We start from the raw sequence: 288,358 nt of genomic DNA, 5'->3' as shown, positions 1-288,358 counted from the left end.
CTTATTTGTAAATCATTTTGTAAAACAAGTAGATTTCCCCCCCACTTTGAGAATATGGACTATTTTGTGTAGATCAGTGACAAGAAATCCTAATTAAATCCATTTTAATTCCAGGTTGTAACACAACAAAATGTGGATAAGTCCAAGGAGGGAGTGAACGCTTATGCAAGGCACTGTATCTAGTCAAAGAGCTGCCTCTGTGTGCTGCCTCCAACAGTCTAGGCAGCGGCTCTTTTCCCCAAAGAACAACGTAGCTGATGAAGGCAAGGATGGAATGTTGGCCGCCAGGCAATGGAGGCTGGTGGCTCCGATGTCAGTGGGGCAGTGAATCCGTTCCGGGTTTCAATTAGAACCAGTCAGACCTCTAAAGGAGCTATCCAAAGTGCAGAGCACCTTAGATAGCTCCTTTAGAGTCCTGTCTGGTTCTGACTGAAACCTGGAGTGGATTCACTGCCCCACTGACATCAGAGCCACCAGCCTCCACTGCTCCCAGACAGTTGCCTTTGGTTGGGCAGGCCTGGGCTCCGCATGCTCTTAAGACATCTCTGAGCTAGCGCAAATAGCCTGTGGGCAACTCTGGGTGCTTCCTGAAGAGGCTTTTGCCCTGCAATTGCTCCACCTCGTTCACAGAGTTTTATGGAGGCTCCAGAAGTCACGGTCTTCCACTTGTAGCCCTCCCAGGTTTTCCCACTGCTTCTTCTGTCCCCATTTCTTGCCACAAAAAAGCCCTTAAGGAAGGAAAGACAGAATGGGGCACAATGCCTTTTGGTCCTTGGGGCTAGGAGCCCTCCGAATGGAAGTACCCTTTGTCTCATCAGAGTAATCTTATGTTTTGCTTCCTGCTAGGACAAGGACTGGTATGGATTTAACAGATGTATTGTATTATGGATATTGATATGAATCTGGGGTTTTGACTGGTTTCATATTTTGAGATATGGTTAGGTTTTGCTATACATTAATTATCATTCTGATATTTCAAATTAATCGGTTTCCTCCCACTCTTCCCCACTGCTCCCTGCATCTTGTTATTAGCTGCTCTGGGCTTGCTACAGGAAGCAATAAATGAAATGAAATGAAATGAACATGAAAGAAAGTTGCTGCAGTGCTAGTGAGAATCTGGCCTTCTGTCTCTTAACACCTTGCATTCATTACTCTGGGATGTAATACTTCTGTGGGTAACCGTGGTTTGGCTTCTCGCCTCCACACAGACTATTATGTTACCTGCACAGTGAATGGACCTAAGCAAGTGATTTGGATCTGCTGAGAATTAATCTGTAACTGGAGAGGATGTGTATGTCCTGAGACACTTACCACTCTCAGGTAGCAGGGGGGTTTCTTCTCTCTGTTACATTACATTGGTTTGTGCTCCTTTGTTCAGCAGCCAAAAGAGAGGCTGTCAAATAAAAGGGAATATGACAGATTTGAGTTTTCACAGGGCCAGTTCCAATGTTGGCTTTTGCTGTTTGCATTTAAAGGAAGAACAGTGGTAGGCAAGGGGATGGCCCAGGTCCACATCCAGGGTATGGAAACACAAAATAACATTCAGAACTTTAAGACACCAGTCAGGCTAGTCCGAAGCAAAGGCCCCAAAAGCCAGCTGCAGCACTGTCCCACATACTTCACGGATCAAGTGCAAGAGCCCTCCCCAACTTGGTGCCCTCCAGAAGTGTTGGACTACAACTCTCAGCATTCCCAGCCAGCTTAAGGAGGGCTGAGGTACAGAGTAGGGCTCACAATTCACTTTGGAAGTAATATTTGCATCACGCATAACTTTGTATGTTTCCCCGTGGAAGCTATGCTGCTAGGTACTGTGCTGCCTCCCTGCTGTCTCTTGATGCGTCCTCTCCAATTACAGATTAATTCTGAGCAGAACAGAATCGCTTGCTTAGGTCTAGTCACTCTTTCAGCTTCTCTCTTGCCCCCCCTATGAATACTTCTGTCTGCTTCTCCAGTCTTACAATCTCTAATTTTGAATGGCCACTCCATCTCAGCCCATAATTTGCTCCTTTGACCCACCTCTCTTTTGGCCACCACCTTCCCACTTTTAACAACCTGCTCTCTTGTCTGCATTTTCTCTCTGTCCTCTTTCCCCATCTCTTCTGCTTTCCCCCCTCAAATCTTGATTTCCCTTCATCGCCAGTCTCTTTGATCACGTAATCTATACCCAACTCTTTCGCCTTTTGTGGTTCTCTTCCAACACCTTTCGCTGCTCTTTCCATGCTTCTTTTTGCTCTCCATCTGATCTACATGGCTCAGGTGGGATACACAATGGGATAAGGCTGTGGTTGTTTTCCTGATCTTTGCAAGCAGATGCTGGCCTCATCATCATGCTTTGGAGCTTTGTGGGTAGGCTAGTCCTGTTACATTTTAGTCCCTGGTGTTTTCCATTTTTTGCCACTACAATCTATCATCTATCAGTTACAGTCAATGTTTGAAATTTGGTAAATGCCAATGAATGCTGAGAATCCCAAAGGAACATGGGGAGTGTGTGAAAAAAAGGATGTGTGTGTGTGTTTATTTCCCCGCTTTTGGAACATACACCAAAGAATGTGGACAACTGTATAAGAAACTGTCAGCATTTAGCAGTATGACCCAATTTTTTCTGATTCTCAGAATTACTCTGGCATTATTGACATTTTCAAACACTGACCGTAATATGCATGTCTGAGATTTAAAAAAAAACACACAACTAAAGGTGTGATCCTATAATGCTTAGACAGAAAGAAGTCCTACAGTTCCTAGAATTCCCTAGCCAGCTGGCAGGGAAATGCTAAGAGTTATAGGACTTTTCTGTCTAAACATGCATAGAATTGGTCCCTAAACTACTCTGCATTCAGTTACCCTATGGATCCAAGAAGGATGCTCTATCTATCTATCTATCTATCTATCTATTTCTCTATCTATCACTTTGCACTATGAGCCTTTCTACACCAAGCATTTATTGTGTGCTCATGATTCCTCGTGGTAGTTTGTGGGGGCTTTACACAAGGTCGTCATCTTCCAGAGCCTCTCCCATGCTTGGCAGCCATTATATCACTTTTTCCCCCTAATGAAGAAAGTCTGGTATTTCTGTGAATGGCAGCATGAAACCCTGCTGTATTTGTGCAATTCTGCTACACCACAGCATCACCTAGTGGTTGTGTAATGGAACATACAGAAGGCAGAGAAAGACACCCCACCCCCTGAAAAAATCACATGTAATCCCACAAAGGTGATCTTAATCCCACAAAGAATCTGGAAGCAGAAGCCTCAATAAAGTAGTGGTTTAAAAGCCTCATGTAGAAAAGCCCTACAAAAGCACCCAGGCTGGAAGACTTATGGTCTCAGTCAGGCAAAAGCAAGAAAGAATGAAAGAGAAGATGTCCAATAATGGATGAAATAGGATGGGATAAGCTTGAAGCAGACAATGCAAGAAAAGATGAGGTTGGTGGTTTAATAAAGGCTTTGTGGAACAAGTGGGTTTTAAGAGAAGATTTAAAGTAGGAGAAGTCATTGGCTCTTTTTCTGTTATATTGTCCCGTTAGGTTATCAAGAAGCTCAAATGCTGATTCTTTCTTCCTGATTACAAATGATATCCTTCTGTATGTAACATTTTATCCTATGTAAAGGGGAGATTTTTAATTCCTTGGTTCACAAAATTCTTCATCCTTGCCCTCATCCTCCTCTTCTTCCCCAATCCTGTGTTTCTACTATTAGAGTTGCCAGTTTTTTCAACTGGTCCCTGCTCCTGTGCATTGAACTGCACCCATTTACAGGTGAGAATACTGATCTCCATGCAACCTGTGCCAAAGCTTCTCCTGCTGATTTCTGCAATCACGCTGTCATGAAAGGCAAAACAGGCCAGTTTTCCACTGGTCAATAGGCAGCCTCAGTAGGAGAAAGAAAAGCTTCAAAAGCATCTGGAAACTAGCCCAAACTAGCATTTCTGGAACGGAACAAGTCAGTGGGACTCATGGAAGGGAGCTCCACTGACCTGTCCCGTTCTGGAAACACTTGTTTTGGCTAGTTTCCAGGGTTGCTGTAGGCTTGCCAGCATTGGATACTTCCCTCTGTGTACGAGTTCTCTGCTCATACATGGTAACCTGAGCCATGGAGCTCTGTTCTATGTATGTTTATTCAAAAGGAGGTCCCACTCGATTCAATGAGACCAAAACAGACATTACATTAAATCTATAACTAGCAGCTATGTCTTTATCTTCTTCTTTTTTTACTCTAGAGTAGTATGGGTGGTAAGGGGGCTTTTAAGAACTAGATTGGGCCCCTTGCACCTACTCTAGAGTAAAAATGAAAAAGCCATAACTACTAGATACAGATTTAAAATAATGGCTATTTTGGCCCCTCAGCAAAAATATGCTTGTATGCCTCTCACCTGGCTTTTTTTTTTTTTTTTTACTTTACGAATAACAACTGCATACAGGGCTAGGGGAATCAAATTGAGACCACTGTATATAGGGCGAGGGGGCTTAACCCGTTCTCCCTGTGCCATGATCTTGATGAAAATCACCCTCTAGAGCTATTATAATAGCTTCTCTCCAGAGGGGAAACAGCAGCTGGACTGTGACACAGGGGAAATGGTTAAAAGACAAATGCCTCCACATGGGCTATGGTCCCAATCATTGCCACCGCCATCTTAGAGCTGTCACTTTTAAAGTAAAAACAAGACAGGTGAAATGTATACAAGAATTTCACACTTTGAGTTGGCTCACACGTAAGGAGAAGCCAGCCAGGGTGAATTTTCTCGTGGGGCTTTTTGTCATAACCTTAAAACAGCCCATGGGTTCTGGGTGGCTTGTCAATCATGCCAACAACCCACCCTTGCTGGGTTCACACATAGCAAGAAGCTACACCGCACCCCTGTGACACCCTGAATATTCAAAATGGCTCCCGCTGCCACAACAGACAAACCCACAGGGAAATTCACTCATGGTGCCTTTTCAATATGTGCAAACTGGGAGATCCAGGAGCTGCCTTCTGTGAGAGGAAGGAACCTTCCATCAGAGGAAGGGGTCAGCTTTTGGAAGGTCCCTCCAGCCAATTTGGGGGGATCCCCTCCCCCTCACACCAGAGCTCACTCAATTCAGCAGAGTCTCCTGACTCCTTGTGTAGCATTTTCAGGTGGCTGGAGGGGCTGCCATGGGAAGGAGAGGGTGCGGAAGTCCACTTCCATCAGAACAACTGATCCAGCATAAATCTGGATCCAACCCATAGTCTAGTTTGGCCCTCTCTTTTAGGTAAGTGTGCATAGGACTGTAGCCTTAGGATTTTCCCAAACCATCAGTTTTTAATGCAATAAATGTGTAGTTGTGATTTCCAGGCATCTTTCCTCCAGGTTGTACTTCTGTTGTGAGAAGATTGCATTGTTCTGTCTCTTAATGTATTCTATTTTGTATCTGGGCAACATGTGATTCTTCCCAATCTATTGCTTTTGGGACCTCCACTTTGAATTTTGTTGTGCGGGAGTCACAGGCCTTTATTAGGAAGGAACAAGATAAGGACTGTAAAGCATGTGATGTAGTGACTAAAGAGTGGAGCTAGGACATGGGGGAGAGCAGATGAAACTACAAGGCATTCTAGGGCAAATCACTATAATTGATCTAACCTGCCTCAGTGGGTCTTTGAAAAGTTAGAACACAGCTTGGATGGAGCTGATTGGAGAAAGGGTGAGATACAAACCTAGTAATTAAGATAAAATATCCCTTTAGAGGATAATAATCCTCACTGCAGAACATATTCTCCTGAAATCTGCATATAATACAATCCATCTTCGAGTTGATCATTTGGATAAAGGCAAATACAAAGCAGAAGATGACTCCAAGGCAAAGACAAAGCAGAAGATGACTCCATGGGGAAGCATCATTAGTGGGAATCTGAAACAAAACACTTTCTTTATGTTGGCAGTAATGTCCTTTGGCCACAAAACTGGGTTTTAATTCAGTGAAGAATTAGGAGAGAAATGCCTGAGAGGTTTTAAATAGCTGCAAGAGGGTAGTGACCTCTTCCATCAAACCATCTGTCGTGAAAGTTTTGATTTCTATTCCTAAAGTGAGGTGTACTTTCCAAAAGTAATAGATGAGTATGGAAATGTAACACTTCTCCCCAGCGTGCATATAATGCCAAAACAAATTTCTCTGCAATCTCATTGATAGTTCTGGCTCGAATAAGATCAGCCTCCATGGCAAATAATTTTCTTTTGAGAAATGGTACCTCTTCCTATCCTGTGACTGATAAACCAGAATGAGCAGGTGTTGTCATGGCAGCAGAGTGATCATGAGAAAGATACATTTATTCTCTAAGGAGCCCCATCCAATAATAAATTAAAGAACAGTTCAGAATGATCATAAAGGAATTGTGTCATCATAAACATCAGCACTTTCTCCCACTGCGCCTAGAGCCTAGAAAGAGCTTTTCTTCAAGTGCTGCATCTTCATCTATTTCTTGCATGAAAATATTCATAAGACAGTTCAAAATCAGAGCTAAGGCTTCATATATAGAGCCATATATATTCAGCCATATATAGAGGCTATGGGCATTTTTATGACCAGCATGAAGACTGATACTTGAACTTTGGCTGATCTATGCATTCCACCTGCAACAGGACCCTACTGCATGTTAAGGAGGGAAATCGATCCACTGCTCTGCTTTCTGCACATGGAAATCTGCATACCATTGCACAGAGTGGGGGAAAAGAATCCCATGTTGGGTGAATCTGCACTCCTCCTTCAACATGAGAAGTTCATGTCAATAGCTAATAATTCTGTCCTCCCAAGCTGGCCATCTCCTTATACGACCACTTTCCACACATCAGCCTCAATAACCATGGATGTTGTAGTCAGCAGAAGAATTGGATTGGGTCTGAGCACAGGGAAATTGTGGTGCCCTTGCAACAGACTTGCTACATTGAAAGAAGAGTTGTGCATCTTGAGCAACAAATGAGTAACAATTTCCCATTTATTTCATGAAAATATGATAATGAGGTTTTGAACATAGGAAGTTGCTTTGTGCTCATCAGATCATTGGTCCATCTATCCTGATAGTACTCTGACTGACAAATGACCCTTTCAGATCTGCTACATAGCACCCTTTCTAACAGAAGCTGGGAGCTGAACCTGGGACCATCTGTATGCAAAGCTCTTTCTCTCCCAATGAGCAAGATCATCTTGGGTTGGAGAAGGATGAGGAGAATGGAGGAGTGACCAGGTATGTTTCACATGAATGGGCAAGGAAAGATGTAATCAGCAGAGCTACTATCAGTGGAGAATGGTGGCTCCAATTTTGGGGGGGGGGCTATGATTCCATTCTGGGTTTTAGTCAGAATCAACCAGAACTCCAAAGAAGCTATCCAAGGTGCTAAACCAAATCCCCAATTTGGTCTCTGCACCTTGGATAGCTCCTTTAGACTTCTGGCTGGTTCTGACTAAAACCCAGAATGGAATTACAGCCTCACCGAAATTCGAACTGCCAGCCTCCACTGGCTATTATTTCTGGTTCTTGCCTGGCCTACTGGTGGGCAGCCAAGAGCAAGTCCACATATCTGCCCAGCTGATGGCAGCCATGAAGGTGGGAGGTTTCATAGCAACTTCCTGCTTATGGAGAACAGACCACCTGAATTTTGCATAAACTGAAATTGTTCATTAATCTACCAAGCAGGGAGTTTTCTCTTCTTTTTTTATTTTAGCAGAGCTCCCTGCCATATCAAACTACATCCTAAATGTTAATGAGTTACACATTTTCCAGTTACAGTTTTCAGTTTAGGAATGGAGAGTGCTGCTGTGTTGAAAAATAACTGATCTCTGTGTGCATTCCCCACTCCCCCCAGTATGGCTGGCCCAATTGCACAAGCAACTAAAAAGGACAGCAATTATTTTGGGGGTGCCAATGAAACAGCCTGTAATTTGAGAGGTTCACCCTGGGAGACCATGAGGCTGATGTTACAGGGGATACCAGGTGCAGTTCTTGGATCATGTACACAGAGCTGCAGTTTGGCATTCTCCTGTGTCATAAGAAGACAGAGGTATGATGCAGATTTCTACGGTGACTAATTTGTTCTTGTCTAGGGATTTTATAAGATGGGTTTTTGTGTATTTAGCTTGATCCTGGATCAGTGGGTAATATATCCCATGTCATTTCCTAAGAACAAAGTGCCACCCAGAATGCAGTTTCATTTCTGGCTTCTGGTATGGGCTCAGATAATTTTTAGATGGAGAACTCTGAGATTAGGCGTGCCTTTCATCTTTTATTTTAAAATCTTAAACAGTTTGTACATTATTTAAATTTAATATAAGACCATGGACCAAGTACAAAATACATAATCGTTACAAACAAATCACATTTTAAAGCATTCTAAGTTTAGTTCTAGGAGCATGCCTCTTTAAAGATAAACATTTCTCACCTAATGATATTTCTGAGCTTGTTGCAAAAATGAGTAAAGAAGTTGAGGAGGGCCAAGAGGACAGATGTTGTCTCTCTCAATGAGGGCTGATGTTTGGTCCTGAAGTTTTTGTCTCTCATATTTATATGATTTCTTTTTATGCTGCTTATGTGATTTAAGTCATAACAATGAGGGTTTTCCCCCCCTAAAGTTCCGAGCTATGATTCTGGAGAGTAATATATTTATGTCATATATTGTGAGCTCTGCTGAGACAGATTTTTTTTTTAAAAAAAAAACAGAATACCATCTGCTTCTCTGTCATAGGTCTATTTACTTCTTAAAATGTATCATGTCATCTTTACTCCTTTGCATCATAAGCAAAACATATTGACAATACTACACATACACAGACATCCTTTCCGGCTTTCCCGCAGTTGTTTTATCTGATGCACATTTTGCTTTTTCCTGAATTTACATAGGAAAATTCTACCATATCAGCAAGCTCAGAGGTTAGTTACAGCATATCAGCATAAATGCTTCCTTAGAATGCCTTGCTAGAATCAAACTGATTCAAACTTCATCTGATAATACATTTTAATATAATTTTTTTAATGAAAGTTATACACTTATAAGAGATAGATGCTCATGAGAGATGTAGAAACCAAAACCGTTTAGGATAAATATTTTCAAGGTAGCTTATTATGCAGGCTGGTGGAGAAGTCTTGCAAAGACTTCTGGGGCAAATATTTGTCACATTACTTGCTGCCACGCAGCTAACAAAATGGCTCAGGCAAGCTCTGGTACAGATCTGAAACATGCACTATTCTGAATCAAGGCTAATATGTGCTGATACAATAGTAATATAACATGTATTCATGGCTTAAAGGAGGAAAACAAAGGGTTGGATCCAGACTTAGTAATAGTTAAAGTAGATCCACTGAAATCATGACTAATTTAAGTCCCATTGGTTTCAGTGGGTGTACTATAACTATAACTAAAGGCTGGATCCAACCCATAATAATAGTATGTGAAAAGAAACCACAGATAACTCACATAGAGTTATGGGCCTGATAAAACATGCTCAAGACCCATGTTGTGTCTTCGGATTGGTTATAACAAATTCCTAAAATCTAGCATGGAACATTCTTGTCAATAAAAGCAAATGTGACAATAAAAGCAAACACTGTGTGAAATTAATCCTTTTATTTGCATTTGTTTTGGAGACATCATACATGGTTTGGAGATCTATTTCTTAAAATTAATAGCAGATGTGTCAGTATGCATTGTATAAGGGCACCATAAAGCTATGAAATTGTCATAACTGGACCATAAAGTGAGAAGTGTAGTTTACACGAGGACATTACTGAGAAATGCAAATTAAATAGTTATGGGGTGAATTCCTCCCCCCCCCCCAATCAATCCAGTTCTGATTTGCCCTAGCTCTGGCTATTCGCTCTATGAAAACTTCAGATATGGAAGTACCTGAAAACCCCTAATGCCAGAAACTCAGTTAACTGAAATCTCCTGCGTATCTGAATTCACTGTGGCCTTCATCAGTTGACAGCAGGCACAGCATCATCACATGGAGGAGGAGTTCCACAAGGTTTAATGGAACCCTGTCTTCCCTGTCTTCCCACCCTCCCAAGCAAGCACACAGGTACAGGCACATGCACAGGAAGCATAAGGAGCCATTACAGATCAAGCTCTGTGTGGCCCCCATACAGTCCCTAGGCAAGGGGTGGGGTGGACATTCTTAGCCATCCAGGGACCACACGCCAGAGGTGGGCGGCGTCCCTGAAAAAAGTGGGCAGCCCCAGCGCAACGTGTGTGGAGTCAAAGTTAAAGTGGGCAGCGCCACCAACACAGCTGTGCATTCGTACATCATACACTCACCTTCACACATAACACACACTCATTCACGAACACTCATCCAAACACACCCACGCTCATGCAAATCACACACACAAAACACACATTAGTACATGCATAGACAGAACACACACACACACACACACACACACACTGCAGCAGTTAGGCATCCACTGGATCCAACTGGAGACTTTAAAAATGTCTAATTGCCACCCAGGGGGCGTGATTTAACAAATCTTAACTGATTTGTCCTGCCACCCCTCTCTCTAGCTATTTAAAAATTATATCCTGCCTTTCCTTAATAGTCTAAAATGGATATTATTACTACTACTACTGGGGAGATCCGGGTTCTAGTCCCCATTCTGCCATGAAACTCACTGGGTGACGTTTGGGCCAGTCACTGACTTTCACCCTAACCTAACATACAGGGCTGTTGTGAGGATAAAATGGAGAGAACGAGGATCATGTAAGCCACCTCTGGCTCCTTGGAGGGAAGGCAAGATATGTAATAAATAAATGTCATATAATCCGTGGTTCAGGCTGAGAGAACACGTACCTGACAATCCTATATGCATTTACCTAAACTCAGTGAAACTTACTTTTCAGTAGACATGCACAGGATATCATTGTCAGTGTTTCATCTCTTTTTATGTCACATTCATCTAGGCCTAGGTGGCCTACCTACGGATAAATTGTTGATTTACTGATGTGGAGAATGAATCACAGCAAACTCATTACAATTCTTCAACTTAAACATTCCACCCCCAAAATTACCATATTTAATGTGAATACTGAAGTCAAATGGGCATCTATTTATACAGACTTCCCGCTGGAGAACACACTGTCTTTCTCTGGATAAATTGTGTCCAGGAAATGAAGTACAGGTAACTGAATAACTACAGAAATGTTTTGCATTAATTTCAGACGTCTACAGGAAAACGAAGCAGTCACCTACCAGTTTGAAAACCCTTATTGATCCCTATTCAACACTTTATATGTTTAAAGTAAAATATATATGCAAAAAGGTGGAGGAAGTGGGTTTGTTGTAAATCTTATGGGCATAAAAGAGGTTTCTCATGCTGTGAAGAGTTGAAAACGGAAGCTGCAGGTGGCCTTACATTCAGGCATCCAGGGTGCTTCCAGACAGGGGGCTTCTACAGCTCCTTATACAAAGGCATTGTGCAGCTGTTCTATCTTGCCCTCCTGAATGGATTTTCTGCGGTAAGAAAAAGAGAGAGATGTGGTGGGAAACACTGGAGGCTTACAAGGCAGGGCTTGCAGAATGGAGGCCCAGCACTTTTTGATTAGGAAGGATGACAATGTCACGGCCTATCCCCCCGCCACAGGCCTATCCCCCCGCCACACACAGGCGCACCCTTCCCTGTTGCTTCTGAGTTTAACCAAAATCCTCACAGTAGCTGGGGGGGGGGGGGGATTGGATTTTCCCAGCAACAATTTATTGTTGTCACTATTCCTGTTATAATGCAAAATGTTTTGGGTTGGCTTGGACTTGAATGGACAATTAAGACCCATTAGCTTCACAAAAGACCTGCTTTTGCTGCAGATAAAACCTGCTAGAACTGGTTCCTTGACTTTGAGATAAAATATTTCTCCCTGGTGCTGGGAAAATAAATTCCTAGAAAAGCTTGCGCTTTTATGCTGCTTGGGGACATACTGTTCTGGTTCGTACAGTCCACGCTGGCTTATTTTCTTTACTGCATGTACCAGTTGCGTGCTGGGGGGATTTGCATAACTATCCTTAGGGGGGGGGCTTGCTTTGTCATGCAAATCCAGCAAAGGTGGCTTGTTGCCATGACTATCAAGCCACTCCAGAATCCCAAAACAGCCCATTGGGTTGAAAAGATTAATTCCGGGCTGCAAGGAGTCAAAGCAGCTGAAGTGGGGAATGAGCATTTCAGGATAAAATGGACTGTCAGCTTTAAGTCCTCACTTTCTCTCTTTTCCTTACTTATCCACTTTGAACATAGTAACATAGGAAGCTGCCTTATACCGAGTCAGACCATTGGCCCATCTAGCGCGGTATTATCAACAGCGATTGGCCGGGGATTGCGCCTGGGACCTTCTGAGTGCAAAGCCATGGATGCTTTGCGCAGAAGACTTCGGGCTGGTGGGAGGCTTCATTACCCCATGGCTGTAGTGTAACATGTTTGCCTCTTTGGAGCCAAACTAGGCATTATCTCTGCACATGTGTGCTCCCAACCCTACGTTTGCTGAGATAATATGGGAACGCAGAGGCAGGGAGCACATTCCGGGGAGGATTGTGTGTTGGAGGGAGGGGCCTGTAACATTTCCTTTGCCTGCCAATTCTCTTTAGCAAATGTTTGCTCAGGCTCTTTTCCCCCACACCTAGCTTGACTCATTTCCAGTTTAGAGCCCACCTAGGAAAAAATCCTTAAACATTGTCCTGGGGGAAGGGCACATTTGCAGTGAGAGCCGGTTGTTAGGTAAGAAACTTACCTGTCAAGTCTCCCCTGCAAATGCCCTTCAGCTCCTGCATTGATGGTGGGACGGAAGAGCAGGATTGGAACCCTCATATTTCCCTCATAACATCTAGTTCACCAGGCCAAACCTGCAAATAGAAGGCTGTATGGAGTTCAACTCCTTCTTGTAGTCCACTGTAAGTCGAACATCTCGCATGAAGGAGCTTTGCGAAGGGTCCAGCTAAACATGATGGCAGCCAATCGGAATCAAAATCTGTTGTAATGACACAGAAAGTGGGGAGGGGGCTCCAAATTAAGGCACTAAAGAGGTGGGTAAGCACAGAGTCCTTCCCTCACCTGCCGATGGTGGTGGTGGTGGTGATAATGATGATGTTTATGATGATGATGATCACATTTATATCTCACCTATTTCACTCTTGCAAGGAACCCAAAGCAACTTACATAGTCCTTCTCCTCTGCATTTTATTCTCACAACACCCCTGTGAGAATGTGAGAATCAGTGACTGGCCCAAGGTCATCTAGTTAGCCTCAGGGCCAAGTGGGGACTAGAACCTGGATCTCCCAAGACCCAGTCCAACACACTAACCAGTATACCACACTGGCTCTCCAGCTTACCTCTCTACTGCTCCTCTTCCCATGTATTTTTCTCACATCTGGGGGTCTATTACCTGAAGTGAGCCTGGCTGAGAGAGAAGCATATTTGAAGGGAAAAGGTGCAGAGAGAGGTAAGCAGAAGGAAGAGGATTCCTCTCCTCTTATAGACACACCCATTTTGCTTCTCAGATCAGACCTTCTATCCCCTACTTCAAACATAATTATTTGTATCTCCCCCTCTGTCACATCGAATTTGGCCCTAAATGGCTTTGGGGCACATGAAAAGCTGTGGACCTCGAAGAACACAAAACAAAAATGGAAAAAGCAATTATATGAAGCACAGAGGGGAAGGAAGTGCAGGAGGAATTCTACTGAGGAAAATACAATGCAATTCTCTATAGAGTTGCAAGCTCTTTAATGGATTTCCATGGGCTTCACCATCCTCAACTCTGCTGGATGCTGGCCAATGCCTGTATAGCAGAGTACTTGCCTATCTGTTATGCATAACACTGAGGATTAAAAAAAAGAATAACATGTGAGTTTTGTTAATGTTGGCTCAAGCCCTGAAACACACTTATAAACTGACTTGGAGACAGGTAGGAAAAAGGGGAGTCTCATGCCTTGTTTTCATTAGGCTGGGGTTTTTTAAATTAAAAAATATATATCTATAAGCACCCAATAAACATTAGTGTCCCAATCCAGCTCTCGTCTTATTGTAGAGCTTTATAGGGATGTACACCTCCATCCACATAAAATGTATCCATCAAGTATAGCGGCAGCCAGATGACCCCCGTGAAATGTACCCTTACATCAGCTGTGTGTGGGGATCTCTTGGCAGGAATGGGAGCACCTTCCTGAATGTACACTGTCTCTGCATTGAGATTCAAGGAATGTTTCAGCTAGTCAGCCACCACCATCTTCGTGCTGATTGAGTGAGCAAGGAAGTAGATACCTGATCACACCATGGTAGGGTCAAAGGAAGGCCAGGCCCAAAGGAAACTTCAGAGGAGAAGGTCCATTGTTTGGGTATGCCCACCATTACACTTTCTGGAAAGTGTAGCTACAGTAACATGAGGCCTGAACAGACTGGAACTGCAGCCACTTAGATTGAATTGAACCAGCTTTTTGAACAGGAATTGAATCTGGGGGTTGTATCCAACTGGTGTCACTCCACTGACAGAATGCTCTTTGAGCCAAAGGAAGCTTTCATCAGTGGAACAGTAGGGTGGGGAAGCAACTTTCAGCAGTTTCTCCCTCTGCAGCCCCCTGTACCTATCCTAAATGTGCTCCAGAGAGCTGCAGAACTCTTCGGAATCCTCTGGGATATTCCGAAGGAATTCCCCAAAATCCCTCTCCCTCCTTGTTCCACTGGCAACAGCCTCCACCACATCAAAGAACATGCCATCAGTGAAGAGACACCAATTGGATGCAACCCTGACAACTTTGAAATACTAGATGGCCATAGCAAATGCAACATTGATGTTGACCATGGAGGAGAAGGCTATCAGTGACTACTAGTCATGATGGCTATAAATATTTTGGAGGTGGTATGCTTCAGAAAACCTGTTGCTGGGGAACATGAGTGGGAGGGTGCTGTTGTGCTCATGTTCTGATTGGCCACTGCGCGGACAGAATGGTGGACTAGACAGGCCTTTGGTCTGATCTGGCAGGGCTCTTCTATTGGGTTTTATCCAATGTTAGTCTAACTTTGTTAGTCCCATTCATTTCAGTGGCTCTATTCTAAGAAGCACTAACATTTGGATACAACCATATGTTCTTATCTTTTGTCACCGTTGTACTCATTTGAGAATGTTAAAAAAGGAGAAAAAAATCAGAGGAATTAAAAAAAAAAATGTTTTAAAACTTGACTTATTGACAGAGCCCATTCTTGCATCTGATGGGTATGTACATTGTTATTTGTTTACAGCAAAGCACCAAATAAACATTACTTAATTTACTGGCAACTGAGCAACCTGGGCAAGGAACTAGGAGATCACATGCTGTTGAGTCAAGGTAGCCTGTACTAAAATTTGGAAGGAAAGTACAACAGAAAGAAAGAAATCCACCTACCTTAGGGGCTGAAATGAGTCACTGCTATGTCCTTTATCGTCTTTGCTGTTCACTGATGAAGTTCAGACGCTCTGTGATGCTTAGAACTAAGCCTCATAATTCATATAAGGTCCTAGTACTGTTGAATAAGATAGTGATATAACAACTTTCCATTTAGTGAATGCCCAATCGTCATAATAATTATGTTGTGTAGATGTGCTCAGGCCTAGCCAGGGCAATACATGCAAAATGTCCAAGGGAAATGTAGCATGAAAACATTTCTTTTCCTTATAAGTGAAACTGTGGGAAAACTTTTTACCACACCTTAATTAACTTTGTTAGGGCCATCAGCGGCCAGATAAAATTGCTATAGAGGAATCCTGATCTTTGCTGTGAGCTCTGCTATTCTACGCAAACAAGGAAATGCTATGAATTACATTCTTGTCTCCTTAAAGGTTCATCAACAATGTCTCCTTTATAGCCTTTGTCCTGGTTTTCTCATTAAAGGGTGGTGGCTTCACTTTACACCATCCCTTTACACAAATAGTTTCCAGTTTCGTGCATCCTGACTATGTACATCATAAAGGGATGCTGTTTCAGCCAGCTTTTTTCTCATTGCCCAGAACTTTAAAATACGACATGATTAACTTGCAGTGAATGAAATGCTGGACATAAATTTTAGGAAGTGATTTTGTTTGTTTGTAACATTGTTCAGTGTTATATACTTCCTTATCACCTGCATCAAATCACTGTAATATAAAACCAAAGAACATCTGCATGCCAAGTTACCTCACTGGGAAATAATGACTGTGGGTAGAGCTGAGATAAAGATTTTCAGCTTAGAGCCAAACTCACCTACTTCTGTGTGGAAGAATGCAATGAGATACAGCAGTCTGGCACACTGTAATACAGCCAAGGTTATTTATTTCATTAGTATATTGCAGACATTGGGCTTTTCCAGGGAGGATCTACTGAGAAATCACCATGGCTCATTTTGCGGGTGATCCAGGCTGTGTTTTGCCTGTGGAAAATCCATTAAGGAGGAAAGGAGCAGTACAGCCGCATATTTTCTTTGATGGTGTGGACAGTAAAATGCAGAATGGAGGTGGGGGGAGTTGTCCCTAGGGACGGTGGATGAAGTGCTGGAGATGCACCTCCTTCTCTGATTGTCAGAACACAACGCGTTTAGCACCAGAAGTGAAATCGTCTACTTAACTTTGGAGTTTGCTTTTGTGCTTTTTTGTCTTGTTTTTTAAATGTATAGTAGTGGTTTTGCAAAGGAACAGACCTGTGCAAGCACTATAAATAAAACTTTAAAAGTTTCAAATGCTGTGAGACAGCTTTGAGATGATGGTGACGGACTGTGTGTGTGTGGGGCGGGGGAAGCGGGGTACCCAAACTTTCTTTTTACATAGCTATGCGCTGCCAAGGGGGGTGGGAATCTGCTCAGCCCTTTCCAAAGGAAGCTGGTGTGATCTCCTTTGAGCTCTTCAAAACGGCATTAACAGCCACTTTATTATTTATTTTCTTTGCTGCTTTACTCCTGACCGCTTAAATTCATAGTTGTCTTTTAACATGTGTGTGTGTGTGCGTGCATGCGCATGTGCTATTCCAGCAGAACAGACTTGAGCAAGGACTATAAATAAATAAAAAAATAATGATTGCAACCTACTCATTCACTTGCCTCATGCTTAGCTCAGACAACAATGGTGGTGAGAAGGAGGACCAGGAGATGCCACTGCCAACTTGCTCACTGGCTCTTTGCCTGCTAAGCGAGCAAGCAAGCAGCTGATGAGAAAGAGGATGAGGAGCAAAAGCAGCTGATGACAATGGTGGCGAGAAGGTAGACTGGTTGAGGAAGGGGGCCCATTGAGGGGGCCTTGCCCAAGGGCCCTCAAAAACCTCAAGCCATTATTGCAAATCAGGGCAAAAAATCCTAAGTTCACTGGTGGACTGAACTGGACAAGAAAGAAATCTTGGGGCTATGTTCACTGAGAACAGCTATCAACCAAGATAACTAGTAGAGCATCCAAATTCAGAGACAGCATGCCACTGAATATCAGTCGCATGGGGGGGGGGGGCAATGGGGAAGAAGAGTTCCCTTCATGCCTACACTTTGCTTGTTGACTTCCAGAAAACATCTGGATTACCTTACCTCCCCCCCCCCTGTAAACAGGATGCTGGGCTAGGCAGGATCTTTGTTCTGATCCAGCAGGTCTCTTCTTCTGCTTATGTTCTGTTCTCCGTCAGTGTAGGGTGGGTAAGGTTAGACTTGTTTGTATTGTTGTTTGCTTCAGAGTAGCTAAAAATTCCAGCAGTCACTCTCATAATGAGTGATTTGCCCTTTGACGTAGTAAGGCTTATAACTCCAGAAATTCCCTCTAGTTCCCCCACATTTCTTCCTCAGTTTGTACCTGCAAGACAAGTCTGACAATGAAAGGTCATCTACAGAAATAATCTCTCTCTCTCTCTTTCTCCCCCCTAGTCTGTATTATTGTTTCCAGAAATATGTTTGAGATCTTAATCTGTATGAGGGTGTTCTGTTGTTGTTTTTAAACACTCTCTCTTTAGACTTTCGATTAGTTTTTTAAATGCGAATTAGTAGCAAACAAGGAAGTAGTTTGTTTTTTTCACTTGAGACTGAACAGGTCATGGCTGCAAACAGCTGCACTACCATAAGATTTTAAGAAGAATCGCAGCAGAGCATTCATCTGAAGTGTGAGCCCAGTTCTGGAAATTGCATTACAGGCATACTTTCCAGCAAGTCCACAGTTAGGTCTGCCAGGAGTCTTGCTCTCCCATCATGCATCTTTTTTTAAATGCACCTTTACTTATTTATACCCCAGTTCTTCACCACACACACACACACACACACACACACATATATATGAAATATATATATAACACTTAAAAATAATAATTAGACTGCTCCAGGGGTTGGTGACATTACAAGTGCTGGCCAATAGGTAACATCCATGGCACTCTGTCATGTCATTCCATTCAGACTGGAAACTTGTAGAACTAGGTTTTCCAAGCTTTCCCCAAGACAAAAAGTTTATGTTTGTACTGAGCATGGTGAAGGCACTTTTAAAATGTCCTTATTCTTTTAAATACAATATTGTGCTTTCACTGAAAGTTGTACAGGCTTCAGTGTTAGACTCTTGCACCTGTTTTTCTATATATGAAGTCCTTCTTGGTATTCTGAGTCTGACTATACCTGGGCAGAAATCTACCAGGGGGTGTCCAGACCTTGCTTTGAACAATGATAATAATCAAAATTGCTGCAATAAGTTTCAGTGAACCCTTTTTATTTTCCCAGAACGAAACTGTTGCAGTTTCCTTCCTTGTCTGACCCTCAAGGCAATGACTATAATAGCAGTATAAATGCAAAACCACAAACACTTAGACAAAAGGTCTCTGTCTCCTGGATCTTGGCATAGTAAATCAGCCTTCAGCAAAAGCCATATACTCCATTTATTCTAATTAAAAAAAGGTCTTGGAGAGAGAAATGTTACTGTTAGAATCTCTCCAATCCTTGAGATTCATTTAGAGCTTTTCTACACTAGGCATTTGTTGTGCACTCATCATTCCTCACGCACAGATGTTTACAGGTTCTTTAGATGACATTGTGGCCCTCTAGTTTCATATCTGTTTCTTAAGAGCACTTTTACAAGGTTTTTTAGAGTGGGGAAAACAGAGAATTATTTACAAAAGCAAAAGCAAATGTATTTTCCTACTTACGTAATTGAGTCTTTCCACTATAGCAAAGCACCACCTAGATGTTATATAGCAGAAAATCAGGAAAATAAAATCTCGTTGTGTGGTGTTCAGAACTCAGTTCTGCAATGAACTCAAAAGTAGATACAGCAGATTAACATCCTCATGTAGAAAGCCTCTGAGAGCTTTTCTACATGAAGCATTTATTGTGCGCTCATTGTTCTCTACTCATGGTTGTTCACAGGTTCCTTAGACAATACTGTGACCATCCACTTTTTCTTCTGTTTTTAAACAGCACTTTCCACTAGTTTTTTTTAGAGCAAGGAAAATGTGGTATTATTTGTGAAAGTGGAGAAAAATGCTTTTTCATTGTGCATTTGTTCTATTCCGCTATGCCATAGTGCCACCTAGAGATTATGTAGTGAAAAAGCAGGAAAGGAAATGCCCTTCATGTAATAATCAGATTTCAGTTCTTCAATGCAACCAAAAGTAGATACAGCACATTAACAGCCTTGTGCACTTCAGGGCTTTTCTACACAGTTGCGAGTGCCACTTAGTTAGAGTACTATGGCTGCCTTAATATGGGCTGTCCCAAAGTTATTTCCAGTATTGGATGCTAGCATATCAACTTTATTATTATTTCAGCATCTCCACCACTTATATCGTGTGAACATAAGAAATTAAGCACTACTTGAACAGGAGAGCTACAAGTAGGAAGTCGTGCCTGCTTGGCATTTAAAAGTAGAGCAAGGGAAGGAAAACACAGCTCGTGGGACAAAATGAGCCCCATGCACAAGTCGTGTTTGAGCCTGTTATTGGATCTGTCTAACACCACATCTAGAGGAATTTTTGTCCTTGACTTGAATGGGCAGCCAATGAAACAGATGCTATATAGGTTTGCTGTCACCTAACAGTCTGGGAGCTGATGACTTTTAAAATCAGAAGACTCTCCTTGGAATGTCAAAGCTGGGCTTGCCTTGTGGAACTTGTTTTGTAAATGGCCAGTTTCTGGATGTCCCTCAGTGCTTTCTGTGACATAGATTTTCATTATTCTTTCAATACAGGGTGTTCCCCCCGCCCCACACACACACGATATCTCACTCTTTCAACTGCTTCTTACCGCAAGCACTGAAGTAGCACCAAGGATGCCCAGACTGGGCCATGTGGCATTCCACACTTGTCCTTACATATTTAAAGAGGGCTGGCCCTACTAGTAGGCAAAGTGAGGAGACTGCCTCAGGCAGCAGATGCCAATGGATGGGAAACAGACAGAAGTAAGGTGCTGGAAGCTAGAGCTACATATGCCATATGGCTTGTCCTGAGTCCCCAAAGCTAGTCTGCTTCCCTCAGGTGAGGTGGCAGACACAGCTTGTGTTGACTCAATTGCCAGTCTGGTTGACTTCTGAATATGGAAGGGGTGGTGGTGCCATTTCATACTTTGCCTCAGGCAGAATAATGTCTTGGGCCAGCCCTGTATTTAAAGGAACTACATTTAGCCTTGTTGCTAGAGAACAGATTTGCTACAAGGGATAGTGGTGGGGATGAATAGGGGGTTGGTGTCCTCAGTTGATGGAATGCTCTTTTGTCCCAGTGAAGGCCTCCATCAGTGGAATGGTGAGAGAGGGGATTTTCAGTGCTTCCTCTTCCTCTCTGCAGCACCCTGTGCACCTCAGGTCTGCTCTGGAGAGCGGGGGACCCTTTAGCATGGTGGCAGGTGGTGCAAGAGGCAAGGAAGGGCTATGTGGGGGACATCGGTTGCTAAATACCTTGGAAGCTTTGCATAGAACGACAGAAAACAAAATAAATAAACAAAACAAAATTGAAATATTTATACACTACCCTACATTAACTAAAACCAGTGTGGCATACAAAATTCATTAAAACAATTGCAGTTAAAATTTAAAAAATTGCAATCCAACAGAGAGCCTAACTAAGCTAGGCATTAAAAGCAGAAAATGTTCAGGTAAACAAATACATTTTTGACAGGCACCATATGTGCTCCCCAACCTGCTCAAGGACACCTAGTGTATAAATAGTACATTTCTAATAAATTGTGTGTTTGCTTTGTGCTATGAGAATTATAATACTTTGGTAGATTACAATGGGTAGGCTTCCCCACACACACACACACACACACACACACAGACATTTTCCCCTGCTTCTCTAACAAAAAAATAAAATAAAATCCACTACTTTACTGCCTGAAAAATGAACTGCTTTATTGTCATAGACATAATGTTCACTCCAAGGCTTACTACTACTCCACTCTAGATCCCTGTCACCCAAGGATTATGCGTACTTTAGTATACAAGAGAAAGATGTGGAAGGACAGAAGCTTCTGCAGTGATATAAGGCAGCTTGGTGTAGCCCAAGGCCCCAATTTCACTTTCCCCTTCAAGGGTTCTCAGTCTCACATTATGACTGTTCAGTATTCAAAAAGGTGCTGAGTAACTGGAATAGACTAGTGATGTAAAAAGAGAGTCCCAGATACTGCCAAGTCCTTTCAGGAATTGGTCCAAAAGATGCAGAGTCATGCCAGGTTCACCCTTCGATCAGGCTATGCTTCCATTTTGTATATTTCTCTGTGCCGCAGTTGATTAGCATGCCAAGCTGTTAATCACACTATTGCTGATTTCTATCCTTTGGCTCTATTGCTTCCTGAAGAATTCAATAAAACAGCAGTGGCCATAAAAATAGTAATTCTCTTAGGCTGCAATCCTGTGCACACTAACCTTGGAGTAAGTACCACTGAACTCAGTAGGGCTTATGGGCTTCTCCACATGGGGTTATATTGTGTGATCAAGATTGGTTACTCATGGAAGTTTGTGGGTCTTCTACACAACCTCTGGGGTCCCTTATAACCTTTATCCTGCCTTTGTAAATTGTGGGAAAAGTCCAATTTTTCTCTAGGAAGCACTATGAAGCGCTTTACTTGCTGGGTGTACTTCCATAATGGCACTAAAACAGCAGTGCCATCTAGTGGTTGTAAAATGAAATGTATAGAACTTACCAAGAAATAAAAACAGCCTATGTCAGCCTGTGTAAAGGAGCCGAGCTTAATCCCGCAAAGAATCTGGAATCAGAAGCCCTGGTAAGGATGCACGATTTTAGCCTCGTGTGGTGAAGCCCTACGTCTGAGTAAACATGTATAGGATTATACTGTTGGAATCTTTGTGCTTCTCTCTCCCTATCGATATCTTTTTAATTTGTCTACCCCGCACTAAATAAAGTATCTCACGGGAAGCAAGTATTTCCATCCACCAACCAGCTGGCTTCTACAGCTGAAAGGAGTGCCCAAGGGTCTATCCATAGACTTACATTGGCTTAACAGTTATTCCATCTACCCAGGAAATCTGGGAATTGTAGTTCTGAATCAGAGATCTCTAACCCTTAGTCTGTCACTAGACTGCAACTCCAAGACAGAAAAATATAATACAATAATAACAATATTAAAACTTCACAGCCATAGCAATGATGCATTGGGAGGGGAGGTTGCATCAGTAGCAATCCAGTAGGCACTGGTGATACTTGTGATATCACCAGCCACACTGCATTTGTAGTAGGAATGAAAGCACTGGCCTGGGGAAGAGTGCTGAGAAAATGCAATATCGTCACAACAGATGACCTGTCTTGTGGTAAGCTATGTTGCAACACATGGCAATGTCTGTTGCAGTATAAACTGTCCATCTTCAGAGGCTCTTTAGGATGAATTCACACATACCTGTTCATTGCCCAACGACTGCAACATGAAGTGATTCTTTGTGTAGGTGAAGCAGCCATCACAGATGAAACATGGATGAACTTTCATATCACTTGATGTTATTTCAAATGCAATATTTTTCAATGGAGACATTTTATTACTCTGCAAGTCCCCTGGACTGCAAGGAGGTCAAATCTGTCAATCCCAAAGGAAATCAACCCTGACTGCTCATTGGAAGGACAGATACTGAAGCTGAAGCTCAAATATTTTGGCCACCTAATGTGAAGAGAAAAGTCACTAGAAAAGACCCTGATGTTGGGAAAGATTGAAGGCAAAAGGAGAAGGGGACGGCAGAGGATGGGATGGCTAGATAGCATCACTGATGCAATGAATATGAACTTGAGCACACTGCGGGAGAGAGCGGAGGACAGGAAGGCCTGGTGTGCTATGGTCCATGGGGTCACGAAGAGTCAGACATGACTGAACGACTGAACAACAACAACAAAGTCACCAAGCGATGGAAACATTGACCTGGTTCACACATAATGACAACCCAGAGTATAGGTTGAGTATGGGTAGTTGAATTCTCATGAGGCTTAGCTATGGCCTAAGCAATAATTTTACTTAGGCCCTAGGAAAGTATTTTGTTACCATTAAATTAAATATTCTCTGATATTTGTCATAAAATGCCCATTTTACATTTTCACCATAATTATATTATGCTAAAAATCTTCTTCCCTGTCCTAATAATTCATATTCTACCATTATTTAGAAATAATTACCACTCTGAGTTCATGCTTAGCTTAAATTGTACATAATGGGAGTCTTTCATGTAATTAAATTTAGGAATATAAGGGCGCAATCCTAAATAGATAGGTGGCCGCCTCCAACCTTGGAGGCAACCGTCTATCCAAAGCAAGGCAGGAGAGGCATGGGGGGATCGTTCCTTCCGCACCTCTCCTGTCTTGCTATTTTTCGCTAGACAGCCAAAAATGGCTGTCTAGCGGCGGGGGGCCAACCGGGAGAGGAAGCTGCCGTATGACAAATTGGATGTGTTGTACGCACAGCTCCGCTCTCCCCACCCCAGAACGCCCCCCTCCGGAAGACCCCCTTTCAGTCGCTCCACGCTCCTCTTCCGAACGCGGAGGATGGTGCTTCACCACGCTGACTCCGAGGCAGCGCAGACGAGGGGGGAAGTTGGATTTCCAGGAACCGACCTCGGAGCATGGGCTCCAAGGTTGGTTTCTGGAAAACAGCATATCCTATGGCCCTCTAGACAGTGTCTAGTGGCCATAGGATTGCTCCCTTAGGATTCAATCTTGTTTATGTTTAAACAGAAAAAACACCTTCAACTCCCAGGTTGGAAGTTTTAGGACTTTGTCCAAACATTCATAGGATTGCACCCTAAGTACCATCTTCTTCTTCTCTGCCTCCTCTCCAGATCATCCCCTCTATTTTTGTTCTTATTGTTTTGGCCTGAAAAAAAACCGTGAGAGCTATTGTAACAGAGGAGGTGAATTGTAGAATTAATCTCAAAGCTTTCTTTGTTTTAAATCTCCAGTGACATGTTGGGCCACCCTACCTAACCAAATCTGATGGGTTCATGTTAATAATTAAGAGGGCTGAGGGTTGTTCCCAATGTGTAACACAATGTTATTCTCTTGCTTCTTACAACACTTTCTCCTTCTGAAAGATCAAAAGCCAATACCATGAAACAGGTATTACTGGCCTGCTGGTAACAAGAAACGGAAACTATGGAATTATTTCTGCAATTAATATCCTTTTGCCATTATTTCACTCAGCTGAGCCCTTTACTCTGCAGTTCATCACAGTTTCCCATCACTCTTAGAATCAATGTGGAATGTTGATCACTTTCCACTCTTACACATCTGGCTTAAAAGGGAAATAGTTCCAGATGGCCTCAAAGTTAAAGCTGACTTTGCTATATGATAAGCCAGCCTTCCCCACCTGAGTGCCTTCTAGATGTTTTGGACAACAGTGCCCAGCATTCCTGACTATTTGCCATGCTGGTTGGGGCTGATGGGAGCTGAAGTCCAAAACATCTGGAGGGCACCAGGTTCTGGAAGGCTGTGATAAGCAGCTTAGGGTGCAATCCTATGTGTGTTTAGACAGGGAAAAGTCCTACAATCCCAGCATTCCCCAGCCAGCTGTGCTGGCTGGGGAATGCTGGGAATTGTAGGACTTTTCCCTGTCTAAACATGCATAGGATTGCACTTTTAGTCAAATGAAGAAAAACAGTAGACTTATCCTATGCGTGTCTACTATACACAATCCTATGCATGTCTACTGTGAAGTAAGTCCCATTGTGTTCCGTGGGGCTTACTCCCAGCTAAATGTGTATAACAGGAGTGGGGAACCATTTTCGGCTGAATTGGCCCTCGGCTGGGACATCCGGCCCTCATGCCAGCAGCGGTTAAGGCCATCACCCTAAGTGAGCATATTATGCCAGTACTTCTGTATGCACACTGGCTGCCAGTCCATTTCTGAGCCCAATTCAAAGTGCTGGTTTTAATCTTTAAAACCCTAAGTGGCTTGGGGCCAGGTTACCTGAAGTAACATCTCCTCCCATATTTATCTGTCTGGACATTAAGATCGTAATCCGAGGCCCTCCTGAAGGTGCCTCCAACAATGAGGTGAAGTGCGTGACTACAAGGTAGAGGACCTTTTCAGTGATGGCACCCCATTTCTTGACCTTTGGGGGTCACCCAGCAGACTGTGGCCTGCAGGAGTGTGAAAATGGCTGCCAGACGCCCCAGTTTATTAAATAAATAAAATCTGAAGGACCAACTTCTGTCTCTCAACAAGAAGAGACGCTCATCAAGGGTTCATCAAGACCCTTATCTGGTTCCTCTACATCCTAAAATTAGGCAAGGGACTACCAGATTCAGGGCCTTTTCTGTGGCAGGGGTCAGGTTGTGTAATTCCCTCTCTAAACAAATTCTTGTAGATGCCTAGTCAACTGTGTTAAGAAAAACAGGTACATTGTGTTTTTCTTAAAATCTGTACTTGTACTACTGTTCACTTGCTTTGTTTAATTGGTTTTTAATCTCTTTATTGTTTAACATATATTGTTTTAATGTGCCTATTAAAGACTATAATAGCCTACTGAAGGTTATTATAGTGGGAAAGTGGGGTAAAAATATTTTAAGCAAATAAAATCAACATTGTCCTTTGTGTTGGTTTGTTAGGGCACACACCTGCATGATATTTATTTCAATTTATGCATGCTATGGACTTTAATTCACACCATCAGCAGAATGCGTGGAGAAACAGCAAGGTCTGTGTAGTATTCAAAACCAACTTGGGCCTGGAGTTGTTCCAAGAGAAAGGGTACCTGAGGGACAAACTAGACAAGATGGCAAACCTGTTTCTTTGCATTTATCAGGCAGGTTTTTAATAATGCAAATTGAATCAGCGGGGTGCAGAGAAACTGATAATTAATGGGATAAGAGCAGGCATGAAGGGGCAGGATCTAACCCTTTCCTCCTCTTCTGCAATCCTGAGGAAGACACCTTTTCTGAGGCTAGCATTTACATTGGAAGGAAATCCCCCATTGGGGCCAAAGTGATTCTCCCAACCCCCAAAGCAAATACCAATGTCAGAACAGGGATTTTTCCTGAGAACTGTAGCACGGGAGGAAGGGGATAAATCCCCCCCCCTATTCCTGCTCTGATCCCATTAATTATGAACTCCCACAGCTTATGCAAGTAGAATTTTTTTAATTTAAAAAACCAGCCACCTGCACATTAGATGCAAAGTTGCAAACCACACATTTGTGCTTTTTAAAAAGAGGCCGCCCACCAACCCACCCAATGTTGGTGGCATATTCAGTGGCACAGTTGCATCCATGTATTTTAGTCATGCTTTGGCAACAGTTAAGGACATTGATTTTAAATGGCCTTTCCTGTGTTGAATTGTGACCACAACCTGTATAGGCAGCTGCATTCCTTTTCTTTCTTTCTTTCTTTCTTTCTTTCTTTCTTTCTTTCTTTCTTTCTACAGCGTTTGTCAATTACCAAAAATACATATGCAGACACAGAAGCACTAAGAACACAACTATAAAACTTAATATAATTGCAACACAATGTAACATTCGTGACAATCAAATAAGAGCCAAACTAACACTGTGACAGGTGACAGCTTTCCCTTCGTCTTAATGCCTTAATTTAAGACACATTTCCATCTATAATGTGTGAGATCCTCTATTTAGTTCAGCAGGTATGTGTATTCCCTACTTTGAAGAGAGATTTAGGGCATAATCCTATCAAGATAGGCAGCCGCCTCAGAACTTGGAGGCGACCGCCTATCCAAAGCAAGGCAGGATTGGCACGGGGGGATCATTCCCTCCGTGCCTCTCCTGCCCTGCTATTTTCTGCTAGACAGCTGATTTCAGCTGTCTAGCCGTGGGGGGCCAAGCGGGAGAGGAAGCTGCTGTACACAGCTCCACTCTCCCCGCCCTGGAACGCCCCCAGCCCCGCCCCTTTTCAGTTGCTCCACACTCCTCTTCTGAGCGCGGAGAATGGGGCTTCTCCGTGCTGCCTCCGAGGCAGGGCAGACATGGGGGCAGGTCAGTTTTCCGGGAACCAACCTCAGAGCACAGGTTTGAGGTCGGTTCCTGGAAAACAGCGTATCCTATGGCCCTCTAGACAGTGTCTAGTGGCCATAGGATTGCTCCCTTAATTTTTACAGTAAAGGCATGTTTCACATAGTTGTTATTTTGTTTTAAATTTACAGATTTACAACCAACAGATTTACAACTGACATATTCTGCATGCTGCTATCAGTTTCGGTCTTCCATGTTATTTCATTGGGGGAACTGGAATTACTTAATTCATCTCTGTGAGACCCATTTATGCACATGGGTTGCCATTTCAAATTTGACTTCCCTTTATGACAGCCATTTCAGTGGCTGAACCAGGCTATTTATGTTCATAAGTACAGATGGTTTCTGAATCCAGCCAATTTTGAAACTACTATGCTAATAGTAGCAAACAGACCAGATAGTCTTCCTGTATTAATCCAGGTTTGATTTGTCATATAAACATTATATAGTAGCTGTTGCTGCATGTCCTTGTTCACATGGACATGCAAATGCCATGTGTAACAAACAACACAGGTCTAAGGGGGCCTTAGAAACATCAGAAACATTTCATAGATGGAGTTCAAAATGGGAGAGACAATGATCAGCCTTACACGTCAGTGTTCCCTACTCAAAGTAGGTCTATGGACCGAATTTGCTTAAGACTGCTACTCCAAAGGATTGTGGCCCCTATCTGTGTGTGGAGCCCTCTTTAAAAAGCAGTAAACATGCTGATTACCAGTGCAATAGGAAGGGAGATGGGTAGGTTGGTAGACTGCAGCTGATGGGTACAATTACTGCATTTAAAGACAACAAAGAGTCCCGTGGCACCTTGAAGACATTAAAGCACAGGCTTTCATGGTTAAATCCAACTAGTGTCCATAGGACAACAGAAGGCTTCCATCCACAGAAGAGGGAGGGAGTGATTGCTCTGGAGAGTTGGGTGAGTCTCTGGAGCATTTTTTTTTATGGGAGAGGTGAAACGTAGGAAGCTGCCTTAGACTGCATCAGTCCATCTAGCCTAGTATTGTCTACAGTGACTGGCAGTGGCTCTCCTGGGTTTGGGGCAGGGGTTTTCTAGCCCTACCTGGAGATGCCGGGGATCAAACCAGGGGCCTTCTGCATGAAAACCATGTGCTGGGGGAGGCGAGAAAGGGAAAATTCTGTTGTGTGAACAGAAGTTTATTTGTGCCACATTGGATGGAATCCTCTATGTGCAGACTTGGCAGTTGGATTAGGAAATGGAACTGCATGTGCAGTATCCACTTGTGGGAACCATGAAATTCATATGTTGTGCATGGCTCCTAGCTGGATTGGGGCAATTGGACATCTGATTCTTCTTCACTGAAGTCCATAAGAGTTTTCCCACTGAATTTAATGGGAGCTGGATTGCAGCTTAGTTATTCTGCCAGTGTCAGCACCATATCTTTCCAGATGTATTTTAGTTCTTTATTTAAGTAAATTTCTAATCTGCCCAATAACTAACATTCTCTGGGCAGATTACAACCAGTTAAAAAACTAATATGCCACTAAAGTTGTTGTTCTGTTATATACACATTCTTGGACATTTTAATTATTGACCTGGTATGTAAATAATTGATAGCGCACTGCACAAAGGTATCAGTGTAACAGCTTTGGAAAGAGTTTCATTAGTTTGCTCAGAACATGACAGGGTCAGGGTTTCTCACAAGAATAATTATTGCAGTTCCACTCCGCCCCCTCTAACCACCTGTCTTGAACAAGCACGCACGCATGCACGCATGCATGCACGCACGCAGGCAGCTCCCTTTGCCATCAACAGAAAACCAAAGGCTACAAGTAAGGGTTGCGCTATACATTTATCACTTCCTGCGTCAAGATTTATTGCTTTGTAATAGATACTTTGTAATGTTTGAAGAACGGAACAGTGCTGCAGTGGTATATTGTGCAGTGAAGTGCTTATCATGACAGTCCTCCAAGGAGGGTCAAAAAATGCTAGCAGCTGTGTTGATCCATCTCTCTCTCTCTCTGTATTATATATGTCTTTTGGAAGTATTTTGTAAAGCCAGCAGGTCTTAATTATCCATTAAAGACCAAGCTACCCTAAAATAATTTGCATTACCACAGGGATACCTCACACCGGTGGCCTGGTTTTCCCAAAATGACAACCTATGGGTTGTTGTTGAATCATGGGCTGTTGTTCAAGCATGGGTTGTTGTTACTTGTGAACCCTGCGCTACAGTTAACCATGAACAACCCAGAGTTCACAACCTAACAACAAATCTTAGGTTCTTTTCCTGGGTTGTTTGTGGTTAAGAACCCATAATTAAATCATAGTGCAGGGTTTGCCCGTAACAACAGCCAACAGCTCAATGACAACCCATACTTTGGGTTTTCATTATGTGCAAAACCGGCCAATGTATCGTTACTGGGTAAAACCTGTTTTCCCACTAGCTACTGTGAAGATTGCAGCTAAGGTCAGAGGAAACAGGGAGGGAGTGGCAGATGACATCTTCATCCTACGAATCAAAAAGTCCCAGCACTTCGATCCTGTCTCCATTACACTGCTGGAATGGAATAAGCGCTTTTCAACTTCCAGGTAATGGGCTGCTGTTATTCAAATCAGCTGCCTGAGTGAATTTGTGGCAGTAAAATCTCACTCACATTGCATGTAAGAATACAACCTTGCTACCTAAAGGAGGTTAATCTCTGTGAATATGCAAGAATGAATGTGATTATTTATGTCTAGAAAAGGGCAAATAACTCTCTTAAAATAATTTCTAGTCAATGTAGCATGTTCATTCAGCTGTTTTTTGGATACTGTTCTCCATATATGAAGTCCTACCTTATGAACCAGCCTTAAGCGTGTTGAGATTTGGAGTGTGTAAATTTGGCTCTGTTTAACTTCAGAACGTGCACCGAATGGGTCTGAAGCACCCCAGTGGGTAACTAAGCTAATCTCAACAGACAAACTTTACTATAGACAAAATTGTAAATTGAAATCTTTTTAAGGCTTCATTTCAGAAAATGGCAAAATATAAAGAAAGTGGCATGGTGGTTATATGAGCGTTAGAGACTTTCTCTATAATTAAAGGGAAAGAGAATGCAACAAAAATAGCAGATTAATTAAAAGAAGCATAATTGCCAAAGCTGGTATTATAAATTTGGCTAATAAGACCACAGCTTGAGCTTCTAACATTGTTATGACTCCTCCTTCCAACTTTCTTTTGTTTACTACTTGCAGTTCAAAGCTAAGCTAAACTAAAACAAAACTAAACTTAACTAAAACATGAGTGCTAACTCTCCCATTAATTCTTCTTGCACCTTACTTGAATATATGGGCTTCTCCACACCAGCCTAAAATCCTGCATTTAAAATGAGGCTTTCTGCTTCCATTTTAAATGCAGGATCACAACCGACTCCCTTTACATGTGCTTCCTTCCCCCCATCTCCTTCCCCCACTTCTCCCCTGTAGCTGAGTATTATCTTTCATTAATCTTGCTCCTCTTCTTGCCACTTTAACTCTTTTGACAGAGGGAACTGAAATGGAACACAATGGGGTAATTTGATAGCTCATTATCTGTGATCTACTTAAAAACGGAACAAAGGGCATTTAGCACAGGAGATGCCTGGGATGATCACTGCATCCTGTAAAGAGCCTGCAAACTTCCATGAAGGAGCAATCTCAATCACAGGATAAAAGCCCAGTGTGAAGGAGCCCTATTACAACTACGCTAAAGCATTACTAAGTTCCTCTAGGCATTGAAAAATAGAGGTAGAAGTTAGAGTGAAAGGAAAAATCTAAGACTTGGAAAAAATTCTAAGTCTCATCTTCAGAAATAACTCTTGAGTCTCAAGCTTAGAAATAACTCTAAGTCCCAAACTCAGAAATAATTCTAAGTTCTACTTTCAGAAAATACTCTAAAGTCCTAACTTCAGGGAAGATTCTAAGTTCTAAAGTCTAAGATTCCAAAGAGGTCCATAGTTACCCAAATCCTTGAGTCTGGTGGTGAGGCAGAAAGAGCAAAGTGAAATAGTAGCAGCAGGCACAACAGGAACAAGAGGAGAAGAGCTCTCACTATTTGTGCTTTTATACACTTGCTCTGGTCAAAGGTGGACCCCTCAAGGAGTAATGAGACAACCATCTTCCAGTCAAAATGGGGAGCATGTGGTTAGACCATTCGCTCACCAATCAGAAGTAAGAGGCCTCATCTATCTCCCATAATCTCATGTGCTTGGGGAACATATCTGACACTACTACAAATGGGTTACTTTGAAATGTTGCAAAACATGGCCCAAAGTCTGCCATCTGGGCATGTTATCTTGATTGATGCATTTCTCCCTGGTACATCTTCTTTGAACTCATGGTCATCTTTGGCCAGTTTTGGTCATATCCACCCAAACACCTCCTCCCAGTTGTCTCACGTGCTCAGGGCTACAGCTGCCCCCGCCCAACTAGCATCAAGTAAGGACATTCTCTTATCAGCAGTGTACACCACAAGATGTCAAAACAGTACTTTTCCTCCTCCTAGTAGGCATCTGAGCATGCTCAGTTCTTCGGTTCATCTCACTTATACACTCTGCCAGCACACCATGGCCTTGAACAAGCTCTGTGAAGTCACTTGTAAAGACAGCTGCATTTGTTTTTTTCTTTCTTCAAAAACAGTCCTGCAAAGTCTTAGTTAGAGTCTCAGTGAGATAATATCAATTAGCATAGAATCAAACTTCAAGGTCTTCTCGCCCAGGGGTCAAGAGTCTGGAACATAAAACTGATTCTTAAATAGAGTCTGGGTCTTTTAGGGGCTCTTCAAAACCCTCACTCAGGTCATTCAACCAGGTTTTTTCGCTTCCAATGAAGTTTCACCGTCACCGTCCGTCTTTCACACTATGCAGTACCCGCCTCGAATTGGAACTGGAATTTCCCGCTTCCGTGCTCCCACTTTCAATACCCTGATATCCCAGTATTTCCCCTTAATGTACTCTGGTTTTCCGCCTTTGCTACCTTATCTGGTCGTAGTCCCCTCCTCTGCCTGTCCATATATGGCGGTGTTTGTATTTCCCTCCTGTCCAATCACAGCTCTTGACGGCCCCATGTCATCTTCCGGCTACTGATTGCATAGCTTCCTCAGCACTCAACAAGCAAAGGGCTGGATGTGCGCACGCTTGTCTGATCTCGGAAGCTAAACAGGGTCGGCCCGGTCAGTAGTTGGATGGGTGACCGCCTGGGAATCAGGCTTCCTGCATTGAGCAGGGGGTTGTTCTATCCCTTCAAACGAGACTAGGTTTTACCCCCTTCTATCCCCTGTTTCGGCTTTTTTTTAAAATTAAGGCATTGTCTTCGAAGAATCGTGGCTTCTCTGCGATGTTTTTTTCAAATTCAGGCATGATCTTTGAAGGTTTGAAGATTTGAAGATGTGAAGCTTCACATCTTTGAATCTTCAAAGATCATGCCTGATTAGAAAAAAAAATTGCCAAGAAGCCACGATTCTTCGAATATAATGCCTTAATTTAAAAAAAAAAACCAAAGTGGGGGATAGAAGGGGGTAAAACTTAGTCTCATTTGAAGGGCTAGAACAACCCCCTGCTCAATGCAGGAAGCCTGATTCCCAGGCGGTCGCCCATCCAACTACTGACCGGGCCGATGTGAAGCTTCAAATCTTCGAAGATGCCAGCAGCCCCCCCCCAAATGTGAGCGCTGGGTGCTGCCACCACTGCCCCTCTTCCTTGCGCTGGTTGTCAAGGGCTAGCGCGGGGAAAAGAGCATTAGCAGACACCCCCCAGCCACTCGCCCTGGCCTCCAGCAGGTGATGGGGTAGAAGAGGATAGGTGCCTCCTTCTTCCCTCCACCCCCACCTGCTACAGCAGCAGCGGCAAGGGACAAGCTGGTCGTTTTCCCCAAGGCCAGGAAAACATGCGGAAAACAACAAGCCTCTCCCGTGCTACTGTTGTACGGTGGGCATGGAATCAGCAGAAACAGGAAGAGTTTCTGATCCTCCAATGAGAGCCGCCATCTTTAAGAGCAGGAAAACAGCACAGCGCTCGAGTGAGAACCGAACTCGCACATTCGATGAAGCACCGCAATGGGGAAAATGGCTGAGTGTGGATAATCACATTTTAATGTGAGAGCGGTTAACCTGACAGGACACTAAATTCGTTGCGATGGCGGGCGCAATGTAGATCGGCCCCAGATCAAATTAGCCATCTTTACTCTTTGTTAGCAATGTTATTTAACTCTTTTAGTACCAGAGTAACAGAGTGGAAGCTCTATAAGCAGGAATGTGAAGACCCTTTTAAACAAATAGCTTATTTAGTCCACAGAGAGTTTATTCTGCTTCACCAGTCTTTGCTTTGTGGTGGCACCAAAATTTGTAATTACCTCGTTTGGGATATGAATTTGTCCAGCTTGTAATGCTCAGCTGAATTATAAACTGAGGGCCATTTCCCCAAAAATGTCTTCGCTAGCTGGGAATGCTTATTTATTTATTTCATTTCTATACCGCTCAATAGCCGAAGCTCTCTGGGCGGTTCACAAAAATTAAAACCACAAAGCGCAGCATAAAACAATATATAATATAAAAGCTTAAAACCACAAAATTATGGTACAACCAGAATAAAACCTAGAATGTTCAATTAAATTGTGCACATCCAGTCATCATTCAGTAGGGTACCTAAAGCCAGCTGTTTTATAGGCACATGTTCTTCATTGTTAAGTCCTTATTCTTGATGGAATTCTGTTCACTGCTGTGAACTACATGACCAGAGCACCTAACTATGCAAGCTGCATTTTGTTTGGTGACTATCTTCTCTGCTTGGGTCAATTATTTTAATTGTTTCTTATGAATGTTTTATGTGTTTGTCGTCCTGTATCTTGAACTAAAACCATTCCCAGATATGTTTGGGGATTTGGTGTGGGGTAGGGGTTGAATTTCTCTGCCATGGCTGCTGCTGTGGGGTTCTGGCATCCCTTTGGCCTTTTAAATTGTACAATTAATACATTTAAAACATTAAACATTTAAAATGTTTAAATGCAGTCCTGCTTTACACACAAATGGGACAGACCACTGTTTCAAGCTAAGAATCTACTGCTATTGCATATTGTTTAGGTCTGAGTTCAAATAAAACCAATGGAGCAGGTTAGGAAGACTTAGGGTGCAATCCTGTGCAGGTTTAGACAGAAAAAAGTCCTACTAACTCCTAGCATTCTCCAGCCAGCTGTGCTGGGTAATAATAATAATAATAATAATAATAATAATAATAATAATAATAATAATAAATAACTTTGCTAAAGAGAAACAGCTTAGAGGCAATTTTGAGTGAAGATATATTGGGGAAGCTGCTCAAAATCACAGCTTCCCAAGGTTGCTTTCCATTTAAAACATGCACGTATTACGGCTTCATTACATGTATTTGCATTTTGTCCTGAGCTGTAATCCCATTTCATTTCCATCATCAGTTTCCCTGAGCAAAAAATATTAGAAAAAGTCAGGATAAAAATGTTGAAAATAGAGTATAAATAAATCTGTAAATAAAGGAGAAAATATATTGATTAGAATATACAATCCATTTTCACTGGCTGTCTTCAAGTTTTTAAATTTCAGTTATAAATTCAGGCTTGTTTATCCTCAGAAACTGTACCAAATGGGTTCGAAACACCCCAGTGTGCAACCAAGCTAATCCAGACAGACAAACATCACTACAGACAAAATTGTAACATGGAATCTATTTATTTTAGAAAATTACAGTATTAAAATAAAGTGGTGGTATGGTGATTATATGAGCATTAGAAACTTTGTCTGTACTTGGAGGGAAAGAAAATGCAACAAAACTATGAGATTAATTAAAAGAATTGCAATTGCCAAAGCTGTAGTATGAATTTAGCTAATAAGATAATGGCTTGAGCTTCTAACATAGTTATGACTCCTCCTTCCTCTCCTCTCCTGTTTACTACTTGCGGTTTAAGGCTAAACTAGAACTAAGGTAAACTAAAGCATAATTGTTCCCTCTAGGCACGGGAAGAATAAAGGTAGAAGTTGGGGTGAAAGTGAAAACCCAAGACTTGGAAATAATTCTAAGTCCCAACGTCAGAAAAGATTCTTCAGAAAATAATCGAAGTTCTACCTTCAGAAAATACTGTAAGTTCCAAAATCTAAGAGTCTAAAGAGATCCATAGTTACCCAAATCCTTGGGTCTGGTGGTTTAGAGAAGATCAAAGCCAAGCAGTGAAGGAGCGACATGAGCTGCAGCCCTCACTACCTGTGCTTTTACACACTTGTTCTGGTCAAATGTGTGGGCCCCAATGAGTGACCCTCTTCTAATCAAAATGGGGTGTGTCTGTGGTTAGATCATCCATTGACTTACCTACCCTGTCCAATAGCATGACATTTTATGCTCACATGGTTTGGGAATATTTTAGGCACTGTATAATCAGAGACCTGAGCACATTGTCTTGATCATGTCTTTCTCGTACATCCTCCTTGAGCTCACAGCCATCTTCAGACATAATTGGTCATATCTGCCCCAACACCTCTGCTCTTGCTTTCATTATGTTTCTTAACCAATAGGCATTGAGCTTCAGCATTTCCTATGAGAATGTGTACAACGCAGGATGTCCAGTAGTGATTTTTCCCCTCCCAACGGGCATCTGAGCACGCGCAGTTCTTCTGTTCATTTCACTCATAAACTCACATCAACATTGTCTCCATTTGTGACCTTGAGCTTGCTTTGGCAAAGCCGCTTGTAAAGGGAGCTGCATTTTCCCCCTCTTCTTCAAAGCCAGTCCTGCCAAATCTTAGTTAAAGTCTTGGGGCACAATCCTATTGGGGTAGGCAGCCGCCTCCGAACTCAGAGGTGGCTGCCTATCCAACACAGTGCAGGAGCAGCACGGAGGGGATCATCCCCTCTGTGCTTCAGCTGCCCTGCATTTGCAGCTAGACAGCTGATGTCAGCTGCCTAGCTGCGGGAAGTTGGAGCGGTGGGGGACGGATGGATGCCGGATGACACACAGGAAGTGTTGGAACGGCACTTCCGCCCTCCCGGCCCCATTCCACCCCCAGGGATGCCCCATTTTCCCTGCTCCACGCTCCTCTTATGAGCACAGAGTGCGGGGACAATCCACGCTACCTACGAGGCAGCGTGGGAGGGGGTGGAGGTCAGTTCTCAGGGAACCGTCCTATCCTATGGCCATCTAGCCATGACTAGTGGCCATAGGATTGTGCCCTTAGTGAGATAATTAGTATGGAATCATAGTAATGGAATTCAAGGGCTTCTTGCCCAGGGGTCAAGGGTCTGTAATACAAGTCTGAGGTCTTCTTAAATATGAATCTAGGGTCTTTTAGGGGGTCTTCTTGTAGGTCTCCCCAAAAACCTCATTCAGGTCATTCAACAATTCCAGATCAAAGTAGCCATCTCCTGTTTGAAGTAGCCTCTTCAGATCAAAATTATTTAACCCTTTTAGTACTAGATTAACATCAGGAATATAATTCACATGTGATGAATTCCAGTCTAAAAAGCATTATTAGTGTGAAAATGGCTGGAAAGGTGGATCTATGTAATACTTCCTTAGGAAACCCACTTACTGCATAGCAATACTCATTATCAGGAAAGATTAGATGGATTCACACATCACACTAACCCATGGTGGGTGGCGAGCTATGCTGGGTAGGTGGTTATGCAAACAACCTACTGTACTTCCATCAGACAATCAGGCAAACAAACTACACAGAGTAGTCTATTTCACCCCCACCCCACCCCTCCTCCTCCTGTAGTCCTCCCACCCAGCCAGGCAGGTATCCCAGCTTCCTTTGCGGCAGGAATAGAGATCACTTGAGAGGAGCAGAGCGGTGGTGGCTTTTTTGGCCACTTTTGCCAAGCAGCTCTGTAGGCGATCTCTGTAACCCATGCTGGCATAACAGACAACATGCTAACCCACCATAGGTGAAATAACCCTTACTGTGGATTGTCAGGGTGGCTTATTTGGGGGGAGACATCCCACAGACAACACACTAACCCATCATGTATTGTTCTGGAAAATAAACCACCATGGGTTAGTGTATTGTGTGAACACAGCCATTGAGGGCCAAAGTTAATGGAGATGCATGAATGCATCTCTACTTTCCTTAGACATTTGCCCATAGCAGCCACAGGTAAAGGATGATCCAGATCAGGAAAATGGTATGGGGAGGGAACACGTGCACGTATGCATGCTTTTCCTAGTGGGAAAATAGCAGCTTTGGTGCGTGCGTGTGTGTGTATGTGTGTGTGCATGTGCGCGTGCGGGGGGGGGGGAATTTCCATTGGGAAACTGGCACAAACAGAAACCCTCCCGCTGCAACATGGTTCTAATCCAGTGGCTGTTATTTGCAAAAATATTAAAGAGAGCAGAGGTGCATTTACACATGTTCTTAGTCACATCTAACTTGGACTTGATTAATACAAGTCTCCCACACTTTCAGTTGCAGGATAGGAAGTAACTCGCATGAATTTCACTTCGAACAAACTGGGTGAAAGGGGGAAGAGCAGTGCATGTTAACCCTGGGCTCATTACTCTAATGCCTGTGATCGATGACCTTGATGAATAATCACAACGGGAAATCATCACTCAAGGTAATGCAGCCAAGGCGGGAGTGAAGCCCAGCAATTCATTTATTCCAGTCAGGAAGCTTCTTATGTTGCACCGTTGCTGTTCTGTATTTAAAATCATGTCTCTGTTGCCTGATATTGATCAGTTAATTGAACAAAGTTCACATCTCTTACTCTGTGAACAAGCAAAATGCCAGGAATTGAAAAGCCGCACGGAAGTTTGTATAGTGTAGTAGGAGCACCAAAACTCTGTAGAGTGATGACAGATTTTGCACTGAGATACCTGAAGAGAGGAAGGGACATAGGAACTAGGGCTGTGCACCACTTCGGCTCAAGGCCCGAACCCCGAGTTGAAGCGGGCTGCTTCGGGCCACTTTGTGCCCCTTCCGAGGCAAAGTGGAGGGGGCACGAAGCAGGCCAGAGCAGGTCGGGGCTCACTGAAGTGCTCAGTGTGCTTTGGAGCTTCGGCCCTTGGCCCGCTCCCTACCCCCGGCACCTCTAGTTCCTTGCCTGAGCCATGTTCCCTGCTGCCACTGCCCCTGCTGCCTTGTCCTCGCCACCGCTGCCACACTGCCGCCTTTTTTTCCTTCCCCACTGCTGCACCACCGCCACCACACTATCTTTGCCATCATCGCCGCCGCCATCTTTGCCGCCGCAGCCGCCATCTCCTGAGGCCTGGACACACGGCGACTTGTCTTCTTCCAGGGAGTCGCCATTTTAAAAATGCCAACCTCCTGGAAGTTCCAGGAGGCTGTCATTTTAAAAATGGCGACTCCCTGCAAGAAGAGTCACTGCATGTCCAGGCCTCAGGAGATGGCGGTGGCAGCAGCAAAGACAGCAGCAGTGGGCAGCGAAGAAGAAGATGGTGGAGGCGACGCAATGGAGAAGGCGGCAGCGCGGCACAATGGAAAAAGTGGCGATGGCAGCAGCAGAGGAGGAGGTGGCCCAGGTAAGGAGCTGGGGGTGTGTGGGGGGCCCAAAGTGGGGTTCGCCACCCGAACTCCGCTTTGGGTTCGGCACTGAGGTGGGTTGGGAGCCCCCCAAATCTGCCTAAGCCGGATTGGGCCTGCCTCAGAAGCCACAAAGCTGCTTTCGAGTTGGATTGGGGGGGGGGACTCCCTGCCCAGCCCTAATAGGAACATACTGGACTACTGGACTACTGGTCCATCTAGCCCGCTACTGTCAACACTAGCCCAGTTTGCACGTAACGAGAAGCCACAGTGGGTGACTTTCTCCGTGGCTTTTCTTATTTTGAATATTCGGGGTGCAATGTAGCTTGTTATGTGCAAACTTGGCGAGGGTGGGTTGTTGGGGTGGTTAACAAGCCACCCACAACCTTAAAGGTGCCCAACTGTTCTGGGTGGCTTGTCAGTCAACCCAGCAAACCACCGTCACCAAGTTCGCACATAAGAACAAGCTGTGGGGTGCCCCTGCTGCAGCTCAAATATTCAGAATGGTGGTGGCTGCCGTGACAAGACGGCCTGTGGGGAAAATCACCCACAGTGGCTTCTTGTCACATATGAACCAGGTCAATGACTGGCAGTGGCTCTCCAGGATTTCAGGCAGGAGTTTTTCCAGCCCGACCGGGAGATGCCGGGGATCAAACCTGGGGCCTTCTGTGGCAAAGCAGGGGCTCGACCCCTGAGCTGCAGTAGAATCTCTCCCAGTCGGAAATCAGTTCGGCCATGTTTGTGCTGTGGGTTAACTGACTTCTGTGGAGTGCAATACTGGTTCTCCCATGTTTTGTGTTATAAATGCATTCTGTATACACATATGCTAGGATATTCTGGGGCATCTGGACTTCTGCTTGAAATACGTAGTTGCAGTTCCCTTCCCATAAACTCTGGTGAGAACTGCACCTGTTTGGCTGCTGGCAAAACTCCTTGGTCCCTTGTATCTTCTGTACCTTTTGTCATCACACAGGCCTTGCATATACAAAAATATGGATGGGGCCGCACACGTTCAGAGTATAACAAAACACAACAAAATTTTGAAATACGAGTTTCGCCATCTGAATGTTTGTCTCTGGGTGAGATTTCTCTTCTTCCGACATGTTTTTAAGGGTGGTAAGGCAAAACAGGGGAATTTATTCTGAAATTCTGAAAAAACTCTATGTTCTCACCTGTAGGTCGTTTCAGAGGGTTTCATTCTTTGTTGGCATTCTGAGTGGAGGAAAGCCCAAACAAAGCATTTGCATACAGAAGCAGGGCATCATCCAGGGGTTCAGCCATATATCCTTGATGATAATGTCGGCATTAGCAATCAGATCTCCTTTTGCAGAGTGGAAATGATGACAGCAGCTTAGTTCCAGACTGGAGCTCAATGGAGCCCTGTCTGTGCTGGAGGAAGGGTACAAGGAGGCAATTTTCATTGATTCCTCTTTCCCTCTGCAGCCACCTGTACTCCTTAAACAGCTGCTCTGAAGGCTTAGGGTGCCTTCCAGAAGAATACCAGGCATGGGGCTGGGGCCAGCAAAAATCGCCACCCCAGCACCTTCTTCTAGTGGGGAGCCTCTACCAGATTGCAATTTTTTTCCCTCCCTGGAAGACTTCTCTTTAGAAGATGACCTGGAGGCCTCCAAGTAAAAGATCACAGAGCAATTGCCTATGCTGGAGGACTTTGAGGCAGATCAGGAGAATCCTGGACCCTCAGGGGAGACAGCCATCGACCCTTAGGATGTAGTCATCCCTCAGTCATCAACAAGTGGGGTGACTACGCTAGCCCCAGGGAGTGTCTGAAGGTTCAGGTCTCGCTGGCTGCCTTATGCAGAAATGCCTGCTTGAGGGGGAAAAGAACTCCTCATGAATAAAGGTATACTTGTGAGCAAGGCTCTGCTCATGAGTAGACCATCCCTCCTGTGGTGCGGATAGCCTGCAGCTGTGCTCTGGGTGGGGCTCTGAAGGCTCCGGCTTCACAGAGTGCTAGAATAGGGCTGTTTGCACAACACAACTCCCAGGGAGGGTTAGTTAACCCACAGTGAGGCTCTAGCATGTGCAGCTGCCAATTTTAATCACTTCAAGCATTCAACGATTAGCCACAGGTGCCTTTCATGCATGGAAGCAGCTGGCCGTTTTATTTATTTATTTATTATTTTAAATGTATGTTTCCCCCTTTGTTAAATGGCTGCTTCGTTGTCATATGTTGCTTTGACATTCAGTTAATAAGGTGATGCTTTAGTCAACAATCGAGCATTGCATTAAACTTGATGGTCCATGGCTTAATGACAAAAATAAGAACATGGCATCTTAGCAGCGGCCGGACTGATTTCAGTCCCATTAAATGGCTGTGTTCTGTAAACAATGAGGACCTTTTGCATTTGAGTCAAAATGTACTCTGCCATGAAGGGCAAGGAGCTGGGTAAGCAACTTCCCCTTAATCTGTGCTACAGATATATTAATAATTCTGCCTCCAGAAAATTATGAAAGCCACTGCTTCTTAACGGTCGCCTGCCACAATGGTAAATGAGGCCATAAAACAAGAGTTGCCTTGTGGCTGATATTATCTTAGTGATAGAACACGTGTTTTGCCTCCACAGGTTGGCTGCATAGCGGGGTAAAAATGCTGTAAATAAATAAGTTCAGTCACTGTTAAAGGATCACCAGTTAAAGCAGGAGTGAGGAACCTATGGCCCTTCCAGATGTTGGACTCCAACTCCCATCAGCCCTAGCCAGCATAGTCAATGGTGAGGAATGATGGGAACTGTAGGCCAAAACATCTACAGGGCCACCAGGCCACCTGGTGTGTTCTCTCTGGCAGCATCCAACAGGTCTGCCCTGCCTCTGTGGGCTCTATTGTACCCATGGGACCCACTGCTCGCTCACTGCGGCTTTGGTACTTCTCAAAGTAACCCCAGGAACAAGTGGGAATGTGCCAAAGCCCTGTTGCACAAGCTGTGGGGTCCCATGAGCAGATACTAGCCACAATTTGTATAGAGTGAAACAGCCCCAAGACAACAGGTGGGACACCCTCTCCATAGCTCGGGGTCGGCTGTTCTTCCTGAAGATTTCAGGTAGTTCTGATCTGGTGATTGCAGAGAGTTCTTAGCTCCACCTGTCTCTGAGGTAGTTTTGCAAATGTTCTTGGCAGGTGTCCCCCCCATTTTAGTTTCACTTGGGGGGGGTCTTAGACAATGGTGTGAGTGTTCTTGGCAGGGATATCACCTCTTGCCTTTTCTGGGTATGTGCAACTTAAGTGTGACAAGGGAAGGAAGGCCACACCTGCTCATTCTTCCATAGGGGTGAGCTGTAGCAGTAGCAATGCCTGATAACAAACTTGTTAATAGCCTCCATAAGAAGGGAAGACTTCGAATCTGAGACCTTGCCAACATAGTTTACATAACTATTTTGTCAATCCACTCTAAATGTTACATATTTTGATACGTTAGGAAGTGTATTATTAACTACATTTGTATCCAAGAAGCTTCAAGTGGCATGTGGCAGGCTATTCTCTTTTATTCTCACAACAAGCCTGTGAAGTATATTTGGCTGATAAAAGTGATCTAGTGAGGTTCCCCGATGAGCACTATTTTTGATCCTGGCTCGCTCTTGGATGGGAGACTGCCTGGGAATCAGGCTTTCTGCACTGAGCAGGGGGTTGGCCTCAATGGTCTTGTAGGCCCCCTCCAACGCTACTATTTTATGATTCCCCTATCATAATCCTGTAAGATTGGAAGTATAGACAGGAAATGGTTAATGGAGGCAGAAGGGCTCCTTGAAACCTCCCTAAATGGCAATGGTTACCAGTCACAACTTTTGTTAGGAAAATTACAGGGAAATGGCTCACAATAAGAGGAGACAGCTGGAGACACCTCTGGAAGGTGAGTCATTTTGCCGAAAAGATAATACCGGATGTTGTAATATAGGTCTTTCTGTGCATATCTGTGCAAGAAAGGAGACAGACTGCACTTAAGAGTTTTGGGGAGAGGCTCAGAGACAGGAGCAGGGAAGGGTTTGCTTTTATCTCTGGAAAGCTCCTTTGATGGGGGGTCACCTCTCTCTGGGGATCTGATGTGGGGCAGGGGATTTTGCTGTGGGGTGTTTAAGCTGTTTGCCTCTACTTATGCTCAGCCTATACATATTTGCAAAAGACTGCAAAATGTCAGTAAGCCTCCAGCGACCTCCTGTGAAAGGAAAAGTCCATGGGAGGAAAGGGCCATAGCTCAGTGGTGGAGCGCAGGCTATGCATGCAAGTTCAATCCCAGGCACATCCAGGTAGAGCAGGAGGAACTGGTAGGGCTGCTAGCTCTTGTCAACAACTCTGAGCTAGATGGACCAATATTCTGACTTCGCATAAGGCAGTTTCCAGTGTTCTAAACCCAGGTAGGTGCTGCAGCCCTGGAATTTCTCACTGCTTGCATTAGTGGTGCATCTTGGAAAGTAAGAATGTGATGGTGTAGTAAAGACCATGGTTCCGATGACATCTTTGCCACGAGCATGCTGGCAGCATCAACAAATTTAGATAAGGGGCAGAGTGAGTGGTTTTGGGAAGCTCACTCACCATGTTCTTCTCAAGCATAATTCATGAGCATTTTGAATGGTTCCATTCTGTGTGGGGCTGGAGTGATGTGCAGTCAGGGCCTGCTGAAGCTTGCTGAGTTGTTCCAGTACAGTCCTTGACAGTTCCAACCCCCCTTCTCTAGGCCTCGGTGCTGTACTCACTGCTGTGATGCTCGTCCTAGTATATTTTCTGAGCATCTGAGTGTTTTACAAGCCATTGGCTTTTCTTTTAACTTACAGAACATAACTGGATTCTGCCACCATTCTTGACAGAGTTGAGAGAAAGCTCTCATTTTTTCCAAGTGCTTTATTACAAGTAACTTAGCAACAAAGTTGTCCCTTCCTGATGACATCATCCAAAAAGATTGAAACATTAGCCCTTTAAACTGTTGCTGAAATGGTACTTTAAGAGCTTCAGTACACAAGGCTAAAATCCCGCATCCTTACTGGGGCTTCCGCTTCTGGATTCTTTGCGGGATTAAGCTTGGCTCCTTTACACAGGCAGAGACGTGCTTTGAATCGGGGAATTCCTTTCTTGGCAAGTTCTATATGTTTCATTTTACAGCCACTAGATGGCACTGTGGTTATAGTGCAACTCCGTCATTAGACACAGCCAATATATTGGATTAACATTCCTTAGGGTGTGATCCTGTGCATGTTTAGACAGAAAAAAGTCCCAATACTGGGGATTGTAAGACTTTTTTCTGTCTAAACATGCACAGGATTGCACCCTTAGTAGCTTATCTCTGATCTTTTAAAAAGTGGGATAAAGGTCAAAAAGCATGGGAGATGCCCTGGAAGTTGATGACATCATTTAAAGGACCTGCAAACTTCTGTGAGTGACCAATCACGAGTGTGCAATGAAAGCCTCCTGTAGAAATGCTCACAGAAACAAAACAAAAAGGTGGGGAATCCGTTGAAAGTATGTGTGTGTAGAGAGGTGGGGGACCACGACAAGAAGGATGACTGAAGATGCTTCCAGTTGAGGCATTCATGGTGCCGTCACCCTGCCCCATTCACAGGATTTTAAAGGGGCTCCAGATGATGTCATCTTCCACTCCTAATGCTCCCATGTTTTCTCACTACTTCTTCCATCTTTTTCCTTATCACAGGAAATCTGTTAAGGAGGGAAATTGGAATAGCTGCAGAGTGCCTTCTAAGTGGTAGCACCAGAAGCCCTCCATGTGGAAGCATCTTGAATTAATGATGAAAAATGTCAATTAGTACATCTGTAAGAAGCATTGCAAAGAAGAGGGTCAGTTCAGAAGTATAGAATCACAGAATAATAGAATAGTAGGGTTGGAAGGGGCCTATAAGACCATCGAGTTCAAACCCCTGCAGGAATCTAAGTCAGAGCATCTCTGACAGATGGCTGTCCAGCCTTGTCTTGAATGCCTCCAGTGTGGGAGAACCCACTACCTCCCCAGGTAATTGGTTCCACTGTCATATTGCTCTAACAGTCAGGAAGTTTTTCCTGATGTTCAGCCAGAATCTGGCTTCCTGTAACTTGAGCCCATTATTCCGTGTCCTGCACTCTGGGATGATCGAGAAGAGATCCTGGCCCTCCTCTTTGTGACAACCTTTCAAGTACTTGAAGAGTGCTATCATATCTCCCCTCGGTCTTCTCTTCTCAATGCTAAACATGCCCAGTTCTTTCAGTCTCTCCTCATAGGGCTTTGTTTCCATTTCCCTGATCATCTTTGTTGCCCTCCTCTGAACCCTCTCCAGTTTGTCTGCATCCTTCTTAAAGTGTGGTGCCCAGAACTGGACACAGTTCTCCAGATGAGGCCTAACTAGTACTTCCTGGGATTTGGAAGCTATGCTTGTATTAATGCAGCCCAAAATAGCATTGGCCTTTTTTGCAGCCACATCACATTGTTGGCTCACATTCAGCTTGTGATCGACAACAATTCCAAGATCTTTCTCACTTATAGTGTTGTTGAGCCACGTATCCCCCATCTTGTAACTGTGCATTTGGTTTCTTTTTCCTAGGTGCAGAACTTGGCATTTATCCCTATTAAATGTCATTCTATTGTTTTCTGCCCAGCGCTCCAGTCTATCCAGGTCACTTTGAATTTTGTTTCTGTCTTCCAAAGTATTAGCTATCCTGCCCAATTTTGTGTCATCTGCAAATTTGATCAGCATTCCTTGCACCTCCTCATCCAAGTCATTAATAAAAATGTTGAAAAGCACTGGGAATTGTAATAAATGTTGGTTTCACCCTGTTAGAGAAAATATACACACCTTGTAGTGACTGATGTTTGTTATGAACATTTCTTTATTCACTAGGTGGACTTAGGCAAGCCATAGTCTACAGTTAGGCAATATCTTTATTAGGACCAATCTGTGCAAGCTTTGTGCAAGAGGAAACAGTTCTGCTGCCTGCCATAGAAGAGGGTTGCGGCATATGCTGGGCTAAAGTTGATTGTAATGTCAGTTCAGATTTTATCTGGTGTAATTCACAGAAGACGAAAAATAAAGCCATAGCGGAAGAAGTTTCAGGAAAAGGAATAAACCTGAGAATCTCAAGCAGAACATTCTCTTAAAAGCTTTGGTTTGCATAGAATGTCCGGACTGGAAATGTCCCTTGGCTCATGAAACCATAGAAAATAATTATTTTGACTCTCCAATGTTTATAAACTGCTTGTCTTCCAGAACAGTGGTCATGCATGCCCAGTTGTCTTAGCAGGTTTATGGGTAATGATTTGGTGGTGGATTGTGCCCATGCTTTTGAAACCACTTAGATAACATTCATGAAAATTGACACTCTAGTAATGTTATAGTAAAAAAATAATGGACAATATGATATTGTTAGACTTCTTTTTTGAGTAACAGAGTGCAGGTACAGAAGCTATGTATAACAAGACTACATAAACCGGGGGCCTCCAATGTAGCACCCACGGGTCCTTCTGTGCCCACAAGGCCAGGCTGAGGTGCCTGCCTAGCTATTTCCCGCCCTGGAAGTGAATAGAGTGATTACTCCAGAGAGACTGGGCCAGTTCGAACACGGTGGGGGTGGCTAAACCTTAAAACAGCCCATCATAGGACACAATAAGCCATGATGCCCCCCCCCCCCCGGCCATCAGCCGCAGCTTGAATATTCACAAGGGCAGCCTGCATGCACCACACAACCCACCATGGGAACCTGGTCAGAAAAAGAGAGAGAAAGGAATTGGGGAGGGAGGAGAGGGAGAGGGAGAGAGAGAGAGAAGGAGACAGAGAAAGGCATCAGAGAGAGAGAAAGAGGAAGGAAGGAAGGAAGGAAGGAAATATGGAAAGAAGGAAAGGAAGAGAAGACAGATAGAGAAAGGATCCAGAAAGAAAGGGGGGGGGGAGAGAGAGAGAAGGAAAGAGCAAAAAGAGCACATGAGAGAGAAGCCAACATGAGTAGCACACACACAGGGTGCACTTTCGTGCATGCACACCGACACAGATGCTCTGAACATTTTTTGATTGGTCCTCCACTCCTCTAAAGAACTAACTGCTACTAGTTTCATACAAACATGTGAAACTGAATGTCAGCATAATTTTTAAAAAATGAAAATCAGCTTAAGCAGAGAATCAAGATAGGAAGGAGGAGATAGGACCTTTTCCTCACCATTTAGCCATTTCAAGCCCCACCCCACCCCCTGTCCCAGTGGCTCCTTCCCTGTTTCCAAAAAGCATGTTTGCTTGGACAAACCCTGAAGGGCAAAAAACAGCGGGGGGGGGGGGGAGAGTTAGAGCAAAGAAAGACTAGGGAGGGGAAGTATTAAATACCCCCTGCACACACTGTTTGTTTTTTATAATTTCCCCTCCCCTGAAGCTGCTTTCATTTTTTTAATGGTGTTGGGACTCAGTTATATGCATTTGTGTGTAACAGAGTTACTCCTAAGTACCAAAGTTGAAAGAAGCATCTGCAGTCAAAAATATGGGAGCAAATCTGAGCCTAGTGTCTCCATGTTGTTCCAGCATCAGAGTCCTATCTTGCCATTGGGTCTTTGCTGTCTCAGCAAGAGGGTGTTTCCAGATGAAGCTTTTATTGTGCAATCAAACTGCCTCACTCATGGAATTTTACTGGTGGTTCAGATAATGCTGTCTTCATTATGTAGCACTCCTGTGTTTTTCCCACTGCTTCTTCCACCTTTTTTCTTATCAGAAAAAAATCTGTTAACAAAGAAAAGATGGAATGGCTGCATAGTGCCTTTCAATCATGAGCACCAGAAGTTGTCTGTCTGGAAGCATCCAGAGGATCTCATGGGTACCCATCCTGTGTACTGCTTACGGTTCCTCTACCGTAAGCAGGAATCTAAGGTTTTGACATGTTATGCCAGCATTAAGAAAGATAGATATGCTATTGCAAATGTACAGGACCAGGGATCCCTGTCTATAGAAACCTCTCTCAAGAGCTGCCTGCCCTGCAAAGGACCACTGGCAGTTTTCCAAAGGTAGCGTTTCTTGGTAAAGTACAACACTTCAGCACATTTTTTCTGCCTGTCCTCTTAGCCCTCCAGCCCCAGTCCAGGGAAATCCTTGCATAAATGCTTCATTCTAAAAAATGCTAGTGATCATTGAGGAGATGAGGATCAGCCATCCCCTTGAAGGAGCAGCAAAAATGAACGTGGGGTTGGAAGAGATCCAGTCTCTGCGAGGAAGTGGAAACAAAATGCCCGTCTGAGCAGAGCACCCTTTGTATTAGAGGCTGCTGAGGGCAGGGCCTGTGCTTTTATTTTTTATAGTGCCTAGCTTATTATCACCCACACACATGAATTGCACACGGTAGAATTTCCATGATGGAAGAATATACTTTATAAGAAAAAGGCAAACTGTTTCATGGGTCAATTGTGGTATAAAAATGGATCCTGGAAACTGCTGCAATTACAATCCTTCTGTTCAAACTGAGATATTAATTTGCCATAATAAACACCTACATATGTCATTCTCTGTGCACAGTCCATGGAATTGTGGTGTGTCTAATTCTGGGTCACCCTGCACTCCTATGTGTGTTGCGGGTTGGATATGGATCCAGGAGATCTGGGTTCAAATGCCACGAAGCTCGCTGGCTGACCTCACAGTCTCGTAACCTAAGCTACCTCACCGGGTTGTAGGGATGAACCATGTATGCTACCTTGAGCTTGTTGGATAAGAGGAACTCCACATGCTTCCGGACACTGGGGGACAATAGAGACTGTGTAGCATCAACAGCCACTTGTCTTGTTCATCCCCTGTTGTCCTGTAACGTGATTGGTTCCTTTCTCCTGCTCCCTCCCTGTCCTCTTCACCTGTGCAACAGGCAACATGTGCTCTCTCCCTGAAGGAAGCAAGTAACCATATCTCATGCCTTCACTTACTTACGCTCACGCACCCAGCTTTAGGGGGTGCTTGTAGTTGAACAGTGTTAGATAGCCTCCTTTGATGATGTGTGTCAAAGCACTAATAAAGTAAGGGCACAATCCTATGCATGTTTAGACAAAGGCCTACAACTCTCAGCATTCTCAACTCTCAGCAAGGTTGTAGGCCTTTTCTCTGTCTCAACATGCATAGGATTGCGCCCTAAGTTGATTTGAACTTCTAAACTGGATCTAGCCTGCGTTTATTCCCCCTAATATTAAATGCTATGTTGCCACATTTTCTTTATATAAGGTAACTCTGCTGTAAGTCACACCAGGCTTTCCAACAGAGCTCCTTGAAGAAAAAGTGGGATTTAAATCTAATAAATAAATAAATAAATAAAACCCTCCCCAACCATGGGCTAGATTCAGAACGGTTGTTCTGCCAGAGGAAGGATACCACTTGTGGAACAGGAATTCCTTGACTCTGCAGCCCCCTGAATGCCCTTCACGTCTGCACTGGAGGGTCCTATTTTGGCAGTGGTATCTTTGTGCTGGTGGGGAAATGGTTCTGGTTCTGTAAGAGATCTATTATGAATTAGTGCAATGTGTTTAAGGCTGCAATCCTATATGCTAGGGCTGGTGTACATTTTCCCCAATCTGGATGCATGTTAGGGGAATGGGAAGGTATGGTTCCAGAGGATCCAAGCCTTCCACCAATCCTTCCCCAACATTCCCATGGAATGTTCCTTGTTGCTTCTACTGGCATCGGCATTCTGACATCAGAAAGGCGACAGCCAAAGAAATTTGTGCAGTGGCTGGGACAGGGTTTGCAAGGTGTGATTTCCCCCTTAAAGTCAGACCTTTTTCTCTGCCCTTGGATGGGAAGATCTAAAATATCTTATGGCCCACAGAATCTCAATCTCTCTCTCTCTCTCTCTCTCTCTCTCTCTCACACACACACACACACACACACACACACACGGCTGTAGGATTGCAGCATAAGAAAAGTAGACTAAGGGAGCAATCCTATCTAGATAGGTGGCCGCCTCTGAACTCGGAGGTGACCGCCTAGCCGAAGCAGGGTAGGAGAAGCATGGAGGGGATCATTCTGTCCATGCTTCTCCTGCTCTGCTTTTTCAGCTAGACTGCCGACTGCGCCTGTCTAGCTGCGGGAGGACAGAGCAGGAGGATGGAGCATGCCCCTTTCTAGCCGCTCCGCGCTCCTCTTGCAAGCACGGAGGATGGGGCTGTTCCACACTGCCTGTGAGGCAGCGCGGAACTGTGGAGAGGTCAGTTCTCCGGCAACCAACCTCAGAGCGCAGGCTCCAAGGTCGGTTCCCGGAAAACAACATATCCTATGGCTGTCTAGCTGCTGTTTAGCGGCCATAGGATTGCTCCCTCCATAATGTAGATTAGTCAAAATTGCAGAGTCAATATTGCAAAATAAGAGAAAATATTTCAGTTTGCTCCATCAGTATGTCTCACAATTTGCATTGTCCGTGCACAGAATGTCAGCTTATAATCATCCCTGTTTAAGCATTGAACTGTGTAGCTGTCTTCTGTTGATTTCAGTAGAACGCAGGCATGCCTAACTTTTGCTGTATGTCTCTGGCTCATGTTCTGCTGAAATGTGGACAGGGTTTCCTATTAATGTAGGGATTATTCTTTTTCTTTTTAAAAATTTACATAGCATTCCATTTGTTGACTGATAGAGATTGTACTGTCTGCTTGCTCTTCATAAATTTAAGGAATGTGTAAGCACACAGTGAGCTATGTACAGTACACCTGACTAAACAGTCAAGTCCCACTTTAAGCCAGGCTATTTGCTGCTTCGGTTCTCTGAACTGTTTTTATCAGAAACAAAACCCTACTAAAATATTCAGGTTGATGACGTTGAGCAAGCAGCTTCTAAAGCCAAGCTAAACACAATGGAGGAGATCAGTGAATGGATCTCTTGACATTCCTTACCAGAAAAAAAAACCCAGTCACTGGGTTTGTTGGTTTGTTTGTTGGCAAATTGCTTCAGAACCACAGTGCTGGAGGAGAGTTATAGAATCATAGAAGAGTGGGGTTGGAAGGGGCCTATAAGACCATCGAGTCTAACCCCCTGCTCAATGCAGGTATCCAAATCAAAGCATCCCTGACAATTGGCTGAATGCCTCCAGTGTGGGAGAGCCCACTACCTCCCTAGGTCATTGGTTCCATTGTCGTATTGCTCTAACAGTCAGGAAGTTTTTCCTGATGTTCATCTGGAATCTGGCTTCCTGTCATTTGAGCCCATTATTCTGTGTCCTGCACTCTGGGATGATCGAGAAGACATCCTGGCCTTCCTCTCTGTGACAGCCTTTCAAGTACTTGAAGAGCGCTATCCTATCTCCCCTCAGTCGTCTCTTCTCTAGGCTAAACATGCCCACTTCTTTCACTCTCTCCTCATTGGGCTTTGTTTCCAGTCCCCTGATCATGTTTGTTGCCCTCCTCTGAAGCCTCTCCAGTTTGTCTGCTTCCTTCTTAAAGTGTGGTTCCCAGAACTGGACACAGTACTCCAGATGGGGCCTAACCAGTGCTGAGTAGACGGGAACTAGTACCTCCCATGATTTGGAAGCTATACTTCTATTAATGCAGCCCAAAATAGCATTGGCCTTTTTTGCATCCACATCACATTGTTGGCTCATATTCAGCCTGTGATATACAACAATTCCAAGATCCTTCTCGCTTGTTCTTAAACGCTTTCCCTTTGTGCCATTTCCCCAGTCTAAATCATTCCCCAAATTTGCTATATTCCCAGCTGGGAAAAAGTGGCACTTACTAAAATTCTGTTGAAGGTTTTTGTTAGAAGTCACACTTCACTGAACCTCTCTCCCACCGGTTTCTAGCCCTTGCAATGGCAATGGCAGTGAAATTGGAAGCCAAGGTTAAAGGGGTTCCAGTTCTTACTAGAAATGCTACGACATTCCACTCAAAATGGAATTAATGTGGCACACAATACTAGAACTGAGTAAGGCCAGTGTCAAAGGTAGGCATGGTTGGGCACCTGCCAAGGGACCACACCCCAGCAGAGGGTCATTGACAAGAGCTCCCTGGGTGTAAGGATTGGGCCCAACTTCTCTGCCGAAGCACTCCAAGAAGGCATGGGAACAGAGTCAGATGAGGAGGAGGGGGAAGGGTTGGTGGAGCTACCGAGGTCGCAGGAGATGGGGCAGAATAACAGTGGCAGAATCTTTCCAGATGCTGGCTAATCAGTTGAATCAAAGCCAGCCAGAGACCTCTCCATCTGTGGGAATGCAAGATCTTACAGTGGGGGAGGAGTTTGGAGTGGCGGGCCCAAGAATCAGACATCCAGTGAGAGGGAAGGAGCAACTTCAGGACGTGAGGCGTTCTAAAAGGTTGGTCACTCAAAAGAGGTCCCTGGGGAAGACCCTCCCTGAGGGCGGAAAAGCTACTCAGGTTTCGTACTGTTGGCTGGTGCCAGTTTTGTTCGACTTCCTATCATACTGTATTCACCAAAGGTAGCTTCTTGTAGTCTAATTAGTATTATGACTAGAGCTGACTAGAGAACTTAGTTCGGTGTTGCTGTATGCAGATTACATCAGTAATCTGAAGTGTGGCTGATCTGACTCTGGCTTACATAATAAAGCTATTTATTAAAAGATTGTCTTCACTGTGTGACCACAAAGACAGCCAGAGGCCTGGCACTCAGCACTGGACTTGCTCCCCCTCTTCACCATTGCAACCTGCGCTCATTCTGGCTGGCGGTGGGCCCACCCGCCTCCCGTTCTGGCCCAGACAATGGTGGTGGTGAGAAGGAGGAGCAGGAGATGCCATTGCTGACTTGGTGACAATGGTGGCGAGAGGGTAGACCCGCTGCGGGAGGGGGCCATGGAGGGCGTCTTGCCGAAGGGCCTTCAAAAACCTGGAGCCGGCGCTGGAATGGAGGGTCGTCTAATAAAACTCATTTAGCTGAGGCTGCCCATGACTACAGCCCTCCACTTTTAAAAAAGGCCTGAAATCTAACTGGTCAGCTGCTTGGTGAGGAAAGGGAAGTGCCGCTGCTCTTCTCCTCAAACCGCTGATTTCAGCTTTGTTTAAAGAGCTACATGCAGGCAGCCCCAGCTGCTGAACCAGAAAGGCTGGCCAGCCACACACAGAGCTCTCCTTTCTGCATGAACTCCCTGCACCATTGCAGCAATCTGCCCTAGCTATCTCCCCACTGCTGGAATAGACACACACAACTCCCATTGTTATGTCATCACAGTTTAACCAGTGAAGACATTTGGCAGAGTTGAGGGTCGAGTAGATACTTGACCCCCAACTCTGGTATTTATTTTACTAAAAATATTTTTTATTTCCTTTATTGTGTTTTTAATTACGTTTTTAATATGGTTTTAGCTACGTTTTTTATTTTATTGTTGGTCTTCTTATTGTTATGCCTTGAGTGCCATTTTTTTGGGGGGGGAGGCAGGGGCTAAATCAAATAAATAAGCAAATACTTTTTATTGTCTCCTAGACTGCCTAAAAAGACACCAAACAGCAACATTATCATGCAACACAACTGAATTAATTGAGTTGTCTCCTGAAGAAGTGTTTTATCCCAAAATGTATTGGGCTACAACATTTCTTTACAAACGGTTTCCCAGTATCCGTTGCAATCTTCTCTTGTTTTAGTAATGAAGCCCAGCCTGGATGGCCATTGTAGGAGACAGAGTGCTGGACTGCACGGTTATTTGGTCTGATCCAACATGCCATGCATGATTTGCTCTTAATGGTCGTTGTGAACCATGCAGTTCCTTTCAGATCAAGGTTGAGATATGTTCTCCTAATCTACCCATCCTGTACCTTGTTTATGGCTAAATATTATTGTTTTAATCGAACAGATTCACTAAGCGTTCCTATTTTTCCCCAAATGATTTTGGTCAATAAATGATGATCCGCAGATGGAACTTCTAACGTAGAGCTATCAATCGTGGAACTATACATCATCTGTAGTTCTGGGATTCTTTTTTTAGATTTTAAAAATACAACGAAGTTACTCAGGTTGCACTTATGTATTATTGATTTTATTTGTTACATTTATATCCTGCCTTTCCTCCAAGGAGACCAAGGCAGCATATGTGATCCTCCTCCTTTTCATGTTATACTCTCAACAACCCTGTGAGGTAGGTTAAGCTGAAAGTCAGTGACTGGCCCAAAGTCACCCAGTGACCTTCATGGCTGAGTGGGGACTAGAACCTGGGTCTCCCAAGTTCCAGTCCAACACTCTAACCACTGCATCACACTCACAGTCATTTCAACTGAAATGGAAGATGGGTGAGTGGGTGGGTGGGTGGCAGAAAGAGAGGGGCTTTATATTCAGAGGTGCTGCTAGGTTCGAGGGGGCCCTGGACCAGTTGCTTCCCCCACCACCACCCTGCCAGCACTTCTTTAAAATGCGGCAGTGCAGTGCAGTGTGGCATGGCTTAGCCTGCCCTCCCAGCCATCCTTTTTCTTTTTTCCCGGGGGGGGGGTGTGTGTGTCTCACTTCTAAAAGGATGTGCCATGGCAACTTGGCTGGTCAAGGCTGCAGCCTTGCAGCATACCGTTTTAAATAAAGCCTTTCTTAACTTAAGTAGCAGTGAGCTGAACCAATCAGACATCGCCTTTGAGGGAACACCACCAATGAGGCCACAGCAGTGGCAAATGGGCAGTTGTTTGGCGGCCGTCCGGGACCATGGGGACCAGAGCCTGCAACCTGTGGTCTGGCCCTGGCAACACCACTGTTTATATCCCTTTCTCCTTACGTTGTCGTCCCCACTGAAAGTGCCCATCCCAAGCTTCCTTTACCCTAGGGGAAAAGGTGTGGGTACTGGTTCAAGTAGGGCTGTGTGCTTGGTAATAGAGAGTTGCGAGAGAGCTATTCCCCACTGACCATAGTTCTGACAACTGTCAGAGATGTTTTCTTATTCAGTCTTTTTGAAGAGTCACCTTCTACATACTTGGGTAACTGCAGTGTTTCCAAAAATGGGAGTCAGCCACTGCTTCTCTGTCTCACTGTCTTAGGTGTAACCTGAGACTTGCCACACGCAGCAGAGAGTAATCCAATCCAATCCAATCTGCAGTCTCCATTTTGAGACGGAGTCTAGGGATGTTTCCAGATGGAGGGCTACTCGCACTGCCACTTAGAAGGCATGGTACGGCAATTCTGTGGATTTTTCCCTTTTGATTTTCTGCAGGAAGGAAGATGGAAGAAGTGGTGGGAAAACACAGAAAGGTTACGAGTGGAAAACAATGATGATGCCCCCCCCCACGCAGTAAAATTCCATGAATGAGGCAGGGTGATATCACAATAAAAGCCTTGTCCGTACTTGACTTAAATGCAGACCTTATGGCTATCTCTCTACCACACCAAGCCATTTTGTTTGCTTTGTTTTTTGTTTCCTCTTTCCCTACCCCCTGCTTCACATAGCAAGAAGAATTCTTCTTGTGACATTTTGTGACATCTTGGTTGGTCCTAATAAAGGTTTTGCCCTACTTTGGATTTTGGGATATCCAAGGAGGTGAACTGGATAGATTCTTGGCAATTCTTATTCACGCTTCTATTCATGTACCAGATCTTAACTGCTTCATCTTAATTGCCCTGCCCTTCTCTTGTAAGATTTCTAAATAAACATTAAACTGCAATAGCAGCAAAAGGGAAGAATATACATAGGCAAGCTTAGGGTGTGACAAACCCCTATATTCCGATGTATGTCAGCATTTTCCCCAGAGCATCTTGTAAGTTGGCACCATGCTGGGAAACCTGAATTGGTCCAGTCTCACCTTTTTGTTCCCCAATACTCAAGACTCTACTTAAGTAGGTAACATGTAACTAGCTAAGTTGAACAGCACTTTATTGGTTTTATTAGGAATTCTATGTTTTAATGTTGCCTCCCCTCCCCTCTGCCCCAACTCCTTTTTAATATTTGGACATTTGGCTGCATTTTTTAAAAAGGGAATTTCTCACTAAAACTGTTTGCATGTTTGCAAATCTACCACTTATGTGCTTAGGATTTTCTCAAGGTTTTGTTATGTTATAGGTGTATGGGCTTTAGGCAAGAAAATGCAAGGCACCTTTCTATTAATTTTTTCTTTGAGCTGGGTTGAAGAGAGGGTTCCTTGGCAATAGGGCTCAGAAACTCCCCAGCTGGACAGTTTGGGTATGTCAAGAGCTTCATCCTGACTGGTGGCAGCCTATTAGTAATTCCTTTTGGAAGGAACCCTCAGGAAAAACGGTAAGGAAAGTCACCCTCCCAGATTTGTAACACACAGCTGTGCTGCTGGGGGGTGGGGTGGGGGCTGACAGAGGAATCTGTTCCTATTATCTAAAGAAGGGGTGCAAGCAGTGTACAACTCACAATGTACAACTGTGAATCTGTGAGAAGGGAGGTGGACATTTTATTCATGTACAGTGCTTAGTACACTTTAGGCAATTCTATCAATGATAAATATAAACAAATACTCATGTATAAGAGGCCTCAGGAACTGTCTTCCAAATTTTATCTACATATCTGAAAATAAAGATAAATTGGCCAATAACTTTCTAGATGTCTTTCTTGGTATCTGAAAATTATGTAGCAGAGAAACTAACCAACTAAACCATTCCAGCCAGAACACCAACTAAACACCAATCTTTGTAAACTGCCGAGACAACTTTGGCTATTGCGTGGTATAGAAATGTAATAAACCAACCAACCAACCAATAAATATGGCCAGATCTCTTTGAAAATGGTGCTGATAATATTGCCCAGTGTGAAATAGTGTTTGAAGGGCTAACTTCTTGCCATGGGCGTCCACTGGAATTTTTCCGGGAGGGTGAGGGGGAGAGGAAGCTGCACAGTTTGTAGTTGTAATTCCTGTGCATAGCGCACACTGCTACAACTCACCTGTGCACTTTCCTTGTGTGCGCTCTTTGGTGCTTAGCATCACATTCTATGACATTTAGAAGCCTACGCAGAGCAGCAGAGAGTCCTGGGAATTGAACAGCACTAATGCAGAAAAGTGTTACATTCAAGAAGCAGGTTGAGGAAGGAAGCTCTAGATAGTGGGTGTGTTAACCATTGCTGTGACTTCATTTATTGGCTAAAAATACTGAAAGGTGGGAGCAGGCTAGTTTCTCACAAAATTAATAAGCAGAACAGTGGCTGCACATTTTGCCTCATATCTCGGGTTCTGCAATGGCTAGAGACTTCTTTTCAAAAAAGGAAATCTGGAGACTATCGCTCATCTCCAGGGGTCAATTGCCCCTCCTTGCCCCTTCCCGTGGAGGCCCATGAGCATGGATGAATGGCTATCCTCATAATGTGAGTTTGCCATCCTCACTTTCCCTCACTTTCAGCACTTCCCCAGCTTTTGTGGGTTAAAGTATAGGGTTTTATGGTGTTTTTACATACCAACTTTAACAGCCCAGTCCTATGCAAGTTTACTGGTGTGTGTGTGTTAAACCACAAAAAGCCAGAGTACGTAAGGAGTGCATCTTCTCTTGTGAGTGTGGGACTGGCAGGGATTGTTCTTTCAAGCAACACCTCACCCTTTCCCAGATGGGTGATGTTTCTGTGTTCTCCCTCCCATCTCACCTCACTTGTGGGCTGGAAAACAACTCATTGGTTCACTTTAAATTAAAGTGAATTCAGCCCATGCCAGATGGAAGAGGATGGGAAGTCAGTGATTTCCATAGTCACAGTCAGCAAGGATGCTTTACGGGGCGGGCGCTTCCACAGGCTACCATACTGAAGGCTTAACAGGCTGCAGTGCTGCCTGGCTGAGCCTGCCAGAAAGCTAGCCTCACCACCCCTTCCAGGTCCACATTCTGGCATTTGCATTGCAGCCACTCCGAACTGAGCTCAATAGCATCCCACCCCAGGTTTACTGACCTCCTCTGGCTGGTCCTTGCCTGCCCGTGTTGCGGGGAATTGGAGAGTAGATAGATGGGGCAGACATGCATAGCATAGGTGCTGTTGCCATTCTCAGAATGGACCTACTTTGGCGTGGAGGAGCTTGGCCATGCTGCTGCTTGCTACTACTGCTTTGCCTTATGAGGAGGCGCTCCCACAGTGCTGGCTAAACTCAAGGGCATCCCCCCACGGCCTTCTGTGCTTACTTTGTTGACCTTCTTTCCTGTCCTGAGCCTTGCCTGTATGGCTGGAAGCTGAAAGTAGAGATAGATGGGGCAGGCAGAGCACAAGCAGCTGCTGTTGTTGCTGTCAGAATGATGTCATGACTGGAATCTGGTGCGGGGCGGGGGGAGTTGCACTCCCTTGCCCCTACAGGCGGATGCCTATGCGCCTTACCCTCTTTCTTAAAATGAAATTGGAATACATCCTGAAATGGCTGCTGTGTGATGGTATTTCATTAGCACATTTACTTTGCAAATGCTGGCCTGCATGGAAATGTGACATTTGCTTAATGAGTTTGCTGGATGGAACCCACAGGTGACAGTTTAATGAACTGTCTGTGAGAGTGGCAAGAAGAAGGTATTTCTGCACACCTCTGTGAGATAAGCTTGTAGATTACTAGAGTTACTGACTTTTAAATCTTTTTAAACCTGACAGCAGCATATCCATTAAAAGCAGCCAGAGCCATTTTTCTTCCTGTTTCTGAAAGGTTTCTGCAGTATTCATGGCCTATTGGTTAATCCAGCCTTTGAAAAACAGGTTTGGTCATTTGGGCAGGAAATAAAATGGAGAAAAGGAAAAGAAGTGTTTTTATAGTAGCAAAATGGAAAGGCACTAGATCAAACACAGCTTCTCTTTATTGATGCCATTTCCAGAAGGTAGCTGTGTTAGTCTATTGCAGAAAAAACAAAGAAGGGTCTTGTGGCATCTTAAAGACTAGCACACATATTCCGACGTAAGCTTTTATGAACTATCTGATGAAGTGGGCTATAGTCCACAAAAGCTTATGCTAGAATAAATATGTTAGTCTTTAAGGTGCCACAAGACTCTTTGTTGTCTCTATTGATATTCCCTGCTGGCAAAATGCAATGGGGCACAGGTACCTAATTCATTCATCTTTGTGGAATCCAAAATGTACAATTAATTTTTTGTTGAGGGACAGGGACAGCATAACTAAAGGGGGCTGCTTGATAGCCTCACTTTATACTAAAAATTGGCTATGTGTTCCAAAGACTTCTGAACTTACAGTATATCCAAGAATCTACAGAATCTCAGAACTGTAGAACTGGAAGCATCGCTATGAATCAGCTAAACCAGTATTGTCCCATAGGATATTCTGTTCCTGAAGTCTAGACTGTCTGACAGATGCGGAGCTGCTAATTGTTCTTTGAAAACTTTCAACAAAGCAGACCATTTTCATCACTAAATTCTGGATGCAGCATTCAGCCAGCAATCTTTTATTTACGTAAACCATGTTTGTAGTTTGCTAAGAGCATACTACTAAGAATTCATTTAGATAACAAATCAAGTTGATTAAGAAAAAATGTAAAGATGCTGTTCTAAGATAAGGAAAATCACGCCATGAACTTGCATAAGACAGGTCACCCATTTCTAACGTTAACACCATAGAGGGGCACAGTAGGAACCTTGTAGCGATGTTGATCTGCATCACCATTCAGAGATAGAATCCATAGTTTTATTATGAAGCCAACATGCCGATAGGCCTGTTGAACTACAAGATCATGTAAAGCAGCAGTTGTCAAGAGCTTCCACCTTCAGAAAGCCCCTTCTACATCAACTTCTCTGGCTATGCAGAGAATCACTAGCATTCCTACAGTGCAGCAGCAGCTTTATTTTTTTATTTATACCCCACCTTTCCACCAAAAAAGTTGTGATCAAGGGAGCTTCCATGCTCTCTGCTAAGCAAACCCACCAACTGATTTTGTTGTTGCTGTCTTGGAGCCCATTCTAATTTTTATGACAATCTGGAAGACATCCATACTTACCACTTGGATATAATGCTGCTGTTCTAGACTGTTACAAAGTTCTTGCACAAGACCAGTTGTGCTTCTCCGTTCAGGAGTTTTTCTGGTTTATAACAAATGTTATAAAGAAATGTGCATCCGTCTTTATTAAGCTGTGTATGTGCCAAAAAGCTTCATAAGTTAGGTGGGGGAGACAGAACTGGTTCCATAAACAACAAATAGGATTCCTTTACCAGGCAAGCGTCAGTTAGTTATAGGAATCAGTAAGCAAATGACACCCCAGTCTAAGAATATATGATTTGAAATAAGTTCCATTGAAATCAATGGGTTGTACATCCACAAAGTAGTTTGAGGACAGTGGCATAAGGCATTTGCTTTGTTGTGCCTTCATTTGCTGCAACTTCTAGTCAGTTGTAACTGAATTCGTCGTCTTCTTAGTATGACATTCTGAAAACCTAAAGCTTTTTTTATTGATGATTGTGTTGTTGTTGTTGTTGTGCAGTCGTTCAGTCGTGTCCAACTCTTCGTGACCCCATGGACCATAGCACGCCAGGCCTTCCTGTCCTGCGCTCTCTCCCGGAGCGTGCTCAAGTTCATATTCATTGCATCCGTGATGCTATCTAGCCATCTCATCCTCTGCCGTCCCCTTCTCCTTTTGCCTTCAGTCTTTCCCAGCATCAGGGTCTTTTCCAGGGAGTTTTCTCTTTGCATTAGGTGGCCAAAATATTGGAGCTTCAGCTTCATTATCTGTCCTTCCAATGAGCACTCAGGATTGATTTCCTTTAGGATGGACTGATTTGACCTCCTTGCAGTCCAGGGGACTCGTAAGAGTCTTCTCCAGCACCACAGTTCGAAAGCATCAATTCTTCAGCGCTCAGCCTTCCTTATAGTCCAGCTCTCACAGCCATACATTACTACTGGGAAAACCATAGCTTTGATTAGACGGACCTTTGTCGGCAAGGTGATGTCTCTGCTTCTTACTATGCTGTCTAGGTTGGCCATAGCTTTCCTCCCCAGGAGCAAGCGTCTTTTAATTTCATGGCTACAGTCACCGTCTGCGGTGATCTTGGAGCCCAAGAAAGTAAAATCTGTCACTGCTTCCATTTCTTCCCCTTCTATATGCCAGGAAGTGATGGGGCCAGATGCCATGATCTTAGTTTTTTTAATGTTGAGTTTCAAACCAGCTTTTGCACTCTCCTCTTTCACCGTCAACAAGAGGCTCTTGAGATCCTCTTCGCTTTCTGCCATTAGGGTGGTATCGTCTGCATATTGGAGGTTGTTGATAATTCTCCCAGCAATCTTAATTCCGACCTCTGATTCATCCAACCCGGCATTTCTCATGATGTACTCTGCATATAAGTTAAATAAGCAGGGTGACAATATGCAGCCTTGTCGTACTCCTTTCCCAATTTTGAACCAATCGGTTGTTCCATGTCTGGTTCTTACTGTTGCTTCTTGACCCTCGTACAGGTTTCTCAGGAGACAGGTAAGGTGGTCTGGTACTCCCATCACTTTAAGAATTTGCCAGTTTGTTGTGATCCACACAATCAAAGGCTTTAGCGTAGTCAATGAAGCAGAAATAGACGTTTTTCTGGAATTCTCTTGCTTTCTCCATGATGCAGCGAATGTTGGCGATTTGATCTCTAGTTCCTCTGCCTCTTCTAAACCCAGCTTGTACTTTCGGTAGTTCTCGGTTCGCATACTGCTGAAGCCTAGCTTGTAGGATTTTGAGCATCACCTTGCTGGCATGTGAAATGAGCGCAATGGTGCGGTAGTTTGAACAGTCTTTGGCGTTGCCCTTCTTTGGAATTGGAATGTAAACTGACCTTTTCCAGTCTTGTGGTATGGATTTTGTTGCTGCCTCCTGAACGTTACGGACCTCCGTCCATAGTTCCTCAGGCATTCTGTCTATCAGGTCTAATCCCTGAAATCTATTCCTCACCTCCACTGTATATTCATCAGGGATATGATTTAGGTCATACCTGAACGGTTTAGTGGTTTTCCCGACGTTCTTCAATTTAAGACGAAATTTTGCAAGCAGCAGCTCATGATCTGAGCCACAGTCAGCTCCAGGTCTTGTTTTTACTGACTGTATGGAGCTTCTCCATCTTTGGCTGCAAAGGACATAATCAATCTGATTTCGATATTGACCATCTGGTGACGTCCATGTGTAGAGTCGCCTCTTGTGCTGTTGGAAAAGAGTGTTTGCTATGATCAGCATGTTCTCTTGGCAAAACTCTATTAGCTTTTGTCCTGCTTCATTTTGTACACCAAGGCCATGCCTGCCTGTTATCCCGGTGATTTCTTGATTTCCTACTTTAGCATTCCAATCCCCTATGATGAAGAGGACATCTTTTTTTGGTGTTAGTTCTAGAAGGTGTTGTAGGTCTTCATAGAACCGATCAACCTCAGCTTCTTCGGCCTCAGTGGTTGGGGCATAGACTTGAATTACTGTGATGTTGAATGGTTTGCCTTGGATTCGTACTGAGATCATTCTATCATTTTTAAGATTGTACCCCAGTACTGCTTTTCCCACCCTTTTGTTGACTATGAGTGCTACTCCATTTCTTCTAAGGGATTCTTGCCCACAATAGTAGATATGATGGTCACCTGAATTAAATTCGCCCATGCCTGTCCATTTTAGTTCGCTGATTCCCAAGATGTCGATGTTCAATCTTGCCATCTCATGTTTGACCACCTCCAGCTTACCTTGATTCATTGATCTGACATTCCAGGTTCCTAAACAATATTGTTCTTTACAGCATCGGATTTTCTTTTCACCACCAGACACATCCACAGCTGAGTGTCCTTTCGGGTTTGGCCCAGCCGCTTCACTCTTTCTGGCGCTACTTGGAAATACCCTCTGCTCTTCCCCAGTAGCATATTGGACACCTTCCGACCTGAGGGGCTCATCTTCCGGCGTCATCTCTTTTAGCCTTGTGATACGTTCCATGGGGTTTTCTTGGCAAGAATACTGGAGTGGGTTGCCATTTCCTTCTCCAGTGGACCACATTTTGTCAGAACTCTCTGCCATGACCTGTCCGTCTTGGGTGGCCCTGCACGGCATAGCTTATGGCTTCACTGAGTTACGCAAGCCCCTTCGCCACAACAAGGCAGTGATCCATGAAGGGTATTGATGATTGTGCTATAGAATAAATAGCTCTTATTGTCATGTGACTTGTGTACTTAAATTAGTATTCAGAGTGATTAATTTTAGATAGGAAGAAACACAATTTCAGCACACACTAATTACTCATTCTCTACATATGCGTGATCAATACTCCTGGGGCAAAAAGCTTCTCATAAGAAAGAAATTTTGCAAGACCCTAATATAATAATGATTGCATCACATTATACTTGGGCCGAACTGACCTAGGGCTGATTCAAAAGACAATTACAAGTAGACAATAACCTGGGTCTTCACTAAAAGGGACACAAAGTTGGTCTAGAAAGCATCTGCTTTCTCCACTGAAACATGGGAAAAGGAATACAGGCCAGGTTACCACAGCACTGTAGCCCATTTGATATATTGCTGCCATCTAAATGTATGTGGATCTCCAATGCTCAGATCCCAAGTACACTAATTTGGAGGTATAGTATATGTTGAAGTCAGTGGAACATATTCTAACTAAATGGATTGAAAATCATGGCGTAAATTTGATTATAGAGGCTGGCCATCAATATAAAAACTGGAAGGCATCAGAGCAGCTTGCAGTTCCATGAGATGGAGGTGGAAAGAAGTCAAGATGTGTTCTATCTATTGATCAGATTACATGATATATGTCTCTCTCTTTAAGTCTTCCTTGTATTACTAGCCTTTTAAAACTAAGAATGTGTACATAAATGTAGCTTTGTATAGATCTGATGTCTACCTCTCCATGTCCACATTGATGCTTAATTTATCATGCCAATCTTTCTAATCCAGTTTGCTGGGTTATCTGTGCTAGTGCATTTGGGTTGACATTTCATTATTGCAATAACCTATTAGCCTTTTGTTATTTAACAATAAGAAACTATGATACAGCTCCAAACCACATGACAATTTAATTGCACAGTAAAAATACTTCAGATGATCTGAGTTTATTCCATTTACTACATGCTTGCTTCCTGAATCAGAATATCATTCATGCAGAAATTATGTTCAAAGCTTCAAAACACATAGCTTTGGGCTTTCCACAATCCTTTTCATTGTATAGTTAAACCTTACAGTCCTGCTTCATGAAAAAAATGCTGACTTCTCCTGGTGAGGAACAGTGTCAAGGTGATCCATTATCCCTTCTAGTTGTAGGACAGGGAACTGCATTTGCTTTTCAAACCATTTGGCTACTGTGAGAAGCTGCGCCTCATGGAAAGCACGGCCAATAAACTGCAGCCCAATTGGTAAGCCTTTCTCTGAGAGTGCAGAAGGAACACTTACAGCTGGCAGCCCTGAAAGACAAAACACATAATTATTGGCATCATTTGGCAGGAACACCAGGGCAAATATATACGCACAAGGCAAATCTTTAACTTAGCTTTATAAGTTAAAGCTAAATCTGAAACATGCTACCCACATTTATCTCATTTATCCTTAAAACAAACCTTTATTACCATTTTCTTTTATGGCCAATGAGATAAAAGCTTCCCAAAGTCACCCAATCAGACAAGATCAAAACTATGATTTGACGTCAGATCTCCAGCTTCTGAAGGGTAATTTAATATGATCAATGTGGTTGTCCTTCATTAGGTGCTTGACTGAGGGTTCATATTTCAGTTTAAATGTTCATCCTTACTGCTCCCCCAACCCCACAACTTTGGCAAGTGTTTTAAATATATTACATTGTAATTTGTCAACTACTATCAATTTATTGCTGTTTGCATAGCTAACATGAAGATCTTTCTTGAAAACAGCCCATCTTTCATCCACTCCCAGTGGTAAGGAAGAATAACCTATTCCAATTTTCTGGGACTAGGATACACTCATTTTGCAGAAGCCACCAACCATGAGAAGTGGCTAAACAGCCCACACACGAAAGGGCCTTCAAAGAAAATGAATCAGTCCTAAGCATGGTACAAAACAGTCCCCATCCTACTCCAATTTTGGGTTTCAGAACAAATTACCCAAGATCCACACGTCATACATACACATAACACACATAGATGTTCTTAACATGTTCAAGATGGTGTCAGCCACATGTTTTCTGGGCTCTGGAGAAGTTTGGGACTACCATGTGCTCTTTATCAAGGCTGCAAGAAGAATAAACTGAGAGAGAGCCAGATTCTGGGTCCATCTCTTTTTTAAAAACCTAATCTCATCATGATTGGCCAAAATGGGTCCAGCCAATCAATCAACAAATACCAGCCAATAACTTACATGTTGAAAAGGGCCCACAAGTGGCAGGCCTTGTCAAAAGCCAAGTAGAGCAGGTCAAAACATAGATAACATCATACAGTGGGGCTAGAGCAGCCCTTTCCTGCCTAGTAACAAACATATTTGTATTTGATTCCAAGATTCCAGGAAGGAAGGACAAATTTTCTACTTGATGAATTCCTTCCAGTTGTTGCCTTGGTGACACCCAAAGGCATAAATGTTCAGCTAGGACTGAATGCTTGCTGGTGGTATCCTAACATTTATTATTTATTTAAAAGATTTTAACCTGCCTTTCAAGGTACACTGTTTTCGCAAGGCAGCTTATAATATGATAAAAACATAAAGATACAAATTACAGTTGAACAGACACACAGTAAAAACAGCAGCAGCAAATGCTTTTTAGCACCAGATGCAGGCTGGAATAAATGTGTGTTTTTTAAAAAGCCAGCAGTGATGAGACCATTCATATTTCCCTGGGGAGGGAGATCCAAAGGTGTGGGGCCACCACTGAGAAAGCCCCATCCCTTGTATTCGCCATACTAATGACTTATGCTGGTGGGCAAGACAGCAGGGTCTCTGATGCTGATCGTAATGCATGGGCAAGCTCATACAGGTGTAGGCAGTCCTTCAGATAACATAGCCCCAAACCATTTAGGTCTTTAAAACCAGCACCTTAAATTGGGCTCCAAAACCAACAGGAAACCAACGTAAGCGATACAGAATAAGAATAATATGATCCAAATGCCTACTCCCACAAACGTTCTACTTGCTGCATTCTGTACCAGGTGCAGAAATAGTCTTCAAGGGCAGCCCTGCGCGCTTTAGAGTAATACAACCCTGATGTAAACAAGGCATGTGTCACTGTAGCTATGTCAGCTTTCTCTAGATAGGGTCACAGCTGCCAAATCAGCCTAGTCTGGTAAAAAGCACTAAAATAGAGTCTGAGCTTTTTAAAAACAGAACTCAAACTGGCCAAGGTTCATCACAGGTATCTATTTTACCATCATACTTAATGTGTCAAGAGTTTTTAGAGAAGCTGGATGATTAGACACAGTGAGTTCTTAATCTAGCAGAACCAAATTCTGTGGAATATGCTGAAGCTCCCTAAATGGTTCCAATATGAAGCCCTAATATGTGCCTTGGGTACTTGCCAAATATATTGCAACTGTGGGTGAACAGGGAGTGAAAACAGGGAGAACAAAATGGCTCTAGGTAAGTACGATATTAGATCAAATCAGGGTAATACACACACACACACACACACACACACACACACACAGAGTCAGGGCCAGAAATATTGGAACAAGGATAACTGTTTTGGCAGTTGGCCTCTGTACACCACCATACTGAAGTTGAAACGAAACACACCCAGATGGGAGCAAAGTCAGGACTTTCAGCTATAATTCAAGGGGTTTGACAAAAGTGGGGCACTAATCATTCAGGAAGTACAGCCAGTGGCATACACACACACCCCATCGTTGGTGGCTCATAAGTAATGGAACAAACCAACATCATTTCAAACTTCAGGATCGCCTTTAATACCTGGATGAAAATCCTTTGCAGTCAATGACTGTCTGAAGTCTGGAACCCATGGACATGACCAAATGCTGAGTTTCCTCCCTCGAGGTGCTTTGCCAGGCCTTGACTGCAGCTGCCTTCAGCTGCTGCTTGTTGGTAGGTCTTTCTGCCTTCTGTCTTGTCTTCAGTAAGTGAAAAGCATGCTCTATTGGGTTGAGATCAGGAGACTGACTTGGCCATTGAAGAACATCCCACTTCTTTGCCTTGAGAAACTCTTGGGTGGCTTTTGCTGTATGTTTTGGGTCATTCTCCATCTGCAATATGAAGTGGCGTCCTATCAGTCTGGCGGCATTCGGCTGAATCTGAGCAGAAAGTATAGCCCTATACACTTCAGAATTCATCCTGCTGCTTTTATCAGCAGTCAGGTCATCAATAAACACCAGTGACCTGGTTCCATTGGCAGCCATACATGCCCATGCCATAACATTGCCTCCACCACGTTTGACAGATGATGTGGTATGCTTTGGATCATGAGCTGTTCCTTTCCCTCTCCATACTTTTCTCATCATTCTGGTACAAGTTAATCTTGGTTTCATCAGTCCAAAGAATCTTATTCCAGAACTGGGCAGGCTTTTTTAGGTGTTTGCTGGCAAAGGCTAATCTGGCCTGTCTGTTCTTGAGTGTTACCAGTGGTTTGCACCTTGTTGTGAAGCCTCTGTATTTACATTCATAAAGCCATCTCTTCACTGTAGATGTTGACAATGACATGCCTACCTCCGAAACAGCATTCTTGACCTGGCTAGCTGTTGTGAAAGGGTTCCTCTTCACCATGAGCAGAATTCTGCGGTCATCCACTTGAGTTGTCTTCCGTGGTCTGCCAGGCCTTTTGCTGTTGCTGAGCTTGCCAGTTAATTCCTTCTTTTTCAGGATGTTCCAAACTGTTGTATTGGCCACTCCCACTGTTTTTACGATCTCTCTGATGGGTTTATTTTGTTTCCTCAGCCTAATGATGGCTTCCTTCACTCACATGGACACCTCTTTGGACCTCATGTTGGGAGTTCCAGTGAACAGCTACCAAATGCAAATGTAACACTCAGAACCACCTCCAGGCCTTTCATCTGCTTGCTTGATCATGGGGTACCCAGGAAACAGGCCACACCTGGCCATGCAGCTGCTTGTCAGCCATTCGTTCCATTACTTATGAGCCACCAACGATGGGGGGGGGTGTATGCCGCTGGCTGTAGTTCCTGAATGGTTAGTGCCTCACTTTTGTCAAACCTCTTGAATTACAGCTGAAAGTCCTGACTTTGCTCCCATCTGAGTGTGTTTCCTTTCAACTTCAATGTGGTGGTGTACAGAGGCCAACTGCCAAAACAGTTATCCTTGTTCTAATATTTCTGGCCCTGACTGTATACACACACACACACACACACACACACACTCATACACACACACACAGATGTGTGTGTGTGTGTGTGTGTGTATAAATAAATAAAGAACCAGAGTTTATTGCTGTTTGGAATTCTCCAGTGCTGCTGCCTAAATGACCGATTCAAGAAATAAAAAGTATCATTAGAAAAAGTGTTAGGAACTTTCATGTTTTCTTACCAGCCATGTTGACAGCCTGAGTGAAAATGTCATCCTGCACGCTGCGGGTTCTGTTGTCTTCTTTGATGAACTCTACGTATGGCACAGGATGGCTCAGAGTGGTTGGAGTGAGCAAAATATCAACACCAGAACTGAAGAGTTTTGCAAAATCAGTGGCAATAAGCCTTCTCACTTTCTGGGCTTTGATAAAATACTTCTCATAGTTCCTAGAGAGTGAAAAGGGTTCTGTGAGAACTAGAAAAAGTGAAGTGAGTCATTCTAGTCTTGTAGTCAACTAAGGCATGGGTGGGTATAAATTGCAATAAAACATTCATTTTCCCAAGCCTACTGCTAAAGCCAATGCATGAGTCAAAGCATCTTTACACCAGCCTCAACTTTTCAGCTGAATACACCATTGGTCTTCAATGCACTATTCTCAGAAGTGAAGTTTATTCCTAAAAAATTACTAGTTATGAAACATTCAGATGACCAATCTATCCAAGCTGAGCCTTTTTTCCAGGGCTAGCTCAGTCATCTTGTCCTGCCAAAGGGTAAGGATTTAACAAAACATCAGTTGCAAATGTATGGTAACATTTTATTGAGCAGGGGTAGTGTAGTATTGTACCTAAAATCTCTCAGCTGTGCTGCTTATGTATGCTACGTCTACTGTTAGCAGTCTTTTTCTTCCTCATCTTCTGGACTAAGAAGCCATCTACTTCTACCTGCCTTTCTTTAATCACCCAGTGCTACTGTTCTTGGTATATCATTAAAGATCTTTTTGAAAAAAAATTGTACCTTCTTATTTCAATTAGGCTAGGCTGGAGATGATGACCACAGCTTATTAGAAGAGGACATATCGGATTTCATTTGGATTTCACTGGCACAGATCACAGGCTAAACAGCTGCTGATCTCAATGAGGGTTTACAATCCTATGTATGTTTACTCAGAAGTTAATCCCCCTGAGTTCAACAGCATTTACTTCCAAGTAAGTGTCCACAGGAATACAGCATTATTCATTTAGATCAGTAGCTCACGCAATCCTAAATATTTGAGTCCGTATGTAATAACAACAACGCAGATGTCAGAAACAGCTGTGGAAGTGTTGTGACAATGTGCTGTAACAGCAGGTGGTACACCCCACCCTAACGACAAAGAAAATTATGGAGAACTTGAACTAGGTTTAAATATTCAGTACAAAGCCCTTCTTTACCACAGTGCGGTGTGGCTACCCAGAGTAGTGGCGGACTCTTTTTCCTTGAATGTTTTCATGGCAAGGTTGGTGTGGCATGATGCCCTGACACAGGCCACAGTTCGGAGGGGAGAGGAATTAGTGAGGGCCTTGTTCCTTTTCCTCCTCTCCAAGCAGTCCCTGGGCATCCCAGCTCAACTGGGCTGCCTCTTTGGACATTCATCTCACCCTTCCCACAGTTAACAGCATCCCAGTACACTGTCTGTCTCCCAGTTGTTAATTTATTGCTATTATCGATCTCGTTTGCATCCCAGCATCCCCCCTTCAACAATCTCAGAGCAGCATGCAGGGTCTATCCCATTTTATCCTTCTAAAAGCCCTGTGAGGTCGGTTAAGCTGAGCGACAGCGACTAGCTCAAAGTCACCCTGGGAACCATCATGGGTGAACAGGAATCTGACCAGGTCTCACCAGTCTATCCAATACACTACCCTAGAAGAAATCAAGGGACTGATACAAACCATGCATGCCTTGTAAGGCCTGCTTTGGAATTCTCCCCATGACCTTATGAAATATCCACAGCTGTTCTCAATCTGGAAGTATCAGAATCTCCACTGTTTCTTGTCCTGGTTCTCTAGCAGCTACTGTACAGACCTGCTTCTTTAGGAACAGCATAGCCTTATAGATAACAGTTGGTCCATCTAGCCTAGTTTTGTCCACACTGACTGGCAGCGGCTCTCCGGGGTTTCAGACAGGAATTTTCCCAGCCTGTCCTGGAGAGTTCAGAATTGAACCTGGAACCTTCTGCAGGCAAAGTATGCACTCTACCGTTGAGCCACAGCTCTTCGCCAGGATGCTGTTCTATATACTCTTGATATAGAATAGCTTTCTTGGGACAGGGAATGTAATGCAACCAGTTGGGTCCCTTCCATTCAGTCATCCAAATGGGGCTGACATTCAATCCTAGTTTCTCTGACTGAAATCAAAACCTGACCTGCTAAACCAGGAGTATGCAGCCTGATGCCCTCCAGGTGTTTTGGACTTCAACTCCCATAATCCCAGATTATTGGCCAGGCTTGCATGGTCTCATGTGAGTTGTAGTCCAACACAGCTGGAGGGCACCAGGTTGCTTACCCCTTCACTAAACTATCTATCAGAAGTGAAGATTTTGTACCTAACATGTGCACAGACATACATTGAGGTTTTCACTTAGAGAAAATTAACATAAGCTCCCAGCTAGGAGGGAACATTGGAAAGGAAGACGAAGAAAAAAGAGAGAGTCACCTATTATATTGTGCAGAATTTTAGAAAACAATGTTTTGCTGTATATCACAACTACAGCAGTATCAGCAATAATAATATTGCCTTAACTAGGTGGAAAAATCTGTCCGGCATGAGTAATTTCACCCTTAACTGAACAACAAATAAAATGCTGGCTTTGTAAGTTTGAGCTTTAAAATGTGCTGAACTTACTGTTTTAGCAAGAAGTAGTTCCCTGATAGAATTCTTCCCCTTACAACATCATTAAAACCTTCCCGGCGTGTTGCTGCATACAAGGCTTCAGTGGACTTGTCAGCGCTGCTGCGGTGTCCTAACGTTAAAAGTCACCAGCAATTTGGAAACACATTTGAAAAACTATTCCGAGTTACATCATGAATAAACAATAGATATGAATATACTGTACAGCATAAAAGTATATCAGAGGTTCACATACTGTTGTTGCACACATTTAAATGTTCCACGTTTAAATGTTCATTCATGGGCAACAAAGCAAAAATTTCCACGAGTTTCAACAGCAGCCATCTGAGGTTGCTATTCAGACTAATGCTGAGCTGAATTTTCTTGGCTGAACATTTTTGGCATGAAAAGGAACATCTGAGGGGCCTGAAATGTTTGGCAAAAGTCTCCTGGAAGTTTACCTTTTTAATGTTTGTTTGCTCACCGTGCATTGGCCTTGGAGCAATTACTTTTCTCAAATAATCCAGTATCCAGCCATTAAAATTAATAAAATATGCACATGTATACACTAGCACTTTATGGGCACCATATTTTACCTTACAATAGTCACAAATGTTCCAAAGACTTGCTGTGCCATCACATAAGCATTTAGGATGAAGTGTGCCGAAAGTTACACATCACCTCACAAAACATCATGCAAAACTGGTGTCACAGCATGCCTTATGGAAGCAGAATGTTTTACATTCCGAAACAAATGTTTTGAATTAGGGCCAAGACTTGTTCAGCTTTGTTATTTCGACCTGCCACCGGAATAAAATCCTGGGAACAGGAATTTGGGAGTCAAGGTGTTGAAGTACAATGTTTCAATTGACTTGGCACTTAAAAAGCACACTGAAAAGTACAGGAGAGAGCGATACCAAACAGGAGCCATTGTCTTTGACCAGGAAGTACAGAGATATTTCAGTAACACTGCATTCTCTCATCAGTTGACCTTGAGTACAGGCTAACAATTGAGCTGAACAATGCATGTACTTTGTGCTGCAGTCAGAGCATGCTCTTCAAAGGACAAAGCTGAGACAACATTTCTCTCATAACAAAAACATACTCCCAGGAATAACAATAATAAAGACACTCATCCACCAACGGACCTCACTGAAGTCAATGAGAGACTTTCCATAGCGCTAAAGAAACTTTGGCAAAGGCCTAATCTTTCTTTAATTAAAGAGCACATCAGATATGCTGGCTCAGAATTAGCACTGTGGCAGGTTGTGTATTTCTCCTGACATCATTAATGGATCGACATTTACTCAATTAGCCTCATGCTGTGTGTTGTGACTCACAGAAAGGTATACATAAGAAGCCCAAGGTTTTTCCCCCCTAAGATATTTTTTTCTTTTAAACATACTTGGCTTTTGTTCTAAATGCAGCTTACTTCAGCTGAGACTTGTCTGATGTTGGTTAACAGGGCTTAACCAACTTTCATAATTCTTTGAACTGTTGCCTAGCTATAAATAAATAATCATTGTGTTTATGCCCAAGTGGGATATTCAGTCCAAACAAGGTAGCCCCCGGACATTGTGCTCTGCCGATTTCTGTCCTGACCTTCCTGTGTGGAGAAACTGTTTTGTCTGCCAACTTCAGAGACCAGCCATTTCCATATAATACGCCACTGTAGAAACCAAACAATCAGCAAATCCATACGCAGCTCTAGACCTACCCTAGGCAAGGAGAGCCCTGTGGTGGGACTTCCTGGGAAAGGGGCATGCCTTTCTCCCAGAAGTGGGGCATCATTCCACAATCCTTAATCAGCTTTTCTTGCTGGTATCCCAGAAGAAGGTAAATGCGCAATGTGGATCAGCATTGTTCAAATATACTGTAGGGAACGTAGCATTCTCTCTCTCACGCATGCACATACACATCCCTTACATTTTATCTGCCACCTTAGAAGCTTCCATCTCACTTGTATACTGGCTGTTTGCCAGTCCCATCTGCCATGTTTCTTTTTGATTCTGGCCAGTTATAGAGGCTCAACAGATCTTACACAGCTCATGGGCTGCCAATTAAAGACCAATACTCATATATAATATCATACCCGAGCTGACCTTTTTTAACAAGGTTTATATTACATTTGCTCTGGTGGGCAATGAATGTGTATATCTTACGTAAGTCTTTAATGGGGTTGGACTCGAGGGTCTTACAGGCCCCTTCCAACCCTATTGTTCTATGATTCTATGAATGTAAAGAAGCCTTACCGTACTCCAGACCGTCGAATCTGGCCATGTTCGAGGCAACTTCTGCTGCGCACAGCACATGATAACAAACAATGGAGTAACTGGTGTGGGGCAGGCTCACATCAATCACTTTGGCGCCAGCTTTCTCAAAGAAGTTGGCTGCCTTGGACCACACTGCCAGAGTTTCATTAGACAATCCTGATGCATTGTATTCCTTGAAAAGGGGGGGGGGGAAGCATGATTTTATGCACAAGCATATTGATGTACATGCATTTCTTCATCTGAGCTGGAATTGTCAAAAATACTCAAGTGGCTCATGGTACGTTAAAGGAAACTCTCTCTCTTTTGCTCTCTGAATTACATTTCTTTCTTTCTTTCTTTCTTTCTTTCTTTCTTTCTTTTCCTTTTAAAAATTATTATGCAATGTTTCCTTTGGCAGGCACTTAGGGCAGCATGTGTTTGAATCTAGTTACAGACTCGGTGCCAGACTGCAGCTTGCTTCAGAGGCCAGCCTGTTTTTGTCACCTGATTGGGAATGGCTGGGCTGGGATAAGCTCTAGCTCAGGGAACCAGAGTGATGACTTAGGAAGAAATGACAGGCAGGGAGCTCACTGGCAAAAGAAGAGCGAAGAGCTTCTGTTAGGGTTTTTCACAAAACAATGCAGATTGAAGTGTTTTAGGCTACTAAAAATGATAACTACTAAAAGAAGAAAAGTAATAAGCAACATGGAGTTTTAAACCCTTATCCTTTGCAGTGAACAATTATCACATGTAAGGCTCAATTCCATGTGTAGTGATGACACAGTCACAGTAATAATGCTTCTGCTGCTCCCCCTTGCCTCAAATAACTATTGCATATATATTTCCTCAAACTAGAACAAAAACCTTCTTATAGGCCAGTTCTTATAGTTTCTGTAACTGCATACTGAGTGCTTTACAGTTTCTACCCCATTTTCAGTCCACTCATTTGGCGAAAGACAAAATGATAAACCATAAGTGTTGGTCCATATATTTAGAATATGAATTTCATTCTCTAAAAAACAAACAGGGCTTTTAAATACCTTTCACTGTTTCCCCAGAAAAAATCAAAGTATATCCACAAGGAGCACATTTGGATTACAAGAATACACATGAATAACTTCAGAATTCCCTGCCTACAGCTAGGGTTTCTACGATTCTTTTCCTCAATAGCAACTGCCCTGCACCACGTGAAGGGGAAATGAACATATGCATGTGTGTAAAGAAACTTCCCGAAACAGGGACATGGACTTTATTTGCCTGCAAGTAATTGTGTTCATTTTGTATCAAAATAAAGATAATGCTGCTTTCAATTATTCAGTTAAAGAATTCAAGGTATTCTTCAAAATATTTGGGTGGCAAACATTCAACAAGTGCTTCTTATTCCCAACATTTGTGTGGTAGAAATGGAAGTCTTAAAAGAAACAATCTCTCCAAAGCATATGTTAATTCCATCTAAAAGCACTGAGTTGGTATGGGCAACCAATGCCAAATTCTACATGTTTATAGAACTGGATGCTGAAGAATAAGATATCCAATATTATATTCCTTAAACAGGTGGGGAATCTGTGGCCCTCCAAATGTTGTTGGACTACAACTCCCATCATCCCTGACCATCAGTCATGCTGGCTGGGCCTGAGGGAGTTACGATCCAACAGCAACTAGTGGGTGCTGGTTTCCCCACACTTGCCTTATAAGCATCAATTGTGTTACTTCTGCAGTTTAAAAATATGACAGTCATGTCAGAGGCAGTAGGTCACCATGAAAATTTAATTTGGGTGGAAGATTATTTTTTCCTGCCTGCCACTGACCAATTACATACAACTTACCTTTGGTATCCCTATGCAAAGATTCTTCATATCTGTCAAGCTGGGGAGCTGAAATGGTTGAAAGGGGTCCTGCAGTGTGGTTGAGTCTTTTGGATCATGCCCTCCGAGGACACCTGAAAGAACCAAAAGGCTCATGAGAGAATTACTGAATTAAACTAACTTTGAGACAACTGCTCAAAGTTGTATATGTATAATCACTATACCCAACACAGTGGCTGCATCGTCCACACATCTGGTTAAAATGCCAGGCACATCCATAGAGTTGACAAGTGGAATGAGACCGTGACGGGAAACCAGGCCATACGTTGGCTTCAAGCCAACAACTCCACAGTGAGAGGCTGGATTTCTGGTGGATCCTCCTGTATCAGATCCCAGTGCCCTATGGTGGATGAACAAATAATGGCAATCAGAAGCAAACTCTGTATCATGTCCCAATTTCTTCTGCTTTTATGTCTTTGCATTATACCAAAGGCACTTTCCAAATCCATTCTATCAATATGCAACATTAACACCTTTAAAAAAATACAAATGGACTATAGGATTTATTGAGGGAGGAAAACTAGTGGTGAGAGTGACGGACTGGGAGCCGGGAGATCCGGGTTCTAGTCCCCACTTGGCCATGGAAGCTCACTGGGTGACTTTGGGCCAGTCACAGACTCTCAGCCCAACCTACCTCACAGGGTTGTTGTTGTGAGGATACAACGGTGAGGAGGAGGATAATGTAAGCCGCCTTGAGTTCCTTGCGAGAGGGAGAAAGGCGGGGTATAAATGCAATAAATAAATAAATAAATAGACTGAGATGACAGCAGATATATATATACCCAAATGGCCTAAGGTACAGGGGAGATATGGCAAAATTAGAGTGAAATATACACATCCTGATAGCTAGAGTACAAAATATGAATATGTCAGTACATAATCTAAAAATAGCATTTGCTGGTACATCAAAGCATAAATACTAATTAATAATAGTAACGCCAAGGACCCTCCTGTTTGGCTGATGTAAACTGCTGAAGGATGTTTCTGACTAGTTACATTGTATGAATGACATTGGCTGGACTCTAATGACATCTGTGCCATCGTCTGCTAGAAATGATGACAGTGCCTATGAATGGCATATCTTCCTCAGGCCCCTCCCACCAATCGATTTCTTGTTTTAACCAGAGAATAAAGAAAAACAAGGTGTCATTACCTAACAATCACTTCTAATCTATTTCCAATGCAGAGATGCATATGCAGTTAACTATAAACTGCTTGCTCTAAGATGCAAAACACTAATCAGTATTGACACCAGCCTGTGAAGTGCCTAGCCTGAAGGGGCTTCTTGCATCTGTAATACTTGCTTGTCAGGAAGAAATTCAGCAGGTGTAGTGTTCACATTATGCATAGTTTCCCTTTCTGGAGCTACAGCAAGCACCTTTCTGTCATGCAGTTGAAGTGCAGAGGTCCCTTTCAGATCAGCAGTTGGCAATGGCAACTGCTGAAGCATCTGAAGGCACATGATGTGGTTCAGCCATTAAAGCTAAGAGGTTCTGGCTTGCACCTATGCCAGGATGGGAGACCATCTGGGAACCATCTGTAAGATGCTGAGCTTCTTGGAAGATGAAAAGACCATGAACATAACAACAAGCCCTAGAAAGAATCCTTCCTAACTTTAAAATATATAGTCAGGGCCAGAAATATTGGAACAAGGGTAACTGTTTTGGCATTTGGCCTGTGTATATAAACATATTTATTTATACACACACACACACACACACATCTGTGTGTGTGTGTATGAGTGTGTGTGTGTGTGTGTATACAGTCAGGGCCAGAAATATTAGAACAAGGATAACTGTTTTGGCAGTTGGCCTCTGTACACCACCACATTGAAGTTGAAAGGAAACACACTCAGATGGGAGCAAAGTCAGGACTTTCAGCTGTAATTCAAGAGGTTTGACAAAAGTGAGGCACTAACCATTCAGGAACTACAGCCAGCGGCATACACCCCCCCCCCCCATCGTTGGTGGCTCATAAGTAATGGAACGAATGGCTGACAAGCAGCTGCATGGCCAGGTATGGCCTGTTTCCTGGGTACCCCATGATCAAGCAAGCAGATGAAAGGCCTGGAGGTGGTTCTGAGTGTTACATTTGCATTTGGTAGCTGTTCACTGGAACTCCCAACATGAGGTCCAAAGAGGTGTCCATGTGAGTGAAGGAAGCCATCATTAGGCTGAGGAAACAACATAAACCCATCAGAGAGATCGTAAAAACAGTGGGAGTGGCCAATACAACAGTTTGGAACATCCTGAAAAAGAAGGAATTAACTGGCAAGCTCAGCAACAGCAGAAGGCCTGGCAGACCACAGAAGACAACTCAAGTGGATGACCACAGAATTCTGCTCATGGTGAAGAGGAACCCTTTCACAACAGCTAGCCAGGTCAAGAACGCTGTTGTGGAGGTAAGCATGTCATTGTCAACATCTACAGTGAAGAGACGGCTTTATGAATGTAAACACAGAGGCTTCACAACAAGGTGCAAACCACTGGTAACGCTCAAGAACAGACAGGCCAGATTAGCCTTTGCAAGCAAACACCTAAAAAAGCCTGCCCAGTTCTGGAATAAGATTCTTTGGACTGATGAGACCAAGATTAACTTGTACCAGAATGATGGGAAGAGAAAAGGATGGAGAAGGAAAGGAACAGCTCATGATCCAAAGCATACCACATCATCTGTCAAACATGGTAGAGGCAGTGTTATGGCATGGGATGTATGGCTGCCAATGGAACCGGGTCACTGGTGTTTATTGATGACCTGACTGCTGATAAAAGCAGCAGGATGAATTCTGAAGTGTATAGGGCTATACTTTCTGCTCAGATTCAGCCAAATGCTGCCAAACTGATAGGATGCTGCTTCATATTGCAGATGGAGAATGACCCAAAACATACAGCAAAACCCACCCAAGAGTTTCTCAAGGCAAAGAAGTGGGATGTTCTTCAATGGCCAAGTCAGTCTCCTGATCTCAACCCAATAGAGCATGCTTTTCACTTACTGAAGACAAGACAGAAGGCAGAAAGACCAACCACCAAGCAGCAGCTGAAGGCAGCTGCAGTAAAGGCCTGGCAAAGCATCTCAAGGGAGAGAACTCAGCATTTGGTGATGTCCATGGGTTCCAGACTTCAGGCAGTCATTGACTGCAAAGGATTTTCATCCAGGTACTAAAGGTGATCCTGAGGTTTGAAATAATGTTGGTTTGTTCCATTACTTATGAGCCACCAATGATAGGTGTGTGTGTATGCCACTGGCTGTACTTTCTGAATGGTTAGTGCCCCACTTTTGTCAAACCCCTTGAATTACAGCTGAAAGTCCTGACTTTGCTCCCATCTGGGTGTGTTTCCTTTCAACTTCAATGTGGTGGTATACAGAGGCCAACTGCCAAAACTGTTATCCTTGTTCCAATATTTCTGACCCTGACTGTATTGTCGCAATGGGTCGCGTCCAGTGTTAGTCCTATATAGAATAAACCACTGAAATGAGTGGAACTTAAGTTAGTCATGACAAGTAAGGAATGACAAGTAAGGAATATTACTGATATCCTCTTAGCTTCCCTTTTTGAAAAGTGCTATGGGATCAACAATATGAAAGCTCAGCCTTATGAAAAACAGAAGGAACTTTGATTCAGTGCAGGCTACAGCATCTCATCCTTTTCAATAAAATACCTTTTCATCCCAGGCTTTGAATTGACAATAGTGTAAGCTAATAATTCAGGTAGAGTAGGATTTTCAGACTATCACGCTTCAAGCCTTGGATTTATTCTAAATTACCTTACAATGCTGACATGAAAAATACTTAGTAAAAATAATCTAGTTTTGCAAACATTAGACCACATCCTAGCTTTGATGTCCCATTGGTTTAAATGGTAGAGATGTAAGCACATAATTGACTCTCATTTAAAACTGCAGGGCTTCAAATTGCTTAATTTTGGCAGGATTAGGCCCACTATATTTCATTCCAAAGTTCAGCGTGTCTATTACAATAATAAAATTGTAATCTAGTAATGAAAGTTATGGGTTGTATCAATTATTAGTCCTAGTTAGAGGATATCAGTAATATTCCTTGTCATTGCCATAATAAATTCTTTTCAAGCAGTACAAAATGGTCAGACATGATTTAAGAAAGACTTTTGGACATAAATATCAGAGGACTTTACCCCATCCTCACTCCTTTATCAAGTCCTGTCCTATCTATATAGAATAGATTTTAAGTACTCTAATAAGGGACCATGTTGCTTGTGGGATCTGAACAGCACTTAGTGCACTGTTGGCACTAATCAAATGTTGCTCTTTATGTTGCGCTATTGACACAAATCAAATGTTGCTCAAATGTTGCACCAGTCCTTATGGTGTTAATTAAACTGTTCTAAAAAGCCTCTTACGCAAAGCACGTGAAAGATGAGACTGCAGCAGCGCTGCCTCCAGAGCTCCCCCCAGTTATCAGCCAGCTGGTGTCTTCGTTCTGAGTACTGGAGGTTTGCACACATTTTTCTCTGTACTGTCGTGAGTAACTCCAGGGGTTTCTAACCGGTCCAAATGCCCCATCTGTAGTTCCGGAGCTAAAATGAGAAAGTCAGGGAGGAAGAAGACAGAACCTTCTTAATTCAGCTATACATTTAACCACCCCTTCTCTTTTTCTCTCTCCTTTAAGTACATCTGAAATCCTTTGTTCCAAAACAGAACCATAAAGGCCAATCAGTTGTCAGTCTTCATGCTACACAGCCAAGGAGTCTATCTAGGGCTGAGCAACCTGGAGCCCTTCAAGGTACTTTCCTGTAACCTTCAGAATGTTCCCTAGTCTCATATATTTCATCCTCTTCCAAAGGTCTGAATAAAGACAGCCAATGTGGTGTAGTGGTTAGAGTGTTGGACTGGGACTTGAGAGACCCAGGTTCTAGTCCTCACTTTGGCTCAGTCACTGGCTCTCAGCCTAGCCTACCTCACAGGGTTGTTGTGAGGATACAATATAGAAGAGGAGGACCATGTAAGCAGCCTTGGGTTCCTTGGAGGAAAAAAGGTGAGATATAAATATAGTAATAAATTAAAAATAAAGTAATAAGGAGATGTGACTTGACTTGCTCATGGAATGCATACAATGAAGGTGCCAGATGTATATCAGAAAGAGGGAATTCCATAACCTTGGGGCCACCAAAGAGAAGGCTTTGTGTGTGCTGCTGTTGGACAAACTTCTGAGGGCAACGGTATTGATAAAAAGGCTTTCCTTGCTGACCTTAGCACCTAGGCTTGTCTATTGGGCAGGAGGCACTCTTTCAGATAGTCATTGGATTCCAGTTACTTTAGATATCCTAACTGGAAAAATATCCATATTGTTGGCCACTGGAAGAACCAGAATGCGGAACTAGGTAGGCCTTTGGTCTGATCCAGCAGGGCTCTTCGTGTGTTCTTTAGGGAGGTATGAGCTCTGCAATTCCATGCAAGTAGAGACCTTGTACTGTGTTCACTGTACAAAGCCAGCAATCTTTGTCTTTTTTTCTTTAATTAAAAAGGCTATCTCTAATATGTATGGTTGCAAAGACAGGCTTGAAACCGTGTGGCCAATACCTGCTGAAATCTCAGAAGCAAGGTGAGAGTTGAGTGGACTGAGCTTCAACACTCGACAAAGCTTCGGGCCCATCTTCATAACTCTGCAGTTAAGCATAAATGACACAACACAGCAGGCACAGGACATACATAGCTCAACTTACCCCATAGCAAATTCATCTAGGTTTGTTTTTCCAAGAAGCACAGCTCCTTGATCCAGCAATTTCTGAAGTACTGTTGCGTTGTAAGGTGGGATATAACCTGAAAAATGCAAAGACTGGATTGGCTTGAGACAACATCTTTCTGTAACCTTATGGAACTTTACTGTAGCAGCTAGAATGTATGAATTTGGTATACTTGTACGCCATCCATCAGCCAAACAGCTCCCAGGGCACTTTACAATCAAATATTTACAATAATGAAATTCAAACAATAATATCAATACTTTGGGCTACATCCAACGTCACACGAGTGGATTGCTACTTGCACAATGCACCTTTCCCGTCCTCTCCTCCCGCTGTAGTCCCCCACCCTCCAGAGGTGCAAAATCTGCAAAAAGGTATTTGCAAGGAACCAAAACGATAACCAGAAAAGCCTCTCCAAAGGAGCGAGTTCCATAAGCAGGCTCACCACTGAAAAGGCCCTCTCCTGGTTGCCACCTGCCTCACCTCAGATGGTGGCAATGGCACCTGGAGGAGGGCCTCAGCCAATGACTTCAGCATGTGGAATATGGGAACAGGAGTTCCATGTAGGGCTTTAAAGGTAAACACCAACACTCTAAATTGTGTTTGGAAACAGACTGCAAGCCAGGACCTCTTAAAGAACTGGTGTGACATGGTCCTAAGGCCTAGTCCTAATTTGTAGCCTAGCAGCAAGGCTAACAATACACTAGGGGTGCTTCCAGGGAAGGCTTTTATCCTGCAATCACCCAGCCTCAAACACAGAATTTTACAGGGGGTCCTGAAAAACATCTCTTTCCATTGACATCTTCATCTTGTCAATGGAAAGAGATGTTTTCCCACAGTGTCTCCTGTCTTTTTTCTTTCCACAAAATATCTGCTTCAGAGGAAATGGCGTAATAGCGGTAAAGCATATTTTGATTGGAGGTGCTAGGAGACCTCCATCTGGAAACACCCTAGGATTCTAGTATCATGCTCAATATAATCCCTAAAGTTATTTTCAAAGCCTTATAAAGTGCTAATTCAACAAAGAATTAGGCCCTGGATTAACATGATCAGTGTGCCTACAAGTGCTCTGTCACCAAATTCTTGTGTGCATTTAATATAGTTTCATATAAATAATCCAATGTATCCACTCATCAATATGGTTTTCTGCAAAGGAATAAATCATTTTAAGTCTCAACAACAGTACTCCCATCTATTTCCTTAACAGACTGAGGACCAGAGTTCAAGGATTTTGGCTTCTCTTAAAAACTCTACTTTACCTTTTAGCATATTGGATGCACATGTTGTCTCAATACCAGCCGAGCTGAAGTTGTCTTTAACAGCAATAGGAATGCCATCTAAATCCCCTAGTGCCTGACCTACATTATGGATAATACAAAGATATTAATTCAGTGCGTAAAGCAGGGGTGTTGAACCTCAGGCCCTCCAAGATGCCCCCAATTCCGCTGGCTCTGCCCTCTTTCCCCTGACCATTTGATGGTTTCCAGGCTTTTGCACAGTTCCACCCCACCCCCATTCTAAAAATGCCTCTCCTAAGGCTTAGTTAGTGGCAGTAAGAACTTTAAGCTTAAATACGCTGGTAATTTTTGTATTTGGGCCCTGCTCTTTTTTCCTTTGGCCCCGCCCACCACTGGAATGTGGACTCTGAGAGCTTCTCCAAAACTGAATTCAGCTCTTGGCTGGAGAGAGATTCAACATCCCTTGTATAAAGCGTTATACACACAGTCTTATTTAACACTTAGGTACTGTGATTTTTTTTTACACATAGCGTGAACATGTACCACTACTGGAGCTGCTGGGCAAGCAGATTTGGAAGAGGTATAAAGGAACATGCCCAGTTGCCTTTCAAAATCATCCTAAGCCCTTCCTTTATGCTGCCCTGTTTTTCAGGCACAACTGTGCACAGGTGCTGGATGGAATAGTGTTGCGGCCATGGTATCCCTTAAGACACCACACCTGGGAATGCGACAGCTAGCCTGCCTCAAAACAACCCCTGGATGCCAGTTTGGAGGGATCATTTTGGAGCTCTTCACAATCCCTTTTTGTTTAAACCACCCTAAATAATCTGGTGTCATCAGCAAACTTGGCCACCTCACTGCTCACTCCTAAGTCCATATAATTTATAAACAAGTTGAAAAGCATTGTTCCCAATACAGATCCCAGTGGGACCCCACTGTTTACTTCCTTCCATTGGGAGAATTTGCCATTTATTTCTACTCTCTGCTTTCTGTTCCTTAACCAGTTACTGATCTATAAGAGGACTCTCGTCTTATTCCATGACTGCTATGTTTGTTCAAGAGTCTTTGGTGAGGGACTTTGTCAAAAGCCTTCTGTAAATCCAAGTAAACGATGCATACTTGATCACCCCTGTCCACATATTTATTGACATTCTCAAAGAACTCTAAAAGTTCTAAAAGGACTTACCTGTGCAGAAGCCATGTTGATTCTTTTTCAGCAAGGCTTGCCCTTCTATATGCCTAGTAATTTCATCTTTAATAATGCTTTTAACCAATTTATCCAGAACAGACAATAAGCTAACGGGCCTGTAATTTCCCGGATCCCGCCTGGATCCCTTTTTTAAAATTGGCGTTACATTGGCCACTCTCCAGTTCTCTGCTACAGAGTCTGATCTTACGGATATGTTACATAGTTTTGTTAGAAGATCAGCAATTTCACATCTGAGTTCTTGAAGAACTCTAGGATGGATACCATCTGGGCTCAGTGATTTATTAGCTTTCAATATATCAATAAAGTTGAGAACTTCATCTTTTGTCACCAATATTTGCCTTAGTTCCTCAGATTCCCTTCCTTAAAACATCAGTTCAGGCACAGGTATCTGTCCTACATCTTCTGCAGTGAAGACAGATGAGAAGAATTCAATCAGCTTCTCCATAATCTCCTTATCCTCCTTTAGAACTCCGTTGTCATCCAGTGGTCCAGCTGGCTCCCTAGCTGGTTTCCTGCTTATGATATATTTAAATAATTATTTATTGTTGGCCTTGTTGCTGTTAGTGATGTGCTCCTCAAAATGCTTTTTTGCATTTCTTATTGTCTGCTTGCATTTCCTTTGTTGAAGTTTGTGCTCCTTTTTCTTCTCCTCATTCTTTTCTCTAATAGCTTCCTTGATACTGCTCATTAACCATGTTGGTGACCTCTTGGATTTGGTGCTATCTGTCCTAACCTGTGGCATATATTATAGCTGAGCTTCTAGTATTGTAGTTTTGAGTAACCTCTAAGCATTTTGAGGGATCATGGGAGGGGCTCAGTGTGATAGAGCACATGGTTGGCATGCAGAAGGTCCCAGGTTCGATCCCTGGCTTCTCTGGATGGGGCTAGGAAAGAATCCTGCCTGAAATCCTGGAGAGCGGCTGCCAGTCAGTGTTGACAATACTGGGCTAGAAGGGCCAATGGTCTGACTCCGTATAAGGCAGCTTCCTATGTACCATTGAAGGGATATAACCCTCTTGACTCCCCCTTTCAGTTTCCACTCAGCTTCCTTCAGCTCACAAGTCTTGCACACACAAAATTCATTCCAGGCTTTCCTGCAAGCATTCATTTTCATCAACCTAATGGGAGCGGGGATATCTTTTTAGTTGTTGCTATTGTTAGGCAACTGTGAGTCAGAAACTCGTGCCAATCTATTGCAAATCATCCAGAGATTTATCAGATCCAGATTACTTTCTGCCCACCCCCTGCTTAAAGCACTGCTTTCTTCCAGTGTCAACACATGAGAGGCAGTATGGGGCCAACTCCCAGAAGCCAAGCAAGAGAACACGGGATCTATTTGCTTGCATTAAGAATCTTGTTTTCAGTCATATGATATGCTGCTACAGCCAACCGAGGATAGGCCTGAACACACAGTTTCTCACTTAAGAGGTTTTCAATTTCACATTTCCCTCAGTTCTGATTTGCTTTGCAAGATTCCCAGGTTTCCCAAGCAAAGCATGTTTCAGAAAAATGAACTTAGGGCAGAATCCTATGCATATTTAGACAGAAAAAAGTCCTAAAACTTCTAGCACGCCCCAGCCAGCCATGATGGGCATGCTAGAAGTTGTAGGACCTTTTTCTGTCTAAATATGCATAGGATTACACCCTTATGAACTTTTCTCTTGAATCATGAAGGTTATATACTAGAATGTCCATCCCCTGCTGTAACAACAGAGACGCTCAAGAAGCTACATATGACATGTTTCAGATTTGTATTTTATTCAAGTCAGCCTCAGGCCATACCAATAATAACTTTTAAAGTTCTTGGCTCATATAATGAAGTTCCTGATACATTTTCACCTATGAAGCTAAGCAGGTTTGGGGACTAAAATTTACTGTATATGGTGCACACCCCTTTCTTTAGAGCAGCCTTTCCCAACCTGGGTCTGTTCAGATGTTTCGGCCTATAGGTCTATCATCCCTGATTATTGGTCATGATGGATGGGGCAGATGAGAATCGTAATACAAAACAACTGGAGGGACTTGGGTTGGAAAGGCTGCTTTAGATGAAGCACTGGATACAAAAGAAGCAAGTTATCAAATAAACCTTGATAAATGTTGGGCTTAAATCTCCCTTCTGAATAAAACTTTGTTACATAAACACTTGAAGTCTGTTCAATTGAATAGAATATCTGAATTCAAGGTCAGTTGAGTTATACAGTGCAATCCTATACATGTCTACTCAGAAGTAAGTTCATTTGAGTTCAATGGGGCTTGCTTCCAGATAAGTGGGCATGGAATTTCAGCTGAAGTAGACCAAATTAAAGTACTTCTACTGGTATTCTGGATTGATATATATACTTGTAAATAAATTCCTAATCCTACATGTATGTATATGTTCATAAGCAGCATAAAGTCTGATCTCAAGACTTCCTATTCTAGGATGTAAGTGCTTAACATCAGCCAGCATGGCTGGCTGGTGGATGATGGGAGTTGTAGGCCAGCACATCTGGAGGACACCTGATTGGGAAAGGCTGGTTTAGATGGAGCATAACAGCATCCAAAACAACACACACATGACATTATGTGGTCATCACACAGACACTGTGGCAACTCTAGGCAGATTAGAACAAATGGAACTGAGGCCAAAATCTGATGAATCAGAGAAATAAAGTGAATTTAGCAGTACATTTTACAATATTAGTAAATAAAGGTCTTGAGCAGAAAATGTCAGGATCACAGACAAAAGATATTAGAGAAGAACAACTGTCCAGCAGAATTAAATTACCTTGTCTGTATCTCTTCTCTGAAGCCTCTGCTTGCTTTATTGCCGTGTCTTCTGCTACTGTGATATAAGCATTAAGAAATCTGGTGGCTTTTATTAACGAGATACACTTCTGACAAAGCTCTGTTGGACTCACTTGGCCTTCCTTTAGTGCTGCAGAAATCTGGAATGACCATAATTTCCATTTTTAGAAGAATTTAAGTATTAAGCTTTAAAGAAATATCTGTCTACCTGGTTTTCAAAACAACTTCCCCTCCTCCGCATAAAAACTACTTTGACTCAACATTGCACTTACGTTACATTCATATGGCAAGAAGTGACTGCATTGATTTCACAAGCAACACTACAAGAAATTCTATGAAATGTAACTATAAACTTTGCAATTGTATAAAATGGCCTCCAGATTCAAGATGTGTCCAAAATGCAAAGTAATATTGGAGTTAGCTTAGCAAATAGGAGGATAAGGTCGTAACTTATTTGTCAAAATGGTTATCCATAGATCTTTCATTAGCTAATCTAGAATAATAAAAAAGTATTTGCATCTGTCTGTCTGTCCATCCATCAAAACCATAGTGCCAAACTCAGGAAACCTAGACACCTGAAACTTGGCATGCATACTAAAGGGTCCCTAGGGGTGTGCACCTTGGGGTTATTTTGTTTTTTAAAACATTAATTTTGATTAATTTACAGAGGGATCCTATGGCTGCTAGACAGAGGCTGGATGGCCATAGGATTATTCAGTTTTCGGGAACCGACCTCAGAGCCCGCACTCTGAGGTCAGTTCCAAGAAAACTGCCACCCCCCTCCCCACCCCCCGCCACCTTGTAAGCAGTGCGGATTGTCCCCAGCTCCGTGCTCATAACAGCAGTGCAGAGCAGGAGGAAAAGGAGTGTTCCAAGGGGTGGGGAGAGGACTTCGGAAGGGCCAGTACGACGCTTCTTTTGCGTCGTCTGGCCTCACACCCCCCCCCCCCGCTGCTCCAAAGCGCTGCAGCTAGACAGCCAAAATTGGCCATCTAGCCGCAAATGCAGGGCGGCTGGAGCGAAGAAGAGAAGATCCTCTCTGCCTGCCCTACATTGGATAGGCGGTCACCTCTGAGTTCCGAGGCAGCCGCCTATCCCTATAGGATTGCGTGCTTAAATGTGTCCATGCAGTTATGGCTGCAGTAACATTTCTAGTGTTCTGCCACTAGGGACATACTTCCCTAACCAGAATATAGCAATGCATAGTTTGAAACCAGGGGAGATTAGTAGGCCGAGGGACAGAGTTATACCCCGGCCTTCACCCTGCTGTGCAGCACCCCCCCCCCACTTAGGGGAATGGAATCAGCAGATCCCTCACTCAGGAGGCTATAGGGGTGCACCATGGCAGGAATCATGCATAGTGGGGCACAACCTAGAGGGGCTTCAACTTGGGTGACAACTTGTCCAACTCTGACAGCTATGTAAGTTTGCTTGAAGGCTTAGGTGTGTCAAACTAAGGGCTATTCCAACCCATGCGAAGCCAGGTCCGTTCGCTAGTTTCTTCAAAAAATAAACTTGATAGTGTGTGTAACTTGATCTTAAACATGTGTGTAACTCACTACATAATGTGGTGATTTATATGGCCTTAAAAGAGGATTAGCCACATTTATGAAGAATAAATCTAGCAATGGCAATTAGCCACGATGAATATAAGAACCCACCTTACTGAATCAGCTGCTGGTGAGCAACACTACAACAGCACTGATCCCTTCACATCCTGCTTGTGGGCTTCCTGGAGGGATCTGACTGGCCACAATGAGAAACAGTTTGCTGAACTAGATGGACCATTCTTCTTATTTATTTATTGCATTTATACCCTGCCTTTTTTCCTCTTGCAAGGAACCCAAGGAGGCTTACATTATCCTCCTCCTCTCCATTTTATCCTCACAACAACAGACTAGTGGGTTGGGCTAGTCTGTGACTGGCCCAAAGTCACCCAGTGAGCTTCCATGGCCGAGTGGGGACTAGAACCCGGATCTCCCAGCTCCTAGTCCAACACTCTTGCCACTACACCACGCCGGCTCTCTTCTTATGTTTCTTCTTATGTTTGCAAACAAATCTTATCTAGTAAGTGGGGGCTCTGAAAGACCAGTGATTGTAGCAATAGGCTTTGGGTCACTGACCACCATGAGGATGACTCTTTAAAATACACTTTGCACACGTGCATGGAGTCCCTCCCTACAACAGACAGACAGTCATATTGGCCTGAACCTAGGTTTGGCTTGTTAACTGCAAATACAACTGAAGAAATAATAGTCAAGCTTTCTAGAGAACCATAGATGCTCTTTGGAATTCCAAAACAAGGGACATCTTTCAAAATAGATCACGCTTAAAACAATGCTTCTTAATATATGGGTTATTTTGCAACCCCGTAGTGTTGTAACTAGATATCTCTATATTTGCAGACACAAAGGATGATGTACTAGCAGTACATTGGGGGTTATTTCACACATCACAAAATTTAAAAGGAAATAATAAATGCTCAAACAGCACATTGCTGTGCATGTTTACACAAAAGCATCCCACTGTATTCAATGGGTTGTACTCTTAGGGCGCAATCCTATGCATGTTTAGACAGCGAAAAGGCCTAGAAGCTGGCTGGGGCATGCTGGGAGTTGTAGGCCTTTTCTCTGTCTAAACATGCATAGGATTGCACCCTTAAGTAGTATGCATAGGATTGTATTTTCTAAGTGTAAATACATGGGTTTCTTTTGTTGTATGTGTTGTTGTTGTTCAGTCGTTCAGTCGTGTCCGACTCTTCGTGACCCCATGGACCATAGCACGCCAGGCCTTCCTGTCCTGCGCTCTCTCCCGGAGCGTGCTCAAGTTCATATTCATTGCATCCGTGATGCTATCTAGCCATCTCATCCTCTGCCGTCCCCTTCTCCTTTTGCCTTCAGTCTTTCCCAGCATCAGGGTCTTTTCCAGGGAGTTTTCTCTTCACATTAGGTGGCCAAAATATTGGAGCTTCAGCTTCATTATCTGTCCTTCCAATGAGCAGTCAGGGTTGATTTCCTTTAGGATGGACTGATTTGACCTCCTTGCAGTCCAGGGGACTCGTAAGAGTCTTCTCCAGCACCACAGTTCGAAAGCATCAATTCTTCGGCGCTCAGCCTTCCTTATAGTCCAGCTCTCACAGCCATACATTACTACTGGGAAAACCATAGCTTTGATTAGACGGACCTTTGTCGGCAAGGTGATGTCTCTGCTTCTTACTATGCTGTCTAGGTTGGCCATAGCTTTCCTCCCAAGGAGCAAGCGTCTTTTAATTTCATGGCTACAGTCACCGTCTGCGGTGATCTTGGAGCCCAAGAAAGTAAAATCTGTCACTGCTTCCATTTCTTCCCCTTCTATATGCCAGGAAGTGATAGGGCCAGATGACATGATCTTCGTTTTTTGAATGTTGAGTTTCAAACCAGCTTTTGCACTCTCCTCTTTCACCCTCAACAAGAGGCTCTTGAGATCCTCTTCGCTTTCTGCCATTAGGGTGGTATCGTCTGCATATCGGAGGTTGTTGATAATTCTCCCGGCAATCTTAATTCCGACCTGTGATTCATCCAACCTGGCATTTCTCATGATGTACTCTGCATATAAGTTAAATAAGCAGGGTGACAATATGCAGCCTTGTCGTACTCCTTTCCCAATTTTGAACCAATCGGTTGTTCCATGTCTGGTTCTTACTGTTGCTTCTTGACCCTCGTACAGGTTTCTCAGGAGACGGGTAAGGTGGTCTGGTACTCCCATCACTTTCAGAATTTGCCACAGTTTGTTGTGATCCACACAATCAAAGGCTTTAGCGTAGTCAATGAAGCAGAAATAGACGTTTTTCTGGAATTCTCTTGCTTTCTCCATGATGCAGCGAATGTTGGCGATTTGATCTCTAGTTCCTCTGCCTCTTCGAAACCCAGCTTGTACTTCCGGTAGTTCTCGGTTCGCATACTGCTGAAGCCTAGCTTGTAGGATTTTGAGCATCACCTTGCTGGCATGTGAAATGAGCGCAATGGTGCGGTAGTTTGAACACTCTTTGGCGTTGCCCTTCTTTGGAATTGGAATGTAAACTGACCTTTTCCAGTCTTGTGGCCACTGTTGAGTGTTCCAGATTTGTTGGCATATTGAATGCAGCACTTTAACAGCATCATCTTTTAGGATTTTAAATAGCTCGGTTGGAATACTGTCATCTCCGCTAGCTTTGTTGTTACTAATGCTTCCTAAGGCCCACTTGACTTCACTCTCTAGGATGTCCGGCTCAAGTTCAGTGACCGCACTATCATGGCTATCAGGGACATTCAGATCTTTCCTGTATAGTTCTTCTGTGTATTCTTCTGTGTATTTGTTGTATGTACTTGGGAGAAAATTATGGCACTTGGGGCTTCCCACTCCATGCTCTTACAGAGAAACGTCAGCGTGTGTGCTATTACCATATCTTTCGAAACATAAATTGGTTACACAAGGGGTGGGCAACTTGTGGCCCTCCAGACGTTTTATCCCTAGCCAGTACAGCTAGTGGTGAGGATCATGGAAATCGTGCTTTTCTTCTGCATTGAAATCTTCTGAGGAAACTTTGTTAGCGTGCCCCACCTCCATAAATATAGTGGGAGGTGCTAATATAGGGTAGCCTTCCCCAACTGGGAGTCCTTCAGATGTGCTGGACAACAGATGCCCATCCCCAACCAGCACAGCTGTCTGGAGAAGGAGTTGCAGTCCAACACATCTGGAAGGCACCTGGTTAGGGAAATCTGCCCTAGATTACCACCTCTCACTCTACTTATGGTGATAGGGGTAGTCTAAGGGCTATTCTTTTTGGTAGCTGCTTGATTTTGTTGGCAGTTCTATAGTTTATTGTAAACAGCTTCAGAGGTTTGCTGGAAGTAACGTGGAAATCTGAATAAACAAATGCTGGTAGTTTGGAAAAGTCTTCTCCCTCAGATCACAAGAACAGGGCCACCAGCGGCGGCCACGGATCTAGCCCACTAGTCTAGAATTACCATGCTTTTTGCTGTAAGAGCTGCAGTGTCTGTAGTAGCAGCCACATGACAGGCAGAAATACAACAGGTGAAGCTTGCATAATACCGAAATAATTAGGAGTGCTTCGTATACGGGATTTCTGTTTTTCATGCAGCTGTTCTAAGGGACTGGAGCACTGCCAGAAAGCAAATAATGCCTACCGCAAACTGGGAACGGAAACCCAACCTGCTTAAAGGCATAACCGGCATGGGAGGAAGTCGGAAGATACAGCTAGGGAAGGCGAGGGGCGAATTGCTTGCTCCGCCCACTGCGGAGAACAAGGCCAATCCCAGCTCTGCTTGCTCTCCCTCACCTCTTGGAGCGAAGCGCGCAGCATCTTCCCTGCCGAGCCTGTAGGGAAGATTCTCAAAATCGCGAAACTTCCTCTGTAGTACTAGTCCCCGTTACCGGTAGCATTCGGACGAACTCATGGGCGCCGCCATCTTGAAGAGCGCGTCCTAACATCGGGATCTCTGATTGGTTCGAAGCCTGTGGGCGCGGAAGGATGCCGTGCTCCTATTGGTCCGGGGGAGGCTGCGCGTGAGGGTCGGGGTGTCAGCGCAGAGGCGCTGGTTGACGGGAAGAGCCGGAGAGAGCCAGAAGGAGACTCGGGGGCAGGCGGGGCAGGGCAGGGCAGGGCAGGGCAGGGCAGGGCAGGGCAGGGCAGGGGGCAAGGGGCAAGGGGCAAGATTTACCTCATAGAAAGACACGGGGCGGCAGCAAGTTGTTCTCGGTAGTTGAGACATAGGGGCATGTTTCTGTCTTGGAGGAAGAGGTTCGCCTCGCTGCCTGACATGAACTTCAGGGGTTGGTGCATTTGGTAGTTCAATCAAGAAAGGAAACAAACCAACCCCCACTGAGCTTTACTGCTTACCTCAAAACCTCTCTTAAAACTCAGTGAAGAATTTAAGCCTGACAGGAAAAGCCGGTTGTTTCTTTCTGACCCTCCCCATCTTTTTTTTCTTTTTGAGGAGAAAAACTAAACGTTATGGGGTGGTCTATTTAAACAAAAAATATAATGCTAAAAATGTTCTTTTAAAACCTGTTTGTAGGAATCTACAAATCAAACCTGGAATAACCTGGTTTTGATTTGTAAGAAAGAGTGCATTGAAGGTGTGTTCGTTACAGTTTGAAGAGGAGGGTATTAAAGAGGTTTAACATCCCCTCCCCTTCATTTGCAGTCATGTTGTTAAAAGGGCACACAATTAGAAGTAAAGTGCTTAGTAGTTTTTTGGGCTGCTGGCCTAGCTCTGGTGCAACCTGCCCTGGAACAGGGAAAAGTTTGAGTCGGCACCTTCCATGTAGAAACTTCCACATCTCCTGTCAAAGATGTACGACGATGCCATCCTGGGTGATTGACCGTTATGGGAAAAATGACGTGCTACGATTCACAAAAAACATGATGTTTCCTATCATCCAGTTCCCCAATGAAGTTATTATTAAAGTCCATGCTGCAAGTTTAAATCCCATAGATGTTAACATGCGAAGTAAGTGCTTATATGTGTTGCATGTCAATTAATTGAGGCCTGCTTTATAAGCTGGCTGTGAGAATTATTGAGCTAATTGTGTAAAGCACTTTGAACTCTTGAAATGTGCTATATAAATGTTATGGATGTTTTGTTTTTTTCATATTTTGTATCACAGGTGGGCAAACTTCTGTCTTGTGGCATTTACTTTGCTTTTTATTAGAGCCCTGAGATCTACCAATCAGAGCCTGGTGCAAGCATACACTTACCACTAAAGAATTCTGAACCCAGGAATTCGTCTTGACTGGCAAAACTGAATGGAGCTCTCAGTCTTTCCACACAAAAATCGGCTTCTGGTTTTTCCCTTCCCAAGCTTTCTTCATTTAAACATATAATGGGGGGCAGGGTCATGTTGTGGTTGCTGTTTTTTTTTTTTTTCATATTTTGCATCACAGGTGGGCAAACTTCTGTCTTGTTTTTTTTATGGCCTTCACAAAGTCTACATTAGTTTTGTGGAAATGGGTGCTGAATGGTGGGAGATTCAGGACAGATAAAAGGAAGTGCTTCTTCACACAGCCCATAGTTAAACTATGGAATTCACTACAACAAGATGTTGTGATGGCTACTAACTTGGATGGCTTTAAAGGGGATTAGTCAGATTCATGGAGGATAAGGCTATCAATGGCCACTAGTCATAATGGCTACATATTACCCCTAGGGACAGTATGCCTCTGTATGCCAGTTGCTGGGGAACATAAGCCAGAGGGTTCTATTGCCCGCTCACCTGGTCTACAGTATTCAGGGACAATACTGTATTATATTGTGTGACTTCACGTCTTCCTTTCAGTCAAGTCATCTCAGTAGAAACACTTGGGGTTCCTGAGCCTTGACTAATTAACAATTATATCCCTACCCTTCTAGGTCCCACTCCCTGCCCTCAGTTTGAAACCATTGGTTTATGATACCTTAAAAACAAGCACAGGGGTGGAAAATGTGTAGTCCTTCAGTCCTGGTAATCAACCTCAGTTTTTATTTTTAAAAAAATGAAATTATGTGCTTTTCTCTTATTAATATTCTTGTTTAAACAGAAGCAGTGATATGAAATTAAATATAGACTGAGCTGACTTGGTTGCTTGTTTGCTTTGCTGTGAGCTTTCCTTAAGGCCACGTTGGTGGGGTCACAAATTGAATAGTTGTGTAATCCTACATGTGTTTAGACAGAAAAACTCCTACAACTCCCAGCATGCCCCAGCTTTAAAAGTTGTAGGACTTTTTCTGTTTAAACATCATAGATTTTCAGGCTAAAACTTGACATGTTTAAAAACAAACAAAAGAAACAGAATATCTCATTTCAGTTTCTTGCTGAACTTCTAAGTTGTTTGCTGTCTCAGTCTCAGCTTTCCATGTATAAAACAGGAATAATGGGGATCCGCTTCACAGTGGAATTGAGGAGATGAATAAGATAAGAGAATACTGATGTGAATGAACTATGAGGGCAGGCTGGGGTATGAATCTCAGTGAAAGCCCAACAAAACGTGTTTTTGTTTTGCTTTTTGCTAGGTGGTTATGGAGCTACTGCTTTAAGGATGAAGCGAGATCCACTGCACATTTCAAGCACTGGCACTGAATTTCCCCTAACGCTTGGTCGGGATGTTTCTGGGATTGTGATGGAATGTGGATTAAGTGTGTCCTATTTCAGACCTGGAGATGAGGTAATGTAAGGAGAATGGAAGGGGCAGAACTTATTTTGAGTGGATTTATAAATCCTCAGCCTCAGTAGAAACAAATGACTTTGGTGTGCATTTTTTTCTTTAGCTAGGCCAGAGCTTTCCAAACTGTGTGCCGCGACACATTAGTGTGTCGGTGGCAGTGTGTAGGTGTGTCGTGCGAAATGCAGAAAATTGTGCGGAAGGGCACCACGGAGCTCCCTTACTCGTGTTTGCTTTCCTTGGCCCCTCCCCCGGAACTTCCTAAAGCAGCTAATGTTAAGGCAGCTAAGGCTTAGTTGCTTTAACATTAGCTGCTTTAGGATCATGTGGCGTCTTGACGTAGGATGCACCTGATTGGCGATGTTGGAGCAGTACGGCGAGGTAGAGGCGTGGGGCGAAGAGAGGGGAGGGGAGGCGCCGCCCTGGGAGCAGAGCTTGGCCAACGCTGGCATGGAGAATTGGCAGCAGTCACCAGCCCTGCGAGATTTCAAGCGTGCCCTTCGTGGACTTCTGCACCGCGCTCCTGCGTGGCCAGCCCAGAGTAGCGCGCGGGTGGAAACGCCGCCTGGGACTGGGACTGCACCTAGCGGGCCGTCCGCCATCTTGGCTAGTCGGAACGGAGCTCAGTGGAGGCCAGAAGCCTCAGAATCAGCGTGCTCCCAATCACCCGGGCGAGCGCAGCTGCAGGCTGTCACCCAGTCAACCCACCTGCTGCTGGCTGAAGGGAGGCCACCCTCCCAAACCCAATGTGGCAAACAGCAAGCCACCCACCACGTGGCACTTATAATTTGATTTCTGCCATTTATTTTTATTTTTACTCTGCTGTAATTGTGGATTAACCACCCACCAGCAGTGTACCACTGGAGTGTACTGAAACTGGGCTCTGGACATAGGCATTGCAAATATTTACAGCAATATAGCCTTGTAGTGAGACATATATATTTACACCATTTTTGTTGGACTTTTGCTTCTCTACTTCATGGGTTTCTGCAGCTGAGCTCCTACCTGGGCCTATGTGTCCTAATATGTATTGTAAATACTTTAGTTAATTTTGTTTATTTTTCACATTTTCTTGTACATATTTACATACTGTTACTCATAAATGACAACAATGTATGTTATTATCTTACAAATCATACATTTTTAAAAATATAAATGAAAGGTTTTCATGAGATATGTTCTATCCCCATACATTTCGTTATTACAATTTATGTATGTGTCCGTATCTCTTATAACAGGTTAGTTTAACCTCCCGTTTGCTAGTAAAACTGAATTACCGTGTCATGAAATGATGCATGTCTAAAAAGTGTGTCACCAACATGAAAAGTTTGGAAAGCTCTGAGCTAGGCACTGTCAAACTAAAGATTGCAAAGACGAAGAAATATATTTTTGTCTCCTTGTTTGGCCTCTTCCATTTTATTTAATGCTAAAGCACTATTGGTTCTTGCTTGACTTTATTTTTTAGCCCAACAAGGCACTGCAGGACCCAACAAACATCTCTATGTTGCCTTTGTTGACTTAGCTGTAGCCTTCAACTCAATTGATACGGAGCAGTTGTGGCATAAATTGGCCAACACTAATACTGATAAACGTCTCTTGTTTTTGATTATAGAACTTTATTCCAACTCAACTGTCAGGGTAAGAGTGGGGATTTCTGGTTCATTAACTGAACCCATCCCCACCTTTTGGCCCCATTCCTTTTGAATTTATACTTGAATGATATAGTAATTGTATTTAATGGGATTAAGAGAGCCAGACCCAAAGGAGATATTGATCGGGTCTTCCAATATGGGAAGAGTTGGACATCCTGTACATAGTACAATGCCATGTACCAAAACTGATGAGCTATGAATATCTCATCTTCTGGAGGCTGAGAAATTGGCTATTTTGTAAAAAGCTACTTAGGGTGTAATCCTACGGGGATAGTCAGCCACCTCTGAGCTCAGAGGCGACTGACTATCCAATTCAGGGTGGGCGAAGGACAGAGGGGATCTCCTGCACGCTCCGGCTGCCCTGTATTCATGGCTAGACAGCCAATTTCATTTCTGAGGAGTGCTGGCTCCAAGGTTGGTTCTCGAAAACTGAAAAATCCTATGGCCGTCTAGCTGCTGTCCAGCAGCCATAGGATTGCGCCTTTATTATAGCTATATGGTTAAGGCAAAATATTTTGAGCTTTGGCCTTCTGTGTTTTTCAGGTATGGGCAGCGGTTCCACCCTGGAAGCAAGGCACTTTGTCAGAGTTTGTTGTAGTAAGTGGAAATGAGGTAGGAAACAAAATATTAGTTTTGAAATGAAATGAAAAAAAGCATACATACAAAAATAAAGAAATATTATTGTGTAACTTTTAAAAGTGTGATATTGTTTTTACATTTCATAGACCAGGCATTTCCAGCCTTCCAGATGTGTTGGACTACAACCTCCAGCATCCAGGATGCTTGGAGTTGTATTCCAACACATCTGGAGGACACCAGGTTGGGAAAGGTTGTCATAGGCTGTCTCAAAATATTTTTTTCTGCTAAGATAAGGTATGTAGAATATACCATTTCCACTATGTTAGTATCTGTGATCTGCACTACAGTATAGCACATTTCTTTAACCTTGTATTTAACATTGGGAAAGAGGAAGGGAGGAAGGAGGATGGAAGACAGCTGAGTGGCGGTTACAATAGCACAGTGCTTCATTTTTCCAGCTGGCAAAACAAAGTTCTGCACTATGACAATGGAAGGGAGAGAGACAGTGAGCCTGTACTTGCAGCAGTAGGTTTCCAGGTTCAGTTTCTACACATACAGTACTGTATTGTGACAGTGTGCAGAGTGAAGGGACCCGTCACCTACTGGCAATTTTATTTGACCTCTTATTTAAAAGTTGAGGTTAACTTATCTCAGCCTTTCCTAACCTGATACCCTCTCGATGTTTTGCACATAAACTGCTAGCAGCCTCAGCCAATGGTCAGGAATCCTAGGAGTTGTTGTTCAAAACATCTGGAGGGCACCAGGTTGGGGAAGGCTGCCTTATTTGAATAGCATTCCAGTTTTATGAATTTTGATTATCCACATGCATAAGAAGCACTTCGCCCAGGACATTTTTCTTACAATTGTACACATTGTAGGAAAAAGTATATAAAGTACAATGTGTGGAAAATTTAGCAATCGTCTGTTTGCCCAGCATGAGGCTTCCAACTATGTACATGTGGCAAAATGGATATGTGTATGTTTCTTGACACTGAACAGTGTTCATGTGGGGGGGTTCTTCTTACATTTTTATGTGTCCATGAAAGAAAAATGTTGTGGTTGAGGCAGCCCTACATTTTGCCTCCACATATGAAAGTTGTACTGAATTTTGAAGCTGACAAACCTCAGCTGTTGAGGCTTGCTAAGTCTACATTATTTACAACCTAGGGTAGAACACCAGTTTTTCCTTTTCTTGGATATATGCCTGCTCTCTTTCTTTTATATAGGTATCTAAAAAACCCAGGTGTCTCAGTCACTCTCAAGCTGCTTCTTTGCCTTACGTTGGTCTAACAGCATGGTCTGCAATGACCCATGCTGGGGGGCTAAATCAAGATAATTGTAGCAATAAAAGGTAAGTCACCAACTGTGTTGTAAAGAGGTCAGTATAGGGGTTTCTTGCAATGAGTGAGGGAGACTGACTTTCATCTGAATTTATGTGAGATAGAGAAGTTTCTCCATTACATAAACCTCTCTGGGCAATTGCTCAACTTCAGTGCGTCTTGAAGAGTATTGGACTTCATGCATTGGAGTTTTAGTAAAAACTCTCATACTGAAGTTGGCTAATTTAAATATCCTACTATGTCAAGCACAAGAAAATGTCATTATCAAACCAAAATACCATATTTCATTATTATTGTAATAATACAATACAACACTCTTGCACAACTCCCATCAGCCATCAATTATTTTGTTTGCCATTTCACAGATGGGAACCTATTTGCCCTCTTAACCCATTCTAGGACTTTAGAATTTGACACTATGAGCTCTTGTGTTGGCACAGAGCCTTATAGGACCAGCTACAAGATGTTAATATAGCTATTTACAGTATGCCAGTTCCCTATTCCTGACCTCTACCTTCAGGTAGAGGAAGGCTATGCATTGTTCCTGTCCCCAGCAAGAGAGGTATGCCATTCAGTTATGATTATTTTGCTTGGGTTTAGATACAGGTGTTGTTAGCCTGCCCTCCTTCTTCTGGCTGATAGGTGTTCCGTACGATCTGCTTTTTACTGGGAATTACTCCTGCTATTGGCTTAAGATGCAACATAATTTTGTTAATGCTATCATAACTTTCTTAGAAGTGATATATTTGTCTGCATAGCTTTGAAACCAAGGAAAGGTGGGACTTCACAGTCATTGTCTAAATTTTGTCTAGCCCTTTTCAGTTCCCCTCATAATTTTGCCTGGCCATCCTTTGATCTGCCCCTCAGCTCATGTCTTTGGATACTTTAGTTAGATGTGGAGGGGTGGCTGAAGGATGCTTCCCAGGAGAGAAGGAAGCTTCTAGCAACTTCCTTCAATCTGGTTCTGAGATAGAAGAGGTTTGGGTGAGAAAGAGAATTTTTGTATATAGATATGTGTGTATGAGAGAGAGACCGCTGCCTATAGTATTCTTCGTTGCATCCCTGTAAAATTTTCACTACTTTAACATATGATTTCTCATCATCAGATTTTGCCATCTAACACCAGCATCTATACCTAGGTTATTCACCTCCAGTTTGCCTTTTCTTTGTTTTAGCTTTGTCCTGTATAAATAGAACAATTTAGAAATAAATTTGCACAGGAAGGACTCCATCACTTCAACTGCTTTTGATTGTTGCAGTGTAGAAATATATGAGAGTTAATCTGTTCATTTTGTTCTTGCTTCACAGAATATTGATCTTTGGTGCATCGGGTGGAGTGGGTACCTTTGCTATACAGGTAAATATGTTACAACTGATTATCTTGGCTGAAATTGTGAGCTTTTTGGAAGAGAAACCTAGACTGCAGTTTTTTTGCAGTGAGTGATTTAGGCTGCAATCATATACATACTTACCAAGGAGTAAGTTCCATTGAACTTAATGACACTTGCTTCTGGCTAGAAACATATGGGATTGCACTGCACAAATATTACTCCATTACATTCATAATCTTGGAAGGAAGAGATTATACAATACATTTTGCAATGTAGAATTGCCATTCTTCGAATTTGGGGGCTGTAACCAAACTCACTTTCCATTACTGCATTGTAGCCTACAGAGGAGCATGGGAAAAATTCTAACAGTACAATGTCTGTCCTAGCCATGAAATAGCAGACAGGTAGGAAAAGTAAAACCTGTTGTACATTAATTGCAAGCTATTGTCATGCCTGTGATCTTGGAATGAGCTGTGAAGCAGGGAGTTCCTGGTTCAGATCTCATCAGCCACTCTGATAATACTGACCTACCTTACTGGATGGTGTAGCACAGGGGTGAGCAACTTGTATAGCTGTGAGGACCTCATACGGTGTTGGCTGGTTGGCTGTGTGCATATGCACACAAAGGCATGCACCCATACAAGCCTCTTGCAGATTGCTCTGTTGGACAGGAGGCTTTAAACTTGTCCCAATCCCAGTGAGATATAGTAGCCACACACGTACACACCCCACTGCAGCAATGTTGCTGAAGACTGCTGCATTTGAGAGGTTTTGTATCCCTACCGTCACAGTGATTTTGCTGGGAAACAGGGCACCTGGGGGTGACGCTTGTCTCACTTCCTCTTTCCCAGCAGTCCGGTTCTTCTGGGAAACAGAGTGTGCAAGGAGGGTCATCCTTTTCAGCCCTGTTTCCCAGCAGAATTGGAAAACAAGGCACACAGAGATGACATGCCCTTGCAGGGGAGGAGGGAAAGCAGAGCCTAGGTACCTGCTGCAGGCCACAGAGTCAGCCTCCGAGAGCTGCATGTGGCCCACAGGCCATGGGTTGCCCACCCTTGGTTTGCTCAATCCTTTGTAAGGGTTTCTCAGAGAATGCATGTGTACTTAGGAGAAGTGCTGTATAAACAGTAATATTTATGAGGTTTATGGCAGGCAGATGTCAAAAGAAAATATTATGGAGAAGTCCATGTGGCTTAGAAAAACAAAAATATTGGGAGAAAATTTATAACAAGTACACCTTTGTGTTTTTTATTGTACAGTTCTTTGTGGACCAGACCTTTCACATACTTCTTATAAGTGTTGAATGGCCATGATTTAATGTATTTATTTATTTGAGGGGGTTTTATCCCACCCACGAATAAAATTCCTATGGCAGCTTATGAAATTGAAAAAACTAATAAAAAAATTTAAAAGATACACATTAAAAATGTACACTAAAAAGATAAACATTAAAATGTGCACTAAAATTGGTAAAATAACTAGGAGAAGCATTTAAAAAAACAAAAACAAACCCTGCCAAGATAAAACAGATCAAATTTAATTAAAAGCCCTGAGAAAATACAAAGACCTTAGTCTGCACCAAATTAACATCAGGTAGGTGCCAGGCAAATCTCCTTGGGGGAGAGCATTCCACAGTTGTGGTGGCCTTTCTGAGAAGGCCCTTTCCCTGATGGCCATCTGTCACACCTCAAATGGTTGGACAACCAAGAGAAGGGCCTCAGATGAGAATCTTCATGTTCGGACAGCAACATATGGAGACATGCATTCCTTCACGTATCCTGTTCGCAAGGCATGAAGGGCTTTGAATTGAGCCTGGAAATAGAGTGGTACTCAGTGCAATTGACAAAGCACGAGTGTGATATCTTGCTTGTTACTTTTCATGTTAAGCATGTTGACGAAGTAACAGACCTGTTGGGTCCTATTCTACCTTTGGAAATTGCTGCAGAATAACAGTCTATATGCATTATAAAATGAAATATAATTAAAGAACAAATAGAAGTTTTTCAAGAACTGACATTTTTCCAAATGTGCCTTACTAAATGCACAGGTATAAAACATGTACGGTATCTGTTTGGTTGATTGGTTGGTTGGTTATATACCATTGTATACCACTCGACATAACAAAATTTCTAAGCAGTTTATATGCCAAAGTACTCGAAATCACTTCTGAAATACTCAATAAACAATTACAGCTACAACAAATAAAGATAAGCAGAAGCAATAAAAACTTGCATTGAAAAAGAAGTCAAATGGACAGTTTTATCATGAAAGGCAGGAGAAAAAGAAGGTCCAAGAAATAGCAGTGCAGCTGCATTTGTACCACCATGTTCAGTTCTGGTTCATCCTATCTCAAACACGGTATTGTAAAACTTGAAAAGTTGCAGAAAGTGCAACTGTAGTCATCAAGAGTTGGAGTACCATCTGTAAAAGGGCAAGCTAAAGCATTTGTGGCTTCTTAGTTTAGAGCAAAGAAAGCTAATAGGGGAAGGGTGACATGATAGCAATTTATCGATGGCATTTATGCCCTTCTCCCACAGAGAGCCCAGGCAGACCAGCTGCCACCTCCTCCTCTACTTTCCTCTCCTCTATGCGCCAACCTGCTACTGTTTCTCCTCTTGCCACTTCAAACAGTATTTGCTGCCATGTTTACAGGCTCTCCAAGACCACCTCACACCATTATGCTTGAGGGTGAGATGGGGAGGGGAGGGAAAGGGAGACTGGGGAATGCCTCATTTGTAAATACAAAAACAAAAAACTGTTCAATAAAATGTTAACAACCATGCCAAAGAATTATGTGGAGAAAATGAGTGTAGAGAAATGTTTCTGTCTTCCTTGTAATAATGAAATTTGGGGTCTACCAATGACATTGATTGGCAAGTAGATTCAGGACAAACATCAGAGTAAGTTTTCACAAAATGCATAATTAACTTAAGGATTTTGCTGCCTCAAGATGTGTTGTTCTGGCTCAGATGGCTTTAAAAATGGATGAGACAGTCATGGAGGATAGGCCTATCAACATCTGTTAGTCATGAGAGCTAAATGGAACGTCCATGTTCAGAGGCAAATGCCCTCTGAATGTCTGTTGCTGGAGAACAAATGGAGGGAGTACTATTGCCTTCATGCCTTGCTTATGTATTCCTGGAACCATCTGACTAGCCACTGTTCAAACAGCACTAGAAGGCTAAATGGATCAGGGGTGGACAACCTGGTGCCCTCCAGATGTGTTGGACTACACCTCTCACCATCTCCCAGCCAGAATGGCCAGTGGCCAAGGATTCTGGGAATTGTAGTCTTCCAGGTTGCCTATCCTTGAGATAGATTTTTGGTCTGATCCAGAAGGGTGCTCTTTATATTCTTAATGTCAAAATGCCAAATAGTACCACATAATCCTTCTAACTTGAAATGCTCCCATTGATGCAAAACACAAACTTGAGTTAGACGGGAGATAGCTGTGTAGAATTTGTAGGAGGCATATCTGAGCAGCTGCTCTTTGCTTGACTGTTTTTGTCCTATGCCTTTTCTTTCAGTTAATGAAAGCCTGGGGTGCTCATGTGACAGCAGTTTGTTCTCAGGATGCCAGTGAACTGGTGAAACGTCTTGGAGCAAATGATATGATTGATTATAAATCTGGAAGTATGGAAGAGCAGCTGAAAACTTTACCACCGTATGTATCAATGTGGTTTACTCATGGGTGTGCTTGGTGTAAGTTTCCAAACCCCAGTCTGCCATTAACTTTCTGGCTGGGTTTGAACAGGTCGCCTGTCTCTGCTTATTTTGCATTAGTAACTTGGGACTATTAAAGTGACTGAACGTATATGTAATACAAAGCATTGGCCCACACAGACTGCAATCATACACTCACTCACTAGCTAGCAAGAAAGTCCTTTTGAACCCAGCAGGGCTTCTTTCTGAGTTTGGATTACACTGCACAAGTATTAGAGAAGTAATTAATACCATCACTGTATGGACGTTGCACCGAGAACCTTTATAGTTCCGCAGGATGTTGTGCAGTAAGTGTATGGTTGTTTTTCATTTGCTGCACAGATCCCTTGGCTCACATCTTTCCTCACTTTTCTCCTGCTGTTTTGAGTGTTGTTTTTTGTATATCCAGTCATTCTGACTGCAATATGTACCTGGGGAAAAGCTGATATAACTTAACTTAATCCTACCCCCCAATAACTTATTCACTCCTATTGTGATTGATGTATGGAATTTGGTTGCATAAATATTGCAAATACAAATTGAATGTTGTTTATTACATTTACCGTTTCCATTTTGTTAATGTTGTTAACCACTTTTGGTACAACCCAGTCATAGTGTGAGAGGATTGCTGATAATGCATATACAGAAGTAGAGAGGGGGTCAGGCCCTCGTCTTGGCGTGTTTCAGATGTATTGAGTCCTGGCCCATTGCCCATTGTCAGTAGCCCCACAGATGCCTCGTGGAATGGAAGGACAAACTGGAACTGACAAGGTGCCCCTCTAATAGCATACCACTGGGTCCTGGCCAGACATGCTCTGCCAGCGCTCTTGTCATCTGTGGTGTGATTGGTATCACACATACTTGCAGTTGCCACAATTCTCTTGGTGCTAAAGGAAACCCCATCCACATCCTTGCAAGCACCATAGGGATGTTTATGAAGGGAGGAACTACTGTTAGTTTGCCCAGCTAAGCTTCAGTGATTTGTTAGGCCAGTTGGGGGATTAGTTCAGCTGCTTGTTTGGGGGATCAGTGCTACTTTATGCACCCACCACTCTCATGCAGTGATTGTCGAGTATTGCCAGAACAGATGTACCTGTGTGCAGCAGTCTCGTCTGTGCCCCCCAAAGACTCATGTGGCTACTCTGAACAGCCACAGGGACTGAATGTAGGCCACAAAGCAGCTAATCCTCTTCTCTGGCTGGGACATAGGTCATGCCTCCCCAGCTCCAGGACTGGCTGTGACTGGGCTCCTTATGGGGCCAGAAGCTGATCTGGGGATGTGGTTGGCATGCTGGTACTGGGGCTGTGTCTGCATCTCCTTTTCTCTGAAAGGGAAGCAGCAGGGCAGTCAGTGGACCATAAGTTAGTGCCCTGTGCCATTTCACCCCCCTGCCCCCAACTACTGTCATGTAGCAGGAGCCCAGAACAGGCTACTTTTGCAGGTCCCTATCCTGATGTCTTCCGCCACCTGCAGAAGCAATCTGCAGTGAGTTTGAAGGGACCCTTTTTCAGTCACTCATCAAAGGTGGGGGTGATGAGTTTGGTGAAACCCATCTCATGACACCCATCCTTCATGATTGTAGTGCCATTGCTACGGCTTCTTCCGCATTTCTTGCATTGCTATGAAGCTGCAGCCAGGGGGAGTACAACACTGAGCTTTGACCAAAAAGGCATGTCCTCACTGCTGCATCATATGATTTTCTCTCCACAGTGCTAGCTATCCTCAGCAGTGTTGATCTTCTCCTTACCTGACACCAGGCTGATGTCCAGCAGAGCAGTGTTACCAATTTCTTTGCATGGTTCCTTAGGTCACACAATATACACTTGTAGGACTCCATTGCCCTGGTGTACAAACTGAGTTTTCTGATATTGACCACAAGCTGCCACCAGAACTGAGTGAACATGACAGCTGCAGCACTGTCTTGGATGCAATGGCTCCCTATTTTATGAATGTTTTGTGTGTTTTAAAAAATAATTTTGTGAGTTATCTTCCCTTCCCTTCTTCCATGCTAGAGTATGCATCTAGCTATTTTTTCCTTTATCTTTTTAATGCAGTTGAACAGTAGCATGGCTGTTTTCCAAAAGCTGGAAGAGTACTTTCAAATGGTACCTTTTTCTAAAATGACTCCTTTCTTTGCCTCTTTTGAATATAGTGGAGAAATAGAATGGAACTCTCATGTTTTGTATCTTTGTCCTCATGTTTCGGTGCTGTACGAGATAAAATTTCAGGTATAACTGCATCTGTTTAGTGACATATTCTTTGCAAAAAGAAATTGTTCCAATTATTTTCTTGCATTTCTCTAGGTTTGATTTCATCCTTGATAATGTTGGTGGATCCACTGAAAAATGGGCTCCCGAACTCCTTAAAAAGTGGTCAGGGGCTACATATGTCTCTTTGGTAACACCCTTCTTAGTGAATGTGGACAGGCTTGGTGTAGCGGATGGCATGTTACAGACTGGAGTGACTATTGGTGCAAAAGTTGTAAAGGTATGTTAGGAAAACCAAATGTTTTAGCTTTCTTCCCCTTGCATATGTAGGCAAACACTTTCTAGTATGTTTGGAAGCTTATGTTTTTGCCTACTTTTAGGTGCTGACCATGTTGTATTATGTACTTACTTTCTGTTGCAGCATCTTTGTAAAGGGATCCATTACCGGTGGGCATTTTTCACACCAAGCGGTCCTTATCTGGATGAAATAGCTACTCTTGTTGATGCAGGGAAGGTATGTTTGAATTGGTAATTTCACTTCCCACTATCAGCGGAATGGCTGCTTTGGTTGAAACACGTCCATCATAGTTAAGAAACAAAACGTTAGCTTGTTAGAGAGTTTAGGGAATTGGGTACTCAGCTGCCATGTTGGGATTTCCTAATAAGGTCTCTTGTTTTTATCTACATAGCCCATCAGCTTACAGGAAAAGGTGTAACTGGTGTTTGTGGCCCTCTTCAGTCTGGCACTTAATTCTTTAGATCTATGAATATGGAGGACTGAGAAAAATGCAGCACAGCATTATAGAAGCTGCATTTGCCCCCCTATGGCTATATGATGTCGTTTGTAGAAGGAGAATATCCTACTCTTAACTTTCATGGTATCTCCTGTTTTAATATCCTAGTCTTAACTTTCATGGTATCTGCTGTTGTTCAGTCTCCGTGGATGATGAATAAGAATTAAGAATAATTCTTTAAAGTTGAATAATGCTTTCAAGTGTTCAAAGTGCTTCACATGCACTTTTAGTTTTTTTTAACCTTTGTAAACCACCCAGAGAGCTTCAACTATGGGATAGTATGGAAATGTAATAAATTATCGTCATCTAAAGAATAATAATAATAAGCTAGTATTATTATCCCCCATATTGCAGATGGGGTGCAGCTGAGGTAAAGAGAGAGTAGTTTGCCTAAGGCCACCTACTGAGATCATGACAGATGCAAGATTCGAACCAGGGACTTCTTGATAAGTAGCTTAGCCACTGTGCTACACTAGCATAGCATATTATGTATATTGGGCTATTTAGTGTAAAGCTAAACTTCTGGTTCTGCCCATATACCTTACTGTTTGACAGTCTAACATTTTCTCTTGTGGCAAATAGGAAAAAACAACACAGGAATACTCCTATTTAGAGCAAGAGCAACTGGCCTCTTTTAGGCAACATAGCAAAATCTCTATGGCCTAAAATGAATCCAGGAACATTGCTGCATTGCCATTTGAAAAAGTGGGAATGCCTCATTCCTCCTGGTCACCATTTGTTTTGTGCTTGGGAAGATCTTGAAGCTGCCTCTGTGTATACAATAGAGGAAGATTGTGGCTTTAAGTCATCTGCCTAATACTCTGAACAGGTGAATGCTAATGCTATTAAAAATGTCCTTTGTGTGTTTGTGGATGACCTGGGGTTTCTTTTGTCATAAGATTACCAAAGAGGGTAGAAATGTTTGCTTACTGTTCCATTCACTCTCTTCACAGATGGCATGTCTTAATATGAAAGGCATTTATGCTTTCCTCATTTGTTTAGTTCCCTGTAGGATGATCTCTGTATACAACTTTGGGCTGATCCTTTTTTATTTGCATAAATGTATACTATTGTTCCTTTTTATCTGTGTACATTGGCAGTCATACTTGAGAGAACTGCAAATTGAATAATGTAGGATTTATTTATTACATTTTTATACCACTCAATAGCCAAAGCTCTCTGGGCAGATGAATATCACCCTTCAGAATCTAGCTTAAAAGCTTACTGACGATTGTTTGAGATCATCTTTGGAGGCCCTGTTGTTTGTCCCATCACCAAAAGAAATTCAGTTGGTAGGAACAAGAGACAGGGCTTTTTCTGTGGCAGCACCCTGGTTATGGAATTCCCTCCCAAAGGAGGAGAGACTGACCCTAATGGTACTGATGTGGACCATGAAACCATTCTTATTCACCTTGACTTTTAATGGTCTTTAATATATGATTGAAGATATTCATTCCGCTTCTTCTAATTTTAAGACTTTTGTTTCAGTTTTTGTTATTTGATTTTATTCTGTTATGTAAAACAGTTTGTGGGCCCTTGTATACTGGCAGATTATCCCAGCATAAAGAATACAGCATAGGACTGATTAAAGCTGGTATTCAGAGGGTTCTGTCCATATTCCCACAGCTCGTGAATGGAAGAACTGTAATTTAATTTTCTGATGTTCCCAAACATCACTGAAGAATCTCTTCACTCTTTAGAATATAATTTGTCTGTAGAATGTTAAGGGTGATAAATTTGGATTTGTTGCCAGAGGTAGGCAGCTCCTTTTTGCTGTGGACCCCCCTCCTTTTCCTACTGATTTACACTGGCATCCATTGCGAGGAATAGCTGCTTTCTGGAATTGAGGTATTTTGTGATGTGAATTTTGTGTAAATTCTTGTAAATTTATACTTTCATAAGCTACAGTTTCAATTAGTGGTATGAACAGATGTTTGCAGTAGTCAGCTTGTCTCAACGGGTTCAGTGAGAATTTGGTGCTGACTTTAGGGATCTGGGAAAGGGGCAGTCCCTGCAGTTTGACTCTCAGAGGAATAATAAATATGAAGTAGATAAAGGGAGGCAGGGAGCAATGCCCATTCAGGCAAAATAAAGTAAAATATCCTGCTGCATAAAACGCAAGATTCTTTTCGACCAGGAGAGACATGAAAATGAGGATACAGCTGTGAGATCAGTTCTTACTACTTGTTCATCTAAGGCTTCGCAGCACTGGTCAAATAAAACTAAAGAGACAAATGATGAACAGTTAGGAAAGTCTCAACTGACAATGTCTGCCTATCTGCCAACCATTCTACAGAAACAGATCCTTCTCATCGCGAGAGGCTAGTTGTTGATTTTAATGTGTCTTCTTGCCATGGGCCATATAGAGAGGATATGTTCTGCTTCTGAGTGAAACTTGCATTGTTCATTGATGTCACAAATTAATTTTTAACCTGCTAATGAGGTTGGTTGGGGGTGTATGTGTAGGGGGGAAATGCAGAAGGTCATTTTTTAACACTAGAAGAGGTGCAACTGCATTCACCATTATAAGGAAACTTGTAGCTTTTCTATGCTACTGTGCCTACATTTTTGGCACTGAGGCTGTTGCATTATTCATATTGATGTCCTGTCAGCGTCTCACAGCATGCTAGCCAATGGTGGATGGAAAATACAGCTGCACCTTTCTTTCAGCAGCCCTGTTGGTCACCTTACAACCAATCCTGCTTCTCAGCCATCTGTAGTCATGAGAAATTTGAAAACGGCTTCATTGCTTACTGCAGAATGATGTCACTTTGTGAATATCTATCCCCTTGCATACTACAAGGGGTGGGATTGTCTCTTCAAGTGGTGAAAAATTTAAACTCAGTAGTGTGGATGTTGTTTTGTGCTAATAAAAAACCACACACCATGTAGCATTGTTTAACTCAGTTTTGATGACAATTGGGCCTCCATGTTGCCAAATGTGAGTCATCTTGATTTTATGTCTCTTTACTTTGTCATCCTGTGAAATCTGTAGGCAGATCTATACTGCAGCTTACCGAATTGAGGCAGTGTAGCGTAGTAGCTAACCATAACCTGGGAAGTCCCTGTTTCAAATCTCACCATGGGTGTTAACTCACTGAGTAGCCATAGACAAGCCTCTCTTTCCCTAAGCCTAAGTGTCACTCACCTTGCCCTGTGTCTGGCTTCTGCATCAAGTATTCTTTTAAAAGGCTGCTTATTCATTTGCTGGAATATGATCCTACAAAGGGTGCCATAGATCTGAAACCTGTGCTTAAAATCTATGAGATGTATGCTGCAAATCATTGGATCCAGAGTTCTGGGAACAGAACTCTTTTATGGAATGGGGCACTCTTGGGGTTCTGCTTTCCATGCCCTTACACTGCCCCCCCCATCTGCTCTGTAGGGAATCTTCAGAAAGATATGGGAGGTGGTGCAAAAGGCCACAATGAGACAGGACATCTCCAAAAATTGCCTCCCACCCCCCACTTCAGTTTTCAGAAGTTTCTGCAGTATTTAAGCCCCTTCCACATACGAAAGGCCTGCTTTGGATCCAACCCATTGGCTTCATTTGTAGCATTACAGTCATAGCCAGTTGAGTTAATTGTGCTGCAGTATTTCAGTGCTCACTGAAGAAGCTTCTTAAAGCCATACATCATCTCATACTTTTCTCTCTCGCTTGCTAGTTCTCTCTCCCTATTCCCCATTAAAGGCTATGCTAGTAATTAAGTGAAACAACTGAGACTTGCAACAAAATGTTTTGGCTACATAGCCATCATAACTCAGCTCCCGACCTGCAACAAAATATACAAGTGAAACCTGCACAAAATATTATAGTGTGCAGTGCTCCTGTTCAGAGTTCCAGCCGGTCATGCCCTTTTCCAGGAAATTCCATTTCATTGCCTCTCTCTCCCAGGTTTTCATTTTTCTCTGCACAGCAGTCAGCATTACTTGGTCACTGAACATGCTCAGTCCTTTTAGGGGGGGGGGGCAGTTTGCTGAAGTTCATTTTACTTCTGCAAACCTTGGTGTTCCCATAGGCATGCTAATACCTCCCTCTTGTGATGGACGGTGCCATATTGGCTACCAGATAATCCACACTTAGAGAATTGAGTTCACTATTAGTATATCGGATGATGGTTCACAGGTCACTGTTGCCAAGAATGGACAACGGAAAGATACGTGTAATTGGAACCCAGGCTCAATATTTTGGGGGTCTTTTTTCCTCAGTCTTGGTATATGTAATCCTTTCTCTCCCCGGTCTTCATCACTTTAATCTGTCTTCCATGAGTAAGCAACTGTTCTGTGGCCAGGGGACTGGTGCGCAGTTGTAAACAGTATTTTCATTGTCTAGTTAATCTCCACTTACTAACACGTCACCATTTGCTGATTTGCCCGGCTGTGTGCACAGGAAGAAATATTTGTCTTAGTCAGGTTGTTTGCAGTAAATACAGAATGACATATTGTACTGGGTACACAGTCAGCCCTTTTCAGGTTTATTGAAACAATTGAGTCTGGATCAGCCAGCCAGATAAAGTGTTTAATATGCTAGATTGCTGTGATCATCAGTTCTAACACTCATGTCGCCTCCCTTCATTGTTGAGGGCCAACAATCCAATCAGACCAGAGGTCTGCAACAATATAGCATACGAGGTTTGAGCATTTTGCAGCAACCTCGTAACATTATTTCAGATTAAGTTCAAAGCTCCTCTTAAATATGCTTCGTCACCTGCCTTGTTTTAAAAGACAGTGCTGTGCTTCATAAAATAGTGAGAATGTGCCCCCTAGAGATTTGTCCTATGAACTACATCCTATTTTTAAAAAGTCTAGTTGGCTTGCCCGTGCACGTGCACACACACTTATAACGGCATGGCGGTGTGGCCTTCACAAAGGAATGATGCAGGCTTGCCTTCTTGGTCAGTTTAAAAATTTAACTTCACTTTTTCTTATTAGTGAAGCTTCTTTTAGGGAGAACTCATGAGATTGAACTCTTAACTTACAGATTCCTTTCGGATGAAGAGAAAAATAAGTATCATAAGATTATTCATTAGGAGCATTAATATCCCTCCTTTTCCACTCTGTACATCATCAGTGTCAGCTAAAAATAACAGGGCTAATAAAAAGCCCATCTAAATAAAATTGTCTTCACTAGGAGATGGAAGCTAAAAAAAAGTGGTGGTTAAGTGAACCTCCTGTGGGAGAGGATTCTACAACTATGGTTTGGCTACACTGTCCATATGTAATTGTGACCTGGTATTGAGGGAGCCTTTTCAAAGCATTCACAGCTAATGCACATATGGAAAAGTATTAACACTCTATAAATGTTGGCCACTTCCTTCCTCCTTCTCACCCACCCCCAGCATATTCATCTTAAAATAAATGGGAGAAAAGAAATGCTTGTATGCTGCTTATTTTGTGCTATTTGGGGGCATCTGAATTATGTGAATGAAAAATCAATTTTACAAAATGTTTGGCTTCATCACTTCGAGAAGGAAAAAATGTAAAGGGAACTTTTATTGTTTTCATTATGAAATCATGCATGCTTTTCTGACAGATCTCATTGGGTACTAGGGATGTAGTTATTAAAATTCTCATCACTAAAACAGCAAGTTGAAGAGCTGTGTAATAATGTTTTTTCTCCCTCTGTTGAGAGATTATTAAGGTGCATAATGAGGAAGGAATAATGTCAGACTGTTATAGGCTAAGTGATCCAGGGAAAAGCTCAACCTCTGTAGGCCTTCCTAGACAAAATGTTTGCAGGCTGTTGGTGCTGACTGAGCTACTCATTCTCAATTTACATGCTTGGTTGCTGAACTCTACTTCTTCAGATTGATTGATCAGGATAAATGTTTTGGCAGTAAAGCTACCATAGCACCCAAATAGTGATGGTAGCTTAAAATTCCTGTAGTAAGTAGTACATCTTTTTGAGGTTCCCTTGTTTGGCATTGTTGTTGCTGCTGGGAGTGAAATTTAGAAGCAGAACTTGTGCATGACCAGACCTTGCTCTCTGCTGGGGCTAGGCCTTTTTTCTAGTGGCAGAAGAACATAGTGACCCAGCTAGCCTATTATGCTGGTCCTGACAGAAGCTGTCTCTGCTTCTGAGACTGTGATGCTTAAATAATTAATATAACGTCAAGAAATACTAACAGTAATACTGTCAGCGAAAGGTATGGAAAAATTATGCGGCTACGTAGACATCTTCATCTTGAGCTAAAATAATGTCCTCTGTTTTTGATGTTCAGGCTGTGAGTGTTTATGTAGCCAAAGTCATACCACCCATCCATAAGGGGGAGTTAGCAGGCTTGGGGGAATCCCAAGATTTTCAGTACAACAAAATCTTTAGGGGAAAAAACCCTGGGGAGGGGAGGCCCAAAAACAGTCCAGTGAGGCCTAAGCATGCTGGGTGGCCATGGGAAGTTGACTCTGGTAGGAAAATGGGGGTGGGTTTGGGAATGGAAGGAGGGCATGACTGACTGAAGCCCTTAACAGGAGCAGGGTTTGTTTGTTTTTTGCAGGTTCCACTTGTTAACTTCATTAATAGTCCTTGATTTTCCCTAAACTATATCTAGTACTTTTCTAAGTCATTGTTTACCAAGACAATAATTCTGGCAGGTCAGTTGTGCAGTTGCAAAGTGGGGTGGGATAGATTTAGGTGTGAGGTGATTCTCCTAGAATGTGAAATGGCACCCAGCTGCTTCCTGTTTACCCATCCCGTTGAATTTTTACTTGAATCTGTGCCAAAAATATACCCGCAGAAATATTAGAAGTGCTAATCCTGCAGCACTAAAGAATCTGAGCAGAAAATCAATAACTGTAAGGTTCCCTCAGTATTTATTCAAGAAACAGGTGCCTGTTTTGAGAGAGAGAGTTTAGCTTCTGCCCTTGATGAGCTTCTCTACTCAAAATGTGTGGGGCACAATTGAGAGTATCTATAATTTTTTTTTTCATGTTACTTAAAAAAATACACCTGATTGTATATGTGGTCCTTCTCCAGACTTTCACAATATTTGAGTAACATTTCCCTTCATAATTAATTTCATTATTGAAAACGGGAAGGGAAAATGTGTATTCGTTGTTTGAAAAATGTAGGCAGAGCACCTACATCTTTATGTTGTAGCGATCAATTGCAAACACACTGGAAATTTTGCTATCTTGTATCAGCAGTGTTGTACTGCTATAGATAAAAACCTTTAGGGTAATAGTATGTCTCTTTTCCTGTAGATACTTCCCGTTATTGATCAAGTTTTCTCCTTTTCTGATGTTCCCAAGGCGTTCCGGAAGATGGAAGAAGGACATGCACGTGGAAAAACAGTGATCAATGTAATGAATAAAATATAATATATTATCTGTAGTTGTTCTGATTTGGATGAAATTTCTTTAACTCCTACTTGACACTTGAAATAACTTCTTGCTTACTTGGAACCTTGGTGTGCTACAAATATACAAAATTACATTAATCTTCAGCAATAATTCTTATTCTGAAAGGATCTAATGACAGTGGTGAGAGATGGAAAAAGCTATCTGGTATACTGCCTTAATGAGAGTCCTGAAAGCAAAATATAATACTTCCCCCCACACACACACACACGCACTTCTAACATTTCCCAACTGCATCTCCTACAATGGTTTTGCCACAACCTCCTTCAACACTGCTATGGGAGAAGAACAGAAACTCGATACACTTTACACATATGGCTAACACTGCATATTGATGTGTGTGTGGGGTGTGTGTGTGTGTGTGTGTGGAAAAGCCTTAAGCTGTCTGTAAGGGAGCTTTAAAGGGCTTGGGGCGGGGTGCGTTGCATTTCTGTATAAGAACTATGGTGGATAACAAGTATGTGTGGTTGAAAGTTTTTTTTTTTAAAAAATGCATTAATACCTTGCTTCTATAGATATCAGCAGCATCAACAGTGTATAAATTGTGGGGAACTCATGTAGCCACAGAAACATTGTAACAAAGGTCTACCTTCTCACTCTTTGGTAGCAAACATTGCACACATAATTGTCTGTGCTCCATTTTGGGTCATATACATGCTTTAAATTACACTCTTATAGGGCCTCTGGGGAGAATGGCTCTTACTCCGCATATAGTATCAGCAGCTTGCTGTTCCTGCTGTCTCTGCTTCCTGGATACTCTGCCAGAATTCTTAGCCCAAATTGTAAAACACACCCAACAGATTTCATCTGAGTAATATTTATTTGTAAAATACATATGTTTATACAATAGTTTGGGTACAGAAACCTTTTCCGTAAGTACCACACCTTAAAACCAAAAATGTTTTCTGTTGCAAGGAAGTAAGAAGCATGTTTTTAAAGAGCACCAGAAAAACATTGTAGCTAAATGTTAACTATTGCAATAATTTGTACAGCAGAGGGGTGAGAAGTGGATTTCTTTTTTTTAAAATTTGGATTGTCTGTGCTAATTTCCTAGTAAACACTGACAAATTAATGAAGTAGTGTTGTCCACGTGAGTCAGTGGGGAGTTGTTAAATCATAACAGGACATGTGAGTAAGCACTCTAAAACTGCAAGTTGCCACTGGTAATAAGTAGTTTACGTCAGGACATTTAAAAAAACATGGTAGCAGAAATAACAGTAGCCTTCACACTGGAAAAGACAATAAGGGTAGTACTGCAAGAGCCATCTTAAGCTGCTTTTTCTTGGAAATCGCTGTAGTCTAGCTAGAGATTCTTAAATAGCAGGTACTATTCACTTTTCTTCTCAGTAATTATTCTATTTTATGTTCTCCACTACTGAATGTAACAGGAGGGGAGTTTTTTTGCTTTAGTATGATTCGCAAGGTGGACATTCGCAGAATGAACCAGCTCCTTTAGGGTTTTTAGTTCACCAGAAGTACTTGGGTGTTAAATCAAGCTTTACTTACTAGCAACTAAGCAATCTTCAAGGGACAATGTGGATTATTGTAGAATTTAGACTAACTACTGTTTCTTATGAACATAAATCTGCGGGTGCCAGTGGCTTGTCAAATGTAGCAATACTGCATGTTCATGGCATAGGATAGCACCAGTTTTCTGCAGCATGTGCAGGTACAAAGGGGATGTAAATTAGGGAAAACCTGGAATCTTAATGAAACTGTATGTGCAGATGCTACAGAAGAAAAGAGCCTAACACTGAAGTAACTCTGAGGACACACAAAATGTATGTGCAAAATGCAGGTAATGAGTTAGCCTGGAGAGATTTAGAGCTAATAAGTTGGGAAGTAACCAGGTGGTGTTTGAAAATAAGAAATCTAATAGTTTTTTAATTTAGCAAATTACAGGAATTTAAAAAGCTTCAAATGTGAAAGAAGTACATTTGCCATTTACAAATACAATACTTATAAGTTGTGTAAAGGCAGCTATGCAGATATGGAATGGATAAACTTCTTGACATCTGAAAAGCTCAGCTGGCAGGAAATGTGTTTGTTACATATTTATCTATGATATAAAACGGCATCATAGGCTTTAAAACATTTATTTACCTTACTAAAATATTTAACTATAATGTAGTAATCTCATTTTTTAAAATCGCCTGACACGAGCTGAATTGTATGAGTGAACAGTTCGTTATTTTGGGTTCAACTAGAATACTTAGAGGTGAGTTTCCAAAAAAAAATGTTTCCAGTGCAAAAAGGTACATTCTGTTTCAGCATGGAGCCTAGAGTGTCAAGACATTAAAATAGGTCTTCAGAAATAATTTAAAATTGGACATTAAAATACATTCTGAATTAGTAACTTGTGATGGAAAATAATGGCTGGTGATACATTTTCACTTTTGAAGAGCAAAAAATACAACTTACTGCAGGGGTAAGGCTATTAGCCCTTAATACAGAACATATATACATAACACACATTATAGCCTTATGTGCATCTGCAGGTGATTCCAGTCACTAAGAAGGGAAAGCAGAGCCATGCATGCCTGCCCTGCTCCCTTTTGCCACCCATTGTCCTCCATGTGTCGAAGAGGAAGGTCTGAAGTGGGACGCCTGCTACATATGTAGGCTCCACATTCAGTTGAGGAGCTTTAAATTGTATGGGGAGCCTATGCCTATAGCACAGGCTCCCCGCTTCAGACCTCCCTCACCATACCCAGGGCTAGACAAAAGGGGCATGACAGAGGGGATGGGGGCAGAAAGCACAGCACCACTCTTCCCATCACATGACTGCAATTAGGTGAGGGTGCGCACCTGCACAGGGCTACAGTGTGATGGATAGTGTGCTAAACTTTGTTTCTTGAAATTATTGTGAAGACTGCACAAGCTTTGTCAGATGTCACATTCTCTGCCATTCTTCATATACTGTTCTGGATGGGTCTCATTTTCATTCTGTGCCTCCTGCAGCAGAATTGCTTTTAAATGACCAGTGGCTCCCAGCACTGTGTTAGCTTGTCTTCACTGACTGAACTGACAACGAGGTGGGTTTGATCATAGTGTTTCCCGCCTAAAATGAAGTATTAATAATGTCAGTATAGCATTTGGGATCCAAAGACAGATGGTTAGGATGGGTGCTGCCTCATTCTCTGTCTATACTTGCTGCCTTCCAGTAGGATTACACTCTTGCTTATATACAGTTTAGTCTATGTTTTAAAATCCTTGCATCTGATTTCCGTGGACTCACAACGATCAGTAATGCTTCAAAATACATGCGAGAGAGATGAGTGAAGATGTACAGAAATGGGGCCGCACGTAAGCATTGCAGAACCACATGTGGTAGATAGGAAATGCTTCAGGAGTGGTCCACTTTTGAATGCATTCCCTCTCCTCCCCCCACCACGGAGTGCCATGCAAATGGATGCTGCACTCTGCATGTATAGATGGATGTTCCTGACTGTCTTGCTCCCCAATCTAAGATAGTACTATATTGCATTGTATTATATTGCTATGAATGTTTGCAGCAAATATTTTAGGGTATACTTCATACCTTCACTGTGAGGAACTTACAGATACCTCATTCTGTAAACAGGGTTCCCAAGTTTTCTTGTAAGTTTCCTTGAGAGACATAAAACTCTCCTTTTGAAAGTAGTTAATCTTCACATTTCTATACCGCCCCAAGCTGAGGCTCTCCGGGCAGTTTACAAAGATTACCTTGTTTACTAGGGACTTAGTCATAACTTGGGTTGGACTGGGACCACTGGGGACATGTGTGTACCAAATTTTAAGTTTCTGATTTATGAGTGTAATTTGTTCATTTATATTTCCATCGTGCCTATCTTCTATGGGATGCAAGGTGGCAAATATAGGGTTCCCAAGTAGTCTTCCATCCAGGCATTAACTAGACCCAGATCAGCTTAACTTCAGAAAGGTGGCTGCATCATATACTTTCAGACCATGTTCTGAGACAGTAGTTGATGTCGATATTAAGTTTCAGACTGAATATATATCTATAACTCATATAATTTGTGTTCTTGAATTTATACAAGCATTTAAGCATCTTGATTGTCACTAATCAGGAGGAATTTTCATACAGAATGCTTACTCATCAAAATGATTAGCATACTGGTTCTGCTGCATGCAAACCCTGCAAGTGCAATGTAAAATAAGACCTGGTATATCTTTAGCTAACAGGAAAAGGTTATATTATATTTTCAGGATGGATTGCAGGAGCTGAAAGGCAGTCTATAAGTATTTTAACAAAATAAAACCATTCCTTAAATATGTAAGGAATCCTTACATAAAGGATATGTAAGATACATATTACATATGTACATATTAAAATAAAACCTTAGAAGTGTGGGTTGGGGGGGGAGCATTGTAGATTTTAAGAAAAAGCCTTATCAATGCCACGCTTACAGTTAATAAAAAATAAAATACAAATTATTTCTCTAAATGTTCAGTTGTGTATTTTCATTAGTAAGAAACAATTTTGGAAGAGTACAAGGTGGTGAAAGGTATTTGGCATAAGTTGAGAGATAATTTAGGAATAATTCCAGTTATTGATAAGTTACCTGAAATAGTTTTTCACAGTGGCTAGTAACAGTGTAGTAATTTTTTTTCTTAAAAAAAAGAAAAAAGGATTAAGGGTGCAGTGCTATGCAAGTTTAGACAGAGAAAAGGCCTACAATTCCCAGCATGCTCCAGCCTGCTATGCTGGCTAGGGCATGCTGGAAGTTGTAGGCTTTTTTTTTTCTGTCTAAACTTGCATAGGATTGCACCCTAAATGCAACAAAATGAATTTGCTGTTATAGCTATTGGTTGCATGACTAGTAAGTTACAGTGCAATCCTATATACACTTACTTAGAAGTAAGTCCTATTGAACAACAGGACATATGTCTAAGTAGACATGCATAGGATTGTGCTGTTACTGTATTATTCCATAATAATTCACTACAGCCTCAAGAGGGCATCATTACACCCTTTATGAACTAGTACAAACTCATATGCCAAGACAGGAATGAATGTCTAATACTTTTCTTTTAGTATTTAAGGTTCCACGAGACACCCTGTTGGTTTTCTAGTATTAGACTAAACATTGATATGTCTAGAAGTTATTCAGTAAATATTAGCCTTGCTAACTGAGGAATAATACACTAAACTGCTTTGATACAAGTAATAGATCTTACAACTAGAATGATTTTGTACTTTCATTATCTATTCACATGCAGTTGTTCAAAGAAAAATCGGATTTACTACATGGCCTATGATAAACCCAGTATCTGCTCAAGGGTGCCCACTCTCTTAAAAAATTGACATTATACTGCCTACATATATAAAACTGCTCTGGTGTTCAGAAAAGACAGTTACACTAATCCAGCAACTGAGAGCCATGAACATAAATATTCTATTGCATATGTTGTCAATACACATCTGAATTGCAATGCTCATCAGAACTCTATTAAAATGGCTGGATATGTCTTTTATTGTGAATGGAGATCACAGCTTAGGAAACCAGTTACTGGTACTATTTGTCCATGACTAAAGCTAGATAAGGACCAGTATCTCCTACAAATCACACTGGATACAATTATCAGCCTTAAACTCAGTGGCAAAATGATTTCTTAACAGCCAAAGGATACATTCAAAACACTATTAAGAAACTAAAATTATGCCCCCTTTGATATTTTACAAACTTTTCTCCCATTTGAGCAGTGAAAAGCATCATTTTTAAAAAGCATTCACCCAAATCAATGTAACCCAGATGGCGGGAGAATATTCTCGTGGTGTGTGTTACTGGGGAGATTTGGAGGAAACAATAGTGGCGCTCTCCCCCCCACTCCCGCCTTAGCCATTCTATTATGAGGATGTATTTTGGTTTTTCAGGAATCTTCTACGAGATATTAAAGTAAACCATGTTCTTGACTCTTTACATGCATTGTCCATGCCTCCTACCTAGGCAAAAGTGAACTTTTGTCTTCAAATTCACATTAGATATAAGGGCTCAAAAATTATCTCTTTCTAACCTATTTTGGAAAACATGGGAAGGATGGTAGCTACCAGAATATACTGGGCTATTACTGAGAGGCACAAGTGGAATTTGTGCACTTCATGTTGCACAGTCCTAAAGCAGGGACGGGCAGATTTCAGACTTGTGAGATCTACTCTGCTTTTTACTAAACCCCCAAGGTCCACCAAACCAGAGCCAGGTGCAAAGCAATGGCTTGGGTGGGGTGGGAGCAATACTCTTGGAATTAAGGAACAAGGTACCCCTGAGTACATGCTCAGCCCAGGCATTGCTTTTTAGCACCAGAACTGAGCTCACAGACCTGGCATACAAAAATCCACTCTTGGTTTTCTCCCCAAGCTTTCTTCCATCTCAAGAGCCTAATTATTTAGAGGAAGGAGACTTGTTGTTAAACAACTGGGAGTCAGAAACCCTTGATGATCTTCTGCAAAATCACCCAGATATCTACCTGTAGATCCAGATCTTCCTTCTGCCCACTCCTGATCTAAAGTGAACCAAACGGAGCATTGTATTTCTTCCCATTTATCTTATGGAAGTTTATTCTCAGTGCATGTCATCTCAGAGATACTCATAACTTACCACCAAGAAGTTCTTACCTTTAATATCTAATACCAAATTTGGTTTCATCTTGCTGAAGATTCTGCCATCTGGTTTAATACTCCAGTTTTGCTTTTCCTCATTCTGCTGAAGTGCCAGGCCCAGTTTTGCACCAGGAGTGATCAGGTTTCCTACAATTGTTACGCAAAAGTCTTCAGCCAGCTGTGCAGTTAAAAAAAAGTATCAATCAGATCCTTGCTCTTATAACCACTGTAGTAATTGTGCATATGTATGGATAGCATGCATACATATTTGTGGATATTTTCATGACTCATGGCAATTTATGGTAAAAACAAACTGATTTCCAGTGTGTAGAGATTCTAGTAGTTATTTCCACACATTAACATTATGACCTGTTAACTCAGGCTTATAGTAACTCGACCAATTCTGTTGAAGTTTTGTCATGGCTCACCTTCGCCACACAGAAAAGATCATGCTAAAGTGCTACAAAATCTTTAGAATTGAAAAAGAAAAGTATTCTAATCACTTGACATTCAAGATACGTTGAATTACAAACATGAACAATCTTAATATAAATTCTCTGTTCGCCAAGGCAGCTTTCTAAGCACGCTTAACTTGCAAGGAAATGCAATCAAAGGACCTTGAGCAGGGGGCTGGCTGCACTGAGCAAGGGGTTGGACTCGATGGCCTTGTAGGCCCCTTCCAACCCTACTATTCTACGATTCTACTATTCTATGATTCTGTGACCCTGGCTTCTAAGTAAACATGCTGAAATAAATGGATATCTGAAGCTGCCAGAGAGCCAGTGTGGTATAGTGGTTAGGGTGCTTGACTGGGACTTGGGAGATCCTGGTTCTAGTCCCCACTCGGCCATGAAGCTCACAGGGTGACTTTGGGCTAGTCACAAACCCTTGTAATTCAACGTATCTTGAATGTCAAGTGATTAGAATACTTTTCTTTTTCAATTCTAAAGATTTTGTAGCACTTTAGCATGATCTTTTCTGTGTGGCAAAGGTGAGCCATGACCTACCTCACAGGGTTGTTGTGAGGATAAAATGGAGAGGATGACCATGTAAGCCACCTTGGGCTCTTTGCAGGAGGAAAAAACGTGGTATATAAATGTAATAATTATAATAATGATGACTGATCCACCTAGCCTGTTCTCTCTCTCTCTGCAAGTATATGTGTGATAGCATTTCACAGCCCTACTGCTTGACATCTTTTTAACAGGAGATTCCAGGGACCTTCTTCTTGCAAATTACTGAGTAATTGCCTCTTCCCAATTCTGCTTAGGGCTGGGTTGCAAGAATTTAGCTGAATGTGCTCAAATGAAGGGAAATGAAAGCCATGGTGTAACACCACTTGAATATTACCAAACACCACCATTGAAAATACTGAAAACCCTTTTGTATTGTTTTAGGTGGGGCATTAAAATCAACACCTCCACTTGTACAGTGTGTCATAAGTCCACAGCTAATGATTTGTCTATGTTTGAACTCGCTTTTGAGTTTATTGAAAAGAAGGAAATCATTCCTCTAATAGAAAGTAACTGATGCAGTTGAGAAATCTCTCCCTTTGGCAGAAGGCTTTGAGAGATGTTATACAACTTTGAAAACAAGAGACAAACAGGCAGATGGATTGTCACTCAAGCTCTGTTCACTTCATTTGATGTTAGCGCTTGAAAAAAGATAAACACTTTGATCACAGAAGTATGTAACTCAATCGGATTTTCTTCTGAGTGAGCTGTTTGGATTTGGCAGCTAGGCTAGTACTGGCAGGTAGTGTAGTAGCAAGCCTTGAAAAAGGAGATAAGTTTGTAAGTTGATTCAAAAACAGCAAAATGTCCTAAAAGCAGGAATCAGGCAACAAGAGTATTATTAATGCTCCAACAGACTGTTTTTACAGTTCAACATTTCCTTTCATAATTCATTGTCAATGGTTCAGGGTTGGTAATAGCAAATATAAAGAAACCTTGTTTCTGAAGGGCTCAGAATCCTAAGGTCAAGTCAGCAGAGGAAAGGGCAGAACAAAAAATATTAATACAATCCAATAACTTACTCTTTGCTGATTCCTACTTGCTGCCCCTGCCCCCAAACACTTGTTGCACTCAAAGCTGGCCTCAGTTTCAGTTCTTCCTTGTTATTCAGTCATCTTGTTTTTGTTTGAATGTGATTAGAGATTTTAAAGACAAAAACACAGTCTTGAACATAAGGTTCAACTACTGAACTTGGTATAACAAGTTAATTAATCAAGGGAGGAAACATATTCTATAGCAGAAGTCCTTTCTGTTTCCTTTAAGAATTGATATGGAGCTGCAATCTTAGAAAATCCAATTTTAGAAGAAGATATTAGAAGATAGGTCCTGCACCAACACCCAGCATCCTGGAGCAGCAACTGGGGTTGATCTATCCAGGTAGGGCCCTCTGGGGCAATGCCTATCCTCTGCCCTTTGGCCCCCACTCAGCAGTGCTGCCAGCCCTGGTGCCTATCAAGACTCCCCCACCTCCCCCCCCCACAAACCTGGTACTTCTGCCACCAGGTGTTCCTCTCCTCCCCACCCCAATTTGCTTGCCCAGCAGGCAACACTATTCGATGGGAGCGGAGTCACTCTGCAGTGGACAGCTGCCATCTATGATCCCCCAAATCTAAGGGGGAGAGGGGGAGTAACTGGCAGCAGTCCAAGGTCCCTGTTTTGTGCCAGGGAGGAGTCCATTGGTGGCCCCATGCCAAGGGCCTCTACGCTCACTAAAGCAGACTTTAGGCATGCAGGATTTACTTTGCTTTTCCTAAAAACCCAAGGTCCATCAACTGGACTCAGGTGCATATTCTTAGAATTAAGGAACATCGGTAACCCTGAACACACGCTCAGGCCAGGAATTTGTTTTCTGTACCAGAACTGAAGTCACAGTCCTATCACACAAAAATCTACTCTTGGTTTTCACCCCAAGGTTTCTTCCATCTCAGCAGCCTAATTATTGAGAGGGGAGGAGCATTTATTCCTATTGCTGTTAAAAAAAAAAGTGAGAATTACAAATCACCCTGAGGTCAACCAGTAGTTCCAGATCTACCTTCTGTTTACCCCAGCCATGTTAACAGAAACAACAAAACAAATATGAAAATAGGCATCACCATGTTCTTCAACAAAGCAGAAATGGTTGAAGAGCTCCTCTCCGCAATGAAAAACAAAGAGAATGGATCCATTTCAGCTAGTGTTCTCTTTCTCCTATGACAATACTATTTTCTATTTTTCTTATGGAAACTGTGTGAAGGACGCTGAACATATATTAGCAAGAGCTGTTTGATATAGAACCTTACCCTACATTTGATGAATCCATCTTGATAAACCCAGACTTGCTCATCAGATTTAGTATCTTCTGTAACTTGTATCCTTAGAAGATTCAAGTCATCTATATTTCCATCAATTGACATGAATTTTCCTGTGCCTTTGTTTCTAAGTCTGAAGTACACTCGTTTCTGAAAAAAACAAACAAACCCACAACTCTTGAAGCACAATGTCTACAAGCATTATTTTGTCTATCTGGCTATCCTCAGCAAAACAACAATGTAATATTCTCAAGCATCTGCACATTATAGTATTATAATTGGGATTACAGAAACAAATATGTATAAGACAGACAGACATACACGCCCACACAAGTCTACATCATACATGCTAATTTTATTATATGGATACTATTTTCATATAGGTAATGGGATGAATATAATTGTGTCCATTCATTATATATGATATACACATAGTAACCATCTTTCCTATCTAGAAACGATATTCACGTAAGACAACCTTTCCTAACCTGGTGCCTTCCAGTTTTTTTGGACTACAACTCCTATAAGCCCAAGCCATTGTGGCCAATTGTAAGGGGTGACGGGAGTTTTAGTCCAAAACACCAGCCTGGGGAAGACTGATGTACGAAAAATGGCATGTGTGAAGCAGCTTTCCTGTCAAGTATTTAGATTTTTTCATAAGAAATAAAGTTTAATATCTGTTAATTTGTGTTGAGATAGACAAGTGAACAGTTAGTATCTTTCATGTATTTCAACTGGCAAGAAGGTAGGAATTTTGTAAATGAGAAGAAACTTTCTATGAAGAGTCACATGAGACTTTTAAAAAACCATAGTAGCCTTCTGGAGCAGCCGTCTGGGTTGGGAGCACCGTTTTACAGTGTTTCCATCCCCAGCACTATAAGGTGGTGCTGGGGGATTATTGCTGTGCTCTGTGCCAATTACGTCACAGGGTTCCACAGGGCTCAGTTTTATCCCTCATGTTATTTAACATCTACATCAAACTGCTGGGGGAAGTTATTCAGGGATGTGTACTAAGGTGGCGATGACACCCAGTTCTACCTCTCCTTTTCATCGAACCCAGGTGAGGCAGTGCATGTCCTGGATTGGTGCCTGAGCAGGGTAATGGACTGAAAAAGGGCCAACAAACTGAAGCTCAAACCAGACAAAATGGAGGTAGTGCTGGCAGATGGTTCTTCTGCCCTGTTGAGTGGTGTTCAACCTGCCCTAGAGTGGGTTGCACTCCCCCTGAAAGATCAGGCACAAAGCTTGGGGGTTCTCCTGGATCCATCATTGTCACTTGACGCCCAGGTGGCCAGGAGCACCTTTTATCAGCTTAGGTTGATATAACAACTGCGATCCTATTTGGGCAGAGATAGTATGGTGACAGTTATCCATGCTCTGGTAACCTCCCAGTTGGATTACTGCAATGCATTGTATGTGGGGCTACCTTTGAAGATGGTTCAGAAACTTCAGTTGGTTCAAAAAAGAGCTGCTAGCCTACCAAACGGGACTGGCCAATATGATCATGTGATGACAGTGCTTCATCAGCTGCACTGGCTTCCAATCCGTTTCTGAGCCAAATTCCAAGTGTTGGTGTTGACCTTTAAAGCCCTAAAGGTCTTGGGATCAGAGTATCTAAAGGAACATCTCCTCCCATATTTACCTGCTCGGAACCTTAGGTCATCTTCAGAGGCTGTCCTCCAGGTGTCCCCACCAAAGGAAGCTAGATAGGTAGCTACAAGAGAGACGGCCTTCTCAGTTGTGGCACCTCAATTCTAGAATGAACTCCCCAAAGAAGTTTACCTGGTGCCTACGTTGTTATCTTTTTAGTGCCAGGGAAAGACCTTTCTTTGTTCCTAGTTCTAGATTTTTGTTTTGCATTCCATTGTATTTTTTAAAAAAAATTTGTATTATCTATTTTACCTGTTTCTATGGCATTTTAGTCTTTTAACTGTTTGTAATCCACCCCAGAGAACATTGGTTATTGGGCAGACTAGAAATGAAATAAATAAATAAATGACTTTTGACTTGTAGAATTGCACAAAAGCCTTGGGTCCAAGTGAGTGCATCCTCAACTTACTTCTGAATAGTCTGGCCCAGCAGGCCTAATTGCTAGCAAGATGTCTGAGATCATAGCCTTCAATCTAAATATTAAAAGATACTTCTAACACCTCAAAATGACAACTGCAATAATATTAATGAGCATTAAGTACTGAGTAGTCTACCAGTGATCTTATATAATGTTTAAATGTCAAGAGCATTATCATTATGCTTGAAGTTCAGATTATTCTGCCTGATTTTCTTCCATTCAACCATAATTAGATATCTGATCTTTTGAGAGTTCAGAGAAGACACTGTATGTGTTAGAAATGAATAAGGGTGCTTCTAAAACGGTATGCAATTTACTGGTGCTAATCTTCAGGGAGCAATTTAGTCAATTTTAAGCTACTCAAACATAATTTTACTTTTTGTTCTAAAGAGACAGAATTGTTAATTTGAATTGGATTGAGTGTTGCAATCCAAGTTACCATTTCAAAGCCTTAAATCATAGATCTAGACATCTTTGCAAGGTCATCATGTTTGTACTCTATGATGTGATTAAAATGGTCCTCTTGTACATTAGTAAGACAAGGAGAGTAGAGCCGACTAGGCGATAGTAAAAGTAGAATGACAGAAGATTCAGATGGGCTTGACATCCCGGAGTGGGCTATAGTCACTTACCTGAAGTAAAGGTCGTAGAGAACCTATTTTGTGGTAGCCACTTGACTCATACCAGTTTGGTATTTTCTTAGGTAACAATAAAATCTGACGGCCTTTATAATTATTGTGTTCATAAATAATCCATCTGAAACAAACTATACTTTACTAACTAGATCCATAGAATAATGTATATGGTTAAAGAGAAACAAAATTCCTTTAAAATTTTTATAGCAATAGCATATAACATGAAAGTTTATAGATTTTACTTCAGCAGCAACCCCAAATATATTAAAATTATGTCCCATGAAAAACAGTGAGACATGCTTCAAAATAAATTTGTGTAGGTTGGAAATTTTATGGCCATATTGCATCAAATAGTGGTATATATTTAAGTGCAATAAAGCCATCATAATAACTAATACCTAAAAAGGGCTCATAAAAAGTGGGGAAGCACCATTAGGAAAGGAGAGAAGGGATTAAGCCTGCCCTTTGTTCTAGCCTCCCCAAGTTTGTACAGTAATGTACTGATACATGGACATTAATTTCCAGAGGATCTTTAGATGCAGACTTAATACCTGACTAAGTCTGTCTAGAAACCTAAACGTTGGTTATGAATTAGATGTAAGCAATGATATGAAGCCAGGCTTTGAAATGGGCTTGAAAACCATGGCCTGTGTTAAGCATTATGGGTGAAATCCAATGTCACATGAGCAGACTTGATTGATTGGCTGATTTGTCCTCCAGTCACTCAAGGCAGCTCATTCCTCCTCTCCTCCCTCCTGCAGCTCCCTGCACCTCCCCAAAGTCTTCTCTGGAGGCTTTCTCAACCCTCTGTAGCAGATTTGGGGGATGGAAGGAATGCTGTGGGAGCGGCAAAGAATGGGTAGAAATGCTCTCTCCCTGCTCCACTGATTTGGGGGATTAATGGGATATAACCCATTATTGAGCATACCACAGCATTTCCCATCTCTCCAGCCTCTACTTGTAGGTAAAAAGCAAACCTTGCTGGCCTCTCCCTGTATATACTCTCTGGGGACAGGGTGTAGCTTGGCAAGGTAAGCCATGGTTTGGGATCTTTACCAGGATAAAGAAACAAACTTTGGTGAGCTTCCACTGTGGCTAAATATTAGGTCTCCACTAGGCCTAAGACAACCAGCAAATTGTTGTTTTTTTAAAGGTGGAAGCGTGAAGGTATCTGAACTTTCAGAAAAAGTCTGTTGTACAGTGAAAAATCGTAGACATGCAAGCAAGTTGTGCTTAACTATTAAAAGAAATTGCATGGCCTGCACAGCAGAGGGGCAGGCTCAGCCTTCAACAAACACTGGTGTACGTGGACTCTGTCCAAATCCATGTCAAGTTCCTCATCAAGATTTGGGGGACTTAGAATCAGTTTTCTGCCCATTACGTTAAAAAAAATGGCACAATTAGTTCACTGTATTGGCCCCAGGCCTGTAACCAAGTCACCTGTAGTTTTAGAGGGGCCTAGAGATCCATAATGCTTTGCTTAGGTTCATTATTGGTTCAATTTCCTTGCTAGTGGGTCTCTGAGCATGTGAGATGAGTCAAAGGTCGACAGCATGGCCTCAGCACATTCCATGCTAACCAAGGCTAGTATCTTATCAGGGCCTAGGATGTGTCTGAGAAGTGAGGCTATGTTTATACCGAGTTACAGGTGGCTATGCTGGGAAAGTTCTGATTGTTTTCCTTCTGAACAAGCACTGTTAGTCTATGCTGGGAAAGTTGCAGATGAACGCTAATTAACGCTTGCTTCTGTCATGCTGCCTCACTGCTGACATGTATGGTATAAAACCCATTTTACCCCATGGTTCTAGGCTCAGAGAAGCTATCTGATTCAACCACTGGGTACGCCTCTGTGCTGTAAATACTCAATAAAGGCTCCTTGTAAGCAAACCTGGATCTGGCTTATCATTATCTCGGCACCTCCAAACCTTAGCAGCCCACAGCTGGGGCATACACTCACATTCTGCTACATAAACTGCTTCTGACAACCTAGGAGTGTAAAAACTTCAGTACATCATAGTTACAGTTTTTAAGACAAACTAAAATACCCCGGTTCAAATCTGTGGACTGACTGTTCTCAGACTCAATTCCTAATATGTAAACAGGAATATGTTTGAGACTGAAAAGACTGTTCTGAGCCTGCCACAAAGGCAAGCCTATACATTTTCATAGGGATAGGAGAAGAAATACATTTTTATTACATAAAACCATGCATTTTATGAAATGCACTTAATAGATACTTAAATTCTACAAATGATAAACCCCTAAGTTCAAATGGTAACTTACATGCCACCACAAATTTCTACTGAAGCTACATGAGGATTGTAGCCAAGAAACTGGAGATTTAAGATTTGTGTAGTAAATTCCATTTTCTTTCCCTTGAAGTTTTCCTTTTCAAAAAGGACTATGTGTGGCTCAGAAAGCTCCTGTTTTAAAAGAAAAGTTCTCATTTTTTATTTCACAATGGTTCAGATGATTACAAGATGTTTATGAACTTGTTCATGAGCACTGTAGCAAGGTGGGCAATGCTGATAATCCCTCAGCATTGGCTCCCTTGCCCTACAGACTACTTGTATTTATGTTTTTTCATGCTGCTCTGAGAAAAATGATATTTCATTAGCATAAACTGCTATTCCCTTTGCAAGAAATGTAGTCTACCAGCTACTTGAGTTACCATTTAAACAATTTTCCCCCAGTGGAAGCATTTGTGGAGGTTGATTCAGTCCCTGTGGGTAAACCACAGCCTCTGGAAAGGCCGTAAGTACCCAGCCCTAGCTAAATAACTTCTAACTATAAATTCCCACTTTCAGACAAATGAAAAATAGGTTCTATGGTGCAGAACTGGCTGGATGGCAAGCCCACAATACAAGCTATTACTCATGAAAAAGATTCCAAATGTGGGATGAAAACTGGAAGGAGAAGCAAGGTGATGACTTACAGCCACACCTTCTGTTCTTGGCTGGCATTTTCATGAGTCAGCAGTAGCTATAATTGCAGAACTTCTCCTACAGCTATATGGACAAACAGGTGTGCTACAGATTTGCAAACCTGTAATTCTTTAAACACAAGGGACTCAAAAATGTTGTATTAGAGTATCTCTGCATTAGAGTTACTAACAGAAATTAACATTTTATAGCTCTCCCAACAGTCTAGACAGCTCACAGTAGATACATATCCTACACAACCAATTTTAGACATGATATGGGCAAGGCCATAGTGTTTTTATGAGCCTTATTCTCATATTACAGGTTTCCAAAAGGACTCATGAGATTTCCTAAGGGTTAGAGTCACAAGTGTCGCATAGTTTACAGAGAAGGATTTGGAGGTAGGTATAGAAATCCTATAGCACCATAAAAGTTATTGAATGGAAGAAATACATATATAACTATAAGCAACATGGATATTTGTAGATACAGAGACTGAAATGACTAGGAAGAGGGATTAAAAATGTGATAAATATCAGTCATAATAATCTCAAACTTCTAAAGTATGGGTAGGCAACTTTTTTTTCTGTCAAGAGCTGCATTCCCTCATGGGTAATCTGTCAGGGGCTGCATGTTGGTGGTGAGCAGGGCTGAAGCCAGTGGTGGGGAGGGCCAGAACCAAAATTGAATGGATCTTTTTGTCTTTCTGCCACCATTTTCTCTCTCTCTTCCCTCTTCCATCCATTAGCAGTGCCATTTTGAGTTACAGAATGGACACAATCTAGCCAGAGTTAAACACTTTGAGTCCCACTGATTTCAATGTAAAGACTAAACTTATACTTGGCTCTATACCACTGAAATCAATGGTATTTGAAAGTGCTTTACTTAGACTGGATTGTGTACAATATCCTCTAGATCTGGATACAAACTGGAAGAAAAAGCCATCTTTTAGTTCCTTTTTCATCAAATTAGGCATAAGAAGATAGAGTGAGCACATCTGTGTGATGTATCCTTCAGCCTCAAGGCCAAACTGGATGTAAAGGGCAGCTGTATTTATTCATCACTCTACCCTGTTCCCACAAAGCAGTAAGTTAGGTTTCTGTTTTTGTATGAATGGAGGCTGAGGGGAATGAAACTATTTCAGCTGCCTTGGGAGGGCTCCTGCCTTGAAAGGCGGCCTAGAAATATTTTAAATAAATATTAAATAAAGAGTGAAATTTCCCCTCCCTAGCTTACTTCATGTCATTCCATTGCTTGTAATTGTCTCCAAGCTCAGTTCCAAAACTGGAAGAGAGTTGAGCTAGGGAGAAAACGGTTTCAGTAAATGGAGTATAGTGAGGAAAGGTATTTACTTTGGCTCTCAGTCTACTAATTAATTGCGGGCAGATTTTAACCTGTGCTTAAAGCTTTAGTTGATTAATCTTCCAATTAAAAACATTATAGCTTGCGGCCCTATCTTTCAGGAATCACAACATCACCTCTAAAAAAGAGGATTGTGTTTAGCAAGGAATTAACCATCATTTTATTCTTTAAATTGCTTTTACTAACTGTGGGCTGCCCTGCTACTGAAAGGTGGGATACAAGTTGCCTAAATAGATTAATGGTCCCATTTTGCAATACCTAAAAATACCCCTAGCCTTGCAAATTGATCAATTTCACAGGACTACATCACCTAGGTCTCCCCCGCACCCAATAAACTTTTCTACAGCGTGTTTTTGAGGTTCATCTCCACATTTGCTTCTGGGACTTAGTCATGCATCCACATTCAGCATTGCTGCTACACATGGCCACTGAACTTTTTTTTTAAACGTACAATATTTACAACTTGTAGTGACTTCAAGCATGTCTGGGGTAGGCAGCCCATTGCAGACAGATCAGGATAGGCTCCTTCTTCTAACACATACTGATTACCGGAGAAATTTTCCTTATCATATGCAACCCAACTGCAAGAAGAGAAGAAAATGAGAATGTAAGATAAAATGTAAATAATTGCTGATTGAACAGAAGCTCTGTGTAACTTGAAATCTTGCTGACAGATTGCTGCGTCAGATGTAGTCATGATTGTGGATGTTATATAGCAGTTTTCATTTTCTTACAGATGGCTGGTGACAGAAACAATGTTTTTAAAAGAATCAATATGATACAATACAATAGACAAAATGTAAAACATGTTTTCTTCCATTTAGCTAATTCAGACACACCTGAAGTTTGGGGGAAGTAATTTGAACATACATCCACTGATTTCTGAGGCATTTGTTCTCAAGGCAGAAAATGTGTATTTAAACCACTTCCACCATATTTCTGAATGTATCCCTATCTTCATCTTCAGCCTTTTCCTTATGTTTTAGGCAGATTTTACTTTATAAAAAGAGAGAGATGGTCCTCCATCTACCCCTAGTGACATACAACCACCACTGGCCCCAGGTGGGTATATGCATCAAAAGATGCATCCAACCTATTTACTGGGACCCAGATAATCCAAATCTCTTCCACACTCAGAAGCTTGCTTCCGTAAGCGGCTATCTTCCCTGAGTGAAGTTCAGTGATGCAACTGTGTACTCACCTGCCAGATAAGATTTTTGAAGACTTAGCAAGGAAAGTCTCTTCAATTTGAGAAATGTCTTCCTCAAATACTTGACTGCTACCCCGAAACTCTGGTTCTGAAAATAACTGGACCTTTAAAGATAAAGCAGAGTGTATTTATCTCTAAACAATACACTCAGCCATTGAACAGATAGTTCTAATATCACTTTTATTAAACATACATACATATATATGAGAAAACACTTTTTTCAAAAGTATACAAATTATAGACTACATTTTTAAAATTATGTTGTGCTGCATAAGAAGCCAACATTTCCAAAAACTATTACTAAGATGAATCTGCAGTGGAATTTGACTTTTTCTGGCAATTACCTGACCTGGACGTGAAGTCTCTTTGTACTAAGCTTAAAGACAGTGTTATCCCTTATTGTTAGGGCTCCACAACTGTACCTGCTGCAACTGTATTTTTTGACCTGGAGAATGCCTGCCCCAGTGTAGAGTGAAAGACAGGCTAGGGCCTAACTTGATCTAATGCTGATTGAATGCACTTGAAAGCAGCAAGACCTCCTAAGTTCAGAGGGACAGCAGGGATGAGTTCCCGTCCTTCTCCTGAGTGTGAAACCCGGAAGAAAGGTGTGGCTCATTCCTTCAGTAGTGCTGAGTCTTCCCTGCTTCCAAGTGCCCTTGAAGCTCTGTACATGTCAGGCATGACCTCTCCCCACTGCTTCCCCGAGTCAGGGAACTGGGCAGGGCTGGTGGCGACCACACATTCTGGTTCAATACTAAGGCCATCCAAAATGTATGGACCTCTGCCCATTTGTCTCCTCAGGTTCAAACAAAGACATTTTTTCACGATCACTCCTTGTGTTCACCAAGTCTGTACGATAACATCGTGTATAGACCCATCCTTTGAAGATGACCTGAATTTGAAAATTCCTTCTTTTAGAGATTTCCGAACGTCGAAGTGTGACATCTTCTTGGAATATTCTTGCATTTGAAGGACGAGGAAAAGGATGGGAAACTTGTGGCCCCCCACATGTTTTGGTCTACAACTCCCATCAGCCCTAGTCAGCATAGTCAATGGTGAGGGATGGAACAAGTTGAAACCAAAACACCTGGAGGGCCACAAGTTGCCCCCCGCCCCCCGTTAGGATTAGGATGTGCACATTAGGTACACATTTTCTCTTAAGTATCTGGCTCTTGACAGGCTCAGACATGCACTTTGCTTTTTTGGTAATCCCTTTCTCTTGCTCCTAAAGCTTCCTGAGATTCTGTTGCTGCTATGTGAACTATACTCCCTGCAACCTCTCCCCACATCCTGGCTTTTCTTTAGGTTATCATACTAATGACTCAGCTTGCACTGTATATTTGCTATGTAAAATCTTGCAAGTTTTACCTTAAATTTTCCCATGTGATTTCCGATGTCCTAAAATGTAGGGAGATAAAAAGGAAAGAAACAAAGATTATGCCAGAAATATACAAAAGTATACTGATTAAAGAGTTACAGGATAAACATACAAGTGTGGTTAAAAAAATAACAGTATGTAATAGTAAAAAAAAACTTTCTTACCAAAATTAGGGGTTGAACAGAAGATATCTTAGAACTCCTAGCTCCCCAAGCCTCAAAGCTGGGGTACATTCCTTTATCAAGGATGTACTGCTCTCCCGTAAAGTCAGGATTTTCATAAGCTACCCATCTGAAAAATAAGTCAATTATATTATTTTCATCTACAGTCATGATTCATGAATTTGCTGATTTTTATTAAAGTAGATTATTGAAAAACCCAGTTTCATCAACCATTTAGTTATGATTTTTTTATTTTTTAAAGGAGTTGATGACATTAAGGAAATTGTTCTGAGTTGTACCTACTGAAAAATGGGGGGTTCATATATTTGCAAACACAACATGGATTGTACAAGCCCCTGATCAAGTGTATAATGTAAGCCTCCAATACTGCACAGTTCTAAAATACGTCTCAATATTCTAAAATATTGAGAAGTCAATAATGATTTTGTTGCACCATCTACGTTTTTTCAGCTGACATAGTTGTCATGGCTTTAATACTCTGGGGCATCAAGTAACTTTCTTCAGTCCAGTTTGTTAGCAAACAACTCTGCCACTCTTAAATTGTATAATGCATCTACAGTTGCTCTCAGTTTCTCACTTTAAGTCACACAGCTAGTATCTGGTTTTCAGGGAAACATGCGAAAACTAGGCTTTTAAAATCATATATGAATTCACTCAGAGAAGTTTTCATATCATGAGTGGCAATACTTTATTTTATTCAGACAGAGACACGTCTATACTCAAAGACTGATTTCAACAATTTTATACCAGCTAGCCATAGAAGGCATCAGAAAAACAAAATGTGCATCGCATGAGAATGCTGTATGTTTTGCTCTTTGCTTCTTCATATTTTACGCTCACCATTTCCACTCATTCTGATTCATGTTTAACCAATCCATTCGACACACCGCTCACTAATCATTTGAGACATATTCCTAAATACACACCCAAATTGCCCTGTAAACTGCTTAGCCAAAGTGACAGAGGTATGATCAGTATATTAACCACAAAGTCCAATTTGCAATGGGGCATGTTTACACTTGAACATCACATAGTCCCAGTTCGCACGTCAGAACAACCTGGTTTTTTGGTTTTAAAAAAAATTATATATATATATATGGTGAGGAGTTGTGAATGAGTGATGTGCTAGTAGATGCTGCCCAATCACTCCCACAATGAGCATAGCTTACTGCAGAAGTAATAGTTCACAGTATCACCCTGGTGCTTATTAAAAGTTCACACATTCGCCCAAGGAACAGTCAAAGATTTTTAAAAACAACACCATCCTTACACATAGGGGATAGTTCTGACTCAAATCAGATCAGAAATACTAATTGTGATCCATCAGTTAATCATACCAAGTAACTGATTAATGCTTCATACCTTTGTATTTATTGATATATGTTAAAATTAACCACTAATCATGAGAATGAAGCTTGACATCTGACTTACACTCCACTTAACACATTTATGGATTGTGTCCTTAGGCCATAGCCAGTATCCTTCAAATTGGAAATAATTCCCAACACGTTTATGTTGGAACCTTTAGTCCCAAAGTCTTTTTCAGTGTACATTATCATGTGAGGCTGCATCAAACCCTGTGAAAAGAAAAACGAAAAGAAAAATGAAAAGAAAAGTATCATGACACAACAAATACTATGTTACTGTCTCTGCAGCCTGAAAATATCATTCTTCCTATCCAGAAAGTGGGTGTCTTGCATGCAGTTATGCTGGCCATCAAAACAGGGGAGTGAACAGTATAGAGGGGGACCAAACAGATTAAGGGCTCCTTCACATTGAGCTTTTATCCTGCAATTGAGGTTGCTCCTTCATGGAAGTTTGTGGGCTCTTTACATGACGCTGTGATCATTCAAGGTGTCTCCTGCACTAAATGCCCTTTGTTTGTTTTTAAATAGATCGCAGATAATGAGCTATCAAATTACCCTGTTGTGTTCAGCTTCAGTTTCCTCTGAAAAGAGGAAAAGCGACAAGAAGAGGAGCGAGATCAATGAAAGATAATGGAAGACTCAGATAAGGGGAGAAGGAGGGGGAAAGGGAAGCACATGAAAAAGGGAGTCCTTGTGATCCTGCATTTAAAACAGAAGCAGAAAGCCCCATTTTAAATGCAGGATTTTAGGCTGGTGTAAAGATGCCCTAAAAGGATCCGAGCCATCTTTTCACCACCATTGTCACCAGCAGCAATTGTTCAGGGTTGGGACACATTTCCTGTTTAGTTTGAAGAGCAGCAATTGTTCTCCTCCTCTTTCTCATCACTGCTACCACTTTCTTGCTTGACAGACAGAGAGCCAGTGAGCAAGTCGGCGGTGGCATCTCCTGCTCTTCCTCCTCACCACCACCGACATCTGGGCCAGAGCGGGAGGCAGGTGAACCAGCAGGTTGCAATGCTGAAGGAGGAAGAGCAACTCCAGGGGGCTCTTCTCAGTGGGCCCCTTCTGGTATGTCAGTGGGCCCCTTCCTCAACAGATGGCTAACTGTATCTACCCTTGATGCTGGCCCTGGTCTGGGCTCTCCATGATGACAATTTAGAGACACTCCCTTATAGAGCATTGTGCATAGCATTGTGCTATGCAGGTCCGAACAGCAGGACAAGTTCTTACTGGAAACTGAAAGTAGCCAAACTAACTCAGATGGCAGAATCTCTTCTTTCTTTTTATTATTGTTATCTACTGCTCCTCCTTCTCACCACCACCGTTGCCTGGGCCAAGGTGAGAGGCAGGTGAACAAGCAGGGTTCAATGCTGGAGGAAGAGGAGGAGGAGCAACTCCAGGGGGCTCTGGTCACTGGGCCCCTGCTTAGGTGTGAGCTCACAGCAGGTGCCCAGCCACCCCTACCCTTGATGCCAGCTTTGCCCTGAGTATGCAGGAAAATCTAGGTGGAGGAGCTGTTTTTAAAAAGCCCTAGTTTCCCCAACCCCCTTGTCCCCAAATCAGCAGAGAACCAGGGTTGTATGAGCACTAGCAGAAGACAGCAGCATGTATGCATGGATTGTCTCCAGCCAGAGTTCACAACTTCCCCCTGGGAAAATGCTATCACAAATTATAGGATCCAGAAGGGAGTAACTGGCATCAGAGAGTGCCTCCACAGTCTGTCCCACAAAAAGATCTGCTAAAGCTCCTGTACATCCAATTTAGGTCTGCTGTTCATGATCCTGAAACAAACACACACACACACACAGAGACTGCTTCCCCATGTGTGCTTTTTAACTGGACTGGGAAAGGAAACATGGGTGGAGGATGGAGAAGGAGATTGAAAGGGGAAAAGACATTATTCCTCTTTGTCCTGCCCCTCCTCTTCCCTTTCTGTTCTGTGAAATTGGGGTGGGTTTTTTTTCACACATATAGACAGACCATGGAATATAACAAAAAGAGAGAACCAAATTATTGTATGTTTTTCTAGGTCTCCACTTGTATTACATATTCTTAAACTTACCCCTAGAACAGGCTGCAATGATTGCACGTGCTCATCATAACCACCCCAGTCCATCCATTCCTGATATTCTCCTTCTTCCAGCAAATACTGATGCCCAGCAAACTCTGGCTTCTCATAAGCAACCCAACTACAAGCGGTAAACAAAGTTTTTAAAAAACTCAACACCAAAAATGAACGCTGTGATAACATATGAATAAAACTTGGAATCTTAATGCATTAACAACAACAATTAAAATAAAAAATGAATAGAAACGAAAATTAAAATAAATAGTCATAAATTCCAAATGAAATAAGGGACACTTTCGATGTGAGAGATTTAGGCATGTGCTTAAGTGAAGGTTACTTGAGGGTTAAACAACCCTGGGTTTGGACGACGTGATAAGCCGCGGCTTGAATGTTCAAAATGGTCAAACACATGCGTCACAAGCCACAGTGGCTTTAGCCATGGTGGGCTGTTTGATCATGCAAACTGGTCCATAGTCACCAAACTACAGCAGGTATCAGTTGAAATGTCAGTTTCCCCTCCTTGTACTTACATTCCTCCTTTCACTTTTATGGATCCTACTGATGTGAGCAGATTGTTTTCTAAGTCTGTAGATTCTTCTTTTTCATTTTGTTCTTCAGCTAAAGAAACTAATTCTGAATCAAGTTCCACATGTTTCCCTTCAAAGAACGGCTTTTCATAAATGATTACCTTTAGCAAAACAGAGGTAATGGTGAATACATAAAATTGGCTTTTCTGTATGGCTCAAAGTGCTTTCACATACATTGTTATCAGTACTTCTTAGGGCAGAACTATAAAATAAGCCTATAATATCATCATCCAGAGACTGGGGCGCTAATGCAAAGAAACTGCAGCAGCTTGTATAAGGCAACCCAGTGAGTTCATGGCTGAAGTGACATTTCAACCAGTGACTTCCCACCCACAGCTGTCCTTTTAGGTCACTAAAAGCTAATCTGAATACATTATTTGGCAGTAAAGTCATGTGTTGCACAGCTTAAATGCATGAACAACTTGGCTATAGAACTTTGGATCCCTTTGCACATGCATTCTGACAATGGGGGAGGGGTAGCAGGAAATTGTCAACTGACATAAGAGTGATATAATTTTGAAGGCTGAGGAAATCACTTTCACTGATGCTAAACAGCTCTAGACCCTCCCTTTTTTATTGTAATTCAGCACAAAGAAGCCTTCTGAGCTGGAGTGTGACTTTTGCTTATTCCTAATAAAAGTATTACCCTACTCCTATACTTTTGATTTGTTCTAATTAGCAAACATGGTTACCTGCATTTAGTATTCGTTGGAGGTATACACCTAAAAAATAAGTGTGTACCTTGAAATGAAATCATTATTACCATTAAGTATTTATAATCCCATGTATCATGTAGGTTGACTTGCAAGAAAGCAGATTTAAATACCTTGGGGAGAAATTTCCTTTTCGAAAACCAGGAAAATTAAATTATTAAAAAAAAACCCTGCTGGTTTAAGAGTTAAACCAGAGTTAAGGCTATCTCATGTTGGTTCAAGCTCCACAAAGCCAAGAAATTGGAAGCTAAGGTTGATACCTGAACTGATGTGCCCCATTATCAGTGATTATCTTGTGCAATGTTACAAATTGTGCTTGCTTACAGCTTACCCTTCGTGCAACTACACTTTTCCTTGGCCTTTCAGATCCAAATCCAGTTGGGTAGGATAGAGTACCTGGGAGCAGCGAAGATGCCCCATGCTGTCCTGGTTCTGTATGAAATTTGCAAGCAAGCGCAATTTGTGACATTGCACAACATCCTCACTAATCACAGGGCACATCAGTTCAGGTATCAGCTTTAGCTTCCAGTTCCTTGGCTTTGTAGAGCTTGAGCCAACATGAGATAGCCTTAACCTCTGGTCCTAAACTGACAGATTTTTGATCACTGAATATATACAGTGAAAAGGTATTAAAACTTTCTTTAGCTATTTTGATTTTTTTATGGACCTTTACAAAGAATATACCTTGGGCATACCAAGAGCTGACACCATACATAACTGTTGTAGCACAAAAATGTTATGCAAGGTACTGGAAGCTCTCAATAATATCTAAAGTGTTTGAAGGGGAATATAAGTTACATGCAAATGTTATAATATCAAAACTAACTAATTATATAAAGGTACAAGAAAGTACACAGATTTAAAATAATTTTGCTCAACATTGGATTACATATAATGATTGTTTTTCGGATAAAGCACATACTTCAAATAATATACATTATACTTTTGATATAATGTATATTTTGTAAAATAAGTTTAGTCATTTGTGTTGTATTAATAGAAAATGAAATAAACTTTATCTTAAAACAGTCATCTGGAAGGCTCCGAGGAGCCATATTTGGCGGGTTATGAATATGAAGGATAAATACATAAAATATGTGGTCAGCAATAAGCATTCTCCGTACATTAGTAGAAGCTCATTTGAAAGAGCAGTATTCACAACTGCATTATTATACATAGATCTGGGGATCTCATGTTTCACAGTCATTAAAAAGGAAAGTCAGAGATAAATCTTTTTACCTTTGGGCTCTCAGGACATTCAACTTTGCGTCCACCCTACAAAAATAGGGGGGGGAAAGATTATTAGAAAACTTTGATTTTGTTAAAGAATTTACCAGCATCATTCAAGAGCTATTCTTCAGTTCCTAAGGTCCAAAAGATAAAATGAAGAACCTGTTGAATAAAAATAGGAAAGCCCCTTTTAAATTCAGTGGGGCTAGAATTTCACAAAAGTTATTAAATACTACAATTAATAGTAAGGGCTCAAAGTAGAAGTATGCTAAAATGTATAGGTTGCATCCAAAGGCTGCCCTCTTCCAACAGAAAAATTCCTTTGGATTCAACCATATTTTAGAAAAATTTTACTTTCCAAATTGCCTTTGGCTATTTTGAACCTCAAAAGAGTTTTACAGAGCACTAGGAAATGACAGCTATCCTATCAGGCTTCACATCATATCATTATCTCACCATTTTCAAGGGCCTCATAGACCTAACATATGCTTCTTTCTTTTCCCAGAAGGAGAGATGAGGATATTCTCCAGGTTCCAACATTAAAGGGATTCCCTGGAAACCAGGTTCTTCATAAAGCAGCCATCTACAAATGGAAAACAGTAAGTTTAAAGTGGAGTCCCTTCTAATTCAAAAAAGTCCAGAGAATTGGCTGAAAATACATGATTCGATCAACATTATTAATGCTAAGAAGGTCTCAGCCTGGTCAGTGGCTCGATGGGAGATGGCAAGAGATAAAAAAGCCAATGGTGTCTGTCTGCCAAAAGATTAGACACTGTGGCAGAACAGATTTCTCCTCCCTGCTGCCCACACATACACCCAAGATCTGCTCTGGGGGACATCCTGAGAAAATGTGCAGGGGGTGGAGATGGGTTCCGAGATGTAGGGAAGAGGAGAAGGAGACTGGATGGAACCCAAGAAAACCCCATTTAAACTGCTCTGAGACTGCTCAAGGAAAGCAAGATATAAACAATAAAAGAAAACATTTTTATTTCCCCCAGGCTTTTATCATCTAACAATGCAATCCTATACATCTACTCAGGAGTAAGTTCCACTTGGTTCGGTGGGAGTTATGCCAGGTAAATGTGTATAGGATTGCAGCCTGAAGGATTTTTTTCCAGGTCTTTTTACCATCTGAAATAATTTCTGTTATAGAATTTTCCTGCTTTTTTCTGATATTTTTATGATTCTACTGGCGTTTTATTGGGTTATTTTAACTCCATTTTAACTTCGGGAAACCACCCTGATAATTACATATTGAAGGGCAGGGCAGTATAAAACCTGAAAGATAAATAAAGCTATTATCAGCAGTCACATGGAAATGTCGACATTTACTAAATTCACTGTGGCATATACATATACATAAGTGCCAGCCTAAGCTTCACGGGCTGTTATTATGACATGGATACAAATACTTGCCAAGGCATGTCTGCAGCTTCATTCACATCCACACCTACCATAAGCATGTTCCTCATTCCCAGAATACCCAACCACACCATGATCCACATTTATGAGTGCATCCTGAAGAATGATGAAAACTGGTTCTTTTGTTTTGCCATGGTTCACTGCAAAAGCTAATATTTTTAAATCAATGATGCACTGGGATGAACACATTTTGTCCAGTATAGGAAATGGAGAGCATAAGCAAGAACCTTAATCACTGTCTCCCTATCAAACCATTCCTATTGGTGATGTATAAACAGCTGTCAGTAGAATCTTGAATAGTATGCAGTAGAGTAGTTTATAGAAGGGTAGAATCTAATCTAAGTGCGTTCCTATCCATCCCTTGGTTGATTTAGGTTAACATACTTATATACTGTCCTTTCAAGGAGCTCAGGGTGAAATACAAAGGGTTTTCGATGTAATTAGTTCAGTGACACTTCTAAATATTTCCTGTCTACAAAAATGTAAGTAACCTGTAAAAAGTGTTTATTATTCTATTATGTAAATACCTAAAGGCAAGTGAAATAACACCTCAGTCCTTTCCAATTAATATAAATTTTTCTCCTTTGTCCTATGCAATTTTATTTTAATTCTCCTGCCTCCAGCCATATGCATTTCTGAAATGCTCACCAACTCTTGTCTTGTAAAATGTTCACAAAGCTTTGGCTAATGGGTGGTATAGAAATGTAATAAATAAAAATAAAAATAAATAAATAAATAAATAAATAAATAAAACTCCAAAGAACATCTCAGTAGTTTATCACATGTACTCAGCATCTGTATATCAGTCTAATACAATGGTGGAACATGTACTAATGATTTATTTGAAGCACTTCTGTACTCAGCAAAGTGCAATCTTTCCCAGTAATCTATCAACATTAGTACAAAATAAATTCAATACAACTAACAATATCAATTAGCTATATTCCACCAAGGATGTATTAAAAGATGACAGGAATGTTTACCAGATATGAACTAGTATATACAAAGTATATATATATTACATTTGAAACATTAAGGGTTTATCAGTGGGTTGTAGCCAATGCTGTCATTCTACTGATGGAAGCAGTTCTGTCAGTGGATAAGTGGAACCTGGAGGAGGCAATTTGCTCTCCCCCCATAACCCCTGCTCTGGACAAACTCCAGAGCAGATTTCCAGACAGCACTGAGGGCTGCAGGGAGCAGGAGAAAGGAAAAAACTCCCATCATGCTAGTGGACTTTTGCTAGCTTGCCACTGGATTTAACCCAATGAATCATACTTTAAATTATCATCATTCACTAAGGGAACAATCCTATGGCCGCTAGTCAGTGGCTAGATGGCCATAGGATATCTTGTTTTCCGGGAACCGACCTCAGAGCCCTGTGCTCCACACTTGCAAGAGGAGTGCAGAGCGGCTGAAATGGGGCATTCTGGGGCGGGAAGGGCAGAAATGCCTGTACGACACATCCTATGTGTCGTACGGCAGCCTCCTCCCCCGTTCAGCCCTCCAGTGGCTAGACCGCCGAAAGTGGCTGTCTAGCCGAAAATGCACTGGATAGGCAGTCGCCTCCGAGTTCAGAGGCGGCCACCTATCAGCATAGGATTGCGCCCTAAAAGACTGAATAAAAGCAAGTATAACTTCAGGTAGAAATCTATTTCAGAATCTAGGTATTTGACACCTACTGCAAATGCATTTTTAATCCATATATATCCATATACTTACATGCCCCAATGCACTTGGATAGAACAAGTCTTCTGCGCAGAACCAAACCGTGTTTCTTCAGTGTCATCAAAATATGAATTTACAGCACCTAATCCTTCTGGTTCTGTAAATAGGTCAATTCGGCAAATTCTATAATCCTGGCAAAATAATAAAATAAAAATGAGAAAGCATAGAAGTAACACTATTTAGAGCTCTATTATTGGCCTACTAGGCCTAATATTGTCAATCCTGACTAATAGCTGCTCCCAAGGTCCCTGATACAGTCGTATCTAACAACTTTTCCCCAACTGGAAATACAGGGAAATGGACCTGGAACCTAAAATGGAAAAATTTACATGACGATGACAATATAATCCTATCCATATCGTTATGGCTATGGTCCATTAAAAAAAAAAAAATACATGGTAACAAATAAAGGTGTAAAAGTGTTCCCAACCAGTCGTGTCCGACTCTAGGGTGTGGTGCTCATCTCCATTTCTAAGCCAAAGAGCCAGTGCTGTCCGAAGACGCATGACTGAACACCGAGGTGCACGGAACGCTGTTACCTTTCCCGCCAAGGCGGTACCTATTTATCTACTTGCAATGTCTTGCTTTCGAACTGCTAGGTTGGCAGAAGCTGGGACTGAAGATGGGAGCTCACTCCGTCACGCAGCACTCGGGTCTCGAACTGCTGTCCTGCTGACCTTCCGGTCTGCAATTCAGCATCTTAATGACTAAGCCACCGCAGCCCCTTATGGTAACAAATACACAATTGCATTCCTCTGAGTTTTAGCTATTCAACTCAAGGGTAGCTAAAAGTTGCCAAAACTGGCAGATTTCTTTAGCTACATATACTGAAATTGCTTCTCAGTGATTCTGAAGCTCATCTTGTCATAATAAGATAGCCTTTGATAGCATCCATAAGGCTGCATCATTCCAGATTCCCAATATTTTAACCTTTGAAAAGAAGGCAGAGTAAGATTAACAGCAGGCAGTACCCAAGTTGAGACTTGTGCTAATGCAAATTATGTTATGCTAGTGTAAATGACCAGTTGTTGCTGTTCAGTCGTTCAGTCATGTCCGACTCTTCGTGACCCCATGGACCATAGCACACCAGGCCTTCCTGTCCTGCACTCTCTCCCAGAGTGTGCTCAAGTCCATATTCATTGCATCGGTGATGCTATCTAGCCATCTCATCCTCTGCCGTCCCCTTCTCCTTTTGCCTTCAATCTTTCCCAGCATCAGGGTCTTTTCCAGTGACTTTTCGCATTAGGTGGCCAAAATATTTGAGCTTCAGCTTCAGTATCTATCCTTCCAAGGAGCAGTAGTGCAATGCAAATAGCTTTTGCTGGCATGACAGGTTTTCTGGCAAATGATACACATGCAGAAGCCAGCTTACACATGTGGCCCTACTTAGCTGGATTGAACTGGACCGAGTTTACCACGGATCAGTGCTGAACAAGAGTCGATTTAGTTTGGAGCTGACCTGCCAAGTCAGAATATATTTGTGAACTGGTATGGTTGCTATGTTCTGCCAACCTAGCAGTTCGAAAGCAAGAAATTGCAAGTAGATAAATAGGTACCGCTTCGGCGGGAAAGGTAACAGCGTTCTGTGCACCTCAGTGTTCAGTCATGCTGGCCACATGACCACAGAAGCGTCTTCGGACAGCGCTGGCTCTTCGGCTTAGAAATGGAGATGAGCTCCACCCCCTAGAGTTGGACACGACTGGCTGGGGACACCTTTACCTTTACCTTTTTTATGGTTGCTATAGACGTAGAGTTTATACAGTTCACATTGCACAACTCATAAGGCAGCAAATATCTCCACAAGATGAAAAGAAGTGAAGACAGAAATAATGAGTTAGATCTGTGCCCACCATCACAGCTGACATGTGTGATCCATCCTCAAGACCTTCCCACTTTTCCTCCCTGTTGCCTTTGTTTATTGTGTTAGGCATGGAACGGAACTGTGGTGCCTGTTAACCTTTACAGCAGAGTTATAGGAAACACTTAGCCATTGGTTAAATCATACTGCTGCTATGTTGAAAAACCCAGCACAACGTGGGCAGGGCCAGTCACACAGGTCCATCACACCCGACTCTCCCTTCTGATCCTGGCTGGATGGTTGCATGGGAAGGACCTATCCAACTGGCACCATCTATAAGGTGCTGGACTTTAATGTTTAAAAGCAACACCATGGGAGAAAACCATGGCTAATTGGCTCCACCACTATTGCTGAAATAGAATATAAAGGCACATATATAGTAGGAGATCCATTTTCCCTTGTCCTGGAAATTGATCATCTGTTCAAGTATCATAGGACTATGCTATTATGCATTTGACCAAGCAAAATAATACAAAAATAATTATTTGTGATGATAGTAGACAAACTACAACTTCGCAGTAGTTCCCACTTTGCAGTGGGAAACAAAACTACCACCAAAAGTATACAACATGTTTGGATAATATGGCCCACTGTTATGAATACGCAGGTCTCATTTATAACTCGGCTGCACTTAGAAATTACAATGGTGATGCAAACCCTGTGAACCAATACAGTCTACCAAGTTTGAGCTGCAGTAAGCTATAGTCTAGTCGAGTCCTTACTTGCCTTTACTACATGCCTGATTGAACCAATCACTGCAGGCTCAGGAGATTTGCATTCATCTTTGTTGTCAGATAGTTCTTCTCCCCAAAGGTTTGTGAGTTCTATTTCTCCTTCTTCCAGAGGAATTGATGGCCCTTCAAAGTTTGGCTTTTCATACAGAATCCAACTATTAAATAATGCACAAACAGAAAAGTTGAACCATTGGCATTTTCAAAATTCCAATTAGTCAAAGCACTTAGTTTCCAACTCCCAAGAAGAAGAACATTTTGAATTACGAACTGAATGGTTTCTCAGAAAGATGGTTATTGTGGCTAGCAACCACTGACTAGTTAAAGGTATTTATTTATTTATTTTTATTTATTTTATTTAAGGTAAATATAAGTTTCTATGTAAAAGTATTTTTATAAAGAGTTTGCTTGAATGTTTTTGCAACATTTTGTAGCAAAGAAAATAAGACTGAAGAAACCAAAGCACATTTCTTTAGATTCTCAGGTACTACAGAATTGGTTCAAAGATGTTTTCCCCAAAATCTCTTCTCCACATCATTCACCAAGGCTTTTGGCACCACCATGCTATGCTTAAATTAGCCAGTAGGCTGCACCAAAAAAACGGTATGAGTACACACACTCCCCACCTCCACCACATACATAGCAAAGATTCTCTTCATTAGAAACAGACTTAGCAGAAGAAAGGGAAAGCACAGTGAAATAATTTTATAAAGGGAAGCAGTTTTTATAAGTGCTTCTTTGGGAACTCTCACCAAAGGGGACTGGGCGTTATTGACCATGCAGGAAGCCACAGTCCTGCAAATTCTAGGGAAATGTCTATGTACATATGTGGCAAACAGTAATCTATTTTCATTTTTAATTTTCATGCAGCTGTAACTATTCCCATTGTTGCCTTACTTTATGATAAAGGAACATACATTATGTTATGAGCTATGGGACATTTACAGGAGGCAAGTACAAGAAGCAGCTTAGGCATACAGCAAAACTACCAGATATAACTGTATCACAGCAAGCATTTGATTCTACAGCTTAGATAGCAGAAGACTAAAGGCACTAGATAGCAATGTCTTAATTATAATAAGAATGTAAGTGCAACACAGAAAGAGACTGCATTATTAACATGCAATGAAAGACAGAATTAATCACAGGAAGGTAGCTATGTGTTCAGATACCAGAGCAGCAACTGTGAACGACTGCTCTGCTATCTAATAAAATAAATCATAATTCTTAATATATGAACAATGTATGACTACTTCTTACTGTGATACAGTTTTGAAATAATAAACTCTGGGAAAGAAGAACAAATGGTTTTTTTTTACCGTGTCACATAACTCTCATGAATCAATGTAAAAAGTCAAACCATATAATTTACTGTGAACGAGCTAACTCAGGAGATGACTAGAAGGAGGAACAGGGTGACCTACATCCTAAGTTGTCCAATATAGGAATGTGAACATGCTTCACCTGGTGCAACAGTCACTAAAGGGGAAGAATTAGCGAGAACCTGGGGCAGGTTGCTGTCAGTCAAAAGAACAGAGTCAGGATGGAGTCTTAGAAGGTAGCCATGCTGGAAATGAGGAAACAGATGTCCAAAGCTAATTCGAAACCATAGAGCCAGAATCAGGCCAGATATTAATTGCTGGAAGTACGGTGCTCTAATCAGATACAAATGGCAGGTCAAAAGAGTAGAGTCAAGACCCAAAGTTGTACCAAAATCTAGACAGCTAATAAAGACTGGTAGTCAAAGGCAGGAGATTAAGTAAAGAGAAGGTCAAAGAAGGACGGAAGGTATAGAGCGCGAAGGAATCACAGGCCGAGGAAGACTCTGTAGCAAGGAACTAGAAAGAGGCAGGAGAAAAGAAGACAGACATATTTGATTAGTGCAATAATATTGCATCTTGGATACCAGATTCTATGCAAAGCACAGCCTGATCATCTTTAGGTTTATAATAATTATGAGCATGATTCTTCCTCTTCCATGCATCAGAGGGCAACTCTGAATTCACAGAGGGAATCCCCATAAGTGATCCAATAATATGAGTCTAATGCCCCACTGGTTCCCAATAATGTCAGCTCCCCCACCTCAATCCAAATATCCAGTGGCCTGCTCCTTTCCAGGTACCTAGAGTTCAGATTACTCCTACAAAAAGCATGAGTATGTTGTGTCTGGGCTTCTGATAAGAAGCGTGCTACTGGATAACTGTATGTGAAGTTTCTACACATGTAATATGGAATGTATGCCCTATAATTATATAGTAAGGAGTAGAGCATAGCCAAGAATGTGCAATTAACATCTATCTGACTTGCAAATCTGAACAGCATAAAATTCATTTTGGTTTGTGGGTCTCATATGGGATGAATCTATCCAAAAAGATGATTAAACATAGCAGGTGAAGTAAGTTACCATAATGGAATAAAAACAAACAACCTGAAATTCCAAACTGTTGGAGGAATATTAGATGCTCAGTCACATGCTGCTATGCCACCACTCTCTAGGCACTGAACCACAGCAAGTAAGTAAAAACCAAACAAAAGAGATGTTTTCCAGACAGCTCAACTCAAAAATAGTATTTCCATATTTTCATTGTACAATAGTTACAGTGAAAACATCACATCACCTTGTGGAATGATGACAGGTTTTATAAATGAATAAAGAAATAATTTTAGATATAATTTATGGGTGGCAAAGAACTACCTTTATTGTATTTGTAACAGCCCTATATACCTGACCTTTGGTAAAAGGCTAGTTAAAAATTATAAGATAGTTACAATCATATCTTCCTGCACTGAAACCAAGCTCTTTTACTTTGGCTAACAGTTATGATTCCATGAAATCTCTAAACTTTATTAGTCTCATTCTGTATGTCTTTCACTTCAGCAGGACTTTGGTAGCGACAGGAATTCTGCCATAGAAAACAGCTTATCACTTCATAATCCAGCAATATAAATTGTTTGAAGTTTTCCATCAATGTTGCAGGAAATGTTTTAAAGAGATGCCTAGCATTCAATAACATAAATTTAGCTTTTCTGTTGGCCTTTTCAAAGCCAGAAAACAGTAACCATTTGACAGAAATAGGACAGTGAAAATTGTGGTGAAAATTTAGAAGTTACTTAAGGCCAAAGGATAAGCTATTAGAACATCAAAGTAGGAAAATGAGAAAACATGAGCAAAGTTAAGAATAAAGGTTCGACATGCATCAGATCAAGAACTGTACTTGTTAGGACAGTTCAAAACATGCCTTAAAACAAGTTCAGAGTAAACTAGTTTAATCAAGCTAGGCTAAAAAGCAGGCATGAGGCCAAACTGAGAAGTAATCACTGAAGGAGTGAATAAAGCATATTTAAACAGAATAGGAATATGCAGCAGTGTGACTGAATTTAGAACCAGGGGTAACAGCAGGGGTGGGGGTGGGACTTTATGCTTACCATCCTCGGATGATTCTAACTAAAATCACAGGCGACAGCACCCACGAAGTGCAATCCAACACATCATGAAAAACTTCAACAGTGTTTTTCGATGGATCTGGTCCATTGCAAATCACGATCTGTATTTTTTTTAAAAAAAATAAGTCACTTCAGCCTGTTTTAATCTAACAAGGAAAAATAGAAACAAATAGATATCCATTAAAGAAGATTACCTTACCTTTCCAGGTCGAGGATTAATTTTATTTGGGTTGTTTCCTGTAAATACCTATTAAAGCAGAGGGGAATAAACCATAAGACATCAAGCAAAAAATGAGGTATGTTCTATTTAATCACTTAAGAAAACATTTAAAATTCTGAAGCCTTTGTCTATTTCACATTAAAAGATATACACCGCAAAACATTTTAACAGTTGCCCTTTATGTTTTGTATTATTAAAATGGAGTCCTTTTAAGGCTATATGGTCTGCAAGTGCCCTGGCATATTTTAAGATCTTACTGACCCAGCACCACATTTCCAAATTGCCCACATAAAGCATTTAGCAACTCAGTTACACATCAACATGCTTTCAGTGCAACCATAAAACCCTATCCTTTTGCAAGCACGCTGGAATAAACACTGGGTTGCAAGGGAGGAGTGCCTGTAGAACTACACCTTTAGCCAATAAAGGCATGACAGTTGGCGATATTACTATAGCCCAGCCCTGCAAATTGCTCATCCCACCCACAGCAGGAAGAACAGCTGACCATTGTGAAGAAGGTGTAGAAGTTCTCCCCGTTGATAGGAGGAAGCATTTTGAATTTAATGACAAAGTGAGCAAAGGCAACAATTCTAAATCACCACTTAAACTGCATTTAAGGTATGCAATACAACTGTGATTACTGTTGTTTGAAGGAGATTGTTGTAAAATGGCCGCAAGGCTGATTTGTGTACTAATTGACCATTAGGGATTATCAGGGACTAAATAACCAAGTTCACAGTTTGAGGGTGACTCAGCACTGATTGTGGAAGTCCAAGTGGTGGCAGTGGCTAAGAGTGCCTTTTACCAGCTTAGGCTGGTACGCCGACTTCAACCCTACCTGGGGAAAGTGGACCTAGCCTCAGTTATGCGTGAGCTAGTCACATTCATACGAGACCATTGCAATGAGCTATATGTTGGGCTGCCTTTGACTGGTACAGAATACAGCAACCTAGGTGCTTGCTGGGGCTAGGCTGCCAGATCATATTACATTCTCTACCAGTTGTACTGGTTACTGGTGCATTTTCTGGCCCAATTAAAATGCCGTTTTTTTAAAAAAATTGGGGGCAGGTTATTTGAAGAACTGTCTATGCCTATATGAACCTGTGCATGCTCTGAGGTTAGCACCGGAGGCCCTGCTTGCTGGCCTGCCTTTAAGATCAGTTAGATTGGCAGGCACCAGACGGGGCCTTCTCAGTGGAGGCCCCTACTATGTGGAACTCCCTCCCAAGGGATTTAGTTGGCCTCTTTAGTATTGGCATTCAAAAAGGCTTTAAATTTATCTGTTTCAAGTGGCTTTTAACTGATGCAAATTTATTGGATATGCTGCTGATTTACTGATGAGATTTGTAACAATTATTTAATGTTGACTGAAGCATATTTAAAAACATTGATGGTTACTTTAAATGTCTGTGATTTTAAAACTTTTAATGATGCTATGTTTTAATTGTATGATTTATATTGCTGTACACTGTCTTGAGAGGACTTTGTTCAGAAGGAAGCCTAAAAATGCTTAAAATGAATAAATAAATATGCTTGTGCTTTGCTTTTTAATGGTTGTTTGTCATCTTTTCTGCCCTTATCCCATTTCATTTATTGCTACATTATTCATGTTAATTTAAAGTTTTGTCTCTAAAGGACATACAGGTCTATATTATAAAAACAAAACAAATAATATATAAGAAAGTCTCCAATTTCCACATGCACAAATATATAAGGAAACCTATGAATTCCAATATCTTTTATCATAATTCAGGAGTAGAATTTCTAAAAGCATAGAAGGTTGCAGTGACATTAACTAGGGATGTGCTCCTGATTTGGTTGAATCCCAAACCGAATTGGGCTGATTCAGACAGATTCAGGAGATGTCTGAAATCGAAGCAGGGTTCCTTGAAGTGGACCAAACACTCCTGAAGATATGTGATTTAGAGGGATACAGAGCCACTGACAGCATGTTTCCAAAAATGGATACATTTCTCCCCAGGATAGGGAGAGGAGAGGATATAATTTTGTGACCAGCAGCTTTAGCTTCTAACTACATTGAAAGGTTTTAGCTGGACTCTTCAATCCCTGTGCTTTGTGGGAGGGATGTTGAATATATTGTAGGACTGTTCCAGGATTCAGTGATCTTTTCTAGTTCTTTCTCCCAGGAGTAGGAATGTTAAAAGAAGTTTGATGGAGTCTGTAGGATCTAGCAACTGGGTGATTGCTTAAAAAATCCTTCTGCCTCTGCCATGGTATACTACTCATCCATCCCTATCCAATTACACTGGTGCCAATTGTGCAGAAAACAAATAAAAAGCCTTAGGGTGCAATACTATGCATGTTTAGACAGAAAAATGTCCTATGACTCCCAACATTCCCCAGCCAGCCATGTTGGCTGGAGAATGCTGGGAGCTGTAGCACTTTTTTCTGTCTAAACATGCATTGGATTACGCCTTTAAACTTTTTCATCAATCATTACTAGGGAAGTACAGGTTAAATTCATTCCATCTGTGTTTCGCAGAGTCTTGCCATCTGTTGTCTCCTCATTGCTGGAATCAGATTTTTTGTATGAGAATTTTGTTCATTTGCAAATGTGCACTTGCAAATGAACAAAATTGTGCAAATTCCCCCAAAAAGTTAAAAAATGGGGTTTGCAAATCCACAGGTCTTGGGAAAAGCCAGTTTGCTGTGGAATCCACAAGTCAGATGCATAGAAATCTGAAGTCCTTTAAAACCTTTGCAGATTTCTCCAACATCCCTAATCATAACTGCTGGCCCTGCATCTGTCTTTGAAAGTTTGCAAGCTTCTTGGCTATGGATACTTCTATGCCATAAGCCATTTTCATACGAATTACTAAAAAGACATGGAGAAGAAGCAAATTACTTAACCCACCCCCAAACAGTTGAATGCACAAAATATGCTGCACCTATCCTTCTGAAAAGTTAGGTGCATACCCCTAATATTAACATACAACATGAAAAGCCTCAAAGAAGAGACCCATTAGATTCTCCCAATATTCACCTCAAATTATTATTTATTATTTATACCCTACAGGGCAAACCTTTCCAAAAAGCTAGAGTCACTAGCTTTAAAGAAAGCTAGTGACTCTAGCTTTTTGGAAAGATTTGCCCTGAAAATCAGGACCCCAGTTTCATGTAATCAGTGACTGAAGCCTGTTTTAATGTGTCTATTATAGAAAACCAGAATTCTTTACTGAAACTATTACTACTGTATTTTATTTATGTAATTATATTTAAATCACTATTCTGAACAGCTCCAGGCCAAAGACATTCTTACAGCAATTTTAGAAGATTTGGGGGCATTAGGTGTGCTGATTCAGCACAATCAACTCCCATAAACCACGTGTCTGTGCTGAACAACCGGCAGACTTGAGGCTTAGTGGGACGGTACAGTCCAAACAAGGAATTGACATAAACAGCAGCACAACTTGCTATGCTTTTTTTGTTACTGTTTCCTGCCTTAGTGCTCATTCGACACAATTAGGAGTGTCTGGATACCGCCTTAAAGTTCTTAGACTATTTTCACTCAAGATTGTTATGGCCATTTGGTTAGAGAACTAATCAAAGATAAAGAAGCTTGTCACTCTGTAGTGTAACACTTCAGTGAGATTTCATTTTATTGGAATTACAAGGGAAGCACCAATGGAGGAAACCAATATAAACGTTCAAAAGCGTGTTAGAGTGAATACTCTGAGATATGCAATCAGAACATAAGGTTGTATCCAATGGTGATAATCCACTAGTGCAAAACCTCCACCACAGGCCTAGGGAACTGGCTTGGGAGTGGTGGGGCCTCATGATCCCCACCCAGCAGGATAGGTGGCGTCTGGGGGCTTGGAAGGTCCCTGACACCAGCACACCAAGGATCTTCAGCCAGGAATCCAACTTTGTTACATGCTGGCTTTCTCAGTCCATACACAGCAAAGCCACCTGTTGCTTGCTGCACACCTGATACTTGTTGCACACCAGCAAAGCCGCCCAACTGAGATGCAGAATGGAGGAGCAATCCTTCACCCTCCACCTCAGTCTGGCCGGCTTTGACCACCCCACGCCTTCCCCCGATGTTGGTCACAAGGCAGGCAAAGGATATCAAACCAAAAATCAGTTCAGTATTCTAATTATGCAAAAACATACTGCATTAAACTCACCTCAACATCTAAGAAACTATTTGCTTCATGTTGTCCAGGTTTCAACCAGCTTGAAAAACTGGTGTCAAGGTTTCCAAAGTTTGGCATCTGTAAAATTCTCTCTTTTTTTGCATCATCAGTTTGTAAATATTTCTCCATATAGTTTGGAGCTTTGAAACCTGAAAGAGACTGAACAGCACAAAAAATATAAAAATGAAAGGCTGCTTGCTGGTAAAATATAGTATAGCAAATATACAGTACGATTTTCATGCCGTTCTGTGATGCTTGTTCTATTACCTCTGATTTCTGAGCAATATCAAATATTAGAGGAGGTGGTCCTGAGGCATCCACAGTCCTCTCAGATGCAAAAGACGTTGTGACGGTATTTATAGAAGTTGCAGATGGCATGAAAACATTTTCTTTAGTTGCAGGTGTCAGGAGGCTTGAGAAGATGGAACTGTTTTCAATTCGAGATCTCTTAACGTCACCATCTGTACTATCCTTGCTCTCTTCCCCACTTGTTTCCTGCTTAAGTATAGGATATGCTCTGTTGGATAATTTTAGTGACTGGAGAATGATGCTGTTTTCAGTAGAGGCACGCTTGGGTCTGACTTTAGCCTCCGTTTCTAGGCTTTGCAATTTTAGCTGTAGAGATGGGGCTAAATCTTGTGGTTTGTCTCTCTTTATTCCCAACCCAACTGTAAAAATATTGGGGTCAAATATTTTCTCTAAATTGTCTTCATGAATTGGAGGCATAGCAAAATGAGGTGCTGGAGATTTTGGAAGTTTGGGCTTTTTCTTTTTCTGAGGTATGCAAACAGAGCTGTCTAGATTCTTAAGTGTTTCAGTAAACTTTGCCATGTCTGAAGGGGAATCACAGATATGATCATTGTTACCAGCTTTAGGAACATTACAGCTACTGCTTGAACTTTCCTGTCCACTGATATGTTGTTCAAATATCTGTATGTCTTCCAAAATAGTATTTGTCATCCCTTTGTCTTCATTTTCAGTCTCACAAGTCATATTCTGCTCTAATTCTGATTTTCTGGGCACTTGATTAGATTGAATGAGACATTTATCATCTGTATTTGGGGAACAGATTTCTATGTTCAAGGAATATTTCTCCCCACTTTCAGGAGATGTAGATATGGCACTTATACTCCTGTTACTGTTTTGGGAAGTTTCAGTTTCTTCACTCAGTTGTATGGCAGCAGTTTTAGGCTGCAGATTATCCTTGGCTAATTCTGCATCCGTTTTTTTAGAAGTGAAAACATTCATTTGATCATCATCTACGTTACCATTTTGATAAAGCTGAGATCCAGCTACTTTTCCAACTTCCTCATTGGTTATAATGCTTGACTGGACCCTTCCCTCTGACTTGATTTTTATATCTGAAGAGGCTTCTTTCATCTTTGTGCCATTCTGCAATGCTTTCTGGCGGTTGCTTGCCTTATTTGTTATTCTGTTAGTCTGTTCACTTTCAGTGTGCTGTTTCCCAAACTTCAGCTTTGCTCTGCCAACAAATGTATTTGATACAGGACCTTTTTTTGATGTAGAGACCTCAGCAGAATGATTTGGATTAGTATGTTTGTTTTCAAACATAGATATTTTATTGGCAATACTGAAGTTAATTTTAACCGTTTTGTCCATGAAATCTTGCTCATTTTCTACATCTTGTAAGATTTTGGAAGCTTTAAGATTTAATTCAACGTTCTTTGGTTTAGCTGGACTGTAAAAACAAAGTAATTAAATAATTATGATGCAATCTATGTCAACAACTTTTATTTACAACAATATTTTATTTTCATCACACAATGCAATCCTACACATGTCTACTCAACTGAAGGCTGCACTAAATACACACTATGTGGATTAAGCTCTACTGAATACAGTGAGCTTTACTTCCAAGTAAACATCTATAGCAGGGGTGCAAAAAGTGCAGCCCATGCACTGCAGGCACTCAAGCCCATAGGAAAAAAAGAAAGAAATGCTCTACTCTAGGTATGGGATCTCTCATTCCTGCCATAGAAGCCTCATTCCTAGAACATCCCCAGAACATCTTCAGTAGTATTTGAAGGCTCCTGTTGGCTTCATAGGATGCTCTAGGAAAAGGGCTTCTCTGGCAGGAACCACAGAGCTTGTTCCTAGAGTGTTTTCCTGTTTTTTTTTCTTTAAAAGATCCAGGTGACAGTGGGATGTCAAGATCATTCAGGAACAGAGTGGATTAGAAGTGAAAGAAGTACTAGGAGCTACATTTTTGTGGATGGCTGGGTGGTTTGAGAACGGAGGTTTCGGGGAAGTGTGTTGGTTTTATCTGACCAAAACAGGTGAGAGTGAGTGGGCTGTCTGAGTGGGCTGTGTGGGTTTTATGTTGTATGTGTGTTGTATGTGAATGTGTGTGTGCATGTGTGCACAAACACATATGGGGCCTCCAGCCCCCAACAGACACCCAATACAGCCCTTGGGGCCAAAAAGGTTGTGCACCCCAATATTTAGAGCTGTGTTTCATGTCCCATTGACCTCCATGAGACTTACTCCCAACTAAGTGTGTCGTCGCAGCCTTAATTGCAGTCTTAATTATTTTCTAAAATCAATTAAAGATACAACATTCTAGCAATCTTCTTATAACGGAACATCACTCAAGCCACGTGAGTGCTATTTTTGATAGAAAAGCAGGATACAAAATAAATAAATAAATAAATAATAGTTTACCTAAGTCAGCACAAAAGAACCCAATGAATTTTACAATGTTTCATAATGACTGCAGTCTTAGGCAAATGTATTTGGAATAAGTTTCATTGAAATAAAATAAAAGTAAGTATGGTGAGGACTGTAACAGTTTTTTGAAAGAATAGCATTAGAGAAGACAACTGAAAAGAGAAATCTTATTTTTTGTAGGCCAGGTGTATTAGCTGTGTAGCACAATGTGGGCTTCATATAAGTGCGCTAATTTTATTCTTTCCTTTCAACCTTGTGTCATATGTTTTAATTTAAAGTTATTTCTTTCATTCTACTTTCTTAACATATCAATCAAGACTTGTAATCATTACTTACTGTCATATACCCTTACATTTTCTCTTATAGGAAACCACAAATTACAAATATCCTTTTCATCTTGCAGACTTGTTTGGCAAGTTGCAGCAGTGTTTTCTGTCAGAGAGAATAATAAGCTGTTCCCTTCTGAAAACAGAAGCTTCATCATGGATGTCTTGCAGTTTGACAGGTTTAAATTCTTCATTGTTGTAAATCCTTAAATAAGGCAGCAACTCTGACACCTTCTATATGGTCCTCACAATGCAACTGTATCACTGACTGATATTCCATAATTTGCTGCTTCATTTCAAAACCATTCAAACTACCAGGAAAGTGTATGTAACAGACTTCTAAAACCCTTCAGAAATCTGTATTCTGAAAGTCTTGTCTAGGACTGAAAGATGCACTGACTACTCTGTATGGGAGCACCAATCTAATTCCAAGGCTGCTGAGACTCACAGTTCCACTGCCACACAGCCATTTACTGAATTGGACTGGGATGATAGCAATGAAACACACAAGTGCCAGTATGGAGTAGTGGTGAGAATGTGGGACTAGGACCACTGAGGCTCAGGTTCAGATCCCCATTCAACCATGAAGTCACTGGGTGATTTGGGATAGTCATTCCTCCTCAGCCTAAAATACCTCACAGGTTTGTTGTGAGGATAAAACTGGTGGAGAACCATGTATGCCACCAAGAGTTCTTTGGAGGAAATATAAGGTATAAATGTAATGAATAAAATAAATATTGTCCCAGCTCTGTATCACATCTTAGTCACTTAATGACCCTCTGATGTGGTCTTACACGGCCAGAGTTCCAAGTTACTGACCCTTTGATATCATAATCCCCTATAATTAGTAGACTGGGGATTATGATCTCAAAGGAAGCAACCAAACAGAAAAATCAAGTGTGTGTTAGACATAAAGTCACCTGCTATTCTGCTGCTTGTCCTTAGCTAGTGTTGCTTCTATGAGCTGGTATGGATATAATACTGGGAATCTTTTAACCATGGTTACAAAATAGAGATGGTGCACAGATCATGTACTTCCTCCCCACAACCCTTCCACTTTTGCTTGCTAATTTTTCCAGTCCTTTACTGTGGTTAATTGTTACACAGGCATAGCAGTGGTTAATGCTAACCAGGTTCTGTCTTAACGGGAATTAGCTAATCTGCTTCAAACAAGAAGTTCAAATCTTAGTGAAGAGGGAACCCTAGTTAGCACCAATCATACCTGATGTCAATACTGCCACAGTGGAAAACGAGTGACACAATGCAGCAAGTCCTGGCAGTCTCCCACACCAGACCTGACTTCTTATACTTGCCATACTAAACTCCAGAAACAATCATTCCCTGATTTGTGAGGTTTCTCTTTAATGGTTACATAACTGAGTGTTTGAGGATAGTCTATGGCAAAATCTGTGACTCAAATGCTTTAAAGAACTATGAGGTTATTTCACAGTTAAAACCACAGAGCCTTTTAATTTGTGAACACTGTAAGTGAGATATACCAAGAGATAATATATTAAAATACTGACCATAAAAGAAGGCCCAAGTTCTGACTTGTGGTTTCAGTTTTGTCTGACTGCAGTGTAAAAATTATCTCTAACAATCAACCTTATGTGGCCGGCAACTTATATTCTGACCTGCTGTAACTAATCATGCTCAGCTCATTCTTGGCCAAGATTCTACCATCTAGGGCAGAATTTTTCAGGACCTAGGAGTAAAGCAATGACAGGATTAAAGAAGAGTCCAAAGAGGACAAAAATGTGTTTTGAATGAGGGAATATGGCTGTTTCCATGCTTCTTTCTACCAGGTTTTCAGTATAAAGGAGCTTAGAGAACACTGGACTTGTTGAGCAAAGTGGATTTTACAAAAGGATAACTGAGAAAAAAAATCACCATGTATGACGTTAAAGACAAACACCACTCTAAATAAGAGAATTAGCTGCATGAGAAAGTCAAAGAACACATGAGGTAGTACAGAAGTACATATCTTTTTAAAGACTGATAATCATTAAAAAGGGGGCCAGGATCAAGAATTAATTCCCTTCAGTTATTATTATTATTATTATTTAATTTATTAATCGCCCATCTGGCTGGTCACCCAGCCACTCTGGGTGATGTACAACATACAATAAAACAATAAAATTCTACAATAAAAACATTTTCTAAAATACCCTAACCCACCCCAAATGCCTGCCTGAACAGCCACGTTTTTAATGCACGACGGAAGCTCATTAAAGAGGGGGCATGACGGAGTTCCCTTTAAGAAACATTTAAACATATATGCAACTTGTGCAGGGGTCTACAATTCTGATCACCATGCCAAGTATTCCACTGCCCTCTGACAAACCCTAGCCTACTTCCTGATGTTGGAGATAGAGAGGGGCAGGGGGAATACAGTCGTGCTGTATTTCTGAGGCTCTCCAAGTACATAAGAAATTCAACACAACAAGGATACTCTAGAGCTTGAAGCAGAAGAGGAGAGATCATCACTAGCAATTGTGCTGAAATTCAGAAGCACTCAGAAGGCCTTGTGGGTTTCTACAGACTGTTTCTCTGGATCAGAACTTCTGTATCAAACCTTCCATAGATATGAAATACTAAATAAATGAGTGTGTAAGTAGTCTTATTTTTCCTGCTTTCATTGCTTTCAGCTGCTCTTTTGTTTCTTGGATAGAAACATATGGGTAGATCCATGCATTTAAGCATAAAAAGGTGTCCCCAACCAGTCGTGTCCGACTCTAGGGTGCGGTGCTCATCCCCGTTTCTAAGCCGAAGAGCCAGCGCTGTCCGAAGACGCTTCTGTGGTCATGTGGCCAGCGTGACTGAACACCGAGGTGCACGGAACGCTGTTACCTTTCCCGCCGAGGCGGTACCTATTTATCTACTTGTAATTTCTTGCTTTCGAACTGCTAGGTTGGCAGGAATTTATTTAAGCATACCGCTCCCCTAATCATGCCACATCATACAAGACACTTTGGAAATTGTGGATGTCACCTTAAGATGCAGACTCGGGAGCTGTTCAGATGTGGGGGGAGAAGAAAGTCCTACTTCTGTGGCATGCCATCTTCTCACCATTAACAGTTCACAGTCCTGCCTGACCTAAGCTTTTGTAGACACTTTACCTATTTAACAGGGTGAATATTCATGGGTACTCAAGGACACTACAGCAGCTGAGCCAGCAGAACAGGAGGACCTAATTTTTCTAATTACTAGACTTCTCTAACATCACATAGCTCAGCCTAGGCTCTGAGCATGAGGAGCCCCAGTGATAAATTGTCAGTGAGTTAAACAACTGTGCCAGTGTAGCCACATGGCAAGAAAGCCACGGCGAGGAACTCTTCCCTCCCTACTCTGTACTCACAGTAAGTAACCGTAAATAAATATCTATAATTAATTTCCCCAACTTCTCCTAGTAAACAACTAAGTTTTCCATGGAAAACACACCCAAATAAAAAACTAGTTATGAAGGCAGAAAGCCAGCAGGGGGGTGGGGGCTATCCAGTGTATTGCACTGAACGTCACATGTATGACTATCTACCTGCTGGATGGAAGTCATGGGTGTGTGCTTGGTATAATGAGCTCCTGGCTCTCAGGGAACAAGTTCATTCCCTTGAGGCCAAGGTTGCTGATCTGGAGAAGCTAAAAGAGGCAGAGAGGTTGGTGGATGAGACCTTCAGGGACCCATTAGCTCTGTCCCACTCCCAGGGTGATAGCTCCTCTGCTGTCATGGAGAATGCAGGTCTCGGGGAAGGAGGGCGTCATTCTGAGGAAGAGGGAAATGATCCCTTAAAAGGAACCCATTCCTCAGAAAGCAAACAAATATCCTCTCACACTGAGGATATGCCTCCAAGGGGAGGGGGGCTTGTGGTAGTGGAAGTTTTGATCATTAGACACAGACAGCTGGGTTTGTGATGAGCGTGTAGACCACATGGTGAATTGCCTGGTGCGAAGGTTGCGGATATCACGTGCCATGTAGATAGCCTAGTAGATAGTGCTGGGATGGAATCAATGGTCGTGGTCTATGTTGGTACCCACAATGTGGGGAAATGTAGTTGTTAAGTCCTAGAAGCCAAATTTAGGTTGCTACAAGGTGGCTTTCTCTGAAATGCAACCTGTTGCACACACAGAGCCAGCTAGACAGGCGAATCTGAGGAGTCTCAATGCATGGATGAGAGGGTGGTGAAGGGAGGAGGGATTCAGATTTGTTAGGCACTAGGGAATGTTTTGGGATAAGCTGGGCCTGTACAAGAGGGATGGCTTGAACCAAAATGGAACCAGACTGCTGGTGCTTAACATAAAAAGGTTGGCAGATCAGCTTTTAAACTAAACCCTAGGGGAAAGCCAACAGGAGCTGGGAAGCATCTGGTTCGGGTTAAAGCATCCCCAAAGGGATGAGGATGAAAATGTTCTTGGTTGCCCAAATATAGAAGGGTAGGAAATAGGCCAAGAGTACATTGCAGAACATAATAGCCAATCAAACGGGCCAGTGTCCCATACAAAAGATGCACATGCCAGAGGCATCTGGGGAGGTATCAGTGGTTTTATGCAAATGCTAGAAGCCTCCAAGAATTGGAGTAAATAGTGGGGTCCCACAGGGATCTGTACTAGGACCAATGCTTTTCAACCTGTTCATAAATGATCTGGAATTAGGAGTGAGCAGTGAAGTGGCCAAGTTTGCGGATAACACCCATTTATTTAGGGTGGTTAAAACAAAAAGGGATTGTGAAGAGCTCCAAAAGGATCTCTCCAAACTGGGAGAATGGGCAGCTAAATGGCAAAGGCAGTTCAATGTAAGCAAGTGTAAAGTGATGCACGTTGGGGCAAAAAATCCCAACTTCAAGTATAGTGTGATGGGACCTGAGCTAGCAGTGACAGACCATGAAAGAGATCTTTGGGTTGTGGTGGACAGCTCAATGAAGTTGTCACCCCAGTGTGCGGCCGCTGTAAAAAAGGCAAACTCCATGTTAGGCATAATTAGAAAAGGAATTGAGAATAAAACTGCCAATACACTACTACCCCTATACAAATCTATGATGCAACCACACTCAGAATACTATGTCCAGTTCTGATCACCACACCTAAAAAAAGATATTGTAGAGCTGGACAAAGTGCAGAAAAGAGCAACTAAAATGATCAAAGGGCTGGAGCATCTCCCCTATGAGAGAAGGTTAAAACAGCTGGGATTGGTTAGCTTGGAAAAAAGGAGGGTAACGGGAGACATGATAAAGGTCTACAAAATTATGCATGGTGTGGAGAATGTGGACAGGGATACATGTTTCTCCCTCTCTCAAAATACTTGAACCCAGGGTAATCCTATGAAGCTGATTGGTGGGAGATTCTGGACAGATAAACGGAAGTACTTCTTCACACAGTGCATAGTTAAACTATGGAATTTGCTACCACAGGATGTAGTGATGGCCACTAATTTGGATGGCTTTAAAAGGGGGTTGGACAAATTCCTTGAGGAAAAGGCTATCAATGCCTACTCGTCCTGATGGCTATGTGCTACCTCCAGTACCAGAGGCAGTGAACCTATGTACACCAGTTGCTGGGGAATATGGACGAGAGGGCGCAGTTGCACTTGTGTCCTGCTTGTGGATTTCCCATGGGCAGCTGGTTGGCCACTGTGTGAACAAAATGCTGGACAAGATCGACCCTTGGTCGGATCCAGCATGGCTCTTATGTTCATAGGGAGAACACAAGGGCTGCAGCCTTCATTTACCGTGGGGTTGTTGTTATTTTATCTCTTTAATGGCGGGGGGGGGGGATGTTTCAGCAGATCGACATGATCTGTGCCTGAACTTGACCGTTTATTCAAATCTGAACCAGGGTTTCCATGATAATTGTCAAAGAGTAGAAGTATCAAAGCAGTGCTGAAAATGCCTAAGTAGAACAGAGTTGGATACAGACTTAAGTGTAGAACTTTTCACTCACATTCATATGTTAGTAAGACTGAATATCACATATATCCAAGCACAGAGAAGTGGTAGGATTAAAACAATATGTTCATTTAGTAGTCCAGGGCTAGGGAAAGATAATCCACATTTTTTAGGACTTGAAACTGCTTTAAGAGAGATATCGCTTCCCAGGTTATAGTACCCATTTCTTTCACAGCCTGGCCACCGCTGGCTAAATCCCACAGGATTTCTTTTGGTGGGGGGATGGTTACAAAAAAATACAAAAGTCTGCCAAACCTGTTTACCAGAACATGGAATGACTACACATACCATCAGCAGAAATCCATCAATCTACCATCAACTCCATTTCCCTCCAGTTATTTATAAATGAAGACTGATGAAGATGGAACAAAAATGAGGACAAAGCCAAATGTTCCCACTGACATCAGAATAACAACATTGCCTGAATTTACCTAGCTTGGTTTAAAGTAGATTGAAGACAAATCTCAAAGAATGCATGGAAGTAAACCAGAATGTGAATAACAGAAATGTCTATTGTGTTCAAGGAAACCAATAATATTGTATTTTTCTTCCTTGCATAAGAATAAGGAAATATTGCAGTGTACAAAAATCAATTTATGGATAAAGTTAATGGGGAAATGAAGGGGTCCATGATACTTATAAAATATTCTTGTAAAATCTTAAGTAAACATTTTACTATTAGTCTGATTTGAGAATTGTAGTCTGTGGGTTGAATCTAACAGTATCATTTTGCTGATGGAAGCAGTTCCATAAGCAGAACCTAGAAGGAAACAATTCCCTCGCTCCCCGCCCTTGCAGCCCACCGTGAGCCTTCAAAGTCTGCTCTGGAGAGCTGGGAAACCCTCCACAGCAGATTTTCAGGCAACCTCGAAGGCTGCAGAGGGGAGAAGGAACTGTGCATTGAGGGGGGGGGCAGGGAGAAAGTCCCATCATACTAGTGAACTTCTGCTAGTGTGACAACAGATTTAATCCTAGGTTCCTACTTCCCTTTCAAGAATCTAGAATGGGATGGAAAACTCAAGTTATATTATTTAAGAATTAAGAGAGAGAGAAAATCTGTACCTTCCCAAAAGACCAACCCATTCCCTTGACAGATGTTGAAGCTAAGTTCCTCATTCTTTTAAAAATGGTTCAAAGGAAAATCCTAGTAACTCTTGAATGATTTATGGCTCCCATAACACAACACAACATTCAATGCCTACAGTTATCATTCATAGTCTCCACTGGAAACTATGCTAACAGATGTGTCGGGACAGGAAAAGCAATATAAAATCAAGTGCAGATATTAGTGCTTTACTAAATTTAAATATCATGGATAATGACACTAACACCATACTACTAAGCATATTTACATGGAAGTACATCCCACTGATTTCAATGGAATTTACTTCAAAGTAGGGCTGCAGTCTTACAGCCCAATCCTAATAATGCTTACTCAGAAGTGCTGTTGATTTAATGGGATTTACACGCAAGTATGTATGTTTATAATTGTTAATGTGCAGCACAACCCTATGCATATTCACTTAGAAGTAAAGCCCACTACGTTCAAAGAGGCTTACTCCCAGGTAAGTGTGGATAGGATTTCAGTTACTTAGTGCAATCTTCTACATGTTTACTTAGAAGTACCACAGTGTTTAATGAGGCTTATATTCCAGTTAGAGGCTTGGATCCAGATTTTTCTCCCAGGGGACACAACCTTTGTCAATTCTCTTTTCCTTTTCCAGCCCTTTGTTTCCTTGGAAAATCTGGTCTGGAGGGTTGCACAGAGAGGGAGAAATTAGTGAAAATTGCCTCTTCCACCAGTGGGATCCTCAACTGGATCAAAACAGTTCAATGGATAGAAGGACCCCTTCTGTTCACAGAAGGGTAAGTTAGGATTCAATCAAATATATTTTGGATTTAAGCCTTCATATATTAAATTAAGGTTGCAGTCCTAATCACACTTACTAGGAAGTGTTCTGCTGAACTTACTGTGATGTACTTCTGTGTAAACATGTTTAGGACCAGGCAGTGAGTAAATCAGATATATGTAAACCAACTTATCACCTTCCCAGTTTCAGAGAACTAATGGAAAAGTTAATTAACAACAGTTTACAGTTCAAGGAATTAACGTGATTTTCATTTCCTTGTATCATGCACAGAAGTCACAGTTTTTATGGTTCTATATAACACATGACCATATTAGAACTTCTGGAAGAAGGTTACACTTAGATGTCTAACCTGGTGAATGTGTCATCTCCTTGAGAACATAATGTAATTTCCACCTATATTTATAAAATGTTTGCAAGATCAATTGTTTAACCCTCTGCCAACAGGTGGGGTCAAATGCATACTGAAAACTTTTGCGTCAGCCTTCTACAACTTCATGCCCCTGGTAGTCCTCAACTATGCTGATTCCACATTGGCATGTGGTGTTTCAGGGGGCCTTCTCAATGTAGTGAAAAAATAATGCTTTTGTTCCTACTCTTGTTTGAATGACTGAGACATAAGTTGCTAGGGGGTCAAAGTGACCCTGCCAAACACTGTTTTACTGTGCAATCCTATGCACGTCTCCTCGGAAGTAAGCCCCATTATCTTCAATGGGACTTGCTCCCAGATAAGTGTGTATAGGATTGCAGCTTAAGGATGCAAGGCCATGTGGGGAGTTATAGGTGTTCTTTCTGTCTAAACATGCACAGAATTTCACCCTAAAGGTACATTCTATACATGTTTAGACAGAAAAAAGTCCTACAACTCCCAGCATTCCTCAGCCAGGCATGCTGGCTGGGGAATGCTGGGACTTGTAGGACTTTATTCTGTCCAAACATGCATAGGATTGCACCCTAAATGTATTAGTTACTCATCATGTCTACAGATGGTTAGTTCAGAACCATTTGTTTCCATTTCTTGTGAGAAATGAGCATAGAGGATGAAAAACGCACACAATATTTTGACTATTCTCATAATAGTGAAATTACTCACTTTCCTTAACATCGCTACAAACAGTACTGGGGGTCAGTAGTACTCCCACATATTTACAAAGTCCCTTTACAAACCTGAATTTTTAAAAACTTTTTTCCATTTTTTCCTTGTGACCCAGAAAAAAGGGGCAGTATCCAATGTTTTTACAGCGCTAGCGTAAACCAATGTCATTAGTATTTGCTAGGCAAAGGGAAAAGGTGGTGATTTCCCTTTGTCTAACAAACACTAATGATGTTGCACTAGTGTTGGTTTACACTACTGCAAAGTCATGGGTGCTAGTGCTGAGACAGTGTTGTATAATAGTGCCCCAGGTTTTTCATCATAGCTATCATTTTGCACCAAATTTACTAATTTGGCTTTTGGGATCACAGTGACCTCAACCATATCTACAAACGTTCACAAGCAACCTGCACCCTCACCTCATGCCATATGAACAATTAATCCCATTTACAGGGAGATATCCATTGAGGCATTATATGCCATCCAAACCTGCAAAGTATGGAATACATTTTTGGCTGTGCTGTGGTTTGAAAACATCTTATGTTTATGATATAGACTTATAGATGAGGAAGGAAATAAGGAAGTGCCCCAGTAGACAGGCTGAGAAACTAACAAAACATTTACACAGTTCTGGAAAGGGTTCACACAACACAACAACCCACACCTAAGGTTGAGTATGGGCTGAGTGTACGTTATTGTTGAACCATGGGCTTGTTGTGCTTTGGGAATCCAGCTGTGCTAACAAATTGAACAACCCATAGTTCAGAACCCAAAAACAAACCATGGGTGCTCTTTGTGGGTTGTCCATCGTTAACAAAGCATGGTTTATTAGTGCAGCTGGATTCACACAACATAACAACCCACATTTCAACAACCCATGGTTCAGTGACAACCCACCCTCAACCTTGAGTATGGGTTGTTGTGTTACGTGAACCCAGCCTATATAACAACTGAAAACCAGTCAAGGGATTAACTAAGAAAAAACTGACTCTGGTTGGCACGTTGAAAAACAAACAAAGAAGATCTGACACTTGTAAGTTATGTATCAAAGAAAGACAGTGATTCTTTCTCTCAGAGTTTCTTGCCCATGAATCCAGAAGCACCAACAGCTGCATTTTTTGTTCACAAGAAAATCTGACACTTGTAAGTTATGTATCAAAGAAAGACAGTGATTCTTTCTCCAATGCGTAATCACAGAATCATAGACTAGTAGGGTTGGAAGGGGCCTACAAGGCCAGCGAGTCCAACCCCCTGCTCAATGCAGGAATCCAAGTCAGAGCATCCCTGACAAATGGCTGTCCAGCCTCGTCTTGAAGGCCTCCAGTGCGGGAGAGCCCACCACCTCCCCAGGTAATTGGTTCCATTGTCGTATTGCTCTTACAGTCAGGAAGTTTTTCCTGATGTTCAGCCGAAAAATAATGCCGCAATCTCAGATCAAAACTCCAAGTCTGAGTTTTTTCATTCTTTATTACAATAGAACTAAAGTTGACATGGATACCTGTGATCAGATGGTCTCTACATACACTTCCAAACACATGATCAAATGGTGGCCAACTGTGTTTAAAAAAGAAGAGGTGGGAAATGCAATATAGTTTGGAAGGTGAACAACCCATGATAGTGTCAACATCACAAAAGACAGGCTCTTCCTAGGTCTAGAGTTAGTCGAACTCTATGTTGAGTCTATAAACATAGCCAGCTTGCCTGGGATATCGAGAGAGGCAGCCTCAGAACTGGTAATGCTTGATGCTGCTGACATCAAGAAAAGAGAAAGTGTCACCTCTGAGCTTGATGCAATGACAGGAAATCACAAAGCAGTTGTGAAATGTGCTAAATATGCATTAACTACTCAAGTAGCATGTGCTATGGTTGCAAGGTCTGTGAGATTGGTTCTTGTTACAGGTAATTCACAACTCATGATTACTGCACTGTTATACTTATGCAGCTGTTAAAATTATATCATAGAATCATAGAAGAGTAGGGCTGGAAGGGTCCTATAAGACCATCGAATCCAACCCCCTGCTCAATGCAGGAATCCAAGTCACAGCATCCCTGACAGGTGGCTATTAGTATGTATGTTAATAGCACATTATGTTGTTTTATATCAGTTCAGTCCCACACACCATTCTTGTAGGTTTTGTACTTTATATTATAGGATATTGTGGCCTTCAATTACTTGTGCACAATAATATTGTTTTACCGGAAAAGGGAAAATCTCAATAAAGACATTACATTTTTATTCACAGATGTCGTCATGCTTAATACATTCTACCATGTTTTTTATTTGTATGTTTTTTGGGGGGGAGGTACATTTGACACCAAACCTGGATAGTCAATTTTTCTATTGACAAGAGAGCTAATTTAACTATTCAGCTTCCTTTAAAAAAAAACAGGCTTACAAAACTGGGAGTGCAATCCTATGGCCCCTAGACAGCGTCAGAGCTCCACGCCCCCTCCCCCTCCCAGCCAGCACGAAGAGAACTGTGCCGGCTGCCTCTCCGAGGTCACAAAATCACCCTCAGCAAGGAGGGAAAGGGGGTGGTTCTGTGGGCAGGGAGGGGACTGGGGAGGCCAGCTTTCGAAGAATCCTCTGGCCTCCCCAGCCTCTGCAGAGACCCAGCTAGAAAGGAGAAAAAGCCTGTCTAGCAACAATGCAGAGCAGGAGGAGCACTCCTCCATCTCTTCATGGGATGCCCAACAGCCTCCAAGTTTGGAGGCTGATGAGCATTCCAATAGGATTGCACCCTAAAATAGTTATATATTTTTCCAGGTATTTGCGAACAGCTGTAATCAGACCAATAGATTAAATAAATCAGCATAAAATCCACTGAAGTCAATAACTTTCATTCAGGTTAACAAACCCCATCCTGCTTGCTTGTCCAATGTAAAGCTTTATCAAACAGTAGACAAGTGAAAAACATTTTTAATCATTTAACTATCCTTCCCTCCTTCCCCAGGATCAAATTCTGTCAATGGGCACAATGTAATCTATTTTTCAATATCTCTAGTAGATGGATTCCAAATAAAACATAACTTTTGATCAGTAAAACTAGAAGTTTCTGTTCAAATCATTGTTTAATGACGGGGGTCCATTCTTCTGTTAAAATATGCACAATTATTTTTGCAAGAAGGCCATGTATTCACATGTCTTCTCTTTAACATAATTCCATATATGGCAATTCTCACATTTGTTGACATGGCCTTAGGGATGCACTCATTTCTTTTCAAAAGTGCTGCAAGAAGCATATATCACTTTTTTTAAAAATGAACACTTTGTTCCAGAGCAATACTCTCCACACATCAAACCCTTAAGTCACTTGTTCCAAACTTATGCCGTATGGCACAAAAAGCGAGCAGTCGTGAGCAAGATTCGCAACCTTAAGATCCAATTCACATGCATGAAGTGCTGCAGGGTGGCCACTTAAAACACATCTACCTGGATGGTGTTCCGCATGGGAATATATTCACATCAAGCAATTTCCCACATCTTCTTTGTGTTTTCTGATGTAACAGTTAGAACTTCCATAGCTGCATGGGAGTCATTTCACACAACATCTAGCCACACACGTATGCGCTGTCCATCTATAAATTTGCCTTAAGATTCATGTGGAGTAGATCCCTACAAATGACTCAAGCAAGTAGGGCTGTGGCTCCCTGGTAGAGCACCTGCTTTGCGTGCAGAAGGTCCCAGGTACGATCCCCGACAATTTCAGGCAGGGCTGGAAAAAAAACTGCCTGAAACCCTGAAGAGCCGCTGCTGCCAGTCAGTGTCAACAATACTGGGCTAGATGCACCAAGGGTCTGACTCAGTATGAGGCAGCCTCCTATGTTCTAAGTAAACCAAATCAAGAAAAATAATCCAGTTACTGGAACACCTGACCTGATGACAAATTTCTTCCTGATCTTAAAAATGCATTAACGTATAAATCATTGCTTAGAAGCCACAGAGACATGCTCGGTATTAGAGCTATGGCCTGTTCAATCCAAGTACCTCTCTACTTAAAAGTTCTTCATAGCAGGACTGAAACCACCAGCCAAAAGTTAGAAATCCCAGTACTCTTCATTCAGTATAGGGGCCAAACTGCAAGTTATACTTGAGTTCCGAGTAACTTTGACCCAACACTGTTTAGTTATTATAAAAAGCATTCGGTGGAGCCTGTAGTCAGAAGCAGAACAGGTCTCAGGCAGGGGTACTTAGTCCTTTCCCTGCCAGCTCCCTTTCCTCTGATAGTCACCTTATCATGCTTCCTTCACTTGAACATCCCCCTCCCATCACCTTTTGCAGGATGGGGGCAAGTGCGGGTGGGAGAAAGGCAGTTTTGCAGGGGAAATTTAGAGAGGAAACATAGCAGACAGGGAAAGAGTTAAGTGGTCCCTCTTCATTCAGCCTTCTTCTGCTCCTGACTGTAGTCTCAGAGTTTGCTTTCTATTTTTTTAAAAAGCAACAACTAGCTACTTCTTACAATGAGAATGGAAGAGGAGTCTCCTCCAAAGAAAATGTTACTGAGGGCACTGGTAAGAATGTCATTTTTAAAAATAGTTTTTCTCTTCCCTCGTGCCAGCTATAATTTTTCCTGAGCAAGGAAGAAGCCTGACAACAGATTTCACATTCTGTTAAATTAAGTGCTGCAATAAATTCTATTTCATAATAGACATAAACAAGATGAGAATATTCAAATTGCCTTCAATTACACAAATCCTAAGAAGTATTTGCAATGGTAGCAAGTGCTGGAGTTTCTGTGTGACAGTCAAAGTATCACTTATATTCAAGCGAGTGGAATCCATGCTTTAGGATAGGTATTTAGCAATTATAATCCATTCTTATTGAGGGATTTAATAAACATCTCACTGCAACAGTCTGATTTAAAATGTGGAACTACTTACAGGTTAACTTTTGTTGTGACCGTTCTGGAAATGTCAAAGGATGCATTTCTCTGCTTTGCACTGTCCAAATCAGAGGAAGTTTGCTTTCCATTTGTTGTTCCCATCTCACCATTTTTATGGTTCTCGGTGTGTAGCAGAACACTGTCAACAGAGCTGTTGACAAGATGAGATACCTTAGACTCTGTCCTCCCTTCAGAAACTGGCAAAGTGCTATCGCTTATGATGCTCATGGAAGAAACTTTAGAAGTCTCTACAGTGCTTTCACCCAAAGATGACTTTTCTACTGAACTGCATTTTGATGTTAGGTTATCATCTGTTGTGCCTTCACTCTGTCTTTTGGTATTACAATCTTTCCCATGATTCTTCAAGCCTGTGGGTGAAAGAGGGCCTGCATCAGACTGATTCTTTTTTAAAGATTTTCTCCTGTATGGGGATGAAGTTGCTGGGGTCTGCTGTTTGCTTTTCTCTGCATCTGTTTTAGTATGTCCTTTATGAGTACTTCCAGCCCTTATGTCATGATTAGCTGTGGAAGAATTAATCTGTTGAGAAGTCTTAACCTTTCTTTCAGAGGTGTTAATTTTTTCTGAAACCAAATCTGATGAAAAACCATCAAGAACAGGTTCTTCTTTCACAGCATTCTCAGTCATATTTCTATCCCCATTTGGCATATCACTGGAAGACTGAGATTTTCTCCTCTTTCCAGACCTCCTTGTTACAGGTTTTTTATCCATTGTGTCTGTGCTACTACAGTTGTTGTCTACCACAGCAGTCACTGGTTCATATGAATTTGGTTGTTCAGTTCTACGAAGAAAGATATCCAATGTCAACACTCTAGAAGGGTGGACATGCTCACTTGGCTTAGATTCCAAAACAAATGGTGGATCTTTTGATGCCTCATATTCTACTTCTTCACATTTCTGCACATCCACTAACTGCTTGTGGTTTAATGTGCTATGTTCTAGATCTTCACTGGATATATTAGTTAAACTTTTAAAGAAATCTGGAGTTGTGGTATTATTTGTATCAGTGATGAGATCACTCTCTGCTTCCAGTGTCTGGAGTGTAAGATTACTATCAAATACTGTATTTTTTATTGTTTCATTACTGCTGTGCCAATCAGATGACCATTCACTGTCAGAAGAAATTATTTTAGTGTTCCATTCTGAAACAATGTCATTATACAAAGGTGTCAGATCCTTGTTGCAGAGATATTCTTCTGTGTCTTCAATAGCACTCCGTATCCTTGACTGGTCCTGATCACAGGCCTGGTCAGTTAGAGACTCCTCACTTTTAGATAGATCTTTAATGTCCTCAATATCTATTGATGCCAATGGAGCTAAACCTTTGTGAGGAGACTCTGATCCTGCACTTGTAACACTTGGTCTTAAAGAAGCTTCTAATGTGTTCTTAGGGTTTTTTCTTCTCCCGGTTGTAAAAAAATTTCCAAATTTTCCTAAAACTGGTTTCTTTTTGTTTTCTTCCTTAGAGGATTCTGGGGTCCGAGTTTTGGACTAAACAAACAAAAATCAGAAGAAAATAAAGAAAATTAGAATACATAACCAAGTGGGTGTCCCCCCACCCCACACACAAGTATTTCTATGGTTAAACATTTATATGTTCAGAAAAATAGAAAACTGGAAGTTGATTGAATAGCAGGATTTTCTTACATTTATAATAAGTATCTTCTTATAAATAAACATATGACTCACATTAGTGTCATTATGAAATCAGGCCCTGTTGCGCAAATATTCGTGAACATCCTCATATATTCAGTCAAATGAGCAAAGTCCATCAATACTTACAGGAATGGATCTCTAAGGGATCCTATACATGTCTACTCAGAAGTCCCACTGAGTTCAATGGAGTCTACTCCCAGGAAAGTCGGTTCAGGATTATGGCCTAACTTGCTTATGTATCCAAGCATAAAACATTTTACATACCCATTTGCCTTGGCCAGCAATCCTATAACCTGTAAGTAAGTTCCACTGGACTCAATGGGGCCTACTTCTGAGTAGACAAATATTCCTGCTGTGAAGCTAAGGTGGAAGATTATCTTTGACATTCCAGAAAAGCAAAGGACACCGTTTTTGATAAACGCAGTACAAAGGTTACATTCTTCCCAATAAATCTGCCTTTTATTAGACACAGGTTGTACCATTCCTCCGCTAAGGCGTATATATGGTATGAACGGATACAACCCTGCGAATCTGGCAACCACCCAATCTTATATTGCAAAAGGATGCGACGGACGCATTAACATTCCAAAGCCCAGCCAGAATGTCATGCAGCCAACCAACCTCTCGAACAAGCCGCATCTCGTTCCCTCCAGTTCGGGGGCATCCTTGCCTTGCCGCCCAGTGCGACGCGGGGAGAGCAGGCGCGCTGCCTGGACAGCACGCTCGCGCCAGCGCCCGCCGCCCTCCACCAACCCCTCCCCTGCCCAGGTAAGAGGCAAGGTCAGGCCGGGAGATAAGACTCCGGTCTCGCCTGCTGGGGCTTGTTCTTAACTTCCTCTGCCCGCGCGCCGCCGCTGTCCATTCACGCCCCGCACTCTCGCTCTCGCCCCGCGGGGCTCATTGTACTCACTACTCAGCGACGGCTCCTCCGTCGGCAGTCCCAGGCACGCGCTCGCTGCCCACCTCTGAGCAGCCCCGGTCTGCCCTTCAGTGCGCGGACAGCTCGCGAGAGGAGAGCGCCAAGGCCGGCTCCCGTGAAGGCGCCAACTGTCTGAACGCCAGAGCCTGCCTGCCTGCCGCGCCCGCCCGGCAGGGAGGTGCCCGCCTCCGCCTCCAGCGCCAGCAAGAGTAGCTGCTGCTGCTCTACCTGACACGGTCGCTCCAGGGAAGGCGGGGTGGTGAGGGAGGCGGGCAGCGCTCCGGTCGCCGCCCAAAAGGACGGCGGTAAAGAAAGAGAGAGGGCGAAGAACGTGGAGGAAAAGAGGCATGCGGGCGCTCGGGGAACTAAGGGGGGCTGGGGAGCTTGAAAGGGAACAGAAACTGGCCTCGCACCTCCCTCATTTCATAAAGCTCAGGTCTAGAACGTGAAATCCCAGGTACTCTGGAGCATGTTTAGAGTGCATCTTCCTCGCCCCCGAATAACTGTAGCACTAATTCACGTCTGGGCCTGGGAATGGAGATTCCAAGTAAGAGGGCATGGCTGCCAGGCACACCTGGGCCCCCCAATATCTCTTTCGAACTTAGCCTCATGAAGGGATGTGACACCCATAACATGCACTCTGAAGTGCAATGTTAGATATCTGAGTACTCAGCCCTGAGAATAATTTCCAGCCCGCGCCTGTGAAGTAATAAGAGAGCGTATCTCTCGTTTTACGAATTACCACTGACAAAAGGGTGAAGGGGTGCGTGCGTGTGTGTGAGAGAGAGGGAGAGAAAGGAAGGAAGGAAAGAAAGAAAGAAATGCAAGCCACAACAGGGCAAAACGAACCTATTACTCAAAGGTGCCAAAGAACCAGCAAAATTTTCCAGAGGAGAAAAGGGAAGGGTGCCAGCAAGCATAGTGCCCACAAAATAAGGTTTTCACAGTTCTGATTGCCCTGCACAAGCCCAAGCAATCTCAAGTGCTGCTGGAGCACGGCCTATTCTCATCTCTTCAGGACAAAAGCTGCCTCAAGCAAAACCGACAAACTTTGATGTTACGCTAAAAAGCCAACAGTTCTCGTTGGGATTTTTAAAAAACCAAAACACTGCCAACAGCCCACATCTGAAGTTACCTTGGCTATAAAACAAGACTTGAAACACATATTACCAAAGAAGCTTGCTTGGATTAAGTTGATATAATGATGATTATTTTTAAAGGGATCTGATGTGTATCCGTGCTGATCTTTCAATTCCTCTTGACTTTAAGGGACACCCATGAGCCTATGGCAGGGGGTGGGGTGGGGGGACAGCAATATAGTGTGTGTTGACCAGTTCTTCAGGTCTGGTCTGTTACACCATAACTAGTAACAGAACAAAAGAGTAAATGAGTTCAGAATCACAGAATGGTAGTTTTGTTTTGCTTAGTTAGAAAGGCTAAGAATCCAATTTGCTGAATTACAGAATGAACATTTTAAAATTCCTGACAGATTGTAGTGCAGTACAGAATGTATATTATGCCCAGGGGGAGAGTCAATTGGCAAGAAGACTACTGAATTACCTGTGTATAGGTCAAGGTTTAGATTTTATTTAAGGAACCAATCTTTCACGTCCATTGTTTCTGAATATCACTGAGTGATATTCACTGAATATCATTAACTGTTTTGTTCACTGAGCCAATGTAAGTACAAGAGCAATGCCTTAAGAGATATATAGCACTGTGGCAGAAAGGATTGTTGCTGTTCAGTCGTTAAGTCGTGTCTAGATGTGCTTTAGCCTCACTAAATGTAAAATGTAAACTGTGCATTGCAAAACAAAATGTAAGAGTCTGATGCAAATTTGCACTGGAAGGCAGTGTTGTACCAGTTGAATTGCTTTTGCAGTAGAATACTGGTTGTGATGGGCTGAATGATCATAATGAGAAGCAAGGGGCACTGACTAGAGAGCAAAAGGTGCAAATTCAGAGATGTGGATTCACATCCTTTCCTCCCATTCACTCTCAAAAAATGAGGTGTCTAAAAGGTCCTCAAAAAGCCCAATTTAAGACAAGAAAAAAAGTTCCCTAACTCTTACTGGTTAAAGTTACTATAGACAAAACCCACAAAATCAGCTCAGAAAAACAACTGAAATCAAACCTTGCCTTTGCATGGGTTGTTGTCTGGAATGTTTTATTGTAGATGCTGGTTGACAAAGCCTTTAATACATTTTTACACATTACATGAACACAAGAATGTGCAGATTCTGCCCTGTAGCACTGCTCCTTCAGCACGGCTGTAAAATGTGTACAAATTGTACACTTATTTACCGTTGAATAGATAGAATCCCAGTCACAAGTAGAGTCATTCATACATGCCAAATGCCATAAGGGATAAGGTGAAGCCAGTGGGCTCAATTTGTTACAGAGATTCTCCAGACACATTGGCTCTCTGACAAGTATTGTGGTCTATGAATTTAATGGACATTACATTGACACCTTGGCCCAATAATCCATTTCGTTACAGAAGGTTTAGTCAGGGAGCTGCTAGGAACATTGTTACGGCTTTAGAGCCACCACAGAGGCAAAGGAGGCATTAGAATATATGTGTTTCCTCCTTAATTTAATTTAAATTTTTAATTTAATTTAAAGAAGGTTGTTCTCTACATCCAGGAAAAACATGCAGATACCTGCCTGGCCTGCCATGCCACCACTCAGCTGCGTAATCCACGAGGTACCTTTCAGCTGGCCAGTCAAAAGCTCTGGTGGGGAAAATGACCCAACTCTGAAGCTTCCCCATTTCTCAGCCAAGTCAGCCAGGTCAAGCACTACTTAAATAGCTTTAACACCTTTTTGTTTTGAAAATTGCACTACATTATTCTGTATAGCAAGCTAGATGAAAAGTTAATCAAGAGCCAAGGAACCACCCTGCACCTTCTATTCAGTGGCCAGAACAAAACTATTGTTTCTGGTCACCACACCTCTGTGTGTGTGTGTTTGCGCGCGCGTGTGTGTGTGTGTATATATATATATATATATATATGGAAAAATGGTAGAAAATGGAAACTAAAATGATCAAGGGGCGGGAGCATCTCCCCCATGAGAGAGGGTTACAACAACTGGGATTGTTTAGTTTGGAAAAAAGGAAGGTCAAGGGAGACATGATAGAGGTTTACAAAATTATGCATGTTGTAGAGAATGTGGATAGGGAGACATTTTTCTCCCTCTCACAATACTAGAACCCGGGGTCATCCCATGAAGCTGATTGGTGGGAGATTCAGGAATAGATAAAAGGAAGCACTTCTTCACACAGTGCATAGTTAAACTATGGAATTCACTACCACAGGATGTAGTGATGGCCACCAATTTGGATAGTTTTAAAAGGGGGTAAGATAAATTCCTGGAGAAGGCTATCAATACCTACTAGTCCTGATGGCTATGTGCTACCTCCAGCATCAAAGGAAATATGCCTGTGGACACCAGTTGCTGGGGAACCTGGGGAGCGGGGAGGGTGCTGTTGCACTCGTGCCCTGCTTGTGGGTTCCTGGTCAACAGCTGGTTGGCCACTGTGTGAACAGAATGTTGGACTAGATAGAGCCTTGGTCTGATCCAGCATGGTTCTTCTTATGTTTGTTCTAATCCATCCTGGGTCTAGCCTCTGAGCCATCGAGTTCTTTATTCTATTTGTATTGTATTCTATAACTGCCTTGGAATTTGGGCAGTCAATATTCATTCTTTCTGCTTGAGCATAGCTTATGGTTGGTGTGTCTCCGTGCAGAAATAAACGCGGGGTCCAATTGACATTTAATATTGTTCCTTGTGACTCTTTCCTAGCATGATTATCTGCTCTGCTCTGGTGCTTATCCCAGAGTCCCCTGCTCTCCTGTTCTGTTTTCCCCAGATAGATCCATTTGACCCATATACCCAGACAGAAAACTTTGTCCCATTGACTTTGGTAAAGTGCCCCACTGATTTCAGGGCAGGGTTCCAGAGTGGCTGGGTGATCGGCCAGATGGGCAATTAATAAATTTAATAAATAAATAAATCCCATGCATAGCACAGCTTTACAGTGCCTGGGAAGGGACTACGATTTATTTATTGGTTTGATTTGATTGATAACTCCACCTTTCTATCAAGAAAAATGGCACACAAGGTAGCTTACAATCACAAATAAAACTTGATAAAAACAATAAACATACATCAAAGCACAATTAAAAACACAACAATAACAGAGTAAAAAGAGCACCCAACTCAAAATACCTGCTTATACACCAAAGGCTCTCTTTCCTATGCTGCCTATATGCACCAGTTACTGGGGAACTGGGCGGTAGGGTGTTGTTGCACTCATGTCCTGATCATGGGTTTCCCGTGAGCAGCTGGTTGGCCACTGTGTGAACAGAATGCTGGACTAGAAGGACCCTTGGTCTGATCCAGCATGGCTCTTCTTATGTTTAATAAAAAAGTATTTGCCTGCCTATAAAAGGAAAGCAGAGAGGGAGTGGACCTAGCCTCCTTTAACAGGGAATTCCATAGCCAGGCAGCAGCCACCGAGAAGGCCCTCTTTTGTGTTGCCACCAAACACACCTCTGAGGTCAGTGGTCTTGAAAGAAGGGCCTTTCCTGAAGATCTTAGGACCCAGGCAGGTTTGTGTGCATGAATCATCAGTTCTAACACTCAAAAGGTGGAGGCTTCTGTAGGAAGCCTAGAGCACTGGGAAGCAACTAATAAAAAGTCTTGAATTTCTGGATTTAATGGGGAACTCTAAGGCAGGGGAGGCAACATGTGTCCCCCATACTTTTTGTGACCTACACTGCCCCCAAATTGACACCGCCATGCTGCCAATTTTTGGTGACATGCACATTTTCTCTTTAAAGGCTGTATTTTCCCCTGTAAAACAAGGCATGTGGGGAACGCGCACCTTGTTTTAACGCAAACTCACGCTGTCCCACATCCTCCCAGTCCACTGTTGTAAGCGGTTCTGTCAGTGGAATTACATCGTTGGATCCCACCCAATGATTTTTTAAATGGCAAAATCTATTCAAAGTTAAATAGTTTGAAGCTCCACTGATTTAAGTGGATGTTCAGTATGTCCTCAAATTTCTTCCATTAAAATCAATTGAACTTAAAAATGCTTATCATTTGATAGTTTGTGTTGTGCCACTTGGCTAACTCCTAAGCTTAGGTGAATAACATAATGTTTAATAATGTATAACAGTCAGGTGCTAAAACATTAAATAATTCCAAATCATAACTTCCAGGTTTCCATGTTAGTCTGTCACATCAGAAGCAACATAGAGTCCTGTGGCAACTTAATGACTAACAAATTTATTGTAGCATAAGGTTTTGTGCACTAGAGTACACCTTATCTGATGAAATGAACTTCAGTCCATGAACAATTAAACTACATTTGACTTTAAGATTATCACAAGACACTTTGTTATTAAATAATAAGAAATCCAATGATATAACATATTAACTTACTGCATCAAACCAGTCATATTTGTAGTGGGGGGAGGACCAATATCACTGAACTGGTTTACACAACATGGCATGGATTTTCGTGGGTTATTTAACCCATGACAAATCACGGTGCCTGCAGGCACCAGTTTGCATATCCAATCCCTGCTCAGAGGTTGTCATATCATGCGAACCTGGCAAGCATGCATAACCCATGGTCTGTTCCCTCACATAACTCATGCTTGCCAGGTTTGCATGACATGATATCCCTCAAGCACAAAATGGTGGGCACACATGCCCCGCAGCCTCAGCTTCAGTTAAATAACCCACGGTGGGCTGTCGTATCATGTGACCTAGCTCATTGTCTTTGAGTACATAAGCATGTCATGGCTGCATATGTGTACTACTTTTTTCCATTCAACAGAAATAAGAGACCACAGAGGTATGTAGTGCAATATGCCTTATAGCATGTGGAGTTACTGTATTTTGTAGACGTGAATAGTTCTATGTGTGTGAAATAACTATGAGTAATGGACTGTATTCTTGGAAATGAAGGCGTGTGGGTCAGTCAAGTAGAGAAAGTAGTAAAGTGCTTAGCTTACCAGGAAAGCCCCTATCTGTGTTGCTGGTATTGATGGCAGACCTGGATGCATTGAGCACAGTGGGAATGCTGGTATGACCAGGTCTGAAACTAAGGGTGAGGTCATCAGCATCACAGGGGTTATAATAGACCAGTGTTAAATTTTCTTAGCAGAGAGATCCTGGGAGAACAAGACACCTGCCATATGTGCTTAGGCTGGCTTTGCCCACCATGACTTCCATTTCGGTAATTATGAAATGTTGATATTGACTGTTAGATTGAGAGAAACCTAGATTTGCCATGTTAACAATGTGCTGGCTACTATTTTCATAATACTTTTAATGATCATAACTTGTACATATTTAGGGATGTTTGTAATCTGCTTCATTTTAGCTAAACCTTGTTAATTCTTAGACTGAGCAATAAATATATATTCTTTAACACCAACTTTGTGTTATCTGGCTTGAGAGAAGTTTCAGAGACCATTAACCATACTTTAATTCTTGAAGCCCAAAGCCCTCAGTAAAGAGTTGTAAATCTCTCACTGAGTGGGGTCTGTCCTTAAAGCTGTTGTATTCTCCCTTGATCTGGTGAGTCTCAGACACACCATTCAAGTTTGGGAAACAAGCTAGTTGGATGGAGAAAGCAGAAAGTACTCATCTCAAGTAGACTTTGTTAGAGGCAGGGGATGCACAGATACCTCTGGTTAATATAATCAGTGCTGGCTTCTATATACTCATGTTATATTACTGTTATTTTTATTTATTGCATTTATGTACCACCCCATAGTTGAAGCTCTCTGGGCAGTTTACAAAGATTAAAAACCATTAAAATACATGATACAAAGTGAAAAACCATTTACATAAAAACATATAAGCAGACAGCACACACAAAGAGACAACATATATCTAAAAACAATTTTAAACAACAATTAAGACAGTATGTCATGAATTGTTAGAGGGCTGTGAGAACTCCCCTTCAAGTCAAAACACTCATTGCATCTCTGCAAGATTCACTGTTCTGCTCTCTCCTCCTTCCAGTAAAGCTTTGTTGGGGGGATGGGACAATTCTGCTGTGTCTGCATTGAGTGTAATCAGATCATTTTATCACTCTTAGAGGAGTGAGATAACAGAATTACTCTCAGAGGAGGCTGCCTGTGGCAGTTCTACATCCATCATCCTCCCTAAGCAAAGAGTATATCCAGAACAGTAACTCATTCAGAAACACTGGGAGATACGACTACTTCCTTTCAGATGATCCTAATTCTTACCCACTTTTAAAAATAAACATTATCATTTATTTCATTCATATATTACATTTTTGGATGTAAGATCAATTTTTGCCTTGAATTTTCTAATTTATAAGAAATGTTCCTCAGCCATCAGAAATTTGGAAAACACTATCCAAACACCCAAAATCTAAAGATGATTTCAGTGGAGCTTACATCCAGGCAAGTATGCTTTGGATGGAAGCCCTAGCCTTCCCTCAGGCTGCATACCAGAGGTGGGCAACTTGTGACTCTCCAGATGTTTTGGCTGACAATACCCATCATCCCTTACCATTGCCTATGCAGGCCAGGGCTGATGGGAGTTGTAGATCAAAACATCTGGAAGGCCACAAGTTGCCCACCCCTGTGGTATACAGATGTACATACGAAGAGGGACACATACAAGAGACTTTGTTATGAGGCATGCTCTGTTTTCCCCCACCCCACCCCTATTCCTCTACTGACATATTGCCTTGTTCCAAATTGATAGATGATTGTCACCTCTCCACTCTTGCTTCAAGTCAGATGTCCACTTTGTTTATGTCCGGGTTTTATCACCTCAAGCACCTGCCTGTTTATCCACTCAAATGTTTGTTCATTGCTTGATTTTTTCCAGTTTTTTCCAGTGTTCTTTACACTTTGAAAACTGCTCTGACAGGGCAGGGGGCTGGCTTTGTAACTGACTCAAGGGCCAGCCCATCAGTGCTGTACACAGCCTGCTCTGGGAATGGCTGAAGTTGTTTCATGACTGACACAAGAGCCAGCTAATCAACAGTGAAAATTCAGCCTCTGCTCTAAGGCAGAAGAACAGGTTCCCCCTGCACCCAATCCAGGTGAAATTACACAGTACCTGTTTCTGAAATGCCGTGAATACACGTCCAGAACTCAGTACTGAAATTATGTACATCTGTATACACCCTCCGTTTCAGAAATTTTACATTGTAAGCTATGATATACTGTGGGAGCTCTGTTGGATACTCCACACCTTCTTTTCTTATGAGGTCAATTTACCAGAAGTTGAATACAGAATCTAAGTATAATGGGATTCTGCATTCAACAGTGCAGCAGCAAAGACACTCACTTGATGTCCAGAGCGTAACACCTGGCCATGCCCATAGAAAGCGCTAATAAAGGTATGTCAGACTCGGATTGCGTGTCCGATACTTTATCCCCATCTTTATGTTTAGGCTTGTAAATTGCCACTCACCTGGTTATTTGTGGTAATAATTGCCTCCCGCTAGCCAGGCAGGGAAACCTTGCAGAGTAGATGGTTTTCTTTTAGGACATAAAGGGTAGGCAAGCTAATAAATATGTTTGTGAGTTAGTAAATTTTGAGGCTTATTTGCAAGGCTGCTCATGGCTGCACTGCATAAATACAGAACACAGAAGAGGCAACTAGAGCTGCTAATGAGCTGAGTTCTCAGTAAAATTTTCTATAATATATATATTTGGCTTGTTCCAGTCCACTGCAGGTACAGCACCCACTCATGGAGGGTTCCAATAGGGCAAATCAAAGTCCTGTACCTCCACCACCCTTCCAGCATACATAGACAAGCACTCAAGGCACCAGGCTGTTATAGGAAAAAGGGAGGTCTGTGCATGCCTTCCAAGTCCCCATCCAACCCTTGCTCAGTAAAGAATGCAAGTTCAAGTTCATGTTCCTTCGCTGATGTGTGTGTATGTAGGTGGGGTTTTGAAACACACACATAGACCCTAGCTTGCCTGTGTGTATGTGTGTTGGGGAGGCGTGTAGAAGGGGTAAAATGGGCTCTGTTTTGCCCTATGGGGATCTGTCTGCTTCTGCCCTGTAAAAATGGATCAATATACAGTATTATTTGTGGTTCTTTTGTTAGAACAAGCACATTCTAATGAAAAGATGTGAATGAAAGGTACAAGCTAAGCTAGGAAGGGAGAAAAATCCAACATAACAGAAAGAAAATACTGGACCACAGAACCATAAATGACAGGACTTTATTTATACCTAAAAAACCTATACTCCATACTGAACTGCAATATTATGACAAGATTATACACACACACACACACACACACAGATACAGTTTGTATTTCCAATGAAGTAGCTTGCCTAAATATCTTACTCAACTTTATCTGTGTAACACTTCTTTCACAAGATCTCAAAGAAAGTGAAATTTTGCATATGGGCCATTTCTTGGGGTTCTTTTAAAACAATGGCTTAATAGCATTTCCCCCCTTTGTCTAAAATACGTACCAACAGATTAAAACTGGTTTCAACAAGAAAACAGTATGACAGCAGCGACTACCAGAGTGAAAGCAATGAGAAACTCAGTATCTGCTGTTCTTCCTTTCAAAAGTCACCTTTACAAAGCTGAAAAAAACCCCTACAAACTGGCCATATTCCCACATTCTTTCATGTATTTCAGGCAGATACTATGCAGTGCAACATGCACAAAGAAAGCTACCAGATGGGAAAATTGATGAAAAACACACACCAAAGGAAATGAAGCACATTATTTAAACACCCAAACTATTATATATTAATAAGAGACCTACTCTTTCCTTCTTTATCAGAAGTCAGTCCCATTTTGCTCGATGCAACTTCCTTCCCAGTAAGAATGTAGGCTGAGTTTATTTGTTGAACTTTCCAGAAATGCAAAGATGAAGATAAGAATAAAAGTGACATGAAATTTCCCTAGTTCATGTAAGTGAGGCTATGGAAAACAGAACAGTGAGCAAAGCTGACAAGACGTGCCCATTCTCATCTCCTCCACACCCAACAGCAAAACATTTTCCCCAAACCAAACTCTTCACCCCAATCTGCCAGCTGCATCTTTTGTTTCTGTTTTTAAAAATGACAAATTTTCTGAATCTAGGACCGGAAAGGCTTAAATTGATAAACTCTAAAGAAGATAATATCAGGACAAAAAAAAAAAAAAGCCGAAGTAAAGGGAATATTAGTTGTCTTACCATTGTGATGTTAGTTCAGTTTTGTTTTTTGCAGAACAGCCAACAGACAAGGATTTGTAAGAAGAAGTCATGTGTGCATCATATCCACTATCTCTGACCCTCCCACCCTTTAGCTGCTTTTTTGTTTTCCTTCCAAGGGAATCTCGTAAAGAAAAGCAAACAGTGCCCAAACTGACTGATGTATTCCTTTCAGTTCCCAGACAGTGACATCCACTTAAGATGAGTCACAGTTTGAACCTCTGTAAGGGTTAAGGAAGCTGGTATTTTTGCTAAAAGCAACTCCCTAAAAGATAGAAACTTGTTCTGATGAATTAGGAAAGAAGAATTCAGTAGTTGCCTGAAGTTGTTAATTATCATGGGTACTACAAGGACTTTTGGTATATGTAACAAACACAAATGTTACATAAATTAGTTCCCAAAAATATTCCAGGGGTACAATTAAAGGTAAGAGTGGTGGATGGGGAGGCACAGGTAGCCACATTTTCTTCCTTCTCATTTCAGTAGGATCTTGTTATGTCAAACAAATTTATTAAGCTGCTTAACAGCAGTGTGCACAAAATCATTTTCACTAGCACGCCACCCAATCAGACCACTCAGAGAGAGGCAAAAAATATTTTAAACTAAATGTAAACATTCTCCATGAGAATATTTATATTAACATAATATTGTATTGGAGTAGTGCATGTATAGGTGTGGCTTGCACATTTTCTCTGCATCATTCACTAAAGAGAAGGGCTGCAATCTGGTGAATGTGCACAAATGGGGACAAAAGCATAGCAGGCCTAACGTTGTCATCTGAGGCAGAAAAACTCAGCCTCTTGATCCCTTGTTCTTAAAATAGATTTTTCAAAGCTTTCAGTGCAAGTCCTACCTAACTGGATACAAATCTGGATATATGTTCTTAGGAATGCAGTCAGTGTTGCTGACCGCTGGTCTTGCATTCTTCTGTGTTTTGCAATTTTACACTATCTTGCTACAATCTCTTCTCCTAATTAAATAAGAAGGTCATGTTTGTAATTCAGAAATTAGATTGAGAAATGTAATGTTTCTATTACTAATTTTTCCAGCCTATTAGAAATGATAAAGCTGCCTTATATGGAGTCTAGTCCATAATATTTAGTCCAGTATTATATACTATAAAGGAGTGCCTATATAGTTAAGCCAAACTGGATTCCACCTTTATAAACCATGAAGGATATGAAAGGTTAATAGAATGAAGAGAATTTGCGCAAACTTTCTGAAATTTCTCCTGGAGTATCTACATGATGTGTATCTTATGTACCAATTTAAGACAGATCTGTTGAAAAACTGCAGAATTTACAGAATTTATGTTGTTTATGACTGTTCTATGTCCTCCTAACATAACTTACATTCAATTTCTTTCCATCTAAAAGCTTCCAAATTTAACGTACATTACAATGGTTTTGCCCTTCTGATATTTGTGGAAATCTATTGTGCCTGCATTAAATTCTTAGCGTTTAAAGTCTCCACGATTTAAGTAAGAAGGGCATATTTTGCAATATCATAGGCTCAGTGCCTGATTGTCTCCTCCCAGGGGAAATCTCATCCTACAACAAAGATAGGTACAGGATGGCTTTTAGCTCCTGCTGTGTCTCCAAGGAGAAAGAAAGGGCGGGGGGGGGGGGAGCATGAGCAGCATGAACCCAGAAAAAAATCAAGGGCAAGAAGAACAAAACAAAAATTTTGTGGGAGGAGAGAGAGATGAAGTCATGAAGGTGTTTTTGATACCTGAATTGTCTATTCAGGCTGGCAGAAGTTCTCCATGATCTTAAGGGAAATATTTTTTCCCAACCCTGCTACCTAAAATCTTTTGAAACCAGAGATACAACCTGGGACTTTGTTGACAAAAAAGCATGTGCTCTACCACTGAGTTACACTGTGTTTCCTAGTATTTAATACAAAGTGCTTTGTTTGTTGAACTGAAGATCCTAAAGCACCTTTCCCCAGCCTGGTGCTCTCAAGATGTTCTGGACTACAACTCCCAGCATTCCTGACCATAGGCCATGTTGTCTGGGGCTGATGGGAATTGAAGTCTAAAACATCAGGAGGGCACCACGTTGGGGAAGGCTGTCCTAAACCAATGCTCTCCAAAATGAGACCTAAGATGAGGGTCCCTACAGGCCATCATTGGAGCTCTGCAAGGCAATAATCAAGATGCTGGCAATTGGTATTAAATTGGCATGCTGCTTATTAAGGGCGCTTTCTCTGAAGTTTTATTTAACAAGCTTTGAATGATAAATCTATTGGAGTTAGGATTAAGTTTCACTTATCTGAATAATCTCTGTATGAAAAACTTTCAGAAATTTTAATGTAAAACTAAATGCTGTTTATAGAAGAATTGGCCCAAAACCTGATGAATTATAACATAGTTTTGGTGAGGAGTATCACTACCTTCTGATGTAATTTTCTACTTCTGAAATGGCAAAAGCTGAGTTTATGCCACCTCCCCCAGAACCACATCTTTTGGGGGGCACAGTGCAGTTTTTATATGAGGCTTGGATCCTGACATTTGCGCCGATGGAGGGCGAGGAGGCAATTCTTGCTGATTTCCCATCCCCCTTGCAGCACCCTGTGCCCTCCCAAAATCTGCTCCAGATGATTGGGATATCCTTTGGAGCATCATGGAGGGTAGGTGGCATATGGGCTGCCGGGAGAAGGGGGAGTTGCAAAAATTGCCTCCTTCTGCCACCTTTCTGCTGGATCAGTGGCCCTTCTCTATTTGCGGAAGGGCAACTCAGAATCCAAGCCATGGTCTTTTGCCAAAACATCAAGAATTTTTAGCAGCTTTGTGCTGGAAATGTGCTTACCTCCACTTTATTTTGCCATAACAAGAAAGAACCCAATATTAGTTGGTTTTACTTGTATCCTCCCTCAGTGACAGAGCTAAGAAATGAAACAAGGAATCCAGACTTGCAGGTCTTGAGGCAAAGCCATTTTCTTAGTCATTGTGAAGCATCCTGTGTTTTTCAAAATACCTTCTGCTCTCTAAATTTTGGGTGGGTGAGTAGTTAGGATTTTGTAAAAGTGAGAAAAGGAATATCAGCTTCAAGGAGAAATGAATCAAATGTGGACTTCCTCTTACAATGAGAATTGTAAGGGATTTGGATAGAATTAAGGATAAGAACTAACCAAGATAAACTTTCTATGCATATCTACTCTAAAGTAAGCCCAACTGAGTTAAATGGGACTTACTCCCAGGTAAGTGTGTGTATGTACCGGATTACAGCTTTGGTGATTTATATTAGAAAAAGATATCTTTCCTAAGGACTTTATTGTAGCTCACTAGAAACCTACCATAGTCCAAAGAGGTTCCAGCATCAGCTGTGCTTTCCTATGGATGGAGCAATGGAACAATCCTATGTGGAGGAGCAATCCTCTCCTTTGTGCTCCAGCCACCCTGCATTCATGGCTAGATGGCCGATTTCAGCTGTCTAGCCACAGGACATCGGCGTGCGGGGTGGGGAGGCCGGACAACGCAAAGGAAGCATCGTACCGGCACTTCTGCACTCCCCGCCCCCGGGAACACCGTCTTTTGCCCTGCTCTGCACTGCTTTTCCAAGCACAGAGCACGGGGATGATCTGCGCCACCTACAAAGTGGCAGGGGAAGGGGTGGGGAAGTGGTTCTCTGGGAACCAACCAATCCTATGGCCATCTAGCCACTGTGTAGCAGCCATAGGATTGTGCCCTAAATGTTTTCAGTGCTATTCTGAAAATGTATTATCTGAACAGAACTTATAATCTTCAGAACACTTGCAATATCACAATAAACAATCGGTTTATTGCTAAAGAAGCCAATGAGCAATTTTCCTCAAAGCTGTTCAAAGATGTTGTAATGGATTAATACATCTACAAGCCATAACAAACATATTTTTTCATTTGTTTTATTAGCTTTTATTGTATTTTATGTTTTTATTCATTTTTGTGAACCACCTTGTAAGGACTATGTCCTAAAAAGCGGCCCATAAATACTGAAATAAATAAATATTAAAATTAAGTTGATCAGCACAGTGAAATACAATGATCCCTTGCAGATGTATAAACTCAGGAAACAATTTCTGGAGAGGTAGCTAAGTCATGCTAGAGCACATACACAGTGTGTGATCATGCTGTTTCCCACCTCCCAGCTGAGCAGAACAGAGGAAGCTGCTCCAGCTGGTCTAGAGACTACAGAAGCAAACAAGCTCCCAGAGATCGAGCGATCAGAGCAAGTGAACAGGGGGAGCAAACAGGAGTTGGCCAGGGGAGTTGCAGTTGCAGAGGAGACAAAGGAGACAAAGGGAAAGAGTGAGTAGAGGATCAGGCACAGGCTACTCTAGAACAACCAGAAAGCTAGACACAAAAAGGGAAAAGAGACTATGGAAGGACAAGACTCTCCAGTGGTGGTGATCTGCAAGGTGTGTGCCATGTTTGTTTTCTTGCCTGAGAACAACATGGCCTACATGTGCAACAAGTGCATGTTGACCACGCTGCTGGAAGAAAAAGTAAGAGGACTGGAGCAGCGAGTGTCGACCCAGGGAAGAAGAGAACACAAAGAGTTCTTGGACAGAACGTTGGAACTACAGCAGCAAAGCGAAGTACAGGAGTTAGAAGTGCAACAGCAAGCTGAGGCAGAAAAGGAAACTGCTGAGGTGAGGAAAAATGAGGCAGAGGATTCTCCTTGGAAAAGGGTGACAGGAGCAGAAGAACTAGAAGACACTCAGCACCAGTGGAGGCAGTGGAACTAGGTAACCATTTCCAGGTACTTCAGGATGAGCCTGCAGAGGAAGAATTACAGGGGAACCTGCATGAGAGCGAGCAAGAGGCTGAAGGTCAGCCAAGCAGAGGCAATGAAACCAAGGCCTACAACAGCGAGAAGAGTAGTAGTAGTGGGAGACTCCTTGCTGTGTGGGATTGAAACCCAAGTATGTCACGAAGACCGGTGGATTCACCAGGTATGCTGTCTCCTGGGAGGACGGATTGGAGACGTGACTGAAGGGTTGCCTGCACTCATAAAGCCCACTGACAGGTATCCCTTTCTTCTCATCCATGTGGGAACAAATGATACCGCCAAGCGGAGCTACGAAGAAATCACATCAGACTTTGAAGCTTTGGGAAGGAAACTCAAGAACTTTGGGGCCCAGATAGTTTTCTCATCCATCCTTCCAGTAGTTAGAAGAGGGATAGAAAGGGAAAGAAAAATACTCCGGGTGAATGACTGGCTATGAAGGTGGTGCCGATGAGAGAGATTTGGATTCTGGGACCACGGGCTATACTTCCTGGAAGATGGACTGTTGGCAAGGGATAGGTTGCACCTCACAAAGGCTGGAAAGAATGTGTTTGGCCACAGCATGAAGAACTTCATCAGGAGGGCTTTAAACTGAATCCTATGGTGAAGGGAAACAAAAAGTTGGGGGTAACAATGTACGAAGGCTCATGCACCGCAACGGAGAGAACAGTGCCCAATAATAGTCTTCACAAACATGTAGGAAGAAAGCCAGACCATGAAGCACATGGTCTTTGATGTCTATACAATAATGCCCAGAGTATGGGAAACAAACAGAACGAACTTCAACTCTTAATAATGTAGCAGCCATATTGGGGGTCAGACTAAGTAGCCTCATGCAGTCTCATGCTTCATGTTCTTGCTGAGCTCTTTCTCCCTTGAATATATTGTTGTAAGCTGACGAGACACAGGAATTCCTTATCTTGTCAAAGGTCATACAATTGTATATCTTGTTCTCTGCTGTTCTCTTCTGTTCTCTCCTTATCATGGCTACCCTATAACCCAGTTCTTGTATTATAAACAATAGTGCTAGGAGAAGAAATGTTGAGGACTGCAACCCCACGTGGGAGGGAGAGGAGGAGCCGTTTCATATGTGTCACAATGTCTATAAAACCAATGTGCTGATGTATTTCGGGGCTTCTGGCTCTTTGGAAATGATTCCAGCCTTAAGCCCGCGCGTTAAATAAAGAATCTCTTTTTCCTTCACTCCGTGGTCTCTCTGGCTCTGGGTTCTGCAACAATACAGGAAGGAAATTATGACTTGATAGGTATAACTGAGACTTGGTGGGATGACTCTCATGACTGGAATACAGCAATTGAGGGATATAACTTGTTCAAAAAGAACAGGAGGAACAGAAAGGGAGGTGGGGTTGCACTATATGCGAAAAATACATATCTCTGCACAGAAATACAGGAGGATGATTTTGGTAGCCCCATCGAGAGCATCTGAGTTAAAACAAATGGAGTAAAGAATAAAAAAACATGGTGGTCGGAGTCTATTACCGGCCACCCAATCAAGGAGAAGATGAGGATGAAACTTTGAAAAGCAAATAGCCAATGTTTCAAGGAAGCATGATGTAGTAGTAATGGGGGACTTCAGTTTCCCTGATATTTTTTGGGAGACAAATTCTGCAAAACATGGCCCCTCCAGGAAATTCCTGACTTGTGTGGCAGATAGCTTCTGCCTACAGAAAGTAGAGGAAGGGACTAGAGGATTGGCTATCCTTGACTTGATTCTAACCAACAGAGATGACTTAGTGGGTAAAGTAGTAGTTACAGGAACTCTGGGGGAAAGCGATCATGTTATACTTGAGTTCATGGTTCTAAAGGAAGCAAAGCCGAGTGTAGCCAAATGTGTACCCTGGATTTTTGGAAAGCTGATTTTAATAATCAGAACAATGATAAGTAAGGTCCCATAGCAAGCAACTAACAAGAAAAGGAGTCCAAGATGGGTGAGAGTTTTTTAAAAAGGACATTCTCAAGGCACAATTACAAACAATTCCAACAAGAAAAAAAGGTGTAAGACAACAGAAGAAGCCAATGTGGCTTCACAAAAAGCTTAGAGATGACCTGAAAACAAAAAAGTACACATATAGGAAGTGGAAGGAAGGCCAAGCAACAAAGGAAGAGCACAGGCAGGTAGCACAGAATTGCAGGGATGGCGTCAGGAAGGCTAAAGCTGAGAATGAGCTGAGGTTAGTGAGGGATGCTAAAAGCAACAAAAAGGCTTTCTTCAGAAACATGCATAGTAAGACACAGAGGAAAGAAACGGTGGTTCAGCTATTAAATAAGGATGGCAAAATGATAACAGATGACAAAGAAAAGGCAGAGGTGGTCAATTCCTACTTTGGCTCAGTCTTCTCCCAAAAGAGGGTCTATGACCCCCCCGGCAAAGGCGAAGTGCAGGCTGAAGGAGCAGGATTGCCGCTTGAGATCGATAGCCATATGGTCAAGGAACACCTAATTACTTTGAATGTGTTCAAACCTCCAGGGCCGGATGAACTGCATCCTAGAGTAATAAAGGAACTGGCAGAAGAACTCTCAGAACCACTGTCTATTATCTTTGAGCAATCATGGAGGATGGGTGAAGTGCCAGATGACTGGAGGAGGGCTAATGTTGTCCCTGTCTTTAAAAAGGAGGAACCTGGGAACTACAGACCAGTCAGTCTGACATCAATCCCTGGGAAAATTCTGGAGCAGATTATAAAGCAATCCATCTGTAAGCACCTTGAAAACAATGCAGTTTTTACTCAAAGTCAACGTGGATTTGTCAAGAACAAATCCTGCCAGATGAATCTGATCTCATTTTTTGATCAAGTAACCTCCCTTGTGGACTGTGGGAATGCTGTAGACATAATATACCTCAACTTCAGCAAAGCTTTCAACAAAGTGCCCCATGATATCCTGATGAGCAAACTAGGTCAAGGTGGGCTAGATGAAACAACTATCAGGTGGATCCACAGTTGGCTACAGAATCAGACTCAAGGAGTGCTCATCAGTGGGATCTTCACAAACTGGGGAGGGCTCAGTCCTGGGCCCAGTACTCTTCAACATTTTTATTAATGACTTTGAGGAGGAGGTGCAGGGAATGCTGACCAAATTTGCAGATGACACCAAATTGGGTGGGATAGCTAATACCCTAGAAGACAGAAACAAAATTCAAAGTGACCTTAATAGACTGGATCACTGGGCAGAAAACAACAGAATGAAATTTAATAGGGATAAATGCCAAGTTCTGCACCTAGGAAAAAGAAACCAAATGCACAGTTACAAGATGGGGGATACGTGGCTCAACAACACTACAAGCGAGAAGGATCTTGGAATTGTGGTAGATCACAAGCTGAATATGAGCCAACAGTGTGATGTGGCTTCAAAAAAGGCCAATGCTATTTTGGGCTGCATTAATATTTTTGCCCAAGTATTATTTGCTATTTTGGGCTGCATAGCTTCCAAATCCCGGGAAGTACTAGTTCCTCTCTACTCAGCACTGGTTAGGCCTCATCTGGAGTACTTTGTCCAGTTCTGGGCACCGCAGTTTAAGAAGGATGCAGACAAGCTGGAGAGGGTTCAGAGGAGGGCAACAAAGATGATCAGGGGACTGGAAACAAAGCCCTACAAAGAGAGACTGAAAGAACTGGGCATGTTTAGCCTTGAGAAGAGAAGACTGAGGGCAGATATGATAGCGCTCTTCAAGTACTTGAAAAGTTGTCACAGAGAGGAAGGCTAGGATCTCTTCTCGATCATCCCAGAATGCAGGACATGGAATAATGGGCGGAAGTGACAGGAAGCCAGATTCCGGCTGAACATCAGGAAAAACTTCCTGGCTGTTAGAGCGATACGACAATGGAACCAATTACCTAGGGAGGTAGTGGGCTCTCCCACGCTAGAGGCATACAAGATGAGGCTGGACAGCCATCAGTCAGGGATGCTCTAACTTGGATTCCTGCATTGAGCAAGGGGTTGGACACAATGGTCTTCTAGGCCCCTTCCAACCCTACTATTGTATGATTCTATGCACACACAAACACAACTAAAGATGGAAGCACTTTGTGTCAAAATAGACAGGATGCAGGAAATCCATGAACCACCTTGTAAGGACTATGGAGCAGTGGTGTGGTGGCTACCCCTTTCCCCCATGCCATTTTCCTGATCTTAATCAGCTCCCAAACCTCCTATTAGCTTCACTGGGGGAAAGTACAAATACCTGTGCAGGAGTTGGGGCAATTTTGACAGGGAAATGGCCCAAGAAAAAAAGTTGAAATAGCCCTTCCCAACCACAGCTCCCCAATACAGGTCAGCACACCTAGTAGCTACAATGTACATGTGATTTTAAAATTATTCTTTCTTCTGCTCTGTACCTTATCCTTCACAAGACACACCTTTCAGGATGAAAAGCAATCTGTTAATTGTGAAAATACCATGAGCTTAACTTTGGATTTTTATCACCTCATTTCCAACCACAGATTGAAAAAATACTAGTCTCCAACCACTTTCCTATGGGGAACTCTTAAAATAAAAATAAAGTTTCCAAACAAAGGTTCACAGGCACACTGATCAGCAAGGGAGTGGACAGAATGTTAGTAATTGTGATACACAACACATTTGTTTTCAGATCTAATTAATGAGGCATTCCAGTTTTGCAAAACTCTAACTGTGTTACCAAATAAATAAAAGAAGAAGGGTGCCAGTAGTGTAGCCGTAGCAATTCTTCTTTTATTGCACTCAGCATTCTCCCACCCACTCACCCTAGACTTTTCAGCTACTGGGAGGAATGAATAGAGATGTACAACATTGACAATGCTGACAAACTGGTCAACTTTTTGGTGAACAGGAAGTTCAACAAGATAAAGAGATTGTTGTAGATGGCACATTGCTCTAAGTAGCTTTTGCTCTTTGTCAGATTAGTTCCCTTTTGTAGTGGTGCAAAATTATCTTTTATTGATAATTGGGAGGAAGGACCTGGGACCATTATTCTAGGCATGGCTGGGAGGCATAAATACTTCCTGCAGAAAATACCAATTGAGGATGCTATGGAAGATAAGATTGGGATGGAGAGCAAGATTCTGCAGCTAAATACTGTTCAGCCCAAATATTATTTGTTTGTTTGTTTGTTTGTTTGTAGAATTTATGTGCCATCCCTCCACATAAGCTACCAGGATGACATAAAGTTAAAAGAATAAAATTACACAATTAAAAATCAACCATAAGCAACATGAAACACAGAAACATAGGCAAACAATAAAACCAGTCTGAACCATAAAACAGTAATTAAACAAATTATTCAACATGCTGAAATGCCCTGGCAAATAAAAAAGTCTTTGCCAGGTGTCAAAAAAACATCAGACTGGGAACCAGGCAGGCTTCTCTTGTGGGAGGGCATTCCAAAAGCAAGATGTCATGATCAACAAAGCTGGCTTTCTGGTTACCACCTATTTAACCTCAGATCTGAAGTTCCTCCACTATCTCTGTGTGCTCTTTAGTAATAAAAGTGAAGCCAAATTCATTACAACTCAACAAAAAAGATGTATTAAGATAAAAAGTAAGAGAAAGAATCAAATATGTATCCTAACTCCTACTGCACTCCTTCCTTTCCCTAACAGAAGTTTCTTCTTCTTCTCCTTCTCCTTCTTCTTAAATTCATACTGGGCCAGAACAATGCAGCCTGCTTTTCCTGTAGTGAAATGCCCTTCATGTATTTTTGTATCATAATTTTCTGTAATGATTTGGGCACATTCAGCCTTGTTGGGTTTTTTTTCAAATGAAGTGCCCTCTTGTACAGAGAGTTCTTCCTCAAATTGGTAGTAAGGGCTTGGTATGTAGTTACATGGCCAGTGAGCACAGGTGGCTATGCCACGTAAAAAAAACAATTGCAGTAGAACACCTGGATCTGGAGCTCTTGCAATAATTTTCCACATTTCATTTGACAATTGAATTATTTTTAATTAGATTGACATGGACTGTCTAGTCTTGGTAATTTGCCCTTCTGTGCCAGTAAAAGTTTTGCTTTTGTTCTGCAGGCAATAGAACCTCTACAGATTTGTATTCTGTAGTTAGTTCATTTACCTGTAAATAAAACAACAACAACGGGAAAGTCTTTGTAATCCAGGAGTTGTGTCTGCTAGAAACTTCTTTGCTACTGGTTTATGATCAGTTTCAGCTGCTATTAGTCTCATAAATAAACACTACCATGCCCATATACCAGAGCTACCGCTTCTTTTTCTATTTGTATATATAAGCACTTTTTTAGAAACATCTTTTTGTCAATGTCTTTTTGTTACAGGGAAGTATCCAAGAGGCTGCGCTTATGCAACTGACATTGTGCTAGCATAAGCAACCTCTAGCATAGCACCAATAGCATAAACTGGTATGACATATTTTCTCGGGAAACCCATCTCACCTGCTTACGCTATTAGTGTTGCACTAGAGGTTGCCTATGGTAGCATTACATCTGTTACGTAGGCGCGGTGGCTCTGTTGGACACTGCCCATAATATCTGAGCACAGAGGCGTCTTTAATTACTTGCTTTAAATGCTCAAATTCAGTGTTCCAATGTCCACTGAGCGTTTTTTCAGAGAAGGTTTCTCACATATCTGGTGAATATATGTATGTATGTATGTTGAATATCATTGTCCCTGTGAAATTAGGCAGAGCAAAGAACGTCTGTAGTCTTGTCAGTCCCAAGAGTGTGGCATATTGGCTTGTCTCTACTAGAGTCAATCTCAATCTCATCTCTATGTTATTTCTTTTGACTCTGAGTTTATACTTTTGCATGTTAAGTTTAATTCTTGCTGTTTGGGTTCTAACGTCTTTTTTTAAAGTCTTACATAATGGTCTGCAAGGGGTTTGCAACCTGATGTCCTCCAAATGTTTTTGGACTGCATCTCCCAGTAAGCCCCAGCCAGCATGGCCAATGGTCAGAGATTATAGGAGTTGTAGTCCAAAATATCTAGAGGGCACCAGGTTGCTTACACCTGTTGTTCTGCAATAGTCTTTCTTAACACTTAGTATGCTATATTCAAGGCCTTAAAAAAGAAATTTTTATGTTTCTGTGAAAGGTTTCAGAGGTAGTATGTAAATCACATGGAAGCCTTTTAAAACAGTACTTATATTGAAAGCAATCAATGATACAGAGTTAAAGGTTTAAACCCAATTGATTAGGACTTAGTCATGAACTTTACTGGGTTGTGCCTAATGATATGAGGGATGGACCTGATCCATCCATTTGATATTTTCTGTATTTTTAAAAAATGTTAAAACCATCGAGGGAGCAATCCTATGGCCATAGGATATGTGGTTTTCCGGGAACTGACCTCAGAGCCTGTGCTCCAAGGTCGGTTCCCAGAGAACCGACCTTCCCCCTCTTCCACGCTGCCATCCTATGTGTCATCCAGCAGCCTTTTCCCCGGCTCCAAAATTGGCTGTCTAGCCATAAATGCAGGGCAGGAGAAGCGCAGAGGGAACGATTCCCTCTTTGCTTCTCCTGCCCTGCATTGGATAGGCAGTCATCTCCAAGTTCAGAGGCAGACGCCTATCCCCATAGGATTGCGCCGTAAGCAGCTGAAATTGATCCCTATTCAATTGAATAAAATTAGGGCTTCAACAATGTCCCCCCACCGTAATTTTTGTTGATTTTCTTATGAAATTGATAAAATACATATTCACTCATTATGAACAAACCAACAGCAGTAATCAATTGTTCAGTGGGTGAACTGCATATATACAATCAATGACATTTTACAATTGATTAGGCGTTCAGAAGTGCACACTAGAATTAGATGTCTCATTGTCTACGTCTTTCCAATATGAACCCAGGTGAGCATGGAGGCATAATGTTAACCTTATTATTTGCAAAATTTATGAAAGCTTCCCAATTTTCATAAAAACAGTCCTTATGTAATTTTAATGGATTAATGGATTAATCCATTAAATATGCATAAACTAAATACAGGTAAGAACAATATTTCTAAAGCAAGAAGCATAATGCACTGGATGAGGGCAAACAAATAAACTATTTTTTAAAATGGACTGGATGAGGGTGAATAAACTGAAGCTCAATCCAGACAAGATAGAGTTATTGGGCAGTATCCAACAGGGCAGTGTGCCCCCACGAATTAAGTTCTGCAAGCAGCCCCTCTCGCTGATTCTGTTGTGCAAGTGGGACCCACCACTTGCACAACGGAGATGTAACACTTCCTAAAGGAACCCCCCCCCCCCCCGAGCAGAAACACTTGTTTCTGGATCAGGACAGATTGGCAGAACTCTCTTAGGTGAGCTCCACTGACCTGCTCTGTTCCAGAAGTGAGAGTTTCTGCTAGTTTCCAGTTATTTCTGGAAGCAATAAATCCCTGTTGCACAAGTTCTAAGAGCCATTTGTGGAACGGAATCAGTGGAGCACAACAATTGGCTGGGGTCCAGTGCCCCATTAGATACTGCTCACTGTTAGTGGGTGGTTCCATCCACCCAGATGAATGGTATTCAACCTGTTCTGGAGGGGATTGTATTCCCTCTAAAGTAAGGGTGGGAAACTGTTTACATTCTGGTGACCAGATTGCTTTTCAACTCAACTCCCAAGGCCAGATGACATTAGGGGCAGAAGGTCTCCCAACCCTGTGAAGCAGATTTGGCTGCACAGGGGTCTGTATGGGAGAGAGGAAAACCACTCCACCAGCTGTTTCTATTCTACTGGCAGATGGGCAGGGTTGGACACAACACTGTGAGTAACTTGGTGAACATAAAAAGTAATGGATATTGATGCCGAGAAGATCTGAACCGTCCTCAGGTGTATTCTTAATAAAAAGAAAGCAGTTCACGTTGGTAAGAGCAGTAATTCAATAAAATAAATCAAAGCTACCTCCATAAATATAACTCATCTCAGAACCTATGATAAATGAGAAGAGTGAATATACTCTATGGAACAATATCTGAGCAGCAGGGAATCCCACAGAATGACCAGGTTTGCACATAATGACAGCCCATGGGTTTAATAGCCCATAGGCTGTTGTTCATGAGCAGGAATACTGCCTGCAGTGCCTGCCACTTCTGCTTTTACTCAGCAGCCCAGAAGCAGCTTCTTTGTAGGCTGCTGAGCATGATCTCCAAACACAGACTGTGTGGTTGTTAAGGGGCTAAACAATCCAGCAGTTAACCCATAGTTTGTTGGGTTAACCACTGGGTTGTTTAGGGGCTAAACAACAAGCCATAGGTTAACTGCTGGATTGTTTAGCCCCTAAACAACCCAACCGTCTGGGTTTGGATGTCATGCCCAGCAACCTACAGAGAAGCCGCTCGTGAGTTGCTGAGTAAAAGCAGAAGTGGCAGGCGGGCTGCAGGCAGTACACCTACTTCCTCCCTCTTGTCCCCATGGATTGTTTAGCCCATGGGCTGTCGTTATGTGCGAAATGCCCCATTGTTACCTGTTTTACATGTAACATAGAGGAATTAGCCTGATATCAAAGGTTGGGAAACTTTGCAGGTGAATCATTCTGAAGCATAGCTAGAGTCTTTGCTCTTAGTGAATTAGGCAGGCTTTCACGAAGAGATACATTGCAGTTAATTAACTCACTGTGTAATGAGAATGCAAGATGCTACTCAGGATAAGCTGTGGCCTGTTGTGGCAATCTTGGCTGATTTTGCAGAAGAACTTAATTAACTAAGCACACAGGCTTTTGCTATCCTTACCTGATAAGATGTTAGTTGCAATTAAAGTGGTATGTCATCACCAAATCCAAGTGTGGGAGGAATGTTTGTCAGTTCTTTCAAAGCAGAGGCAGGTGTCTTACCATGAAATGCATTGGCTTAGCTCATTTTTATTACTGCAGTAGACAGAATTATCTCAGGGATCTGCTGCCTCTCAGCAGAATTCCTAGCCTAGTGATGAGAAGCCTTGATGGAAATGTATCTGGAAAGGGATCCTACTATCATGATCTGGTAATGTAGCCAATATGGTCAGAAGAGACCTGTACTCAGGAGGTGCAATACCGGGCAGGAAGTGGGACTTCTACGAGCCTTCAGGCCAGCCAAGCTCATAAGAAGTCCTATTATGGAAAGCAGACCTACGACAGCATATTGAGAGGCACAATCTGGAGTGAAAAAGTTACAGGTAGCACTGGCTTGTCTGCCCAGGGAAACCGCTCACCCAGCCAAAACTATGGGAAAAGCTACCTCTGAGGGCAGGAGCCACAACTCCTAGTACTCCAGCAGGGGGCTGTACTGAGTATGCATATCATGGGCAGCTTAAGACAAAACTGAAGAGCGAATATGAGTAATTTGTAAAACTGCAAATCCTATTGCTCTAATTGGCAAAATGAAGACATAGAAGTTCACATAACTGGGTCATGAACTGCGAGGGGTACACCTAAACAATTTTTAGTAGCTGGCACTTTGTGCCAAGAAATATGGAAAGCGGAATAAAATAGCACAAAGAACTACATGTACTGTAAACAGGGATTAATTGCATGGAAATACAGACCCCGCATTTCAGATTTGCATATTAACCAGAATTTTTTTTAAAAAACTAACAACCCCCCCCAAATTAGGAAGTTTCATAGCCAGTCACAGAATTTCCCCCCAAAGGCCAGAGTATACAACATATACATTTACAAATAATAACTGAAATATATAATTCCTTCATAGCATAGAGTCGTTGGACAGGAAGGGATGAAAAGGCGATCAAGTCCAAACGCAGCTCTAACACAAATGGCACTAATGAACCCCAGCCCCTTGATAAAAATATAAAATGGAATATGCCACCACCGATGGCAACATGCTATGTCATCGTAAGTATTAAATGTAGGAAACTCAAGATATTGAGCTAATAATTCACATGCTACAGGGGAAAGCCAACAACAACAAAGTCTCCAGTGCCTCTATCCAAATTGACCCATGGAATAATACCATTAGTCCTGCCCCTCCCACATGCTTCATATAGGTGGTCTCCGTTTTTATTTTTAAAAGCATCACATAAGTGTTCATGAGTTTATTCTTTCATTTGTTCCTATTTACATTTTAGTCTTCTAGCAAAAAAAAGCAATATGGCCAGTTTCCCTCACCTTATAGCCTGTGATCTACTACTGTTTATGAGAAAGTTAGTTTATTCACTAAGCCAGATGCTTTTAAAATAAGTTGTGACAAGAAAGGCGTTGCACAACTTTGTCTACAAGGTAATCGCTCCAGCATAGTTCTCACACTAGAACAGAAATAATAAGCACCCTCCCTTCATGCTAACTTTCTGGCATGATATAATACTTATACAAATAAGATGAATAACTTGACTGTGGAAACTGAATGCATTTATATAGTTCAGTCCAAACTCCTGCTAAGCCAAAGGACACAAACGTAGTTCATTAGTTTCCGTGGTACTAAGTCTGAATGAGCGATGGATTGATAATATTCCAGTTTCCCCCATCTCAGCCTATCAAAAGCATTTATGTGTCACACAAGGAATTTAATTATTTCTAAAACTTACCATACACTTTTCCATGGATTAATGTACAGTGTTATGACACCCTTACAATATTTTATTTTTGTGCTTCATGCATATTTTATGGACTCGGGGGCGGGGGAGACATACAGCTTCTTTGTTTCTCATTAAAACTTCCACCAGGCCATTTGACACTACTGATGCACTACAGGTAAGAAATGTCTATATATAATACTAATTTATTAACTTTGAAAATTAAGGATGCATTCAATAGCTTTATTGAATGCATCCTTAATTTTAAACATACAAAGTGTCATTCCTTCTAATACTTTTCTTTGTTTCTCTTACCTTTCTAAACGATGCTGGCAATGTAGATGTAGTTATTGAAACCATTGGAATAGCATAAGCAAACAATGAATCTTGAGAAGGAACTAGAGGCAGCTGATTTGCCTGAGCAGCATATTGTGTATCAGGCATGTCAAAATATCTGAAAAACAGAGAAAAGCATTTTGCCATTTAGAGACGTTAACTATGAACACTGAGTTGAGATGTTTAATTGAGTTGAGATGTCCAATTGCATTAGAGACCATTGCATTTTTGAAAAGAGCAAAAACAACAAAGAATCTTATGGCACTTTAAAGACTAATACATTGCCTGTGGCATAAGCTTTCATGGTTTTTTATCTACTTCATCAGATGCATGAAGTAGTAAAGTCCACAATGTAATTAGAAAACAGCTGACAGATACCAACACTTTAGATAAATGAGAAAATAGTATTAATATATGGAAAATATTGTTCTCATATAGAATATTGTTAGTGTGTATGCAGGAGATGAGAATGGAAAAAAGTCAATGAAAAAGTGTAACAGAGCCAACAGTTTTGCTTTGAAGTTATTTGACTTTTAAGATAATAATTCTTAGACTTAGACCTCAAAAATGCTGCCCAATCACTCCTGCTACAAGCAGCTAAACAAATGACAGACCACATGATATATGAACTCGGACCTCTGGCTTGTCTCTCCCTCAACAAGCCAGAGAAATAACCCAACAACGAACCATGGGTTATTTCTCTTCCATGTCAGAGGTCTGGGGTCACATGTCACACTAAACTGAAGCTCTGTGGTTTGTTTTATTGCTCCCGCTTGTAGCAGGAGTGATTGGAGAGTGTGCACAAACACACTGTGTCAATCAGGTCGTAGTCTCTAACTTTGTACTGCTTTCCTCAAAAATACTTCCAAATTTTCAGTGGAAAAAAGATATACTGTCAGGGCCAGAAATATTGGAACAAGGATAACTGTTTTGGCAGTTGGCCTCTGTACACTACCACATTGAAGTTGAAAGGAAACACACCCAGATGGGAGCGAAGTCAGGACTTTCAGCTGTAATGCAAGGGGTTTGACAAAAGTGGGGCACTAACCATTCAGGAAGTAAAGCCAGTGGCATACACACACACCCATCATTGGTGGCTCATAAGTAATGGAACAAACCAACATCATTTCAAACTTAAGGGTCGCCTTTAATACCTGGATGAAAATCCTTTGCAGTCAATGACTGCCTGAAGTCTGGAACCCATGGACATGACCAAATGCTGAGTTTCCTCCCTTGAGATGCTTTGCCAGGCCTTGACTGCAGCTGCCTTCAGCTGCTGCTTGTTTGTGGGTCTTTCTGCCTTCAATCTTGACTTCAGTAAGTGAAAAGCATGCTCTATTGGGTTGCTATCAGGTGACTGACTTGGCCATTGAAGAATATCCCACTGCTTTGCCTTCAGAACTCTTGGGTAGCTTTTGCTATATGTTCTGGGTCATTCTCCATCTGCGATATGAAGCAGCGTCCTATCAGTTTGGCAGCATTCAGCTTGTCAGGGTGGAAACTGAGCCAATATAGCCCCAGAGCAGTTCTGATTCTGAGGAGGAACAGCAATCCGTAGGAGAGGAGCTCGCTCATCTCTCACAAGCACAGCAGCTGGCAGAGATTCCTCCTGCCAGCATTCCTGGGATAGATAGTGACCCTGGCAGTGAGAGAGCGCTGGAGGGGGGCTTGCTGGATGCTCAGCGCAGACGCAGGGAGCGACAACAGATGGAGGGTGCAGAAAGGAGGCGTAGTGCTTGTTTGGCACGCAAACGACGGTCTTGTCCCAAGGACCCAAGGGAAAGAGGGAGGCTCTCTCCCTAGCCCATAAGTTCAGGGTCTTCCCGTGGTTCTCCTTCAAACGGGGACCAACTGCCTTACCTGGAGCTTAGGCTACTCAGCTATCTTTCCCCAGTGCTGTTCCTTGCTTTGGCACTAGCAACTAGTATTCTGAAAGAGTCATAAAGTAATAAAGGAATAAAGTCTTGGAAAGAATTGCTCGTCGTCTGTGTCCTGAGTTGGCTATTGGTGGGGACTGCAAGAGGCAGCTAGGGTGCTCCTGACACGGCTGAATCGAACAGAAAGTATAGCCCAATACATGTCAGAATTCATCCTGCTGCTTTTATCAGCAGTCAGGTCATCAATAAACACCAGTGACCTGGTTCCATTGGCAGCCATACATGCCCATGCCATAACACTGCCTCCACCATGTTTGACAGATGTTGTGGTATGCTTTGGATCATAAGCTGTTCCTTTCCTTCTCCATACTTTTCTCTTCCCATCATTCTGGTACAAGTTAATCTTGGTCTCATCAGTCCAAAGAATCATATTCCAGAACTGGGCAAGCTTTTTTAGGTGTTTGCTGGCAAAGGCTAATCTGACCTGTCTGTTCTTGAGCGTTACCAGTGGTTTGCACCTTGGTGTGAAGCCTCTGTATTTACATTCATAAAGCTGTCCCTTGACTGTAGACGTTGACAATGACATGCCTACCTCCTCAAGAGTGTTCTTGACCTGGCTAGATGTTGTGAAAGGGTTCCTCTTCACCATGAGCAGAATTCTGCGGTCATCCACTTGAGTTGTCTTCTGTGGTCTTCCAGGCCTTTTGCTGTTGCTGAGCTTGCCAGTTAATTCCTTCTTTTTCAGGATGTTCCAAACCGTTGTGTTGCCCACTCCCAATGTTTTTGCTATCTCTCTGATGGCGTTATGTTGTTTCCTCAGCCTAATGATGGCCTCCTTCACTCACATGGACACCTCTCTGGACCTCATGTTTGGAGTTCCAGTGAAGAGCTACCAAATGCAAATGTAACACTCAGAACCACCTCCAGGCCTTTTATCTGCTTGATTGGTCATGGGGTACCCAGGAAACAGGCCACACCTGGCCATGCAGCTGCTTGTCAGCCATTCGTTCCATTACTTATGAGCCTCCAAGACAGGGGTGTGTGTATGCCACTGGCTCTACTTCCTGAATGGTTAGTGCCCCACTTTTGTCAAACCCCTTGAATTACAGCTGAAAGTCCTGACTTCGCTCCCATCTGGGTGTGTTTCCTTTCAACTTCAGTGTGGTGGTGTACAGAGGCCAACTGCCAAAACAGTTATCCTTGTTCCAATACTTCTGGCCCTGACTGTAGCAAAACTGGTTATCTGTCTGTCATGCCCCCACTGGAGGAATCTTCCTCCTCCAAGGAGCTAGAGCTCCCCAAGACAGATGACGCCATGGAACCACCCATATCAGATCTGGGGAGCCTGGGCTCTCAGGGGAGATGACCGCAGGCCCGTCCCCACAGGAGGTGGGGAGTTCCACCTCTGAGACAGAGGCTGGACAACCACCTAGTTCTTGATGATGTTATCTCAAGGCTGGCCACTCGGGCTCCTTGGAGAAGGAGTGCTTGATTACGAAGGAGGACGCCTCAAGAGGAAAGGGCTCCCCGAGCACAAAGCCCTCCTCTTGAATAGGACTTTTGCTAGGGGGCTTGTAACAAACTGCAGCTGAGCCCTAGGTGGGTTTCTAGAAGCTCTGGCTGTAAAAGCCTTCCATTTCAGTCTAGTCTTTGTTGGAAAAACATCTACCTCAGCTCCTAGTGCCTTGTATCCTGTTTTCTTGGCCTTGTCTTGTGATTGAACCTCCATGCTACTGACCTCTGGACTCCTGCTTGACCCTGTTTTTTGGACTACATTTCTGTTTGACTGCTCTCTCAGGTTTGGACCTGGGCTGTGCCTCAGACAGTGTGAGAGCCAGTGTGGTGTAGTGGCTAGAGTGTTGGACTGGGAGCCAGGAGATCCGGGTTCTAGTCCCCACTCGGCCATGGAACCTCACTGGGTGACTTTGGGCTAGCCACAGACTCTTAGCCCAACCTACCTCACAGGGTTGTTGTGAGGATAAAATAGAGAGGAGGAGGATAATGTACGCCGCCTTGGGTTCTTTAAGGAGGAAAAAAGGCGAGATATAAATGTAATGAATAAAATAAAATAAACCATATACTTGACTGGTAACTCTGTGCTCTCAACCCATACCTGTTTATTGACTAGTTATTGAATTTGCCCCTTAGTTTGCCCTAATCCTCAGCCTGATTCAACCGTAACAGGGCCTTATCAGGGTTTGAGCTTTGCATTCTCACACATTTATGCTATAGGTTGGCCTAAAGAGCATAACAAACATAGAATTCTCAGAATCAGCACCAATGATCTGTTTAGCCTCACCTATTCAGTAGCTCTGACAATTCTTTCAACAATGCTTTTAACAATTTTATTACTCTTCCTGGTGCTGTTAATATTCTCTATTCCTATCTAATTGAACAACTTTTTAAAAGACAGTTCTAAATTCCAAAATTTAGATTCAGATCTCTGCTCACACAACAAGGATTTCCTAGTTCCTCCCCACCCTACAGATCCCTGTGCCTGTTCCCCAACACCACTCCTAAGAATCAAGGAGCATGTGATCGGGCACTGGAGCTGTGATGGGATGGGGAAATCAGCAAGGCTGCCTTGCACAAGCAAAAATGCCTTTCTGCTCACAAGACATCTCTGGATCTAAGTACAACACAGTATGGCAAATTGTGCCCACTGTATGTTGAGTAAGTGCCTCCCTGCACAAAAAGCCAGTTGATTGAATTTTTGATGAGACATCATTCAGCACAAAGCATTCAGTAAAGTTTTCAAAAGGGTATGGAGCATAATGCAGTATAATAGCTTTAATCTATCAGTTACATGATGATCTGACAATAGGAGTAAAGCATTAAACACAACACCCCTGATCCAGAGCACATGTAATCCAAAGAAATTTATTGGCAGCAGATTCAGAACAGACAAAAGAAGTACTTCTACACACTTAATTCATTTATGGAATTAACTGCCACAAGATATGGTGATGGGCATTTGCTTAGATGGCATTAAACCAGGCTTAATGAGGACAGGTCTATCAATCGCTATTAACTAGGCCTACTAAATGGAAGCTCCATTTTCAGACAACCTATGTCACTGAATAGCTGCTGCTAGGAAGCAACAGAGAGAGAGAGAGAGAGAGAGAGAGAGAGAGATTGCATTCATATCCTGCTTGTGAGCTTCCCAGAAGCAACTGGCTGGTCACTGTGGAAAACAGAATTCTGGATGAGATGGACTTTGGTTGAATCCAACAGGGATCTTCTTACTCCATGCATGTTCACATAGAGGTTCTGTATTAGTGGACTTGCTCAGGCACTGTAATGTATATATATGCAATTATTTGTGTGTGTGTCTGTGTGTGTGTGTGTGTGATATGCAATTATTTGTGCTTGGGAAGCTATCCTCCCCACTAAAGAGAATATGGCAGCCTCTGTGGATAGGAAATTGGCAAAAATTACTTCTCCCCTTTACAACAGCAGAAGTTGCTTCCCAGTTGGAAGCGTGGGAGCCTCTGTTGGCTCTCACTCACTTCTGTGAATAGAAGGAGGCTTTCCATTTGCAGAACAGCAGGTCTGGATCCAACTCCTGAGAAAATATGCTCCATGCAAGCAATGGGAAAGGGCATTTCTCAGAAGATGGTTAATACAGATCTAGTCTTCCTCCACTTCATGGGAATTATCCAGCAGAGTACTTCAAAGTATGAGTTGCATTTCAACATCTATCTACATGTATCTTTTGGGAGAAGCTGTTCTAAGGGACAATGACATCAATACAGAGGTGGCACACAACTCTATTTCTGTTTTTCTTCAGATACAACTGTGGCTGGTGGAATTCCTAAATGGATGTCTGGGGGGCAATAAGGGATGTATGGTGTAAAAAAAAAAACTCTTAAAACTCAAGATACGGTTACACCGATTTTGCTTTTAAAGGTAACTGTTTTCAAATGGATCCCCTTTTGAGTATCAGACTCACAGCTTGGGGATGTCAGGAGCACCCAGCTGCCTCTTGCAGTCCCCACCAATAGCCAACTCAGGACACAGACAATGAGGATTCTTTCCAAGACTTTATTCCTTTATTACTTTATGACTCTTTCAGAATACTAGTTGCTAGCGCCAAAGCAAGGAACAGCACTGGGGAAAGATAGCTGAGTAGCCTAAGCTCCAGGTAAGGCAGTTGGTCCCCGTTTGAAGGAGAACCACGGGAAGACCCTGAACTTATGGGCTAGGGAGAGATATTCCCTCTTTCCCTTGGGTCCTCGGGATGCGACCATTGTCTGCGCGCCAAATGAGCGCTACACCTCCTTTCAGCACCTGCCATCTTTCGTCGCTCCCTGCATCTGCGCCAAGCGTCCAGCAAGCCCCCCTCCAGCGCTCTCTCACTGCCAGGGTCACTATCTATCCCAGGAATGCTGGCAGGAGGAATCTCTGCCAGCTGCTGTGCTTGTGAGAGATGAGCGAGCTCCTCTCCCACAGATTGCCGTTCCTCCTCAGAATCAGAACTGCTCTGGGGCTCTAATGGCTCAGTTGCAACCCTGACAGGGGAGGGCTCCTCTACCCAGAATTCTTTTTAAACATGCAAGTGGCATTTGTGGCAAGAAAAGCATTTTGCTAGTTGTGCCCTTCCTCAAGTGTCAGGAATTCCATTCTCAAGGAGACCCACCAGACTTTCTTACTTTTAGGAAGTTAGGGCTAAGAAATCTTAACCAATTAACTGATTAACTTAATTGATTAAGTTAATTGAGTCTTAATTGGTTTATTCAGTATTGTTGTTGTTATTGTTGTTGTTGTTATTGTTATTATTATTATTATTAACATTTCTACACCGCCCCATAGCCGATGTCTGTGGGTGGTATAAAAAAGTGAAAACATTAAAATACAACATACGAAGTTTAAAAGCCATTTACATAAAAGCACACAGGCAATATACACAAACACAAACAATATATAACTAAAACAACTTTGAACTAAAAACATTTTTTTAAAAAATCCAACAATAAAACAAAACAACAGCTTAAAGATAGTATACAAAAATCAGAAAAAGGAACAAGAATTCTAAAAAGGGAAGGCCTGCCGGAATAATAGAGTCTCTGCTTAAAAACATTCAATGAGGTCAGCAGGTGCATTTCAACTGGCAGGTCATTCCACAACTGAGGGGCAGCAAAGGAAAAGGTCCTTTTGCGTGTGGCTGCCAATCTCACATTAGGCAGCGGCAGCAGCAGATAGCCCTCAGAGGACCTTAGGTGGCAGACTGGGATGTAGGGGAGAAAGCTTTCCCTAAGGTACCTTGGGCCTAGACCATGAAAGGCTTTAAAGGTAAGAACCAGCACTTTATCTTTTGCCTGGAAACAAATTGGCAGCCAGTATACCAGTTGAAGTTTCCAAACTAAATATAAAGGCAGCCCCAAGTGCAGCGCATTACAGAAATCATGCCTAGAGGTTACCAGCGCATACACCATCATTACCGGGTCCACATATTCCAGGAATGGGCGTAGCTGGAGTATATGCCAAAATTGATAACAGGCACTTCTCACCATTGCCTCCACCTGGGATGTCAGGAGCAGGGTTGGGTCAAGAAACACCCCCAAGGAGCTATGAATTTGCTCCTTCCGGAGGAGTGCAACCCCATCCAGAACTGGTTGACATACCTCAATACTTGAATTAGGACCCTTCACAATGAGCACCTGTCTTGCCTGGACTCAGCTTTCGCTTGTTCTCCTTCATCCAGCCCATTACTGACTTCAGGCAGAAGGAAAAAGGAACTATCATGTGGAGTCCCTCAGGGCTCCATTTATCCCCGATGCTATTCAGTACCTATATGAAACTGTTGGGGAGATCATCAGGAGGTTTGGGGCTGAGTGTTATCAGTATGCTGATAGCACCCAAATCTATTTCTCCTTATCATCTTTATCCAAGGAAGCTATGACTCCCCTGAATGACTGCCTGAAGTTGGTAATAGGCTGGATGAGGGAGAACAAGCTGAAGTTGAATCCAGGCAAGACAGAGGTGCTCATTGTGAAAGGTCCTAATTAAGATATTGAGGTATGTCAACCAGTTCTGGATGGGGTTGCACTCCCCCTGAAAGAGCAAGTTCGTAGCTTGGGGGTGCTTCTTGATCGAATCCTGCTCCTGGCATCCCAGGTGGAGGCAATGGTGAGATGTGCCTGTTATCAACTTCAGCTGATACGCCAGCTACGCCTATTTCTGGGCGTAGTGGCAGAACCACTGTCTATTATCTTTGAGAAATCATGGAGGATGGGTGAAGTGCCAGATGACTGGAGGAGGGCTAATGTTGTCCCTATCTTCAAAAAGGGCAAAAAGAAGGAACCTGAACTACAGACCAGTCAGTCTGACATCAATCCCTGGGAAAATTCTGGAGCAGATGATAAAGCAATCCATCTGTAAGCAGGAACAACTTTCCCCAAGTGACACCATCTGGAACTGTCCTGAGAGAAAGGAGCAGAACCACTGCAGAGCAGTGCCCCCAACTCCCAAAGGTGATCCAGAAGGATACCATGGTCAATGGTGTCGAATGCCGCTGAGAGATCCAAAAGAATCAACAGGGATGCACCCTCCTATCGATGATCATCCACCAAGGTGACCATGGCAGTCTCAACTCCATATCCTGCTCTGAAGCCAGTTTGAGATGGGTCCAGGTAATCAGTTTCATCCAAGACTGCTTGGAATTGAATGGACACTGCCTTTTTGATTACCTTGCCCCCAAATGGTAAATTACTTACTGGCCTATAATTATTGAAGTCCAGGGGGTCAAGGGAAGGCTTCTTCAGAAGCAGTCTAACAATTGCTTCTTTCAGACACAGTGGAAAATTACCTTCCCTTAAAGAGGCATTAATAATATTCAGCAAAAATTGCTTTACCATCTCCCTTCCCTGGACTACAAGCCAGGATGGGCAAGGACTGAGAGGGCAAGTTGTCTTTTTGGCCAAACCAAGCAGCTTGTCCACATCATCAGGAGTCACAAGCTGAAAATGATCCAGTTTAATTGTGCAAGCAGAGTTGCTGGACACCCCACTGTTGATTTCTGTCCCCACGACAGCATCCAAGTTTGCTCATATCCAAGAGATTTCATCCACAAAAAACTCATTAAAGGCTTCACAGTGAGCTACTGAGGGCTCTAAAATCAGATGGGGTGGGGGGCTGACTCAGCTCCCTAACCACCCTGAACAGCTCAGCTGGGTGCGAGTTTGTGGATGCGATACATGTAGAGGCGATACGTGTAGAGTAGCCTCTTTGCTGCATGTATTGCCACCTCATAGGTTTTCAAATGATTCCCCTGAAGTGTCTTGTCAGATACATTTGCATATGAGAAAAACTATCATTCTAAAGAAAAAAGCAACTTTGTTTTTAGATGATTCATATAAGTTTTGCAGTAGATATCATGATAGAAGAGTCATCTCTCATTCCCTCTCATACAGACCTTTTAAAGATGGCACTTGCTATATGCATTTTTTAAAAATATTCATTTTTTTTTCAAAATATATTTTAATCAGGGGTTTCTTTTTAATCAATCAAAACTGACTAGATAATCTACTTACAGTATAATCCTATACATGTGTACTAACAAGCAAATCCCATTACAGTTAATGGGACTTACTCCTAGGTAAGGTATAGGTTTGCCCTAAGGTACAGGATTGAAGCCTATGTACACTTTCCTGGGAGTAAACCCCACTGAATATAATAAGTACTTCTGAATAAACATGCATAGGATTGTTCTGTAGATCTTCTAGCCCTACTTAATGCCTTTTGCACACTAAGCAGGGACAGCTGCCATCAGAGGGTAAAGTCCTGGGCTCCTTCTTATTTGTTGTTGGCTTAGGGTGCTTTCAAGTTTCCCAATATGGCTTAGAGCAGGGAAGAATTCACCTCATCCTTGACTGGCCTGGCCTAGATGCTACTAAGAGTGTGATATTCCTGGTCACGCTCAAATTCAAGTGCGCTCTGGTGCCAAAAGCTCATACTTGAATGCCCTCTGGTGGAATGTCTGGGAACGTGCAGGTTGGCTGAAAAGGGCACCAAAATAGTAGCCAAACAGAGGTGTGAATATTCCCTGATATTTGTTGGGAGACAAATTCTGCAAAACATGGCCCCTCCAGGAAATTCCTGACTTGTGTGGAGGATAACTTCCTCCTACAGAAAGTAGAGGAAGGAACTAGAGGATCGGCTATCCTTGACTTGATCCTAACCAACAGAGAGGACTTAGTGGGTAAAGTAGCAGTTACAGGAACTCTGGGGGAAAGCGACCATGTTGTACTTGAGTTCTTGGTTCTAAGGGAAGCAAAAGCCGAGTGTAGTCAAACGCGTACCCTGGATTTAGGAAAGCTGATTTCAATAAACTCAGAACAATGATCAGTAAGGTCCCATGGCAAGCAATGCTAGCGAGAAAAGGAGTCCAAGATGGGTGGGATTTCTTTTAAAAAGGACATTCTAGAGGCACAATTACAAACAATTCCAACAAGAAAAAAAGGTGGAAGACAACAGAAGAAGCCAATGTGGCTTCACAAAAAACTTAGAGATGACCTGAAAACAAAAAAGGACACATAGAGGAAGTGGAAGGAAGGCCAAGCAACAAAGGAAGAGCACAGGCAGGTAGCACAGAATTGCAGGGATGTCATCAGGAAGCCTAAGGCTGAGAACGAGCTGAGGTTAGTGAGGGATGCTAAAAGCAACAAAAAGGCTTTCTTCAGAAACATGCATAGTAAGAGACAGAGGAAAGAAATGGTGGTTCAGCTATTAAATAACGATGGCAAAATGATAACAGATGACAAAGAAAAGGCAGAGGAGATCAGTTCCTGTTTTGGCTCAGTCTTCTCCCAAAAGAGGGTCTATGACCCCCCTGGCAAAGGCGAAGTACAGGCTGAAGGGGCAGGATTTCAGCTTGAGATCAATAGGCATATGGTCAAGGAACACCTAATTACTTTGAATGTGTTCAAATCTCCAGGGCCGGATGAACTGCATCCTAGAGTAATAAAGGAACTGGCAGAAGAACTCTCAGAACCACTGTCTATTATCTTTGAGAAATCATGGAGGATGGGTGAAGTGCCAGATGACTGGAGGAGGGCTAATGTTGTCCCTATCTTCAAAAAGGAGGAACCTGGGAAGTACAGACCAGTCAGTCTGACATCAATCCCTGGGAATATTCTGGAGCAGATTATCAAGCAATCCATCTGTAAGCACCTTGAAAACAATGCAGTGATTGCTCGAAGCCAACATGGATTTGTCAAGAACAAATCCTGCCAGGTGAATCTGATCTCATTTTCTGATCAGGTAACCTCCTTTGTGGACTGTGGGAATGCTGAGACATAATATACCTTGACTTCAGCAAAGCTTTCAACAAAGTGCCCCGTGATATCCTGATGAGCAAACTAGCTCATGGTGGGCTAGATGAAAAAACTATCAGGTGGATTCACAGTTGGCTACAGAATCAGACTCAAGGAGTGCTTATCAATGGGATCTTCTCAAACTGGAGAGAGGTAATGAGTGGGGTACCGCAGGGCTCAGTCCTGGGCCCAGTGCTCTTCAACATTTTTATTAATGACTTGGAGGAGGAGGTGAAGGGAATGCTGATCAAATTTACAGATGACACAAAATTGGGCGGGATATCAAATACTTTGGAAGACAGAAACAAAATTCAAAGTGATCTGGATAGACTGGAGCGCTGGGCAGAAAACAACAGAATGACATTTAATAGTGATCAATGCCAAGTTCTGCACCTAGGAAAAAGAAACCAAATGCACAGTTACAACATGGGGGATATGTGGCTCAACAACACTACAAGAGAGAAGGATCTTGGAATTGTGGGAGATCACAAGCTGAATATGAGCCAACAGTGTGATGTGGCTTCAAAAAAGGCCAATGCTATTTTGGGCTGCATTAATAGCAGCATAGCTTCCAAATCCCGGGAAGTACTAGTTCCCCTCTACTCAACATTGGTTAGGCCTCATCTGGAGTACTGTGTCCAGTTCTGGGCACCACACTTTAAGAAGGATGCAGACAAGCTGGAGAGGGTTCAGAGGAGGGCAACAAAGATGATCCGGAGACTGGAAACAAAGCCCTATGAAGAGAGACTGAAAGAATTAGGCATGTTTAGCTTTGAGAAGAGAAGACTGAGGGGAGATATGATAGTGCTCTTCAAGTACTTGAAAGGTTGTCACAGAGAGGAAGGCCAGGATCTCTTCTCGATCATCCCAGAATGAAGGACACTGAATCAATTGGCTCAAGTTACAGACAATGGAACCAATTACTTAGGGAGGTAGTGGTCTCTCCCACACTGGAGGCATTCAAGGTAAGGCTGGACAGCCATCTGTCAGGGATGCTCTGACTTGGATTCCCGCTTTGAGCAGGGGGTTAGAGTTAGGGATGGCAGAGAATTCCGCCACGGATCTCGGTGAGGCCCCCGCCCCCCCGTGGATCCCCCCTGGGATGAGACTTACCTGGGGCGGATCTTCTGGGCGGCGGCAGCGGCAGCAGCTGGTCTTCCGACCGGCTGCCGCCGCCGCCGCCATTTGCAGTCTTGTCGGGGGGGGGGGTTTAACAAGACGTGATAGGCTACGTAGTGGACGGTATTTGCGTTCCCCCTTATTTTCGCCATCTTAGTCTACGTAAATATTTACGTAGACTAAGACGGCCAAAAATAAGGAACGCAAATGGCGGCTTTTTTTTTTTAAGCCAGACGTGATAGGCTACGTAAGTCTTTACGTAGCCTATCACAGCTGACTATAGGGACGCAAACAGCGGCGGCTATGGCCACCACCATTTGCATCCCTGCTAGCTAGTGGCCGGATGTCCGGCTGCTGGCAGAGCCGGCTGCCGGCTCCACGGAATCCCCGCGGAGCGGAGCCGGCCGGCCAGGATTCTGGGGGGAGGGATGGAGCACCTCCCCCCCCCAGCAGAACCTGGCGGAGCCAGGTAAGGGGAGTTTCGTACATCCCTAGCTTAGACTTGATGGTCTTATAGGCTCCTTCCAATCCTAGTATTCTGTGATTCTATGAAAACCAAAAAGGTATTCACAAGAAAGGGTATTTGGCTGCAGATCTAGGTGGGCTGAAGGCACTATTTTCATAGTGACAATGTTTGTTTGCAAGATTAGAGCACAGTATTTAGCTTAACGAAGAAAATCGATGTAGAAATTTCATTGAAACTCTCTATGAAACTCTGCTACCTACTGGAATGATTATATTAATCCATTCATCATAAATCAGTAAAATAAAAAAACTTTTTTTAAAAAAAGCGGAACTAGTTTTAACAATGCAGTATGTACAATTTTGAATTGCACAAAAATCTTCCTTAATTTGCATATGCAAATGTTTTAAATGTAAATATTAGATAGACTATCTGACATTACCCTAATTTTACAGCAGTAGAATGCAATGATCTTAGCTGAGAACCACAGTTCAGTCTATTATAGGTGGATCAGTATGTGCTTTGGTTATATTAATGTCTGTTATCTGTTATGGTTATGAAGAGAAGTCTCTTTCCTTGGGTCATTTAGTAAATTATTGTTCCTTTATTATTAATAAGTGTCTATTTCCACCCATTTCAGGTCTATTCAGGATGGCTTAACATGTTATTCAATTAAAATAGCATAAACATACAAAGAAACTGTAATTAAAAAAACAGCAGTACAAAACCTCTGCTAAGAGTTTTCTTGTAAAAGCCTGAGGAAAATAAAAGGACTTCACCTGGCAACAAAAGGATAACAATGTAAGCATCATGATCCATACATTCCAGGGATGTGCACTGGATTTACCTGAAGCCTGAGGTGAATCAGGCCCCTCTGGACCATTTCTGGTGCTTTCTGAGGCAAAGCTGGCTTTCCTCTGATGTGACCAGAACTGAAATTGGACCATGCATGAGGCTTTGTTCGCAATTCAGCTTTGGAAAGACAGACAGCCTGTCTCCAAATGTAGCGTCATTTCTTCCTTTCTCTAAATGTTGATAGTGGGGTCGGGGGACTGAGTAAATTACAGGTCCACTATCTAATCATGAAGCACATTTTACCAGGGGCTCTCCAGGCATTGTACTTTGGGGGAGGCAAGGATGGGACCAGACTTTACTATGAAAAAGCTTTAAACTAGTTTCCAATAATCCTAACTCCCTAGCCCATAGGTGGGTAACTGCAGGAGGTCCAGGCGGCATTTTCACCCCCCAGACACCCCCGCCCTGCACTAGGCATTTTAATCTTTTTAATTTTCTTAAAATCAGTTTGTCGCTGAAATTCGTCAGAAAACAGGTCCATAGTACTCAGTAGCACTAAAATGGACAAATGTAGCTTGCAGACAAGCTACACTTGCCCATTTTAGCACTACAGAGTGCTATTTCATTTTTGTTTTTTACATTTATTTTTTTCATTCTGGAGTGCATCAGGGGGGTGCATGTCGCCCATTCCTTTCCTAGCTCCTACTCCTATCCTTGTTAAACTTGGCAGGTTTCTTGTCTTGAGATATCTCTATGACGTGTGCCATTTTCATATAAATTGCCCCCCAAAATGAGGGGGGGGGAGGAAGGGGAAGCAAATCACGCAAACACTCCCCAAATTTGAGGATGCCCCTTCCACATAAACCACTGTACCTATCTTTCTGAAATGTTGCTGTTTTCATACTATGCTGTTGGTCATTTTCAGAAGAATGGTCCACAAGGACGATAGGGGGGATATGTGCACCCTTTTTTGAATACCCTAAAATGTAAGGGCTGCTTTTGTACAAAAAAATCCCTACACCTACTCATCTGAAACATGGCAGGCTCAATCCACTTGGAATGGACACCTATCCCTGAAATTTTCATCCAATTCTGCCAAGAAATTTAAAAAGTTATCAATTGTAAAATAAAGTTTTGATTTTAAAAAATCAAAATATAAATGGCGTGTTACACAAAGAACACTGCACCCATTTTTCTGAAATGTGGCGGGTGTAATATGCATACAAATTTCAGCTACTTCTGACAAGCGAGGAGGAGGCTGTAGCCAGTTTTTTATTTCCTATGATAATCAGTGGGAGGCACAAAGCCTAGGATTTCCAAATCAGTCAGATGTAGAAGGCTGCCTAAAACATCTAGATTTCACAGTGACCAATGTCCTCAAGGGATATCCTCTTAGGGATCCACACAATTACACTTTGCATGATCTGCTATGTATTTAGTCCCTTTTTTCCTTTTTCAATGAATACAGCTCCCAATTCTCCTACATTTTAAATCTCTACTTCTGACGCTCACTCTCAGGATACTTGATTAACTAGCCAGCTATTACAGACAGAAGTAACAAAATCTGTGAAGGAGAAACTTTCATTTTAAGTGGAGAGGAAGACTTCAATAACCTGTAGACAAAGTTTGGCCGCTGGGTGGCATCTCATCCATTTGCAAAGCACAGTTGTGCAATTGCCATCAAGGGCCTTTCCCTGACAATTAGTTTTTTATTGTTTTGTTATTATGCACAATCAAATTGAGATACTGTTGTGGAGCTATCATGTTTTCTTAAACACTCAAACCCACAGTATTTTGTCACTGAAAAAGTGACACTTTCCTAAGCAACAGTTGTATTTTATGTAGGCTGTCAGGCATCCTGGGCACTTTGTGAAGAAGGGCAGGATATAGATAAAATCAAACAAACAAATAATTCCATTAAGATTGTTAAATGCAGTGCGAAATATGGTTGTGCAAGTGTAACTGGGGCTTGTTGTCTGTGATACTCCTTGTGATGTGTGACACAGCTTCACTCCCATTCCCATACCATTTCATGAATATTTAAAGGTCAACAGATGTATTATTTAAAAACTTCCAGAGGTTTGTGTGGGGAGGGATTAGTGCTTCTCCCACTGTACCCATTCAGTGAAGGAGCACTCAAATAGCCCTTAACAAAAACAAAAATATCTCCCTTGATTGTTGTTGTTATTTTTTAAGTGATGAACTGCTGTTTTCCTACAGCAAGGCTAACTCTTTCCATCACATGGGGACATGATACTGCAATACTGGCACTGGATTCTCCCTAGAACTAAAAGGAGTGTGATATATATATATATATGTTTGTTTGTTTGCCTGGCGGAGGTTTTAATTGCTTCCTTGTAAGAATGTTTGTACATTCAGCTAGATGTTGATTCAGTTGAATGATTTATCTAAAGATCTTTCCACTTCAAGACTATTCTTGCAAATGTACTTTCTTGTAGAATGAGAGCTTTGCTTTTGCCATTTTATCTACTTCAACCACTCACAGTATGAACTTCACTAGCATTATTGAGAGAGCAATCCTATGCCCCCTAGACAGCAACTGGGGGGACATGGGATTGTTCAGTTTCTGGGATCTGAGGTCAGAACCAGGGCTCCGACCTCGAACCCCAGAAAATGCACTCCCTTCCCCCTCCCCCTTGTAGCCAGTGCAGATCTCTCTGTGCCCGCCACGTCTCCATGCTCGGAAATGGAGTGCGAAGACAGAGAAAAGGGGGCAATCCCAGGGGTGGGCAGGAGACTGCAGAAGCTGCTTTATGCAGCTTCATATTGGGTCTCTAGGCTCCTTTCCTTCCCCTTCCCAAAGCCATGGCTAGACAGGCAAAATCGCGCGTCTAGCCAAAATGCCGGATGGCTGAAGCATGGAGGAGAGGATTCCCTCCGTGCTCCAGCCACCCTGTGTAGGATAGTCAATGGCCTCCTATTGCAGAGGCTGGGAACTATCTGGATAGGACTGCTGCCTTAATGTCTCTCCAAAGTGCATGACTTATAGTTTTCTATTTACTTTCAGAAAATGTATACCAGGCAACTTTTAATGTTGACACAATATTAAAGCAGAGTATTCTGATTCTGATTCTACTCTATAATCAGAGTAGAAACACTTCTAAAAACAATGTGAGTATTCATGAGAGAAAGTGGATAGATATTATACAAAAGCCAGCATGTGGGCAACCGCTGAGCAAGCTTCTCTTATAAGCCGCCTACAGGCTTATCAGGATTTTTGTACAACAGCCTGCTCTTCCAGAGTAGGTGCTCCCTGAACAATGGCTATCTGATAAGCCAAATTATACAGTGGTTTTGTAAGAAAGTCAAATGAATGTTTTGATAATAGCCAGGTCTTTTTCAACTGTACTTTCTAGCCATAGTGAAAGTTAGTCTTGGCATGAAACCAGCCTTACCCAAAGAAGGCGCTAATGCAGCAGGATCAGAAACTTGAGTGACATCTTATCTGGAATTAATGAGTATTTGCAAATCACAATAAGCCACACACATCAATAACAACTGTTACTTCTTCTTTTAAAAAAGCTAGTTTAAACACCACACCTAATTCACACTGGAAAATCAACTGAAGAATTTAAAATATTCTTTCACATCATCACATTAATTACATTGCCAAAGCTGGTTATGTTAAACACACACACATACACTGCTTTTAGCAAGTATGCTAAAGCTATATATTAAAGTTAAAATAGACACAAATACATACTGAAGGCAAAAACTTTTATCTCAACAAGGGTGGTTACCATCTAATCATTGGTTTCATGAAAGTAAAACCTCAGAAAAACTGTACCATGAGAAGAATACAATTACATTAATATACAACAGTTATTTCCCTTTTTTTGCATTCAAAGATTCAATAATGGCTATTTGCACTATGGGTTCTGAATCATTATAAAACTATTTTTCACCAGATATATTTCATAAAATAGGAGTATCCAAGAGTGTTTCTGTTGTGCCAGCAGGACCCACTGCTAGCACAACAGGAAGCCAGCGTTTCCTAAAGCCACCCCATGTTGTTGTTCAGTCGTTCAGTCGTGTCCGACTCTTCGTGACCCCATGGACCATAGCACGCCAGGCCTTCCTGTCCTGCGCTCTCTCCCGGAGCGTGCTCAAGTTCATATTCATTGCATCCGTGATGCTATCTAGCCATCTCATCCTCTGCCGTCCCCTTCTCCTTTTGCCTTCAGTCTTTCCCAGCATCAGGGTCTTTTCCAGGGAGTTTTCTCTTCGCATTAGGTGGCCAAAATATTGGAGCTTCAGCTTCAGTATCTGTCCTTCCAATGAGCACTCAGGGTTGATTTCCTTTAGGATGGACTGATTTGACCTCCTTGCAGTCCAGGGGACTCGTAAGAGTCTTCTCCAGCACCACAGTTCGAAAGCATCAATTCTTCGGCGCTCAGCCTTCCTTATAGTCCAGCTCTCACAGCCATACATTACTACTGGGAAAACCATAGCTTTGATTAGACGGACCTTTGTCGGCAAGGTGATGTCTCTGCTTCTTACTATGCTGTCTAGGTTGGCCATAGCTTTCCTCCCAAGGAGCAAGCGTCTTTTAATTTCATGGCTACAGTCACCGTCTGCGGTGATCTTGGAGTCCAAGAAAGTAAAATCTGTCACTGCTTCCATTTCTTCCCCTTCTATATGCCAGGAAGTGATGGGGCCAGATGCCATGATCTTAGTTTTTTTAATGTTGAGTTTCAAACCAGCTTTTAAACTCTCCTCTTTCACCCTCAACAAGAGGCTCTTGAGATCCTCTTCGCTTTCTGCCATTAGGGTGGTATCGTCTGCATATCGGAGGTTATTGATAATTCTCCCAGCAATCTTAATTCCGACCTCTGATTCATCCAACCCGGCATTTCTCATGATGTACTCTGCATATAAGTTAAATAAGCAGGGTGACAATATGCAGCCTTGTCGTACTCCTTTCCCAATTTTGAACCAGTCGGTTGTTCCATGTCTGGTTCTTACTGTTGCTTCTTGACCCTCGTACAGGTTTCTCAGGAGACAGGTAAGGTGGTCTGGTACTCCCATCACTTTAAGAATTTGCCAGAGTTTGTTGTGATCCACACAATCAAAGGCTTTAGCATAGTCAATGAAGCAGAAATAGACGTTTTTCTGGAATTCTCTTGCTTTCTCCATGATGCAGCGAATGTTGGCGATTTGATCTCTAGTTCCTCTGCCTCTTCTAAACCCAGCTTGTACTTCCGGTAGTTCTTGGTTCGCATACTGCTGAAGCCTAGCTTGTAGGATTTTGAGCATCACCTTGCTGGCATGTGAAATGAGCGCAATTGTGCGGTAGTTTGAACACTGTTTGGTGTTGCCCTTCTTTGGAATTGGAATGTAAACTGACCTTTTCCAGTCTTGTGGCCACTGTTGAGTGTTCCAGATTTGTTGGCATATTGAATGCAGCACTTTAACAGCATCATCTTTTAGGATTTTAAATAGCTCGGCTATTTAGCTCGGCTAAAACCCCATGGAACGTATCACAAGGCTAAAAGCCACCCCATAAACTAGCACAAATGTTCATTTCCAGAATGAGCTGGATCAGTGGGGCTCCTTCTGCAAGCTCTGCTGACATACCCAGTTATGGAAACAAGCATTTCAGCTTGTTTCCATTTGCTTCAGGATCTTCTAGCTTCATGCTGCTCTAGCAGTGGGACCTGCTAGTATGTGGGCAGTGTTGGATACTGCCTATATTTCCTGTAGATCATTCCACAAAATATGATGATGGGCATGTCTTAGATTTCTCCAAAAAGGGATTGAACGAATTCAGAATAGCTAAATGTTATAGGTAGTATACCACTAAATACCAGATACTAGGGACAAACAAGAGGAGACAGCAGATGCCTTCATGTCCTGCTTGTAGGGTTTTTAGAGGCATCTTGCTGGCCACTGAGGGAAAAAAAATGCTGAGCAAAAATAAACTTTGGTTTCACCCAGTAGGGCCATTCTTATGTGCTTAAACTGTGTGAGTGATCCTAATTCTAAAGCAAACGTGGAGTTCATAAAGGTTATTGCCATTACTATTGTTGTTGTTGTTCAGTCGTTCAGTCGAGTCTGACTCTTCGTGACCCCATGGACCATAGCACGCCAGGCCTTCCTCTCCTGCGCTCTCTCCCGGAGTGTGCTCAAGTCCATATTCATTGCATCAGTGATGCTATCTAGCCATCTCATCCTCTGCCGTCCCCTTCTCCTTTTGCCTTCAGTCTTTCCCAGCATCAGGGTCTTTTCCAGAGAGTTTTCTCTTCGCATTAGGTGGCCAAAATATTTGAGCTTCAGCTTCAGTATCTGTCCTTCCAATGAGCACTCAGGGTTGATTTCCTTTAGGATTGACTGATTTGACCTCCTTGCAGTCCAGGGGACTCGTAAGAGTCTTCTCCAGCACCACAGTTTGAAAGCATCAATTCTTCGGCGCTCAGCCTTCCTTATAGTCCAGCTCTCATAGCCTTGAGAAGAGAAGACTGAGGGGAGATATGATAGTGCTCTTCAAGTACATGAAAGGTTGTCACAGAGAGGAAGGCCAGGATCTCTTCTCGATCATCCCAGAATGCAGGACACAGAATAATGGGCTCAAGTGACAGGAAGCCAGATTCCGGCTGAACATCAGGAAAAACTTCCTGACTGTTAGAGCAATACAACGATGGAACCAATTACCTGTGGAGGTGGTGGGCTCTCCCACACTGGAGGCATTCAAGATGAAGCTGGACAGCCATCTGTCAGGGATGCTTTGACTTGGATACCTCCATTGAGCAGGGGATTTGGACTCGATGGTCTTGTAGGCCCCTTCCAACTCAGCTATTCTATGATTCTATGACCAATATGTATTATAGTCCCAGCAACAGTTTCATGTATTTTAACATGCTGGTGCACCCATATTTTGGAAAAGTAACTTGAGAAATGCACTTCAGTTCCCAGCCACTGTGAGAATAATTCTGCAGATACTTAAGTTACTACAGCATCAGGAGCTTATTTGTGGTCCTGATACCACACCAGTTTAAAATTCCCTATCATGAGCCAATACAGATATTGTTAAGTAAGGGGAATTTATTCAGTTCAGGAGATAAAATACTTTGTGCTTGGGACTCTTATTTGTTTCTCAGTATAATAGTTCTAGTTGTTTAATCATTCATTTTACAGTTATACTGTGTAAACAGTCAAGAACTGATTCAGCAAATTCACTATAAAAGCTATGGCAAACATTCTAGGGCAGCCACGTTTATCACAGGACTTTACTAATTCCTAATAACCTGAAAATCCAATGTATCTTGTTTGAGTATTTATAACATAGTAGTATGAAATAGGTATTCTTTATACAGTACATGATGTTTTAAACTGATATAGAGACAGTATTACATGAAATCTGATCAGGCGTAAAAAGGAAATAAATCCTGAAGAAGTAACTGGGAACAGCAAGGCATAACATGCTTTCTACTACAGCACTTCTTCTGCCTTGACCTTACTTAAAAGTAAATTATGGAAAGTATAACAAAAAGGAGTGGTCACAGAGCTACTCAGTTGTTACTGAAGGAGAACCAGTGCCACCAGCCAAATGCTCAGTCACTTCTGCATTTATTTGCCAGCATTTTTGTTATGCTCGAGGGCAAACTTGTACCTCTTTCCACCCCACAGTCAAATATGCACACTTCCAACGCAGGCACAGCCTGCAGATCTGACTGGTTAGGGTAGTGCATAACTTACCTTTCAAATATTACAAGAAGCATAAGCAAACAAAGGTGAAAGTAACTAGTGGGTTCAATTGATTATACTTCTTTCCATCAGCCAAAGCCACTCTTAAGAATGCAGGGAGAGGAGGGACAGGGAAAGCAGAATAGTTGATTACAACATGTCCTGCTTATTCTAATTTGAAGAATGATTACTACTGCTACTAAAATATTTATATCCTGCCTGTTTTCCTCTTGCAAGGAACCCAAGGCAGCTTACACGGTCCTCCTCCTTTCCATTCAGTCCTCACAACAACCCTGTGAGGTAGTTAGGCTGAGAGTCAGTGACGGGCCAAAGTCACCCAGTGAGCTTCATGGCTGAGTGGGGACTAGAACCTGGATCTCCCAAGTCCCAGTCCAACACTCTAACCACTACACCATGTTATCACTGCTTTAACCATTTTAGTCCCTACAGTTTATGCATACAGGTTGCTTTAGTTCACACTGTTCCTCTGCCAATCTGTATAACTGATAAGGAGCATCTCTACACCAGCCTAAAATCCCACATTTAAAATGGGGCTTTCTGCTTCCATTTTAAATGCAGGATCACAACTGACTCCCTTTACATGTGCTTCCTCCCCCCCCCCTTTCCCCCTTCTTCTCCCCCTTATCTGAGTTTTCCATATGTTTCGTTGATCTCACTCCTCTTCTTGCCGCTTTTCCTTTTTCACCAAGGGAACTCAAGCGGAACACAAGCAGGGTGATTTGATACCCCATTATCTCCAACCTACTTAAAAATAGAATAAAGGTCATTTCGTGCAGGAGATGCCCTGGAGGTTCACAACATCATCTAAAGGGCCTGAAAACCTCCGTGAGTGAGCAGTCCCAGTAGCAGGATAAACACTCCATGTGAAGAAGCCCAAAGACTGGCTTCCCAGCTGCCTTCCCATAGTGAACTGGAGATCTTCTGGTGCCTTTTCCCAGGGCACATCCTGTATCAACCAGGAGAATAGCAAGTAAGAAAGGAAGTGAAAGAAAGGCATAGGAAATGTCTTGTTGGATCAGACCATTATCTATCTAGTCCGGCTATCCACTTCCAAGAGCAGCAGTCATCAGATGCACCTAGGCATGCATAAGCAAGGTATGAAGTTAATGTCCTTCCCCTGTTGTGTGTCTTCAGCATTTAGGAGACCATTAGGAAGCAATCATTACAAGAGCTACAGCTTAACAGTAGAAGAATATTAAAAGTTCTGAGAAGTGTCAATGGATAATCAGGTTTGCTCTCAATAAAGTCATGGAAAAGGCAAGCTGCAGTCTATTGCCAAAATTCTTCTGTGAATGTGATACCAAGGCTATGGTGTTTTACTTGTGGAAAAGCAACCCTGAATTATGAACATCCTACTTAGGTGAAAAAAATTGGATGGAGCAAGGATTTGGGAATCTAAACTTTTTTCTGTCTCTTTAAGACTAACTTTAGGGCTGTAGCATTATAGTATAAAAAGTGGCTAAAAACAATTGAAGCAGACAGGTTAAGTGACCATAAGTATGTAAAATAAAAGGAACTATTAGCCCAATATTATTATTATTGTTTTATTTGCACTGCTTCCCTGCCTTAGTGTTGCAAGCTGGGTTCAAAAGACTATTATGCCAACTGTTGTTCAAAAGCAATTAAGAAACAGAATATTCTTTCTTTGCCCTAAAGGTTTAGAAGACGTACAGTGTAAAAGACAATGAAATAGACCAATATTCATTCTCTTTTACACTGGCTGGTTTTCTAAACATTAATAACATAAGTCTACAGGCAGAAAGAAATATCAGAAACACATCTGCCTCCTTAGCTAGGAATAGGTGAATCTGTCAAGCTTGATTTCACTCAGGTTCAAATTTTTCCAATGTTCAGTTCATTCTGCCTTGATTCCACACCAGACTGTGATTTTTTAAAAAGTTAGTCCATATGAAAATTTGTACTTTGTGTTCAGTTTTTTAAAAAAAACATCGTATGCATTTTTTTCAAATGTACACATTTTTGTGCACATTTTCAATTTCCCAGTGAATAAAGCTTTTTTGTGCGCATTTTTTTCAAATTCACATATTTTTGTGCATATTGTTTTTGCAAACTGTCACAAACTTCAAAATGTATGGATTTTGATGGATTTTAAACTATGTTTCCAGTTTGTCTTTTAGTTTGGGAAGTGCGAATTTGGTAAGTTTGCACTGAAATGTGAATCCAACAAATCTCTCACCCATCCCTACTTCTGATCTTGAAATGTAGCCTGTACAGATCCATTGCAAAGGTAGATTGAACGAAATGTACCTAAAATCTGATGGGAAATCATCAAGTGTTCTAGTTAAATTATTGGCTGAGCAAAGTGAAGCCTTTGATCTTTTCGTCATTCTCCACTGGTTTGTAATATTGAGATATCAGAATAAAACTTATGTATGTTTGGTATACAATTCAGCTTCAAATACAAGCTTGATCCCCCACATCAATTTTCAAGAGAGGGGAGAAAAATGCAAAATATATTGTTAATGAGATACCTAACTTAAAGATCAAAGGCCAAACCAGATGAGATTGTGAATGATCAGTGATCAGGTTTCCCAGGTTTCTTTTTAAAGCTTGAAAGTAGCCACAGGTAGCGGAATTGGATCTAGGCTGTGGCACTGGGATAAGGAGGCTTAACCATTTTCTTTGCGCCATTTCCCAACATAAATCACTCTCTCCCAGCTGAAGCTACTATGCACCTAGCTGATCCCTATACCTGTTTTTTTGTGGAGGTGAGTGTGAAAAATACTATAATGTGATAAGTGAGACATATCCAATATTGTGCTTTACTAGAACAATAATGATTTGAAACATTTTATCTTGAGAGCTCTTTTTGTAGAAGCCAGTTATAGATAACCAAATGTTCATATTTTAACTGAAAACTCATTTGACATAAGAAACTGTAGCCTTCTCAGATTTTCTGTTTTGCATCATAATTAACTGTTTGATGGGAATCCCAAACTATGGCCTATTCTTTTTTATAATAGTAAAAGTGACTGCATTCATATGCTAGCCAAGGGAAGGTTATTTATGGTTTAATTAAGTCAAGTGAGCAAGAAGTGCAAATAAAATAGATGACGATTACATTTGCATGGAGACCAAGCACAGCTCTATAAAATGTGCAATACATGTAATAGACATACATATCCTGCAGCTTTTGAAGTGTAATAACAAGATTCTTAGAACTGAAAGAGGCACAGAGACCAGTGTTTATTCATTTACACACACCTACTATATTACAGGAGATCATACAAAGGTATTATCAACAAAAGTATTGTTCCAGCACAACGGCGACTGCACTGTGTTTCTGTCTTTCATCTAGTCCAGGAATGGGGAAGGTTTTTCCTGTCGAAGTCCATACCATGGTCAAAATCTGTCAGCATCTGCATCCCAAAAGTGGGCAGGGCCACAGCCAAAGTGGATGCTGTTACAGATGCAATTCTTACCCCTGTTCAGTACACAGTGGGGGGAAATACATTTGCATCCTGGTGTTCTCCTTCCCCCAACTTCTCCCCAACCTCCGTCAGCTTTATAGTTGGGGGACAAAGCAGGGTGGAGTGAATAATATTATTAAGCCGAACCGGAGCTGGTGAGGGGGCAGGATGGAGGTCCATATTTGACCCTTGGGCCAGAGGTTCCCCCCACCCCCCTCTATTCATCTGAGAGCTGTTGTGTTAGAAACAAACTTCTTGCTTACACATTGATGTCCTATATTCTGTCTCATGTCTCTTGGCAAATATGCATTTTGAACCCTGCCCAGAGGCATTGTGAGGCTACTGGAGTGGAAAAGCTATGGTCAGGGAAAGAGTTAAAGCACTCTCCTCTTCCTTCTGTTATCAGGTCGAAATTCTCCCCCTCAAATATAGTTCCCATATTGCCCAGTTAGCCAGGTTTTACCTGGGTTCTATCCATGCCACCCAGTCCCTCCTTGCATCATTAGCTGGCCCAGATTCCATTTAAAATGAATAAAGAAGCAAGTATCTAGTCCCTGTAGAATCAGATATTAGGTACAATGGGCATATAGTACTCTGCACATTTGTTTTTGTGAGAAATTAGTGCGTTTCTGTGTTTTAGTATTTTTAGCCAATGACTGTAGTCACAGCTATGATTGACATATAGGAAATACTTACAGACAAAAAAGAGACAAGAATGACACACTGATATTCTAGAGAAGGGGCTTCTTGGTTAATTTTGAAGCTGGGGTTGGGACTCTTCCCTGGTAGTAAAGTGATTCCATAGAAATCCATTGAGGAATCCAGGTTAGCTGTGATTGGGCAGTGTGTGTCCAGCCCAAAAGAAAATGTAAGCAACAAAGACAGTTCATGCTCTAATTCTGATTTTATTTCATGCAAAAATGTGTGTGCACATATTATAAGCATACCAAATCATCCCTTAAACTGGGCAGCATGTCACTGTTATTTTTTTCTATTTCTATCATGCTAATCTGCATTATTTCTGTCACAGAGTTAGGGATGCAACAGGTTAAGTTATAGAAAATGCATATAGTAGGTTTAGTGGTCTTGGTGTCTGATTTTTGTTTTACACAAACCCCCAGGCTGCCTATCTGTGGGCAAAAGTGTATGGTGCTTATTAATGGTCGCCCTTTGTTTCATCCCTGACCAGTATGATAAAGCAGGTTATGCCACTGCATCGATATCATGGGAAAGAGTCTATAAATGTGCAACCAAATCTTTTGGTAAGGGGTTTCAGTTGGAGTTTTTTTTAAAAAAAAAGCTAGACTTCAAGGATCCGTGTAATTTTTCCTGCAGGGAAAGCAGATTCTAAATTAGCCCAGTCTTCCGAATGCCCGAGGTAAGCTTGCGGCTGCCAACCCCACACTTCCCATGTCCCTTTTTCCTAATCCTAAATCTCATCCCCGCTCTTTCCCCTTCCCTGCTAATCCCAGATCTCATTCAACACCTGATGATCCTCCTACTGAAACCCTGAACCACAACCCTAAAGTATGATGTACAAGGAAGAATAATTGCATATGTTCTAAAAGGGCTAGGAAAAACTTTGCATAAAACTTAGAGAGCAATCCTATGGCCGCCAAACACTCTCTAGTGGGCCATAAAATATGCTCATTTAAGAGAACCGACCTTGGGGCCCATGTTCCAAGGTCGGTTCCCAGAAAACCAACTGCATCTCTCGTCCGCACTGCCTCGGAAGCAGCGCTGAGAAGCCCCATCCTCTGCACTTGCAAGAAGAGTGCGGAGCAACTGGAAAGGGGCGGGGCTGGGGGCCGTTCTGGGGCAGGGAGAGTGGAGCTGTGCATACAACACATCCAATGTGTTCTACAGCAGCTTCCTCTCCCTGTCGGGCCCCCTGCCACTAGATAGCTGAAAACGGCTGTCTAGCGAAAAACAGCAAGGAAGGAGAGCTGCAGAAGGAACGATCCCCCCGTGCCAATCCTGCCTTGCTTTGGATAGGCGGTCGCCTCCAAGTTCGGAGGCGGCCACCTATCTAGTTAGGATTATGCCCTAAGTAACTAAGTAAGTACTGTTTTTTTTAACAGTAGTATCAGTATCAGAGCCAAAGATAAAGAATACTACCTAAAATTGGCAAGACTGACAAGAGAGAAAGGGGGGGGGGAAGGAAACCACATACAGTGGAAAATATAGTAAAGAATTTCCATGAACAAGAAAAGATAACACAGGTTTTGAAGGCTCCTGCAGTCTTTGCAAGCGAGTTGAAGGTTACTTAATTAGACCAAAAGTGTAATCCTGTGCATGTTTACTCAGAAGTAAGGGCCACTGTATCCAGTAGGACTTTCTCCTTGGAAAAGTGTGTATACTCATGATTTAGTGGTCAGTTCTTTAAATCACCTTGATTTAAATTAATCCACCCAGTTACAATATATACAACATACGCCATCCCTGGTGCTGACTCTGCAACCTTTTCAGCACCAGGTAAAAACATTCATGTTTGCCCAGGCATTTTAAGTTGTTTAGTCAGCCCTATTGTATTTTTACAGCTGTTTAAACATTTGTTTTATAATTATATTTTATTGTTTTAACTGTATTTTGTGGTAGTATGACTATATGTGATTATACAGAACCTCTTTATTCACTGTTGTGGCTTACAAAATGCACCATACATTTATGCAAACAATTGCCATTGACTGTACTGGTGATCATCTTATAGAATTGTTTTACCTTAAGCTTGCTGATAGATACTTTGTTCTTCCCATTTATATGTCCAAATGACTCTGTAATTCTCTTTGAGTATATTATTTGCACTTCAATGTAGCCCTCATTCTCCTCTGTTTACACTGAGATTTTAAATTGTGATGATCTATTGTTATAAACTTAACTAAACTTGAAAAGAGCAAGAGTTGCTCTTGCATAATTCAAGAAAAGAGCAGTGTGGTACATCTAAGGAGAGACACTATGTAATACTAAAAAAAACCCTAAATGCACTTATGCATGACAACCTGAAATGTAAAAAAAAATTGATTCGTATCAGGCTGAAGACCTGAAGTATCTTAAAAACAATCATTCCAAGATGTAATATATTCTTTTTCTGAGAGAGACAAAAAGAGGAATGAACATTGTACCTAAATAATTGAGCACCGCTGTACTTAGAATGCCCTGAAATATACAGTTTAACTTTCTAATCTTGTTTACTACAAATGTTCTAACCCAGGGATGGGCAACATGGTCCCATGGGCAACATGGTCCCATGGGCAACATGGTGCCTGTAGACCACTTTTTAAGTACCCATTAAGGTGCTCTACCCCTCCCACTTTTAATTTTTTTTAGGGGCAGCATGTGTATGAGTGACCTGGAGAGCGAGAGAAAAGCAGATGGGGAGAAATAAAGTGGTGTCAGAGCAGTGAGGGAGGAGAAAAAAGTTTGCCTTCTATGAAATAGGTTTCTGTTGCTGCTGAAAACTGGCTTCAAAGGGGTTTTTAGTTTGTTGGGCAGATTACTTGTACATTGTAACCCCTGTACGGCATCCATTTTGTGGTAGCACTATGGTCAATTTCTCAAATTGCCAAATGTGCCCATGAGCCAAAATGTTGCCCACACATGTTGTAATTTCTAGAAAAGCAGTCCTTTCGTAAAACTAGCTACCATAAGCGAGCATGGTCACATCACACAAGGGATCTTCCCTCCAACTGAGTATATGCAGTGTGAGTAAGCTGAAGAGTTCATATAGGCCACTTTCACACATAACAAAAAGGAAGCCTGTTTGGCTTATCGGGAATGAACAGCACGCAGGAAAAACCAAGAAGTGTTACCTTATTGCAAAGTTCGAACCTGAGTCCTTGGTTTGTTGCTCCCAAACATGTCACAAAAACCAAATGCTTCCTAATAGTTTTACCCACTTACACAAAGGGAAGATACAAGTGGAAGTGAATGGGTGGCATGCACCGGTACACTGCATGCTCACCGTAAAGCAAGATAAGCCGAGATCATTATGTGCAAATTTCCCATAGATTTCCCTGTTTCAGCCCCTAACTTCTGCAAATTAATCCTTTTGAGCTATTCCTGTTTAGTTCAACAGAATGTCCTGTCTTGATATCTGTATGAGTATTCTAGATGTGTTTGAAATACTGAATACAGAGCTTGATCCATTTTCATATTAAGAGGGATTCCAGTCTGAAAGCACACTGGTGACAATATAATTTAAAATTCCACGCAACAGAGCTGCATCCAAAAGTGGTTAAACTCCACTAATTTGAAAAATCGTATTGTGAACAATGGGATCTCCACACTCCTGGCCACTTCTAGTATAAACGAATAGGAAAATGTTTGTTAACAGGGGCCCTGGGTACTTGGGCTAGTTCTCGAAGTCAGTGTTGGTGTGGGCAGCATGGATGTTCCTAGCCCCAAGGTGAAGGTCTGGAGGAAACGTAATGAAAGTGGCCCTCAGTTGTTCAGCCATGTATTTGCAGCAGCTACAGTAGTGTTGCACATCAGTGTTTCCCATAGTGAAGGTATTTGTAAGGGGCAGATGCTTGTTCTTAAACAAATTTAGACATGCACCAGAATCACTGGTTGGCTATAGTTCCATATCTCATATTTCACTGTGTATTTAGAAAGATTATATGCCTCTTCATATTTACACCAGCCTTCCCCAACTTGGTGCCTTCCAGATGTTCTGGATTTCATCTCCCACTGGCCAGGAATGCCGGGAGTTGTGGTCCAAAACATCTGAAGGGCACCAGGCTGAGGAAGGATGCTTTACCCATTTAGGGTGCGATCCTATGCACGTTTAGACAGAAAAAAGGCCTACAATGCCCACAATTCCCCAACCAACCATGCTGGCTGGGGAATGCTGGGAACTGTAAGCCTTTTTTTTGTCCAAACATGCCTAGGATTGCACCTTTGCTGCAGGAAATACCAGTGTAGCCACTGAAATCACGATTGCTACATAATGTGTGCAGCAAAATTAATACACTATCCAGAGCAGGTTTTTTCATCAGATTACAGGTAATGATGGTGAAGCACAACAAATAGTCCTGAGAGCTCTCTGGTTCTGCTATGTGATCTACATACGTGATTGGGAAAAAACTGTCAGGAGACCACACACAAAGTACTGGAAAGACTCGCTCCACTTCTGCCATTTCTAGCAGTGAGGTTCCCCAGCTGACTGCTCTGCACATAAACAAACATGTTCATGCTCATCAAACAGTACCCGTGATTCCTCTTCCTGTGACTTTTGTTGATTCCACACTAACAATGGCCTCTGGAATTAACAGTATTTACTCAGTTATTACAGAGAACACAGGCAATCTCAGTGCCAGCTCTTGTTGTGCAGCACAGCATCAGAACTCATTGCACTGATGCCCTGACATATACTGTGTGCTCCAGCGATATTTGACATCCAGAGCAGCATGCCACTGATCCTTCCAACAACACCACTTTGCCTGGGTAGTCTGGTTTCAGTAGTCCCCATGTGCGAACTGTAAGCCTATAGCACCCTACTCTCTGACTTGAGGCTCTTGCAATGAGGCCAGCCAGACTCAAAACCTTCTAGCCTGGAACAGGGAAGTACCAGCAGTAGTACCATGGTATGTCTGAGATTTGTCAGCGTTTGGCTTCTTGTGCTGTTCCTGGGAAGGCAGGGAAGATATACGCAGCACAGTACATGGGGGTGGGTGGGTTGTAGGTTAAACAAAACAGATTATGACCAGAAAAACAAGAACAATGTAACAGCAGCTAAACTAAACTTTTATTGTAAGGTATTCTAAGTTATCCTAACAATAAAAAATAATTATAATGGTCATTTTTACTATTGATTTATTTGATTTTTACCCTACCTTTCCCCTAGGAAAATGGAGCTCAATAGAGCTGAGGAAAAACTATCAATTCCCATCAGTCCTATTACTAACATAGAATTTGTCTAGCACAGTCACTGGAATATGTGGTAACCATACTCAGCAAGAGCAATGGTATTCCTCGTAGTAACCTACGGCTGCGAGAGCTGGAACATAAGGAAGGCTGAGTGAAGGAAGATAGATGCTTTTGAACTGTGGTGCTGGAGGAAAATTCTGAGTGCACCTTGGGCTGCAAGAAGATCAAACCAGTCCATACTCCAGGAAATAAAGCCAGACTGCTCACTTGAGGGAATGATATGAAAGGCAAAACTGAAGTACTCTGGCCACATCATGAGAAGACAGGATACCCTGGAGAAGATGCTAATGCTAGGGAAAGTGGAAGGCAAAAGGAAGAGGGGCCGACCAAGGGCAAGATGGATGGATGATATTCTGGAGGTGACGGACTCGACCTTGGGGGAGCTGGGCGTGGCGACGGCCGACAGGAAGCTCTGGCGTGGGCTGGTCCATGAAGTCACGAAGAGTCGGAAGCGACTGAATGAATAAACAACAATACTCAGCAAGGCATTCTGACATAAAGAATACGATCACATAAACTCTGGCTTCACCCGAATTGGTACTATTAATATAACCTTTGCTATATTGTGCTCAACTCTCTCTCATTCAACTAAATGACAGTTCAAAGTGCTTAACATTGGTTTGATTGGGACTGTGCTCAAATAGGGAATAACTCACAATATTTACAGTCTGAAACTGTAGTTTCTGGGCAGTATCCTATACTGCCCGTGGGACTCACTTCACTGGTGACCCAAGGGTACACTAGTAGGTTTTGCTTATGATAAAGGTTGCAACATCCTGTTCATAAAAAGAAGCACACACAGAATAATTGTCTATGCACAAGATACAAAAGAGTGCAACTAGGGATGCCGGCGAAATCAAGATGGACTAAAATGAGCTCTGATTTCCAAGAAGCTGACCTGTGGAATCCACTGCAGACTTACCCCCTCAGGCCACACAGAGTCCGTGGACTTTCAGATGACTTTTTAACTTTCCCGAAATTTATGCATATTTATTTGTAGGAAAATACGCACATTTCTGCTGAGGAAAAGTTGAATGGAATTGGGGACAATATGCTAAATGTTATGTGCTAAGGTAAATTATGTAAAGTGCTAGGAAACATCTTACGTAGTTATTTGCATATTTTTCTGCATGACAAAAAAAAATTCGCATCCGTCTGTAAGTGGACAATGGAACAAAAGGCACCTGACAATCCACGAAACACACACAGAGCAGATTTTGCACAGTCCGTACATCCCTAATTGCAACTAACAGTATCACAGGTGGGTTTTTTTAAAAAAACAGTACACTGTCAAATTAGTAGAAGTGCATATAGAGAAAACTACTACATCTTTCCCTTTACCAAATGACAATACCATAGACTGGACCACACTGATGGACCACACTGATGGCTAAGGGTGCTGACTTGACAGATGCTCTGTGACTCTTCAACAAGAGCAGTTTCCCCAATTTCTGCATTTTTGTTCCAAAAGAGCTTTCCCTCACTGAATTTAACAACATAATGGCCATGTTTAGACATCACTTTAACCCATGGTGGATTAATAAGATACTCACAGTAGCTTATTTTTTAAATAGGCCACAATGCCTGGCCACACAACCAGGCTAATAAGCTACTGTGAGTAGCTTATTAAGCTACTGTGCATAATCTGAGTCATCCCCCCACCCCCTGTCCCGCTGCAGTCCTCCTGCCCAAGCAGTGGTGCTGTTTCACCCACTGACAAAGGAACGAAAATCCTGGGTGACCCACAAAGGAGCAAAAATCCTGGGAGCACCAAAAATGGGGAGGGGTGCTATAAAGACTTGGGGGGTTGCAGGGTTGGGACCAAACTTCACACACAGCCTCTCCTATTTGGGAGGCACCTGATCCACCATCAAAACGCTATACAATTATCCCAGAGGAGCAAAAATCCTGAGTGCACAAAAAAGGAGGTGGCAGCTATAAAGTCTTGGGGGTTTGCACCATTCTTTTGCTGCTCATTCACTAAAGCACTATAGTGCTTTAGTGAAGGAGTGCTACAGCTGTATATGAAGTTTGGTCCCAATCCTGCAAACCTCCAAGGTTTTATACCCACCCACCCCTCTTTTTGGTGCACCAAAGGTTTTAGCTCCTCTGGGGTAATTGTGCAGGGTTTTGATGGTGCATCAGGTGCCTCCTGATTATGTGAGGCTGTGTGTGAAGTTTGGTCCTGATCCTGCAAACTTAAGTTGTTCCCAATTGTGCATTTCGCCCATAGACACAACTGAAATAGCCCATGTAGGCTGTTTCCTTAACACAGAGAATGCCCGCAGGAGCAGAGTGGCAGGGATCTGAACCAGTCTTTCCATGCAACTCTGTAGGTGAACAAAATACCCCAGAGTGCTCGACAGATGACATGATAACCACGGTGGGTTAAATAACCCCTACTGCAGACTGTGGGTTATCTGAGTGGGTTATTTTGGGAAAATAAGCCATCGTGGGTTAAAAAATTCCCAAGAGACGACATGATAACCCACAGTGGGTTAAATAAACCATCGTGGGTTTTTTAACCCATTGTGGATTATCATGTCATCCAAATCCAGTCAATGCCTTTGTCAGGAAAAAAGGTGATAACCCTATAATTGTCAAGGTTTATAATTTAGACAGCAGACAAGAAAAGCTGCTTTTGTTGTACCTCCAAAGTTTAGCAGCTTTTAGAAGATTTTGTTGTAAGGCCTAGTCAGAGAGAGAATGATATCCCCAGTTAGGGAAGTAAGTAGGAGGAAAACAGACAGGTGTGGCACACAGGAAAAGAATCACTCTCAGAGAGCTCAGCACTGTAGAGATTACCTCCCTACATGAGCCAGAGGAGGATTGGGATTAGCAAAAGGGATAGGCCGAGATCTCATGCCTGACACAACCTATAATATGGGTCCTGAGTGCCTTAACTTGTGAAGCAGGCTTAGGCAGACCTAGAGCAGGCTCAACATTATATCTAGCCTTTGATCTACATGTTTCATCAGGGGGAAGAATTCTAGTTAGAGGAAATCCCTCCCCTCCCCCCACTCCCCAGACTCCCAATCAGCAGAAGAGAAGTCCTCAGCAAGAATCTCCATACGCTCCATTTTTCTTTCATTGATTTCCAAGTTACTTTGGTTCATGACTATTAAATAGGCAGATGAGCCTTCTCAAGATAGGAAAGGCAGGGAATCTGCAGTACTTATTTATTTGATCTGATCCCTGCCTTTCTACCAAGAAAATGGGATTCAAGGCAACTTACAATCATAGATAAATAAAAACTGATTAAAACAAAAATAACACAAATACATTAAAACACAATTAAAACCAATAATAGAATAAAAACAGCACCCAGCCCAACAGCCCACTTACACGCCAAAGGCTAGCTTGAATAAAAAAATCTTTCCCTGCTGGCAGAAGGACAACAGAAAAGACCCAAGCTAGCCTCCCTCGGGAGGGAGTTCCACAGCCTTGGAGCAGCGGCTGAGAAGGTCCTCTCTTGCGTCACCACCAAACATGCCTCTGAAGGTGGTGTACAAAAAGAAGGGCTCCTCCTGAAAATCTTAAGAGTCAGGTAGGTTCATATGGGTGAAGGCAATCTTTCAGGTAGTCTAGCCCCAAGCCATATAGGGTTTATAGGTCATAACAGCACTTTGAATTGTGCCAGTAAACAGATGAGTAGCCAGCAACGCTGTTGTAACAAGGACTCGTGTGCTCTCCAGTCAACAGACTGGATGCAGCATTCTGGACCAACTGAATTTTCTGAACAGTTTTCACATGCAGCCCCAGGTACAGTAGTCCAAACTATATACAACTAAGGCATAGGTGGCTATGGCCAAATCAGACATCTCTAGGATTGGGCACAGATGGTGCACTAGCCTCAGCTGTGCGAACACCAAAACCTGGGTCTCCAGGTTCAAGGCCGAGTCCAGGAGTACACTCAAAAGGTGAGCCCGAGTCTTCAGGGGGAATGTAATTCCTGGAGTCCCTATTCGCTGATCTTCCTTTGCACTAAGCAGGGGCACCTTCATCTTGCCTGCATTAAATTTTAATGGGAAAAGAAAAGGAAGAAACAAAACCAGAAAGAGCTAGATGGAAAAGGAAAGCAAAACATTCAGTTCATTTGCATCTATCAAAATTAAAAGCCTTTCACCTGAATTCAGAGGAATGAGTCTGTACTTGTTTCATTTTTGTTGCTTTTACCATTGGGATACTAAGTAACAGCATTTTGTATCTGAAGAAAGGAGCCTCCCCCCCCCCCAGATGGTGCAATTGATGCTATTGTGAATGGGTTTTTAAAAAACGTTTTAGAGAGGCTGTACAATGATCACCTGCTGTATGACTTGTACACATCTAGCCACAGCAAAAGTATCACAGTTTACCTCACTGCAGGAGGGACAGGCCATTCTGTACGTATTTTCTTTGTGTGTTAGAAAGTTTAGAAAGTGATTCCCTACTCTACCACCCTCCCTCATGGCAGCACACAAACATCTGGATTTTTTTTTTTTTAATACAGATACAGTGGCAGAATAGCTCTTCCTTACAGCAAAGCTATCCCACTTCTACAACGTAGATAAGATTTCACAGGAATATATTTGTGGCACATTCCATTGATAATGGAAAAATTCTATGATTTTACAGCTCCAGCAAAAATATCATTGTACATTCAGTGTTTCTTCAAATGGCTGTTCATTATTTTAGCAAACAAAATAACAAATAAAGTTGCAGCTCATCTCCATTGAGTGCAACGACATATATAGGGCTTTCATACCTTTATTTTGCTGACAGATTGGTTTTTTGGAAGTAGAGACTAAATGGTACTAAACCATTTACTTGAAAGTAAATCTGATCAACTTCAGTGGAACTTAATTTGCAATAAAGCATATGTGCAGCATGATTTACTCAGATGAATGCCCCACTTTGTTCAATGAGGCTAACTGCTAGATAAGTGTACACAGAATCAAAGCCTTAGAATTGTAAACCTAAAAAAACTCACTGCTAAGTTTCAGAATCCAATTCCCCAGGCTGCAATATTGTTGGGAATTCTTTTTCTGTTTCTTTATGCAGTATAAATAACATATTCCCAGTTTTTACCCTATTTTACCACACAATAAACTGGGATCCAGCACGTTACTGCTAAGAAACAGGCAGGGCTTTCCCATTGTCAGTCATGAAACACTTTGCATTCACAGATCTTTCGAACATAAGAACCCTGCTGGATTAAACCATCTTTTTCCTTCAGTAGCCAACAAGATGCCTCCAGGAAGCCCACAAGCAGATCATGGAGATAATAACCTTCCTTAGCTGTTTGTCTCCAAGCAACTGGTATTTGCTTGGTATATACTGCCTCTGAACATGAAGATTCCATAGAGCTATTGTGACTAATAGTTGATAGACCTATCTTCCATAAATCCTATCAAAGTTTTCTATAGCCAGCAATTGGATCCACGTATTTGCATGCTTCATTGGGTCATAGCCACTGGTTTTAGCAAGTGTTTGATATGGTGGAAGCAAGTTTCAGGCTGTATAGAACTCCTCATCCTGTGAAGGTGTTGAAAGCAAAAGTAGAAAAATGAATGTTGATATTAGCCTGAACATATAAAGCTGGCTTATAATGAGTCAAACCACTGGGCCATCTAGCCCAGTGCTGTCTGCTTCAGCTGTTGGGTCATGAAGGTCTCAGAACTAGTGGGTCCTTGCAGTCCCCTATTCCTGCTACCCAGTTATTAAACTACATATAATATTGAGTAGTGTACTGTGTTTCCTTCAAGGTGTTGTTTTTAAAACAAAGTGCAGCCACTGAAGTTGAAATCTGAAGTGAAATACTCATCCAGAAGAAAGGGACTTTTTTCTCTTCCAGTAGTTTTCCCCCTGAAAAGATGCTTTCTGAGACAGGGAAAAACATATGAGAAGCAGCTGAAGGAAAAGTATAATACACTGGTTGTGGAGCTGCCCTTGAAGATAACTTGTTCAGCTAATGCAGAATGGAGTGCAGACTGCCTTGGATTCCTGCACTGAACAGGGGGTTGGACTCGATGGCCTTGTAGGCCCCTTCCAACCCTACTATTCTTCAGCCAGGGGGACTGGTCAGGAGTCATATTACACCAGTTCTAAAAGAGCTGCACGGTCTGCCTGTTCACTTCAAGCCATATTCAAGGTGCTGATGCCTTAACTTTAAAGCCCAAATGGCCTGAGTCCCAAATATCTTAAGGAGCATCTCTCCCTATACCAGTCTGCCCATGCTTTAAGATCATCAGGGGAGGCTCTTCCCCAAGTACCATTGGTATATTATGTGACAATAAGCAAGGCAGCCTTCTCTGTGGTGGTGCCCCAGTTGTGGAACAACCTCCCCATGTAGGTGCAACTGGCATCAACATTATACTCTTTTTGGCACCAGGTCAAAACCTATTTGCCAGACATTTTAAACGGGTTTATTAAGCTGGTAATGTGAGCTTTTGTTTCATGTATTTTCTTTATTGCTGTCGTTGATTTTGTTTTATTGTTTTTATTGTATACCACCCTGGTAAGATGAAGGGCAGTATAAAATACGTTAAATAAATGTTAAGAAACCACTCCCTCCATGCAGGTTTTCTTCTTCAGATTACAGCTTCCATAGTTGCTTTTTTAAAAACAGCTTGTGGAAAAACTAAACATTACTCACCATTAGTGTAGTTTGGTCCTTAAATCCTTTAATTGGAAATGCTGAACCAGGGACTGTTTATAGGCAAAGTGTGTGCATTATCACTGAGCTATGGACAAACCCCAAAGCAATCTAATATATTTCTCTGTTGGTGAACTGCTTCACACTTGCCATACGAATAATCAGCAGAATGAGCAGAAGGATCGCAAAATGCATCAGGGCTGCCTTACCACATTTTGAAGTAATATATCCTATCATCTAAAGAGGAAAGCCCCCCAAAGCCATTAAGTCCAGAGTTTAAAATGAACTCAATGTACCACTGTACATGAAGGCATCTACATGGCTGAAATGGCCATAATATGCCTGCATGTGTGAACTGGGGTCAGATGAAAAAGAAACATGGGAAATTCCTTCTCTCCTTCATACGCATTTCAAACAGGGGAGATGCTGCAGCGCCACTATTATTTTCTCAGAGAGATTTATACACTTCATACCTCAACCACAAAACTCTTATCCCCATACATGTTTTTCTTTAATATATAAATTAAATGCCTGCTAAACATCCATAGATATACTCTCATTAAACAAAAACAAGGCATGGATTTTGAGGTACAGATTGTGTTTTTCTAAACCATAATGCATGTCAGCTTGTCTGGGACAGATGCTGAGTGATTTATGCAATGTGTGTGCTCCCAAAGTTACAGCTGAACCATTAAGAAGGAAATAAATGGTTGACTTCACATGAACAGACTTGTCATCAGGTGGCAGCTGGCTTGGCAACTCCATTGTTTTTCCTCGATTTGTAAGATTTATAGTACTGAATATCTTGCCTCTTTTGCCTCAGCAACATATACTCACTGTGTAAAATAAAATGAAAACTACAGAATCCAAGTTTCTTTTTTTAATATACACCACTACTCTAATGTATTATACAGTTGGACCAAGAAGTAACCAATGAATTAGAATGCTCGGTCGGTGTTCAGGCACTGAATAGTACTCAGCACCTAAGTATTACGGAAACTTTAACAGGCAGGTGCTTTAGCTAGCTTAACACTGTTGTCCCAATACTGTTTTAAGGGTGCACTCACAAAACACAAGAAATATTTGGGGAAATGACACTGAAGTCGATACAGTTTCTACTATGAAACTATCTTTGGTAGTCCAAAGATGTTGGAAACAAACAGAGAGAAAAGGGAAGCTATCCATTTTAGAAAGGGAAAGGGATTTTGTATAAAGCTTGCATTAGAAGCCTACAAATGCCCCGCAAAAGTAACCATCAAATTATACTTCTTGAACTTGCTTTGAAAGTATCAACGATGGCAAGAACTTTCATTTTATAAGGCTTTACTCTTGCTGCAGTCAAAGTAGACTGTATAATAAGCATGACTTCCACTGAAGCACCTGAATATTTGTGCAGGTAGCCAATTTCCATGCAAATTATTTGGTATTCCACTTCTCCACACACATACACACACACACACACCCATCCTCCGCTTTTGCAGTACCTATTTATCTATAATGGTGGTAGACCACAAATAATTAGGCTGTTCTACAAAACCAAAGAGTGTACTGTCAAGTCAGAAAACACTGATCTTTAAGTTTGATGAGAACCAACATATCAAAACAAGGCATTTACACCTACCATTGACTGGGAAGTAATGTATTGTGTACATCCAATTGCACAGTATTTTTAAGTCCCTGCTTGCTATATTGTTCTTGCTTGGCCTCTTTTTAGTCTTTGCACTACTTGAAAGCCAGACTGATACCTATCCTTTTTTGTCACAAGTTAATGACTCATAAATGGTGGTGGACTCCCACCCTGACAAACATTCCACACTCCTAATCTTCACAATAACTTTTTAACTGCCTTGAGTTACCCGTCATCCTAATTTCCTGTGTCAGCAGGCTTAACTTTACATGCTGAAAAACAAATACTTGACCTACCCCAAAAAAGCTTTCAGAAAAAAGTCAGATCTGATGTACAGGTGCCATTTCAGAAGATGGTCAAAGAGATTTACACCAAAGTCCAAATGATAATTATGGCCTACTCCTTTTCTTTGTTGCTGTTTCTCTATTCATTGAAGTTCCATTTAGTTATCATGGCTAACCGTCATCAATAAGTCTATCTTCATGTCCCATCATTTTTAAAAAGCTATCTAAGATAATGGCCATCACCACATCTTGTGGTAGTGCATTCCATGATTTTATTACATGTGGTTTGAAGAACCACCTCATAGGAATATAACAACTGAAAAGTAGAGAGCCCATGTCTTAGCATAGCAGTCCATAAGATATAAACCCTACAACCCCAACAGACTAGTCCAGTAAAAAGCACCTTGATTAATCCATTTGAGTCACACCTTCCATACATCCAAACATCATGCAACCAGCTCCCATTCTCTGAGGGAGAAGCAGAGCCATTCCACCAGCCCTGCTGAAAGACTTAATTTTTCCTCTTCCCTCCCCATTCCTTTTTTCTTGTGTTTCTTTTTAGATTCCTTTTTCCTTGAGTAATGTGCAGGTAGCAACTGTCTTGTTTTACTGATTATATGTAAGCTGCTCCAGGAGCTTTTAGCTGAGGAACAGACTAAAAATACTAGGATCATCTACTGTAAAAAAACAGTGAATGAAATGTAATGTGTCCATGCACCTCATAATTAATATTTTTTCACAGTGATTTCTCAATATAACAAATCTCCCAAAAGCAGAATCAGATAATTATGAGCAAGAATGATAACAGGAATAGAATTTGATCATGCTGATAGCAATTATTCCAGTCAGGTGTGTTGCAGAATCTTGCACTGCAACAAATAGTTGCTTTATTTTACCTATATGATCCCTATGCTATGAAAGGTTACTTCCGACTTTTATGGGAAGAGAAACCTTCCAACTTTTCATGAAAGTGTACATTTCACACTTTATGAATTCATAGTAATTGCTACTTTACAGCAATAAGAAGGACTTGTCCTAGCTTGCCATTGACATGCTTTAAGGTGTTTTGTATAAGATACTAATGATACCTCAGGAGACCTAATACAGGCTTACCCAGCCTAATAACCTCCAGATGTATTGAACTGCAACTCCCATCATTCCCAGACAGCATGGCCTATGGCGCATGCTCATGCCACATCCAAAAAGAAAGTATGCTTTTTCCTCTGGAACAATAGTTACTTCTCATATGCAAATTCGATAGCTGAATTGATCAATCAATCCATCAAAACTCACATGATTAATGTACTTACAGTACAATCCTATACATGTCGGTAACAAACCTTACAAATTCTTTAAAATCAACGTGCTTATGGCATCATTTTTACAAGTTTCCATTTTCAAAATATACAACATTAGCTGCAGGACTAACCATGAGTTCTCTATATAAAACTTTTAAATATCAGCTTTCCTGTCCTCAGAACACTGCTAGGAACTAAGGGTGCTAAACAGCCAGAATGTTACAGGCCCGCCCAAGGTGCCCACATTGCTATCTTTTCAGTGCCAGCTAAGACCTTTGTTCTCCCAGTCTTTTAGGGAACTATCCTATCGAGATCAACCGTCGCCTCCACCCCCTCCACCCCCAGGGGCGACTGCCTATCCAATGCAGGGCAGGAGCAGTGCAGAGGGGATCTTCCCCTCTGCACTTAAGCCACCCTGCATTCACGGAGGGCGGCTGAAGACAGCTGATTTCGACTGTTTAGCTGTGGGAAGTCGGAGCGGGGGGAGGCAACATCGGAAGATGCATAGGAAGCATCAGAAACGCACGTTTGCCCTCCCCACCCCCAGGAACGCTCCGTTTTTGCTGCTCCGCGTTCCTCTTCTGAGTGCAGAGCCCGGGGCCGATCTGTGCTGCCTACAAGGCAGCGCGGGAGGGGGTGGAGGTTGGTGCTCAGGGAACCGACCTATGCTATGGCCATCTAGCAGCTGACTAGCGGCCATAGAATTGCACCCTTAAGGTCTTTTGCAGCACAACCCTAGACATATCCACTCAAAATTAAGTCCTATTAAGTTCAATGAGACTTACTTCCAGGTAAGCATGTATAGGATTGCAATCTTCTTAGTGTTCAAGGCTGCAATCCTCTACATGCTTACCTGGAAGTAAGTCCCATTGAACCCAATGGGGCTTACTTCAAAGTAGATATGCATAGAATTGCACTGTACATTTCATTATTCTAGTCCCAGTGATGTAGTTTTAACTTTTATAACTTCATTATTTTAGTTATGTTGGCATATTTGTTAGTCCTATATTTGTTTTTACTGGCATTTTATTTGTATTTTTATGTTATTATGTTTTGTGCAATACCCCCAGAGAAATGTATTTATGAGGTGTTTCATAAATTAAATAGGTAGATAAAATGTTTTCCTTTTGGCGAGTTGTTAGAATTTTAGAATGCAAAAAGAAATAGAGAAAAAGAAACAATGAAAGAGGAAAAAGAATGAGCATTCACTACTTGACCCTAAAACTGAATCTCAGCCAGTAGAGTACCCAGGGCTCTGCCTCCTTTTGAAGGCTTATTGAGAGCAGGGCACATAATACCATGTCCATCCAGCCTATCAACAAAGAACATAGCATGCCCTTCACAAAGAAAATATTCTGTATATGCTTAGGGGCATTTTATCCTTAGGTCTTGGGTGTGTGTGAAACAACTTTGGTTCTGCTTGAAGAAAAGAATTCTGTACATGGATGATGGAAATCACACAAAAGTGCCAGAATGGTTACACATTTGAAAACCACACATCATTTGAAATGCCACATTGCCAGCACCATTATGTGCATTTTCAGCCTTTAAAAATAAATGAAGTGTACATATTGGCCTGGTTCGCACAACACGAAAACCCATATTTAAAAAACAAACGAACAACCAATGGTTTGCTCTTAGGTTATTTTTCTGGCTTATGCTGGGGGAGACAATCGAGAAGTCCAGGTTCAAACACAACAGGGAATGATCTGGGAATGTGCGCCAGCCCACTGACATGTGTACAACAAGCCAGGGTGTTTTTTTGTTTTTTGTTTTAAACCCCTGGGTTTTTCTGTCATGCAGACAGATGATTAACTAAGGGTGAAAGCCTATGCCCACTTACCTAGGACTAAGCCCATGGGCCTCAGAGAGACTCAATTCTGAGTAGACGTGCAAAGGATTCCACTGTAAACTGCAAATGTTCTGTTTTCAAAAAGCATGCTAAAAAATGAGAATCAGTCAACTGTTAACAAGCTTCAATTAATCCATCATCAAAATGCTATCTCTTGCATATGTCCTGAGGCACTATTCCCACACTATGAAATTACAGCAGAGAGCTGTGAAAATGAGTAAAAGAAATATGAGCATGGATAAATCAGGAGGTAATTCGGCGTTTCCCACTGATCATGTGGGATTTCTTAATGTCTAGGTCAAATATATTTCTTTATTCATTTATATCATAATACTACAGCCAATAAAATTATCCTCTGACTCCCTGTCAAACCAGTGTGTGTGTGCCCTTTACATTCTATGGTCAAATGCTTACAACAGTTTTTCAGTACCTGGATAAAGTGTACCTGGCATAACCTTAAGCAGGGCCAGAAATAATACTAAGGCTGCGACTTTGCCCCATTAAAATAAATTAGAATTATGTTGCTGACTTTAATAAGAATGAGATTGCACCCTAAAATCACCAAAAATATTTGAAGAACTAATCAGGTGACTGACACACCTTGAGAAAAGTGGTATTGCAATTAGAAATGCTCGTATGCTGCTGTTTTTAATGTAATCTTATTAGAGTGTTATGGTGTTATCCTTTTGCTGCTTTGCAGTTGCTATGAACTTCCTTGAGGTCTACAGGGGGTTGAAAGATGAATTATGCATTAAAACTGAAGCACAGCTGGCACAAGCTTAAACAGGGACAGAAATAATTGTAGGGTTGCAATTCCACTCCATTAAAATTAACTGTACAAATAATATTAAAATGCCAGACAATACCTAGACATATCACTGTTATTAGTAGCTGGGGAAGGAATAATTTCAAGGAATGCTTTATATCTAGTTGACCAGATCATTACAATGATATGAAATATATATATACTGGCACCCTTAAAGGTGGCCTAAAAATAATAGTAAATAAAATAAATAACTGAGCAATCCTATGGTCCCTGGGAAGGCTCTCCCTCATCGAAACCAATACTGCACCAGATGCACTGATTGGCAGTGCATTTCCAAGCCCAATTTAATGTGCTGGTTTTAACCTTTAAAGCCTTAAATGATTTGTGTTCACATTACTTGAAGGGTAATGGCCTTCTCCCATACCAGTCTGCCCACACTCTTGAGGTCATTAAAAGAAGTCCTTCTCACAGGCCTGATGCCAAGGGCAGTTCAGCTGCTAAGTACAAGAGAGGGTCTTCTCAGTGGTGGCCCCACACTTCTACAATCAACTACCATCAGGGACTGTTGGGCCTACTTCCTACTTCAGGAAAGCTCTGAAGACCCACCTGTTTTGCTGGCCTTCCCTTAAGTCTGGCCTTGAGTTTTAATGGTTTTAATCCCTGTTTTTTGTGTTTTAATTGACCCTGTTTTATGGATTTTACCAAAACATGTTTTTATGGATTTTTTTTATTGTATCTGAGGAGGGATTTCCCCACTCCATCTTTCCCCCGCCCCCAGGCAACATGGAAAGCGAGGATTTTCACATCATGTTCAAAACTGTATGATCACTTAACTTTGTTGTGCTCTTACAACATCATGTTGGCTACATGATCTCTGATTGGCTGACATTAACTAGCCAGGAAGCTCGCTCTCTCTCTCTCTCTCTCACACACACACACACACACACACACTGATGTAGGCAGCAAACAGTGCTCAAAGAGCAACATAATAAGTGAACAGTAAGATTTTTTTTTTTAAAGGAGAACAAAACAAACAATTCCGAATTACAGTTTACATGCAATTTCTATTTCAACTTGCTTAAATTGAATGCCCAGGCCATCACTGACAAACTTTTTGAAAAGATGGGATCAGAAGCAGAGCTGCCTTGGTCAATCCTAGCAGATCATTTGGAATATGAGGGAAAAGGGGCTCCTTCACACTTGCAGAGCACACCTGATTTAGGGCTTTCAAGGATAAAACCAGTACCTTGAATTTAGCCTGTAATGTAATTGGGAGACAGAGCAGACAAACAAAAATGTAAGTCCTATGTTCTCCAAGATCAGGCTACACCTGCTGGAGGTCTGCACCACCTGCAACTTCTGAACTATTTTGAAGAGTACTAAAATAATGTAGAGTACTGGAATAATCCAGATGGAAGGTTATCAAGGAATGAATGATGGTTGCATGATCTTTATCAAAGACAAAGGGGTGAAGCCAGGTGCAGCTGATAAAACATACTCCTTGCCCCAGATAGCAATTGAGTATCAAGTAACAAAGCCCTGCCAAGGAGCACAACAGGTTATGAAACGAATCGTTCATATGCTTTATGGGATATCCCACTGTCTCCAGGTAACATGGTCTTCCAACATTTCTCATTTGTATGAATTCACCTTCAGTCTATTCTTCCTCATCTAAACCATCAGACACTGGTACCATGAACTAACTACTGCTCCTTGATCTGATAAAGAAATATAAAGCAAGGTGTCATAAGCATACATCTCATTCTGAACTGTTCGATAATCATCACAGCAGCAGAATCTGTATATTTAAAAGCCTTGGGAGGAAGACAGAACCCTGTGGCATGCCACATGATAGCAACACTACCCTGTCAAATTAGCCAAACAGATAACAGTGCAAAGCGGTTCCACAACTTCCTCTTCTCTCAGCTGGCCCAGAAAGATTTGATGGTTAACCATATCAATTACTGCTGAGAAGTCCAGTAAAACTAACAGGGTCGCACTCCTTCTGTACATCTCCAGAAAAGCTAATCAACCAGAGCCACTAAAATAATTTCTATTCCAATGCCTGGCCTGAAGCCAGACTGACAGGGGTCTAGAGCATCCTTCATGACCATCTGCTTAGGGCAAGCGTCAAGCAAACAGGAGTTCAGATGAATTGTTCCAACGACCATGTCAACATCCTTAGGAGAAAACAACTTACATTGATCCACTCCAACAGGACAAACATCTTCTTGAGGGTTTGGAATAATAGTGGCATCCAAGTCAGAGCAGATTCAAGTGATTTTATCCACAAAACGCTTATCAAAAAACTCAAAGTAGAATATCAAGGGGCTGTCCACCGTCTTGGGCTGCTGGGTTGTGATACTGCTTCATAATAAAATGGGCAAACCAACAGTTTGTCTGTTGGCCTGCCTGCTCCCGCATGCAAATTGAAGCATTGTATTTGCCATTGCTGGGAAGGGAAATGATAAGCATATCCTATGTTTTCTAATTTCCATTTCCAGAGATAGCATTGTACCAAAAAAGAAATGGCTGCCCCCTGTGGGCTGTCCAATGGGACAGTTATTTCTTTTCCCATGTAACACTGGAAATGGAGGAACGTCAGTACATGTGTTTCCCTTTCCATTAGCAGCCAATTCAATGGTTCAATTTGCAAGGCAGCCGCAAGCAGGCTAGCAACAGAGCAGCCAGCATGCCAGTTTATTATGTTAAAGATAAGAAAAGGAAAGGAAAGGAAAAAGATCACCACCCACCAAGCTAGCCACCTCACCTCATTGCAACAGCCCTCCCATATACCAAAATAGAATTATACACAGCCTATTTTTCAGTTAATTTGGGCGGAGGTAATGATGATTGATGAACGGGGGCAATTATTAATTGAAGAAGAAAATTGGCTTGAACTGGATCCATATGTGAAGGAAATTAACTGGGGACAAAGTAAGTGAAGAGGAACTCTGGGTGATCTGAGAGTGGGGTGCAAATTAATTGAATTAATTTTATTTGGGATGATTTGGATGGGAATCAATTGGCTTGACTTGTCTTTTATGAAATTATTTCTACATTTGCACATATATAGCTTTGCAAATTTTATGCATGGTTGTGTCCAATGGGCCTATTCTCTAGATGTTTACGTACTTAGCAATGTCCCCAGTGTTTGAAAAGCACGATATCCCAGTTGCAACAGAACAGCAACTTTAAGGAAAGATGGATCCCTCACAAGAGAGTAACCACTGTGCATATCTTCCTTCCTCATGCTCTTGCTTTGGAACTTTTAGCTCACACTGAGAGCTACATCTTCGCACCTGTTCCCATGATCCCTCCTATAAGTGGCAGCTATTACTTTTTCAGCACAATCCTATGCATGCATACTCAGTGAACTAAGTGGGACTTAAGCCCAGGTAAGTGTGTACAGCACTGCAGCCTTAAAACAGCCATGCTAACTTTAGCCATGCTGCCATATACAGATGCATATTTGTGAATGGCAATGCCACACACAGAAGTTAGCATGGACCAAATGTTCACACTTCATCACAGTTGCTAAAAAAGCAGGGATCGCACATGATTGCTGCAAGTAGTGTCTGCCTTCACATGAGTGGTTCTGTGTGTAGCAGTTTGGCTAAAACACAACATGGGCTGATTAAAATCCACAGAAACTATATGCAGAAAGTGTCATGTGAATTGGCCAAGTGGGCCTTAGGAAGCATTACTAACTACAAAGCTAGCAGAGATGACAGTATTCCAGCTGAGCTATTTAAAATCCTAAAAGATGATGCTGTTAAAGTGCTGCACTCAATATGCCAACAAATTTGGAACACTCAGCAGTGGCCACAAGACTGGAAAAGGTCAGTTTACATTTCAGTTCCAAAGAAGGGCGATGCCAAAGAGTGTTCAAACTACCGCACAATTGTGCTCATTTCACATGCCAGCAAGGTGATGCTCAAAATCCTACAAGCTAGGCTTCAGCAGGATGTGAACCGAGAACTACCGGAAATACAAGCGGGGTTTCGAAGAGGCAGAGGAACTAGAAATCAAATCGCCAACGTTCGCTGGATCATGGAGAAAGCAAGAGAATTCCAGAAAAACGTCTATTTCTGCTTCATTGACTACGCTAAAGCCTTTGATTGTGTGGATCACAACAAACTCTGGCATATTCTTAAAGAGATGGGAGTACCAGACCACCTTACCTGTCTCCTGAGAAACCAGTACGAGGGTCAAGAAGCAATAGTAAGAACCGGACATGGAACAACCGATTGGTTCAAAATTGGGAAAGGAGCACGACAACGCTGTATATGGTCGCCCTGCTTATTTAACTTATATGCAGAGTACATCATGAGAAACGCCAGGTTGCATGAATCACAGGTCGAATTAAGTTTGCCGGGAGAATTATCAACAACCTCAGATATGCAGAAGATACCACCCTAATGGCAGAAAGCGAAGAGGATCTAAAAAGCCTCTTGTTGAGGGTGAAAGCTTTTGCAGAGTGCAAAAGCTGGTCTGAAACTCAACATAAAAAAAACTAAGATCATGGCATCTGGCCCCATCACTTCCTGCCATGTAGAAGGGGAAGAAATGGAAGCAGTGACAGATTTTATTTTCTTGGGCTACAAGAACACCGCAGATGGTGACTGTAGCCATGAAATTAAAAGACGCTTGCTCCTTGGGAGCAAAGCTATGGCAAACCTAGACAGCATAGTAAGAAGCAGAAATATCATCTTGCCGACAAAGGTTCGTATAATCAAAGCTATGGTTTTCCCAGTAGCAATGTATGGCTGTGAGAGCTGGACTATAAGGAAGGCTGAGCGCCAAAGAATCGATGCTTTCGAACTGTGGTGCTGGAGAAGACTCTTATGAGTCCCCTGGACTGCAAAGAGGTCAAATCAGTCCATCCTAAAGGAAATCAACCCTGAGTGCTCATTGGAAGGACAGATACTGAAGCTGAAGCTCAAATATTTTGGCCACCTAATGTGAAGAGAAAACTCCCTGGAAAAGACCCTGTTGCTGGGAAAGACTGAAGGCAAAAGGAGAAGGGGACGGCAGAGGATGAGACGGCTAGATAGCATCACCGATGCAATGAATATGAACTTGAGCACACTCCAGGAGAGAGTGGAGGACAGGAAGGCCTGGCGTGCTATGGTCCATGGGGTCACGAAGAGTCGGACACGACTTAACGACTGAACAACAAGAAAAGAAACAGACAGATATGATAAAAATGAAGGAACTGGGTGCCTCTGAGCACATGCTGAGCTCAGGAATTCGTGATCAGCAGCAGAACCAAGCTCACATGTCCTTTTATACACAAAACCACTCCACTGTCCCTCCCAAAGTGTTATTTTGCTGCACCTTGTGTGTGCGTGTGTGCGCGCATGCGTGCGTGAATACATGCTAGTTGTTGCTCTTGTTAGATCACTGCAAGTCAGAAACCCTTTTCAGATCTACTGCAAATCATTCAGGAATCTACAAGTAGATCCTAATCTACCTTTTGCCCTACCCTGCTCTAAACCTCTTAGCATCAATCAATGTATTTGGCTGTACTGACTTCAAGCAGACCAAATACCAATATGACAGTTTGAGCCTGCAATCCTGTTCACACCTACCTGGGAGTAAGTCTCATTGAACTCAGTGGGGCTTATGTCTGAATAGACATGCATAGTATTGCATATTTAAGTGTTTTTCAGGTGTATTGTCTGTCTTTAGCCTTCACTAACAAGAGGAATCTTACATTCATGGAATATAAGGAAAAACTATTCACAGGTTCAGGCTACAGTCCTGTATATAATTACTTCAAAATCCCACTGGAATCAAATGGGATTTGCTTAAAAATAAACACATCTTGAATTGGCGTTGAAGTGCTACTGATACAGACACCAAGGATTGTGGGCAATGCTTTTTAACCTGGGCAAATTACCTAGAAGGGTAGGCAAACCAAAACTGTCGAAAACATTTTAACTGCATTCTACAAAATCCGTTTCCACCCAGGAAATCTCTCTCCACCTCACTCAAAGTGAATGTTATCTATACTGTTAGCTATATTGAGACAATAACTGACAGACACACAAAATATGTTGATAAAAATTGCATTGTTTTTATGAAAAGGATTGTCAGCAAGCAATAAAACGTCATTACTAAGAGCATAAGCTTACATTTTTATATGCATTTTGACTGACAGGTCAGTTATAAGGAAGATGGTTGCATTTTACCATCACCATTCTTCACTTATTTTTCACAGGTGTATATTACACTTTCAGACTGAAACATTCTGTTTGTTTCATGGAAGATTACTTGGTTCTTAGTTTATCTCTCTTCACACCTAGATATACCCAAATTATGTGTACAATTTGAGCTAGACCCTTTAAGTATGCCATAAATGTGAACTTGTTTTCATATGAAAAACAAGCATTTTAAATGTTTTTTGTTTAACAAAAGCAGTGGTGGTTTATATTTCAATGTCTTTTTTTGTTAACCACACACATTCTTAAACATACATGATATAGTATGGTTCTTGTAATTCATTCACTGATGATATCCCAAATGTAAGAATATGAAGCCTCCATAGGGTAATTTATTTCCAGATGTACATCTGAATGATTCATCCACTGAGATGGACATGTGACACTGAAGTGTCCAAGGTCAGCTTTCTGCCTGTCCAGCTCATTTATTTAATTTGTACCCTACCTCTCCTCCAAAGGCTCCAGAACAGTATTTCAGCTCATTATAATCATGGGAGGTAGATGATGCTGGGAGATAGTGGCTTGCCCAGGGCAACCTAGTGAACCTTATGACTGAGCAAGGAGTTGAGCTGGATCTTCTAATCTTCAAGCCCAATATTCTATCCCAGCCTTCCCTGTGCTTGGCAATGCTGGCTGGGGGTAACGGGAGTTGTAGTCCAATATAACTGGATAGCACAAGATTGGGGAAGGTTGATCAAGCTACTGCACAACACTGCCAAGTATTTAAGGTATTAGATTTTGTATCTAACATGTGGACTAATAAACGCACTGAAACATGAGGCTGAATTTGATGTCCAAAGTATACAGAGAAAGCGTTCACCTGGGGGTTTGAACATTTAGCAGCTGCTCAGCACATGGTAAGAAGACACACAAAAAGAGCACTGCCATGTCTGAAAAACAATTGTCCAAAATAAAGTAGGGTATGTAGAAAAGAATGGTTTTGATGACAGCATCCACCATATGCCCAAATCATTGGAGGCAAGTATAAACCGGGTTTAAAGGTCATATAGCCAATCTCTCCCATGTCTCAAAACCTTCCATACTCAGTAATTTCCTAACGTTAGTGCTTATTTAATGTCAGTTATCACCTTGCTGTTAAAACTGTTGGTGCAATAATAACAAAAACAATGTAGTCCAGTCTTATGTATGTCTTCTCTTAAGTCCCACTGAGTTCATAAGAACTTAGTTGCCAAGTGTGCACAGAACTGCAGCCTTATATGCCAATATTTTATTATTTAGTTTTCAGTGTACATTTTAAATGTTTTCTTGGTTGAAACTGTATTCTGTATATTACCTTGGTGAGTAATATTAATAGTAATATTAAAGGGTGACCAATAAACGTTAAATATAAACAAACAAGATCTAACAGGATTTGCTTCTGAGTAAACATGGGTTAAGTTTTGGATGTTAGCATACCAGAAGATTAGTGCGGAAGATATCATGTGCCTATTGCCATATAAATTAGAATAACTAGGATGCAACAATATCAGGGGGCAAGCAATGACATTAATCTGCAATTGGTTCCACACAGACAAAAGGAAATACTTCACACAATGCATAATTAAGCTGTTTGGAATTCATTATCACAGAATGTAGTGATTGCCACTGGCTTACATAGCTTTAACAAAAGAATTATTTATTTATAAAATTATAAGTCACCTTTTGGCCCAGATAGGGCCTTTAAGGTGACTTAACACTTAAATGAAGTCATGGGAGGACAGGTCAGTCAGTTCCTATTGGTCATGATAAGTTAAATCTCCAAATTTAGAAGTAGTATATCTCTTGAGTACAAGATGCTGGATGTAATCAGCAAGAGGTAGCCATCCTAAGAACATAAGAAGAGCCATGCTGGATCTGACCAAGGGTCCATTTAGTCCAGCATTTTGTTCATACAGTGGCCAACCAGCTGCCCATGAAAAACCCACAAGCAGGACAGGAGTGCAACAGCAGCCTCCCACCCATGTTCCTCAGCAACCGGTGTACTCAGACATACCACTTCATGCTGGGCTTGTGATTCTCAGAGGCATCTGGATCACCGCTATTGGAAACAAACCTAGGGTTATTTCCAATAGAGTAGAATGCTAGAGTAGAATTCATTCACTGAAATGAATGGGAGTCAAGTTAGACTAATACTGGATTACAATCCCTACTTGAACCTTGGTTTAAATCCATCAAAGTGGTGGGTTTATTTACTTGGTTTGCATTCATCCCATTTTAAAATTTCAGGGTGGTAACAGAAAACAGAAAATCCTTGCAAATATTAAAAGTTAATTCTGATGTCTCTCTTTTCCTGCCTATCAAGAATCAACTAAAATATAAATCTTATACCACTTCTGGGCTGTTTCCAGACAGATGACCCCCAGCAATACCTAATCATTGCTTTTATGCTGTGAAGTGCAAGCAGCATTGCAACTGACAGGACAGATACTGAAGCTGAAGCTCAAATATTTTGGCCACCTAATGCGAAAACTCCCTGGAAAAGACCCTGATGCTGGGAAAGACTGAAGGCAAAAGGAGAAGGGGACGGCAGAGGATGAGATGGCTAGATAGAATCACCGATGCAATGAATATGAACCTGAGCACACTCCGGGAGAGAGCGCAGGACAGGAAGGCCTGGCGTGCTATGGTCCATGGGGTCACGAAGAGTCAGACACGACTGAACGACTGAACAACAACAAGTGGGGGATGCTGGGAATTGTGGTCCAACACACCTGGAGGGCACCAGGTTGGGAAGCTGTAGTCCAAGGTATCTGGAGGGCACCTGGTCTAATGCTGCTTTTGTTTTAAAGGACAATTTTAAAGTCTTGGCTAGCTACCGAATCGCTTTCTTGTATCAACAGTACTGGGAGAGATAGCAATCTTTAAACAGAGGAGCATGGCAGCCTGGGTTAGAAGTTCAACACGCTACTGTTGTGTATTTTTGGAGGGGGGGGTGGTTAAAAGTGCAATGACGGTGGGGTGTGTGGAGCGGGGAGACAACAAATGAAGGACTGAAGGGAGAGGCTGTGCAGGCGAAGGTAGTCGATGCCAAGGCCCAGCGCTCCATTCCAACAGCCAACTGCCCTGGAAGAACACCAGGCAGAGAACACAAGGAGTGCTGCTGCTGTGCCTTTAAGGCGCAGGGAGCTCCGTCCCAGGAGCTCCGTGCGCTCTCTCGCCAAGTCGGCTGCTTACACGTCTCTTCTGCACGGGGCCTGCAGACCGGCGAATCCCCCCAACAGAAATGCTTTGCTAGTCTGAGGGCAGCACCTGCCCCACGGAGGGGGGGAGGGGAAGGCTTTGCCATGTTGAAAGCCAGCGCCGCCAGAGCCTCTGAGCCCCTCCCCGCCCGCCCGCCCCTTGATAGCTACAAGACCCCAGACCACGAATGCAAATGCAGGGGAGGCGAGACCCGCCGCTGGACGCGGCGTGCGTGGCGGGGAAAGGCGAGAAATGGTCACGGAAGCCTGTGGAACCGCTGCACACTGGTGGGTGGGGTGGGACGGAAGGAAGGAAGGAAGGAAGGAAGGAAGGATGGATTCGGGGGCGGCAGGTGCACGGCTGCGCCCCGGGAGAGCAGCGACGCCGGGCTGGGCATTACCTGTTCGTGGGGGTCGTGGACTCCGAGGAGGCGAAGGAGGAGGACGCGAGGCAGAGCGAAGGCGACGCGGGCACGCTGTTCACGCCGCGGCTCGCCTCTGCCGCCGAGCGGTCATTGGGCTGCTGCTGCTGCTGCTGCTTCTTCAGGCGCCAGTGGCCGAAAGGCGAGCGCTTCTTGCGCTCTCCAGGGGCGGCGGCGGCCGGCGGGCTGCTGTGGCGATGCTCCCGCCGCCCCTGAAGGGATGGCGAAGGGCAGGGGGACGAAAACGACGCCTCCTTGCTCGTGTCCGGCTCGGAGTCCTCGGACTCGCTCTTGCGGTGGAAGAGCCTGCCGAGCCGCCTGAAGCCGCCCCTCTCCATGGCTGAGCGACCCCCTCAAGCCCACGCTCGCGCGGCGGCGGCAACCGCCCGTGGCGAGCGGCGCGAGGATGGCCAGGCACGGGGGAAAGCCTCTCGGCTTGCGCGCTCCGTCGTAGCCGCCGAGCCAGCGAGAGGCGGTGGGACAGGGAAGGGGGGAGGACGCAAAGCGCCTCCTAAAGGCTGCCCGGGGAGTTCCAGGCCTGTCAGTTGCTTCCAGCCGCCGTGCAAACCGCACCCTTCCCACCTCCTCAGCTTGGCTCGCTTGTTGTGCGAACTTCCAAGCAGCGCGCGTGCGATGAGCCCGTCTCGAGGGCTTTCCTGCGCGTTGATGTATTTATTTTACGCGGCTGCCACGGCGGCTGCTTCCTCGCGGGGTAGTTCCCGCCCGCACTGACTTGGAAGCCCTGCTGATTCTTATCTCAGCCCGCTACGGAAGAAGCGCATTAGCAGGGGGGCCCGACTGTTACGCAGGAAGGGAGAGGCTTGCCGAGGAGGATGCAAATTATAAGCCATTAGTTTGTTGTTTTTCTAATGACGCCGAGATTACCCACAGATCTGGATCCTGTGTGTAAAGGCTTCAGGTATATAAGGGAACGCACCTGGAAAGCTCCAGCACCAGCTGTGCCTTAAGAGATCCCCTGACATCATCTTCTCGACTGCACGCTCTTCTTGGCATTTTTTTTTTTGCACAAAAAGCTTAATATAATTGTTAATAACAATAAGGAGGCAGAATTCTGAACTCAAGAAATGGGAGATGCTCACTTCCAGCATCACATTAAGATGGAAACAATCCTATATTACTCAGTTACTTAGGTATAAGCCCCACTGAACTCATTGACATTTACTTCTGAGTAGCAGAAATGTATAGAATCATACTGTAAACCTGACTGATAACATAGTCGGATTCTGTTGTTTGAGTATGCGGGAAAGCCTATGGACCAGACCAGAGCTAGAAAACAGCAAAATATATAGTTACCCCAAGCATAGTGGGAGTTGGCATGCAGCAAGTACCCTGGGCCTAACTATAACTTAGGAGAATTATAGCCACATGAGGGGATTTACACACACACAAATCTAGGAGTGGCCCAGTTAATGTTGGGAGTGCAGAATGTGGGGAGGGGAAGCTTAACCTTTCCCTCCACAGCTGTGATCCCAGTGGAAATGGACACCTCACGCCACAATTCATGACAGAAAAAAGGTGCCAAGAAGCAGCATTCTAGAACTGTGATTGTAATTTTTGCTCAAAAATTAAAATGCGCAGGAGTGTCTAGTTCTATCTTTGCCTATGGGCAGTGGATTTCTACTATAGGTTGACTTGAGAGGAGTAATGCTGAAACTTAGCTTTAGTTGTGGCTGAATTTGTACAGTGGCCAGGGATGTGCCCCCTCTATCAATGGTTCTCTTCATTGCCAATTCTTCCTCTTTTTCCATGTGTTCATCAAAGTATTTATTGACTTTATCACACTCTAAAACCAAAAAGGCTCCCAGAGTGGCTTGCATGCAGTCAGTAAAACAAGACAGTATCTGCCCGCTATCCAGAAAGATATGGCACACAAGGGGGAAGGGAAGGGGGGGGAGTAGCTTTTCAGCAGGGCTCATGGAATCACCCTGCCTCCCCTCATATCTCCCACTGTACAGGCTACTGGAATGGTTCCTGGTTATGACAGTTGCTAATGAAGACAGTATTTATTTTACTTTTATTACACGTATGTGTTGCATTTTCTTCTGACACAACACTCAAGGCTACATAGCATTAAAAAAAAGATAAAAAGCAATACCACTCCACTGCCTTGGAAACTTGGAATAGGGACCATGGTTGCCATCACACACTGTTGATTCTAGGGTCCAAGTCTGGGGGCATGTTTGTAATTCTCAGATGCATCAGCGGTTCTCGTAAATCAACTGTTCTCCATAACTTCTCACCTATCCAGTTCCTAGCACTTCCTGTATGCTTTCACTTCTGCCTCAGTACCTTGATGGAGACTTTTGAGAAACTATTATTTAGAGCAGGGGTGGGTAATGTGTGGCCCATGGGCTACATTTGGCCTCTGCCCCCCCAATTAGAAAAGAAAGAAACAAACAAAATTGTTACTTTTAAGTTAAGTAAGTTAAGTCTTAACAATGAGTTAAGAGTCATTGGACAAGTCAACTGATCCAATGCTACTGTCATTTAAGATAGCTTTCAGAAGTATGCAATTGGTTTGTTCTTCAGTTATTGACAGCTGATCTTGGGAACATCTAGATAACACCAAAGTCTTGCTGTATGCTGCTAACAATTAGTCCAGTACCATATTGGAATTATCAGTAGCCAAGGCATTAATGATTCTCTCTCTTCATAAAAGACAGATTATTACTCTTTAAATTGCCTATCTGATCTAGTCAATTTTCCTCTGAAGATGATCTGCTACCAGCACATATCACTGGCAACTCCGATCAAAATTATGGGAGTTGAGCACGTATATCCAGGGGCAGAATTTTACCCACATAAGTTAATAATGGGAAGAATCAGCTATGTATGCTTCTTTAACCATCAATACAGGGCTGTTCTCTCTAACATATGGAGGAAGCCCTTATTCAGTGTGGTTTTAAATAACTCAGGTGAAGCAGCTTCTACCACTTTCCCTCAGTTTGCATGGTTGCAAACATCTGAGCAAAAGAAGTTCTAAGCAAATGGGTTCATTGTTACTGGAGAAAGTTTTAGCTTTGTTTTTGGAGGCTTTTTTTTTAACAGCACAATCTCTAAACCAGTTATGCCAGAGTTGGTTTTATCATAGCTGATCAAAAGCCAGTTTTCATTTTCAGCTTTCCATAGTTTTCCTTAATTGAGCCCTTTTGGAGTGGTCCTGTGAGACTTCCACAGGACCAGATGATACTTGTAAAAAGGTAAAAGGTAAAGGTGTCCCCAACCAGTCGTGTCCGACTCTAGGGTGCGGTGCTCATCCCCGTTTCTAAGCCGAAGAGCCAGCGCTGTCCGAAGACGCTTCCGTGGTCATGTGGCCGGCATGACTGAACACCGAGGTGCACGGAACGCTGTTATCTTTCCCGCCGAAGCGGTACCTATTTATCTACTTGCAATTTCTTGCTTTTGAACTGCTAGGTTGGCAGAAGCTGGGACTGAAGACGGCAGCTCACTCCGTCACGCGGCACTCGGGTCTCGAACTGCTGTCCTACCGACCTTCCGGTCTGCAGTTCAACGTCTTAACCACTAAGCCACCACGGCCCCTAAGATACTTGATGATACTTGTATGCCATCATAAATCCTTAAAAATGATTGTATGATCGCAAGTCTATCCAAGATTGTGTCCACACAACCACTTCACTGTGGGCCAATGTAGGAAAAGACCTCAAGCAAAGTGATTGTGAGAATCAGCTTTCAGCCCTGTTGAAGACAAATAGGGTAAAGACCACTTTTGTACATGTTGCTAAATGGTGCTTTTGAGATTCCCCCCCCCCCCGCTATTTGCATTGTGTACACTGCTGTTAATACAAAGCAGAAGAGAAATCTACATTAAAGAACATAGTACATATGAAGCTAAAATGCACCTTGGAGTTCTTTTTCCACCGTTCATGCCATGTGTGAATATTGTTAATGCAGGACAGAATGCAGAACAGAAATCCAATGCAGGCTTATCTGGGCGTTATAGACATATTTAAACAAGCAAGTTTAAGCAATACCTGTGAGAACGCCCTAATTTGTCTTAAACCCAAGTAATCTAGTTTAATTCCTCTGTGAATTGTTGCTACAGTGTATTATTATTATTATTATTATTATGGGTATGCCAAATAGAAGAACTGAAAGATTTAAACAGAAAACAGAATTAATACATTTCAGTAGAACTTGGTGTAGGTGAAAAAGTGCTTTATGAAAGAGGAAGAGCTAATGAAGAAGCTCCTCCTTCTTCCAATCATGAGAAGAGGATAGTAAAACCTTTGCTATTGAGGGGAAATCGTCATTTTTGTCAGGTAGCTCTTTATGCTCTATGGCTTGGATTCTGAGTTGTCCTTCTGCAGTTCATAGAAGGGCCTTTGATCCAGTGGAGGTTCCTGCTGGCAAAAAGGGGGGAAAGGGGCAATTTTCACTAATTCCCCTGGAACCCTCTGCCTACACCACCTTCTGTGCTGTTATGCAGGGTTCTCCATCCCTCCAGGGCTCATTTTCAGGGGTCACAGGGCATTGAAGGGCAAATCAGTTAAAACAGCCTCTCCCCTCTCCCCCCAGCCACCCCTCTGCCAGTGGGAATTTACAATGAGCATAGTTCCACTCATGGGGTCTCAGGTTCCAAACCTATATTAATCATTTTAGCCTAAGTCTTAGTTGAATATCATTCCTCTACTGGATATGTATCAGTCTTTAGGAACATTCTGAGAGTCTACAAACTACTTAAGGCAGCTTGGCTCAACTAGAGTTAAGCTTGTTGTAAGCAACCTTGAGGTCAGGAAGGCCTGGCGTGCTATGGTCCATGGGGTCACGAAGAGTCGGACACGACTGAACGACTGAACAACAACAACAACAAAGCAACCTTGAGGAAACTTTGGATAGAAAGGCAGGCTCAAAATAAAAAGAAAGAATAACTATTGATCTAACTGAAAGCACACAGCAGCATGACACCCCAGTTCTAAATTTGCTCTGACAAACTTGGAACATTGGGGATTTTAATTTCTCGTGTTGTACTTGGAACTACAGTCAGTGATCTCCACCTTTAGCATTAATTTGTTGGCACAGCAAGTCTTGGCATCAAGCCATTATGGTAATAAGTCTCTGCCGAATTATTCTGAAACTGAATCAGTAACATCAGGAATGGACAGAGAAACTAGAGCAGTCATCCAAAATAAGCATTTTGAATGTTTTCCCTTTCCATAATATTTATTACATACAAGGCCTTGAAAGCCAGTGTTACATACATAGTCACAGTATTCCGTATATACAGGTCCTTTGACTCTCTCCTAAAGTAGTGTTAATCTTAGGAAAATAGAATGTAAAAACAGAGCAGCAACTCTTTCGTAACTCCTTTCTTCCCAAATTATATTGGGGCAATGAGACAGTTCAGTCATCTCCACAAATTTAATATGTATCTGGGGGCATTCAATGTAGCCAAGTTTTGGGTGGAGGGAGAGGAAGTCACAGCCTCTCTCAGGGACTTCTTCCTCCTTGGAACTGAATGCCTCCAAAGACAGTATGACAAACACTGCTGTAAATCATGTTAATCTTTCTTCCATAATTCATTCCTTTATTGTCATTCTCTCTACTCGCTATAGTCCTCAATCCAGACTTTAATAGGACTAACCTGAAGTGAATATGTTCTGGATTACAGTTTAGATATCTCTATAGTATTGCATTCTTGCATAGCCTTCTAGGTATGGTTGGAAGGGCTACCTACTGTAGGTTCCTTTCAAAATAAAAATCCAGTTATGCCACTTGATATATAGCATGCCAGATTGTTCTGGCTAACTGTCAAGGAAGCTACTGAATCTGTGTTTTCATAAGTTAATGTATATGTAATTTTGAAAAATATTTCACAATGTCCCTGTTCAGAAATAACGGTAACACAAACACAAAGGAGATAAGTATCTCAACTGCTCAAAACACAACCAACAATGAAATGGGATGCACCACAAATTAGTGCAATTAGAAATTCTAAAGAAATTTTTTGTTGGAATCTTTATACTAAAATTATTTACTAGAAAGACACAGATTAAAATGATCAATACAACCACAATATGAAATAATATAAAATGACCAAACGTGTTTCGACACAGGTCTTCCTCAGTGGTCAAACTATACAAAATTTTTATACAGGCATTAAAGTAAATATTAACAGAAATAAATAAACCCATTGGTTTATAACTGAAGTTCTTATCAGAACCAAAATACTAAAGCAATAATAAAGCTAAAAAACACCCTCCTACAATGGACCTCTCAAATCTTCAAGGCTAGGAGAGTTCATGAATTTTCAGCAGTAAAAATAATATAAATAATATTTATAATTCTTGCTGACGTTGGAAGCTTTAGTATTTTGGTCCTAATAAGAACTTCAGTTATAAACTAATGGGTTTATTTATTTCTGTTAAGTATTTGCTTTAATGTGTGTATAATTTTTTTTTGTAGTTTGACCACTGAGGAAGACCTGTGTCAAAACGCGTTTGGCCATTTTATATTATTTCATATTGTGGTTGTATTGATCATTTTAATCTGTGTTCTTTGGTCATTTTATATTATTTTGTATTGTGGTTGTATTGATAATTTTAATCTGTGTTTTTCTAGTAAATAATTTTAGTATAAAGATTCCAACAAAAAAATTTCTTTAGCGTTTCTAATTGCACTAATTTGTGGTGCATCCCAATGCATTGTTTGTTGAGAAATAACGCTAAGCCATGATGGTTAAGCATTTTTCCTAACCACAATGGCTACATAACCATGGTTTAACCATGCTTACGAACCACATGCTGCAGCAGGGTTAGCAGCCCTGACTGTGGCTTAGTGTAATGTCTGACAGGCCCCCATGGTTATCTGAGCGCTGCCATAGAGCTCTGTGGCAAGAGCGGCTGAAAATGGTCCTGCCGCTCCTGCCAGTACATGAGATCGACATGGTTGAAATCTGCCTAGTAACACATGACGTGGCAGCCAAGAACCAGCCTCCTCGCTCTCCGTCCCTGCCTGCAGTTATGCCTTAATCCCCGCCTGCAGTCTGCAATTGGAGGAGGGTGTGGGGAAGATGCTTTCGATCCCTTGCCACTGTTATCAGCACAGCGACCTTATGCACTTTGCCCTCCCAGGCACAAGTACCTGTGTCCACTGCCATAAGGGAAAACATCCCTGTCCTGCCTGGCCAGTGGCAAAGCAGTGTCATCCCTGCCTCAAATGGTGTACCTCTCCCCGAGATGTCCACCCGCACCTGCTGCAGCACCAAACCCCGAGCTGGCCAATTGCAGCTGCTGTAGCATTGAACCCCAAGATAGCCACCCACAGCTCTGCAACGCTGGCCCCAAGATGGCCACCCACTGCTTGCTCCACTAATGGATGCATGGCAGCCCATTTGTAGGATGGAGGGGTTTTGCAGGATGGAGGGTGGTTAGGAAGTGGTTAGTCTAATCATGCTGTGAGCCGTGGTTTGTGGATGTGTGGTGGAGCACGTGGCATGGTTAGTCGTAACCACTACACACCATGGTTAGCCTAACCATCCTTCCCCATGTTATGTCTGAGCAGGGCTATTGAGTTCAATGGGATGTAAATCCTAGCTAAATGTACGAAGTGTTGTATAGGAGAAGGGAAGGCTAGGACTGTAAAAGTCAGGGTAAGCTGAGATGAGGCTAATATTGATAATAAAAAATAATAAAAGCATTTCAGGAGATATCAGAGTTTTAGTGGAACATCTGTTCTGCTAAATATCTGTTCCATGGTTTTTCCACTATGGTTTTATTGAGAATCAGGTGAGTTTTTAAAATAATTTTGTATGTATCTTGCTTTTATGGTGCCCTTGTTGAGCCTTTATTCAGCTGCTCTGGCTTTTTAGTTATTGTGGTGTTAATCTTTTTTTCCTACATAAATAAAATATCACAAGGCCATAAATCAAGTAATAGCTGCGTTGTTAATTGTACTCCTTGATGTATTTGGACTGAGTCCTCAATTTCTGGAAGAATATCTCAGAGCCTATATGTCTGGAAACAAGGCCCTCTGGTATGGTAGCCCTTCTTCCTTGATTTTATAATCACAGGTATGGAAAATGCTCTTTGAACCTGTTCAGGGGCACTCTCATCTGTTCATATATTCTAGGGTTAAGTCCTGGCCTTGGAAACAAAGGCCAGGGCTGAGCCCTGATGACTCCAGCACCAATTAAGCCCACCTGGACCCCAATTGGTCATCTGTTGTCTTTGGCCAACTTAGCCTTGTTTGTCTTTTAAAATATACATTCAGATCTCTGTGGGGAGAAAAGCAGCTGCAGGATAATTCCGAGTAGGAAAATATGGCTGCATTATATGCATTTGCATGTAACGTTTCATTTGTCCCACTATAACTTTTCAGTTTAGAAAATAAATAGTACAACAAAGAGACCGAAGAATTAAATTAGAAATTCTGACAATAACAAAATATGCTAATTTAGCTACAACTAAATTAGCTATTTATTTATTTTAAATTTGGAATTATTATTATTATTATAAAATTATAATTATAAATTATAATTATAGAATGATCTATAATTAGATCATTCAACTAATTTGGATGTAGTATTGTGTAGTGGAAAGTAGTGTTGGATTGTCTGTTTTGTTGACACACTTAAGACTTCCACAAATAAATGAAGCAATAATGACCTGGGTATTAAGAAGACAACATCAGACAAATATTGCAGAGCTCCAGAACTGCTGCAGGAACTAAACAATTTAAATGTAAGAGAGTATGCATCACTCATTAATTACTACAGCTTCCTTAGCATTGTTTCAGATTATGAAGAGTAGTACATCTCCTACAACTCCTTTTAAAGTCATCATTAAGGAATTCACCTGGAAAAGGCTATAAGACGATTGGTCAGTAAAGCATTTTTTTTGTCTGATAAGTAAGAACTCAACTGATGAGTAGAGGATAGTGTTTATCATATATACCAATAGTGATCTGAATTCTCAGAGTGTTGGTTCTTATATATCAAAACCAGCACCATCCACACACAAGAGAACAGTGTCAACAGGCTTGGGGAATGCCAAGGTTTGCAGAAGTACAAAAAAATATTGATTTTAAAAAAGCCGTAAGGGGAAAGGCCCCCAAAACAACCTGATAAGAACAGACCATGCTCAATGGCCACAGAATGCTGTTGGAGGGGGAAATGGAAAACTGAAGGGGAGGGGGGTATGGAATGGAGTATCCTGGAAGAGGGCATGGCTGAACAGGAGCATTCCACACTGCAACATTTTATTGCAGGTTTTACTTGTTAATACTGTGTTTCCTTGTCCACCATTATAATAAGAAACATAATGTTGATACTTAATTTTAAGGTTGAAATGATGCTTCCATTCTTATTTTAATATTGTACTATCTCGGGTTAGGATGGCAGATCAGGGAATAGGGATTCAACCTGTGCTGGATGGGGTTATACTCCCCCTGAAGACTCAGGCTCACAGTTTGGGTGTACTCTTGGCCTCAGCCCTGAACCTGGATGCCCATGTCTCAGCCCTGAACCTGGATGCCCATGTCTTGATGGTGGCCAGGAGTGTGTTTGCACCAACCAAGGTTAGTGCACCAACTGTGCCTGCTCCTAGAGATGTCTGATTTGGCCATGGTCACATATGCCTTAGCTACATCCCATTTAGACTACTGTAACATGCTCTATATGGCATTTCAGCTGGTCCAGAATGCTGTGGCCAGATTGTTGACTGGGGCTGGTTACAGGGAGCACATGACTCCCTTGTTACAGCAGCTTCACTGGCTATCGGTTTGTTTCCAGGCAGAATTCAAAGTGCTGCTTATGACCTATAAAGCCCAATATGGCTTTGGACCAGGCAAGCAAGCAAGACTGCTTTCTCCTGTATGAGCCTGCCTGGTCCTTAGGAGCTTCTGGAGAAGCCCTTCTTTCAAGATCGCTACCATAAGAGGCATGTTTGGTGGCAATGTGAGAGAGGGCGTTTTCGGAGGCCACTCCCAAGCTGTGGAACTCCCTCTCAAGGGAGGCTAGGTTTGCTCCCTCTCTGCTACCCTTCCAACAGCATGCAAAGACCACTTTATTCAAGATCTGTGGGTACGATGCTGTTGTTATTCTGTAATTGTTATGTTTTTATTGTATTTTAATGTGTTTATTGTTTCATTCTATTTTAAATTGTTTTTGGAAGCCACCTCCAGTGCCATTTTTTGGAAGAAAGGCAGGATATAAATCAATCAATCAAACAAAGAAAAATAGATAAAATATATACAGGTTTATTGTTTATAAGCATACTTTCTTCCTCCTCAGTTGTTTAGAATTTTTGCCAACATATGTTTTAAACATATTACTACAATTATTGGACTTGAAAACTTGAATCTTTTAGAATGAAAATGTAGACTCCCTGGACAATTCCTGGAAAAGAAGACCTGCTGTTAAGGGTTATTTGTTCAATGACAGAATGGTGAATATACTGTGGTGTGTCTGCTATTTGATTGCAATGACGAAATCTGTGGTTTGGACAGAAGATGGTTAAGAATGACTGGTGAATGTTCCTTAATGAGGTAACAATGAAGGAAGGTTTTAGAACTGACCAAAACACAGTGGCCCTGTTCAGACATAACGCTAATCCATGTTGGTTAAGTGTTTTGAGCTAACTGTGATGGCTTATCATGTTGTCTGTGGGGTGTTTTTCCTAACCATGGTGGCTACATAAACATGGTGTAACCAGGCTCACTAACCACTCGCTGCAGTAGGGTTAGCAGCCCTTACCGTAGCTTAGCATGTTGTCTGTCCCCATGGTTAACTGAGTGCTACCATATTGCTCCATAGCAAGAGTGGCTGAAAACAGTCCTGCCATTCCTGCTAGCATGCGAGATCTCCATAGTCAAAATCTGCCTAGCAACACATGATGTGGCAGCCGAGAGCCAGCTCCTCATTCTCTGTCCCTGCCTGCAGTGTGAAATTGGAAAAGTGCGCAGGGAACAAAGATGTTTTCGATCCCACACCACTATTTTCAGCACAGCGACCTTGAACACTCTGCGCTCCCAGGTACAAACACCTGCAGCTGTTGCAGAAAGTGAAAACATCCCTGCACGCCATGACCTAGTAGGAGTGCAGGTGCTGCAGCGCCAGCCCCAAGATGGCCGCTTGCTCTACTGAGGCTTCTGGGATGCACGGCATCCCAGCCAGAGGACTGAGGGGTTTTGCAGGACGGGGGTGGTGGTTAGGGAGTGGTTAGTCTAACCATGCCATGGGCCATGGTTCCGTGCGCATGTGGCAGGAGCACGTGGCATGGTTAGTGGTAACCACTATGCACCGTGATTAGCCTAGCCACCCTTCCCCAAGTTATATCTGAACAGGGTCAGTATGAGACAGGAAAAGGGAAAGGCAGAGAAAAAGGAGTAGGGGAGAGTTAGCTGAACGGTAGTAGGATCTTGCAGTGCATCTCTGGGGATCTGATGAGAGGCACTGGATTTGCTACTTGTAGGAATGCTGACACTGTCTTCTCCACCTATGCTTTGGTTGTATATTTGTAAATATATCAAATATTACAAGAACGTCATAAGTCTCCCTGCCTTTGTCTCATAATACTAGAACCCAGGGTGATCCTGTGAAACTGAATGGTGAACGTATATACCATTGATTAAGGACAAGGCAGGCAATACATTCACCACACTGCAACAGATTAGTTCGCAGTTTTATAACCTTTATTCTGAGCTTTATAAAGCAGACAAGCCCCCTGACGCAGAGGCAGTTACGGCATTTCTTTCCCACCTGAAACTTCCTAGATTAGACATGTAACAGTGGGAACTCCTAGCAGAGCCCCAACAAAAGGAAGAAATTGAGGGAGTGATTAAACACATGAAAGCAGGCAAGGCCCCTGCCCCAGATAGTTTTTCTATTGGGTGGTACAAAGCTTACTCTGAAATTCTGACACCTAAACTTTGTGAGCTTTACCAGGGTGTTTTTGAAGTGGGCACTCTGCCACCAACTCTGCAAACTGCCCATATCTCGATCATCCTTAAGCCAGGAAAAGACCATGGATTCTGTGCAAACTATAGGCCGATCTCCCTGATTAATGTGGATGCTAAGATTCTCACAGCTACACTACGTAACAGAGTCCAAGAAATAATAGCAACACTAATTCAGTTTGAGCAGGTGGGGTTCATACATACCAAGCAGGGAGCAGGTAATTTGAGGCTGCTGGTTGATTTTATGGCCACCAGAAAGAGTCCTGCTGCCATTTTATTGCTAGATGCTGAGAAAGCCTTTGATAAAAATGTACTGGCCATTTATTACCACCACACTTTCCCAATTTGGCTTTTCCCAGGAATTTTGGCTTAGGTGAAAATCCTATATGCAAACCCAAGGTCACAGGTCTGGAGCAATGATGTCCTCGCCCTATCATTTCTGCTTGAAAAAGGCACATGACAGGGCTGTCCATTCTCTCCATTGATATTTAACATTTGTCTAGAGCCACTGGCCTGTGCCAAAACAGAGAAATATAGGGCTTTGTGTATCATGCCACAGAATATAAGACTGTATGCGGATGATATACTGTTGTTTACTGATGACCCCAAAAACTTTTTTTTACCAGAGTTAATAATGTAAATAGATACTTTTGGGACACTATCACAACCAATTCAACCAAATCAGAACTCATGGCTCTGGGGACAAATGTTTTCTAAATGGCAGTTTAAGTAATGTCCAGAAGCCATAGCTTATCTGGGACTTAAGATCCCCAAGGATGTTTCACAGATGGCCAAACTAAATCTTTCCCCACTTATAGCTGAGATTGTCTTAGATCTTGAAAGGTGGACCTCACTCACTGTTAGGGCACCTTCACATGGAACTTTCATCCTGCAATTGAGCTGGCTCCTTCATGGAGGTTTGTGGGCTCTTTACATGAGGTCGTGACCCTGCCATGACCCTCCAGGGCATCTCCTGCACTAAATGCCCTTTGTTCCGTTTTTAAATAGATCGCAGATAATGAGCTATCAAATTACCCCGTTGTGTTCCACTGGAGTTTCCTCCATGAAAAGACAGAAAGTGGCAAGAAGAGGAGCGAGGTCAATAAAAGATAATGGAAGACTCAGATATGGGGAGAAGGAGGGGGAAAGTGGAGGGGGGAAAGGAGGCTGGTGAAAAAGGGAGTCGTCGTGATCCTGCATTTAAAACGGAAGCAGAAAGCCCTGTTTTATATGCAGGATTATAGGATGGTGTAGAGATGCCCTTAGTGTGGAAAAATCAATCTATTAAAAATGAATGTGTTGCCTTGAATAGTATACATCCTCTGAGGTATTCCATTGTCTATCCCCAAATCATTTTTCCAAAGATTTAACACATTATTTAGGACATTTATTTTGGGAAGTTCTCCCCTCCCATGCTTCACCCTCAAAAATTTGCAGAAAATATCAGTTGCATCAAAGTACACATTGGCAACTTCAAATAAAGCATATGTTGTGCATCTTGTATGGTCTGGACGTATTGAGTACCTCAGAGCCCCTAGAATTACTGGAGGACCTGATTAGTTCTATGCAAGTGGCCAAACCAACAATTGCTATTTATAGAAAGCTTGTGACATATGGTAAGCTTGACATTCAGAGAGGAGTGGAATAGGGAATTGGAATGTCACATCCATCCATGCCAATGGAAAGTGGCTCTGACTTCAATATGTAATATTTCCCTTGACCTGAAGTTATGCCTTATATAGCAGAAATTGCTCTTTAGGATGTACTGGACACCACGGCACCTGTTTCAGAAAAACCTATCACCTTCCTGTAGAAGCATCATTGGTGGATATGATGTAGGCATGTGTGGTGGCTTCCTTCTAGATAGACGTTATTCAGCACATCAATTTTGTCTTGAGTACTTCATTACAGTTCAAAGATGGCCATGCATTACTAAATTATATTCCCATGGTATGGAAATTATCCATTGGTCAGCTGCAGCGGACTATCCAGGCTTTCATGGTGGCTAAGAGGCTCATACTTCAGTGGTAGAAAACCAAGTTAACCCCCTCAACTGTACAGTGGGCTGAGAATCTCACAGCTCTTGCCTCCTTTGTGAGAACATATTACTTGAAGACAGCTTTGCCCTGACAAACATGCTGACATATGGTCAGCATACCTCAGTCTTTATGAGTAACTTGGACCAGCAGTCATTTTACATGGATTTGTATTTTGTATTTAATTTATTTATTTTATTGTCTATGTATATGTCTATACATATCTATACTTTTTCTTTTTTTTCTTTTATGTTTTTTTATGTATGGGAGACTGAGGGCAGATAAAAGGAAGTATTTCTTCCCACAGTGCAGAGTTAGTGAATTTGCTACCACAAGATGTAGTGATGGCCATCATCTTGGATGGCTTTAAAAGGGGATTACACAAACTCATGGAGAATAAAGCTATCCACAGCTATTAGTCATGATGTCTATATATTGCCTCCAGTATCAGAGGCAGTATGCCTCTCAACACCAGTCACTGTTGTACTAATGTCTTGCTTGTGAGCTTCTCAAAGGCATCTAGTTGGCCACTGTGCAAACAGAATGCTGGACTAGATAACCTTTGGTCTGATCCAGCAGGGCTCTTCTTATGTAAGATAATCAGGGGAGGATCTTCTCCAGGTACCTCAGGTACATTATGTGTCAACAAGGCTACCTCAGGTACATTATGTGCCTTCTTGGTTGTGGTGCCCCAACTGTGGAAAACCTTCCCCATAGGGGTGTGATTAGGGCCAAAACTGCAATTATTTTGGCATCAGCTCAAAATGGTTTTGTGTAGCCAGGCATTTTAATTTACTGATTCTGTCTGTTTTATTGTATTTGCTGCTTTTTCATTTTATTACAATGATATGTTTCTGGTGTTTTTATTATTTTAATTATAGTTACACACCGCCCTGGTATCCCTAATGGATGAAGGGTGGTTTTGAAATGTTTTGATAAATACATAAACATTAATGAATACTCTTATGATCTCACCTTCCAGATGAAGCCATGGTAAATGCTACCCCTGGAGCTACTCACCACTTTGGGAAGTAGAGAGCATGCGGTAATACATTATTCTTAACGTTTGTGGGAGCAATTTAGCATCAGTTGAATGCCATAAAGATCCATATTAAGATCACATTTATTTAAAACTTTGTTCTGCACACCATAAAACACCAGCAAGCACACAAAATAGTATGTGAGATGGCACATTTTTCAGTGTATGGCAAATGAGATGAAATGTGCAGTAGTTACATATAAGCTGGGAAGAACACTTTGAATACACTGTTGGGCTTACATCACTGGGGATTTGGAGATCATCCAAGAAAATCAGGTGAATGTTTTAAAGAAGACCCTGAGGTCCCGAGATTGAAATACATACTTTAAAAATGTGTGAAACTGTCCTATTGCTAAGCAGGAGCACCGACTAGAAAAATTACAAATGTACATTGCATGCCTTTATTCCACTTTGGAACATTCACATATGCACATATTCATACTCGCAGGGAGAACCTTGAATCCCGCTCTCGTGTCATGGACATTACTACATTCAGGACAGGTTTTTTTTGTTTTGCTTTTCAAGGTCACAGAGTTGTTCTAAGCTAACACCAAGTTGCCACTGAAAGATTGTGCATTGTGCTGGCATACAATTAGGCTGGATCAGGAGAATTAAAATGATAAAGAAACACAGCCTTCTCGTAAGCATATGCCTCTTCGCTCATACATCGCTTTTTCCAGTCCTTAGAATCATTGTAATCCACCCCTCCCATATTTAATTCACAATTATTCTCTTTCTGACAGCTCAAAACCACTGTAATCCTTCTATTGAGCAACAGGAACTATTCCCGAAACAATCCTGGAAATGAGAATAAGCGTCCAGAATTTCTGGAATTGGGCAGGTCAGTGGAGTTCCTTTCTGTGAGTTCCGCTGACCTGCCTCATTCCAAAAATGACTGTTTCCTGAACTGCTAGTTCCCATTACACTAGCATTCAGTTCTGCTAGCATTTAGGCAGTGTAGCATACTTCCCATGGTATTTTTATAATATCTTCTTTATATATATATATATATATATATATATATATATAGAGAGAGAGAGAGAGAGAGAGAGAGAGAGAGAGAGATGACCTCAGTACACAGGCAGGGTTGGTGTGAGAGCAAGCATTCCTTTAAGTACCTGTGTCCTAAGTCATATACAGCATTAAAGGTAAGCGCTAGCATTTTGAATTGTGCTCAGAAATGGACCAAAACCTGGTGACACTTTTTCAATACTAGTGAGATGTGCTCCCACTGACCATTTCTAGTCATCAGCCTGGTAGCTGAACTAACTGCAGTTTCCAGCAGTCTTCAAAAGCAGCCATATGGGCAAAACTTTACAGTAATCAATCCTAGCTGTTACCAGAGCATGGATAACTGTGGCCAGGCTAACCCTGTCTGGGAGAGGCTGTAGCTGGCACACCAAGCTACACTGGTGAAAGGCACTCCTTGTCACAGAGGTTACTTGGGCTTTGAGTGACGCAGTTGGGTCTAGGAATATCCCCAGACTGTGAATTTCATCTTTTGGGTGGGTGGGAATGCAGTGCCTTGCAGAACAGGTTGAATGCCATTTCTCAGACAGATGAACCACCCACGCACAGAACCTTCATCTTGTGGGAACTGAGTTTCAGTTGCCTGACCCTCATCCAGCCAATTACTGATTCCAGGCAACATCCTGAACCTCACCTGGATCTGATGAAAAAGAGAAATAGAACTGCCATCAACATACAGTGGTATCTCACCCCAGTTCCCCAGGAGACCTTTTCCATCAGTTTATGGGAAACAAAATAGAACACTGTGAGATCCCACGGCATAGATGCCATGGGACCAAGCAGCAGCCCTTCTGGAACTGGCCCTCCTGACAAGAGCGGAATCACTGTTACATTAACAGCCACCATTCTTTCTTGCAAAGGAGCCTGTTACGTTACCTTGCTCATAATTCTCCATGCCTTGTAATTTAAAATGAATTTATTTAAGCAATATTGGATTTATTTCATCTCCCCACTTGGGGAATTGAAAGAAGCACATTCAGAAACAAGACCAAGTCTTTTGGTAATTTCATGTTTATTGTGGCAGTTCTACCAATTCTGGGAAGTTTGTCTATGGCCCAGTTTTTAAACTCTCATTACATCTTTATGATCAATGTAACCAAGTTATCCTACTAAAGTAAATGCATCCTCAGAGAATAAAACCGCTGTTTAGAGCCTGTTATTGTTCCAATTAGTATTTTTGGTGAGCCATCCAATGTATTACCAGTAATCAATTTTCCTTGGTTGACTTTTTCTCCTGATATCCTCCCAAAGATTTCCAGAATCTTTGGGTTGTATCCAATGTTAGTCCTACTTAGAGCAGACCCATTGAAATGAATGGGACTTCAGTTAGAGTAACATTGGATACAACCTTTTGTAAGGTGTCTTACTGAGGTGCTTGGGTTCCTTCAAGTAAATGCAACATTATACACACAAGGAGGAGTTGCTTTATTTATTTATCACATTTTTGACCTACCCTTCTTCGAAGGATCTGAAAGCAACATAGTTCAGCTAATCTCTTTTTATACTTACAAAACCCCTGTGCGGTAGCTTAAGCCAACAGGCAGTAACTGTCCCAGTTACTCACTAAGCTTCACATGGCCAAGAAAGAAACTGAACCCAGGTCTGCTTGGTCTAAGTCCAACACTGTACCCCATGTACTACATTACACTACACCATGCAAGCTTTTTCCTTTTGTTGTTTTATCTTCAGTTATTCTTTGTCTAAAGTAGCTTTTTCCCCATTCTAAAAGCATTTCAACCTTTTATAATTAAAAAAAATACTATGCAACAGCTGGGAAGCCACCAAATGACCAGTGGTCAGGGGAAATTGTGGGGCTATCTGAGGAACCATGGAGGGTCAGATTGGGACCCCAGGCAAGCTGGATTTGTCCCCTGGGCTGAGGTCCGACACACCAGTCTTGTCAGGATGTAGTTTGGTTCACTAGTCTTAGTCAGTTTGAAGTGTAGTCATGTTTGCTGCAATGCACCTTGTTTACTCGCCATTTGTAACATAATTTGTTGTTGTTTATTCGTTCAGTTGCTTCCAACTCTTCGTGACTTCATGGACCAGCCCACGCCAGAGCTTCCTGTCGGCCGTCGCCACGCCCAGCTCCCCCAAGGTCGAGTCCGTCACCTCCAGAATATCATCCATCCAGGGTTAATGCAGTAAAAATCCTGCATTTGGTCAAAGGACTCAACTGATGTTTGGGTTCCATCTGGCCCTTTGACTCAATAAAGAATCAATTGCACAAATAATGGACGAGCTAGTGTGCTGTATAAACAGGAACACCTCATTTGATTTAATTATGATGACAATACTGTAACCCAAAATAACTGGCAGGCTGATACTAGAAGGCTGGTCACAGTCATTACTGTTAACAATGCAAAACTTTTATAGGAAATATATCTGTGTTCTTAGTGTTAGACAATACAATAAAAGGAACTAGAACTCGGGAGGGGGTAAAGGCTTCAAAAGAATACATAGTGACTAACTTGCTAATAGACCTGTAATTAGAACCCATTGCAGGCAGTGATTAATACATCATTTCAGTCTGACTGATGGCACATTAGGTGGCCATGTCATGTCTTCTTTGTATGCCCATGTACTATTTTGAATAAGCAGAAAGCAAACATAACAATAAAATGCTTCCGCACAGATCTTCTGAACTTGTGTCAACAAATCCTTGGGGAAAAAGAAATTGGGTGGCAGGTGAATCCAAAAAGGGGAGTGTGGTAGCATGAAAAGCAGGTGTGATGTGCCACCAGGGGTACTATACATCTCTTCCTTCTGTCCATGCCAGCTATTTCTGCATGAGGGCCAAGCATCAATCTGCACTACAATGGATTTCTAGCAAAGGCAGCTATGTTCTTAACAGAAAAGTGAGTCTGCTTAATCCAGCAATTGGGAATGGGAAAGTGTGGAATCTTCATGTTCTTCTCCAGTTCAGGAGATTGTATAAAAGAGCAAGGTTGAAACACAGTTTAGCGTCCCAGTGAAAAGGGAAAAGTGGCAAGTAATCTCTAATCATCAAAGACTGGAAATATGAGCAAATAGGCATGGTCTTCGCTTCTTTAATTATATATTAAAATGTTACAGTGTTAACATCTGTTTTTTGCTTCCTTTTGTTCCTGCAAACCCTGTTTGACTGCGTGTTCTTTAATAACATGGACCCATTTCTTTTACTTTCACTTAATTTGCTATACATAAGCCATTGGAACAGCAGTCTACATAATCAGATCAATTTTACTATGTATTTGCAGGGTTGGGGGGAGAGAAACAAACTTTCCCTACAGTGCATAGTTGTAATGTGTACATTTCTTTACATAAGAACATAAGAAGAGCTGTGCTGGATCAGACAAAAAACCTATCTAGTCCAGCATTCTGTTCAGACAGTGGTCAACCAGTTGCCTGTAGGAAGCCCACATGTAGGACATGAGTGAAATAGCACTCTCCTTTTATCTTCATATAAGGAATCAACTTTCTGACCACTAGAATATGGCACAGGTAATATAGAGAAAATGAAGATGCACCCCATGATTTTTCTTAAATCCTGAGAACACCTCCCCAACATTTATGATGAACCTGACCCATATTGGCCATGATGGTTACCGTTGGACTTGCTTTGCATTCCTAGCATCCATTTTTATAGACAGCCTATCTGGAGAAGCAGCAACGCAATCCATTCTTTGAGTATTGTTGAAGTCAATACTTCAATACTGGGAGAGCCAGTGTAGTGTAGTGGTGAGAGTGACGGACTGGGAGCCGGGAGATCCGGGTTCTAGTCCCCACTTGGCCATGGAAGCTCACTGGGTGACTTTGGGCCAGTCACAGACTCTCAGCCCAACCTACCTCACAGGGTTGTTGTTGTGAGGATACAACGGTGAGGAGGAGGATAATGTAAGCCGCCTTGAGTTCCTTGCGAGAGGGAAAAAGGCGGGGTATAAATGCAATAAATAAATAAATAAATAAATAAGTCTGTTATCAAACCCTGCTTTCCTGGAATCCCAAGTTTAAATGCTTGCTAATCAGTTTCGCTGCCAGGTGGAGGGATGCGAAGTAAAACTTACATATTTCCTGATCATATCGACCTTTGTTAGCATGTGGAATACAAACCTCACATTATTATAAACTTCTTTGATTGGGGTTTCACAAGCCCTGCCTCTGACAGCCTCTCTGACTTGTAAGATAGTGATTGGGCCACATCACATGGATGGATGTACACCCTTTGCCCAATCCTGATGGCTTTAGAAGGGCACATTTATCCACAAGGTTTAGAGTGCTTCAGATGTGCATCTGACTGCGATGGTTCATTTGAATTCAAGTCTCCACTTATACCAGTCCACCCTGGATTCCTCAGTTCTATGCCCCAGACAGATAAATAGTTGGACCACTGCATGAGTAACGTATGAAATTTATAAATGTCTAACCTGCCTTTATATCAAATTGTGTCTGAATTGTGTAATTTTATGGATTACAATAATCCATAAAATATAATTACAAAATCATAAAATGAAGCAAAAATACAACCCAGTCTAACCTCCCTCCCCAAAAACAAGCTAAACCATAAAATCCAATAAAACACCAACACAGTAAGTAGTGAGAGGTTTATCAGTCTTTAAAATCTCAGTGAAATTAACATCTTAAATGTATATATAATGTCACCACAAGGTTTCCTCATGAATGAGGCAAACTTCTTTCTTTTTTAAAAAGACAATTTATCTGCCTTTCCTTTTACCAGTGTTTGAGAAAGAAATATGTTCCAGAAGTCTGTGCTTCTGAAAATTCAGCGGAAGTGGCTGAATAAACCAAACTGAATCCAGAGAGTGAAGGCCTTGGCAAACTTTACTGAGACATAGAATCATAGAGCTGGAAGGGGCTACAAGGCCATGAGTCCAAACCCTTGCTCAGTGCAGGAAGCCTGATTCCCAGGCGGTTTCCCATCCAAGTACTAACCAGGACTGACCCTGCTTAGCTTCTGAGATCAGACGAGATCGGGCACATCCAGCCCTTTGCTACATAAACGGATAGTCCACTAGCTAAGTAGCCAGAAATATAAAAAAGCAGAGCAAATCAGGCCAGGTGTCTAACAGAATAAAACAGCTATTTATTTATTAGATTTATATACTTCCTAATTAGCAAGTGTCCTTGGGCCAATTTACAATAATAACACCAAACAACAGCATCAACAAAATAGCCAATAAACAAATAAGAATGAAAATACAACTATGCAAGTATCAAAATAATACAATATTAAACATTAAAAAATATTAAAAACAGTGAGGAGCCACAGTAAAATTAATAAAGCAACAGATTAAAAGTTAAATGCCTGCTTGAAGAGGAAGGTCTTAATCCGGTGTCTACATGCATACAGTGAAGACGCTAGGCGGAGCTCCCTGGGAGGGGCATTCCATAAACGAGTAGCCACTACAGAGAAATCTCGTTCCCTGGTTGCCACCTGTGTGATCTGCTGCCATCACTATTCCAACAGCAATAGCATTGTAGCCTGACACATACAACCTGTGTACTGGCTTTAAGAAGTCTGCTGTCTAAGAAGAACTCACCATCAGAAAGTATGAACTAGATGCTTTAGCAACTAAGCTGTTTTATCTTCTAATATTAAATAAGAGACAGCCATTAAATGAACAAATTAATCTTTCTATTCAATTAGTCATTCTTTGATGTTTGAAATCCTTGTGTTTGTACAATTATACTGGATTTTGTTCCAAATAATAGTAACAGGAAGAGTTTCATGCGAGTACCAGTCTGTGTACTAACTTCCCACACCCAGCAAGTACACCTAAAGGATATGCAGTAAGATTATCCACAATCTGTATTTGGATTTATTCTCAGAAAGTTAATGAAGGCAGAATGTCAAATTATGCTGTACTATTGTACAAGAAATAGAGGTAGAAACAGTTAAGTCACCTATTACAGCTCACTAACCTACAATAGAATGATTTCTCATACATATTTCTTAATTTACAAAATATTATCCATAGCTCTGTTGAGAAGATGACTTCTGGGCCAGGAGATGGGCTTTACAATGTATGTTTTAAAGCTGATGGCTACTTACCCTTAAGGAGTCCTTGACAATCATTATCAGGAAAGGAACAGTTTCTCCTGGCTCATTTCTCTGGCCACAGAGACTTATCAGGCCCTGGCTTCAAGCACCTTTTTGATGCCTGTCAACTGCTTGAAATCTGCCCAGATAAAAGCGGGCAACAAGCAGGCATGTGACAATTCTGCTGCCAAACCAGCAGCTTCCAAGTCAAATAGCCAAAGCAATTCTAAATATAAAACATTTTGTGAGCTTGTTGCAGATAATTAATTCTCCAGAATGCAGCATCTTGGCCTAATTAGGCTACCCATAATTTAGAATGGCTTTGCCATTCTGCAAGATGCAGTGGTAGTAAGAAAGGTATGTTTCACTGCAGTTGCCACCACCGCTGCATAATTTCTCAAATGCAGTATATGTTGGAATAAGCAACAGCCATTTGTTAAAACCCACTCTGGAGGGGAAATTAACTGGCTGAAAAGCCATGGAGGGAACAATCCTATGGCCACTAGTCAGCAGCTAGACAGCCATAGATATGTCAGTTACTGGACAACTGACCTTCCCCCCCACCGCGCTGCCTCGCAAGCAGCTCGGAACGGCCCCACACTCCACTCTCAGGAGCGCAGAGCGGCCAAAACTGGGCATTCTGGTGCAGGGAAGGCAGAAATGTTGATATGACATATCCTATGTGTCGTCCAGCAGCCACTTCCCCCGATCCACCTTCCTGTGGCTAGACATCTGAAATGGGCTGTCTAGCCGCAAATGCAGGGTGGCTGAAGCACAGAGGGGATGATCCCCTCCGTGCTTCTCTTGCCCTGCATTGGATAGGCAGTTGCCTCCAAGTTCGGAGGAGGCCGCCTATCCCCACAGGATTGATCCCTAAATGGTTAATGTATGTAGGGAGTTTGAGGTGCTGGCTTTGGTTTCACTTTTGCCTACTTACTTTTGCCTGTTTTAGTTGTAAGGAAAAGATGCTTGTTAATATTAAATAAAGCTACTGTTTAAAGCTTGCACTTCTGTCTCCAGAGTGGTCAGGCAAAACTTACTCTGCAACAGTAGATGTCGTAACCAGTTAGTTTCAGAACTATAAAGGAGTTTCAGCAACTCAACTCCAAGGAGACCTGTAGGAATGTAGTAGTGGGTCAGAGTGCCCAGGTGCCACCACATGAATGGTAATCTAGCATTATTAAAGGCAAGCAAGGACCCTTGCCACAGTGGCTTTTCAGCTGGTGCAACAAATCCTCCAGAGAATTCTAAAATCTAAATGACTCCATTAGTCTCTGAGAGACCATTTTTACAGAGACAATGGCTTGTAAGTGATCTGCTTTTTTTCCAGATAGTGATCTGATCATCAAAGGGAAAGGTATGGGAGCACCTGCACACTGGACCATCCATTATCATCCAGAACTGCTTCTATAGAGAACACGAATGTAGTGGATAAGAGTGAGAACTGCTAACAGGGAAGTCTTTGGCTGAAATCTCATCTCAGTCATGAGCTCATTTGCTGAGCTTCTATTTGCTCAGCTTGAGCCTTCCATTTGCAATATGATGATAGTAATACTGGCCAATCTAGCAGGGCTGCTGCAGAAATTGAGGGAATGGTGAATCCAACTAGTGTGCCTGCACTGACATAAGGTTTCTGTCAGTGGTACAGGTAGGGGGGCGATTCCTGCTCCCCCTGCAGTCCCCTACACTTCCTCAAATCTGCTCTGGAGAGTCCCCCAGCCCTCCAGAGCAAATTCTTTGGGGGAGAGGGAGACATGGGGGTGGATGAAAGCCTTCTGTCAGTGGAGGGCATTGGCCGGATTCCACCCAAAGCATGTAAAGTCCTTTGAAATGGATATATGAATGTCATCATCATGGCGATCACTCGTGACCGAGTAAGATTGTCTTCCAAGAGTAGAGTCTTAACAGTGGGTCTGTAGGTGGCTGTGAAGGCCAATTCTGGATCCACACAGCCTCCCACAGTGAGGACATAGGTTTCCAGGTGGAAGGTGATCACGGTGAGGGTTTGCTTGACGTGCCTTCCGTTGAGCTCGTTTCTCCCTTTCACCCTGTACTTCTTGCTTCTTCGTGCTTCTTCAAAGTCCATAGCACCTTTAATATAGGCTGACCTTCAGTTGGAACGCTCATTGGTTAGAGCTTCCCAGTTCTCAATGCTTATGTTACATTTTTTTAGATTAGCTTTGAGAACATCTTTAAATCTCTTTTGCTGTCCACCAATATTCCGTTTTCTGTAGCTGCTTTGGGAGAGGATGATCAGACATTCGAACAACATGGCCGGTCCAGCAAAGTTGATGTTGGAGAATCATTGTTTCAATGCTGGTGATCTTTGCTTCTTCCAGTATGCTGACATTAGTCCGTCTGTCTTCCTAAGTAATTTGCAGAATTTTTCAGAAGCAGCATTGATGGAATCTTTTGAGACGTTGGAAGTGGCGTTTATAGATGGTCCATGTTTCACAGGTGTACAGCAAGGTCGGTAGTACAATGGCTTTGTAAACAAGCATTTTAGTCTCCCTGCGAATGTCCTGATCCTTGAACACTCTACGCTTCATTCAGGAGAACGCTACACTCGCAGAGCTCAGACGATGCTGAATTTCAGTGTCTATGTCGGCTTTTGTGGAGACTGAGGGATTGGTTTGTGCTCGCTGGTAAAGCACTTTGGGTTTTTTGATGTTAAGCGAGAGGCCGAGCTTTTCATATGCTTCTGCAAAGACGTTTAGGATAGTTTGGAGATCTTCCTCTGAATGTGCGCAGATTATGTTATTATCAGCATATTGAAGTTCTATGACAGATGTTGTAATTATCTTACTTTTTGCTTTCAGCCTAATGAGATTAAAAAGTTTTCCATCTGTTCGATATATGATTTCTACACCATTGGGAAGTTTCCCTTCAAGAAGGTGTAGAATCATAGTGATAAAGATAACCAATAAGGTTGGAGCAATAACGCATCCCTGTTTAATGCCTGATCCTTAAATGGATCACTTTGAGAGCCATTGTTATCCAAAATTGTTGCCATCATGTCATCATGGAGGAGCCACAAGATGTTCACAAATTTATTAGGACATCTGGTTTTCAAAAGGATGGTCCAGAGGGCAGTTCGGTTTACAGTGTCGAAGGCCTTAGTCAGATCAATAAACGCCATGTGCAAAGGTTGGTTTTGCTCCCTGCATTTTTCTTGGAGCTGTCGTGCGGTGAAGATCATATCCACTGTCCCCCTGGAGGGGCAGAAGCCATTTTGGGATTCTGGGAGGATATCTTCTGACATGATAGAAGGCGGTCTGCGAGGATCCTTGCCAGGATTTTGCCTGCTGTAGCTAGAAGGTAGATGCCTCGATATCCATAATCTGTTCTATCGCCCTTTTTGGAGAGAGTGATAATTATGGCATCCCTGAAGTCTGCTGGGATCTCCTCCCTCATCCAGATTTTTTCGATGAGCTTGTGAAGCTGTTGTGTAGCTTCAGGCCCACCTTCTTTAAAAACTTCATCAGGGATCCCATCAGGTCTACTAGCTTTGTTATTTTTCATTTGGTTGATGGCTTTACTGACTTCCTCCAAACTAGGGTATACTGCAAGCTCATCTCTGGTTTGTTTTTGTGGAATTTGCAAGAAGACCTCATCAGCCACAATAGAGTTTCGTTTCAGGAGGTTGTGATAATGCTCTTTCCAACGCAGTGCAATAGACGCTTTGTCCTTTAGAAGTTTGGCACCATCTATTGAGCGTAAGGGGTCTGTACCATGATTTGTTGGTCCGTAGATGGCCTTTGTGGCATTAAAAAAGCCCCATGCATCATGGACATCTGCAAGAAGCTGGATTTCTTGAGCTTTCTTTATCCATCAGGTGTTCTTAAGCTCTCTAGTTCTTCTTTGGACCTCAGCCTTTGCACTGGCGTGGATTTTTTTCTTAGCGGCACAGTTGATGTCTTTTTGCCATATTTGGAAGGCTTTCCTTTTCTTATCAATAATATGTTCAATCTCCCTATCATTCTCATCAAACCAATCCTGATGTTTCTTAGTTTGGTATCCGATAGTTTGTTCACAGGCTGCAATAATGGAGGTCTTCAGTTTATTCCAGTGTTCCTCGACATTTTCAGGGGTTTCCATAGATAGATGTTCCTTGAGAGTTGTTTGAAAGCAGGCTCACTTAATAGGATCTTGAAGGGCTTGGGTGTTGATTTTATGTCTTAGTTTTCTTCCTTGGAGCCTACGTTGAGGGACAATCTTAATGGCCATCATAGAACGAATTAATCGGTGGTCTGTCCAGCAGTCGTCAGCACTCGTCATGGCTCTAGTGAGGAGTACATCACAACCATCTCTGGCACAGACAATTACATAGTCTAAGAGATGCCAGTGCTTTGACTGAGGATGCTTCCATGATGTTTTAAATTTATTTTTCTGGCGAAAGTGTGTGTTGGTAATAACAAGATTATGCTCTGCACATTTAGTCAGAAGTAAAATTCCATTCTGGTTACTATTGCCGACTCCTTCTTTCCCAATGATCCCCGGCCACAAATCAAAATCACACCCAACTCTTGCATTGAAATCGCCCAGGAGGATAATTTTATCCTCCTTAGGTATCTCTGATAAGATGGTGTCCAGTTGGGAGTAACATTTTTCTTTGATGTCTTCAACAGCATCTAATGTTGGTGCGTAGGCACTTAAAATAGTTGCCTGCTGGTTTTTGGCGAGTTTTATTCGAAGGGTTGAGAGTTGTTCGTTAATGCCAGTAGGAACTCCTGACAAGAGCTTCATAAGATCATGTTTAATAGCAAAGCCTACTCCATGTATTCGTTGTTCTTGTTCAGGTAGTCCTTTCTAGAAGAAGGTATAACCTCCTTTTTCTTCTTCAGTTGTTCCACTCCTGCTCTTTGGGTTTCTTGGAGTGCTACTGTATCAATGTTAAAACCTCTCAGCTCCCTTGCAATGATGGCAGTCCTGCGTTCAGGGCGTTCACTATCTGTAGTGTCCAGCAGTGTCCGTATATTCCATGTTCCAAAGTTCATTTGTTTTTTGCGACCGCTAAGTGGTGACCCCACTGGACACAGTAATCCAGTCAGGGAGGAGTGAGGCAGACTACGTTTAGGGAACCTTTTCTAGCCCCTTCCCCATACGGGGTGAGCAGAGTGGATCCAAAATAGGACTGCTCAGTCGTGGAAACAGCTGCCGAACTACTCAACTGCCTCGGTCCTTGAGTCAGGACGACTGAATCTGTATCCACCGCCCATTTGCCGGTCCATGACTAGGGGCTTCCGGATTTCACAGTCCTGCCCCCGTTGCCATTCACCAATCGCCATGGGACTTTTGATTGGTTAGGTGTGGATTGGAAGACGCCTGTGCGTGAATTTGGTTTATGTGTGGAGATCAGTGCACAATGATCAACACACAGTCTTCACAGAAAAAGGCTCTAATCCAATGGCATGAATAATATGATTGGTAGTCCTTTATCTGTTGCAGCCTTCATCCGCCTTCACAGCCGTTGTAACATACATCTTTTTATCTTCCACCTGTTCTACCGTTGAGGACTTTCTTGGATCGTTCTTTGTCTGGTTCCTCCCCCTTCACCTTACCGCCATGGGTGTCCCTGCTGGGAGTACATAACTCCCGACGGCTTCACTCACAGGGTTCATTGGAACACACAAGCCCACTTACCACAACAAGGTGATGATCCAGCGAGTGACATATGTAGAGTGTTATGACATATATGAAGTCATTTCAAATATATAACCTTGCAAATCTGAGTTTATTGTTTGAGTTACAAGATGAACGTTGTTGGATGAAGCTCAATAAGAGTATGAGCAAGAATATTTAGGAAGATGCTAATTGGTTTTCCTAATTTTGGCTCATTAAGAATGTGTCACAAACCCTGGAGTCAGATAACAGTTTCTTTCATGTTTTTTGAAGCTACATATTAAAGGACTTTGAAGTCCTGAACATACTGGCTGTCAAGGTTGTAGGAGAGGCACTCCCGGGAGCAGTGACTGTTGAGTTTCAGCTACTTTGTAATGTTGATGCTAGGATCAGAACGGGAAGCCCCAAATTACTAATATATGATGATCAGAGCTTTCCAAAATCAGTTCAAACATGAAGTACATTGAGCAATAATCTAAAGTGAGACTGATTTGTGAATCAAACCAAGCTACTCATATGATTACTAAAAGCAGGCACAATTTCAGGTAAGTTGCAGTGAGCTCATTGTTTAGAGCAGCCTTCCCCAACCCAGGTCTTTTGGCATAAACATTTGGCCAGGCTGGCTGGAGCTGATGGAAGTTGTAGGTCAAAGCATCTGGAGGGACCCAGTGTGGGAAAGACTGGTTTAGAGGTTGTGATGGAGAGTAGTTGTGGTGGTTGAAAGGTTGTGGTGGAACATTTTTTTTTTAAACTAGTCTGGACATGGCAGAGCCATTGAGAAATAGTACCTCCTGCCCCCCCCTTTGTTTTGAAAGTGCATCTTTTTTGTATTCAAAAACAGATTGGCCAGATTAGTTTAAAAGTAATATATCATCCAAAAGGCATACCTTCAGCTTTATGCCACTTCCTTGTCCATTTAATGTTGTCATTAAAACTCCACATTCAATTATTCAAGGGTACTCTAAGTTCCCCAAGGAATGACTATTAAGCCTAGAAGAGTCAATGTAGTCAACGTCCAGCACTTTCCTAGCAAAGCACAGCATTGTACCATTAAATTATCTCCCTGATTCAGACTTTTCACTTCAGGTAGCATAGAATGGAAGTTGCTAAAAGACACACGAGCTTTAAAAACAAATATTCCTGAATAGGTGGAAGTGATAAAAATGGATTTCAATGATATCATTTGAATTCTGTCTACAATATCTTCATAGAGATTCCATCCTGTTATTGCCCACTGGTAGGCTCATGTTATGCCTCAGAATTCAGAGGCTATGAGCAGGCTAACCACTATAACTCTGGTTCATACAAGAACCTGTAAACCAGCCATCAGGTGTACAGAAGACTCAGATTATCTATAGCAGCTAGTAGCCTGAGAGTCCCATTCTAACAGCTTTCACTTGCCTACTAGCACTAGCAAGGGTGGTGGTGATGCTGCTGGCTGGATGTAGCCACTGTTAGAGCTGGTAGCTACTACAGCCAACTGCAGGCTTAAATACACATGGGACTGGTTCACAATTTCCTGAGGAACTTGACCCAGAGAGGCTAGCAAATGGGCTCCCTTTCAAGAGCCTTCCTCTCTGTCAACTCAAGAGAGCTGCATATAGTTGTGAGATGTCCACCCTGACAAAGGAATTCCCAAGCTGCCTCAGTGGAATCCAATATTCCTACATGCTTTCATATAAAAAACCCCTTTAATTTAGCCATGAGAAAAAAAAAGCTTTGAAAGGCTATCAAAGATTAGTGATTTATAGCACACCACCACTTAATCTGGATTTTAAAAAAACTCTCTGAATTTCTTCATAGTGTCATTAGGAAATATGTCATCATTAGGAAATATGTATATTAAGTATGTGTAGAAACAGAACTCTTTCCACAATACTGCAGTTCAGTGGAATATTTTGTTTTTAACACAGCTTTAACATTATATGAAAGGAAGAAGCATACTAACGCAGCAAATATTTTGGGCCAAAGGGTGTTAGGCGTGGCTGAATAAAAGTCAGTTAAAAAACACGAGCAATTTTTGTTTTTACTATTGCAGTAAAACAGGTTTGTACTGTATATGATGCAAGCATTGACAGAAGACTGTTATGGAATTGTCTGGCCACATAAATGCTGCTCAAATTAGAACCATAAATTACCACTGCCAAGCCTGCATGCTAGACTTTTCAGTGAGAATTACTTATCTGCTCTTCTCCATATCATTTATTAAAATGTTAATAAATGGCAGACTACTGAAAGTCATTGAGCTCTATAATCTCATGATATGAATACGTTGGAAGGTTGCTTTACCTAAGAAGCTCAGTCAACCAAATCATCTTTCCAGGGGAGAAGCAAGAATAACCAATTCTATACGGTATCCATTTATTTCCTTTACAAACACAAGGACTGTATCCATCCTGTAGATAAGCATAGGTCTCTTTGGAACAACCTTTTGGAATTATCTTTTTCTGTTCCATGATAGTGTTCTCTTTACTACTTTGACTCACTGGGCATCTCTACACCAGGCTAAAATCCTGCATTTAAAATGGGGCTTTCTTTTTCCGTTTTAAATGCAGGATCACAACTCCTTTTACACGCGCTTCCTTCCCCCCTCCTTCTCCCCATATCTGAGTCTTCCATTATCTTTCATTCATCTCGCTCCTCTTCTTGCCGCTTTTCCTCTTTTCACGGAGGAAACTGAAGCGGAACACAACGGGGTAATTTGATAGCTCATTATCTGCGATCAATTTAAAAATGGAAGAAAGGGCATTTAGTGCAGGAGACACCCTGGAGGGTCACGTAAAGAGGCATCATGTAAAGAGCCTGCAAACTTCCGTGAAGGAGTAATCTCAATTGCAGGATAAAAGCTCAGCGTGAAGGAGCCCACGGATGGTGCCTTTTTTCATTTTCCCTGTGATGTATTGCACAGCCTCTGGGGTATCATATATTACTCTGAAATTTTCTCACATCTTTCCTACACTATGATTATTGAACTGTAACAACAAACACTGGGATTTTTTCTGTGTGTTCCCAAGTTGTATTTCCATTATCTTCTTCTATATATATAAAAGGAAGTGTTTGTATGTATGTCCTCAATGGACTTGAAAACTGTACATATGATTGTTTTGAAACTTTTAGGAATTGTTCTACATCTACCTGGGATGGTTTTAGGCATAGTGAAAATTTCATCGGCCATCTTGAAACAAAATGGTAGCCAATCAAAATTTGTAGAGATTTACTGCTTCAATACCATTTGATCGATTTCAACCATACTTCATAACTTGATTCAGCACTGCAGTGAGCAAATTTTAACCATACATTTTAACCATATGATTATCTATAATCAGAAAAGAGGATGTGTCTCTGTCTTTGTCTGTCCGTCATTGCCCTAGCTCCAAGACTATGAAAGCTAAACATATGAAATGTAGCATGTATACTAAAGGGACCCTAGGAATGTGCACTTCAGGGTTATTTTGGTTTTAAAGTGCATTAATTTTAATTCATTTCAGTGTGTCCATGTGATTGAAGCCCGCAGTTAGATTTTCAGCCACTAGGGGCAGACTTCACTAGTACATAGCTTTGCACTCCATACAGTTTGAAGCCACAGCAGATTACTATGTTGAGGGACATAGTTATACACCTGACCCTCACAATCACCCTCAGGGACAGACCCCTCCCTTAGGGGGCTATAGGGGTGCACCATGGGAGGGGCTGTGCCTAGGGGTATCAGTGGGCATGGCTTCACTCAGATAGGGTGGGCACAATGTGTCCAACCCTGACAGTTGTTTTGCTTGAAGGCATCAGTGTATCAATGTAAGGGCTATTCCCACCTGTGCGAAGCTCGATCTCTTCACTAGTTATATTAATAAAGCAACGTTTTAAATAAATGCATAAATAAAAGGCAAACTTAGGTTACAGACCAATCTAAACATGTTGACTCAGAAGTAAACCTGAATGGGTTGGATCCAGACTTAGTCATATCAAGAGTACACCCATCGATATCAATGGGACTTAGGTTAGTTATAACTAGTAATTGATTTCAATGGGCGCAATCCGATGGTGCTAGTCAGTGGCTAGACGGCCATAGGATAGCACGCTCTCCGAGGTCGGTTCCCAGAGAACGGACCCCCCACCCCCTCCTGTGCTCCTTGTAGGCAGTGCAGATTGGCCCCACGCTCTGCGCTCATAAATGCATACAGGACAGTGAAAACAGAGTGTTCCCTGGGGCGGGGAGGTCGGAAATGCCAGTATGACACATCCTATGTATTGTCCAGCTGCTGCTTCCCACGCCCCGAGGTCCCATGGCTAGACAGCCAAAATCAGCTGTCTAGCTGTGAAAGCAGGGCAGGGGGAGAGAGGAGGAGATTCGCTCCTCACCACTCCTCCCGCCCTGCACTGGATAGGCGGTTGCCCCCAGGGTCGGAGACTACCGTTTATCCACATAGGATTGCTCCCCCCGTATGACTATGTGTGGATCCAATCCAGCGAGTTCATGCTACTTACTTTATTACAGGGGTAGGCAACATTTTTGGACCTCTGGGCACACCTGTCATCCTTTTTCGGGCCCAAGGGCATATTTGTCAAGCAGTCATTTGTGTCCGCATGCGCTTATTTTTGGGATCCTCTCTTTCTTGACCACCCTTCCAAGATTCCCACTTTTCTTCCAGTCCCTGCTGTATTATATGTATAAGTATGGACTGTCAATATTGCTATCAATAAGTTAATAGCAAAATGCTTATTTTTAAAAAAATCAGCAATAGTATAAATATATGTGCAGATATATGTAACACAGATTGCATCCCAAGATTTGTCAGGTCCTCACCTAGAAATTCTGACTTTCCTTTTTAATGCCTTGAGGCAGTAGGAAACCAAGCAAGTGGAGGAGCTAGTGCGGGACTGGGTTGATGAGACACAGAATATGTGGAAATACTATGGGGTGGGCCACACAGTGGCTGCATACTCTCGTACTGCTTCAAAGCATTTAAAAACTACCAGGATATCTGGACAAGAGTCTGTCAATCCTAATCAGAAGAGGCAAATCAGAATATTCAAACATTAATAAACAGGGTCCTTTCTGATATGAAAACACAAGAAAGCTACATTTTAAACGAGCATCATCCATATTAGTGAGATTATAGAGATTTACTGCTTCAATACCATTTGATCGATTTCAACCATACTTCATAACTTGATTCAGCACTGCAGTGAGCAAATTTACTCACGTTTGTTAGGCCAACCAAAAGATCACAAAAAATGTGCAAGCTTTTGAGATTTCCAGATTTTTTCATCAGGCAAGTTGTTATAAAAAGCAGGTATGGGGAAGGACGGGGGGGGGGGGGAATCCCACTGACTTGATGGTGAAGTCCAATTGTCTGCATGTTCAGAGTCCCAAGATTTGGGACATTCAAATTAGGCTGTGCAGTTCATGTGGTGGTTACACGAAGAACCTGCTGCCCCTAGGCTGGAATGAAAGGGAAAATGTTGGATCCTCCATTTTTGAAAATATAAAATCCAGCTGTTCTCAGAAACGTTTTCCATCCTGAGGGAACCATATGGGCTCCTTTTACAGACCACCAAGAGAAATTATGCAGTCTTTATATTAATAAAGCAAGCAATAATTTTAGATGCTGTTCTAGATAAAAAAAATAAAAGGAAAAAAGTCAATTGAAGCCAAATTGGGTAGTGTTATCTAGTAGTTGGGAGAGGATGAACCACAAAGAATAAAAGTCCCAGCTTCTGGTGGTATAAAATCCTCTTCCTTTAGTGCTATAAATTAGTTAAATTTGGTATTCTCCGTGTCTCACAAAAAGCAAAGTTAGCCATGTCAACCATAAATAAAATTACAAAAACTGTATTAGCATAATACTTTTATTGGGTCAAAAAAAGATCAGAGTATATGCAAGCTTTTGAGAACTCCAGATCTCTTCATCATGTTGGGTGGTCAACTTATGGCCCTTCATATGTTTTGGCCTAAAATTCCCATCATCCTTCAAAATTGGCTATGCTGGCTAGAGTTGATAAGAACTGTAGGCCAAAACATCTAGAGGGTCACAGGTTGCGCACCCCTGATTTAAAACCAATGAATACAGGCACAAGGAGCCAGTGGTAGCTCCTTCTAAAAACACATTGAGCCAGGGTTGCAAACGTTTGCTGGGGGCAAGGGGGAATGGAAAGGGAGGCAGCCCCATGACCAACTGCCAAAATGAATCAGGTAAAGCTTTTCTGGGCATGGAAATGAAGTGATGGAAAAAGCATTATCTGCTAAATATCTGCATGGCATCCAGCTGTAAAAGGCACCAGAATCCTACAGGAAAAGATTTGGTAGATTCCAGGACCAAAATCAAAGAGATGGTGATTTCCTTCTTTGGCTACATTCTTATATACACTTACTTGGGAGAGTAATGGGACTTACTTCTGAGTAGATGTGTAGATGATTGCGCTGTGTATTATGGGCTAAATCCAGATTTAGGCATGTGCAACTATGCTGGTGGAAGCAGACTTCCCTGCCCATTTCCCAAGGCAGCCCCTCCAGCCCCCCCAGATGCCAACAATGTTGGGGACCCTGCTGAATAGGGTAGGCTGTGGTGTGAGGGAGATTGGGGAATCCATCAAAATTGGGCGGAGTCACTTTCCATGTACCTCTGCTCATGGAAGGAGCCTCCACCTAATTTTCAGGGAGTCCTGCCTTCCTCATCAGCCCCCCTAAAATGACTATCAACAGGAACAGGAAGCAATTTATTCTTTAAGCCTATGACTTTTGCTTCTGAGTTTAATTTTTAAGAAATATTTATGCTTTACAATGTTCAGTTGGCAGCAGAGCTTAGGGAAGGGTTCCTAGGACCAACCTCCTCAGAAGGCCGAATGCACATCCATCCCAGAGTGCCAATCTCTCTCCCAGCAAGGATATACACATGCAGGGAGAAATACTTGCTGCATGTTCCTTCCTCCACAGGAAGACAACCCTTGCTGCATACAAGGGCTGGCTCATAAATCTTGCCAGCACCAAGGCCCAATATTTCATTCAAGGGACCTGTTCAGCAAGAAAGTGAAATACAGTGAGAACAGAGAATACAAACAATTTATTCTGGAATAGTTCCTGTAAAACTAATGCCACCTCTAAAATTAATGGTTTGGGAGAATTTAAGGATATGTAACTTTCCCAAGGCACTTGCTCTTACTATTGAGTGTTGTAAGTATAAATGCCATAAAGGTAAAGGTGTCCCCAACCAGTCGTGTCCGACTCTAGGGTGTGGTGCTCATCTCCATTTCTAAGCCGAAGAGCCAGCGCTGTCCAAAGACGCTTCCGTGGTCATGTGGCCAGCATGACTGAACACTGAGGTGTACGGAACGCTGTTACCTTTCCTGCTGAAGTGGTACCTATTTATCTACTTGCAATTTCTTGCTTTCGAACTGCTAGGTTGGCAGGAGCTGGGACTGAAGACGGGAGCTCACTCCGTCACACAGCACTCGGGTCTCGAACTGCTGTCCTGCCGAGCTTCCGGTCTGCAGTTCAGCGTCTTAACCACTAAGCCACCGCGGCCCCTAGAAATGCCATAATTGCATGGATATCCCTTTACAACTTGGAGATAGACTTCTGCCACCAAATCCTTTAATGAATAATTCAAAATGAATGTAATATCTAGACCAGCTTTGAAACTGAATATCCAACCAAGTGGGGACCATGATTTACATCAATGAACCTAAGATGTAGATTATGATGTAGAACTTTGTGGTGCCTGAAACCTGTTGCACTGGGATATTCTCTTGAACAGACATGCATATAACTGAGCTGTGCTTTGCATGCCTGAAAGTTGTTGTGCTGCAGCTTACTTCTGAGTAGATGTGTAAAAAAAACTGGGCTGTGCTTTATATGCTTGCTTGGCGAATATACAAATTGGTAAGAATTACATTTGTGTGTGTGTGGCCCCCGGCATACCCCAAATGTGGCCCTCGGGGCCAAAAAGGTTTTGCACTCCTGATGTAGAGTGGTATTATCTGCTGTGGTAATGGCGGAAACACTATGACACCTAGTGGTGTCAAAACATGATTGCAACAGTATCTTATTTTAAGATGCCCAAACCAAATATTTCTGCAGCATTGTACAAAAATAAAGCTATATGAAAGGGGAAATGCTACTTATATAATGAAAAGTGATACCTAGTTTTTCTAAAATGTGTTTGATCCCTCAATTAATGTAATTATGTGCAACCTTAATTTGTGCAAGAACGCTACAGATATAACTATTTTATACCCAGGGCAAACTGATTAATCATTATTTGGAATTTATTTGAACACTTCATGAATTTCTGTGATGATGGCCTATCATTAAAAAGCAATAACCGGTGGTTTCAGTCTGTGTAACAACTTATTTCTAAATGTTTACATATTATGCTTTGATGGATATGGTTCTTCAGAGACAGTGCTGGAAGAAACTAATGAAGTCCTCAAAATACTAATTGTGATGGAATTGTGCAACCCTATGCAGGTTTACTGAGAAACAGGATTATGATATAGTCATGTAAGCTGGGTTTTGCCTATATTTTAGGAATGCCACCTACTGCCCATTTAGGGCAATAGCTGGCCCAGATTCCTAGCTTTCGTTCTTTTGTTTTAAGCGCCTGGTCCTTGTATTTCTGGAGAGATGAGGGAGACTGTGCAGGCAGTATTTTTAATAATCATTTAATAAGAAGAAAGATTGCCCCACCTTCTAGGGCTCTAGCCAGTGGTTGGACAGCACTGCAACGATTGACATAGAAGTCATATATCCTGTTTCCAAGCAGGATCTGCATTGTTCTCTATGTCAATTACAGCAAAGGTAGTTGTATTTGTTTTTTTATTTTGCTGATTTAATATTGAATTGGCCAAAATCCTAACTGGATTCAACATAGAAGCATGATTAAAGCCCTACTCCATCATTCTACCCTCATGTTATTACTGCCACATGAGAGAAAGAGCACAGCCTCATTTGCTGACCCCACTCCTCCATCATGTCCCCATTGCTTGGTCTTGCTACCCTCCACATGTTGAAGGAGAAGGGCAGGTTCCCCATTTCAAACCATTCCCCCAATGTGTGGATGGTAGGGGATGGGAAAACCATTCCCCCTCTATTCTCCTTACATGATACTAATCACATAAGGGGAGAACAACTGAATAGGGCTTAACTTTCCTCCAGAGTGGTAATGACTTCAGCCACCTTTCTGAACTATATTTCTTCTCTTGTAATAAGGACAGTGGTGGTAGATATGGTATGGGGGCAGGTGTTAGTGGGTAGATGGCCTTGCCTTTTGCTACAGCAGGGGTGGACAATTTGTCCATCAAGCTGTTTTTGCCTACAACTCCCATCCTCCCTCACCAGTGCTAGCAATGCGGAATAGGGTGGAGGCTGCTGGTAGTAGGGGACAAGAAACTTCCCTTCCATGAATATCCTTAAGTTAGCTTATATTAGG

The 288,358-nt window shown here is 42.2% G+C and overlaps 3 protein-coding genes and 1 long non-coding RNA gene across 8 annotated transcripts; 1 reads left to right on the top strand and 3 right to left on the bottom strand.

Annotated features, from left to right (window-relative positions):
* Positions 1 to 9,556: 9,556 nt before the first annotated feature.
* Positions 9,557 to 15,793, bottom strand: LOC146359387 (uncharacterized). The gene is made up of 3 exons (XR_014787264.1): positions 15,364 to 15,793; positions 12,716 to 12,952; positions 9,557 to 11,453 (listed from the first exon to the last, which is right to left on the bottom strand). It is a non-coding gene; the product is annotated as an uncharacterized LOC146359387 (long non-coding RNA).
* Positions 15,794 to 63,053: 47,260 nt separating this feature from the next.
* Positions 63,054 to 91,253, bottom strand: QRSL1 (glutaminyl-tRNA amidotransferase subunit QRSL1). Of its 3 annotated transcripts, XM_084827220.1 has the most exons (12): positions 91,183 to 91,252; positions 91,101 to 91,138; positions 85,764 to 85,923; positions 81,808 to 81,906; positions 80,528 to 80,624; positions 79,205 to 79,381; positions 74,994 to 75,169; positions 74,791 to 74,903; positions 72,965 to 73,157; positions 70,728 to 70,845; positions 68,088 to 68,293; positions 63,054 to 64,039 (listed from the first exon to the last, which is right to left on the bottom strand). In XM_084827220.1, the coding sequence occupies exons 1-12, from the start codon at positions 91,250 to 91,252 to the stop codon at positions 63,828 to 63,830; spliced, it is 1,659 nt and encodes a 552-aa protein (XP_084683346.1). In that variant the 3' UTR covers positions 63,054 to 63,827. The 3 variants fall into 3 exon arrangements, with proteins under 3 accessions (XP_084683346.1, XP_084683344.1, XP_084683345.1); XM_084827218.1 differs by having other exon boundaries at positions 91,101 to 91,253; XM_084827219.1 differs by lacking the exon at positions 81,808 to 81,906 and having other exon boundaries at positions 91,101 to 91,253.
* A 76-nt stretch (positions 91,254 to 91,329) lies between these two features.
* Positions 91,330 to 112,898, top strand: RTN4IP1 (reticulon 4 interacting protein 1). Of its 3 annotated transcripts, none has more exons than XM_084827223.1 (9): positions 91,330 to 92,274; positions 93,814 to 93,965; positions 96,158 to 96,226; positions 97,420 to 97,544; positions 98,842 to 98,890; positions 102,392 to 102,528; positions 104,871 to 105,054; positions 105,196 to 105,288; positions 112,817 to 112,898. In XM_084827223.1, the coding sequence occupies exons 1-9, from the start codon at positions 91,971 to 91,973 to the stop codon at positions 112,883 to 112,885; spliced, it is 1,182 nt and encodes a 393-aa protein (XP_084683349.1). In that variant the 5' UTR covers positions 91,330 to 91,970; the 3' UTR covers positions 112,886 to 112,898. The 3 variants fall into 3 exon arrangements, with proteins under 3 accessions (XP_084683349.1, XP_084683348.1, XP_084683350.1); XM_084827222.1 differs by having other exon boundaries at positions 112,769 to 112,898; XM_084827224.1 differs by having other exon boundaries at positions 105,196 to 105,302; positions 112,769 to 112,898.
* An 830-nt stretch (positions 112,899 to 113,728) lies between these two features.
* Positions 113,729 to 251,700, bottom strand: CRYBG1 (crystallin beta-gamma domain containing 1). Its single transcript, XM_084827216.1, has 23 exons — positions 251,213 to 251,700; positions 198,272 to 198,410; positions 168,903 to 170,413; positions 152,378 to 153,809; positions 152,102 to 152,269; positions 147,930 to 147,977; positions 147,713 to 147,831; positions 144,282 to 144,444; positions 141,692 to 141,828; positions 139,004 to 139,130; positions 138,557 to 138,592; positions 136,548 to 136,705; positions 136,012 to 136,138; positions 134,014 to 134,159; positions 132,565 to 132,691; positions 132,391 to 132,420; positions 131,014 to 131,126; positions 130,264 to 130,393; positions 127,813 to 127,952; positions 125,527 to 125,650; positions 122,818 to 122,976; positions 119,541 to 119,703; positions 113,729 to 115,985 (listed from the first exon to the last, which is right to left on the bottom strand). The coding sequence occupies exons 1-23, from the start codon at positions 251,569 to 251,571 to the stop codon at positions 115,897 to 115,899; spliced, it is 5,745 nt and encodes a 1,914-aa protein (XP_084683342.1). The 5' UTR covers positions 251,572 to 251,700; the 3' UTR covers positions 113,729 to 115,896.
* Between the last annotated feature and the right edge of the window lie 36,658 nt (positions 251,701 to 288,358).

The sequence above is a fragment of the Heloderma suspectum genome, chromosome 1 (genome assembly GCF_057233095.1).
Source record: "Heloderma suspectum isolate Gila_16-S chromosome 1, 16-S_ref, whole genome shotgun sequence".
In the NCBI taxonomy this organism is placed as follows: domain Eukaryota; kingdom Metazoa; phylum Chordata; class Lepidosauria; order Squamata; family Helodermatidae; genus Heloderma; species Heloderma suspectum.
Note: the sequence above shows the minus strand (reverse complement) of the source record. Positions and strands in the feature narration are given on the sequence as shown.

Excerpts from the sequence above, each read along its gene's own strand:
- QRSL1 (XM_084827220.1), bottom strand. The coding sequence starts at position 91,252 with ATGTTAGGACGCGCTCTTCAAGATGGCGGCGCCCATGAGTTCGTCCGA. Across the intron at positions 80,625-81,807 it reads TGCATCCAATATGCTAAAAG|GTTATATCCCACCTTACAAC; the intron begins GTAAAGTAGAGT and ends TGCATTTTTCAG. Across the intron at positions 75,170-79,204 it reads TCATCTTTCACGTGCTTTGC|GGCACTGGGATCTGATACAG; the intron begins GTAAGAGGCTTT and ends CATCCACCATAG.
- RTN4IP1 (XM_084827222.1), top strand. The coding sequence starts at position 91,971 with ATGTTGTTAAAAGGGCACACAATTAGAAGTAAAGTGCTTAGTAGTTTT. Across the intron at positions 92,275-93,813 it reads CATAGATGTTAACATGCGAA|GTGGTTATGGAGCTACTGCT; the intron begins GTAAGTGCTTAT and ends GCTTTTTGCTAG. Across the intron at positions 97,545-98,841 it reads GATAATTGTAGCAATAAAAG|AATATTGATCTTTGGTGCAT; the intron begins GTAAGTCACCAA and ends CTTGCTTCACAG.
- CRYBG1 (XM_084827216.1), bottom strand. The coding sequence starts at position 251,571 with ATGGAGAGGGGCGGCTTCAGGCGGCTCGGCAGGCTCTTCCACCGCAAG. Across the intron at positions 130,394-131,013 it reads TCAAAAATCTTATCTGGCAG|TTGGGTTGCATATGATAAGG; the intron begins GTGAGTACACAG and ends CTCTTCTTGCAG. Across the intron at positions 115,986-119,540 it reads TTTGGTATTAGATATTAAAG|GCGGGAAACACTATGATCAA; the intron begins GTAAGAACTTCT and ends ACTTCATTTTAG.